The sequence below is a fragment of the Macrotis lagotis genome, chromosome 5, assembly GCF_037893015.1.
Source record: "Macrotis lagotis isolate mMagLag1 chromosome 5, bilby.v1.9.chrom.fasta, whole genome shotgun sequence".
NCBI lineage: Eukaryota > Metazoa > Chordata > Mammalia > Peramelemorphia > Peramelidae > Macrotis > Macrotis lagotis.
In genome coordinates this window covers 260,812,060-261,070,511 of record NC_133662.1, presented here as the reverse complement: position 1 = coordinate 261,070,511, position 258,452 = coordinate 260,812,060, and the positions used below count along the sequence as shown (strand labels likewise).

Here is a 258,452-nt window from a genome sequence, read left to right as displayed (position 1 = left end):
CTTGCCGGGAGAGGGAAAGGCACCGGACGGCAATCCCTGCTGTATTTGTGAACTTGGACAGGGCAGATGACCTCCTGGGCCTCAGTTTCCTCTTACTTTTTTATTTTTTGGTTTTTGCAAGGCAATGGGTTAAGTGACTTACCCAAGGTCACACAGCTAGGTAGTTATGAAGTGTCTGAGGTCCAATTTGAACTCAGGCCCCCCTGACTCCAGGGCCGGCATTCTATCCACCGAGCCGCCCCAGTTTCCTCTTTTATAAAAGGAAAGAGTTGGCTTAGATGGTCAGAAATCCCTTCCAGTCCTTAATCTTGCATCTTAGCACAGTTTCATTGTCAGTGAGGGACCATTCTAGGTTCTAATCTTGGAGGCCGGTGGGTGCGGTTGGAAAAGGCCTCTTGCAACAGGGATCATTGGTGCTAAATCTTGAAGGGAGTCAGGAGGCAGAGATGGGAGGGAGAGGCTTAGGGGGATGGCCAATTAAAAAGCTCAAGCAGGAGATGAGGTGCTGAAAGGTGAAAGCGGCAGTGGGTCTTGGCAACCCCCACATCCAACCTTTTTGCCATGGCCCCATTCATAATCTCATCGTTCTCATGGCCTTCCCAAGATTTCTCCTCCGGGGAGACATCCTCACTCCCTTCCATGGATCCTAATACCGCCTTTTGCCATCCTGGTCTCCTCTTCTGGATGTTCTCCAGCCAGTCACCATCTGTATTAAAAAGTGGCCATCAGAACAGAACAAAGTTCCCTTAGATGGCGTTTTAAATGTATTAAATAAAAATATATAGGATTTACAAAGGTGATCAATGATATTAAAATAGTTGTTGAAATATTTTTTAAAAGCAAGTTTATGGCCCCCAGGTAAAGAATTCCCAATTCACCAGCTCCCTCATTTATAAGACTTAGAGAGGGGCGCTAATATGCCCAAGGTCTCACAAGAAATATCCCCCTTGGGGATAGCACCCCGCCCCTTCCCTGAACACTCTCATAAAGATCTAAGATTCTGGTCAGTTTGGGCAGCTCCCCCATCACTCTGTTGATTCATAATGTGCTTCTGGGATTAGTATCTCCAGGTCTTTTCCAGGTGCACTTCCCATAATCCCGCCTTCCACACCTTGAACTTGTGAGGGGGATTTTTAAAAACCCAAGTGTAAGACTTTACATTCGTCCCTAGAACAAGCCATGTTATTTGGTTCGATACAATGCTCTAATCCAAATGGATTGTTTTGGATAGAGACTCAGCCATCCAACAATTTGCCCTTAATTTTTCATCTTGCAAATTTGATACAGCATGGCCATTTATTCCTTTATCCAAACCAATAATAAAAATATTAAATAAAAGAGGGGCAAAGACAGAGGCTTAGGCCTCTAGAGGCTTTCCACAATAACCTTGGACTTCTCTTTGGGTCTCTGCAGTATATCTTCATTATTATCTAACCCACATCTTGCCATTTCATCTATAAGAATAAAATATTTCATCACAAGATGAAAGAATGCTCCAAATCACTAACAATAAGATAAATGCAAATCACAAAAACTCCCAAGTTTTCATCTCACAACCAGGAAATTGGTTAAAATGACAAAAAATGGAAATGATATTTGCTGGAAGAATTCTAGAAAGAAAAACACAATTGCATTGTTGGTAGACTTGTGAATTAAGACCACATTCTGGGAAGCAATTTAGAATTTGATGATTAAATTAGCTAAAATGCCCATACCCTTTGACCAAGAGATGCTACTTCCAGAAACATGTCCCAGAATGGTCTCTGACAAAAAAAAACACACACACACACAAAAATCACATACTCTACATTCTGTATTCACCAAAATATTTATGGTGAAACCTTTTGTGAAAGCCAAAAAGTGTGTGGGGGGGGAAGTATATGCCTAATGGTTGGGGAATGACTGAACAAACTGAGCTGTAAATGTAATGGAATTCTCTTGTGCTATAAGAAATGTCGAATCCGATGAATATGGAGAAGCTTTGCAAAAGGTGTGTGAAACTCATGCAAAGTGAAGTGGGTACATCTGGGAAAATAATACTGCAATGAAGACTAAAAGAACACAGGGGTGAGAGCAGGCCAGTGTGGCTGGACCTGAGAATGTAGAGGATTAATGTGTAATAAGACTGGTAAGGTGGTCTGAGGCTAGGTTGTAAAATAACCCATTAGGGTGGCTATTTGGCACAATGGATAGAGCACTGACCCTGGAGTCAGGAGGACCTGAGTTCAAATCTGGCCTCAGACACTGAATAATTACCTATGTGGCCTTGGGCAAGCCACTTAACTCTATTGCCTTGCAAAAAAAAATAAAAATAAAATAAAATAGCCCATTGATCTCAGTCTAACCAGTGGGTGGAGAAGTGGGTAAGGGTTGTTATGGTAAATACTTGGTCCAGAGTGATTAAAATGGTTTTTTATTAAGACATCTTAATAAATGGTACACCTCTCTCAAGGGGAGAGGGATGAGGAATCCCAGAAATGTTAGGTCTTTTTTGCACTTTGAAAGGCTTTGCTCCTGCCCCTTCATGTCAATCATTGGCTAGGGTCACAATTTAATTAATACACTGGTTCCCCATAGTATCCCTGCTCTGCTCCAATCTCATCAGTTTTTGATGAGGCTAAATCTTTTATCTTAACTCAGTACCTGCTCATAGGCAACAATATAGGCAGACCCCAGTTTGTGATATATACTAAAAATTCTCCCCTCACATTCTTGTGAAATCCAAATACCCCCACATTCCTCATAGGGGTCAAGGGAGAACACAAGAAAGAGTAGAGTGTAAATTTGAGGGGAAAGAAGGGATGATATCAAAAGGGACATGGGATCAAAAAATAATCAAATAGTCTCTTAGATTCTGGTTACAGGATCCTCCCCACTGCACCCAGCTGCCTTCTTCAAGAAGTCCTATTCCAGGGTGGCTTGGTGGCGTAGTGGCTAGAGCATCGGCCCTGGATTCAGGAGTCCCTGAGTTCAAATCTGGCCTCAGACACAATAATTACCTAGCTGTGTGGCCTTGGGCAAGCCACTTTACCCCACTGTCTTGCAAAAACTAAAACAAGAAAAAAAAAGTCCTATTCCTAAGAAGAGAATCTAGAATAGGGATTCTCAGAATATTCTTTTTAAAAAAAACTGATAGCTGCATTTCAATCAAATTGGATTCCTTGGTAACTTTAAGTATTCTAAAACATTATTCTGAAAGAACATTATCACACTGCCTCAGGGATCTATGACATACCAAAAAAAAAAAAAAAAAAAAAAGCCTGAGAACTATGTCCCGGACTCTCCTCAAAGATGAAGAGAGTAAGAAAGGGATTATGGTGAAAGGGGCCTTACAAATTCATCTCAGTTTCAGAGAGTAGGTGAGGTAGAGGGGAGTGAATATGGAGGAGTCAAATATTACATTCTTATGTGATTGTGCAAAGGAACTCCTACCTCCAAGTGAGGCTTCTTTAGCCCGGGCCACCATGCCTTTCAATGTAGTCTAACATCACTTTAGTGGTATTGTTATTCTCTCTTAACTATAACGATAACTCTCTTAACTTTCCTGTTTGACCTGTAGTTCTCACCTATGGTCCAAGAGAAGAAAGCATTGCCCTATGGGGGCTTTAACTCTGATTTGTTTTCTTGGTTCCTCAGAATTCCCCACATTCAACCTAATAAATACAGGAAAGAATTCCAGGACCTGAGTTCTCAGGAGGCTTTCAGGAGACTCGTGTTACACAAGTTGTAATACGGGTGTGGTGACTAGACCTCATCAAAGCAATGAGGGAGACAGGTCCCTTTACATGTACACCCGACACTTTTGATCCCATGACACTGTAGTCTACTTTCTACAACACGGTAGACTAGACTTGAGCATGGTGGTCCCCAACAGGTACTTGGCCATGGATGCTGCTTATCAAAATTTCCAACCTGTGGTTGCCTGGGGAGCTTCTTACAAATCTGAAATGACCTGAAGCATTTCTGGGACAAGATGAAACTGGGGCAAGTACCAACAACGGATCTGTGGGAGCCATTGCAACATAGCATGTCTTAACAGGCAGGAAAAGTGAGATAGCCTAGTGGACTAAAAGTCAGGAGACCTAGGTTTAAAAATCTGGTCCTGCTCATTATGATCTGTCTCACCATAGAAAGGAGCAGTTAGTGTGCTGGGCCTGAATTCAAGAAGGCTGGTTTTGTGTTACTCCAACTCAAAGACAGACCCCATCTATACTAAAATATCAATAGTGGCATTTTTTTTTTCCTTTTTGGTGTATGGAAGCAAAACAAAACAACTAGAAAAAAGTGGAAGCCCATCCACTGGAGAATTCCTGAATAAATTGGGACATATGAAACTGCAATCCATGGCTTGGAGTCCCCCAGACTCTAAGTTGACATGGAGCAATCTCTGTCTCAAAGACAGGCCTTGTTCATCCACTTCAGTTGTATCTGATTCTTTTTGCCACATTTGGAGTTTTCTTAAGCAGAGGTACTTTTCCAGTTCATTTTTGTTGTTGAGAAAGTCTGATGAGGGGGCAGCTAGCTGGCACAGTGAATAGAGCATCGGCCCTGGAGTCAGGAGTTCCTAAGTTCAAATCCGGCTTCAGATACTTCATAATTGCCTAGCTGTGTGACTTTGAGCAAGTCACATAACCCCATTGCCTTAAATTAAAAAAAAAATTTTAAAGAGGGAGATTGACATGACTGAGAATACAGAGGTTCTCCTCCATCATCTAGTCTGCTTACAGCTACTCTCGGCAGCTCCCACAATCCAGCCTCAAATGGTATTAATACTGAAGATTTCTCCTTTGGCCCTCACCTGGATGGCAGCACATGCACTGGGATGCTGACATAGGATTTCATACTCTTCAGGCTTAGAGGAGGGGATCCCTTATATTGTCATTGTTGAGCTATTCGGTCATGTCAGACACGGACATAGCACCCCAGACCCTTCTCTTTTCTCCTCTCTCTTAAAACTTGCCCAGTTCCTGTTCATTGTTTCTACGACACTCCATCCATCTTATTCTCTTCCATCTCCTTTTCCTTTTACCTTCAATCTTTTCTAGCATCAGGATTTTTCCCAATGAGTCCTATCTTCTCATTGTATGGCCAAAGTTTATAAACTAAAGAGAGGGAGGGAGGGAGAAAGTATTTGCTTTTCAAGTTGAATAGGCAAACTGAGGCAAATAAGATGAAGTAACTTGCCCAGAATCACACAGCAGAATGTGTCTGAGGCTGAATTGAATTCAGGTCTTCCTGACCCCAGCACTCTATCCACTGTGCTACCTACCCATCCTGTGCCAGCTTCTTGCCCTCACAGGTAGATCTACAAGATCATCATTAAGAGGCGGCTAGGTGGCGCAGTGGATAGAGCGCCGGCCCTGGAGTCAGGAGGACCTGGGTTCAAATCCGGTCTCAGACACTTAATCATGACCTAGCTGTGTGGCCTTGGGCAAGCCGCTTAAACCCCACTGCCTTGGAAAAAAAAAACTAAAAAAAATTTTTTTAAAGATCAAAAAAAAAAAGATCATCACCTTCATCATCATTCATTATTCCTATTATTATTTTGCTTGTATAGCCCTCTACCAAAATTTATTCTATAAAATCTCTGAATCTAACTTAGTTTTTGCTTTCACAAATGTGAGTAACAGAGCCTCCAGTTCTTTTACAAGCATTGAAAGCAACAAAAACATCCTGGCTAAAGGACAACCTTTATTTCACTTCACAGAGCACTTCCAATTGCTCCCAGGAGACCTCGATAGATATAGAAAATACCCATAATCATTAGATTAAAAGGGGAAGTGGATTAAGGAAAAAAAATCTTGACAGCAAGTTTCTCTGATAAAGGCTTTATTTCCGAGCTATATAAGGAACTGAGTCAAATTTATAAGAATATGAGTCATTCCCTAATGGATAAATGATCAAAATATCTGAACAAAAGAAAAGTCATCATGGAGTCCCTGAAAAGAAGAAAGTGTTTTATAAACCCCCCACATACATGTGCTGCCCCCAAAAATACAGATTGATATTCTCCCATACATACTGTGAGAGTAGATGAAGTAGGTGCCTCAATTGAGGAATGACTCAGCAAGCAGTAGTACAGGATCGAAACAAAATGTTTTACGTTGCTGTAAGAAGCATCAACCATAATGAATACAAGGACGCATGGAAGGACTTCACATGAACCAGTATAGAATGGAGGCAGCAGAGTCATGAGAACGATATTCTAATGTAACTGGAAAGAACAACCACCTCAGAGAATTGAACATAAATGTTCAAAATTACAAAGACTCTGTGTGGCTCCAAAGATAAGACACAGTATCTTCATTCCTCTCTTTGGCAGAGATGGGAGATCAACTAGTGTACAGATTTTTTTTCGTGAATTGATCAAAGTGGCTGGTTTTTTCCTTCTTTCCTTTTATCCCCTTTAAAAATAGTATTTGTGAGGGTGGCTTGGTGGCGCAGTGGATAGAGCATCGGCCCTGGAGTCAGGAGTGCCTGAGTTCAAATCTGGCCTCAGACACTTAATAATTACCTAGCTGTGTGGCCTTGGGCAAGTCACTTAACCCCATTGCCTTGCAAAAAAAACCACCTAAAAATGGTATTTGTTATGTTTAACGTGATTGTACAAATTTAGCCTATATCAGTTTGCTTGGGGAAGGGAAAAAAAGAGGAAGGGAGAAAAATTTGGATCTCAAAATCTTCTAAAAAATGAAGAATGAAAACTATCCTTACTAGTAATTGGGGGGAAAAAAAGACTATTTACAAAAAATATGGCTCTCTAGGAGAGGGAGAGGGAAAGGTAGAGGGGAGAAATTTTAGTGATTAAAAAGAGACATCTCTTTAACCTTATTTTAAAATTTAACTAAATTAAAATTTTATTAAAAAAAGAATATTGAAAACAATGTAAAGACTAACAGACTGCCTTCTGTGGGGGGTGGGGGGGAAGCAAGAATAGGGGGAAAATTGTAAAATTCAAATAAAAAAAATGCATTGGGTTGAGAGTTAAGGTGCCTTATGTGAGAGACAACAAATAGTCCAGCATCAGTGAATCATAGATTTAGTAGAGGAAACTGAGCTAAGAAGACTGGAAAGGTTGGAAGAGAACAAAATAGGAATAAGGGGCGGCTAGGGGGGTGCAGTGGATAGCGTACTGGCCCTGGAGTCAGGAGGACCTGAGTTCAAATCCGGCCTCAGACACTTATTAATTACCTAACTGTGTGGCCTTGGACAAGCCACTTAACCCCATTGCCATGCAAAAAACAGAGGATTTTATATTTGATCCTGGAGGAAATGGGGATTCCTGGGGGTTACTGAGTAAGGGGTGACATGGACAGACAAGTGCTTTAGGAAGATCAATTTTGGGACATTTTGATGGCTCAGTGGATAGAGCACTGGGCCTGGAATCAGAGGAACCTGAGTCATATCTGATCTCAGACACTAGCAGTGTGACCCTGGGCAAGCCATTTAACTCTGACTACCTCATTCAAAAAAAAAATCAGTTTGATAGCTGAGTGGGGGAAGAGTTAGTGTGGGAAGAGACCTGAGGTAGGCAGACTTCCCCAGGCCTTCCCCAAAGCATACTATTATGGTAACTGCAATAATAACTCCAGGATGAGGGCCTACACCAGGGGTAACCAGAGAATCCCCTAGTTTCATTTTACAAACTGAGGGGAAATGAACTAGATGAACTCCAGTTTTAATTCAGGAAGTGGGGCAGACAGAACAGGTATTAAAAGAGGTCCCTGAAAGAAGTCAGGGATTTTCCACGGTCACTGTCACCACTCTGGGCCAAGTCATATTGTATCTGGAGAACAACATTCCATCTCCAAAGGGAGGAAAGGAGAGACTCATCTGAGCTCTCCCAAATTCCTCCCCAAACACCTTTCAAATATTGCCTCATAATAATTTTTAGAGGGGCAGAGGTCACAAAATGATGGGGTGAAGCAATTTTCTAGGCCAAGACAACTTAGAAGGTTGGCAGGAAAGGTCTGTGGCCCTAAGGTGAGAGAAGAGCCCAGTCCAATGCAGGCTCAACTAATGTAGCTTGGGCCCCAACAAATCAAGAGTAGGCCTCCAGGCCACTGAATCAACAGTGGCAGAGCTCTCAGCCCACAGAGAGGAAGGGAGTCAGACCACAAGTCAGAAGGAGAATACAGGGGTCCCTTTGCTAGCTTGAGGCAGGACTCCGCAGATTTGCCTATACTTGGGTCTGGGGTGGCTAAGATCTAATCAAACTGTAAAAGAAATTCCAAGTTTAGGTTCATGGGCACATTCCAGCTCCTTGTGTTTGTTCAGACAGGTCTGGGGAAATGTGGATCCTGCCTTTGGTCAGACAGGTGAAATGGAAACTGATGTCTGCTTTGACCAAGATTTGGGTGCTTCAAATCACATACCCCAAGATCTTTATAGTATTATTGCCCATCCTCTCATTGTAATATTATTTTCTTATCAATTGTTAACCAAACAGAGGTGATTGCCATCCTGAGGACCATCCATCTATGGGCATATAAACTGTGAGCTCATCACTATGAGAGCTCTTTGGTCTAAGAGAAACCAAACATGGTGGCCATATTAGTACCCAGAAATGGTCTCTTGGAATTTTTTTCAATCTCACATTCCCCTCTCCCAACTGTAAATTCCTTAAAGACAGGAATTGTTTCATTTTTGTCTTTGTATTACTAATGCCTAGAACAATGTCTGTCATCTCTTGTTGGTTGGCTTGTACTTAAATGAGTACTTGCTGTCTCCCCTGAGAGCCCCCAAGTCCTCAAGATCAAAGGCTGATGACAACCCTAGCAGATCCTAGGCACCTCTACACAGAAACCCCACTGGTTCAATGTTATGGGCGGAGAGATGTTGCCTGGTTGCCCACTCATGGGCCTGGCACTGAATATCCTCAAGTCTTGAATAACATTCCAAGATGATAAGTCATGGAGGGGTTCATTGATGGAAGTAATTCCACAGCTGTGAAAACACAGGGCCTCACTGTACCAATGACCATGGTGCTGGCCCATTCATTGGGTTTCTTTGAGATTCAGATGACATAATGTATATAAAATATTTTAAGTGTCCATTGTTATTAATCTGGCATGAGTACTCTTTCCCAGGCAAAGAGTAATGCCCCATGTTCTCCTAGCAACTCTTCATAAAGGATCCACCCAACCTGTGGGAAGCCTTTCTCTTATTCTTTCAGTCTCAGAGGGAATCAGTGGCCTCTAAGGTCCCTTTTAAGTCTGTGAGCGTAGGTACCAACATAGGACCCCACTTCTGCCACCCTGGAGAAAGAAAAGCTACTGCAGTGGGTCCAAGCAAGGTAGTCCCAGATGAGGTCCAGATCTCTCAGCAACATCCCTTGGAGACTGAAAGCTTTACTATTCCACTGCTACTCACAAAAAGCCTTATGACTAGCAATTTGCAGCCTCCTGGTGTCCTTCCAATTCCAGTTTTAATCAATCACCAGACATGTAGAAGCAAACATTTCCCAACCTCTCTTTCCTATTATCTCAACCTCATCTTCCCCATCCACTTTTGTTTCCTACCCTTTCACTGTGCTCTTTGAGATAAATTCCATATTGACCAAATTTCCCTTCTCCAAAGACCTCTTTCTCTCATACCCTTTCCTTTTACAAGCCTTCTTTTAGACCTGGCCCCCTCTCATGATACAATAGCTATGTCTCTCCTCAATACCATTGACTGTATCTGCCCCCAAACACTCAACACCTTGGTACTGTGGAGGGGCAGTTGGACTATGTCTTGCTCCCTGTTATCCCTTCTAGACTTTCCCTTTAGCATCATCATTCAGCACCCATTCCTTTGAAGTTCACAGCATCAAAAGTTTCCACCCCGTACAGAAGGCAGTGGTTCTTACATCCTGGTCCTTCCATGTCATTCTCCCTCTTTTCTATCTCAAGGATTCAGTACCTGACTCACCATCTTCCTCCCCAAATCCTTCCCTTAAATTGGGGGACCTCAACATACATGGGGATCCCCTGACCTTCTCTATTCAACTTTAGTCACAACTAGGGGTGTTCACCCCCTAGAAGCCTAGTTAGCCACAAGGGTTCCACTTCATTCACTGTACACTCTGATATCCCTCTGTCTGGCCAAAGCCTCTCATCCTGTGATTCTTCCCGTGACTCATCCCATTCTTGGCCTTTATCAAACTCATCAGTCCTCTTAGTAGGCCATTCTCCCCCCTTTTGCTTCAATTTCTCCTTTCCTATCTCGACTCTAGAATTAGGTATTTCCGTTCTATCTTAGTTCATTAATGTTTCAGGTTCTTACCTCTTGTCCAACCCCTGCAAGAATGTAAAGGGTTCTGGGCAGCTAGGTGGTGCTGTGGATGGAAGACCAGCCCTGGAGTCAGGAGCACCTGAGTTCAAATTTGGCCTCAGACCTTAATAATCACCTTGCTGTGTGACCTTGGGCAAGTCACTTGACCCATTGCCTTGTAAAAACAACAACAAAAAAAAAAGCATTTAAAGGGTTCTCTATTCAATCTGCACACCAAGGCCCAACTCATGCGGTACCATGTCAGAGTCTCTCCTGCTCTTCCTAGCACTGGTACCAGTCATGAGATTATAGTATCAGAGACCTAAGAATCAGAAAGGACCTTTGATCTAGCTAGTGTAACCCCAGGCCTATAGTCAGGAAGACTTGTATTCAAATTTGACTTCAGACATTAGCTTTATGACTCTGAGCAAGTCACTTAATCCTGTTTGTCTCAGTTTCCTAATTTGTAAAATGAGCTGAAGGAAATCTATTCCAGCATTTTTATCAAGAAGACCCCAAATGGAATCACAAAGATTAGGAAATGACTGAAAAATACCCATCAACAACTCATTTCATAGCTGAGAAAAATGAGGTACTGAGAAATTCTGTGATTTGCCCAAGGTTACCTTGCAGATTCCAGATTCTAGCTCCAGTCCCCTGACTTCCAGTCCTCGTGTTGGTCGGGTTTCCTCTTCTCTGCCCTCAGACTTGATGCTCATGTTCTCTGCTCACTCTTCCTAGCTTCAGTTCTCCTGATTCTCCTTCTGCCCCCAATTCCTTCTTCATCTGCTGAGTTATATCCTTCTCCTAGAATCAAATGATATAAAGGAAGGCAACATAACAATGAATACAAACAGAAATTGGAAAAAGAAAGACCTGGCTTCAAATGTCTCATCATACATTTTCCAGTTGAGTGATATTCAATAAAAGTCTTAGCCTCACTCATCCTCAGTTTCTTCCTCTGAGAAATGAGACTATAGTAATAGTGTTTATCTCATAAGGCTATGGTGAGGATCAGATGAGATAATATATGTAAAGTGATTTATTAAAATGAAAAAACTATATATGGCCAATATAATTAGAGGTGGAAAGTACATAAAAATCATCTGGTCCAACTTTTTGTTTCATTTTATAGATAAAAATTTTTGTTGTTGAGTCATTTCAGTGGCATCTGACTCTTCATGACTCCATTTGGGGCTTTCTTGGCAGAGAATTATTAGAATATGTCAGTGGAGTGCCCTGCCATTTCCCTCTCCAACTCATTTTACAGATGAGGGAACTCAGGCAAACAGGGCGAGGGGACTTGTCCAGGGTCACTCAGCTAACTGGGGCAGAGACTGGATTTGAACTCAGGAAGATGAAGCATCCTGCTTCCAAGTCCAGCACTCTGTGCACTATGGCGCCGCCTAGTGCCCAATAGGTAGAAATAATGAGACCCAAAGAGGAGACTACTCATCCAAGGACATACAGCTAATATATAGCAGTTTCGGGTCTCACCCCAGGTCCTCTGCCTCCAGCCAACATCCTTAAATTTTAACCTTGATCTCAGTTTAAGTTCTAATTTATCCTTGAAGCCATCCATCGCCATTCCAGGAGTGTGTTTAACTACTGGTTTTCGGCAGGGTGGGGATAGGAGTGTGTGGGGGAAGAAGAATGTATCTTTGACACAACTTTTAAGTTTAATCTGCCTTAGTATCATTTTCTTAAGTCTTGACAAGCAAGAAAACAGTAAATCAAGTCTTGAATTGCAGTATTTGCTAATATCTGAGTACAAATGCTCCCAATGAAAATCTAGCACTCAGCTGGCTCCAGCAGGCCCCTGATTATGGTCCACACTGTTGTATCATTTCTCTGCTCCCTGATTGTAATTCTACTGGGTTCCGTACAATCTCGTGTTTCATTGTCATTTGGAGTAATTTAATTGTAAATTCTCAGATTGTAACTGACTTCCAGGCTAAACTTAAAAGTCCAGAAAGGAAGGGATTCTGCTCATCCTGATGATCACGTCCTCAACATACAGGAACCACTTATTAAATATCTATTGAATACTATTTGCCTCATAATAACACCTTGAATTTTTATAGTATTTTGCCCTTTATAAGAGTAACCCAGATTTTAAGCTTGGAGAATCTAACATAAGACTTTCCTAATTGATGGAGAAAATGATTCCTCAAAACTGTGCCTCCATGAGAAATGGATTTAGTGTAAGCGCTTTGGAGAAAGATAACCTTCAAAACTGTTCAAGAGACACAAGTGGTTCCAGATCCTTTTCAGGGAGAGATCCATAAAAAACAAGGAGAAAAAGATTAGGAAGCAGCAAGAAATAGAGAGAAAATCCAGTGCCTCAACATTCAGCTTCAGATTCCCAGCTTCCCTTTCTAGGAACTTCGGGTATTTCTCCTTGGGTAAGATCAGGACCTTTCTGTTGAGATGAGATAGTTGACTCCCAGTGGGAGAGTTCATTCATACTTTTCTGACATATTCTAATCTAGATAACTTTTTTGGTTATTTACTTGATAAATGAGTTCCTCAAAAATGTGTGCCTGCATGAGAAATGGAGTTGGTTCAAGAAGAGACACAATTGATGCCAGATCCTTTTGAGGGAGAGATCCATAAAAACAGGAAGTAGCAAGAACTATATAGAGAGGCCAATGCCTCATTATGGACCAGATTTCCAGCTTACTTCCCTGAAAACTTTGGGGATTTCTCCTTGGCAAGATAGCTTGAGCTGAGATAGCTGGCTTCCAGTGGGAAAGCTCCTTCACACTATGCATTTTCTTATATATTCTAATCTATATAACTTGTCCAATTTCCATTGGTTATTTATTTGTTCAGATAAATAAGTTTACTCGCTATTCGCTATTTGTGATGGTCTTTTGTGTAATAGCATTTAGTGGGAAGGAAGCAATCTAATAAGTGTAAACTTTGGGTTACCCTCTCCTTTTAAGTGATGCAGTCAGGAAAATGATTTGTACCTAAAATGATGCCCCTAGATCCACAATATTTAAGGGGTCAGACGGATATAATTCTACTCTGAAACTCTCTCAAAGAAGAATAGAATGGCCAGCCTCTGGGATCTTTCTCTTGTTCTACTCAAAGCAGGAATCAAAGACTCTTGGAGAGAGATGGATAAGATTCCAGAAATATCTATCCATTCCTCCCTACAAGATCCATTAAGATAACTCATCTAGACACACACATTTTACATAAACTAAACTCACCCTACACAAGACACTTGCCTCACAACACTCCCTGTGCCCCTGTGGGGCACACAGGCCAGGCATCCTTGCCCTCATTTTACAGATAAGGGAATTGAGGTCTTGGTGATTTCATTAGATCAGTGACTTAAGTACAACTCATAATGAAGTCTCTAAAACAGTTTAAAAAGTATTGGCCTTGGAGTCTAGAAATACTTGGGTTTCAGTTCTGGGTTAGGCATTTAATAGCTTGGTGAGGAAAGTAGTCCTTAAAATGAGCTATGAGTCCTGCCCTCATATAGCCACACACACACACACACACACACACACACACACACACACACACACACACACACCATACTTTCCAGTGGTTTGTGGAAAATGTAGTTGGTAACATATAGCCTCTTGAGCAAGCTGGGTATTCAAGGTATCATGAGGTATACTCACATGCCACTATGTCGTCTGTGTGGGTTACCTCAGATTCTTGCTTTCTATAAGCCTGCAGAAAGTGTCATTTTATTATCAATGAGGGAGGTCCTTTTCATGTACCTGTAAGAAGGATTATCTCTTTTTTTTGGTGAGGTGATCAGGGATAAGTAACTTCCCAGGGCCACACAGCTAGTAAGTGAAGATTCTTCCTTACTTGTAACCTCACCAACCTGAGTTCATTATAAAATATGGCTTCAAATTAGAGAAGAATTCTATAGACCATGGTTCTACCCCCACCCATATCTGAGGAAAATCTCTCTTTGCCTCTCTCTCTCTCTCTCTCTCTCTCTCTCTCTCTCTCTCCATATATATATATATATATATATATATATATATATATATATATATATATATATTAAAACACAGGCAATAGACTTGACTTTGATCACATGTTTTACTGAACATAAAAAATTAGCAAACAAAGTTTCTGCAGACAGGGAACACTTCACCTAATTGTCTCCAAACCTTCTCTTGCCATCCCCCAACAGCCTCCCATTTCTTAAGGGGACACCTGGAGAACGAGCCCACACACCTCCCTGTTTTATATCAAGATGGCACATGGCTGGCATGCTGAGCTTAGAGTCAGGAAGATTTGAATTCAAATCCTACCTTGAATACTTCCTAGCTGTCTGAGCTTGGTCAAGTTAATTAACTTTTGTCTGCCTCAGTTTCCTTAACTGTAAAAAGAGGATAACAGTACCATCTGACTCCTGGGATTGTTGTGAGGATCAAAGGAGATAATATTTGAAAAAAAAAAACAGAACAGAACAAGTGTTTAAGTCACTACCCAGCACATTGTAGGTGCTTGTCCCCCTTAAATATACTGCAGCTCATTTTCCTCTCTTTCTCGGTGTGGTTTCACAAATGACATTGTATTCCCCAGTCAGCCACGCCTAGCTGCCCCGTCAGTCCATTCGGCCAGGAGAGCATCGGCCTTAGTTGTGTTTTCTTAGGAATGAGGGAAATTTGTATGGCTGCCTGTTGTTCTCCCCATTTCCCACTTGGGGGCACCAGCATCTCGTTCAAATAGATCCAGGTTAGCATTGCCTCCATTGTAAACCATATCACCCCATCTTGTCCGTTTTTTAAAACTTAGGCATTAGTTTTTGGTTTGGGGACTGACACGTCCAAAGTATGACTATATACTTGTAGCTGACTCAGAAACGGCTCCCATACCTGTACCCAGTCATTTCTGATCTCTTAAAATATACTTCATTTCATTTTTAGTGTTATTTGGTAGTTGACATATCTACCCCCTTTCAACTCTTTTTTATTTTTTTAGGGTTTTTTTTTTTGCAAGGCAATGGGGTTAAGTGGCTTGCCCAAGGCCACACAGCTAGGTCATTATGAAGTGTCTGAGACCAGATTTGAACCCAGGTCCTCCTGACTCCAAGGCCGGTGATCTATCCACTGCACCACCTAGCCACCCCTTCAACTCTCTTTTTAAAAAAAAAAAATTGTTCATGCTATTGGATAATGGAAAGAATGCTGGAGCTGAGATCTAGGAATGCTTAGATTCCGAATCTCCTTATTAATCATCTAGATGACCTCAGATGAGTCTCTCACCGGCTCGGAGCGCCAGTTTTCTCATCTGAAAATGTAGGTTGGAACTAGAGGATTGATGATGATCTAAATCTTTGTTCCTATTTGTAAAGAGGACAGAAGGGGAAAGAGACAGAGGGATGTAGGGGAGCAAGATATCCAGGGCCCCATCTTAGGACTTCAGAGTTTGAATGATAAGCTTAGGGAAAGAGGTTCTTCTCCCTGCCTCACCACTTCTCCATGGTTGGAGATAGCTAAGAATTCCTCCCAATTTGCATTATCTCTCAATCCATCCCCTAGCTCCTAAACAGGGTTTGGTAACACTGACCCTAGCAGAATCCTACGGCAAAATATCCTTGTCCTCATTTCACCTTTCTTTTCGCTCGCTTTGTTCCATGACCAGGACTAGCTGCCCCAGAGGTCTCTGAAGGACAAAAAAAGGAGAAAGAAAGGTAAAAGAGGAAAGACAGACACATGCATATGAAACAGAGATACGGATGTGGTTGGAGAAGAGCAGTTGTCTAATTCCAGGCTAGGCTTCATGTTGAAAGAAGCTCTTAGAGAACCCAACGCTATCTTCCCCATCACCATAAGTTTGCCTCCTTATTAATTCTCTCTAGGATTAAAGGAAGGATAGGATGTGGAATATGCCAAGAAATTAATAAAACTCTATTTCCAGTTGATTCTGAGCCCCCCTTTTTTTCTCATAGGGATTGACTTCCCCTTTATCACCCTTCCAGTCTCACAGGATTAGAAGAATCATTACTAATGACCACACACTTTATTAGGAGTTTCAAATACCATAGAAACACAAAGATAGATCTTTCAGCAACATGTAGAAGGCTTCATTGAGTGACCACAGGAGGGTCTCTTCTCCTTCCTTCTCTCCTAGATGGTCTGAGGGAAACGAGACTTCAATCCTGGGAAGAAATCTCCCCAGCCCTAAGAATACTCAAGGAAATCATGGTGGGGAGAAAGGAGTTTTGGACTAGACTTTACTTTATTCATCAGATGATGTGATTATCTGCTCTTGATCCCTTTGACAGACCCCAGTCTTTAGTGCATCCTTCCCAGTGCTACTTCCTGGGCTCGGGAGAAGCATGGAGACTGACTGCAGCTTATATTCCTCCTTCACTTTTGTCTGTATTGCAGTCCCTTTTTTGGAAATTCCCTTGAAGGGAAGGGCAGAAGATCTCCTGTACACTCACATACACTCTAGCCCAGTAAGTCTCTATGATCCCAAAGAAATCCTCCAAAGTCTTCAGGATGATGTCTTAACTGGCTTCCATTTGCTACCAACCTTGCCACTCATCCTCTTCTGTGACTTTTTCTTCCCCTTCATGCAGTCTCGGGGGGTCTCCATGAGAAGGGAAAGGCAGCTAGGAAACTTTCAGTGAGGGACAAAAGAAAATTAGACAGTCACCTGAAATTCTTCATATGACAAGCCAGGTCAGATAAGGGACTTGCCATAGGCATCCCCATTATCTTTATTGAGAAGGGGAGGAGACCCAGAAGTAGGAATGTGACAAGAGCAGGGATCAGAAATAGAATTCCAGGGGCAAGGAGAGAAGATAAAGGAAGAGATCAAAGCAGTATGGGATTTGGGGTTTCTCATAAAGTCTGTGCTAGGAGAGTCACTGAAGTTAGTTTTTTTGTATTAAGGCTGTGACAGAAAGATGGATTAAAGGCAGCTGAGGAAGAGAGCACCCTTTGGCAAAAAAGTTTTAGGGGGAAAAATAAGCACCACCAAGAAATGTTATTCTGAATCAAAGCCTGTTCAAGAGTGACCAGGAAGTAAACTGAGGTTATAAACAGTAGACATGATAATAAGAGCAGAAAACCGAGGAAGATGCTTCCAACAAATATGGAGGGAAAAGGAATTTTTAAAATGAAATTTTATTTTTCCAGTTACATGCAATGGGAATTTTTCAGGATTCGTCGATTTGCAAATTTATGAGTTCCACATTTTTCTACCACCCTCCTTTCCCTACCCCATCCCCATGGCAGTGAACAGTCTCGTAAAAGTTGCACATTCACTAATGTTTAACATATTTCCATATTGGTCTTGCTGTGAAAGAGGAATTAGAACTAAGAGGAATAAAGACCATTAAAGAAGTTTTAAAAAAGTAAACATCATATGCTCTGCTCTATATCAGCACTCCATGGTATTGTCCCTCTGGATGTGGATAGCATTGTCCATAGTGGTTTCTCACAATTGTCTTTGATCTCTGATCTGCTGAGAGGAGCAACGTCCATCATAGTTCATCATCTCACTGTGTTGTTGTTAATGTGTACAAGGCTATCTGGGTTCTGCTTGCCTCATTCAGTATCAGTTCATTCAAGTCTTTCCATGCTTCTCTAAAGACTGACCACTCATGATTTTTTTTTTTTAGTTTTTGCAAGGCAAATGGGGTTAAGTGGCTTGCCCAAGGCCACACAGCTAGGTCATTATTAAATGTCTGAGGCCAGACTTGAACTCAGGTACTCCTGACTCCAGAGCCAGTGCTCTATCCACTGCACTACCTAGACACCCCCATTCAAGATTTCTTATAGAACAATAGTACTCCAGAATATTCGTATACCACAGTTTGTTTAGCCATTCCCCAATTATTGGGCATCACCTCAATTTCTAAATATTTTAGCTACTATAAATATTTTTGAACATGTGAGACTTTTCCAGTTTTTTATTATTTCTTTGGGATACAGACCTAGTATTGGTATTTTGGTTCACAGAGTATGATCAGTTTTATTGTTCTTTGGAAATAGTTCCTGGTTGTTTTTCAGAATGGCTGGATCAGTTCACAACTCCATCAACAATGCATTCACTGGGACCAATGAAAAGGGAATTTTTTGCTTTTTGCATTTCATAAAATGTTATACTATACCATGTCATGTAGTTTTATGTCTATGCAAAGTAGAGGCTGGTTCCCCTATGACAGAAGGTAAAGGGACTGGAAGACACTTCACTGCTCTCCACATTATCAGCAAGGAGGAAATGCTCTCTGAAGGAACAGAAATTTAACCTGGAACTAAGTTTTCCATGTTTGCATAGATGTGATCTATAACAAAATGCTTACTATTTAAAGGAGAGGGGAGGGAGGGAGAGAAAAAAATTGGAGTTCAGATTTTTTTAAATGAATGTTAAAAATTGTCTTTACATGTAATTGTAAAAAACATAATATTTTTAAAAAGTGGAAGCTTCAGACTTTGGCATCTTTGGACATTATCACACACACACACACACACACGCGTGCGCGTGCGCGTGTGTGTGCACGTGCTTGCATGGACAATCTGACTATCCTTGGTTTCCATGATACTGCTCTTTCTTGTTCTTCTCCCCAGACCTGCTTGTCCACATGTCTCCATTTCCTTTGATGAAGTTCTCTCTCCTCCACCTACTAATTCTTTTTTTTTTTTTTGGTTTTTTAAATAAATTTTATTTTTTCACAATTATATGTAAAATCAATTTTTAAAGTTTTTTGTTTAATTTAAATTTATTCTTATTAAAGATATTAGTTGAGTTTTACATTTTCCCCCAATCTTGCTTCCCTCCCCCCCCCCCCCACAGATAGCACTCCGTCAGTCTTTACTTTGTTTCCATGTTGTACCTTGATCCAAATTGGGTGTGATGAGAGAGAAATCAGATCCTTAAAGAGAAGAGAAGTCTAAGAGGTAACAAGATCAGACAATAAGCTATCTGGTTTTTTTTTTTTCTAAATTAAAGGGAATAGTCCTTGCACTTTGTTCAAACTCCACAGCTCCTTATCTGGATACAGCTGGCACTCTCCTTTGCAAACAGCCCAAAATTGTTCCCGATTGTTGCACTGATGGAATGAGCAAGTCCTTCAAGGTTGAACATCACTCCCATGTTGCTGTTAGGGTGTACAGTGTTTTTCTGGTTCTGCTTATCTCACTCAGCATCAGTTCATGCAAATCCCTCCAGGTTTCCCTGAAATCCCGTCCCTCCTGGTTTCTAATAGAACAAATAGTGTTCCATGACATACATAGACCACAGTTTGCTAAGCCATTCCCCAATTGAAGGACATTTACTTGATTTCCAATTCTTTGCCACCACAAACAGGGTTGCTATAAATATTTTTGTACAAGTAATGTTTTTACCCTTTCCCCTCATCTCTTCAGGGTATAGACCCAGTAGTGGTATTGCTGGGTCAAAGGGTATGCACATTTTTGTTGCCCTTTGGGCATAGTTCCAAATAGCTCTCCAGAAGGGTTGGATGAATTCACAGCTCCACCAACAGTGTAATAGTGTCCCAGGTTTCCCACAACCCTTCCAACAATGATCATTATCCTTCCTGGTCATACTGGCCAATCTGAGAGGTGTAAGGTAGTACCTCAGAGAAGCTTTAATTTGCATTTCTCTAATAATTAATGATTTAGAGCATTTTTTCATATGACTATAGATTACTTTGATCTCCTCATCTGTAAATTGCCTTTGCATATCCTTTGACCATTTGTCAATTGGGGAGTGGCTTTTTGTTTTAAAAATATGACTCAGTTCTCTGTTTATTTTAGAAATGAGTCCTTTGTCAGAATCATTAGTTGTAAAGATTGTTTCCCAATTTACTACATTTCTTTTGATCTTGGTTACATTGGTTTTATCTGTGCAAAAACTTTTTAATTTAATTTAATAGAAATCATCTAATTGGTTTTTGGTGATGTTCTCCAACTCTTCCTTAGTCATAAACTGTTCCCCTTTCCATAGATCTGACAGGTAGACTAGTCCTTGATCTTCTAATTTGCTTATAGTATTGTTTTTTATGTCTATGTCCTGTAACCATTTGGATCTTATTTTGGTAAAGGGTGTGAGGTGTTGGTCTAATCTAATACTAACTTCCAATTTTCCCAGCACTTTTTACCAAAGAGGTAGTTTTTATCCCAATGGCCAGACTCTGGGTTTATCAAACAGCAGATTACTATAATCATCTCCTGCTTTTACACCTAGTCTATTCCACTTGTCCAGCACTCTATTTCTTAGCCAATACCAAACAGTTTTGATGACTGATCCTTTATAATATAATTTTAGATCGGGTAGGGCTAAGCCACCTTCTTTTGCACTTTTTTTCATTAAGCTCCTGGCAATTCTTGACTTTTCATTTCTCCATATGAATTTACTTACAATTTTTTCTAACTCGTTAAAGTAATTTTTTGGAATTTTGATTGGTAGGGCACTAAACAGATAGTTTAGTTTTGGTAGAATTGTCATTTTTATTATATTAGCTCTGCCTATCCATGAGCAGTTGATGTTTGCCCAGTTATTTAAATCTAATTTAATTTGTGTGAGTAGTGTTTTATAATTGTTTTCAAAAAAGATTGTGAGTCTGTCTTGGCAAATAGACTCCCAAATATTTTATATTGTCTGAGGTTACTTTGAATGGGATTTCTCTTTCTAGCTCTTCCTGCTATTTCTTGCTAGACATATATAGAAAAGTTGAGGATTTATGAGGGTTTATTTTATAACCTGTAACTTTGCTAAAATTGCTAATTGTTTCCAGTAGTTTTTTCGGTGATTTCTTGGGATTCTCTAGGTAGACCATCATGTCATCTGCAAAGAATGAGAGTTTTGTCTCTTCCTTCCCAATTCTAATTCCTTTAATTTCTTTTTCTTCTCTAATTGCTGATGCTAACATTTCTAATACAATATTGAATAGTAGTGGTGATAATGGGCATCCTTGTTTCACCCTTGATCTTACTGGGAATGCTTCTAGCCTCTCCCCACTTAATATAATGCTTGTTGATGGTTTCAGATAGATACTGCTCATTATTTTAAGGAACAGTCCATTTATTCCTACACTCTTTAGTGTTTTTAATAGGAATGGATGCTGTATTTTGTCAAAAGCTTTTTCAGCATCTATTGATATGATCATATGATTCCTGATAGGTTTGTTGTTGATATAATTGAGTATACTAACAGTTTTCCTAATATTGAACCAATCCTGCATTCCTGGAATAAATCCTACTTGATCATAATGTATTATCCTAGTGATGACTTGTTGTAATCGTTTTGCTAAGATTTTATTTAGGAGTTTTGCATCTATATTCATCAGGGAAATAGGTCTATAATTTTCTTTCTCTGTTTTAACTCTTCCTGGTTTAGGTAACAGTACCATATTAGTTTCGTAGAAAGAGTTAGGCAGAGTTCCATCTTTCCCTATTTTTCCAAAGAGTTTATATAGGATTGGAACCAATTGTTCCTTAAATGTTTGGTAGAATTCACTTGTGAATCCATCAGGCCCTGGAGATTTTTTTTTTAGGGAGTTCAGTAATGGCTTGCTGAATTTCTTTTTCTGAGATAGGGTTGTAAGCAGCATATTGTAGGATTCTGGTTTTTAATCCACTCTGCTATTTGCTTACATTTTAAGGGAGAGTTCATACCATTCATATTCAAGGTTATGATTACTAATTCTTTATTGCCCTCTGTGCTATCTTCCCTCTGTTTGTATTTTTCCCCCTTTCCCCCCCTTTTATCCATATTCCCCAGTCTTTTGTTTCTGAAAACCACCCCCTTCAGTGTTTTTGCCCTCCTATATCACACCCTCCCCTTTCTTTCCCCTTTCCCTTTTTCCCTTTTCCCTTCCCTTCCTTTTGTTATTTCCCCCTTATTTCCCCCACTCCTCTTTCATTTCTCCGTCCCCCCTCCCCTTTTCCCCTTTTAATACTTGAAAGGTTAGATGTTTTATAAGTTAACTGAGTATGTGTAGGTTGACTTTAAGCCAAATCTGATGAGAAGAAGATTCAGGTGTTTCTCCTCTGCTCCCTTCTTCCCCACTATTACCATAGGTTTTTTTGGTACCTCTTAGTGTAATGAGATTTGTCACATTCAATCCCCTCCCTCCTCCTTTCTTTTTCCTGTTCCCCTTTTTAGGGAGGTAGTGTTTTTTTTAAGATCCTTCTGTCTAAGTCATAGAAAATTCTAAGTGTCTGTCCCTTCTAGTTCTGTACATTCTGTCGAATAGAATCAAAATTCCTGAGAGTTATTAGAGTCTTTCTCCCAAGTGGGGTTAAAGCCAGTTACATCCCATTGGATAGTAGTCTCATGGATAGGTCATGAATGTCCATCATTTCTGGCTAGGTGTATTCTCTCTGTTAGAGTTACATTTCTCAAGGTTTATGAGAATCTTTTTTTTTACCCCCATGCTGGTGTTTAGCCAATTTAAACTTACTGGATTGCATTTTTTTTTCTTTTACCGCCACCTCCCCTTTTTTTTTTTTACCTTTTCATGTGTCTCTTGAACCTCCTGTTTGATGTCTAAATTTTCTGTTTAGCTCTGGTCTTTTCATCAGAAATTTTTGAAATTCTTCCATTTCATTAAATGTCCATCTTTTTTCCCTGGAAGAGAAGGCTCAGCTTTGCAGGAAAGTAGATTCTTGGCTGCATTCCAAGCTCCCATGCTCTTTGAAATATCTCGTTCCAGGCCCTTCGATCCCTTAAAGTTGATGCAGCCAGGTCCTGCGTGATCCTTACTGTGGCTCCTTGATATTTAAATTGTTTCTTTCTGGCTGCTTGCAGGATTTTCTCTTTTATCTGATAGTTCTGCAGTTTGGCCACAACATTCCTTGGTGTTTTCATTTTAGGATCTTTTTCTGGTGGGGATCGATGTACTCTTTCAATAACTACTTTGCCCTCCGATTCCATGATATTAGAGCAGTTTTCCATCACTAGATCCTGTAATATTAAGTCCAGGCTTTTTTTCTTTTCAATGTTTTCAGGAAGTCCTATAATTTTCAGGTTGCCCCTCCTCAATCTATTCTCGAGGTCAGTGTTTTGTTTATGAGGTATTTTACATTTGCTTCTACTTTTTTCTATTTTTTGATTTTGTTTAACTGACTCTTGCTGTCTCATGGAGTCATTAGTTTCTGTAGACTCCATTATTTTTTGTGGGGAGGAGTTTTCTTCATTAACCTTTTGCAACTCCTTTTCCAATTGGTCAATTCTACTTTTGAAAGAGCTTTCCAATTGACCAATTGAGGTTTTGAGAGAATTAATTTCTTATTGCATTTGCTCGTTTGAGGATCTGAGAGAATTGTTCTCATTTTGTAATTGTCCAATTGATGATCTGAGAGATTTATTCTCCTTTTGTGTTTGTCCAATTGTACTTTCTAAGGTATTGTCTCCCCAAAATTTTTAAGCTCCTTCTTTATTTCTTCAAGGAAGTCTTTCTGTGCTGGAGACCAGATTGTATTCTCCTCAGAGGTTCCAGGTCTCTCTGAGTTGGGGTCTTTCCCTTCCAGGAAGTTTTCTATGGATCCACCTTTCCACTGACCCTTCTTCATTATGCTAAGACCTTGAGTTGGGGGGGTGGCTGGTTCACCTGGGCTTGGGATCACTGAAGGCTTTACTGAGTGCAGTTTCTCTGGCTGGCCAGTAGGAGGTGCGGGTTGCCCTCTCTGGAGTGTCTGTGACCTTGGTTGGGAGGCCTTCTCCCTTTGCCCAAGGCAGGAGTTGGAACTATTGAATTCCTTTGCCTTCAATCAACGGTGGGCTTTACCCTGGCCTGAGGTCATTCCTCAGCTGGGCTGATTCTTTTGCTCACACACCTGGGCCTGAGGCAGAAGTAATTTGCCTTTGTTTAAGGAGAAGCCTCTGTGCAATGGAGACGTGCCCTCAGAGTTTCTCTGACCCGAGAAGCCCAGGGATGGTGTCTGCCATTCTCCTGCACCAGAATACTTCCCCCAGCCTGGTCCCGGAGCTCCAGGGGGACAGCACCAACACCAGAGTCTCTGCTTCCCCTCGGACCCAAGCCCCTTTCATCCAACCCCACCACTGATCCAGCAGGTCCGGCTCTCGGGCCCTCAGACTCCTGGCTCCAATTCAGCTGTTAATCTGGCTGATACGGGGCAGATCCTCCCTTGGAGCCCAGACTCACCCGCCCGCATTCATCCAAGGCTGCTGCGGGAGACAAATCCTGAGGTAGCTGTTCTTCTGGCTTTTCTTTCTGGGTTTTCTGATTCAGAATTCTTTTAAGAGGTTTGTTTCATGTGATAGATGGGGAAGAGATCAGGAGACTTTAGAACTGTGCCTGTCTTCTCTCCGCCATCTTGGCCGGAAGTCTCTCCACCTACTAATTCTTGATGCCTATTCTGGACCCTCGTCTTTTCTTTCTCTTGCAGTGGAGTACCAGACCTTGAGTAAGGAAGGCCTGAGTTCAGATTCAAGCTCAGGTAACTTACCAGCTGTGTTACTCTGGGAAAGTCACTTAACTACTCTGCTTGCCTTAGTTTCCTGATTTGTAAAATGGGGGTATAACCAGTTATTTCACAGAGTAGTTGTTAGGATAAAATGAGAAAATAATGATAAAGTTCCTAGTCCAGTGTCTGCCACAAGAAGCACTGTATAAATGTTAGCATTTCAGTTACTCTTAATCTGTCCTCTCCATGGTTTCATCAGCTCCCATGGGTTTAATTGTCATTCCCTATGCAGATGATTCCCAAATGTAAATGTCTTACCCTAGTCACCATCCTGAGCTCTAGTCTCACATCACTGATTGCCCCTCCATCAAATTCCTCTCTTTCTGTTGAGGGCACCAACCATCCCTACAATCATTCAGTTGAGTTAGTAGAATGGGGCCTGGCAAATTGAGAGAGGGTAAGTCCTTGAAGCACGTGCAGATCTTCCCTGACTGGCTTCATTCCTTTGACTGTGCCCCAGATAGTCGCTGCCATTTCCAGTCCAACTCTATGCAAAGGCTTATGGGACTGAGGAGCTGGTACAGGCAGATTTGATGTGATCGTCTAGGTGGGAGAGTGGTAAAAAACTTCCTTCTACCCAGCCACTACTTCAGCACATGGCATCTCTATTCAATACTTTGTGTTTATTTTTTCTTTATCTTTGGTGAATGAATATTCTAAGAGGATAATTGAGAGATTCATCAGAACCATCAGAGGCCCCATGGAATAACAGAAATAGCAGCCAAGTCTATCAGAGCAGTAGAGGTCAGTGTCAAAGGAAGCACCTGCAGAAGAGGTGGAAAAACAGACCTCTGACCATGGAGGGCAATTTCAGGGATCATGGCCCTTCATCACCAAGAGAAATGTTGGCTGTAGACTATAGAGAATCCCTAACATCTGAATGTTGGCCTCAGATGGCCAGCAAAAAATTAGATCTAACCTTGTGGATTCCACAAGAAGAAAAGAACCTCCAGGGTGAGGAGTCCAAAGTACCACTTGGCCATATTTGTTCTCTACACAAGTGGTTTTTGTACTTAAAATTTGAGCTTCCTCAGGCATTCCAGTTGGGGGATACTGACTATTGTTCTAGCTATACTTTCTTGGTAAATTCCTTTTCTATTTTTCTATTTTTATTTATTTTTTGCAAGGCATTGGGGTTAAATGACTTGCTTAAGGTCACACAGCTAGATAAGTGTCTGAGTCTAGATTTGAACTCAGGTCCTCCTGACTCCAGAGCCAGTGCTCTATCTATACACTGAACCACCTAGTTGCCTGTAAATTCCTTTTCTTTTTTTTTTTAGGGTTTTTTTTTTGTAAGGCAAATGGGGTTAAAGTGGCTTGGCCAAGGCCACACAGCTAGGTAATTATCTATCCACTGTGCCACCTAGCCACCCCATTTATAAGAGCACTCTTTTCCAGGGTTCTTCTGGGGTGGGGGGTTGCTAGGCAATGGGGTTAAGTGGCTTGCCCAAGGCCACACAGCTAGGTAATTATTAAGTGTCTAAGGCCAGATTTGAACTCAGGTTCTCCTGACCCCAGGGCCGGTGCTCTATCCACTGTGTCACCTAGACACCCCCTGTAAATTCCTTTTCTAAAAGATAATAGAGTTCTATTGCTAATGGGGAGCACACTGAATGGGAACTCAAGATGATGTTAAAAGTTATATTACCTCAGCATTTCTCCTAGATCCATGAGGGGAATAGTAGTCACAAGGACTCAACATGCAAGTATGAATGGGAGTGGGAGTTAAGAGAGTTAACCCAGAGGGGGATACAACATTGTTAGTCATTGATTTTGGTCCAAATCTTTGTTACCCCATTTGAAGTTTTCTTGGCAAAGATACTGGAGTAGTTTGTCATTTCCTTCTCCAGCTAATTTTACAGATGAGGAAACTGAGGCAAACAGGGTAAAATAATCTGCTCAGGATCACATAGCTAGTAAATATCTGAGGCCAGATTTGAACTCAGGAAGCTTTTCTTTGTGACTCCAGGTCTGGAGCTCTAATCACTGCATTATCTAGCTGCCTGATCTGACATTAACTTAAGTCCTATTGATTCTACCACATCCACTTCCTTCTCTCATTCACATAAACACTAACTACCCTGTTTCAAGCAGTTTCATATTTCATATTGAGGAAATAAATAACTATTCTTTACCCGATTTTGTCTTTTGAGGAACTTTCCACTCTCCTTTTTGGGGAGACCTTGGACACGAGCCAAACCTAAATATTAAATAATTTGCCTCAGGACGCCAGGGTGAATGTGTAAAAATCCAGGGAGGGAGTGGAAGGAGACAAAAGATCTGACCTTCAAGGTCAGGCTCCCCCAGGACTGAACCCAATCTATACACAGGGGGACAGAGCTGGGTGCCCCTTGGTGAGAGAAGGAGAAGTAAAGTTGATAAGACCAGCATTTCTGTCTTTGTAATCCCAATACCTTGTACAGTATCTGCCTGGTATATAATAGGATTTTAATAATTGTTTACTGAATTGAATTGAATACTATATATGCATGCAAGCTCCTTGAGGATAAGGAGTCTTCCCTTCTTCCTCCCCTCCCCTCCCCTCCCCTTCCCTTCCCTTCCCTTCCCTTCATTTCTTCCTCCTTTCCTATTTTCCTTTCTTTCTTCCTTCTGTCTTTGTACCCTCAGCCCCTAAAGGCAATCCTTGGATCATAATAGGAATTTAATAAATGTTTATTGATTTGAGTTAAAAGATGAAGATGATATAAAGAACTAAAGAAGAATCCTGACCTCTTCTATAAAGAGGCTTGGGGGTGTGATGTAATACAGAGAAGGGCAAAAGAAAGTCAATTAAATCTTTGCACTGGGTGATGAATATGAGGCTTTCCCCACCAAGGGGAGATCTTGATCCTCTGAGATAGAAGAAGGGATGCTGTATGAACCCACAAACAGCACAGAGGAAAGAACATGTTGTAATTGCCAGAGGAAGAAAAGACAAATAATTGTGGTTGGTGGCTTCTTCTTGGGTGAAACATAGGAGTCAATCATAAATGTTGATCGAACCTGAGTAAGAAGTTTTACTTCCAGCCCAGGGTCCCTATCTGGGACAGAGCAAAGAGTCTCCCAAGACCTTTAAACATTAAATGACTCATGTTGGGGGCCACAGAAAGAATTAGGGGAAAGTACCAAAACCCTGGGAAGGAAGTGAAGACATTATGGGCACAAGAGCTGTTTTGCTGACTGCTGCTGATTGCCCCCATAGACTCTAAGTTCCTCTGGGGCAGGGACTTCATCTTTGTCTTGGCATCCATTAAGTTTCTGCTCTGTACCAGACTCTGACTCCTGGAATTCTGAGACAAAGCAGAAACATCCTTACCAGGTGGGAGATTCCATTCTATTGGAGAAGACAACTGGCCAATCTAGAGGCAGATACAAAACAGTACAAGGTAGAAGCAAAGTGATTGGGTGGAGAAGGGCATTAGCAGCTTATGGGATGTAGGAAAGTCTCTTGGTGAAGAGAGATTTGAGCTATACAGTAAAGGAGACAAGAGATGGATTCTGAAAGGCAGATGTGAAAAAGGGGCAAGTGTCAAGTGTCAAGCATGGGTTCAATTAGTGCCCAGAGAAACAGGCATAAAGATCACTTTGGGAGACTGGGTTCCATTCTAGGTGCCTAAGTTAAGGAAAGATACTGATGAACTGGAGAGTATCCAGAGGATGGGAACCAGATGGTGAAGGGGCTTGAGTCCATGTTAGGATGCTTCACTTGGAGCAAAGTCATCCCAAGGATGTTTAAGGTTAAAAATAAAAAAAAGACTCTAAAAAGGAGGAAAATGGAAAATTTTTGTAAAAACCATCATAATTATATAGTTTGTACTCTTTTCTCCATTCAATATAGTTAAACCTCCTGACATAGATCCCAAAAACAAATCTAGATTTTCTTATAGAAGTAGAAATAGGGGTGGCTAGGTGGCGCAGTGGATAAAGCACCGGCCTTGGAGTCAGGAGTACCTGGGTTCAAATCTGTTCTCAGACACTTAATAATGACCTAGCTGTATGGCCTTGGGCAAGCCACTTAACCCCTGGTTGCCTTGCAAAAAAAAAAAAAAGAAACAAACAAACCTAGAAGTAGAAATAGCTTTAATAAGAATAAAAGTGGGGAAAGAAGCTAAATTGAGCAGTGTAAATCAACTGCAGTTGATTCAATTCTGAAATTATTGGGGGATCAATCTACAAAATATTTGGAGGTAAAATAGGGGAAGAGAAGGAGGGATTGATAGATGAGAGGGCATAAAGGAGGGGAATAGTAGGAGGGCAAAGAGAAAAGGGGGAGAAAAGGGATGGGAGGCTGACAGAAGGGAGGGCAGATTGAGGGAGGCAGTGGTCAGAAGCAAAACGCTGATGAGGAGGGATAGGGTGAAAGAAGAGAGAAAAATACAAATGAAGAGAAGATAGGATGGAGGCTAAGACAGAGTTAGTAATCAAAAGTGTCAATGTGAATGGGCTGAACTCTCCCATTCAATGGAAGCGGATAGCAGAGTGAATTAAAAACCAGGATTCTATGATATTGTTTACAAGAAAGGTATTTGAAGCAGAGAGATGCACACAGAGTATAGGTAAAAAAACTGGAGCAGTATATATTGTGCTTCACTGAAGTGAAAAAAAAGCAGGGTTGGCAATCCTTATCTCAGATAAAACAAAAGCAAAAATAGATCTCATTAAAAGGGATAAGGCAACATGGACAATATGAATTTATGTTTAACATATTTATACATGAGTAATTTATATTAGATTGCTTTCTCTCAGGGGGAGGGAGAATGGAAGGGAAGGAAGGAGAAAAATGTGAAACTCAAAACCTCGCAAAAAAATGATTGTTGAAAACTATTGGTGCACGTAGCTAGAAAAATAAAGAAAGAATGAGAAAAACAACAAAAATTAAAAAAAAACAAAAAAGAAATGCTCTACCTTACACATTCAAAAAGGAGGTAGGGAATAAGGAAGAAAACTTCCTAATAGGTATCATAGACAATGACATAATATCAGTATTAAATATATATGCACCAAGTGGTATAGCATCTAAATTCTTACAGGAGTTACATCATGAGTTACATCAAGACATAGATGACAAAACTATGCCAGTGGGGATCTCAGCATCCTTCTAGAATCAGATAAATGTAACCACAAAATACACAAGAAGAAAGTTAGGGAGGTGAATAGAATTTTAGAAAAGTTAAACATAACAGACCTTTGGAGAAAATTGAATGAAAATAGAAAGGAATATAGCTTCTTCTCTGTAGTACATGGCACCTACACAAAAATTGATCATATATTAGGGCATAAAAACCTCACAATCAAAGGCAGAAAGGCAGAAAAATTAAATGTATTCTTTTCAGATCATGATGCGAAGAAAATCACATTAAACAAAGGGCTATGGAAAGATAAACCAAAAATTAATTGAAAGTTAAATAATCTAATTTTAAAGAACGAGTGGATCAAAAAAAAACCCATAGAAATAATCACTTTAACCAAAGACAATGACAATAAGGAGACAGCATACTAAAACTTGTGAGATATAGTCCAAGCATTTATTAGGGGAAATTTTATATCTTTAAATTCTTTCATGAATAAAAAGGGGAAGAGGAGATAAATTAATTGGACATTTAATTTTAAAAGTTAAAAAAGAACAAATTAAAAATCTCCAATTAAATGCCAAATTAGAAATTCTGAAAAAGAATTAATAAAAAATTGAAAGTAGGTGCAGCTAGGTGGCACAGTGGATAGAGCACTGACTCTGGAGTCAGGAGTACCTGAGTTCAAATGTGACCTCAGCCACTTAATAATTACCTAGCTGTGTGGCCTTGGGCAAATCACTTAACCCCATTGCCTTGCAAAAACCTAAAAAAAAAATTGAAAGTAATAAAAAAATTGAAAGTTAAAAAACCCAATAAAATAGATAAACCTTTGGTCAATTTAGTTTTTAAAAAACCGAAGAAAGAAAACCAAATTATCAGTATGAAAAAATGAAAAGGGTGAATTCATCACCACTGAGGGGGAAATTAAAGTAATGATTCTGATCTATTTTGCCCAACTGTATGCCAATAAATCTGGCAATCTAAGGAAGAATTTAAATAGATAAACATTTACAAAAATTTTAATTGCTCAAATAAACAGAAGAGAAAATAAAATACTTAAATAATCCCAATCCCATTTCAGAAAAGGAAATTGAACAAGCCATCAAAGAAGGCCCTAAGAAAAAATGTTCAAGGTCAGATGGATTTACAAGTGAATTCTACCAAACATTTAAAGAACAGTTATTTCCAATTTTATATAAACTATTTGAAAAATAGGCAATTAACACCAATTTGGTGCTAATAAGTAAACAAGGAAGATTCAAAACAGGAAAAATACAACAGACCAATTTCTCTAATGAATAATTAAGATACAAAAATTTTAAGTATGGGGCAGCTAGTTGGCACAGTGGATAGAGCACTGGCCCTGGAGTCAAGAGGACCTGGGTTCAAATCTGGCCTCTGTGTGGCCTTGGGAAAGCCACTTAACCCCATTTGCCTTGCAAAAACCTAAAAAAGATTGGCAAAAAGATTACAGCAAATTATCACTAGGATAATACACTGTGGTCAGGTAGGCCTTATATCAGGATTGCAGGGTCGGTTCAATATTAGGAAAGCTATCAGCATAATTGACCAAATCAATAACAAAATTCACAGAAATCATAAAATCATCTCAATAGATGCTAAAAAAAAGCTTTTGACAAAATACAGCACCCATTCCTAATTAAAAACACAAGAGAGCATGATAAGTAGTATCTACTTTGCAAAACCATCAGCAAACATTATATGTAATGGGAATAAACTTGAAGCATTTACAACAAGATTGGGGTGAGACAAGGAGGCTTGTTTTATCCTATTATTTTTATATACATATTTTATTTGTTTTCCAGTTATATACAATAATAGTTTCTACCTACCATCTTTTGTGATGTTTTGAATTTCACAACCCCCCCCACAGAAGGCAGTCTGAAAATTTACTTTGTTTCCATGTTATACATTGATCAAAATTGAATATGTTGAGAGAGAAATCATATCCTTGGGGGGAAAAAATAAAATATTAGAGACAGCAAAATTATGTAGCACATAAGACAACTTTTTTTAATTGCAGGTCTTTGGTCTTTGTTTAAATTTCATAGTTCTTTCTCTGAATACAGATGGTTTTCCCTGTCACAGATACTCTAAAATTGTCCCTGATTATTGCACTGATGGAATGAGCAAGTCCGTTAATTAAGACTGATCGTCATCCCCATGTTGCTGTTAGGGTGTTCAATGTTCATCTGCTTCAACTCACCATCAGTTCATGCAAGTCTTTCCAAATTTCTCTGAATTCCCATCCCTCTTGGTTTCTAATAGAACAATAGTGTTCCATGACATACATAGACCACAGTTTGCCAAGCCATTCCCCAACTGATGGACATTCACTTAATTTCTAATTCTTTGCCGCCACAAACAGGGCTGCTATGAATATTTTTGTACAAGTGATGTTTTTACCCTTTTTCATGGTCTCTTTGGGGTATTATCCCAACTATTATTCAATATTCTATTAGAAATGTTAGTTTTAGCAATAAGAAAAGAAAAAGAAATAGAAGAAATTAGAATAGGCAATGAGAAAACAAAACTCTCATTCTTTGTAGATGATATGATGGTATACTTAGAAAATCAACTAAAAACTACTTGAAATAATTAATAACTTCTGCAAAGTTGCAGGATACAAAATAAACCCATATAAATCAACAGCATTTCTATTTATTTCCAGCAAAGCCCACCAGCAAAACATAGAGAAATCCCATCTAAAGTAACTGTTGACAACATAAAATATTTGAGAATCTATCTCCCAAGACAAATCCAGAGACTATATGAACACAATTGCAAAACACTTTTCACATGAATAAATTCAAATCTAAACAAGTGGACAAATGTCCATTGTTCACGAATAGGCAGGATTAATATAATAAAAATGACAATTCTACCTAAATTAAATTATTTATTCAGCATTCTATTAATCAAATCACCAAAAAATTATTTTTCAGAGCTAGAAATATAGTAACAAAATTCGTCTGGAGGACAAAAGGTCAAGAATAGCAAGGGAATTCATGGGAAAAATGCAAGGGGAAAGTGGCCTAGCCCTAACAGATCTAAAACCATATTACAAAGCAGTAGTCATCAAAATTGTTTGATACTGGCTAAGAAATAGAGAAGTGGGAGGGGGCTAGGTAACTCAGTGGGTAGAGCACTGGCCCTGGAGTCTGTAGGACCTGAGTTCAAATCTAATCTCAGATACCTAATTACCTACTTGGGTGACCTTGGGCAAGTCACTTAACCCCATTGCCTTGAAAAAAAAGAAAAAGAAATAGAGAAGTGGAAATAGATTAGGTACAAACGAAATAGTAGTAAATGACTCTAGTAATCTACTGTTTGATAAACCCAAAGAATCTAACTTTTGGGATAAGAACTCACTATTTGATAAAAATTGTTGGGAAAACTGGAAAATAGTTTGACCAAGAACCAGGCATAGATGAACATTTCTATATACATCAAGGTAAGGCTAAAATGGACACAGGATTTAGTCAAAAAGGGTGATACCATAAGACAATTAGGAGAACAGCAAATAATCCAACTGTCAGATCTATGGAACGAGGAGAAATTTACACCAAGGAAGAGATAGAGAACATTATAAATTGCAAAATGGATAATTTTGACCATAAAACTAAAAAAAATTTGCACAAAAAACCCCAATATAATCAAGATTAGAAAGAATGCAGAAAACTGGGGGGAAACTTCACAGCTAGGGTTTGTGATAATGGACTTATTTCTAAAATATATAGCAAACTGAGTCAAATTATAAGAATACAAGTAACTCTCCTATTAATAAACAGTCAAAGGGTATACACAGACAGTTTTCAGGTGAAGAAATTGAAACTATCTATAATCTTATGAAAAAAATTCTGCAAATCATAATTGATTAGAGAAATGAAAGTTAAAATAATTCTGAGGTACCAATTCACACCTATCAGATTGAATAAAATGATTTTAAAAAAGGAAAATGATCAATAATTGGAAAGAATGTGGAGAAACTGGGACATTAATGCATTGCTGATGGAATTATGAACTGATTCAACCATTCTGGAGAGCAATTTGGAGCTCAGCCCAAAGAGTAACCAAACTTTCCATGCCCTTTGATCCAGCAATCCCATTAACTAAGTCTGTATCTCCAAGAGATCATAAAAATGTAGGAAAGACCCTCACATACAAAAATATTTATAGCAGCTCTTTTTGTAGTGGCAAAGAATTGGAAATTGAGGGGATGCCCATCCATTGGGGAGTGACTGAGCAAGTTATGGTATCTGAATGGGATGGAGTACTATTGTTCATTTTTTAAAATTTTTACAAGGCAATGAGGATAAGTGACTTGCCCAAGGTCAGCTAACCAAATATTAAGTATCTAAGGTCAAATTTGAACTCAGGTCCTCCTGACTCTAGAGCTAATGATGTATTCACTGGGCCACCTAGCTGCTCCAGTCCTGTTGTTCTTTAAGAAATCATGAGCTGAAAAGCCTGGAAATCAGCATGAATTGATCCTGAGTGAAGTGAGCAGAACCAGAACATTGTACACAGCAACACTGTGTGATGATCAGCTTTGAGAGACTTTAACTCTCCTCAGCAATACAAGGATCAAAACAATTCTAAAGGGCTTAAGAAGGAAAATTCTATCCATATCCAGAGAAAGAACTATAGAGTCTGAATGCAGAACAAAGCATACTATTTTTCCATTTTAAAAATTTGTTTTATGCTTTATTTTTTCCCTTCTCATGTTTTTTCTTTTGTTCTGACTCTTCCTTCACAACATGACTAATCAGATTATTCATTATCAAGGGGATAGAAAAAGGGAAGAAAGTGAGGAAGAAAAATGTGGAACTCAAAATCTTACCCGAAAAGTGAATATTGAAAACTATCTTTGCATGTAGCTGAAAAATAAATTTATATTAAAAAAATACATTTCACTCAGCAAAGAATAGGAACAAAAGAGTGGAAGGGGGAGAAGGGGAATTAGGGGGTGAATAGATTAAGGAAGGACTCAGTCCTAAACAAAACAACCTCTAAGATTGTAGCAATATATTTATAGCTCTTTTGGAAATGACAAAGAATAGAAATCACCCATAAATTGGGGCATGGATGAACAAGTTATGCGTATATAAATAAGTTATGCTTATAAATGTGATAAGCTATATGGTGCTAAACTCTTTTAAGTTCCAGGAACAATCAAATTCCAGAGGACTAAAGAAGAAAACATGGTGCCCACCTCCTGATAGAGAGGTGAGGGACTCAGAAAACAGAAAAAGATAAATTTGTTTTTGAACAGTTAGTGAAGACTGTATGTGTGTGATGAGTTTAGTTTTTCTCATGCTCTCACTAAGGTTGGGGAATGGGGAAGGTTGGTTAGGGTGGTAGAATAAAAAGGTAGAATTAATTGATTAAACAAAATGTTTTTCTAAATTTTAAGAAAGTTACATACAGGTAAATTTAGACTTGAGAGAAGAGTAAAGGGGTCATGGACTCTTGCCAAAGTATGGAAAAGTTTGTCACCTCCACCCCTGCAACTACAAATATTACCAAGTGATGCTCTAAAGATATGTGTGGAATTGAAAGGAACTGTCAACCTAATCCAGCTAGGAATGAGAACTAGAGATTTTCTGTTGAAGGGGAATCAATTTTCAAAGGTCTTGATAGCCATCAGAGAGACTGGGGGCAGAGAGGAATCCTAAGAAAAGATATTAATATGTGTTGATTAACCACTGAAGCAATGTTTCAAAAGACAATATGAATCCACTTTATTAGGAGAGAAAATGCCTGGGCCTCAGGAGAGAGAGAGCCAGTAAATGGGAGCTTCAGAGCAGGAGAGAGGGTACAAAGGCAGCTTGGGAGGCAGAGTGGGTCAATGAGTCATGGTCATGACAGGTAGTCCAGTCCAGGGGTCTTCCTTCTTGATGGACATGATAACAGCAGCAGCAACAACATGAATTATCTGAGGGGTATTCCCTTTCTTTCCAGTGAAGACTTCTTTGGGAGAGTGAACCTTTCTCTGTATGTGGAAAATGGTTTGGTTTTTTTTAGGTTTTTGCAAGGCAGTGGGGTTAAGTGGCTTGCCCAAGGCCACACAGCTAGGTAATTATTAATTATTAAGTGTCTGAGGTCGGATTTGAACTCAGGTCCTCCTGACTCCAGGGCTGGTGCTCTATCCACTGTGCCACTAGCCACCCCGGAAAATGGTTCTGCTCTTTGATTTTCTCTTGTTATTTATGGGAAGGTGGGGGTTGACTGTCAATCAATCAAATCACCCTATCTCCACTTAAAATGATAAGATGCTATATTTTCTGTTCCTTTAGCCAGGGGAAAATCTCAATTGCATCAATCAATCAACAAAAGGTTATAGACTAAGGATTCCTAATTTATGGGTCTTTCACCTTAAAAAAATGTATTTTTGATACTATACTCAAATATTATTGGTTTTCTTTATAATTGTATAAAGGGCAGCTAGGTGGCACAGTGAATAGAGTACTGAGCCTGGAGTCAGGAAGACTCATCTTCCTGAGTTCAAATCTGGCCTCAGACACTTTCCAGCTATATGATGACAGGAAAGTTACTTCACCCTGTTTGCCTTAGTTTCCTCATATGTAGAATGAACTGGAGAAGAAAATGGCAAAAAAAACTTCAGTATCTGCCAAAAAAAATCCCAGATGGGGTCACACTGGAAAATGACCAGACAACATAATCATATGTATTTTATCTTATACATTTAGAAAACATTATTCTAAGGAGGGGTTTCATTAGACCACTGGCCAAAAAAAGTTGAAGACCTCCTCTTTAGACCAAATATGAAAACTTTTTGATTAATTTAGAAGTCCTTGAAAGTCATTGGATAAAATGAAAAAATGTGGCCCAGGAGGGATTTGGATTGGTCTAGGGGACTAGTCATGCCCTGTGGATTTATATAAAGTAGAAAGCCAATTCATAGCTCTGGAATTTGAACATCTTTTTTTGTTTTTTTCTTGACAAAGTTTTTTATTTCTTGTCAAAACAAAGATTTTTGAAATGTTGATTTGCCTTCTTTAAAAAAGTTCACCTCAGGAAATGGTGACAGGAGAAGAGCCTCTCTTAGGTGCTCTCTCTATATATAATATTTCAAAAATCATAAAATAATGACTCTAAATTTTTGAGAGACAGAACTCACAGAAAGATCCAGTGAGACAATTCTCCAGCCCAAGGTAACCTGGAAAATAGAGGAAAGGCTCTGCTCCAGGGGGTTAGAAGGATGGCCCGCCAGAGTGAAGGAACTTCAGCCTCCCAGTGACAGCCCCATGCCTGGGAGCCATGGCTCATGGCAGCTGGGTAGTTTCCTGATCTACACTCTGGGGAGCACTAGGCACAACTTGGAAGATGGGGGGGGTACCTCTGCCAGAGTGAGAGGGTGAAGCCCAGCCCTCAGGGCACTCAGCAAGCATCAGTGGCTGCCGCAGCCTAGATCCAGGAAATGGAGGCAGGCAGAGTGGGTAAGCAGGAGCCCCCAGGCAACTGAGCCTTGAGTGCACAGCATACCCAAGGTAGGGGAGTGGAGAGAGACTTCCAAGATTTGTCCTCTGTACCTGGAACAGGACTCTGGGGTTTGGACCACATTCAGATCCTGATCACAGTCTAGGCCCCCCATAGAACAGCCCCCCCCCACCTCAGCCCCATGTCAGAGGGGGGCGCTTGTGATCTTTCACAGACCAGGAGGGAAGACAGAGCTTCACACACTGAGATCTTCGTGGGGGGGGGGTGACCCAATAATACTCAAAAGCTCAGGAAGCACCCCAAGACCAGGCACAGGTTGGGGAAATGAGTAAACAGAGAAAGAAGAGGAACACTATTGAGAAATACATTGTCTATGATCCCTAGAAGGATCAAAATACACAATCTGGAGATGAGGAAGTACAAGCTCCTGCATCTAAAGACTCCAAGAAAAATGAAAATTGGGCTCAGGCTATGACAGAGCTCAAAAAAGATTTTTAAAATCAAGTAAGGGAGATGGAAGAAAAATTGGGAAAAGAAATGAGAGAGATGCAGGAAAAATGTGAAAAAAGAAGTCAGCAGTTTAGTCAAGGAGATCCAAAAAAATGCTGAAGAAAATAACATGTTAAAAACCAGCATAGGTCAAATGGATAAAATAGTTCAAAAAGTTATTGAGGGGGTGGTTAGGTGGTGCAGTGAATAGAGCACCAGCCTTGGAGTCAGGAGTACCTGGGTTCAAATCCGACCTTAGGCACTTAATAATTACCTAGCTGTGTGGCCTGGGGCAAGCCACTTAACCCCATTGCCTTGAAAAATCTAAAAAAAAAAATTATTGAGAAGAATGCTTTAAAAAGCAGAATTGGCCACATGGAAAAAGAGATAAGAAAGCTCTCTGAGGAAAACAAATCCTTCAGACAAAGGCTAGAACTCAGGAACATTGATGAATTTACGAGAGATCAGGACTGAATACTTCAAAACCAAAAGAATGAAAAATTAGAAGAAAATGTGAAACATCTCATTGAAAAAACAACTGATCTGGAAAACAGATTCAGGAAAGATAGTTTAAAAATTATTGGGGGGGGACAGAGCCAAGATGGCGACAAGAAAGGATCGAGTCTTAGGAGCTCTCTGATAAAATTCATCAGCTAAGGACACTAACTAAACTTTCGAGAGACAGAACCCACAAAGGGACCCAGTGAGGCAGTTCTCCTACTCAAGGTAACCTGGAAAAGAGCAGAAAGGCTTTGCTCCCCGGGGCCAGAGGGGCGGCCCGCCAGAGGGGTGGCTCGTCAGAGCAAAAGAACTTCAGCCTCCAGGAGGCAGCCCCAGGGCGCTGGGAGCCTCAGCTCAGAAGCGGGGGAGTCTCCTGAGCTGCACCCCAAGGAGCACTGGGCACAAAGTGGAGGAACAGCGGGGGACCTCTGCCAGAGTGAGCATGTGGAGCCCAGCCCTCAGGGCACACAGCAAGCAGCATCTTCTTTCCCCAGCCCTGATCCAGGAAACAGAAGCAGGCGGAGCAGGAGCAGGAGCCCCCAGGGCATGAGCCCATTGAGCTGAGGGAGGGGAGTGAAGAGAGACTGCCTAGCTTTGTCCTCTGCCCCTGAAACAGGACTCTGGGGCTCTGACCACATTCAGATCATGACCACAGTCTAGGCCCACCCAATAGAACAGCAGCCCCCCCCACATCAGCCCCTTGGCAGAGGGGGACGCTTATGGTCATTCATAGACCAGGAGGGAGGACAGAGCCACACACACTGAGACCCTTGTGGGAGTGTCCCAAAAGCTCAAGAAACACCCCAAACCAGGCCCAGGCTGGGAAAATGAGCAAGCAGAGAAAGAAAAAGAAGACTATTGAGAAATATTTTGCCAATGAGCCCAAGAAGGATCAAAATACTCAGTCTGAAGATGAGGAAGCACAAGTTCCTGCATCTAAAGACTCCAAGCAAAACAGAAACTGGGCTCAGGCTATGATAGAGCTCAAAAAAGACTTTGAAAATCAAATGAGGGAGTTAGAAGAAAAACTGGGAAAAGAAAGGAGAGAGATGCAGGAAAAACATGAAAATGAAGGCAGCAGCTTAGTCAAGGAAATCCAAAAAAATGCTGAAGAAAATAGCATGCTAAAAACCAGCTTAGGTCAAATGGATAAAACAGTTCAAAAAGTTATTGAGGAGAAGAATGCTTTAAAAAGCAAAATTGGCCAGATGGAAAAAGAGATAAGAAAACTCTCTGAGGAGAATAAATCCTTCAGAGAAAGCATAGAATTTAGGGAGATTGATGAATTTACCAGAAATCCGGAATCAATACTTCAAAACCAAAAATATGAAAAATTAGAAGAAAATGTGAAATATCTCATTGAATAAACAACTGATATGAAAAACAGACTTAGGAAAGATAATTTGAAAATTATTGGAATGCCTGAAAGTCATGATCAGGAAAAGAGCCTTGACATCATTTTCAAAGAATTACTACAGGAAAATTGCCCTGATATTCTAGAAGCAGAGGGCAAAATAGAAATGGAGAGAATCCACCGATCCCCCAGAGAAAGAGATCCCAAAAAACCAACTCCTAGGAATATTATAGCCAAGTTCTGGAACTCCCAAGTCAAAGAGAAAATATTACAAGCAGCCAGAAGGACACAGTTCAAATCTCATGGAGCTGCAGTCAGGATCACACAGGACTTAGCAGCAGCTACATTGGAAGCTTGTAGGGCTTGGAATACAATATACCGGAAGGCAAAAGAGCTTAGAATGCAGCCAAGAATGAATTACCCAGCAAGGCTGAATGTCCTCTTCCAGGGAAAAAGATGGACTTTCAATGAACCAGGGGAATTTCAAATGTTCCTTTTGGAATGGCCAGAACTGAACAAAAGGTTTGATCTTCAGATACAGGACTCGGGTGAAGCATGGAGATTGGAGGAGAGGGGGGGAAATATGAGGGACTTAATGAGGATGAACTGCATGTATTCCTGCATAGAAAAATGACACTGATAATACTCATATGAACCTTCTCAGTTAATAGAACAGGTAGAGAGAGCTTTTATAGTTGAAGCACAGGAGAAAGCTGAATTCGAAGATAAAATATGGTGTAAAAATGGAGTCAATAGAAAAAAAGGGAAATGGAATGGGAGAAAGAAAAAGGAGAGGGGGGAATAGTCCAAGATATTTCACATAAGATTTTTTTTTATTACAATGAGCTATTGCAATGATATGGAAGGGGGGAGGCAAGGGGGAATGAGGGAACCTTCACTCTCATCAGAGATGGCTAGGAGAGGAAACAGCAAATATACTCAATGGGGTATAGACATCTGGAGTAAGAAGGAGGGGGGAGCAGGGGGAAGGGGTGGGGATGTGAATAAAGGACGAGAGGATGGACCATGGGGGGAGAGTGGCCAGATATAACACATTTTCTTTCTTATTTCTTGCAAGGGGCTGGGAATGGAAGGCCTGCCCAGGACCACAGGGCCAGGTGGATTCTGGGCCTAAGGGGTGGTATGGGGGCTCAGGGCTTCTTGGCCCCAGGACCAGGGATCTGTCTGCTGTGCCACTCAGCAGCCATACAGCAGAGTCATAGTGAAAGGAAAGAGAAAACAGAATACATGGTAGTAGAGAAATAAGAAAGGAGGGAGTTGCGATCAGCAATGGCAAGGGTGGAAAAATATGGAAATAACTTTTGTGATGGACCTATCATAAAGAATGAGATCCACCCATGAAAAAAAAAATTATTGGGATACCTGAAAGTCATGATCAGGAAAATAGCCTTGACATCATTTTTAAAGAATTCCTCCAGGAAAACTGCCCAGATATCCTAGAAGCAGAGGGCAAAATAGAAATGGAGAGAATCCATCGATCTGCCCTGGAAAGAGATCCAAAAAAACCAACCCCCAGTAATATTATCGCCAAGTTCCAGAACTCCCAAGTCAAAGAGAAAATATTACAAGCAGCCAGAAGGACACAACTCAAATATCATGGAGTTGGTGGTGTTGGAACACAGACTGAAGCACATTTATCATTATTATTATTATTATTAATTAATAATAATAATAATAATAATAATTTTTTTGGCTTTTGCAGGGCAATGGGATTGGGGTGACTTATCCAGGGTCACACAACTGGGTGATTTTTGGGTGTCTGGGACTGGATTTGAACTCAGTTGCTCCTGACTCCAGGGCCGGTGCTCTGTCCATTGTGTCACCTAGCTGCCCCTATTATTTTGTTAATTTTAATTTTTTTCTCTTTCCTTTCCTTTATTATTCATGAGGGTCTATATTTTGGGGGGAGGGTATTATGCTTACTCTTAAACAAGACTATTTTAGTAATGTATAAAAAATCATTTGTATAAAAATAAATATAAATATAACAGAAAAGAAAAAATTCACCTCTGCACAAAGAGAAATCCATCTTAGTCTAAGGAAACTATTGCTTGACTGAAACCTGCAGTTTGTTGGAGCAGAGGAATGCTATTATACTTACTTTTGTTGAAGTAGGTTGTTTTTTCTCAGCAAAAATTCCAGATTAGTTTATTTTACAGTTGGATGTTGCAGTTCTTTTTTTTATTTTAGTTTGAGTTTTACAATTTTCCCCCCATTCTTGCTTCCCTCCCCCATCCCCCACAGAAGGCAGTCTGTTAGTCTTTCCATTATTTCCATGATATACATTGATCTCAGTTGAATGTGATAAGAGAGAAATCATATCCTTAAAGAAAAAAAATAAAGTATAAGAGACAGAAAATTACATAATAAGATAGTGGATTTTTTTCCTAAATTGAAGGTAATAGTCCTTGGTCTTTGTTCAAACTCCACAGTTCTTTATCTGTATACAGATGGGATTCTCCATCACAGACAGCCCCAAAATGTCCCTGATTGCTACACTGATGGAATGAGCAAGTCCATCAAGGTTGACCATTACCCCCATGTTGCTGTTAGGGTGTATGATGTTTTCCTGGTTCTGCTCATCTCACTCAGCATCAGTTCATGCAAATCCCTCCGGGCTTCCCTGAATTCCCGTCCCTCCTGGTTTCTAATAGAACAATAGTGTGCCATGACATACATATACCACAGTTTGCTAAGCCATTCCCCAATTGAAGAACATTCAAAGAATTTCCAATTCTTTGCCACCACAAACAGGACTGCTATGAATATTTTTGTACACTTGATGTTTCTACCCTTTGTCATCATCTCTTCAGGGTATAGACCCAGTAGTGGTATTGCTGGATCAAAGGGGATGCACATTTTTGTTGCCCTTTGGGCATATGGAATTTGAACATTTTAAGGTGGAACATTGCAGCCACATCCCAGAGGAGGAGTTACTTGGGGGAGGGAGAGAGAAGAGCATTGCCTTGACCTTCTAAAAGCTAGAAATCAATCTTCCTCAGACCCAATCTTGTTTGACTCAAGTCCACTGAAAAGTTAGAAGAATTAGGACTTCCTTTCAGAGTCCTAGTTCTAGCAAGATCCTTGGAACAGTCAGCAAAGTCTGTAAATGGACAAATAGAAAGCTCTTTCTGTAGTGGCAAAGAATTGGAAATTGAGAGGATGCCCATCCATTGAGGAATGAATATTATGGAGTGCTATTGTCCTATAAGAGATCATGAATGATTGGATTCTAGAGAATCATGGAATGAATTACAAGAACTAATGCTTGGCAAAGGGAGCAGAACCAAGGGAACATTGTACACATTTATAAAAGAAGAGGAATCCAACAGAAAAGTGTCCTCAAACCTAAGATCAAAAGGGGGCTCTGAATTACCCCCTTGAAATATGTTCTGTAAGCTTGGGCCCACATTCCCCTGAGTTCTGCACAGACTCTGGGGAAACTTTGAAGGGAATCTTTTATACTGATCATTCTTACAATTCTGCCTTCTTAAATAACCCCCTCTAACAGTCAAGTGTGGATAACTAAAAGGAATTCTCCCTATAAAAGTAAAAAATCAACCATCTTCCCAGGAACTGTCTGTTCTATCTGGATTCAAGTTGATATGTCTTGTAACATTGATTATGTCACTGGATCACAGATCTGAAGCTTAGAAGGGGTCTTTTTTACAGATGGGGAAACTGAGGCTCAGGGAAAGGGACTTGTCTAAGGTCTCAAGTGGCAAGTATCAATGATGAAATCAAAGACATTGAGTAGAAAGGAACCTTGGAGGGGCAGCTAGGTGGCACAGTGGATAGATCACTGGCCCTGGAGTCAGGAGTACCTGAGTTCAAATCTGGCCTCAGACACTTAATAATTACCTAGCCGTGTGGCCTTGGCCAAGTCACTTAACCCCATTGCCTTGCAAAAACCTAAAAAAGAAAAAGAAAAAAAAAGGGAACCTTGGACGTCATCTGGTCCAGTGCTCTCTTATTTTGATGATGATGTTTGTCCTTTGTTCTTGAAGACTGTGACCTCAGGGGAGGTGATGTCATGAAAAGCACATGAATTGCATTTAAGTGGGGGGCGCTAAGTCATCAGCCTCACTTTCTCTTCCAGAGTCATCTAGTTCCAGTGGCCAGATGTGGAACAGGATGACTGGAGAAGGCCCTAGATGTGAGGCAGAGTTAAGTGACTTGTACAAGGTCACACAGCTTAAGCAGCAAGTGTCTGAGGCTGGATTTGAACTCCTATTCTCCTGAATCCAAAGTCAGTGGGCTATCCATTGTGCCATCTATCTGCTCTTCCTCTTATTTTACAGACAAGAAAACCGAGTCCCTACTCAGGATGAGTTATAGCTAGGAAGGACTTTAAGGGTCATCTAGTCTATTCAGTTTACAAATTAGGAAACTGAGGCCCAGAGTGATTTGCCCAAGGTCACACAGGTAGTATCTGAAGCAGGATAGGAACCTGGGCTCTTAATTCCAAATGCAAATTATTTCTCTTCCCCAGATAGTCAGAGACTCCCGGTATTTCTGGCTCAGAGCTGAGCATATAAGTGTTCACTACTGGGCTGGCCGATAGTCTCGGCATTCCCAAATGACTCCCAGGCCATCCCTGCAGGTCCCTTTTTGGAAAATCCCTAAAATCACAAGGTTGCTTACTTTGCAGCAGCTACCACCACGAACACCTGGAAAGTGGTGGGCCGAGGCGCCATCCCGGAGAAGCAGCTAACCCGACCTTTGAAGCCAAAGGACTTGGATTGATTCTACCACTGCTGATCATGGTGAACTTGATGGTGTTTTACTTCCTGACTGGGTTATAGGCTTGAGTCGTAGAAGGAATCAGCCATTTTTGGTCATGGCCAATATGGGAGCTTGATGACACCTATCTGTTATCAGTTTTTGGTTTCTTTTGTTTTCCTCAGTAAGGAAAGCAGAAATAAGGAGAGAAGAGAAATACTATTTATTTTAAAATTGTAATTTAAAAATTGTAATTAAAATTTTCCACCTGATGCTTATTAACCTATGTGATTTTGTTCAAATCACTTCATGCTCATGAGCCTCAGCTTCCTATTCTATAAATGGGGGCCACAGCGACAGTCACTATCTCATAAGGTTGTTGTAAGATAATCAGGTGGTACAGTGGATAGAGCTCTAAGCCTGGAGTCTGGAAGACCTGAGTTCAAATCTAACCTCAGATACTCAGGCATACTTGCTATGGCCCTGAGCAAAACATGTTACCTGACTCAGTTTCCCCAACTATAAAATGGAGATAATAGTATCTACTTCCCAGGGCTTTGTCAAGCAGTTAGCACACTGCCTACCTGAGCACAGAGTAAGGGCTTAATAAATGCATATTCTTCCCCCTCCCAAATGAAAAAAGTAAAACACTTCTCAAACTTCCACCACTGCCCAAAGGTCGGTTATTATGACTCCTTACCTACAACAGATTGCATCAAGGTGTAGTTTGGATATTATTATATTTTGCACACTCTAAGCTTAGAGCTGAAAAGGACTTTGGGGTTACCCAGTTCCACCCTCTCACTGACATATAATGAAGTTTGTAGATAATTAAAAATAAATTTCTAATTAAAAATTATAGATTCTAAGTACTTTAAATAAATGTAAAATGTCTAGATAAATAAAATTCTAGCTAAAACCTGGAGAAATGATCAGCTAGGGGTCACACAGGTAGTGGCACCTGGCAGAACCAGGCCCCAAACCCAGATCCTCTAACCCCCAACAATCTTCTGCTGTAGCTACTGTATCACCTAGTTGCCCACCACAGACCTTTTTTAAAATTTATTTTTGAATTTTACAATTTTTCCCCAATCTTACTTTCCTTCCCCCCATCCCCCCAGAAGGCAATTTGTCAGTCTTTACTTTGTTTCCATGGCATACATTGATCTAAATTGAGTGTGATGAGAGAGAAAGCATATCCTTAACGAAAAAACAAAGTATAATGGATAGCAAAATTACATAATTAGGTAGGTATTTTTTAAAATTAGAGGGAATAGTCCTTGGTCTTTATTCAAACTCCACAATTCTTTCTCTGGATACAGATGGGATTCTCCATCTCAGGTGCTCTGAAATTGTCCCTAGTTGTTTCACTGATGGAATGAGTGAGTCCATCAAGGTTGATCATCGCCATGTTGCTGTTAGGGTGACAGTGCTCTTGTGGTTCTGCTCATCTCACTCAGCATCACTTCATGCAAATCCTTCCAGGCTTCCCTGAATTCCCACCCCTCCTGGTTTCTAATAGAACAGTAGTGTTCCATAATGTACATGTACCAGTTTGTTCAGCTGTTCCCCAATTGATGGACACTCACTCAGTTTCCAATGTTTTGCCATCAGAGTTGCCATGAATAGTTTTGTATAATTGATGTTTTTACCCTTTTTCATGATCTCTTCAGAATACAGACCCAGTAATGGTTTTGCTGGATCAAAGAGCATGCACATTTTTGTTGCCCTTTGGGCATAATTCCAAATTGCTCTCCAGAAAGGTTGGATGAGTCCACAGCTCCACCAGCAATGTAATAGTGCCCCAGATTTCCCACATGCCTTCCAACATTGATCATTGTCCTTTCTGGTCATATTGGCCAGTCTGAGAGGTGTGAGGTGCTACCTCAGAGATGTTTCCAATTCCACAGAAGTCCTTTTAAAAAATACTCTGAAAATTTCATTTTCAGAAAGAGTGAAAGATTGACTTAAATTGGCTTGGATTTTCAGTGGAGAGTTTATCAAGTGAAGCAGTGGTTCTACTTATTCTCTCTCCTCCCCACCCCATAGTTGCAAAGTTCCTCCTTTCCCCCTTCCCCAATAAGCCACAAGGATTAGACCAAGTGAAGGACCCCACCCCAGCTCCCTAAGCCTCTATCACTCAGGAGGCATTTTTGCCTTGTTCTTGGCAGAATAAACTATATCTTAAGTGACAGGAGAGTGGAAGCTGCTTCCTCTTGTCTTGCTAAGGGAGAAACAACTGTTTTAAAACACATTTTTGGTTATATCAATTCATCAAGCCTGGTTAATTTAACCTGCAAAAGAAAGAGGAGATATAAACTCTGGAATTTTTAAGGATTTGAACTTTTGTTCCAAATTCCAAGTGACCCTGACTGACCCGAGTGACCCAAGGCCTTTAGCAGCTCCTTCCCTTCCTCTTCCTCCTTTCCTTTCACCTTTCTGTCCACCCCTGTTAGTATTGCCTAGACCCAGCTGTCTTCCTTTGCTTGTCCTGCTCCAGCTTTAAAACCTTGATTTTCCTCTTGGCTCCCTACCTCAGTGGTGCCCAAGCAGACATCTGAGGCCCCTGGGATGAGCAGAAGAGCTCAGATCCGTCTTCTATTTGAGGGGCTGGCAGATGGCAAGCTGCAGTTAACTCCCTGACGAGCTGGCTAGCCCCCTCCCTACATGTCTATGGTCAGTGGCCAGTACATGTCAAAGGTGAACTTAAGGCCCAGGTCTTCTTGGATCAGAGGTCAGCTCTCTCTGAGGTCCTGTCGTCTTGAATGCTTGCCCATCACTCGGCTGGTAAGGTTGGTATTGGAGTACAGCTCAACAGCCAAAGGTGGAGACATGAGATTAGGCAAGGTAGATTTGGCAGAAACTGGGGATTTGCTATTGAGCAATTGGCACCTCCATTCTTGCACCCCTTTTGGACTCGGCTAGGGTAGGGGGTAGGGGTCTGAAGTTGTCTCAGGCCATTGGGAGCCTCTCTTAATTGATTCACTTGGTCCAGAAAGCAGAGCAGGCAGCAAAGAGCAGATGAGAGGCTGATGTCAGCATGATGCCAGGACAAGCTTCTGAATGATGCCAAAGCACAGGTTGCTGTAGGTTTCAAAGTGGCAGATGGCAGAGATTTTATCCAGATACAGCCATGCTAATCCAACTTCTACACTATAGGATCAAATGGACCAAGTTTCTACTGAAGGGAACCTACTAAACCCCCCTCCACTGTGCCCAGCTCAATGGGATCTTGTTTCCCAAGAGGCACCATCTCTGCCTGCCCTATGTCTGCTTAAGTCATCTTAGGTCCTAGCTCCAGTGAAGACCACCATATGAACTTCCAGCTTCTCTGCCAATCCCTGCCCCAACTGACCACACCAGTGAATGCACAGGGAGGCCAACAGGCAATCTTGAATTGAAACCCAGCCTGGCTTTTTCTGATACTGCTGCTTCCACAATGTACCACAGGTCCTGGCAGCACCCGCTGAAACCAGGTTAGCCACAGCATCACCCAGAGAAATCTTGTACACACCACGCACATTGTAAAACCCAAAATAGTTTTATTTCCCCCCCACCAGATCTGTCTCCACAAGTAATTTAGCAAACATGCTAAGGTTACAAATTGTCTAGCAGACAAAACACATGCACCGCTGATTCCTCAGCCAATCACCGCTGGTCGAGCAGCGGCCCTGTCCCCGAGCAAGGCCCCATGGCCTGGGACAGTTCCCAGAAATGTCTGTGGGTGAGATGCGTGTAGTCGTCAGCCACCGGAGGTAGGTCTCTTGACAGTTAAAAAAAGGCAAACAAACAAGCTTCGACTTCAGTGTGACGGATTCCTCAGCAAGAGCAGTTCAATGTGTTGCAGACTTTGGATTGCAAAATCCTGAATTCTATCACAGAGTAGTGGAGTGGGAGGTCTGAGGGGGCAGGAGAGCATCAAAGTACCGTCTGAAACCCGCCCCCTTCCCCCGGCCGGCAGCGGCAGGAGCAGCCCAGCGAGGAGCTGGAGGAAGGTGGGCACGCAGGTAGGAAAGGGCACCCTCTGCCTGGGAAGCTTCTATGCTTCCCACTGCTGAGGGGAGCTGCCCTTGCCCCCTACCACAGCCACCATTCTTTCAACCAGAGCAGCCAAGTGAAAAACAGGAGAAGCAGGAGCCCTGAGTGCTTCCGGAGCTGCAGCCTTTGGTGATCGGGGCTGCTGGGAAGCCAAGACATTGGCCTCTGGGAGGGCAGACCCCTGCCACGCTTGAGACTTCCATTCTGACGTGAGGGTGGTCTGCCCTGACCAAGAGATCAGTTTAAAAACAGGCAAATGTCCAAGGTTTCCACAGTCTGAGAGCAAAAGCGGACCTCAGGACAGCAGACTGTACCAAGGCATAGGAGTCTGCCCTATCAGCACAGTGCTCATTTTAATAGAAAATTAAGAGCTTACATTTCACTGTCAATATAGGCTATGTACAGGATTGTGTAAAGATAGAGCTACATGGATAAAGCTTCATTCTAGGCCTCTGAGACATTGATAATAATGGTTCCCTGAACCTTTAGAGTGCAAGTAAGGACAAAAAAACAAAATTTAGTTTGTATGAATGTGGAATAAATACAATAATTAAAACATGAATCTCCCTTAGAGTGAAACACAAGACAGTCCTGAACTGCTGTGTCAAAGATTAAAAATCTGGCAATGCAAGATCTGGGTCTTGGGAGGAGGATAAAGCGGTGTGGGGCCCTGCCCCAGGCAGGGGATGTTTCCAGGAAGCAACACCCAGCCATGGACATCAGCCTTTGACAGCAACTTTGTTCTCTGCAGCAGCAAACATAGCATAGAAGCGGGAGCTGTCGTTGGACAGAAGCACGGCCGGAGTGTCAAATTCCACCACCTGGAAGAGAAGGGCAGAGCATGGATGGGCTGCTGCAACTCTCAGAACCCGGGGCAGCTGGAACCAGGGCCCCCTGGCCTAGACAGAGGCTCTCCACCATTCCCTCCTTGTCCAGCAGGTTCAACCCAGTAACACCTCTAGATCTTCCAGAATGCTCCATGGCAGTGACTTTCTCATTGAAAGGGAGAGCAGGGAGAGGACTTCCTTAAACCAGAGCTCCCTGCAAAGCTGCCTGGAGGGACACTGGGGGCTGATGCTGGCCCTGGTCCTGCTGCTCCCTCCCTTGGAAAAGTCATTTTGAATAGTCTAGAAATCTTTGCTTTCTCCCATTAAGCAAGCACTTGGGATGCTGAACATTTAGGGACCCTCACTCACAACTAACTCAGGAGACTTGCTGACCTTCACAACCAAAGACACTGGATGCCCTAGTTTCTTCCAAACCCCTCCACGTGAGGACGGCCAGGCCAGCTCCTGGGAGGAGCTCACCTCATCAGCCTCCTCTAAGTCACAAGTGCCCCCAGACTGTGCTCCACCGATAGTGACAAAAGCAGGAACCTGGATGTGCAGAGCTTCCCCCAGGGACCCTCCCAGAGTGGCCATCTCAGATCAAGTGGGGCTGCGAGGGGCAACCTGGGGGAAGGGGCCAGTACTCTACCTGACCCTGCATCAGCACCATGATGCGGTCAGAGCCCAGGACAGTGTGCAGGCGATGAGCAATCGTTAACATGGTGCAGTCAGCAAAGGCTTCCCGGATGGTTTCTTGAATCAGTAAATCGGTCTCAGTGTCCATGGCTGCTGTGGCTTCATCCAGTATCAGAACCTGTCAAGGGTCAGTGCAGGGGTTTGTAACATCGCTTGTTTCTGAGACAACAGCTAATTGTGGTCCCACTAGGAAGCCTGCTTCATAGGGAAGCACGGAGCAGGGAAAGCACCAGCCAACAGCTTCTGCATCAGCCACACTTCCCAAAAGCATGGATGCCTTGAGGACTCGCCCACTGGGGAAGGGGTTGGTTCAACCCTTTTGGTCATTCAGGGGCCTTACCTTACAGCGCCGCAGCAGGGCCCTTGCGATACACAGGAGTTGTCGTTCCCCCACTGAGAAGTTATCCCCATTCTCTAACACTTCAGACTCAAGTTTCAAAGGGAGCTGAGCAACCTGGGGAGAAGGGAGAAGGAAAGGAAATTCAAGGAAAGCCAGTGGACTGGCTCTGCCCCCAGGGTCAGCCTCAGCCCAACTTGGCTCTGCAAGCATCTGCTCCAGAAGTGGGGCACTGCTGCCTCCACGAGCTAAGCCCCAGTGAGCAGCCAAGGCTGAGTCAGGAGTGAGGGAGACAGCCCCCCCACTTCCTCTCTTCCAGTTCCATCTCTACTTACACATTCTTTCATATGGGTCCTCTCCAGAGCATCCCAAATCTGGTCTTCACTGTACTGGTTGAAAGGATCCAAGTTTGACCTGGGCAGAGAGGAGGGAGGAAGAAGTAGAGTCACAGTTCTAGGAGCCCTACATGATATAATCGTGCCTTTCCCAGGTGGCAGACATGGAGGCAGAGGGCACAACTGAAAGCCAAGAAGTCATATAAGCCCACGGACAGCTATAGAGCAACGTTGCCACTCGGGGAAGAAACAGAGGACGATGTCACAGATCAAGAATCAAGCCCTTGTTCCTGACTCAACAGGGCAAATCAGGGATTCCCTCGAAAGAGGGAGAGTACAAGGAGCCCAAGTTGGCCTGGCCCACAGTCCAAGGACACCTGAAGGAACAGAGATCAGAAGCTCGGAGTAGCCATGGCAATGACCTGGCTCCTCTTGTCTACACCTTTCTGAAGATCATAATTCTTCCTAACCCCCTCTGCCCAGTGTACGGTGTCTGGTGGACACACACACCTCTATGGCTGCCTCAAAATTATTTCTCCTCCACTGACTGACCCTCAATGAATGTTGTTGAAGTCCCTGCAGTCCAATTACAACGCCTCCCACCACCCCCACATACTCATTCACGTGGCTATCCTCTCTCCTGACTTCAAGGCACTTTCCCAACTTTTCCCATTTACTGTCTCAGGGTGATCTTCATCACTCCATCCTCAAGGCTTTCTTTAAGCCTGCATTCAGTCCAGTGAACAAACCACTGAGGATGAGCGTGTGCTTCTTCAAAAACACTGCAGACATGGCTGCGCCCTAGGCAACTTCATTTCTTGGTCTCTTACTCCTTCCAGAGAAATGTAAGCTCCTTGAGGGCAGACATTGTATCTCTTTCACCTTTATGTCCCCAAAGCCCATTAGAATGTTGGACACCGGGGCAGCTAGGTGGCGCAGTGGATAGAGCACCAGCCCTTGAGTCAGGAGGACCTGAGTTCAAATAGGGCCTCAAGACACTTAATAACTACCTGGCTGTGTGGCCTTGGGCAAACCACTTAACTCCACTGCCTTGCAAAAAAAAAAAAAAAGAATGTGCTGGATTGGACTGAATGAGGCCTGGGCTGGAGTCCATGGGCACTGACTAGGGGGAATGGTCAGGCATGTATGTGTATGCAAACTACTTTCAGGATGGAGAGAGCAGTTTGTCTATGTAAGGGCCTGCTCCCAAAATACTGGAACTAGGGAGGCAGCCCAAGAGAGGTCAGAATTTAAAATGAGAGCTGACCCTTTTATAGCTCCCTGCCTTACAAGCCCCCATGAAGCAGATGACACAGTTGTTAGCATCCTCACTTTACAGATGAGGAAACTGAGGGAGAGAGGTTCAAGTGATCTGCCCCAGGTCACTTCTGTTCAGTTCATATACCACCCTCCTATTTTTAGGTCTGTCCTGATTTCCTTCCCCACTTGTCCTTCAGTCATTTTTTGCATTCAGGTCCAACTCTTCATGGCCTCATTTGGGACCTTCTTGGCAGATCTTGGCCCAGTAGCATTCTGACCATTACACAAGTAAAAACCAAGGCCTGGGGCAGAAGCCTCTAAGATAATACATCAAGAAGTAAGACTATTACTCATTTATGAAGGACAAAGTGTGCTCCTGGCTCTGGGAACTGCTTTCTATACTCTATTCTCCATAAATCTACAAAAAATAACTTTCCTCATCAACAGATTCTGACCACATCTCTTTCAAAATCCCCCAGTAGCCTCTTCTTGCACTTCAGACAGAAGACAAATTCCTTAGTTTGCAATCTAGAGTCCACCCCCCTGCCGAAACCTTTTCCCCATCACTCCCTTCACATAACCTACCTCCCAGTCAATCCAAACTAATACCTTAGTCTCTTTCCTTTTGCCTTCAAGGGGTGGTTCATGTGATAAAGGAGCCTTTTCTGCCACAATCTCCCACAACTCCTGTTCTTTACTTCCCCAAGCATTATAGAACATTGCCATGCCTTCCACCCAAGACCTAGACTTGTCAGGTTTGACCTCCTTTTCCACCTCTTCCTGTTTCCCTTGATCCCACCCCTAGTCCCCCTCAGATCAGAGCTTCTGATTCACCCAAGCTTCTCAGACCAGATTTTGCCCATGTAGATACGTAATGAACCATTGGTTGTTTGCTAAACCAAATCTTCTCTTCAGTCCTGTGCTGACGGCTGAGCCCTCCACTGCATCCCTACCTTCCCCTAAACCTGGCTTTTCCAAACCCTACCCATTATTCTAGGTTTGGAAAAGAAAGTTGCCAAGTAAAAAATCTGTCCAGAAGACCCACCACAGAATCATTTGAATACAAAGCCCAAGAAAAAACAAAGACAACACAACAATCTGAATTTGCCTATATTCTTCTGGTGACTTCTGAAGGCCGCCTCAACTTTGCACCACCGTCCTCACCTGACTGTGCCACTGAACAGTACTGGCTCTTGAGGAATGATGGACAGTTTGCTCCGGAGATCAGCAAGACCAATGTCACTGATCTTCACCCCATCGATTTTGATGCAGCCTCCTGAGAGCTCTACCAGGCGGAAGAGAGCCATCCCCAAAGAGGATTTCCCTAGTGAGATACAAGAAAATGTAAAAATAACAGTTCAATCCTCACGCCCTGTGACAAAATCAGAGTTAGTTTTTGGTTCAAATTTCCTACAACTAGCCAGTTTCCACTCTGTAGTGGAGGTTAATTATCTAAGTTAAACAGGGAGCCTGAGAGAGAGACTAGGGACAGGGTGAGATTTGTCTCATTCATCATCTGAGCATCAACTGAAGGAAAATCCCTCTTTAGGAGAAAGATAAGGGTTTTCTGTTTCTCAAGGGATATTCTGCATCTCCTACATAGGAGAGAGAGCAACAGGGAGTTCCAGAGATAAGCGAAGGGAGAAGGAACATCTTCTGGACCCTGAACACAAAAAGATGGACTAAGGTTACCAGACAGGACCCCAAAGAGGTTGAGTGGAAGGAACCACTTAAAAGAGATACACAAAATGAATAATAAATTTTGGTTAAAAAGAAATCGATAAACAGACATGATAAAATAAAAAAAGTTCATGATCCGCAGCTCAGATTGGGAGTGAGAACTCCCGAAGTCACAGAGTTCTTGAGGGCATGTCAAAAAGACCTCATCCAGACCTTGATTCTGTAGAGTTGGCATCTGACAGCCAAGGCCAGGGGGAATCCCTTGCCTGACAAATGGGTCCTCACTTGTAAAAGAGCATTCCAGAACTCATCAGAGGCTCAGTGGGATTGTGTCTGAGCTGGGCTAAGGAAGTGACAGTTTCCTAAAGGGCTCAAGCGGCTCCTGAGATAAGAGATACAGAGAAGGGGATGGGGAAGTTAAGAAGGGGAGGCAGAGGGGATCTTTAAAAACTACAAAGAAAAGCTTTCATAAGCTTTTAGAACCAATATCTGGTTCACAGAACTGCCTGGAGATAGTTGAGGATTGGTGTTCAAGAATGTTGGGAGTATCCCAACATGGATGGTGTCTATATCTGCCTGTTGGGGGGCAGGAGAAAGACCCCAGAAGGCAGGCAGCTCCACAAGTGGAACAGGCATTGACCTTGGGCACCCCTCCCTCCTATTCTACCTCGCGTTGACCCTGCTTAATTTCGGGTTCTCCTGATGATTTCTGCAGCTTATGAGGGAGGATCTTTTGCCCTTGACTCTTGCTACCTGGAGAGTCCCTTTCCCTAGGCCAGGTCCTTTTTCCTTCTACCTGTAGTCATCCATTTAGGGAGTGGGACTGAAGGACCCAAAAAAGCCCAAGTGGAGGGGCAAATCAAGCAGAACCAAAAGCAAAGCCCAGAATGGAAAGAGAAAGTTAAGGTCATCATCTCCTCCTGTCGTGGTGCCTCACCTGAGCCAGTTCGCCCCACAATGCCAATCTTCTCCTTGGGTTTGATGGTGAAAGATACTTTCTTTAGGACCAGAGGGAGGTTCTCTCGATACCTCATCTCTGCGTTCTCAAAGACAACTTCTCCTTCCTGAGGCCAGTCAGGAGGGGGAGCCTTGTTTTTAATTCGAGCAGGTGCTTCCAAGGCAAGAGTCTAGAGAAACAACAGGTTCTTTTTAGAGCAAGTCAACAGATCTGTGGGATAAGCACAGGCCTTCCTCTCTCGGGAAAATCAGCACTCAAAGTCAGTGATCATCCCTCTTCCCATCAAAAAACAAATTCTCCCAGGATGTAAACACTTTATTCACCTTAAGAGCAAGACTATTAAATATAACAAGAATGACCTTTTAAGTCAGGTCTTTTCGAGTCTAGACTACAGGTCCAGTGTATAAGACATAAATGAAGTTTGTGAAAACAAGGTCCTATAAACTAGCCAGACTTGAGAAAAATATCTAGCTGTGCTTGTGTTTCTATGTAAATTTTTGCTCAAGATAAATAGCTAGGAACTGCGACTCAGAAAGAGGGGAACGAATCTGCACTTCTATGTAGAGGGTAATCATTTGTGAAATTTTATCAGATGTCAAAATCTGCCATTAAGCAAAAGTGGTGATTACCTAACCATCTTGCAAAATGTGAAATATGTCCAAGTTACCCAGGGGAGTGTTTAACCTTAAGAATGTGAAATCAACTCTCCAAATAGCCACTGACTAGCTACAGTGAGGAAGGCACAGGAGGCAGTAGGATGTCCAAGACCCGGTGTTAGACATCAAGGAAGTAATAAATATTTAAGAGAAAATATTCATAAATAAAAATCCAAGTCATAGGAGAATGGAGAAGTGTGTTTGTAAGCTGGTAATGTCCAATCTGTAATCCTCTTTCCTTCAAAGTTATTTATTACACAATCATCAGTTTTCTGGGTCTCCCTCAATCACACTTACCCACCATTCCCAACACTGTTTCAATGGAAAAGGCATTCTATGTTACATCTTGAGATTCTAGAAATGCATCCTTCCCAATCTGGCATCAGAACCAAGAACTCCCTTGACTGTTTGGAGGAATCTACACTTGGGCATCAACAATATGATAACTCAACAGCTTCTTGGGAGAAAGTTTCTCACTTTGAAACAAAGGGTTGTTAACCCATCCCCCCAAAATGGAAAGAGCACTTTAGATAGAATTTATTCATAAGTCAGATGCTCAAAAGAAGGGGACTTTTTAGATGCCTGTGAAAATTATAATCATAAGACAACCAAAATCTAAGCATTGATATACTTATAATGGAAAAAGCTAAGTTATCAGAGAGCAACTTTTAATTTGACTAATTCTACCACCTAAAATCATGGTAGAGTCTGAGTCCCCTTAGTATATGACAATCAGCACCAGCTGCTTTTCAGGAAAATAATCCATATATGCTGAGAAACAAAGATCTGAAGTGAGAAACTAGTGACATTTCTATTCTGGCTAATTTCAACACTGGCCATGAATCAGAATAACGTAAGAAAAAGATTAATTTGCATATTGCTCTATAAAGTCAGGTTACATAAGCTCACATTAGTGTGTTGAACCCAATCACGGAATCAGTCACTGTGAACAGGGGTATCTTTCTCTTCTGAGAAATATACCACACATTTGACAAAACATGACAGAAAAAATCTATTTTCCCCCATGTACATTTTCTGGTGGCAAAAACTATAATTGCTATTTTAAGAAGGTCCACAGGAAAGGAAAGACCAATTCTGACCTTAATGTAGTGATTAATCCTCTCCACTGAAGTGAATCGAGCTTCTGTCTCTGATGCCAGTCGCACAGTAAACTGGAAGAGCCCTGTTAGCTGAAGATAACAAAAGACAATAGAGGTGAAGATGATGGCTTGAGGAAAAACCTGGAAAGACTTGGATGAACTGATACAAAGTGAAGTGAGTAGAACCAGAATAATCCACACAGTTAACAGTAATATTGTAATGATGATCAACTGTCCGAGACTTAGTAATTGAGTAACAAAAGAATCATAACAAAACATGTAATCCTCCATAAAAAAGAAGGGACAGATTCAAGGGGCAGATTGAAGCATATTTCTTCCCCTTTCTTTTTCTTGCTTTTCTTTCAGAACCTGAAGAATATGAAAATTTGTCTGCATGACTTCATATTTTTCTTGCCTTCTCAAAAAATGGGGGAGGGATCAAGAAGGGAATTTGGAAGTAAAAATAAAAGGACAGTAGAAATAAAGTCTTTTATGGCTCTGTGCTACCTTTAGCAAAGTGATCAGTTCTTACTAAACACAATTTAACTCAGATAGAAATAAAACCAAGTATGATGAAGGAAATGATGAATCCTCCATATGAATGTTATCAGTCTTGACATTCTGTTTGTCACTAGTCCTGGGAGCAATGACTTTCTGTGTACTCATATTCCTATTATCATAGTTAGAATGAACCACATGTCAGACTTCCTAAAGGAAATTGTTTCTTTTCAAAGTTTTTTTTGATATTAGTTACAGAAGACTCCTACTTCATGAGAAATGACATCTCTTTAAAAGAAAACAGGTAAGTTATTAAAAAAGTAACCTACCTAAAAGTGTATCACTCCTTTCCCTCCTCCCCAGCTACCCCAAAGAAAGAAAATCAAATATACAATCAAGCAAGCAAATTTCCTCAACTGCTCTACAGAGAAACATTTGTCTTATTCCAGATCCTAAATCCCATGTACATAATATTAAGACTATTATTTCCTCCTCAGTCTTTTGGAATTGTGGATAGCCATTATTCTTAGTTCTTACAACCCCTATGTATTATTTGTGAATAAGTTGTCCTCCCACAGCTCTGTTCATTTCATCCAAGTTCCTGAAGTTGTTCATTTCTTGAACACTGATGTTTAGTCCATCCCAGCGTCTCCAGATAACCCTGAGATCAGTGATTTCCTCATTTCTTACTGCACAGACCACAATTCAGTCATTCCCCAATTGACAGGCATCTCACTAGCTTCCAAAGTTTTTTTTCTTTTTTGCCACCAAAAAAATGAGCTAAATTATAAACATCATTGTAATTTAGAACTTTTCCTTCTTTGGGTTAATGCTCAGCAGTGGTGTAGCTGGGTCAAAAATACTGACTTTTTTTTGAGGTTGTTTTTTTTTGCAAGGCCAATGGGGTTAAGTGGCTTGTCTAAGGCCACACAGCTAGGTCATTATTAAGTGTGTGAGACCGGATTTGAACCCAGGTACTCCTGACTCCAGGGCCAGTGCTTTATCCACTATGCCACCTAGCCGCCCCCAAAATACTGACTTTTGATGTAAAATTCCAGAGTTTTCCTGAATGGTTGTACCCATTCACCAGTATATCAGGATTTCAGTGATGTGAATGTTCTTCCATATCCCTCCAACATGGATCATTTTGCTTTTTTTTCTTCTTCCATTTTTGCCATTGTGTGAAGTGTGAAGTGGACTCTCGCAATTATTTTAATTTGCATTTCTCTAACTAATAGTGATCTGGAGTCATTTTTAATGTGTTTATTTATTAACAGTTTGGTTTTATTTTCTTGAGAGCTGTCTGTTAGTATCTCTGAATCACTAATCAAATTGCAGTATGGTTTTTTTTATAAATTTCAATTGGTTCCTCATATGTCTTGAAAGCAAACTGGAAAAAATGTTTGCAGTAAATTGAACTAAGTTAATTGTAGCAATCACAATTGCAAAGCCAACCTGTTAGCCCCTAGAATGAAAACAAAGCCAGAAGCAGGAGTTTGGTGGTGAGGTGGGCCACATCAGGAGTCCAAAGCAAACTGTGGCTCCATGGGTCTTGGGCTTGAACCCAGAAGGGGCTCTTCTCCATTCAGACTCCAACCTCATGAACAACGGAAGTCATATTGGGGTGAATGCTAGGGGCTTCTGGGGATTATTTACACTTCTCTGTCAAACAGGTTTCCTCAACTTGAGGCTAATTACTTGAGCAGTATGCTTTCAATCTTTCCATTTTTTAGTGGAAATTTCAAATAACTGGAACCATGTGGAGAATGCAGTTTAAAAAAAATGGAAGAGGTAGATAATAAAGGGGAAAATCAGGGGAAAGGGGGGCTTTCATCAAAGAAAAGCTATGCAAAATCACATTTACTTTTTCCTACTTTTACCATCTTATTTCTGGGAAACATTCAGGTCAAGGGTCAAGAGATGTTTTGTCCATTGCCAACCATAGGGCAAGGTTGTAGGCCTTCTGCTCAGCAGCTTCTGAGCTTTTTGCATCTGGGAGAATCCTCTGAAAAATCTACCACAGGGCAGCTAGGTGGCACAGTGGACAGAGCACTGGCCCTGGAGTCAGGAGGACCCGAATTCAAATATGACCTCAGACACTTAATAATTGCCTAGCTGTGTGGCCTTGAGCAAGTCACTAAACCCCCAAAAGAAAAATCTACCAGTGTTCAAGGTTTAATGGAGCTACTGGGAGATGTGCTAGCTATGAAGATGTCAGAGATGTGATGCCCCAGAGATTTCAGAAATAGCCTTTCCTATAAGAGTCAACGAGGGTGGGGTAGATGGCTGCCTTGGCTACGCACCTGGACAGCATAGGAGATGGCCAGCCCTGCATAGGCTGGAGGTATCTGGCCGTGCATGAGGACAATCATCAGTCCCGTGGTGGTGATCAAAGCAATGCTGATTACATCCAGTCGCACAGCCAGCCACCGCATGGCACAGGTGAACAAGAAGAAGGGAGCTTGATTGTCATCCAGAAGCTCCTGATACCTGTGAGCCAGAGATGAGCACATCAAGCCCTGGGGCCCAGCCTGCTCCCCGGGGGAACCCAAGGAACTTATGGTTCACATCTGCAAACAGCCCAGCACCTTCCTGGGGACCCAGGGAGGGGGTACCCTTAATGATGACTTGGGCAGGATCCCCAGTGGAGGCAGAAAAGCCGCAAAACTCAGCTTTTTGTGAACAAAAGGCTTTAGGACAACAAAAGGAATAAGCAAAGGTTGGAGACCCAGGCTCTGCAGTCAGGTAGCACTGACAGTGAAGAGGCCAGAACACCCTGGATGCAGCCACTGGGGGTCATGGGGCCAGTCTAAATGACCATGCCTTTCACAACTGGGAGATTTTAAAAGATTGTCTAGCACAGGTCAGTTTTTTCCTTCATTTTTTGTTGAGTTTCTGCAGGGCAAATAAATTTGAACTGGAACAGGTTCACTGAGCCTCCCAATAGCCTTAGGTCTTGCCCAAGCTCTAATCCCAAATCTGCCTTCAAGAAGTTTCTGAAGAGGCCAGGACTTTTAGCCTCTCAGCCTTGAAGGCAATTCCCATCCGGCAGGGTGACTACCTCTCTTCAGCCCTGGGCCACACAAAACACTAACCTGTGCAAAAATTCGTGCCCTCGGTTGTAAGCATTGATGGTGGTGAGACCCTGGATGCTGGAGGTGATGTGAGACAGAAAAGGGGACTGGGTGATGTTGTCCAAGCGTTTGAGTTCTCGAATCAGGACCCTGGAGAGGAAATAGGCACCCATCAAGGGGGGTGAGACCTGTCAGCAATGAGGTGGATAAGAAACAATTGCCTCTGTAGAAATGAGAAGTCCTTTACCTGGAGAGAACATGTAAAACGGCAAAGAAAATGAAGAGGGGCATCACAGCTACCAGGAACCAGGGGAAGACACCCGCAATCATGCCAATACAAAATAATACCAGGATCACATTCTGGATAAACATTTCAGCCTGGAATGGGAGGCGGGCATCAACTGGGGAAAAAAGTCAAAGAACAACACACTTCAGGAATCATAGGGCCCAGGGATGAGCCTAGAATGTTTGTGGTCCCCCAAACAGCAAAGCTGCTCTTCATCCTCCTCCTCTGTGGCCACGGGGTCCCCAGAATAGCCTTTACACTCTGCATCAGAGGCAGCTCTAACAAGCAGGGGCAGGTGGTCAGTGTCTGTAAGCTGGCAGTGATCCTTGGCAGAATCTATACCATTTGCCAAAAAACAAATCTAAAAGTTATTTTTTCAAATTCTCTATCTCTGAACCACTAAATCAAAAGTGAAAAGAGGGATAAAATCGCAGGTTTCTCAGACGTAGGAGGGGGCTCTGACTGCCAGGTCTGTGGGAACCATGGCGAAGAGCCCAAGGCAGTTCATTGAGAGAAGCAGAAAGAGAGAAAGAAGGGAAGGAGGGAGGAAGAGAAAAGGGAAAGAAAAGGAGAGAAGGGAAGAGAAAGAAGGGAGAGGAGACAGAAAGGAAGGAAAGAAAAAAAGACCCAGTCTAAGTTCTAGAAGACAAGCAAGAAGAGCAAGAAATACCTTCATCCATGTCCTTTGAAAATCTATTAAGGATCCTCCCCGTGGGAGTCGTATCAAAGAACTTCATGGGGCTTCGAAGAATCCTTCGAAAAAGTTCATCATGGAGCTTGGAAGAGGCCCTCAGCGTTCCCTGGGTAGGAGTACACAGGACAAAGATGGCCTGCTGGGAACTTATGGGGTCCCAACCCTGCTCCTGCCCCTAGGCTGAGGCCCCACCCTGGGTGACAGCTGCCTGAACTGCCCCTCAGTCTTCCTTCCTAGGTTCAGTCAGTCATCTCTATCGCACATCAGCCTACCCAGTGATGCACAGACCCCAAAGGCCAACCCAACAAAGAAATCTGACCACTTGCCTGGCCAATGAAAGGGCACCACCCCTTCCTCCACTTTCTCCTTATTCAGGGAACAATAACAAAATCAAAATTACCAAAACTATTGAAAGGGGCGCTGCCCTAGAGCACCCTGCCCTCTTAATAGACTTGTTGATTCTTGATTAACAAGTGCCTTATATCATGAAAAAGACAGGACTGACCCAAACAATGCACTCCTGAATAAGGCTAAAAGAGCCAGGGCCAGTAGGGGGTTTGAGAGCTTACCCCGTGTAAGCTAACTTTACCAGTCTCTAAGGAGGCAGCGGGAAGTCTACCTTAACAAAGACGACTCCCCGAACGGCCTTCAGAATCAGCATGAGCACCATGGAGAGAGCATAGATCTGGGCGTAATAGTGCATGTGGGGGTTGTCCTTCATGCTGTCACTCAACAGAGTCAGGTTCCCCCGGGTCACCGTCGTGTTCTGTTTGGATACAAGGCTTCCGAGGTTACACATCTGGGGGCTACTTGTTTCCAGAAGCCTGCAGCCAAGAGCTCTCACTAAATACTATTCCCATCTCAAAGTGGGGATGTCGCCTCAGGGAGGTGTAGGGGACCAACACAGGGCAGGGTTAGTGAGTCTGTGTCGCCCCATTTGTCTCCCTGTTCCTGGGGGAGGGTGGCCAAGATTGTAGGACACAGCCTGGGAATCCAGCTTTCAGACCCTCTGGTTGGGGGAAAACTGCCTCCTGGCCTCGTTTGATACTTACTGGGAACTCTGTTCCCCATTAGCTGCTCGGTGACTTTTCTGCCTCGTGAGTTTAGGGCCTGAGCTCTTCCGTCCTGGGGAACCCTGGCCATTCGCTTCTTTTAAATGAAAACCAAAGAGGGTTCCCTCCTAAGGTTTCCCTCTAGGACCGCCACCATGCTGGCCCCTCTCCTAGCCTCCCAGCTTCTGCAGGTCCACAGGCCCTTACCCCACTGCCTTGTTTGATCCAGTAACTCAACCACCAGGTGCTGAAGGCCGTACTGCCCACATTGAGGATGAAGAGAGAAAGGATGACCAAGAACGCCAAAGGGCCCCCTGCGGCCTGGATGTAGGTGCCATACACGGACCAGGGTAGAGAGCCATGGCCCTTCTCCTCCTGCTGCGTCAGACGTCCTGGTTTACATGGGAGTTAAACACCAGGGGAGCCCCATGAGATCCAAGGTCAATACCAGTCTTCCCAACACCATCTCCAAGGTTTGGCTCACAAGGGCTTTTTCTGCCAATTAGCCACCTCTCTATTTCCAACCCATCCCAGCTTCTCACTGTCAGCACCTCCAGAGGCCACGGGTCCTCTGGGATCCCCTGCCATTCTGACCCTCCCCCTGAGGAGGAAAGAGGTTCAGTCAACCCTCAAGGACTCGGGAGATGGTGCCAGGGGCTCTGGTGGCCAGAAACCTGCCAAGTCCAGATTTCTCTAGACCTCTTGAGCCACATCCCTGCCTGGAGTCACCCTCTCTTCATCAGTGATTCTGATCCTCAAGGCTGACCTAGGAAAAGCCAGGATGGCTTGAATAAGAGGATGAGGATGAAGAGGAGCACTACACCATCACAATCCATCAATATTAACTAAGTTACCTATGACTTATGCTAATTGCTGGAGATACAAATAGAAGCAAACACAACCTTTGCTCTCAAGAAGCTTATAACTGAGTAAGGGTTAAATAGGCCCTAGAATTCAGGGGGTCAGGGAAAGCATTCTGGAGAAGGGGGAGATTTTAATTGGAACTTAAAGGAAGCTGAGGAAGTCAGCAGGTGGAACAGAGGAAGGAATGTTCCAGTATTGGAGGAGGAACAATCAGAGAGAATGCCCAGAGCGGAGATAGCTTGAGCTTCTAAGATTATTGCTGGGGGTGAAGGGGAAAGGCCACCCTGAAGGATCACCACCAAACCCATGGAGGGCCCACAGCAGGAGTAGAAGTTATTTCACTGTTCTTCAGAGGGTATTGGAAGAAAGCCTTCGTTATTGGGGAAAGTTCTCTGGGAAAGGGAGCGATCTAAGGAGAAATTGAGGAAATTAAAAACTATCAATAGCATCTGTTAAACAAATAAAAGCTAATTACTGTCTCAAGAAAGTAAAAAGTTTTCATTATCTTATGTAATTTTGCTCTCTCTTATACTTTATGTTTCTTCCTTAAGGATATGATGTCTCTTGTCATATTCAACAATGGAAAAACTGACAAACTGCCTTCTGTGGGGGGAGGGAAGCAAGATTAGGGGGAAAATTGTAAAATTCAAAAATAAATAAAATTTTTCTTTAAAAAGAAAAAGAAAGCAAAGAGTTTGAGAAGTCCTAGGGCGATGAGCCATCAAGGCCCTGCTGTGAGCTGATCATCTCAGAAAAGACCCACTCAGGAATTCCCGAGGTCCTAGGTCACTAGAAATGGCATCCTCAGGCACTGTTGCTGGGTGCGTTTCTTTTCCCTGACTTTAACTGTTAGAAAGAGTTTCTATGTGGAAGAGAAAACAATGAGAGTGATAAGACACATTCAAGGATGGCAGTTTGCTTCCATCATGGTCAAATAAGTGGAAATCAAAAAACCTGTACCTCAAAGCTTTTTCAACCATCTTTTTCTGTTGTTTCTATACTGGAATGGTGCTATTTGTAGGGGCTTAAATTCCAAATAAAAATGATAATTTAAAAAAAAAGATGCCCTGACACACAAGAAGATGCCAAAGAACGAGACACAGATTTGGGGGCATGACCAGTATAGAATTTTTTTGCTCAATTGTGCTTTGTGACAAGGGTTTTCATTTCTGGGGGGGGGGGGGGTGAGGAAAAAAATAAATCTTGATTGTTGAAAAAAATTATTAAAAAAAAGAAAAAGACAGGACAACAGATCTTTTTATATTACTGACACTGAGAATCAGCTTCAGTAAGAGGAGCCTCCCTGGTTTTTTTGGTGATACTTGCCCCAATTAAAAGAACCATTCAGGGACTGGGTACACCCCAACTGCACCCCACCCTTCTGTACTTACTGCCTTCCCCTTTGTTATCTTTTAGGAGGCTATTTACTTCTAGAGAAGCCACTGTCCCAACACTCCACCTTCACTCTGCCAATGTCAACAGAGGCTTTTCAAGGCTCAATTTCATCTGAACTCCTCCCAAACCTTGGCTCCCCCAACCCCCAATCCACTGTGGGCCTGGTCCTGATGAAGGCTGTCACGTCGGTAACATCTAGACCCTGAGCTTAACAGTGGTAGACATTTGTCAAAGGGTCTGGTCAACCAAAGAGAAGAACAGTCTCAGAAGTTGCAGCAATAGCCTTGCCCAGGCCCTCCCTGCTTATTACCCAGCACAGCCTGGGCTCCTGGGGCGCCTTGTCTTCGTGGAACACCTGTGCCAGGTCACAGACATACAAGCCATCTGCTTTGTGGCCTCACAGTGATACATCCATTTAAGAGAAGTGAAACTGCACAAAGTCATTACCTTCCTCGGTCTTCACCACTTTGTCCTTCTTCACGGAGCCCACTTTAGGTCCTTTGTCTTGTGACTTTTTCTGGGAACCACTTGTCTCTTTCTTGGAGGTAATCTATTACAACAAAAATCGACCCATCACGCTGTGGCCAGGCCAACCTTCCCAGGAAGACTCTTTTTGAGAAGAGAAGCCCACCAAAGACCAGAGGGTCCCTCCTCCGCTACTCTCTTTTTCATCTCCCCTCCCCCCACCCCCTCCACCACAGCCTACTCTGGTACCTCAGGGGGCTGGAGGAACAAGAGGAGAATATGACCAGCTCGTACTGTGGGAATTAGTAGTCATCCTCAGTGTAAGGCATCAACAGAACTTATCTAAACTAAGACTTCTTATATTGAATCTAGTATTCTTTCTTCAGGTGTTTTTCACTGTTTCTCCCTACCTCTAGAGATGGAGAAATATTTGGAAGATGGAATTACAGGAGAATTATCTGAAATGACCAGGTCAAATTCTCATTTCCAAGAAAACAAAAAACCACACAGAAACTTGAATCCTGATCTGGTCCCAAGTGAGGAAGGATTTCTGGTAAATGCCACGACAGATTATGAATTTCCATCCTTCCATGATATCCATCCATTCGCCCATCCTTTAATGGAGATCCCAGTAAGGGAGCAATTGCTGGCTCCTGCCCAGCCAAAGGGGCCCCCAGCAGTGACATTACAACAGGATCCCACAGTAACCCTAAACCAGCCTCCGGCCACGAGCTGCAGGGAATGGCTCCCATCGCAGTTCCTGTCAAAGGCCCTGGAGCTACATGAGTCCCAGAAGCAACATGAAGGCAGCAAGCTCACCTCAATGTGAGGGGTCTCTCCCAGAAGCAGGTTATTAAAAATGGCTGCGTAATCACCATTCAGGTCCATCAACTGCTCGTGGCTGCCACGCTCGGTGATGCAGCCCTCCTTCATAAAGATCACTTGATCACAGTCAACCAGGTACTGAAGAGAAAACCAGGACAGCAGAGTGGTCAGGCCCTTTCCCAAGGGTCCCTAGCAAGAAGGCTCACAACTACCTATCTCCTAGAGGGGCTCCAGGCACATTCCCTGGCTGTCCCCCTGCCAGGGGAGTGCCCCCTCTCCCTTCTCATCTCTGCCTTCTTACAAGCCTCAGTTTTTCTAAGCCTCTTATGAGGCCTTTTCCAGTCCTCATGAATCTTGAGGCCACCCCAGTTTTTGCTGTCCAATCTGACTTGTCCATAGCTATTTGAGTGGCCCCACCCATCAGACTGCCATCTTGAGGGTAGGGGCAGCCTATCCTTGGCCGTTTAACTTTGGACCCCCAATGCCGAGTTCAGGGCCTGGACCCTGGTGGTCATTTCCCTGCCACACGTCTTGCTCAGACATCAGACGGCTGCTGGGCCAGACTCCCTCCTCACCTTCCACATCCATCACTAGACTAGGGGCAGGCTGGGTGGCTGTCCTCAGTTCTTCATCTCCACAGCAGATGCCAGTGTGTTCAAACATACACAGCCCACAGCTGAATCTGCTTCAGAGCTGCCACCCAGAACAGCATGCCAGCCCAGATTTGGTCTGCCTTCCAGGAGTTCTATGCAGCCCTGTCAGACTCTCCAAGTCATCCATCTCAGTCCTTTCCCTGAGGACTCCTGACTAGCTCCCTCCCCAAAGAGGGCTGTTCTCTCCACTGGCATTGGGACACACTAAGAAAAGGGAGAATGCCGAATCCCGACCCCCCCCCCCATCTCTGGGTCACACTTTCAGAAGGGCCTTGTACCTGAAGCTGGTGAGTAACAAACAAGACTGTCTTGGACTTGAGGTATTTTCGGATGGCACTATTGAAGATGTGGTTGCCCACATGGGCATCTAAGGCACTGAGGGGGTCGTCCAGGATGTAGATGCTCCTGTCACTGTACAAGGCTCGAGCCAGACTAATCCTCTGGCGCTGCCCTCCACTTAAGTTGGCCCCACGCTCCCCGATCTGGAACGGGACAAGGACATTCAGCACCCTGGGATCCCTGCTCAAGGATCTCTCCACTGTCCAGTCCAGAAGAGAAGGGGTCCCTGGCAGAGGCCCTCTTCAGAAGAAGACCACCCTCCTTCCTTCCTTGGGGATCTGAACTAAAAGAGCAGCTGTGTTTCAGGAGGAAGATGGACACCCCAGAATGGAAGTCAGTGGCCTGAAGACACCACAACTCACATAATGGGGTATTCTAAGCTGGGGGGGGGTACTTAAAAGAACCCACCTATGGGAGAGAGAAGAAACTAAAATCTATTGGTCACATGCCAGATCTACCAAAGGGAAGTTCATTTAAAGTCCCAGAAAGCCAGAGTGGTAACAGCCACCCTGGTCAACTCATTCCAGGCCTCATTTTACATAGAGGCAGGAGAGAGACTGGGAGAAGCAGCACCCATGATTCAGGAGACAGGGTCTCACTTTTTACCTACTAGCAAGTAAGGGTCCTGGCTTACTAATTTGGAGAGTAAAGCTATTTTTTTCATGTTTAACATTTTATTTTTTCTCCAATGACATACAAAAACCATTTTTAACATTTTCTCTCTTTCCCTCACTTCCCCCTCTGATACATGTAGCCCTGTGAAAAATAAAGTGCTCTGGAAATCAAAGCCCTGAGACCCACTGATCTGTCCAAAGTCACAAGGTAGAGCCAGGGGTTCAACCCGAGCCCTCCCACCACTGTCTCTGCCCAACTCTTTTTCTTGTTCTAGATTCCAGAACCCAGCCCAGTCCCAGTTCAGGGAGGCTGTGGGGCCTGAGGCTCCCATACAGCACCCTCTCCTCACAACTGCCTTAGGAGCTGCCGGACAAAGCATCCTTGCTCTGGAGAGTGGATGGCCTGCCTGTGATTGCACAGCCAAGGGACAGTCCTGCCTTGGGGTTCCAGACTCCCCCCTCCCAAACAACAGCACAAGTCTTGTTCTTTCTGCCTGGGGAATGGTTCCCTCAAGGCTGGCCCAGAGAAGAAGAGGGCCTCAGCTCATTTTGGGCCAGCTACCGGGGGAGCTTCCATCAAAGGACAAGCTGGAGCTCCGTGACATCGAGGGTCCCTCCCATCCAGCCCAAGCCCACTCCCCCTCCTCCAGGACAGGCAGGTTGTTACGGTACCTCAGTGAGGTCACTGTTGGGCAGGATGGCTAGGTCGGGTCTCAGACAACAACCATTCAGCACAGCATTATATCTGAAGGACAACACAAAGAGGCCTGGGGTCAGAGGCAGACTGCCAACAGGTGCCACCACTTGAGGCTGTCTTGACTCCGCTGACCCCAGGAAGGCGAGTCAGGAAGGTCAGAAACCAAGCATTCCTTGCCTTTCTTCATCAAACTCCTTCCCAAAGAGGATGTTGTCTCTCAGAGTGGCATTGAGGATCCAGGCCTGCTGGGCCACATAAGCAAAGGTCCCATTAACAGCAATGCTGCCCTCTAGAAGGGTCATCTAAGGGGAAGAGAGAGAGACTGCCAAATGGCATCACACCCAAACCACAAGCTTTGCTCAATCCACCCAACATTCCTTAAGCACCCACTGTGTACAGAGGGTCAACAGGGATAAGGCAAGGCAAGGACCGTGGCCCGCCTGGCGCTCCTAACCTACCGGAGGATGGGGGCCCATGACTCCCAACAGCCCCAAAGAACAAACAAGGAGTCCAGAGAACAAGGGACAAAAAGAGGATGGCCCATCCAGAACGTACAAGGTAGTCCTCAGCTCAGTGGGAGTCTGAGCAGCCCAGTAAATCTAGGAGTCTCCCGTGCTTTAGTGGACATGCACAGGGACCTTTGCCCAGCAGCCTGTCTCTTCACTGACACCCTACCAAGCCACGGCACCCACAGCCAGCATGGTTGGGAGGAGGTCAAGGACTCCAGGTCAACCACAAAGCTGACCCCCCAGCCAGAGGCAGACCCGCTGCCCCAGCCCTGTGGCATCACCAGCACCAGCTTCCCCCCATGGAGGTGCAGCCTAGTCCCAGAGGCACAAGTGGGAGCAATGGGGTTGAAGCACAGGGACAATGACTGTGCAGTGATGAACAGCTCTGAATTCAATGAAAAGTCCCAGGAAATGGGACCACGACCAACTTAGGGTACCATTCACGGGGAACTGCTCTTGGTGATGAGCAGCAATGTCCCTTCTCTACCAATTCTTCCATTAACAAAACAGTTCAGATATCGAAACTCCCTGAAGGGAGTGGAGGAAGGCAGACAGCAGTGTGCTGGCTTGGGCGAGAGTCTCACCTGGCCCAAGATGGCGGAGATGAGAGAGGTTTTTCCACTTCCCACGCTGCCACAGATGCCAACCAGTTTTCCCTGGTCCAAAGCAAAGAGAGAAACAGGCTCATTAGGAGACAATGATGCATTTCTACAAGCAGAGACATGACTGCAGCTCACTGGGAGCAGTCACAACTACAGAGTGCTAGCTGATAAGAGCATTAATTAAAAGCCTAATCTCCTTTCCAAGCCAGAACCACATGCTGTGGGTTCCTGTGATTGTACTAGGTTAAAATAGGTGCAATTTCTCCCTCAAATGACCATGGGAATGCTGGGACAAGTAAGTGAGAGTACTGCGAATGTGGAGAACCACATCCACCTTGGGGCCTTGCCTAAGACCTTGACAAATCCCAAGACCTCTTTTTCCCACATGCCCACCCTGCTGAACAAGGGTCATCATTTACCCCAAATTTACAAAGAAATGGACATGAAAACACCATTAAGGTAAATTATCCACTAGGATGAGATTAGCAATCTGGCCACCAAAGCCAGATCAGCACCCCCCGCCCCAGCTGTTTTCCTGCCTTGAGGGTCCTAGAGAAGGAGTCCTTTTAAAAAGCCATCATCCAAAATCTTAGATTCTCTGTGATTCAGTACAGCTTAGAAACAAGACCCTCCAGGTCTTACAGGAAGCAGGCTGGAGCCTTGGCAGGAGGTGCCCTGGGGAACTGGGCTAGAAAGTAGCCTCCAGCTACTGGCTCCCTCTGGGACTGAACAAGCCCCCCCCACCACTCTGGGGGTGCTTCTTCCTCCAGGCCTCCAACTCTGTGTCATCATCTCACATACATCAGGATTTCTGGGGGAATCTTTCTGTGTTTCTCTTAATGTTTAAAATCTGGATTCCTGGATTTCTAATACCTTATAGCTTTCTGTAATGAAATTAGACTGGAGTCTCTAAAGTGCTGGCTTGTTATTTTGCTTTTCCCTTAATTGTTAGCAGAGCCATTCAAATAACCCTCCCAGTCATCCTTCACTCTCCTACAAAAGAATAAAGCCAAGTCAAGTTTCAGAATTCTGCGACTACTTGGCAACTCAGCTGCATCTTTTCTAGGGGGCAGAACTGCTACTTTAGCTGCCCAAGCCCAAGCTTCCAACACAGGGGCACCAGGGCAGGAGCAACCAACACACTTCGATGTCCATGGCCTTGGGGTAAGGGGCACAGAGGTGTCCTCTAAAAGGCCTGGCAGCATGCCAATGCTCCTTGGGAGGCAAGGAGAAGACCCAGCTTGGAGGAGGAGGCTTGGGCTCCAGGCTACTTTCCTCCCTGGATGTTGCAACACTGGGGAAAGGGACTTGCTCTCTTCCCTTTCTTTAGAAAGACCCAGTAATAACACGTGTGAGGTCAAGGACTTTGCTTGTGTGTAAACTAAGGCACTACTGTAAGAATCTGGCCTTGTCCAATGAGAAACCCAAGAAATTCTATCTGAAGCTGGAGCAAGAAAAGACAAGATTCAGTGTCAGTGTGCAGGTGCTGCAGAGGAGAAGACCCTGGACCACCAACTGGGTGCAAGTAGTTAGCTGGCGGCTCCTAAGGGTCAAAGTCTTTTACAACCAGCAGGCCAATTACCAAGAGGGGGAGACTACCCGCTGCTCCTCTTTCTCCTGCCTGCACCGAGCCCCCCTTTCCCCCGTCAGAGTGCATTACCTCCTCAATCTCCAGGTCAATGTTGTACAGTGTCCTCTGAAGGCGGAGATTCGCCAGGCGGATGGGCTTGCCCTCTTCCTCTGGGCTAGGACGATCATCACTGTCCACCAGGAGGTGACCCTTCTGCTCAGCCAGCACGGCCTGCTGCTGTTCCACATGTGGCAGCTTGGCCTTTTCGCGCCTGCCCTTGGCGGACTTCTTGTCCTTTTTCATTTTGGGGGTCAGTTTTGGCGAGTTCTGGATACTGGAGTGGGAGGAGTCCCACGCCAAAGTGGCATTTCTCACCTCTATCGTGATGTGAGGACTGGCTGGTTTGTTCTTTACCATGTGAACCTCTTCCATTAGAAATAAACTCTGATAGGAGTTGTGAGAGAGGTGCAAAGATGAAACACTCAATCAAGACCGGGGGACACAAGGCTAGGGCGCACACTCATGAAGCAGAACATGGCGCGTTAGAGAACGGGAGGATGCTCAAGAGCAAAAAGCCTCCATCAGAGTAAACTAAGCGGGGCCTGCCGCGGGCCCCAGACTCAGAGCCGTGAGGAGCCCGTGCCGAGCCTGCGCCTTAGGGGACGGCAAGAGGAGGCCACTGGTCATCAGGGCGGCAGCCACGTTCGTGTTGGCTTCTCTCACAGACAAGCGTGAACGCTGGCAGATGACATGCTACAAGAGCAAGGGATGACATCAGCAGGCAAGGACAGCCCCAGGCTGACCTGCCCCACCTCCACCTGCTGGACGGCCAGGAAGGGGCTGAGAAGGGAGAGCAGGGCACCGGCTCAGCCCAGAGGATCCCTGGGGTGGTGAGCTAGTCCCCCTGGAATTCTACAGGTCAGAGGTGTCCTAAGCTCCCCTTTCCTCTGCTCTTCTACAAAACAAAGACCTGGTCTAGCCTAGTCCTCTAGCCTAGCCCTACAGAGAAGAGTACAAGGATGTCCTTTGTCAAGCTCAGACTATGTTGCTGGAGACTTGAACTGGGAGTCCTAAGCTTCAGGGCAGGACACTGGACCTGGAAGAAGTGACCCTCCCAGCAATAATCCTCCCCCTGGAGCCGTCTATCTCCCTGGGTCACCCAGCTTTCCAGTTTCTATTGGTTCTAAGGAGTCATTTAAGATAAGGGCCCTCTGCTTAGCCTCTGGAGACCCCAACTAGCCTACACTTTGCAGAAAGAACCTAGGGAGAAAACAATCTATCACTGATCCAATTCAGCAGACAAATTCTTTTCAAATGGAGAAAACTCAAAGCACAAGTTTTCCTTCTAAATCCTATGGCACTGTTTACACTTTTCTTTCTTTAAAATTAACTTTTCTACAATACTCAACTTCTTTCTCAAATGCTTTCTATCAATTACAGAGCAACTCAGTGAACTAGAGGCTTTGAATAAGTTACTTAGCCTCTGGGTCTCAGTTCTTCCTTTGTAAAATAAGGCAGCTGTGGCAGCTACACAGTCATCTTGCTGACTGCTCTGTCTTCCTGAGCTATGACTCTTTCCTGCCAGATGGAGCCCCAACACAGCACCTCCAAAGGACCCCTGACCTTGGGCTGACTCTGGAGAAGCAGCCCTGGGTCCAGAAGGCAAACGGCTGCCATTCCACCTCCTCTTGGGACTGCCTGGCTGGGGGAGAATGTGGGTGAGAGGGACTGAGAACAGGCAGGGCAAGGAGAATCCAATGAAATTGAAGGAAGCAGCTAAATCAACTTAGGGTCTTTAGCATCCCTAGGAAAGATCTGAGGGGACGTGGTCACCAGAGCAGGTGATCTAAGTGCTGCACCCAAGTGACAAGACAGAGAAGGTAGAGGACACTAAGACACTGGCATTTGGGGAAGACAAAGATGGCAGAAGGATCACATACCTTAAATCTCTCCACAGACACAGATGCCTCTGAGAGAGACTTGACTGAAAATGGGGTCACTTTCAAAGCGAACGTCATTGAATTGAAGACAGTCACCACCGTGAAAGCCTAAGAATAAAGAAATAAGAAACATATTCAAGCACAACCTTCACTCTCCATATGCAAGCAAAACCTCCCAGGTCCACAGGCAGGTATGCCAACCCTTTGGACCTTCTGGTGAAGTCAGAACAATCATTGGGGTTTTAAATTATTATTCTTATATCACTAAATACTACCCTATTACATGCAAAATATTTGTTAACGTTCACTTTTTTAAATTTTGATTTCCAAATTCTCAGAGCAATGCTTTTAAAAGGACAAGGTACCAAAAGATTTTTATTGTTTTAAAATTTTTTGGTTTTTTGCAAGGCAATGGGGTTAAGTGCCTTGCCCAAGGTCACACAGGTAATTAAGTGTCTGAGGTTGGATTTGAACTCAGATCCTCCTAACTCCGGGGCCAGTGCTCTGTCCAATGCCCCACCTAGCTGCCCCCAACCAAAAGATTTTTAAAAGCAAAGTTCAGGTTGAGTCCCTGCTGTAAGGGGTAAGAAGGGAGGGTCCCAATCCTAGGAAGCTTTACCTTCCAAGCCCCTGGACCTTCTAAGGCAAGCCCACTCACCTGAGCAGCAGTAAGATCATAGCCACAGATCATGTGCACAGAAAATGTCACCACACTGGCAATGACCACCACGATGGGGGCCACGCCAACAGAGATGCTTTGGAAGTATCCAGCCCGTTCTAAAATCCTGCGCTCCTCCTCTCGGATTTCTAGGACATGAAACAGACTGTCAGGACCCCAGGAGCTTATCACACCCAGAAGTCACACACCAAGACACTGCTGCCTGAGCACTCTTGAACTGTCACTGTTAAGGCATCAGCTTCAGAGCTGGAAGGGCCCTTCGGGGTCATCTGGCTTAACTACTCAATTTTACCACTGAGGGTCCCCTAAGCAACCATTGCCTGCCTTCCTCAAGGTCCCCTCCAAAAAGGAAGGAGGGCCACCTGCAGCCAACAGAACTCCCAGGGCTCTCCCTGTACTCCTGTCATGGCATCGCCCCCTCCCATCCAATTCCAATTGCTGTTGACCTTCAATGCAGAAGGTGACAATGACAGCTGGTGGTGACCCATGACTCCTGCCAACGTCCCCCAACGGAAGAACTCTGCTCCATCCCAAATTTTGATAGTTGTGCCAGGATGGTTCACTGGACCAGGGCAAGGCAAGTAACCAAGCTGTGGCCTGCCCCAGGCAACACAAACACAGCAAGTCTAGGGTTTTACTGCAATTTCTGCCTGCTTCCCCAGTTCTTTATTAGACAGAAGTTTAGAAGGTTCCTCCTCAAGAAAGTTGAGAAAGGTCACTGGAGTAGGGCAAAGGTGGTCTTAACCTTGTCTGTAAATTAGATCCACTCCAAGACTCAATGTCCTCATTTGTAAAAGAAGGTGGAAGGAGGGCAGAAGCCGCTTTAGGGACACTTCTCCCCAAGGGCCTGTGATCCAAAGACTACCCAATTCTTGACTTCCAACCAATCCTGTAACAAAAGCCACAAGAAGCCTCCCTTCCCTCAAGTGGTTGGGTCACGAACCCCAGGGAACCAACCCAGTCTCCTTCCAGGTACTCACTTTGGACATTCTGAGAAAATGCTTTGACCCAAGCATACATTTTAATAAATTTAATGTAGTTGAGAACTTCATTCATTTTCTGTACTCGGTCATCTGTGGCAGCCACAGCTTTTCTTCTGAAATACGCAGTGAGCCTCGAAACAAACATCTGAAAGAAGAGATGCCATGCCAAGCGGAGGCCACTTCAAGACAGGGAGTCACCCCGAGACAGGGAGTCTGCTGCTAGAAGTCACCTCCCACACAGCCATCTGAGTGGCTTGGGCAGGTGCCCTCCTGCCATCGTCACTAAGGAGCCTCCCCAGAGGTCACGCCTAGTTGCCTCCCTGCTCGGCCACTAAGGCTCCCCCTCCAACGGCTGCATCCTTCTTCTCAGGTCAATATTTTTACTCTTGGTGCTCCATTCAAGGAGTCATTCATTTCCAGGAAATTCCCAATCCATTGCATTAACAGCCTCCAAACTTCAAAACCCAATGAAAGGAACTGAATCCACAAACCACCAGAATAAAGATAGGAGGTTTGGATATTAAGACTATATACTCATCTTTTTCTCTCTCTAATTTTTTTTCCTATTTGGATTTGATTCTTCTTTTACAACATGATTAATATGGAACTAGTTTTAGCATAGTTCTACATGTATAGTTTATATTAGATTAGTTTCTGTCAACCAGAGGGGGGAGAGAAGAGAGAGGGAGAAAAATGTAAACCTATGTTTATTGAAAACTACCATTCCATGTAGCTGGAAAAATAAATAAAATACTTAATTTTTAAAAAGGCTATATACTCACCATTGATGGGTAAAAAAGGAGGAAAACAAGTGATCCTAGAATAGCCGTTGGTCCCAGAATAATTACATTATAAACCATGCCCAAGATAGCCACTATGGGGCCACCCGCTAATAAACTGCCCACTGCTGCCGCCTCAAACATCCTCAGGCCATCACTGGAGCACAAGTTGATGAGCTGAGAAATATAGGAGGAACAGGAGGGCTCAGTCAGGTGAAGACATGAGAAAAGAAGGGTCAAAGCATTCATCACAGTGCCAGGAATGGGGCTGTGGCTGGGATGCTCACCTCCCCCAAGGATTTCTCTTTAATGTTCTTCAGCTTCAGGATCTTCTTAAAAGCCATGGTCAGGATGGCTCCTCGAAGGCGGACGCCTGTGCGGTAGTTCAAGGCCCATGTCAGCGTCAGCGACCAGGACCGGATGATTTCTGTCAGGAAGAGGCCAGAGACCAGCAGCAAACTGTAGAGGAGGTGGGCCTCGGAGCCCTGGGTGTACTCGAGGAGGTGTTTCACCACAAAGGCCTACAGGGAGAAACACAGGCCTCTGTCAACCACGCCTCCTCGGCTCTGGCGGGCAACTCAACAGTTTTGTGTTAAGTTAGAGAGAGTGGGGAGGCTCTGGCTCAAGACAAGAGAGAGAATCCATCCCAGAGACCAATTATCCTGTGAGGAGACCTCCCTGCCCCAAGAAAGAGTGAGGGCAGGTCCCAGGGGAGGGGGGCCACATCAGAAACCTGCGATTCTCCAGAACGCCTCTAAACCAGCACATCTTCTAACTTAACATAAACCTGTGTGTGAGCCAAAATGAACATGAAACAGATTCACTCTTAAAATAAGATCAATCATATTTCCACACATTAATAGACAATTCTTTAAGTGAAATTAAGACCTTTTGGGGGTTGTTGGAAACGTGCTTAGTTGATAAAAAGGAACAGTGTACCTACAGTTGTACTGGGGAAGAGTGAGAAGAACATTTGCAAAATATTCCTGAAAATAAACATCAGCAATTTAATAAACTAGTAGAGAAGGGCAGACCAAACAGACTTCCCCTCCCCCAGGCCCGCCCCGCTCCCTGGTCCCTCCCCAAAACAAAAACATGTTACCTCAGGTAGCATATCCCAAACACCACCTGCAGAGGGAAAGCAGGACCACGGCTGGCCACCTCCAGCTCTGGGGCCTGGGACGCGGAGCACACACACACTCACACAGATACATTCAGCAGCACTAGTAAATACCAGCAACTGAGGAGGAACGCACTTTTATTGAAAATAAAAAACACAAGGACCATATTCAAGAGCATCTCACAAGGCTGTACAGGGGAGCATTGCAGTGACATACAATGTAAACATACAGTGTCGGTTGGGGCTGGCCGGCTCACAGGAGGCCCAGCCACCGTGCTTTGGCTACACACACAGCGGGTACAGAAGAGAACCGAGAGTCCGCGAGGAGGGCGGGAAGTTGGCGGTGGCGGCCCCGCTCACAGCTGGCCCAGGGGAGCCGCAGGGGCTTGGCAAGAGGGTGGAGGAAGACCCGCTCCCATCCAGAACTCACTGCAAAGGCTCTAAGAACACTCCTCCCTCCAGAGCTGCCCTGCTCCCAGTGGCCCGGGCTACTGGTTCAGGAAGAGCCCAAGGCAAGGATCCCTGAGCTCTAAGCCCCCACAAAGCACTGGGGATAGATGGATGGATGGATGAATGGATGGATGCCCTCTAGAGTCTTTTAAAGTCTTTACAGCTAAAACAGATCTTGGGGGAGGGAGGAAAAAAAGAAAAAAAGGAAGGAAGAAAGGAAGATGGCACTCCCAACCCTTGAGGAAAAAAACCTCACTGAACAAGTAGAAACCCCCTCCAGTAACAAAGATCAAAGTTGCATCTGGGAGCCCATACCCAAGGACAAGGGGGAAATGGAGCCACCTGGGGCACTCTTTCCTGGGGGGACTAAGAATTCCTCCTGGATAACTTGGCATTTCTCGTTAGTGCCGCACGTCCACTAGATTCTAGGAAACTCTGAGGACAGAGAGGTCTCACACTCAGCTAGTGGACTCCACCTGTCCCCTCCCTGGGTGTCAGGCTGGCCTCCAGTGTTGGGAGTCACAACTGCACACAGTTGTTGGGTCACGAGTTTACTAGGGAGAAGATTGGCTTCTTTTCCAGTATTCAATCCAACTTGTGGAACTGAGTCACTGAGTGGGGAGGGCCAAGCCCCCTTTTTCCTCCTGTGAAGTAACTCAGTGAGCGGGCAGGGCTGTGACACCACGCAATTGTTGCCAACAGTCTCCTCCAAAGGAAGGTGAAAAAGACAGCAGGTTGGTGATGCGGGCGCTTTCCTTCTAACACCTTGCCCAAATCCCAGGAGCGGGAGGAAAAAGGTGGTTAAAAGACACAAATGCTTAGACTACGTAAAATGTTCAAAGGGGAAGAAGAGCAAACAGTCAATAAAAGAATTTCTAAAACATATTCAAGCTGTCAAAACAGTTACATTTCAAACCATTGCAGTATGAGATAAAAATGAAAAGTTTTCATGAAAAAAATCCAATCAAAACTTAGAAAAAGAATAAGAGTCACAGCGTTATCATTAAACTTAAATAAACTGGAAAAAAGTTGAGGTGGTTAGCAAGGCTGGCAGCATTCAGGGTCTGGCTCTGGGGAGCATTCCCAGTGAATAAACAGGACCTTACCTGCACTCTTGGCGAGAGAGTCCACCCAGCTTGATTCTCTCATTCTGATCGCAGGCTACAGCCATCCTGAAAATTCTAGACAACAGCTTCTGTCATTGGTCCCACTACAGAGAGCGCCTCCCCCACCCCCCCCACATCCGGCACCCGGGGGAGAGTGGGAGACTTACCTCTAATGGCTTCCCACTCTCCCTGCCCCTCAAAGGCTCCCAGAGAAGAGGGGCATTCACTGAGCGTGGCGAGGTGCCCCCCGCCCAGAATCTACAAGGGGAATGGCTAAGCCTTTTGACACGAGTTCCTGGGCAGGGCTGGATTTAAAAGCTGATCCAGAAAGGCTCAAAAAGTGCCCCTGAAAAGCAGAGGCATTGCACACTGCCAGATGCCCACAGGCCAGGACCATCAGATCTTAAAGACAGTGGCCAGCCCTCCCCCCCACATTATTGGGTGGCTCTGGAAGATACCCTAGTGTCTCTGTATGAGCTTATTAGTTTGAGAAAAGTAAAAGTAAATATGCCAGAGGTTAAAAAAAACATTAGGTTTCATTTTGTCTTGGCCTAATTACAGGCCTTCTGTTGTCCGGGGAAGGGAAGGCAATAAACGTGACTGGCAAGTTTTTTGTACGTTCTAGCTTAAGGCTTCAGTTTATTCAGGTTGGGAAAAGATGGATCCAGCAAACCAAATGGGTGAACCACTGAAAAAGGGAGACTCCTTCCAAGGAGTCTGTGCCTGGGCCCGGCCTCGGAGCTGGCAGCTTTCCCTGGCATTTCCATATCTTAAAATGACAATTTGGGTCTAACTCTGTTACCAAATGTTTCCCTTAGCTATCTTTTGGAGCATGAGTGGATGTAGCCAGGCCTTGGGCTGCCAAGGATGTCCTTCTGCACAGGATGGCATGTGAGTTAGATAGCACTCACCCCAAAGGCCCACTTCCCAGAGCTGGCAAGGAAAGGGAGAATGATCACCCCAAAAGGGAAAGGGCCCAGCTCTGATTGGGGCCTGGATGGGCAGAGCCAAGGCTGGTTCCCCAGTGTGCTAGACCTCAGAGAATGCATCTCCACCAGAAAAGAGCCCCCATCGCTCCCAGATGCTTCCCTGCCATGACCAAGATTGGCCACCCAACCAAGGAGAGCCCGGATCAGACAGGAAGGAGGGCTTGACCATGATGCCCAGAGGCAAAAACTCTGAGCACCAGAGTGGTGCCGCTAGCAGCCCCTGTAGTGAAGCAATGACAGAAGCTCTTCTTGAGGAAGAAGGTTGGTCTTATTAACCCTTTCGCTAGTGTGGTCAGTGACATCACATCAGGTTACCCAGCAGCGCATGTTTTGATTTCCAACAAAGTCTTTTTATCATTCAAGAAAAGCAATTCTGTTTCAGGGAGCAGGTCAAGGAAAAAACCATCTGGAGCTGCCTTCTCCTAAGTTGCCCTGCCCGCCAAGCAGGTACTTACCGAGTCATGAGCCTGCAGCTTGGCCCACCTGGGGAAGGCACACTAGGAGCAGTCTGACCGCTATTGGCGGTCACTCTGAATCAGCACAACAGGTGCACCAACCAGGTGACAAGAGAGAATGGGGTCAGGGCCAAGCTGCCCTAGACAAGCCCACAGCCGCTGGCTGGGCATCCCTGACTCTCAGAGAAGCAACTGGCAGTGCCCACCTGGTTGCTGCCATGCCTCCTGTCCCACCAGCTCCAGACTGACCCCAAGTGGCCATATCTGGGCTCATTCACAGCCACATGGCGGTGCCAATGATGCCTCTTAGGCCAGCCTGCCTCATGGACCACCTCTGCTTTGGCCTCACTACTCTGACTTCCAAAATTGAGATTTTCATTCAACGACAACACACACTACCGTAGAAAACGGTTCTGGTCAAAACATAACCACAGGCTCCCTCTGCGGCACCACAGTCCTCTCATCCTTCTGCCTGTCCATCCAGGGAAAGTTCACCAGCAATGGAAAGACTGCCACTCACGCCAACCACACTCATTCCCTTCCACAGGCTGAGGGCTCCCTCAGAGTCACTAACTAGCCCAAGTGGACGTGCAAGTCCTGCAAGGGAACTGGAGCATGTTAGCGGGCCAGGCGGCGGGCCCTGCTGAGCCCTGGATGACTGTGGAAAAGGATAGGTCTGACTTACTGGTCCACTGAAGCCAGCCAGCTGCGTGATCATCAGGCACACGATGGAGAGGACAAGCCGGGTGCGGCAGAAGATCCACACAACCCTTCGGAGGGAGGCAGCCTCAGGCCCAGCTTCGTTCACCTCTTCTTGCCACAGCCTCTCTAGTCTTGACAAGGGCACAGGTCCTCCGTTACCCATCTCTCCCAGAGAAGACACTGACCCTAAGCTCCCTCAGGACTGGACTGACAAGCTTGCCCGAGGGAAAGCTGTCCTTCCCAGAGGACTTTACAATGAAGGACAAAGTCTCACCTTCACGGGCTCATCCCAGGCACCTACAAATTTCTCTAGAATCTTTAGAGGAACCCAACCCAAAGCCCTTTCCTCCACCCAGCACAACTAGTCCTGAGGATAACGGGACTGGGACAAGACCCTCCTCTTTTCTCCGGGGTCCCCATCCCTTTCTGAAGGATCCTGCAGTAAAGCATAAAACCATAAACTCAATGTTTATCGTAGCTCGCAGCTACCACCCAATGCAGCAACATAACCTCCCTGCCGACTCAGGAGAAGCGGGGCTGAGAGAGAGAGAGAAAGCCCTTGGTTAAAACAGAGAGAAGAGCTGAAGAGGAGGTCAAGAAGATCAAAGCAAAGATCCCGGGGTGCCCCAGGCCGCCTTCCCACCCACCCCAGAAGAGGCTAGCTTGACTGCTAAAGGCCCAAGGGCTGTATCCAAAGGTGGACCAGAGGCTCCTACCTTCTGCAGTTCACATCAGAAGACTCGTGCTTGGACAAAGACCACACATGTTCCATTAATAACTCCCCCTTCTTGTAAGCCACAAGGGCTAGGGGACTGAGCCAAGAAAAGGTCATATAGGAGAAAAGCCCAGCATTGTCTACTGGGTGCTGGTGTCTAGGGAGAGAAAAGGTTAAAAAATCACCAGCCTGGCAAACAAGTGCAAGAACATCCAGGAAAAGCCCCCTACTTTAGACAATACTGGGTCTCCAAATAATCCAATATTGTTCCCAATCATTGAAATAAAACTTTTTTTAATTAAAAAAAAGTTTGGGAGTCCTTTAAAAAGGTCTCTGGTATGCTATCAATAAAGGAATTCTTACTTAGAAGTAGTCCGGAAGGGCTTCAGGACACTTAGGCCATGGTGGTATTTCCCCTTGGGATGTTCATTATCCAGAAATCTCAGCTGAGAATGCATGGAGACATCCAATGAGAGACCTTCTACTCGGGCTGCCGTTTCCAAGGCATCTTGGCATTCCAACTGTGTGCAGACAAGAGTCAGGGCAATTTCACTTACCATGAGATCATCTTCTTTCAATTTGATAATGTTTATTTAAAGTTTTGAGTCCCAAATTCTATCCCTTCTTCCCTCTCTGAGAGGGTAAGCAATCAGCTATAGGTTATACATGTGCAGCTATGTAAAACATTTCCATATTAGTCATTTTGTAGAAGACTCAAATCAAAGGAAAAGAAAATGAAAGAGAGTGAAAAACAGCCTGCTTCTTCATTGGGAACTCAATCCATCCCAGCTCTCTCTCTGGAGGTGGGGAGTATGCTTCCTCATTAGCCCTTGGGATTGTCTTGGATACATTGTCTTGCTGATTGGGCAACACTGTTGTTGCTGGGTATAACCTTCCGGTTTAGGTCACTTCCCTTCGGATCACTCGATGTTAACTCTAGGTTTTTCTAAAATCGTCCTGCTTGTCATTTCCTATAGGACATCAATATTACAATCATATCCCACAGCTTGTTTAGCCAGGCCCCAACTGATGAGCCCATGCTTAGCCCCTACAAAAAAAGCTGCTATCGATATTTTTGTAAAGTAGGGCCTTTCCCCTTTTTGTTGGATGAATTTGCAATATAGACCTTGCAGTAGTATTGATGGATCAGAGTTACGGTGGGATCTTAACAACCTAACTTCAACCTTACAATCTTACCTAATCCAAGAGCTTGAGGGCAGGGGCTCTCATTTTATCAGCGAACAAATTTATTGTGCTCTTTGAAAGAATGCACAAAACATGCAAAGAGGTAAAATAAGACAGAATCTGTATTCCCCTCATATGGTACTGGTGAGGCAAGGTTTACTTGGGTCAGGAACATCCAGATCTTTCAATGACATTTTTGTTCCCAATTGAAAATTTTATTTAATTTTTTCAATTTTATGCAGAGCAGTTTTTCAACATTCATCCATTTGCAAATTTACGAGTTCCACATTTTCCTACCACCCTTCCTTCCCTCTCTCCTCCCCATGGTGGTGAACAATCTGGTAAAAACTGTACATGTTCATTCCTGCTTAACATATTTACATATCAGTCATGTTGTGAATGAGGAATCAGAATCAAGGGGAAAGAAAATCTATGAGAAAGAAAGGGAAAAGAGAAATTTTAAAAAGTGAACATAGCCTGCTTTGGTCTGCATTTAGACTCCACTGCTTTTTCTCTGGACGTGACTTTTTAACTGCCCCCCAAAACCAATGGAAAAAGTACTAGCTCTAGACCCAGGGGCCAAGAGTTCTCTAGCCCACTGAGTCACAAACTTCCTGATTGACCTTTGCTCCTATGGGTTACAGGCCAAACACATCTATACCATCAAGCACAAAATTCAAGGACATTCAGATACATTGGGTTCAAATCAAAAGGGAAGAAAGTGAATCCAGAACCGGTGAGGCAGAGCTTGATGTGACTCCCGGGCAAAGTTTCTAAACTGAATAATAATTAGGTGGTTTACCAACATTTTATGTTTGTCCCTCGTTCTTGAAGACCATGACATCAGGGAGGGGATTCATGATAAGCACACGCATTGGATTTGAGTGAGAGGCAACTGAACTAGGTCCCTAGCCTCACTTTCTCCTCTAGAGTCATATGGATTCAATGGCTCTTGGATGTTAATCAAGAGGACTGGGGATGGCCCTGGAGGCAAGACAATCAGGGTGAAGTGATTTGCCCAAGGTCACACTGCTAGTGCCAAGTGCCTGAGGCTGAATTTGAGCTCCCCTCCTACTGACTCCAAGGCCAGTGCTCTGTCCACTGTGCCACTGAGCTGCCCCAACTGATACAGGGAAGTGATGATGTCAATAAAAAGAAAAGCAAGATTTGTTGTGGAGAATCCCACTGGGTGACCAAAAGCAAAAACATTCGGGACTTCTTTTCCTGTCATTTCAAGAAAGCAAACTCACCAAATCAGTCCTGTGCCCATTTATTTCTTAATTTTAATGAAATGTTCTTAGTCATGCTTCTATACTCTTGAAAAACAGTTTGAAATTCAGAATGATTTCAAGTTAATTTGAAACAGAGACGTGTGAACAATTAACAGGCCGTTTAATCACAGCCCCTTCATACACACAGCTCTCCATCCAACAGAATTTATCCTAAACTATTACATGTCAATGCAATAAGACTAAGAAGATAATGGAAAACATGCTTAAGGTTCTCTTATTAAGTGGGTGCTAGCAAGTCTTCTTGCTCCATGGACAGTCTAACGAGGGGAAAAAAAGGAGTTCAGAATGTAAGTTTAACTACAAGCCTGGGAAGACGTACAACATAGTAAAATGAACAGAACCAGGAGAACAATAAAGTTATCTGCAATAACACCTCTGAAAGACCAATCCAATCAACTGTGTGACCAACCATAATGCCCCAGGACCAATGATGAGAAGGCTCTTCATCTTCTGAGGCAACAGACACAAGATGTTCAATGAGACAAACATTTCTGGACATGGCCAACATGGGACTTACTTTTGGTGATTACATATTTGTTACCAAGGAATTACTCTTTAATAGGAGGGAGGAAAGGCTGGCAATAAGGTCAGCCCCCCCCCCAAAACAAACGGTCACTGAAATATTTTTAAATGAATGAAGACAGCAGAAGGAAACAGAAAAGCAGGACAATTGTGAAAGTCATAGGCTGACCTCATATATTTAAATTATCTTTACTTGTTGTGTAAGGGTAGAATTGAAAAAGTTCTAAAGGGGTGGCTAGGTGGTGCAGTGGATAGAGCACTGGCCCTGGAGTCAGGAGTACCTGAGTTCAAATCCAGCCTCAGACACTTAATAATTACCTAGCTGTGTGGCCTTGGGCAAGCCACTTAACCCCATTGCCTTGCAAAAACTAAAAAAAAAAAAAAAAAAAAAAAAAAAGTTCTAGAGATGAACACTAAACAGCTACAAGCAATCCCAAAAAATTACTGATCACAGTGAGATCTAAGAGTCTGATTGGGTGGACACCAAAAAAGGTGAAAAATCAAGCAACCTATTTTAAAATAACAAATAGATTATCATGACAGACATCCTGGTTAAGCAGAAGATTCTGTCAAATGAGTGGACTCAATAATGAGATGACTTCTGGGAGAAATCCCCTGGGGCTCAGATGACTTCAGAACTCAGGTAGATCTTGAAGGTCCCAAGGACTTCAAATATTGGGACCACACATTAAGACAAGGTAAGGAATAAAAAAGTGCTCGGCAGAAGACAGAAACAGGAAAGCCCAAAACCTTGATGTTCGAGGGTCATCAAGAATAGACTCACGTGGTCAGGAGGGAATTCTTCACCTAGGGAGCAGAAGTTGAGTCTGAAAAGGTGGCTTAGATGGATCATTGTAAAAATCAAATGTCACCTAGTGACTTATTCTGTATGGTAACTGGCAGCCAAGGAGTGAGTGGTCAGTCCAAATCCCAGACATCATTTCTGATTTTTCTTTGGTAAAATAAACGGTCTCTTTCCCAGCCAAGGCCCAGTAACACACCTCCACACAGCATGGCAACATGTAACCTCTGGCTCAGTTTCTCTCTAGACTCAGATAATCCCTTCCCTCCCTTCATGTTCTCCTCTCCCTCTGCAGCCTCACTCAACCGGTGAAGCATCTTGGTGTCTGCCAGCCACTGTTCCAGGTGCACATGAACAATCCCCTACTCACAATGAGCTTCCATTTCCACCCAAATCCAATAAGCACATACACAAATGTGTGCCCACATAACAAAGAGTGAGCAGCAGGTGTCTTGGGAGGCAAGCAACCTGGGCACTCCCATCCCCCTACTCCAGGAACTCTTTAATCTAGGGCAATCCTATAATTCCTCTGAAAGTCAACTTCCATCCTCCTTTCCCAGCAGCTTACACAGGCTGTGTACCTCCCTCCCCCCAAACTCAGGTCTTTCCTGCACCTCCCCAATGATCTTGTTTTCTATTTTGAACATACTGAGATGCGTATCTGTGCTACTCTCTAGAAAGCAAGCAAACAGGAAATACAAGGAAAGGGACCATTCTTCTTGTGTGTCTGTCCTCAGGATCCACACAGTGAGCTCCTGGCAAAGCTACTGATCCCTCAGAGAACTGGCCTAGAGACATGTTGATTTATGCCACTGAAGCAAAGGCCCAAAGGAAGCCACTGTACTCTACAGGCAGGTACTTGTCCTGCCCACACCTGCTTCCCAACAATCTCATCAACTTGGCCTTGCCTCTGGGTCTGGTAGGAATGAGAACAAAACAAATGTCCTTGTTTGGAAAGCTTTAATCCCCAACTTGGCAAATAAGTGAGCTGTTTGCTTTCAGGTGTTGGGATCAAATGGGTAAAAAAAGAAAAACCCCAAGAGAGTAAACAGCAAAAGTTTGTTTTATCAACAAACCACCATCTCATGCCTCATTGACCCCAAACAAGGGCAGTTATCAGCCTCTCCATCTTCTCTTGTAGTTTGATAACAGAGCCAGGATTAGGCTGGAAGCACCTGGTCATTTGGTGGGAGTATCAGAAGAGATATCTGCTCCAGTCCTCCCCTCCCTCACACAGAACATGACTGCTATTCCCTCTGGTCCAGTGTTCCCAGAAATTCAAGGGGGGTGAGACTAGAGGACCTCTGGCATTCCTTCTTCCTAGGTCCACCTCTATGCCCCAACTCCACCTCTACAGACCTTCCTGCTCCAGGGCCTTCTCCTTCCTTCCTTTACCTTGGAGCAGAAGACTTTGTCCACAGTGTCATCTCACACCAACTCCTAACTGCCACAAAATAACAGCAACACAGAGGAGAGGCTGGGTGGGTTTTGGAGCAGAGGGACTGATATCCCCCATTCCTAGCCCAGAATTGACCTTTCAGAATATTTTGACTAGAACTGGGGTATCAGAGAATAGATGAACAAATAGCTAAAGAGTACATGACTCTTGGGGCAGTAGGTGGTGTAGTGGATAAAGCACCAGCCCTGGAGTCAGGAGTACCTGGGTTCAAATCTGGTCTCAGACACTTAATAATTACCTAGCTGTGTGGCCTAGGGCAAGCCACTTAACCCCGTTTGCCTTACAAAAAAGAAAAGAGTACATGACTCTTCACCCCCCCCCAAAACACACACACACACACACACACACACACACACACACACACACACACACAGACCAAGAAATCCCCAAACACATGAGGTTATAGATGTAGTGGATGGAAGAAAGAAAGAAGAGAGGGCAAATCTAATGACCTTCAGGAAGGAAGAACAAGTCAATGTTGTCAGAGCTGTCCATGAAGGTCACTTCCCTGCCTGGCCCAACCTGGCCAAACCAATGGGCCTCTGGAACAGGAAATCCATCAGGGGCCTGGGGATGATCAGCTCCAATTGAGTTCTGTCTGGCCAGGTCCTTCTAGAAGATTTCCTTCATTGGATCTCTGTTCCCTTGTCTATAAAAACATTGGTTCATTCACACCTTCCTGCTTCCTTCACTGTACAATAACCACCATCCACTATTTCCAAGTCTTTGCTACCCAGAAGATTTTATTGTCTCTCCTTCCACATCATAAATAGTCCAGGGTTGAGGTGCTTGGGTCAAAGGGTATGGATGGTATAATTCAAACTGAGATCCCAGGAGGTCAGGCCCAATTCCCAGCACTACTGGTAGGGACCATCTTCACAGTCACTGTTTTTTGCTATTGTTTGCCAATCACTCAGCCCACATTTAGTAAAATTCTGTCCTAGAAACCAGGTAAATAAGCCATGGGGCTTAGGGGGGGAAGGGGTGATACACACTGAACATAAGATACTGAATAGAGGGTTTTAGGGATGTGAAGCAAGCACAGTTAGCTTACAACTCTTTGAAAACTACTTCTATATATTTCTGAAGAGTGAAATCTTTTCCCCCCTTTTACAATACTAAGGATGTGATCATTATTTGGTCAAAGGATATGATTATCTTTGTGCCTCTTGCCTTCTATATCTGACCCAATGTCTTAGAAAAAGCTTCTGTCAGTGGGAAATTCTCCCAGCACCAGAAGAGGATCCATCCATGTATGACCCGTGTCCCAAAGGTGTTTAGGACAAGCAAAGCACACAGGTCTTCATCAAGAAGCACACACCCCCTCCCTCCCTTTACTGTCTCTGCTATGTCCCCTCTCATCAATGCCTTGACTACTGACCCATTGACACGGACTGGCCCATTCATTGACAATGTCTTGTCAGTTTTTATCTGTGCTAAATATTTTTCTGAAATTGCTCTTATATTTGTTGCTATTTTTTACCAACTGGTATTTAATATTTCACTTGATTTTTCTGTAATTTTATTATTTTAAGTTAAATTTCACTAGCCTCCACTATGGCCTTTTATCCAATTTATAGGGGTTCTCCCTTCTTTTTGCTTCTATGATCCAATTGGCAATTAGGGCAAATTTATTTTGTTATCAAGAGAATAAATGGTTTTAGCTCCAGTCCAGGTGGGCCCCCACTGCAAAGCAGACCATTCACTGGGCATGTTCCCCAGTGCTCCTTACCCCACCCCCAACAACTCCTCAAGCTATCCCCCCAGATCTCCCTCCCCTACTCCCGGATTAGATTTCCTCTTAGAAAAAAAAAAAGCTCATTAAGCCAAATCCATCCTTATTTAAGAAGCAGGAAATCCAAGGCACCTGTTGGGTGTGGAGCTAATTAGGAACTAATCTAAGCTTTAGTGGAGGCTTAATAACTCTTAATTGCCCATGGGGCTATAAGGTTCTTTCCCCCTTCCTCCTCCCTTGGACTTGGAAAGAAGCCCCAGATGCTGTCTGAGGGACAAAGAAGACTGATGGGGGGGAGGGGAAGAGGGGCCCATTCTGTTCCCACTTTGGCGCATCATCTAGAACCTCAGACTCTCCAAGCCAGCAGGCTCTGCCTCATCTCCAAGGCTCATTCCTAGTCATGCAGGGTCATGGAAGGAGAGCCTATCAAGGGTGTTGCCAGGTTAGGAAGAGACAGATGGGAAGGTGAGTCAAAATCCCACAGCAGGAGTCTATGGAGAGATTTCTGGGGGCAACATTTTAAACGAGAGAAAAACTCCCACTTTATTGTCACTAACCTGTACCAGATATTTAGCTTTTCCTTCAACTAGGGATTAAAAAAAAATACAACAAAAATTAAGAATGCAGAGTGTAATGCCCAAAGGGCCTGTGACAGAAAGGTTAAAACTGAGGTCTAGGGCTACCACTATGGACTCACTTGATGCATAAACCAGCTAATATGTAGTGCTAATAGAACAGGGGGCTAGGAGCTTAAAGGGAGGAAAGACATGGAAAACAAAAGAACACTTTGTTCAAGGCTAAGCCAGGTATCAAGAAATTACTGGAAGTGATTATAATGTCCTAGAGCTTCCATAGCCAGGAACATACCATGCTCAAAGAGGACAAAGACAGAAAGTGCCCCCTGCTACACAGCAATACTCTTTGTGAGGGGGAGCAGAGAGTAACCAATAGTGTCAAAGAAACGGCATGTCCTGATGTTGGAAGAGGTTGAGGGAATCAGCAAGCGGAGCCCTGGGCTACAATCCACTAAGAGAACCAGAGAGAAGACTGAGCAAGTCTTTTGGCCAGTTTTCTCATCTGCAAACTCCCTCTCTCCCTCCTGCAGACATTTATGTGAAGGCATTGGTCAATGAACAAAGAAGCAATTATTAAACACTCATATGCACTTAGTGTTCAGCCCTCAGAGAGCTTACACACTGAGAGGGGAAGACCACCTTTGAGAAGGGGAGCCCTGGGTTAGCCAAGGAGGAGGGTGGCCTGGTTGCTTAGGGAGACCCAGGACTTAATTTAAAGACCAAACTACTGACTTCAGTGTTTTTCCTTCTTTTGCTAGGAAGCAACCTTCCATCCCTATACACCAAGGCTCATCACTTCCTTCCAAACTGCCCTTCCATGCTGCTAGACAGAAAGTGGCCTGTGTTCCACCAGCTCCCAAAGGCCCCTGAACTGAGCCCCAATTAGCCCAGCCCAGGAGGAGCTCCCTCACTCCCTGATCTAGGTGGCCTGCACCAGACCCATCTCTATCCTGACACTCTGGGCTGCTCAGAACTTTGCCAGGCTCCTGAGAGCGGTTCTGCAGGTCCCTGGCAGTGCCACAGAGGCTGAAAACCCAAACTCCCAGGATCCCCCCCCCCCCCGGGGAACACTCAAGATTCTGGGAACACAAAGTCATGACTCAACAAGGGGCTTCACCTTGTTCCCTTCTCTGACCCTCCCAGCCCAGCTGGTCATTGGGCCAAGAAATAATTCCCTTGTCAGACACCGCACACACAGTAAGACAGACTGAATCTGCCTGGAGATGAACGAATGCTGCATCTTAAAATCAGGGTTGGGGGGGAGAATACAGACTTTCACCCTTTAAAAATACATTTTTACTAACCCTTTACATAACTTCACGAGTTTCTCAATTTCCCCATTGTGTTAGTCACTTCCAGCCAAACTAATCCAGTGTTTTACACGTCACAGAAATGAGCCTTCTTTGGGTGGGAGACAAAAGGCAGGTAAGAACTGTAGCACATTTAGGAAAAAGGAAACGGTTTTCAGGGTCTTCCCCTACTCCTGTTTCATGAATACTCTAGGCGACCAAAAACACCACCCTTGTACTTCATCCTAAAAGCAGGGGAAACAGGTCTTAGCCAAAGAATTCTTACCTTTTAAAGATGTGTGTGTGTGGGAGAGAGAGAGAGAGAGAGAGATGCTGTGACTTGCACAGGCTACAATGCCTGCTGAATTGTAAAAACCAATTAAGAATACTTCCAGCAGTCAATGCCAACAGGCCTCAGTAGATCTGAAACTGAAGAGTAAGACCATCATCTTTGGTTAGTAAAGATGCCTAAGCTAAAGATAAGGTTCCCCAAGAGCTGGAAAAGGGAATAGGAAGACAGTTTACTAAATTTTATGTAAATTCACTGTGTCAAGGACAAGGAAACTGAATGGTGTCATCACTGGTTAATGATAATTAAAGCCTTAGGATGAGAGAGTCACAAGAGCCCTGGGTTCAAGTGCAGCCTCTCACCAAGATAAGCAGCTTGCTTCAGGCCACACCCAAGAGTCCAGTGTGAATGAACAGAGGGAGAGAATCTTAGGACCAGATAAGTGGGATGAGAAATCTTAAAAATCAAGACCAAGACAAGTATGGGGAAATGTCCTCTGTCAAACCAGAAAATCAGACTGAGCTTGGCCTTCCAAACACAACCCCTGGCTAGTGACCTGTAACTGGGAGAGGGCAGAGTGTGGGGTGATAGTATTGGGGGAAGAGACCTACACCCAGGAAATCACAGGCTCCCCTTCCACTCCCTACATCTTCCTATACCTAGTTTTTTCCAAAAGAAAAGTAGAATCCTCTTAAGGTCAGGTGTTTAATTCATTAACCCTCACACGAAACAATCTTCTTGCACCTTTCTCCAAATGCTTCAATACCAAACCACCTGTACCAGCTCCAAGAAGTACAATAAAATTTGATTTTACTTAGAAAGGTGACTCTTCCCTAAATGTGACCCCATCTACACTACAAGGTAACAGTGACCCTCAAGTAAATTGTTTGTCTGCTAAAGACAAAGGAAGCCCAGAACAATCTGAGAGCAAAGTTTATTCAACTAAATTAGCATTTTAGAGGTTCCTTTACCCATTCTGTTATTGATTCCTTAAATAAAATAAAATTCTAATCATTAGGTTTCACAGATTTGATTGCTTTCATTTTTTTTGGGGGGGGGGGGAGAGCAGGAACACTGAAGCAGGCCCAGGTGGTAGGCTCCTGGAGGAGTTTGGTGTTGCCATCCACTGCAGTGACTGCTAACAGACAGCAAGGCACCCTGAGAGCCAAGAGGAAGCTGTCTCAGACAGACTGGGCAACTGGGACAAATGGATGACCCAGCATCTGTGGCAGAACAGAGGCTGACATGCATTGAATGATTCTACAACAGAATCAACCCCCAGTTTGGGACAAAAAGCAAAACTTATCAACCTATCTGTATCTCGTGTCCTTCCCATGCAGAGGTGGATACAAAGAGTGTCCTGTTAGGCCTCGAACATCTGTTGAAAGGCTCTTTCCAAGCCCTGGGAGAGGGGAGAGGAGAACTCACCGAATGTCTTGGCTCATACTTGGTTCCTTCATGTTCTCTGAGCTGCCCTGAGGAGCTTGTGCTTTCCCTCACGTTTCCATACCCAGGACTAGGTATAACATACTCTTTCCCCATATCGATATCCTTCATCTTCTTAGCCAGAAAGGCCTGGGATTCCCAGACACTTGGCTTTGCTTCAGAATTTCTGAAAAAGATTTCATTAAAAATGGAATTTGTTAAAGCTCCTGACAAATAAATACAATTTTATACGGCCTTTCCAAAAGAAAAGTTGATACACTTGTCCGTCCTTAAAGAAGTCCTACAAATATTATTTCACATCTCATCTTCTCATTGTAAGGGGGTGGGGGGGTGGGAGGGAGGGCAGGGAATGGAGCCAAGGGATTAAGATCAAATGAAGTCTGACTGCTTGTATCCCAATTAAGTAAACACAGGATGGAAAAATACATTAACAAGTCAGTCAAGGAGGGAAGTAATGCCAATTTGGAAAAAAAAAACCCACTTGAAAAAAAGGGGAAAATAAGCTCCCAACCTCATTATTTATGCATCAGCATATTTGAAAGACTGAAAAAACCTAGCCCAAAGCGGGGCTAAAGGCAGGAGCTTAGAACAGCTAGAATCATCCTGGGATGGAAAACTACCAAGTGCTTCCCTTCCAGACCCCACACTCTGAGCAGGCAACGGCGTTAAAGCTCTCTGAGAACTCCACCCCAGAGATAGTCTCATTCTAGAAGTGTCCAGAAAATCAGAAATGTCTGGAAAATGCCACAAATAGCCTGTTAGCCTACAAAGCCTCACCTTCTTGAGCTCCCCAACACAACCCACCCGAGTCAATTTACTTCATGTTAAAAACTTAGACCAAAGAAAAAAGAAGGCAGAGTACCCTAAGGCTCCTCCCCTGCCCCTCTCTAGGGTGTACCACACTTTCCAGTTACATCCCCTTCAGCACTCCCTCATCTCCCCAAGGCAGCACCCCATCTCTGGATTCTGCCTAATCCCCAAAGCCCATGGTGATGAAAAGCAGCACCTCTCTCCATCAGTCCTTGAATGACATAGGAAGTTCTTGGTGGCATTCGGGTTCATGATTCCTGTTTCTTGGAAGGGCCAGTCAGCGCCCTTTATCTCCTATTCAGGACCAAACAACTGACCATCTCAAATCTCAAACTCTCAGAAGGCTTTTCCTCCAAGAAACAGAGGAGAGGACCCAAAGTGGACAGCAATAAGGCTTCTTTTTCAGAGGTCAGCGGCAAATGCCGTAGTCTGAGTCAGGGCGAAGCTCGCCTTCTAAAGGGTCACCTTGGCCGGATTGCTGGTGGAGCTCCAGGGCCGGCTTCTCAGGATCCCGGCTGGAGGACACTGCCAAGCAGCCCAGTCGGCAGTCTCCCGAGAAGCGGTGCGCCGGCCCGGGTGTCCGGCCCTGGGCCCCGAGCCAAGGTCCCAGCGAGTCCTCAGCCCTGGGGACGGGGCAGATCTTGGCTTGCTTTTGAAAAAACCGATCTCTAAGCCTCACACACAGGACACGACCGGGCCATCCCAGATGCCAACCAAGTCAACCTGCTCTCGTCTAAACAAAACAAAGGCGGGGGCTGGAGGCTGGCACGTGTGTAACGGCCCGTGACAGCAGGGGGCGATGCCAGGCCAAGCCCCCGAGGGGGCCGCGCTACCCACCCCGAGCCAGCGGCCAGGAGGAGTCGGGCCGGAGAGGCCGGACGGGCCTGGGCAGAGTCAGGCCACTGGCCCAAGGTCACACAGCCCAGCAGGCTCCACTCGAACCCAGGCCTCGGGCTCCATCCCCTGCACCACGGGGCCGCTCGGGGCTCCCGCCCCGGGCCCTTCTCCCCCCAAGCCCCGGGGGCCCCCCATCGGCCACGTGCAGACCCCCGAGGCCCCGGGCCCCCAGCCCCGGCAGCGAGCCCCGGGGCACCCCGTGGGCGCCCCCCCGGCCCGGGCCTCGGTCTCCCCTGTTGTAGGGGGGCTGGGGGGGCCGGAGCCCCTCCCACGGGGGAGAGGGGCGCGCGCCCCGCGGCCGGCGACAGGGGGCGCGTGCGCAGGCGCGCGGGGCGGGGGCGGGGCGTGCGCGGGACGCCCCCTCCCTCAGGTCGGGCCGTGGCGCCCCCTGGCGGCGGCGGCCGGGAGCGCGCCTCCGGCCCCTCTCCCGCCGGCCCCGGCCCCGGCCCCGGCCCCGGCCCCTCTCCCGTCCGCCCCGGCCCGGCCCCGGCCCCGAGGTCGCCGCTTGGGCCGCGGGCCGGGCCCCGAGGAGGCCGGGGCGGGGGGGGCTGCAGCCCGGCGCCGGCGCCCCCGGCCGCCCAACCTCCCCGCCGGCTCCGCGGGACTCGGGCCGGACACGGGCCTCGGGGCCCCCTTCCACCCCGCCCCGGCCCGGCCCGGCGAGCGCCGCCTACCTGTCCCCGCCGGCGGCCGTCGGACCGACAGCCGAGCCTCGGCTCGGGAGCCAAAACAAGCCCTTATAGCGGCCCCGGCCGCCGATGCCGCCGCGCCTGCGCCTGCGCGCCGGCCCCCACGCGCTCCCACCTCTGCCGGGAAATGTAGTTCCAGCGCGGCGCCCCCCGGGGCTCGGGTCGGCCCTGCGCCCCCGGCGCTGGACTACGTTTCCCAGGATGCGCTGGGGCCGCCTGGCCCTCCCAGCGCTCCGCCCCCTTCCCCGCCCCCTGAGAGCCGGGGGAGGGGGAGGAGGCCGGCCGGAGGGTGAGTGGCCCGCGAGTGGGGGGCTCCTGCGGCTTTGGGGGGGGGGGCGGCCCCCGTCCGTTCTTCCGACCCGCAGTGGCAAAGGGGGGCTGCTGAAGCGGGGCTCGGACCCGGCGCTCCCGAAGCCCAGCGGCGCCCCCTGCACCCCCCGAGCCTCCTCCCAGACGCGGCGGGGCCCCGGCACGGGCCGCCCAGGGAGGGGCTCCCCGGGGCCCCGCGTGTCACCGCCCTTTGTCTGCAAGGCCCCGCGCCACAGACGGCGGGAACGCGCGGCAGCGGGCCGCTGACCTCGCACCTCTGGCCCGCACGGCGGCCGCTTGGGATCCGAGCCCGGCCGGGACCGCTCCGGCGCGGCGGGGAGGGCCCCATCCCAGCCCCTTACTCTCGGCTCTCCTTCCTCTGTAAAATGGGGGTGATAGCAGAGTGGTTGTGGGAATCAAAGGAGACGGTATTCAGAAGGTGCCCATCACCACCACCACCACCATCCTTACCGTCGTCATCATTATTAGCATCACCACCACCACCATCATCACCATCCTTACCATCACCACCACCACCACCATTCTTACCATCCTCCTCCTCCTCCTCCTCATCATCACCACCACCACCATCATCACCATCCTTACCATCATCACCACCACCATTCTTACCATCCTCCTCCTCCTCATCATCATCACCACCACCACCATCATCACCATCCTTACCATCATCACCACCACCATTCTTACCATCCTCCTCTTCATCATCATCATCATCACCACCACCACCATCATCACCATCCTTACCATCACCACCACCACCACCACCACCATTCTTACCATCCTCCTCCTCATCATCATCATCATCATCACCACCACCACCATCATCACCATCCTTACCATCACCACCACCACCACCATTCTTACCATCCTCCTCCTCCTCCTCATCATCATCACCACCACCACCATCATCACCATCCTTACCATCACCACCACCACCACCACCATTCTTACCATCCTCCTCCTCATCATCATCATCATCACCACCACCACCATCATCACCATCCTTACCATCACCACCACCACCACCATTCTTACCATCCTCCTCCTCATCATCATCACCACCACCACCATCATCACCATCCTTACCATCATCACCACCACCATTCTTACCATCCTCCTCCTCATCATCATCATCATCACCACCACCACCATCATCACCATCCTTACCATCACCACCACCACCACCATTCTTACCATCCTCCTCCTCCTCCTCCTCATCATCACCACCACCACCACCACCATTCTTACCATCCTCCTCCTCCTCATCATCATCACCATCACCACCATCATCACCATCCTTACCATCATCACCACCACCATTCTTACCATCCTCCTCCTCATCATCATCATCACCACCACCACCATCATCACCATCCTTACCATCATCACCACCATTCTTACCATCCTCCTCCTCCTCATCATCACCACCACCACCATCATCACCATCCTTACCATCACCACCACCACCATTCTTACCATCCTCCTCCTCCTCACCGTCATCATCACCATCATCACCATCCTTACCATCATCACCACCACCACCACCACCATTCTTACCATCCTCCTCCTCCTCCTCATCATCACCACCACCACCATCATCACCATCCTTACCATCACCACCACCACCATTCTTACCATCCTCCTCCTCCTCACCGTCATCATCACCATCATCACCATCCTTACCATCATCACCACCACCACCACCACCATTCTTACCATCCTCCTCCTCCTCCTCATCATCATCATCATCACCACCACTCCTAACACCACCATCACCATCCTTACCATCATCATCACCACCACCACCATTCTTACCATCATCATAACCACCACCACCATTACCATCATCATCACTACCACCACCATCCTCATCATCCTTATCATCATCACCACCAACACCACCATCCTCATCCTTACCATCATCATCATCACCACTACCATCACCACCATCATTACCATCATCACCATCACCACCACTACTATCAGTACTATCATTACCATCAGCACCATCATCATCATCATCACCACCACCATCATTATCATCATCATCACCACTACCACCACCACCATCACCATCATTACCTTCACCACCATCACCATCACTCATTATCACCATCATTATAATAGTTATTACTATTATTTCAGCCTCTCTCATCTTTTCCAGTAAATTGACCCCCAACACCACCCCCCTTCTCTAATATTCAATCTCTCCTGGTTCCTTCCCCATCCATTAATAAATGGTTGATTGATTGCTACCTGAAAACACCCCCAAGTCTCTCCCTACCCTTCAAAAAAAAACCTAATGGGGCAGCTAGGTGGCACAGTAGATGGAACACTGGCCCTGGAGTCAAGGGGACCTGAGTTCAGAACCAGCCTCAGACACTTAATAATTACCTAGCTGTGTGGCCTTGGGCAGGCCACTTAACCCCACTGCCTTGCAAAAAAAAAAACAAAACAAAAAAACAAAACCTAAAAACACCCTGGTCCATGTCTTGTCTTTGCAGTGTTCCCCATGACTGATTTCTATCCCTTGTCCTCTTGGCCTTTTGGCTCCCCCTCCAAGACCCAGCTCAAGATCCATCTTCTTCAAGAGACCTGGGGTCATCCCCTTGTAGTTACTTTCTACTCCTTCTGTATCTCTCTTGTGTGTAATGGGTTGTCAGCTCCATGGGAATGTAAACTCGTTGAGGGCAGGGATTCATTTTTTGCCTTCTCCTTGTTTCTCCTGTGCTTGGCATTGTATCCAGCACCCAAGAAACATCACAAATGTATGTGGAATGATTTAGTCCAAAGAATTAAGGAGAAGTTAAGGGTAAGGAGTGCTAAAGGGTGCCAGGCCTGATCCAGTGCCCCCCATCCCAGTTGTTACCCAAAGGTGCCAATGGACACTAACCCACATTTCTCCTCAGCATTCTGGCTGTCAGAGCACTTGCCTCACAAAATTGAAATTGAGGTTTAGAGACAGAAACCCAAGAGAACAAGTCCTGAATAGGAATCAAAGGACTTGAGTTCAAATCCTACTGTACTCAGAATCACGATGACCAAGGCAAATCATTTCCCTTCTCTGGGTCTTAGTTTCTTCATTCAGTTTCACTTGGTGGAATTTAAGACTCTTTTTAGTTCTCAGTCTGTGATGTCCTAAGATTCAGCCAAGGCCATTCAACTAAAAGGGACAGTGATGAAACCCAGAACTCTCAACAATCAGTTCACATTATTAAGCACCTATGGTGTGCTAAGCCTTCAACAAAGAGTTGGGGAGAGAAAAAGAGTCAAAAGACAGTCCTTGTCCTCCAGCAGCATATACTCTAATGGAGCAGACTACAGTGAAACAAATATGCACAAAGTAGCTGCAGTTAGATAAATAGGAAGCAATCCATGAAGGGAGGGCACTAGAATGAAGGAGAGGGTGAGGAGATTTATTGTAGAAGGGATTTTAGCTGGGACTTCATGTTAGTTGTCCTTCATTCTAGAAGAAGACCTTGACATCTGGGATGTGATGCCATGACAAGCACATGAACTGGATTTGAGTGAGGAGGGGCTGTGCCAAATCACCAACCTCACTTTGTCCTCCAGAGTCATCTGGGTCCAGTGGCTAGATATGGATCAGGATGGCTGGTGATGACCCTGGATGCGAGGTAATTAGAGTTTAGTGACCTGTCCAAGGTCACACAGCTAGTAAGTGTCAACTATCTGAGGTCACATTTGAACTCAAGTCATCCTGACTCTAGGGGTTCTATCTATTTCATTAATTTGGGGGAGGGGGCTGCCAGAGATGATACCCAGAGCCAAGAGATGGAGAACCTAGTTGGAGTGACTGGATTGAAAAGTACATATCAGGGAGTAAAGTGTAACAAGACTGGAAAGGTTGGAGGGGGCAGGTTAGGAAGGGTTCTGAATGCCAAACAGAGCATTTTGTATTTGCTACTGAGGCAATAGGGAGCCCCTGCTGGCTTTCATTGAGTAGGGGAGGAGGGGTCCTATGATCAGATCTGCACTTTAGGATAATCAATTAAGTGACTGAATACAGGACAGACTCAAGTGGGAAGAGACTTGCCCTAGGTAGATCCCACCCCCACCCCCACCATTGGATATTGCAATAGTCTAAGTGAGCAATGGTGACAGACTGTACAAGGTGGGGAATAGAGTCAGAGGAGAAAAGGGGGTGCATTTGAAAGATGCTGAGAAGGTAAAATTGACAGACCTTGGCAACAGCCAAGATATGAGAAGTGGGGATGAGAGATAGGGAAGAGTCTAAGTCTAAGCTGATACTCATGTCATGAGCCTGAGGAACTAGGAGGATGGTAGTGCCCTCTCCAGTAACAGGGAAGGTAGTATTGGGACTAGGTTTAGGGGAGAAGATAACGAATTTTGTTTTGCACATAATTGAATATGAAATGTTTTCTGGACACCCAATTCTGTGTGTCTGAAAGGTAGATGGAGAGTGAAGTTTGAAGGTCAATAGAGAGATTTTGTGTCAGAATAGATTGATTTGAGAATGCCTCATCAGTAGAGAGATGAAAATTAAATCCATAGAAGCTGATGAGGTCCCTAAGTGAAGTAATATAGAGGGGGGAAGAGAAGAGGACCCAGGAAATAGCCCTGAGAGACATGTGTGATCTGGGGGAGGATCCAGCAAAGGAGTCAGAGAAGCAGACAAAGAGGTTGAAGGAGAAACCAGGAGATAGGGGGTGACCCAAAAACCTAGAAAGAAGAGAGTATCAAGAGGAGAATGGGGTGGCTAGGTGGTGCAGTAGAGGGTGGCTAGGTGGCACAGTGGATAAAGCACCGGCCCTGGAGTCAGGAGTACCTGGGTTCAAATTCAGTCTCAGACACTTAATCATGACCTAGCTGTGTGGCCTTGGGCAAGCCACTTAACCCCATTGCCTTGCAAAAACCTTAAAGAGAGAGAGAGAGAGAGAGAGAGAGAGAGAGGGAGAATGTCAAAAGTTGAAGAAAGGTCAAAGAGTATGAGGATTGAGAAAAGATTATTGGATTTAGCAACCAAGAGACCATTAGCAAATTTGGAGAGAGAATTTTTAGTGGAATGATAAGGTTGGAAGCCAAATTGTAAGGAGTTAAAAAGAGAGTGAGAAAAGAGTTTAGCTATAAAAGACAGAAGAAATATATGATGATAGCAGAGATGGAAGGAACAAGAGAGGATTTTTTCAAGATGGAAGACATGGGTCTGTTTGTAGGCCGTAAGAAATGATCCAGTAGAGAGGGAAAGATTACAAATAGATGAAAGAGTAAGGATGCCGGGGGGATGATTCCTTGTAGGAGACAGGATGAATTAGATCAATTAAACAAGTAAAGGGTTTGGTCTTGGTCAGGAGTAAAGCCATGTGAAATAGGAGTGAAGGAGGAAAAGGACAGAAGGCACCTGAGTCATAGGACTTGAGGGGAGAAGGGAGAACTCACATCTAATGGCTTCAATTTTTTCTGTAAAATATGAGGCCATGTGTACAAGGGTATTTATAGCAGTTTCTTGGTGGTGGCAAAGAATTGGAAATTGAGAGGATGCTCATCAATTGGAAAATGACTGAACAAGTTGTGGTATGTGATTAAAATAAAATATTTTTATGCTATAAGAAGTGATAAGCAGGATACGTATCCTTCATTGGGAAGACTTATATGAACTGATGCAGAGTGAAGTGAGCAGCCAGGAGAACATGGCACACAATAATAGTAATATTGCATGGTGATAAAGAATGATTTGACTTCTCAGCAATACAGTGATCCAAGACAATCTCAAAAGACTCATGATGATACATTCTATCTGCCTTTAGAGAAAGACCTGAAGGAGTCTGAATGCAGACTGAAGAATACTGTTATTCTCTCTTTCCTTTTTTGGTTTGAGTTTTCTTTTACAAAATGACTATGATGAAAATATGATTTATATGATATGCATATATAAATTATATCAGATTGCTTATCTCTGGGAGGGGGAGGGAAAGAGGAGAATTTGGAACTCAAAATTTACAAAAATTAAAATGTTGAAAATTATTTTTACATGAAATTGGGGAAAAATAAAATATTGCTTTTTTTTAAATGAGGCAACTTCCTTAGCTGAGGGGGGAGGGAGCCATAAGAGATTTGAGGACCTATGAAAAGATCTAGATGAGTTGCTGTGGCGAGTGGGAGAGTGAGTTGATAAGGGAAGTTTAGGGGAATTGTCACATAGCAATGAGGGCCTAGTTGGGGTTGTGTAACATAAATTGTAGGGGACCAAGTGGAATGGTTGTGTGATTTTCTCCATTTTTGTTTAGCAGCACTTGTGTAGGTGATGAATGGTGGGGGTGTTCCAAGACTGAGGCATGGCTAGAGGTAATTGGAAATATGATAAAAGGGAATTAGGAATTCAAGAAAGGAGGATGGTGTGGAATTAAATTGGTTCACCAAGGAGTCAAGTTGTGGAGAAGCTAAGGAATTTCTCTCATTTTAAAAAGAATGATATGGATGTTGAAGTTTCCTAGTGTGAGGACAGGAGTTGTGGACGAGGAAAAAACTGTAAGCCAGGTTTGAATTTATTGAAGAAGGAAGGGAAGAGACCTGGGTGCGTATAGACAAGAGCTTCCAGGATCTTAATTGGGTTCTAGATTTGAATAACATGAACCTTAAGGAAAGAAAAGTTGCTAAATGATGGAAGAAGGGGAAGAACCAGGAAATAGCGAAAGGGAGCAAGATGTTTTTCAACTCTCCTACCTTGAGCAGTGAGTCCAAGAGAATGAGTGAAGCTGTGGTGAGTATGTGAAAGGGTAGCCAGGGAACAGTAGCAAGAGGGATTCAGGTTTCAGTATGAAATAGTAAATGGAAGGATTGGGAAAGGAAAAGATTTAGAATGAAGGAAAGCTTGTTTATGAAACAGGAATTTCAGAGGCAAGGTGATGGAGTGGATGAAATTAGATGAAACTTTGGGGTGCTCCACTGTACTGCTATACTGTCTCAGAAAGAGAAGAAGGATGAAAAGCAGTAAAGCCGTTACATAGAAAGGGGAGAAAATATTAAAGGCAGGTAAATTGAGAGGCAGGATTAGATCCCAGGGTAAAGCACCTATCTTGCATTAGTTGGCAGGAAGGGATGCTATTGGCTTTAGAGAAACTTAAGATAAAAAGTAGAAGATAGAGAAATCCTTTTTTTGACTTAACAGCACTCCTTTATACATCTGTGAAAGAGAAGTAATAAAAGCATGATGATGATGATAACTCATATTTATATATTGTTTCAAGGTCTGTAAGGTATTTTTCTCAGGACAACTACATGTGCTTTCTTCAAGATTCTCCTGGCCTGGCCTTTGTCTCCTCCCTCCACTTCCACTCCACCATTTTTTCCCTCCTCTAGACCCCTCCCGCCCTTCTCTTTCTTGTTCATTTACCCCACAGTGGGGGGGAAGGGCTGGGCCTCCCACCTAAAAGATGGCAAAGGTAAAGGTATCTCTGTGTCAACATTCTAATGAGAACCTTTGGGACCAATTTAGTCCAAGAGCTTCTCTGCCTTAATCCTCCCCTGTGTACTCTCTAGCCCTTTCCCAGATACTGTTCTCTAACTGATCATGATTCAGCACTGCCTAAGCAAAAACAGATTTCTCCAGCTGCCTCTCTCTGAATTAGACCTACCTTATCTCAGACCCTATATTCCTCCTCCTCCTTCTTCCAGGCCTGGTCACTTCCAAAATCCTTTACTATTGCCTCAAGGCAACAAATCAAAAGCATTTATTGAGCATTTATCATGCTCCAGGTCCTGTGCTAAGGACTGGGGACCCTAAGAATGGTTTCCCCCAAAAACCAAAGCATCAGTTCCTGTACTCAAGTTCCTGCTCATATTCTAATAGGAGAAACAATATGTAAACAATTATGGGCAATGTTCCTACATGCCTACATAGGAAATCTAAGCAGGATCTCCAGTATATAGGAGACTCAATAGAGAAAAGGCACCAGCATTAATGGAATTGAGAACATTTTCTAGTAGAAGAAAGAATTTTACCTGGAACTTGGGGGAAGCCAGGAAGCAACAATAATTTAAGTACCTGAAATCAAGAGATGGAGTATCCTAGGGGGGAAAGAGCAAGGAAGCCAGTGACACTGTGTCAAGGAATACTGGGGGAGGAAAGTGGAAGAAGGTTATAGAGAGTGAGATTGGAGATTTGATCCTGCAAGCAATAGGGAGCTAGTAAAGGCTAGGGACATAATTGATCTACACCTTAGCAAGTTTAATCTGACTGCTGAGTGGAAGACAGATTGAAGTGAGAAGAGACTTGTGGCAGGCAGACCAACCAGTGGGCAGACTAACCAGTCTGGGCAAAAGATCATAAAGGCTTGTGTTAGAGCAATGATAGAGTAGAAAAAAAAGAATTTAGAAAGGATAATTCTATATTACTTGACCCTTGATAGAATACATACAGAAGGTGAGAGAAAAATATGTTGCTGAGAGGACACCTGGACTGTGAGCCTTCACGACTGGCAAGAAGGTGGTGCTCTGAACTGAAAAAGGGAAGGTAGGAAAAGGGAAATATTAGGGGGAGTGTTAATTTTAATTTTGAATATCTGGCATGTAAAAGGTCTTTGAAGCATCAATTTGAGATTGCCATAGGTAGAGCTGGAGAAGTAAGACTGGTGGTCAACAGAAAGATTAAGTAGGATTGCATACATAGATCTGAAAATCAACTGCCCAGAAATAACTGAATTGATCAGTCTATAAGGTCACTGAGTAGAAATAGTGCACTGGTTACCTCCCCAGCCCTACCCATTCTCCTTTGAGGTTACAGGCTCATGTTATCTTTTCTGCATTTCTTTACTCCATGCTTTGGAAGACTAGCATTTGTGTGGGAATCCAGAACACTTTGATGAGAGTTAAAAGGAAATCAAAGAGAAAAGTATTCGTAAATCTTCAAGATTAAACCTGTTTTGTATGAATGCAGGGCCATGATTTATGTTCACAAATATCCCAAATTTCTTTCTAAATTAGAATCACAGATTAAAGCTGGAAGAGACCTCCTCTCACACTCCCCCCTTTTCCAGCCTTCATTAAAATCTAGCTATCTCCAAAAGTTCATCCTTTGCCACTCTCTCCAATGCTTAGATACTTATTTCAAGATTTCAATATTCAAAGCCAAAAGGAAGACCTGGCAGAGTCATTGCTCTTCACTTCTATTTCCAGACCCCCACTTCTGACATGATTACTCAGAAATCTCTCCCCCTTATGAATTTACACTATAGAAAGAACAAAATCTGCCATGGAAGCTATGGTAATTTGTCCTTAAACAGTGTAGAAACCATTTCAGGGAACTAGGCCTAGAAGGCTTGGTGTAGCTTGCTGGTAGCCAAAATAAATACAAAGCCACTCCAAGAAAACTGGAGCAGCTGTCTCTCAGGCTTGGCTAGTATGTCAACTTGGTCAAAACAGAGAAAGGGAAGCTGTGCTCAGCTGAATCAATACTGTATCCTTGATGGATATCCTTACTATTTTATGGCTAAGTAAACCTTTTTTTGTTAACTGGTGGTCTACAATTGTTTCCTTTTGTTCCACTTCTAAACCAGAAGCACCAGACTGGCCTGAATTAGGCCTGTCCCATAAATGATTGATAACTGGCTTCTTTGAAGTCAGGGAAGGCTGTTACAAAGGAAGGTGATGGTCCTCCAGGTTTATGTCAGCAGTGACCAAATTTCCCTGGGGGATTAAGCAAATAAACTATCTGTGGACATTCAGTATTAACAGACAAATACAAAAGTGCTCTGTATTTTTAAGAATGGTGCCTTGATGTCCATTAACTGGGTAATGGCTGGATAATTGTGATATATGAATGTGATAGAGCACTATTATTCTGCAAGAAATCATAAATGGGCAGACCAGAAAAGCCTGGAAAGACTTACATGAACTGATGCCAAGTGAAGTGAACAGAACCCGGAGAACATTGTACACATTTACTGCAACATTGTGTGATGATCAACTGTAGCAGACTTAACTCCTCTCAGCAATACAACGATCAAAGATAATTCCAAAAGACTTGTGATGGAAAATGCCATCCACATCTAGAGAAAGAATTATGAAGTCTGAATACAGACCAAAACAGACAATTTTTCATTTTTAAAATTTGTTTTATGCCTTATGTTTTACCCTTTTTGTTTTAATTTTTCTTTTACAACATAACTAATATGGAAATATGTTTAACATAATTTTAATATGTAGCCTATATCAGATTACTCACTGTCAAAAGAAGGGGGGGAGAAAGGGAGGAAGAGAGAAAATATAGAACTCAAAACCTCACAAAAAATAAATATTGAAAATTATCTTTGCAAATAGTTGGAAAATAAATAAACATATAAATTTATAGTTAAAAAAGAATGGTGCCCTGAAGGTAAAACAGCATAAAGTGGCAATTGTTACATTTAATGATTTTTGTTATCTTGGTTCATCACCTGTGGTAGACCTGAGTTCTTTCTACACATTGTAATTTTGGAATTTTCAGAGAGTTATGCTGAAGGAACTGTTTAGTGAAAGGTTCTGGAGGAGACACTTGAAAGGATAATGTTTGATCCTCCCTAGGAGCCTGGAGGACTTTCTAGAATTAGGGTTAATGGCAAATGTGCCAAATGCATCTCAGTCAGATTGCTATGGTTGGGATGGAGTGAGGGTGGGGGAATAGTTCCAATTTAAAGAATTTTGAAGGAGAGCCAATTTCCTCAATGGCTCCTTTAAAATCATACCTCTCTTCTCTGGGACTCATGAAGAGTGGGTAACTGGTCTTTCCAACTATACCCTAGCTTAAAGAAGTAATCCATGGTAGTATTCAATCCCTCAGAGGGGGAAATGCCCCCACAGAACAGAGGATCATTGCTAGGTCTAGTCACAGGAGAACAGGATGATGGCCCTTGAGGCACAGTAGAATGGACAGGGGTGCAAGTCCTAGATTCAGCTCAGCTGTGGAATGTGTCCCAGCAACAGTGAACAGTGACACAAACTCCAGGGGAGTGGGCACTGGCAACGATAGGTTCAGCATTATAGCTCTTACTATCAATTATAAATCGTAAACATTTAGGGTTAAAATAAGATGGCAGAAAATATAGGTTAGACATGAAGTTCTATTCTCCAAGATTTCCCATAAACCTATAGGTGGAGGCCATCTCTCCAAGAAGACCACCCCGAGCAGAGAAAGAGGAGGTATGCACAAAAAAAAGAACAAGGAGATCATTAATACTTCTGGAGGATAGAAAACCTAGTTATACATTTACTCAAAATATATCATTCCATAGAGAAGGTTATCCATCTAGTACTTGATTTAATTTTTTTTGGGCAAGGCAATGGAGTTAAGTGACTTGCCCAAGGTCACACAGCTAGATAATTATTAAGTGTCTGGGTCACATTTGAATTCAGGTCCTCCTGACTCCAGGGCTGGTGCTCTATCCACTGTGCCACCTAGCGGCCCCTTGATTTAATTTTTAACAAATACCAGAAACATATGTGGTTCTCACAAAGAGAACTAGCCAAATTTCCTAAATTCTAATTATCTATTTTCCTGTGATTATTGGAAAAATTAACAATAGGAGAGATGGAAATTCCAAACTCAAAATCCTCAGTGACAGATTGAGGATTATGTTTTGGCCAATAGCATAGGCCAATAATAATAATTATTAACTTTTACATTATAATCTGGAAATGTTTGGATTAAATCAAAGGGCAGGAGGAATGTAGGCATAGGGAGAGATCATGCCCTAAACCAATTCGTATAAAAGGAAGAAGCTATCTCAGAAAGGAGCTTGTCTGATTTTGAGAGGTTAGGGTAGGCATGGAGCAAAGAAAAGTCAGAACTGTGGTCCAGAAGGGAGATTTTGAGGAGGGAGGAAAATCTTCCAGGCTGAGGGAAAACCCAAGAAAAGGTCTGTTCTTTCCCCAACTTCCCCTGCTGACCCCTAGCCCCAGATGCTATAATGTGATCTGCTGTTTCTTACTCAAATGTTTCCTTTCTGGTAAACTGAGTTTTGCCTCAGTCACCAAGATATCAAAACTCTCTAGAGAGAAATGTAGCTATCAGATTAGGCCAAGAACCCAGTCTCTGTCTCAGTGCTGGCAGTTGTATTTAACTGGGAACTTAGATCAGCTGTGAGCAAACTCAGACCTTTCTATGTAAAGCCAGAGAGGTGAACCGATATGCCATTACGTTGTTCCCAGAGGCTTTAAACAAGTTAATTATTGTAATAGGGTGTTTGTTACAGGAAAGAACTTTTCTAGCAGCAGTTTTTGTGATATAAAAGAATGAGAAACAAAATATGTGTGTTTTTTTGTAAGATTTTAAGTTCTATGTTTTCTCTCTTCCTCCCCTTCCGCTCCCCTTGTCTTGACAGTGAGTAATCTGATATAGGATACATATTCACATAATGTTAAGCAAATTTCCATATTAGTCATGTTGTGAAAGAAATATTAAAACAAAAAGGGGAGAAACATATGCACACATATATAAATATATGTGCAAACATGGATATATTTGTGTACCTAGATACAGATCCACTCACAGGAATATACCCACTTTTTTTAAATAAAAGATTTTATTTATTTCGAATTTAACAATTTTTCCCCTAATCTTGCTTCCCTCCCCCACCACCACCCCCCACAGAAGGCAGTCTGTTAGTCTTTCCATTGTTTCTATGGTATGCATTGATCTCAGTTGAATGTGATGAGAAAGAAATCATATCCTTAAGGAAGAAAAATAAAGTATAAGAGAGAACAAATTACATAATAAGATAATGGGATTTTTTTTTCTAAATTGAAGGTAATAGTCTTTAGTCTTTGTTCCAACTCCACAATTCTTTGATACAGATGGTATTCTCCATCACAGACAGCCCCAAAATTGTCCCTGATTTTTGCACTGATGGAATGAGCCAGTCCATCGAGGTTGATCATCACCCCCATGTTGCTATTAGGGTGAATATACGCACTTTTAGAATGTGACTTTTAAATGAAAGGTTGGCTTCAGTGACAGCTTATGGAGAGTCTGATTTCTTCAGTCTGGGAACAGATGCAGAACTGATAGGTAATCTGCTGTAGTATTAGCAAATAAATGTCTTAAAGCATTGCCTAAAGCTCCAGGAAGCAAAACTCATCATGCAGCCAACTACTTGTTTAAAAGCTAGATTCCAACCCATCTCTTCCTCACCTCACATCTGGTCCAGGCAGTCCAGGAGTCAGATTGCCTCTCTTCTATGGGGATTTCATTTGTAGAGGAAATTCCCAGAGAAGAAATCCCTGCTTTCTGGAACCATAGTCCTGTACCTGTCAAATTTTCCAATTCTAGAACCATTGTCCTGTGCCTTCCAAACTTTCCAATCCTGGAATCACAGTCCTGTACCAGACAGACTTTCCAATTCTAGAATCATGGTTCTGCACCTTCCAAAATTTCCAATTCTAAAACTACAGATGTAACCTGTTAAATTTTCTAATTCGAGAACCATAGTCCTGTGCCTTCCAAACTTTCCAATTCTAGAGCCATAGATCTTTCAAAATTTCCAATTCTCAAATCATAGTTGATTTGGGAGTAGGGGGTAGAGAACAAGCTTCTGGGGAGATTGGAATAGGTTTTCTTTCTATAGGAGATAGCATTGAAGGAAGTGAGAAAATCTTTAAGAAGTAGATGAGACGGGAGTGTATTACAGTCATTAGAGACAGTCTAAGTGAAAGGAATGGAGGTAGAAGAAAATGAAATTGCAAGAATTTTAGGGTTTTGTACATATAGGTCCTTTTTCTTTTCCTTTGATCTCTTTGGGGTACAGACCTCATAATAGTATTGCTGGGTCCAAGGTCATGCAGTTTGACTGCCCTTTGGGCATAATTTCAAATGGTTTTACAGAATGGCTGGATCAGTTCACAATTCTACCAACAGTGCATTAGTGTTCTAGTTTTCCACATCCCCTCCAACATTGATTGTTTTCCTTTTCTGTCATATTAGCCAATCTGATACATTTTTTCTAATCAACAATGATCTAGAGCATTTTTTCATATGACCATAGGTAGCTTTAATTTCTTCATCTGCTCATGTCCTTTAACTATCAATAGAATGACTTACATTCTTATAAATTTGATTCAGTTCTCTCTCTCTCTATATATATATATGTTTTAAAAATGAGTCCTTTATCAGAATCACTAGCTGTGAAAATTGTTTCCCAGTTTTCTTCATTGTTTCTAATTTTAGTTGCATTGGATTTATTTGCATAAAACCTTTTTTTAATTTAATGTAATAAAAATTACTCATTTTACTTCCCATAATGCTTTTTTTTCTTGTTTGATCATATATTCTTCCTTTCTCCATAGATCTAACAAGTAAAATATTCCATGCTCCCATAATTTGCTTATGATATCCACCTTTTATGTCTAAATCATGTACCCATTTTGATCTTATCTTGGTAGATGGTATGAAATATTGGTCTATTCCTAGTTTCTGCCAAGTTGTTTTCCAGTTTTTCCTGATATTTTTGTAGAATAGTGAGTTCTTGTCCCAAAAGTTCAGATCTTTGTGATTACCAGATATTAGATACTATGGTCATTTACTACTGTGTATTGTATATTTCATCTATTCCAATTGATCCACAACTCTCTTATAGTACCAGATTATTTTGATGATTACTGCTTTGTAATACAGTTTGAGATCTGGTATGACTAGGCCACTTTCCTCCACACTTTTTTTCATTGATTTCCTTGATGTCTTTGACCTTCTGTTCCAAGATGAATTTTCTTTTATTTTTCTAGCTATATCAAATAATTTTTGGCAGTTGGATTAGTATGATATTGAATAAGTAACCTAAATTAAACAGAACTGTCATTTTTATTATTTTGGCATGATCTACCATGAGCAATAAATTTTTCTCCACTTATTTAGATCTGATTTTATTTGTGTGTGTGAAAAGTGTTTTGTAATTGTGTTTATACAGCTCCTGTCTTGGCAGGTAGACTCCCAAGTATTTTATGGCAATGGTTCTTAGAGAGGGGAATGTCATGATAATGCCTATGAGGAATTTCAACTGTATTATTTCTACAAAAGCCCTTCTTTTGTGTGCATTTGGTGTATTCTAGCTGTTCCTTCCATCCTTGTTATCTTTATTAGCATTTATACTTCCTCCTACAGCACATCAGGAACTATGATATTGTAGATATAAAACTACAAGGGAATGTGGCTTACACCCAAAAATAACTTGCTCTGCAACTTTTCATCCTTTATTCTAATCTTTAATCTCTCCCACTGCTTCATTCCTTGATGCCAACAAACATGACCAAGTTTCTGTCAAACTAATCTATTATCTCCTTCCTTTTACATTAATCTATTTCTGTCAGAGGCCCCACTATGCTTTTGGTTGCCCAGGCTCACAGCTCAGTCTCATCTTCAACTCATTCACAGATGCCCCTTATAGTCAATCTGCTTCCAAACCTTGTTGTTTCTACCATCAAAATACTTCTACCTGGTCCCTTATCTTTATTCACAGAGTCGCCACCCTAGGCCATGGGTTCAGCCTTTTCACCTAGATTATTGCAATAGTATGCTAATTGCTATCATTGCCTTAATCTAGCCTCCACTGGCTGCCAAGGTGATTTTTCTTAAGTATAAATCCTCCCTTATATAAGTCCTTCCTCCCTCCCCTAATAAACTCCATGGTTTTCTATTACTTCCAGGATCAAATATAAAAGTCCTTTGGCGTTTAAATTTTTATCCTCTCATTCATTTCTACCTTTTCATTCTTTACACTCTTTCATTTTTAATCCTTTGTACTGGAGAGTCTGCACATTTCAATAATCTGCTGGTGGGTCTACCTGCCTCAGGTCTCTTCCTACTCCAATCCATCTCCATTTAGCCAAGGGCAAATGGACAGCTACAATAAAACAATGGCTTTAGAGTCAGGAGGATAGGAGGAATCTAACCTCAGACATTTGATTATTAGTTATGTGACTTGTGTGTGAAAAGTGTTTTGTAATTGTGTTTACATAGCTCCTGGGTTTGTCTTGGCAGGTAGACTCCCAAGTATTTTATGGCGATGGTTCTCAGAGAGGGGAAAGTCATTATAATGCCTATGAGGAATTTAACCCTTAACCCTGATTGCCTCACAGCCAGGGTCATCTCCAGTCATCCTGATTCATATCTGACCACTGAACCCACTTGACTCTGGAGGAGAAAATGAAGCTGGTGACTTAGCACAGCACTTCCCCCACTCAAATCCAATTCATGTGCTTGTCATAGTGTCAACTCTTGATGTTGTGGTCTTCTTTAAAAATGAAGGACAAAACATTATGGCCACTAAATTGCTTTATTTTTCTAATGCCCAGTGACTAATCATGTCACTGCCTCTAGACTCAATAAATTCTAGTAACTCCCTATTACCTTCAGTGTTTGATATTCAAAGTCCTTTATAATCTGTCTGTTCTCCCCACACCATATCTTTTCAGTATTCTTACTGTAACCTTATTCCCTTACACTTACTCTATGATCCAGGGACAATAGCCTCTGGACTATTCCAGGAATAGGAAACCCATCTCTTAGTTCCTGGCTTTGTTACTGGCCATCCCCCATTTCTGACATATTCTCTCTCCTTATCTCTCTCTCCCAGCTTCCTGATTTCCTTAAAATTCCAACTAAGGTTCTACCTTCCATAAGAAGTCTTTTCCAACTCCTCTTGATTCTAGCTTACATTGGTAATACCACTGATACATGTCAGAGCTAGCTCAATGTTTGGAAGGTGCCAAAGTAAAGTATGGGAGATAAGACTGACTACCAAATTGAGGATTTACAGAGTCATTGTGCTGACCTCAGTGCTCCTATACCTGTGAAAGCTGGACAGTCTACTAGTGTCATCTTAGGAATCTGAATCATTTCCATTTAAATGGTCTTAGGAAGATTCTAAAGATCCCCTGGCAGGAGAAGATACCAGAGCCTGAGGTCCTTTCTCAAGCTAAACTGCTGAGCATTCAAATTCTACTGCACTGAGGCAACTTAGATGGGCTGGCCATGTTGTTCAAATGTCAAACTTATATTTGCCTAGAATACTATTTTATCAAGAACTCATATAGGGTAAGTGCTCATAGAGGAGTCATAAAAAATGATACAAGGACACTTTCAAGGTCTCTCTTAAGAACTTTGGAACTGGGGGCAGAGCCAAGATGGCTACAAGAAGGGATGGAGTCTTAGGAGCTCTCTGATAAAACTCATAAGCTAAGGACTCTAACTAAACTTTCAAGAGACAGAACCCACAAAGGGACCCAGTGAGGCAGTTCTCCTACTCAAGGTAACCTGGAAAAGAACAGAAAGGCTCTGCTCCCCGGGGTCGGAGGGGCGGCCTGCCAGAGGGGTGGCCTGCTGGAGCGAAAGAACTTCAGCCTCCCGGAGACAGTCCCAGGGCGCTGGGAGCCACGGCCCACAGCAGCAGGGGAGTCTCTTGAGCTGCACCCTGGGGAGCACCGGGCACAAAGTGGGGGAACAGCGGGGGACTTCTGCCAGAGCGAGCACATGGAGCCCAGCCCTCAGGGCACACAGCTAGTAGTTTGGTCAGGCAGAGCAGGAGCAGGAGCCCCCAGGGCATGAGCCCATTGAGCTGAGGGAGGGGAGTGAAGAGAGACTGCAGAGCTCTGGAACAGGACTCTGGGGCTCTGACCACATTCATATCCTGATCCCAGTCTAGGCCCCCCATAGAACAGCAGCGCCCCCCCCCCCACCTCGGCCCCATGGCAGAGGGGGGCACTTATGGTCATTCACAGACCAGGAGGGAGGACAGAGCCTCACACATTGAGACCCTTGTGGGAGTGTCCCAAAAGCTCAGGAAACACCCCAAAACCAGGCCCAGGCTGGGAAAATGAGCAAGCAGAGAAACAAAAGGAAGACTATTGAGAAATATTTTGCAAATGAGCCCAAGAAGGATCAAAATACTCAGTCTGAAGATGAGGAAGCACAAGCTCCTGCATCTAAAGACTCCAAGAAAAACAGAAATTGAGCTCAGGCTATGACGGAGCTCAAAAAAGACTTTGAAAATCAAATGAGGGAGTTGGAAGGAAAAACTGGGAAAAGAAAGGAGAGAAATGCAGGAAAAACATGAAAATGAAGTCGGCAGCTTAGTCAAGGAAATCCAAAAAAATGCTGAAGAAAATAGCATGCTAAAAACCAGCTTAGGTCAAATGGATAAAACAGTTCAAAAAGTTATTAAGGAGAAGAATGCCTTAAAAAGCAAAATTGGCCAGATGGAAAAAGAGATAAGAAAACTCTCTGAGGAGAACAAATCCTTCAGACAAAGAATAGAATTCAGGGAGATTGATGAATTTAACAGAAATCAGGAATCAATACTTCAAAACCAAAAAAATGAAAAATTAGAAGAAAATGTGAAATATCTCATTGAAAAAAAACTGATATGGAAAACAGAATTAGGAAAGATAATTTAAAAATTATTGGAATACCTGAAAGTCATGATCAGGAAAAGAGCCTTGACATCATTTTCAAAGAATTACTACAGGAAAATTGCCCTGATATTCTAGAAGCAGAGGGCAAAATAGAAATGGAGAGAATCCACCGATCCCCAAGAAAGAGATCCCAAAAAACCAACCCCTAGGAATATTATAGCCAAGTTCCAGAACTCCCAAGTCAAAGAGAAAATATTACAAGCAGCCAGAAGGACACAGTTCAAATATCATGGAGCTGCAGTCAGGATCACACAGGACTTAGCAGCAGCTACATTGGAAGCTCGTAGGGCTTGGAATACAATATACCGGAAGGCAAAAGAGCTTAGAATGCAGCCAAGAATGAATTACCCAGCAAGGCTGAATGTCCTCTTCTAGGGAAAAAGATGGACTTTCAATGAACCAGGGGAATTTCAAATGTTCCTTTTGGAATGGCCAGAGCTGAACAGAAGGTTTGATCTTCAGATACAGGACTCAGGTGAAGCATGGAGATTGGAGGAGAGGGGGAAATATGAGGGACTTAATGAGGATGAACTGCATGTATTCCTGCATAGAAAAATGACACTGATAATACTCATATGAACCTTCTCAGTTAATAGAACAGGTAGAGGGAGCTTTTATAGTTGAAGCACAGGAGAAAGCTGAATTCGAAGATAAAATATGGTACAAAAATGGAGTCAATGGAAAAAAAAGCGAAATGGAATGGGAGAAAGAAAAAGGAGAGGGGGAATAGTCCAAGATATTTCACATAATAAGATTTTTTTTTTTAATTACAATGAGCTATTGCAATGATATGGAAGGGGGAGGCAAGGGGGAATGAGGGAACCTTTGCTCTCATCAGAGATGGCTAGGAGAGGAAACAGCAAATATACTCAATGGGGTATAGACATCTGGAGTAAGAAGGAGGGGGGAGCAGGGGGAAGGGGTGGGGATGTGAATAAAGCAGGAGAGGATGGACCATGGGGGGAGAGTGGTCAGATATAACACATTTTCTTTTTTACTTCTTGCAAGGGGCTGGGATTGGAAGGCTTGCCCAGGACCATAGGGCCAGGTGGATTCTGGGCCAAAGGGGTGGTAGGGGGGCTCAGGGCTTCTTGGCCCCAGGACCAGGGATTTGTCTGCTACGCCACTCAGCGACCCTACAGCAGAGTCAGAGTGAAAGGAGAGAGAAAATATAGTACATGGTAGTGGAGAAATAAGAAAGGAGGGAGTTGCGATCAGCAATGGCAATGGTGGAAAAATATGGAAATAACTTTTGTGGTGGACTTATCATAAAGAATGAGATCCACCCATGACAGAGTTGTTGGTGTTGGAACAAAGACTGAAGCACATTTTTTGTTATTATTATTTGGGGGAGGGTGCAGGGTAAATGGGTCTGGGTGGCCTGCCTGGAGCCACATAGCAGGGGGATCTTTGGGTGTCTGGGGCCAGATTTGGACCCAGGTGCTCCTGGCTCAAGGGCCAATGCTCTGTCTGCCACCCAGCCACCCTTACTATTATTACTATTTTATTTTGGGTCTTTTTTTTTCTTCTTTTTGGTTTTTGCAGGGCAGTGGGGATCGGGTGGCTTGCATGTCACACGGCTGGGTGATTGTTGGGTTTACGAAGCTGGATATGGGCTCGGGTGCTCGTGGCTCCAGGGCTGGTGCTTCGTCCATTGCGCCACCTGGCCATACCTACAATTATTACTATTATTTTTTTATTTTATTTTATTTTAATTTTTTCTCTCCCCTTTACTTTTTTCGCCGAAGCAAGTCTATCTATATTCATGGGGGGAGGGGTATTTTGTTTACTTGTAAACAAGAATATTTTATTAATGTAAAAAAACATTTGTACAAAATGAGAATAAAAAATAAATTAAAAAAAAGAATTTTGGAACTGATAGTTCTGCATGGGAGACATTGGCACAGGACCACCCAGCATGGTGTGCCCTTATCAGTGAGGAGGCTGTGCTCCTTGAGGAAACTAGAATGGAAACAACTCAAAGGAAATGGGGGATGAGCAAGTTTTGAGAATCCACCCCAGGTGTTCACATGGACTATTTGTGCTAGATCTGTGGTAGATCATTCTGAACTCAGATATACTGTAGTTTGTCTCTAATATCATGATGTTGTTTTGGTCTTCTTCCAAACGGAAGAACAAGGACCATCTTCCTATTTATCCTGTATATAACTCATTCATACATATTTGTTTGCTTGTTGTTTCCCCTATGAACTTGTGAGTTCCTTGAGGTTGGGGACCAATCTTTGCCTCTTTTTGTATTCTTAGCATTCATGAAGTTAGGTGCTTCATAAATGTTTATTGGCTTACGTAGGCAACTAGAATACTCTGCACCTTCCCTTCTGCCTCTTAGTTTCCCTGGAATCTTTCAATACTCAGATCACAGCTCATTTCTGCAGGAGGCCTTTATCTTCCCAGTTACTAAAGCCTTCTTTCCCATCTTGCCTTTCCTTAATTCTGAAAATCTTGCAGATGTCTAGTTGTGTGTGAACATTCTCTGGCACTAGAACAAATGCTCCCATATGGCCTGGGTTGGGTTCTGATTTTTTTTTATTTTTGCCTGTCTCTGTAGCCATAGGTCTTAGTACCTGGGTTTGTTATTTAGGAAACCCTTAATAAATGCCAATGAATAAGTAGCACACCATGGACAAGGCACCAGGGCAAAGCCAGATCAGTTCCTGCCCTCAAAGAGCTTACATTGCAAGAAAAAAGACAACCATAAGTAAATAAATTGCAGCAAGATACACTCAATGTAGATGAAAGGTATTCAGTCTTTGAGGGGAAAGCTGTAGCATCCAGTGAAGGGACTTAACAGATGGAATTCCTGCAGAAAATGGGACTTAGCTGGGTTTTGAAGTAAAACATGGAAACTAAGAAGCTTAGATGAGAAGGAAAGTGTTACAGCCATGGGGAATAATATTTGAGGGACATTAGTATGACTGGATGTCAGAGTGAGTCCAGGGGCATAATGACTAGGAATACTGAAAAAATAGGAAGGACCCAGGGTCTGAAGAGCTTCAAATATCAAATAAAAGGTTTTCTTTTTTTAAAAAGTATGTTTTAGAGAATTGGAAAATGGACTAAGCAGATTTGGCTTACGCTGGGGGCCAGGTCCCTTTATTTTGGAACACAGGATTGGGCTTACCATATTGCATTATCATACCTTTCTTGTTTTGTTTTTTTGTAACAGACAGTGATTAAATTTTGAATCTTCAAAAAAAAAAGTATGTTTTAGGGGCAGCTAGGTGGCACAGTGGATAGAGCCAGCCTTGGAGTCTGGAGGACCTGGGTTCAAATTTAGCTTCAGACACTTAATAATTGCCTGGCTGTGTGACCATGGGCAAGTCACTTAACCCCATTGTCTTATATAAATTTTTTAAAATTATGTTTTATCCTAATTATAATGTAAAGACAATTTTTAACATTCATTTTTCAGTTCTTTTTTGCATGTTATTTATTTTTTCAATTATATACAAAGATAATTTTCAACATTCATCTTTTTGTAAGCTTTTGAAATCCACATTTTTCTAGCTCTTCCCTCCCCATATCCAAGATAGTAAGTAATCTGATATAATTTATATCTGTACAATTATTTAACATTCATGTTTACAAAGTTTCAAGTGGTAAATTTTTCTCCCTCTCTCCCTCCCCTCTTCTAAAATGGTAGCCAATTTGATATAGGTTATATAGGTGTGATCATATAAAACGGATTTCTATACTAGTTGTGTTGTGAAAGAAGAAACAGATCAGAAGAAAGAAAACACCAAAAAACATCAAAGTGAAAAAAAAGTCTACTTTGATCTGCAGAGTTCATCAGTTTTTTTTTCCTCTGGATGTGGATGGTATTTTCAATCATGAGTTCTTTGGAATTGTCTTGGATCATTGTACTACTGAGAATTGCTAAATCATTCATAATTAATCATCACATGATGTTTCTGTTACTATGTATAATGTTTTGCTATTCCTTTTATTTTGTAATTAATTCATACAAACTTTTCCAGGTTTTTCTGAAAAAATGTCTGCTCAATTCTTATTGCACAATAATATTCTGAAATGGAAGAGTTTCTATTTGATCCTGTGGCTATTAGGGAGTCTGGATAATGCTTGTTCTTCATGCTCAAAGAAGACCATGACATGGGGGCTGGGGGTGATGACATGACAAGCACTTGAAATAGAGTAGGGGGGAGCTGTGCCAGGTCCCCAGTCTCACTTTCTCCTCCAGAGTCATCTGGGTCCAGGGACCAGATATGAATCAGGACAATTGGAGATGTCTCTGGATGCAAGGCAATGAGGGTTAAGTGGCTTGCCCAAGGTCACCCAGCTAGTGTCAGGTGTTTGAGGTTGGATTTGAACTTCCATCCTCTTGACTCCAGGGCCAGTGCTCTCTCTACTTCCCCCAACTAGCTGCCCAACAGAGTCTGAAGCTGACTGAGTGAAAGGGAAAGGGGATAGAGTCAGATCTACATTTTAGGAAAATCACTTTGGCAAGTCTGTGGATGATAGATTGGAATGGTGAGAGTCTGATTCAAGGAGATCCAAGAGGTTTTTGAAAAAGTCCAGGCAATAAGTGATGAGTCCAAACTAAGCCATTACTGTGCAAGTGGAAAGGAAAAGGTGATTTTGCAACTGATTGGATATGCAGAGTGAGTGACAAAGAGGAGTGGGGCATGACAGTGAGACTGCAAACCTAGATGATTGAAAGAATGGTAGTATCCTCAGTAGTAGTAGAGAAGTTCAATAAAATTTGGGATCAGGAGGTGGGGTGTAGAAAAACAATGCTTTCTGTTCTGGACCTGTTGAGCAAAGAGCCTGTGGGGCATCTAATTCTAACTATTAGTGATGTGGGACTGGAGCTCAGAAGAGCATTCCAGATGGGAATGTAGATCTGTGAGTCATATGATGATAATTGAATCCACAGGAGTTGAGGAGATCCCCAAGCAAAATAGCATAGTAAGGAAAAACAGAAGGGGACCTAGGAGACAGCCTAAGAAACCAGCAAAAGTATCCCAGCAGGAGAATCAGAAGACAGCAGTGTCCTGAAACCCCAAGAAGGGAGAATATCCAGGAAAAAAAAGGGTGAAAGGTCAAGGAGGATGCAGATTGAGAAAAGGCCATTCCATTTGGAAATTAGGAAATACTAAATAATTTTGGAGAAGTTTTGGTTGAGTGATAATATCACAAAGAGAATGAGAGGAGATTAACTTTTTCAATTAATTTAGTTGATGATAGAAAATGGTGAACTTGGGAGATAGATGAAATGAAGTTATCTTTTTAAAGAACTGCGTGGGGCAGCTAGGTGGCGTAGTGGATAAAGCACTGGCCCTGGAGTCAGGAGTACCTGGGTTCAAATCCGGTCTCAGACACTTAATAATTACCTAGCTGTGTGGCCTTGGGCAAGCCACTTAACCCCATTGCCTTGCAAAAAAACAAAACTGGCTACTTAGCAGTTGAGATGGAAGATAAGAGGAAGAGTGAGGAGATGTAGTATCTAGAGAGTATACTATCAAAAGTGCATGGAGAAAGTTGACCTTGGTGATGAAAAGGTCTGCTTTTTCATTGCAAATAGGTGAGGAAGAGGAGATAGCAAAGGAATCCTGGGAGATGGGGAAAAGGACAGAAGAGGAGTTCTTGGTTTGTAATTGATATTTTATTGTATTTTTCCTATGACATGCTATGGTTGTTTTTCAACATTCATCCATTTGCAGATTTTTAAGTTATACCTTTTTCTACACTCTCCCTTCCCTTTCCCCCCTTCCCCCCTAGTGGTAAACAGTATATATGTGTTTAACACATTTACATATTAGGCATTTTGTGCAAGAGGAATTAGAACTAAAGGACAAGAAAGAAAGCCATGAGATAGGAAGGAAAAACATAAGAGAAGTTTTAGAAAAGTGACCGTTACATTACATTAATGAATATACATGAAGATTCTGTGAGTGTTTTTTTTTTCCTCTGGTTATGTATGTCATCATCCATAACAGGTCTCCCAGGGTTATCCTATATCTGTTGAGAGGAGCTACATCCATCATAGTTGATTAACTCACAAAGTTGTTGTGTGTCCAATGTTCTCTTGGAAGGTTGCCCTCGCTCAGTACCAGTTCATGTAACAGAAGGAGGAGTCCTAGGGGAGTGGTAACAATTTTTTTTGGTTAATTATGAAATAAATTCTGTAACTGAAAGGGTGGGGGAAAGGGGAGCCAAGGGATTTGAGGGAAGCTGAGATGGTTTGGGACAGGGGATAGAATAAAGAGGAATGGAATCTTTGCCTGGCTGGAGTGAGAATCTCGTAGATAGTAGATAACCTACTACACTGGATTCAGGGAGCAGGATTTATTGATTTCCTCCAGATCTATTCAAAAGTTTCTAAAGTTGGCAAAGGAAGTGGTTTCTATATCTATCTACCCACCTTGTATCTATCATTCATCATCAAGCTATCTTTCTGTCTCAAACCCTCTATCCTTAATCCCTAACCACATCAGTGATTGGCAAAAATGCCTTCATAGACAGGATAGGATTATTTCAAACTGGACCAACTAATTACAGATCAACTAATTCATTTCTCTCACCCCTATTTTGCATATGAGGAAACTGAAAGTCTAGGAATGTAAGGGACTTGCCCAAGGTTGCAAAAATATTAGATATTAAATAGTAAAGGCTGAATTTGAATTCAGATCCTTTGCAATTGGAGCCTGGAAAGCCTGGGTTCAAATTTTGCCTTTGGCCCCTACCATCTGTGGGAGCATGATAATCACTTCCACTCTCTGAACCTCAGTTTCCTCAGCTGTAAAATGAGAGGATCTCACCGATCACCTCTAAGTTTCCTTTCTGTAAATCTATGAAAATTCATTTGAAAAAATAGCAGCATTTTACCACCTCACACCTTTCAGACTGGACAATATGACCAGAAAGGACAATGATCAATGTTGGAAGGGATGTGGGAAATCTGGGACACTAATGCATTGTTGGTGGAGCTGTGAACTCATCCAACCTTTCTGGAGAACAATTTGGAATTATGCCCAAAGGGCAACAAAATTGTGCATACCCTTTGATCCAGGGTCTATACCCTGAAGAGATGATGAAAAAGGGTAAAAACATCACTTGTCCAAAAATATTCATAGTGGCCCTGTTTGTGGTGGCAGAGAATTGGAAATTAAGTGAATGTCCTTCAATTGGGGAATGGCTTAACAAACTGTGGTATATGTATGTCATGGAACACTATTGTTCTAATAGAAACCAGGAGGGACAGATTTCAGGGAAGCCTGGAAGGAATTGCATGAACTGATGCTGAGGAGATGAACAGAACCAGAAAAACACTGTACACCCTAACAGCAACATGGGGGTGATGATCAACCTTGATGGACTCGCTCATTCTATCAGTGCATCAATCAGGGACAATTTGGGGCTATTTGCGATGGAGAATACCATCTGGATCCAGAGAACGAACTGTGGAGTTTGAACAAAGACCAAAGACTATTACCTTCAATTTCCGGGGGGGGGGGGCCATTATCTTATTCTGTAATTTTGCTATCTCTTATACTTTATGTTTCTTCCTTAAGGATATGATTTCTCTCTCATCACATTCAATTTGGATCAATGTATACCATGGAAATAATGTAAAGACTAACAGACTGCCTTCTGTGGGAAATTGCAAAACTCAAAATAAATAAAAACTTTCTTTAAAAGAAAGAAAGAAAAATAGCAACATTTACATGTGTGAAAGACAGCATCAATGGAAGGGCCAAAGTTTAGAAACCCTTGATTCAGTCAGTCAGTTAATAGGGATTTTTTAAGCCCCCATTAATTCTGAGGATGCAAAAAAAGACAGAAGACTGTCCTCATCCTTAAGGAATTCACAATGTAATGGGGTAGACAGCAAGCAAGTTGTCTAAACAAATTCAAAAAAATTTACTACAGGATAAATACAAGGTGGTGAGGGGCACTAGAATTAAGAAGGCTTTCTGTAGATGGGGGATTTTGACAGGAACTTGAGGGAAGCTGGAGAGATGAGGAAGGGGAACAACAGAGGAATGGGGGACATTCAGAGAAAATGTCCAACACTGAGAAATAGATGTCTTCTTGCTCCAGTAAGAAGTAGATTCATTGTCACTGCATGTACAAGGATATTGTAGGGAGAAAAGGTTGGAAAGGTATATGTGGGTGTTCATGTGAGAGCAGTAGTGTTAGGTTATAAAGGACTTTGAACAGCAAAGAAAGAATTTTATATTGGATCCTGAAAATGAAAGGAAGTCACTGTAGATTATAGATTAGGGTGTGGAATGGTTAGACTATGATTAGCTCATTCTCTGACTCAACCTGGACCAGGGCAACTCTGATAGTCAGTTGTAGAGAAGGGGCTGATCTGCAATGGCAGAGCAATTGGCTGCCCAGTATTCTCATCCACCAATGAGATATCAATGGTCCCAACCCTTCTCCCCAAATGGTTGAGACCATCTATTCATTCATTCAGCCTGCATTTGTTTATATAGAATAAGGTGCCTAGTTTGCTGGCAATAAATAAACATCAAAATGCAAATGTGAGAATTCCATAGGAATTCAGGGACTGTTAGCCCTGATCATCTCATTACCCCCCTCCCCCCAAGCTTGAGAGAGCCATAGGATCAGAAACCTAACAAAATTTGAATTTCTGGCCAATGTGTTCAATGGTGCTGCTGCTGCCCTCTGCTGGCCGAAGCAGGATCTTTGGATTGCAGAAGCTGGCTCTGCCCTGTTGGGCAACCAACTCAACTCTCTAGACAGCCCCTAGACTCCCCTCCAGAGCCTGTAGGCTGAAAGCAAGGCCTACTTGAGAAGACTGGCTCTTATTGTAGGAAAACTTTCCCCTTGAGGCCAGGTAGGATTTCTGACCAAGAACACCTAGCTCCATCTAACCCCCTCTCTTGGCAACATGCTGATGCACTTCCATTCTGGGTGTCCTAAGTAGCCTGGCCCCTAAAGTCAATCAAGTCTCTCACTTCCTGATGGAACAGCTGTGGTTATTGTGGGAGAGTGAGTAAAAGCAAACTAGGTCTGACACTCATTTGTGTAGACAGAGTCCCTAGCTCTGCCATTGGACAATTCCCTTAACTTCTCTCTCTCTCTCTCTCTCTCTCTCTCTCTCTCTCTGTTTTTTGTTGTTGCAAGGCAATAGGGTTAAGTGACTTGCCTAAGGTCACACAGCTAAGTAAACATTAAGTATCTAATTAAGTATCTAACAATGGATTTGAACTCAGGTCCTCCTGATTCCAGGGCAGGACTGTATCCACTGTACCACTTAGCTGCCCCCATCCCTTAACTTCTCTGGATCTCAGTTTACATAATATTTGTCCTTCATTTTCAAAGAAGACCATGACAGAGTGGTGATACCATGACAAGCAGATGAATTGGATTTGAGTGAGGGGATGCTGTGCTATGTCACCAACCTCCCTTTCTCCTCCAGAGCTATCTGGGTCCAGTAACCAGATATGAATCAGGATGACTGGAGATGGCCCTAGATGTGAGGCAATCAATCAGGTTTAAGTGACTTGCCCAAGGTCACACATGTAGTAAGAATCTAGTGTCTGAGGCCGGATTGGAACTTCCTTCTTACTGACTCCAAAGTCAGTGCTATATCCACTGTACCACCTAGCTGCCCATCTCAGTTTACTGCTCTGGGGTTAGACTCACCCTCTAAAGTTTCTTCTGGCCCTAAATCTTAACCTATGTTCAGATCCTGGGTCTGCCATTACTGCCTAGGTGACTTTAGGATGGTCATTTAATGAAACTGTCTAGACCTGATTTCTCACCTGAGGGTTGGATGAGGTGATCTCCAAGGTCCCTTTTAACTCTAAAGATACCTCTCTATGATCTCTGGATCTCTAGCCCAGCAACTTCCCTCAAATCTTCTAAATCTGGGACTTCTCATTAGCATGTGATCATACCCTCTCAGGGTCTTAAGTTCCTCATCCATAAGTAACTATGACTATTACCCCTGAATGAAGGTCCTGGTCACTTTGGGGAAGTTCACACATGCTGCTCTTATCCTATGAGAACAGATACTTGGGAGCCCAACTGGGAAAGGATTAGGGAATGGGGAGCACATCTATCAAGATATTCTTGAACCCCTGATATGTGCATCACTGCAAGTTCAAAACAGAGACCCTGAACCACCCTTGAAGTACTAAATGTTTATGACTAGTTAGTTGGTGGCCTCTCTACAAAAGTTCTCTGGAGCTTCCTGGAGGCTAGGAGGAGACCCTGGGGTCCTGAAAACTATAGCAGCAGAGCATATAGGAAGTAGGGTACAGGGGCTAATAGACTAAAATTAGAATTGGGATTTAGGTTCCAATCAGTCTCTACTACTTGCCTTCTGGGGGGATGTGGACAAGTTATTTAACTTCTCATCTGTAAAAAGAGAGTGGGACGAGAACATCTCTGAGCTCCTTTCCACCTCTAGAGTAAGAGTCCATGCATTCTGAAAAGTCCTCCTGAGCAGGAAAGCCCTGCAAATGGACTTTATGTCTGTTGTTTGAAGATCATCCTAGCTAAGTTTTGAGAGGTCACCTTAGAACGCAAGTGTATAAATACAGTGATATTGTGTATTCTCAATGCTATACGGTAGTCTATACAATGTATAAGTGTATATAATATGGTGACAGTGAATAACTACAGCGATATTGTATCTCATGTGGACAATAGAGTAGTGCATATGATGTATACATATGTAATATAGTGAGATTACATAACATAGTTATAATATGGTGACATATACACCATATTGTATTTATGATCTATATCACTGTATACTTCAGCACACTATATACATCATATACATCACTATTTCACCTATGATATCAATATCACCATATTATATACATCACATACATCACTATATTGTGTCTATGATATACAATATCACCATATTATATGCGTCGTATATATTGCATATATATTCTTATCAAATATTGCATATAATGGTATGGTGAAGTATACAGTGATATAGATCATAAATACAATATGGTGGCATATACAATGTATACATGTATATAATAAGATGATAGTGTACAACTACAGGGATATGTGTCTCATAGATACAATATAATGGTCTATGCAACATATACATGTATATAATATAGTGATCTTGTATTAGTGTTACTGTATAACTGCCGGGGGTTATTTTGTTATTACAAAAGCAGCTGTTATGGGGCAGCTAGGTGGCACGGTGGATAGAGCACCCGCCCTGGAGTTGGGAGGACCTGAGTTCAAATCCGACCTCAGACTCTTAATGATTACCTGTGTGACCTTGGGCAAGTCATTCTTAACCCCAATGCCTTAAATCAAATTTTTTAGAAAAGCAGCTGCTCTAAAACATTTTAGTGTTATTAATAATGATGAAGATAATGAAAATAAGGGTACAGTGGTATATATATGGATCAATGAATCTCTGTCCCCAGAGTTAGAGGATTAGATTTGGAGTTAAAAGTTGTTGTTCAGTTGTGTCTGACTCTTTATGACCCTATGTGGGGTTTTCTTGGTAAAGATAGGAGTAGTTTGCCATTTCCTTCTTCACTCATTTTACAGATGAGGAAACTGAGGCAAATAGCGTGAAGTGACTTGCCCAGGGTCACACAGCTAGAAAATGCCTGAGATCACATTTGAATTCAGGTCTTCCTGACGCCAGGCCGATGTGCTATCCATTGTACCACCCAGCTGTCCAGAGTCATAAGACCTTACTTCAAATTCTGGCTTTCACAAGTCATTCCCTGTATGATTTTGTACGTTTGTGTTTTGTATTCATGTCTTCGAGTCTCAGTTTCATCATCTGAAAAATGGGGGGGAGTTGAACTCTATGAACTCTAAGGTTATTTTCAGTACTCACTTTGGTTCACTTCCTGTTAACCAAACACAATACTTCAGATGTGATCTGATAAAGGTAGTCAAGTAAAACTTTCTTATTTGCCTTCTAATTCAGACTGAGGTAGAATTGAATTTCTTGACTGCCTCATCATGCTGTTGATACAAGTCAAACTTGTAGTCTTCCGAGAGCCCCAAATCTTTTTCCGATGAATTATGTTGTTTTAGTCACTTTAACTAATTTTGACTCATAATTTGTTCTTGGCTAAGATTCTGAAACAAATTCACATATTACAAGCTGACATCCAAATGTTCCTACATCAAATCAAGGTCACACACAAGGACCAATCTAATGATAAAAAGAAACAAAGAAACAAAAAAACCTCAAAGGTTAGGATCCAGGAAGAGCGGTTGAGTTAGTTGAGTTAGTTCCTCTATATTGTATTTTCTTCCAAAACTGGATGGACAAGAGCCATTCACCAAGGAATGGTTACTATCAAAGGAGAGTTAACAAGAAATTTCAAAAGTAGCAATGCAAGCTATCCACAAGCATATGAAAAAAAAACTGTTCCAAATCACTAGTAATATGAGAAATGTAAATTAAGAGAATTCTGAGGTTCTACTTCATACCTTTCAGATTGGTAAAGATGGTTATAAAAGGAAAATGACTATTGCTGGGGAGGCTATGGGAAGATAGACACACTAATGTACTCTTATTAAAAATATTATTTTTTCCAATCACATGCAAAATAATTTTCAACATTCATCTTTTTTGTATGCTTTTGAGTTCCACATTTTTCAACCACCTTTCAACCAACTTTCCCTCTCCCCTCCCCATGACAGTGACGAGTAATCTCATATAGGTTATCCATGCACAATCATATTTAATATTATTTATTATTAGTCATGTTGTGAAAGAAGAATCAGGACTAAAGGGGAAAAATCATGAGAAAGAAAGGATCAAAGGCAAAACAAGTTTAAAAGGTGAAAATAGTCTGCATTCAGACCCCATAGTTTTTTCTCTGGATGTGGATGGCATTTTCCATCACAAGTCTTTTAGAATTGTCCTTGATCACTGAACTGCTGAAAGGCCACCATCTCACAATGTTGCTGTTCATTTGTATAGTGTTCTCCTGGTTCTCATTTCACTCAGTATAATTCATACAAGTCTTTCCAGGCTTTTCTGAAGTCTGGCCACTCACGGTTTCTTACAGAACAATAGTACTCTATCACATTCCTATACCACAATTTCTTCAGCCATTCCTCATTTGATAGGCATTCTCTCCATTTCCAATTCTTTGTTACTACAAAAAGAGCTGCTATAAATGTTTTTTGCACATTTGGGTCTTTCTCTTTTTTATGATTTCTTTGGGATACAGATCTAATAGTGATATTTCTGGATCAAAGGGTATGCCCAGTTTTATTGCCCTTTGGGTATAGTTCCAAATTGCTCTCCAGAATGGTTGGGTCAATTCACAACTTTACCAATAGTATGTCTATTAATACACTTTTGATGGAGCTAGGAGTTGATCCAGCCATTGTTAAGAGCAATTTAGAAGTCTATCTCACTCCCCCTGAATCACACAGTTGGGCTTATCTTTGGCTGAGCAATTTTTACTAATAGGTTTATACACCAAGGAAATCAAAGAAAAGAGGGAAAGGACCAAATTGTACTAGCTATTTATAGTAGCATTATTGTTGTTATTGTAGGAAACCAAGTGGGCACCCATCACATGGGAGTAGATAAGCAAATGATGCTGTACAAATACGGTCAATATGGGTAGATTCTGATAAATCTGGGGAAACTATTCTGAATGACTATAGAGGGAAGTGAGCAGAACTAAATGGGCAATTTATATAATAACAATGATGTTGTAAAGGAAAACTACTGTGAAATGCTGAGACTCTAATCAATGCTTGACCAGAGAGGGCTTTGATGAGTCAACATGTTCCTGTATCTTGAATGAGAGGTGACAGGCTAATGAGTCATATATTTTTATGTAGGACAGCAATATGTCAGCTGTTTAAACAGACTAAACTTATTTGTTGTGAGTGAAGGTTTTTATTTTTTGAAGGGGAGAATTGTAAGAGAGAAGACAGCAGGTAATGAGAGTGACACCAAAACAGCAACACAAAAGGAGCATCAGTGAAACATTTAGAAATACACAGAAGAGAGCAGAAGGATGTTCAGATGGAGGCATAGAAAAGCAAAATAGTTTTGTTACTATCTTGTTAAATTTAATTTTTTTAAAACTGTCTAAAATAGAAAGTCACAGTTTTGTATTCAATATTCTTTTTCTGCTTGGCATATGGAAATATTCATATTTACTAATGTTTGTTGGGTTCAAAATAGGATTTAAACTCGGATCTTTCTCTATCCCAGTCCCATGTGCTATCTAGCATGTCACATTGCTGCCTCATAGTGCTGCCATCTCTTTTGTCAGAGGACTCCACAGAGATGGAGCACTGATGCCACAAGCGTCCATTCTCTTCAAGGAGGGTAACTGCATCTATAGATAGTAAAGACACTAAACCAAAGGAAATAAGACCTTTTTGATAACCTCAGATGGCTCTACTATGGGAGAGAATTATATTCCTCTTGGTCCAGTCACTTCAGTATTGAAGGATATCACTTTCCTCTTTAAAATGAAAGGATCCTAAAGAAAGCAAGAACAGAAAAAAAAATATTGATGCAAATATTTTAAATAAACACCAAGCAAGGAAATTACAGCAATGTATTACAAAGATCACACTCTATTATCAAGTTTGATTTATATTAGGAATACAGGAGTGATTCAATATTAGGAATACTATCAGCATAATTGACCATATCAATAACAAAGCCAACAAAAATCATATTATTGTATCAATAAATGCAGAAAAAGCTTTTGACAAAAATAAGTGAAACTTTGATAAGTACTATTATCTATCTAACAATATCAGCAAGCATTATCTGTAATGGGGATAAGCTAGGTGGCTTTCCAATAAGATCAGGGGTGAAGCAAGGATGCCCATTATCACCATTATTTTTCAATAGGAATAAGAGAAGGAAAAGAAATTGAAGGAATAAACATAGGCAATGAGGAAACAAAACTATCACGTTTTGTAGATGAAAGAGAACCCTATGAGGATACACTTAGAGAACCTTAGAGTCAATTTAAAATTAGTCAAAATAATAACAACTTTAGCAAAGTTGTAGGATATAAAATAAAACCACCCAAATCATCAACATTTCTATAAACAACTACCAAAATTCAACAGAAAAAGATAGAAATAAGATTTTACTTAAAATAACCATAGATAGTGTAAAATATTTGGAAGTCTGCATAATAAGACACATATAGGTCAAAATTATTAGAAAACACTTTTTTATACAAATAATGACAGATCTAAATAATTGGAGAAAATTAATTGCTAATGGATAGTTTGATTCAATATAATAAAGATTACAATACTACTTAAATTAATTTATTTATTCATCATGCCAATTAAACTACCAAAGAATTACTTTATAGAGCTAGAAAATTATAAGAAAATTCATATGGAGGAGTATAAAATCAAAACTATCAAAGGAATCAATTTAAAAAAATGTGAAGGAAGGTAGTCTACAAGTACCAAATCTCAAATAAAACAATAATCTATAAAACAAATTTGATACTGAGTAAGAAATAGATTAATAGAATAGGTATAGAATATACAGAAGGAAATGTGAACACAATAATTGAATGCTTGATAAACCCAAAGATTCCAGCTATAGAGGCAAGAACTTACTATTTGACAAAAATTACTGGGAAAACTGGAAAACAGTCTGGCAGAAACTAGACACAGACCAATATCTCACACCATATACCAAGTTAAATTCAAAATATTTACATGATTTATTCATAAAGGGTATTAAAATAAATTAAGGGAGCATAGAAAAAAAATTACCTGTCATATCCTTGGTTGGGGAAGTGTTCATGACCAAAAAAAGGACAGGTCATGGGAGAGAAAATGAATAATTTAGACTATATTAATTCAAAAGGTTTTGTAATCAAAAAAAGTAGTGCCCCCCAAATTAGGGGTAGGATTTTTGCATCAACTTTTTCTGACAAAGATCTCATTTCTCAAATATATAGGAAACTGAGCAAGTTATGGCATAGGAATGCAATGGAATACTATTGAGCTACAAGAAATGATGAAGGAGATGGTTTCAGAAAACCCCTGAAGACATAAGAATTTTTACAAAGTGAAGTGAACAGCACACAGTACTGGCATTATTGTAATAATACATATCTCACTATGAGTGAAAACTTGGGAATTCTGGTCAATACAATGGACTGAGGGAATGAATTTTTGGTCCTGTATTTTATATTTGATTTTACTGTGTGATTTTAATCAGTAATCATATTCAACATGCTATACAACAAGCCTGGGCCTCTTCTTTGTGCTGAAGTTCAACCTCCCCCTCTCTTTCATTAGTCCTCAAAAGTTAAGCTTTCTCCCAATTGGTGCTAATTAAATGCTGTCACAAAATATTTTCTTAGCATTTTCTTTAAGGTTTTTGTAGTGTCCTTGAGAAGTCAGGACTCCTGACCTTGTTCCATCTTTAATAATTAAGATAGCCTTATCCAATTCCCTACTTGCCAGTAATTCTGCCCTTATCAGTGACTTCAGGATACAGTTAGGACCTCTAAATCTACAAAGTCCTTTCTTAGAGATAGCATTATCCTCATGACATGTGGGACCTATACCCATTTCCTTTGATGTAACCAATTATTATCTTTCATTTCTGTGATGCTGGACAATTAGAAGATTTCTGTTCTGTTCTTTGTTCTATGATAGTAAAAAATATATTGCATCCTCAATTCAAGGTCTTCTAGTTAGAGGCGTCATTTGTCCTATCATTTATTAGCAAAGCCATAAGTCAATAAATGATATTTTTCATGGAAAATTACCTCAGTTTACCTCTTTGTTAAATTTCATTCACAGCAAATCCATGTTGATTCCGAAAAACTCATGTTAAAAAAGTGCTTTCCAAATCAAGATGGAGATCTAATAGACTGAATATAATTAAAATAGTTTTCCTTTTTATTTTTTAAAATAATATAACTGATGAAGAAATGTTATGCATAACTTCATACACATAATGATATCATATTTCTTAGCTTCTCTATGGGAGGGTTAGAGGAAGGGAAAGAATTTGAAAATGAAAATAAAAATTGAAAAAATAATGTAGCCTCTAGCTTCATTAAAAAATTGAAAAATAAAGAATAAAAAAATTCTGCATAATTTTTATTCTGCTCTTTAATAATTGAAGGTAATGCCATATTTAGGAATATAGTCAATTGACCTGGTCAGGACAAAAGGCCTCAGTCATCAAAGCAGCTGCTTCCCTGCTGACTTCTTATCTAAACTGTGACTAGAAGGAAGATGGGAAGATCATCAAGGTAGGTATTGAATCTACCTGAAGTATTATCCCAACTGGGGTCATGGGATCATGGCTTCAGACCTGGAGGGAATCTCAGAGTGACCATCTGGTCCAAACTCCTCATTTTACATTTGATAAAATTGAGGCCCGATTGAGGAAGTTAAATGACTTAGATTCCTAAATCCAGAGTTTGAAGGATCCCATGAGTCATGTAGTTCAAACTCTTCATTTTATCTTTGATGAAACTGAGGCCTTGTGTGTTACCTAAGGTCACATAAGGAGTAGACATTAGAGGTAATATCTGAATATAGAGTTGACTCCTTTCTCCTTTGATGCTGTCTCCAGAATACCAGTTTTGCCATAGATTAATCTCAATGTCCTGGAGCAATTTATTTAATTTCTTTGAGTCTTGGTTTGCTCATCTGTTATATGGGAGTAATGTGACAGTTGATTTGTCTACTTCACAGGGCTACTGAGATCATGAGATTATATTTGTAAAAGTGTTTCACAAATTACAAAGATTAATACCCATGCTATTGTGCTTAACCCATTAATAAATGTTTATTGACTACTGATGTATAATGATACTTATACCACCTACTTCATTTGGTCATTTTTAATTAAAACACTTTTGTAAACCCAGAATTTAGTGTCTAAAATATAGTTGGATCTTAATAAATGTTTAATGATTCACAGACTGAAGTTATTATGTTATCATCCACAGAGGATGATAAGAAACACATAGATTTTAGATCATCTATAATCAGTAATTATTTGGTTGATTATATCAATGAGAGACCCTGATCCAGGGACTATGGAATTGAATCCTACTGGAGAAACTGCCCCCCAGTACTACTGATATTTACTATATCATTGAATCCAACTGAAAAAATTATACAATAGTAACATTGGTATTCATTTTATCACTGCAACTAAGGAAGTTGCAGACAAAGGGGAGGGTGACTCGAAGGTCCTCTTTGGAGAATCAAATGAATGAGTTGGCAGTTGGCTTCATCATGAGGTTGAAGAACAAGAATCATAATTTCATGGAACACTAGGATTTCATCTTGCCTTGAATACATCATTAGCATTAGTAAAAAGACCACCAGGAAGATAAATGTAGCTTCTATGCCAATATTTATTTCAGAGCATAAAGAGACTGAGAAAATCCATCATGAGGGGCAGCTAGGTGGCACAGTGGATAGAGCATTGGCCCTGGAGTCAGTAGGACCTGAGTTCATATTTGACCTCAGACACTTAATAATAATCTAGCTGTGTGACCTTGGGCAAGTCACTTAACCCCCACTGCCTTGCAAAACCCCCCAAAAAATTCCATCAAGAATTTGACACTATCATGGAACCCTATTGTTCTATTAGAAACCAGGAGGGATGGAAATTTGGGGAAGCCTGGAGGGATTTCCATGGACTGATGCTGAGTGAGATGAGCAGAACCAGAAAAACACCGTATACCCTAACAGCAACATGGGGGTGATGATCAACCTTGATGGACTCGCTCATTCCATCAGTGCAACAATCGGGAACAATTTTGGGCTGTCTGCAATGGAGAATACCATCTGTATCCAGAGAAAGAATTGTGGAGTTTGAACAAAGACCAAGGACTATTACCTTTAATTTAGGAAAAAAAACCTGATATCTTATCATCTGATCTTGCTATCTCTTATACTTTATATTTTTTCCTTAAGGATATGACTTCTCTCTCATTACATTCAATTTGGATCAATGTATACCATGGAAACAATGTAAAGACTGACAAATTGGGGCGGCTAGGTGGCATAGTGGATAAAGCACCGGCCTTGGAGTCAGGAGTACCTGGGCTCAAATCCAGTCTCAGACACTTAATAATTACCTAGCTGTGTGGCCTTGGGCAAGCCACTTAACCCCATTGCCTTGCAAAAACCTATATATATATATATGTGTGTGTGTGTGTGTGTGTGTGTGTGTGTATGTATGTATGTATAGTTGAGAATTAAGAAATAACCTTATGGGGTTGATAACTTCTAAGCAAAGAATGAAAAGCCTCACACTTTTTTCTAGAAGGGAGTCAGAAGACACTGGATAGATTGCATACTGAATCCATAATCCTTCCCCCAAATGATCAATTATATTTTATCAGAATGGAAATGCCAGATACTAATTTGGTAGTTATTTTTGTAGCGCATAGTTTAAAAATTAATAGCAAATCAGAAGAAATGATAAACATGAGAAGACATTGGATAGAATTGCAGCAGTTCTAATCTCACCTATTTCAAAGACATCTGTTACAAAAAAATAGGAGATGGACAAAACTAATACCATGTCCTATAACAGCTACCAAGCAATCATCACAATAAGGAGGTCAAATGATCCCAGAAAACAAAGCACCCAAGAAGACCTATTTAATCTATTTGTCAAGGACAAAATGGATTTGGAATAAAAACTCATTTGAAGAACATGACAAAAGAGGATGGTGGAAGATGGTGAACAATGTCAGCTCACAAAACCACATAGAGTGGAAGTAGGGCTAGTGAATCAATAGAAAGTTGGATGTGAGACTCGCTTAACCATAATTTGCACAGACTAATGGACTGCTCATCAGGGTGTTACAGAGTGGATTACTATATAGGTAGGAAGGTAAACCAGTTCGACTGAGCTCAAACCTCATCCTAAAATTCCATGCTTCCCTGATTTTATTAATACATTTATTTTATATGTATTATATTATATTTATGTTATTAAAGCCACACTTTATTGGTGACTCTCAAGTACATAGAAGTCATTATTTGGAGGAAGGGACAAGGAACAAACATTTATATGGGACCTACTATGTTCCAGACACAGTGCTAAGCCCTTTTTTACAATCTGATCCTCACAGCAGCCTTTTAAGGTAGGTGCTATTATTATTCCCATGTTACAGTTGAGTAAATTGAAGCAAATAGACTTGAAGATGAATCTGAACTCAGATCTTCCTGACTCCAGACTCAGTATTTTTTTCACTTAGCCACCAATTAATCCTGGGTGTGTTTGTGTGTATGTCTGTGTGTGTGTGTGTGTGTGTGTGTCTGTGTGTGTGTATGAATATTATGTATAGATAAAACTTTCAGCTGAGCTGCTTTCTACCCTGATTTCCCAGCTTCCTATTGGTCTCTGAGTTTCAAGCCCAGGGTGAGGCATTCTTTTGGTAACTCTCAAGCCACCAAGTTTACTTGCCAATGAGTAGGCAAGTGTGACCTGACACCAGTAGTATTCAAAGTCAGGACTTGAGGTGTGGCTTTTGTCCTTTATTTCTGCTGTGCCCCTGCCCCTTGGCAAGTCCCTGGAGTGACTCTGAGAAGAGAAGGATGGAAGAAAGGCAGCATTACAGGGAGGGATTTCTCCTCTGCCTGGTTCTCTGTGTTTTACTTCAAGGTAAGACAGGAGCAGGGGAAGGGGATGGAGCAGAGCCACCTTCCTAAAAGCACTCTAACCTCTTCAATTTATTTTTTCCATCATACCTATCTCTCTGTTCCTGTCCCAGACAGAAACTTAATATACTGGGCCCTAAACCTTCCTGACTGCTTCCCTCTTCTTCCATTTAGCCATTTCATCTCTGCTGCCCATATCTCTTGATTCTCTTCCATTCCAGGTAAAGCATCATATAGTATCCCAAGTGCCCAGTAATACTAAAACTAATGTACCTGCATTATATCATCTCCCAACTTCTGGAGAAAAGTAATGTGGGTTTAGTGATACTGAAATATTATTTTAAAAAATTTATTAATATATATTTTGTCTTTAAATCACCTTTATTTCCAAACATACCCATCCCTTTAGGGGAGTAGCTAGATAGTTCAGTGGATAAAATCCTAAAGTCAAGAACACTCATCTTCCTGAATTCATATCTAAAATCAGACCCTTACTAGTTATGTGATCCTGGGCAAATTCACTTAAATCTATTTTCCTCAGTTTCTTCATCTGTAAAATAAGGAGAAGGAATTGCAAATCACTCCAGTATTTTTGCTAAGAAAACCCCTAAATTGAGTCATGAAGATATGTACATAACTGAAAACAACCAACCCTTTGCTTTTCCTCAGGATGCAGTCCTTTACAAGAAAGGATTTAAAAATGGCAGAAAATAAGCCATATAAATGAACACATCCCCAAAAGTATGACAGTATATGCAATATTCCTGCTTCACACCCTTGGTTTCCCACCTATGCAAAGAAATATATAAGGGGGAAGGGAGGGATCTTTTCATATTTCTTCTTTGGGACCAAGGTTGGTCATTATACTTATGCAACATTTAGTTGCAATTGATTTATTGTGGTTATTCTTTCTATTTACATTGTGGTAGTCTTTGGGTATATTTATTTTCTTGGTTCTGGGTATTTAACTTTGTATCTGTTCATACAAATATTTCCAAACTTCCTCGTAATCATCATATTCAGGATTTCTTACAATACAGTAACATTTCTTTATATCCATCTGCCACAGTTTGTTTAACCATTTCTCCAGTCAAGGGATATCTTCTTTGTTTCTAATTCTTTGCTCCTTTAGAGAGGGCTGCAACAAGTATTTTTAAAAGAACAAATTTACTTATCATATTATGCATTTTATGAAAGGATAGAGAACCAGGATCAGACTATGGAATCTGGAATCCACTCTACTTTCTGACATAGACTGTGTGATCCTGGGCAAGTCACAGTCTCTCAATGTCCTTGGCAACTCTCATAGACTCTAAGTGGCAGAACCAGTATCAGTCTGCTTTGGTGAAGAGAGTTTTCTCACCTGAACATTCCCTTTACTGAGGAAATTACAAGTCCAGTCCCATTTCTGCTTTACAATGTGCTTTACTCAAAATAACCTTGTGACTAGTAGTCCAGGTCTTATCTTTCTTTTACACATTAGAAAACTGAGATATGGGGAGTCATATCAAGTGGTTAAGGTCACACAGCTAATAAATGTAGAAACTGAGTCCCCAAACTTATTCTTCCTACTTCTGTTCTGAATAGGACTAGCATCCCATTGTGCACACTGTGATCTTTTTTTTCCATTCATTTACAAGGGGGCAGGAGGAGTCAGACAATATTAAAGGAAATGGTAACTGGTACCCTAAGAAGATACCCACTCAAGGTATCTTGTCTCTGGTACAATAAGAGAGTAGATCTGTAGTTCATCTGATGAGATCTATCTATATAGTAGAATGGAAACTCTTTTGAAGCAGGAACTGCTTCATTTTTGTCTCCATAAATCCAGCACCCAACACAATATCTGGAGATGGGTGATTAATGTGTTTCATTGAATTGGACACAGAGTAATTAGTCAATGAGAATCCCAGATGTTGGTGATGGTGACTTCCATGGATCCTTGGGAAGAGGATTGAGTCTGGGAACCCTATGGAGTGAAGTCTCTAAAGGAGTGACCCAAGGCTTTCTCTTTGGTGCTCTCTTCTCCATCTTTACAGATGACCACATGAAGGAACAGATAACACACTCATTAAATTTGTATATGAAATGGTGATAGGAGGAACAGCTACGTTAGATGAAACAATTGGGTTCTCAAAAAAGCTCAAAGGGTTCAAAGGATGAGGCAAGTCTAATAAGAAAAAAATATTTGGGATAAATACTTAAATACTACTTTTGTATTGAAAATACCAACTTTAATAATAAAAAAGAAAAAAATTTCAAAAGTAAAAAAGAACAATTTATTAAAATATTACCAGGTCAGTCATAATTTCAAAAACTTTAAAAAAAAGAAAATACCAATTTCACAGTTTAGAATGGAGGAACTGTGGCAAGAAAGCAAATGAAAACAAGCTGGGGGTCCAGTGGGATGAAGGAATAACAGGAGTCGACAGTGTGTCACAAATGTCAGAAAAGCTAACTGAGGCTATGTGAAGAGAGGGTCAGTGGTCAGAACATTGCCCTACTGTAATTGCTTTGACCAGTTCACCTCCAGAAGTTGTGTTCTAGCTGCCTCATTTTAGAAAGAGCAATGCCTTAACAGAATGTAGTCTGAGAAGGGCAACCAGGATAAGGATGGACCCAGAGACCATGCTATTCAAGGGACATTCAAGGGACATTAAGGAAGTAAAGACTTTCAACCTAGAGTCTGGAGTTCAAATCCCAACTGTGCCACCACCTTGAGCAAATCCAATTTCTTGGGTTTTCTTGCCAAAAGTACTGGACTGGTATACCATTTCCTTCTTCAGCTCATATCACTGATTAGGGAAGTGAAGGAAAAAGGGTGAAGTGACTTGCCTAGGCTCACACAGTGAGTAAATTGTCTAAGGCTGGATTTGAATTCACAAAAATAAGTACTTCCTGACCCTAGAGCAAGCATTCTATCCACTGCACCACCTAGCTACCCCTTGAGCAAATTACTTCACCACTTCTCTAGGACTCAGTTTTCTCATCTGTAAAATGAGGAGATTGGACTATATAATCACCTTTCCAAGTCTTATTCTATGATTCCATGAAGACTTAGGGAGAGATATGCTGATGGGGTAGAAGTATTTGAAAGGTGTTATATAGAAGAGGGATTAGTTTTGTTTTTTGGTTTTTTGGGGTTTTTTTATTTGTAGAGAAGAGAATTTGGAGTAACTAGAATTTTGGAGGCAATTTAAATGAGGCAGAGGGGAAGATTTAGACTTGCTAGAGAAAAAACAATCAGAGTTCTTCTGCAGTGGAATGGGCAGCTTCAAGGGAAGTGGGCCCTTCCCAAGGATAGAAGCTAGATAAGTGACTGCTAAAAGAATTGAAGTGGCATGATTCCTAAAGCTTTGACCCTGGAGTCAGGAGGACTTGAGTTCAAATTCAGCCTCAGACACTTATTGTGTCATCCTGCGCAAGTCATTTAACTTCTGCCTGCCTCAGTTTCCTCATCGGTGAAATGGAGATAAAAAGAGATAGCATCTACCTCCCAGGATTGTTGTGAGGACCAAATGAGATAATAATAGTAAAACACTTTGCAAGCCTTAAAATGCTAACCATCATTATTATTGCTGTTATTTTTATTATTATTCTAGATTCACAGCTGGAAAGAAACTTAGAGGTCATAAGTCAAACCCTCTCCTTTTACAAAGAAGAAAATGAAGGCAGTTAAAGGTGAAGTGACTCGTCTAGGGTCCCACATCCAGTATAGGACTAGAACCCAGGTCTTCATGATTCTGAGACTGGTTATCTCTCCATAATAGCATCTGGAATAGGAGACAAGACACTAGACTTGGAGTGTGGAAGATACAAATTCAAATGTCACCCCAGATATTTTCTAGTTGTATGACCATGTAAACTTTCTGTTCCTCAAGCAACTGATATAAATCAGTAGAAAGAGTTCAATGTTTCAATGCAGACCCAAGACTAACCCAAAAACAAAATGTGGAGAAGTTTCTGCTTCAGTTATATTAGATGGGAGGCCCCTTCTCATTGTGAGATGGGACTCTCCAGGTACTGTGCACGTATAATAACAAATAATACTCTGAATTGTAACAAAAACCATCATCATCATCAAATCTGGGTGCTTGAGCTGCCCAAGTATTCTCATCCTTGCTTCTTTCTATTCCTACACAAGATGAGAGAGATATGGTAAGGGGAAATAAAAGTTAATTCCTCCTTGACATGGATAGCAGGTCTATGGCAAGACAATACATTCTAGGGATGGTCCGGATGGCTTGGGAGATTGGGATGGGACAGTTAAGGGGCCATCACTGACCCAGGACTGATTTTCAGGGAGGTTTTGCATAGCGGCAGGAACCCTAGAGGAAGTGAGGTCTGAGAACTGACCACATCAGCTTCTACCATTTGCCTACTAGACAATCTCATATGCCCTAGTCTGAAATCATTGTAAATCAAGGATCCTTTGGAGATTAGGGAGAGTTTACATGAGTGCTCAAATATGTCCTTTCAGTCTTCCCTCTGAAAAGGTCACCATAACCCGGGTCTGTCTCCCTCTCATGAAGGAAACCACAGGAAATGAGTTCTCTGCCTTCCAGGTTCCTCATCCTACAATGGGGGCAGTGATACTTACACCATCAACTGCACAGGATTTGACCAGTATGGGGTAGACCCTGCTGCTTTCCAGTGGGTGTTTGACAGAAAGGCCTTCCGTCCAGTTATCAACTACAGCATTCCTACCCAGGTCAACATCTCCTTCACCCTATCTGCCATTTTGGATGTGGTGAGTTCTGGCCCCTGTCATAATTCCCTGGACTCCAATATGGAGGGAGGACAATGGAAAGAATGTTGGCTTTGGTGGCAGAGGACCTGTTCCACTTTCCTGGTCCTCCTGTTTCCTGTGTTGTGGTAGACAAGTCACTTTCCCATGTAGGTCTAGCCCAAGATGATCTTTCTGCAATGAATTTGATTTCTCCCAAGAAGAATTCTATTAGGAATTTCCCAACAGCAGCCTAGACCCAATGGTTTTCATAGGGCAGTAGATAAAACAGTAGGCTAGGAGTGAACTGCCAATGGAATTCAAATCCTGCCTCTGATACTTACTACCTCTGTGGTGATTCCAAGTCCCTTGAAATCTCTGAGACTTGGTTTCTTAATCTGTAAAATGGGAATTGCAACAATCTAAGTACTTCCCTCACAGGGAATGTTGTAAGGATATCCACCTTAGTGGATATGTGGGCCTCTTTGGCCTCATTTTCCTCAACTATAAAAACTCATTTGTAAAGCTTATCATGCATAAAGTTCTTTTCAAAACCTTAAATACTATATAAATGCCTATTATTATTATTATTATTATTATTATTAAATTATCATCCATGCCCCCAATTCAACTCTCAGCTCGGTGGCTTACCTACTTGGAATCATTTTTATTTCCTGGTTTATGGCTGAAAGATATAAAGGATAGCTAGCCTAGGAACTATAGCATGGGGCTGGTCTTCCTGGGTTCCTTGAGTCTAATAAGAATCTCTTCCCTTAGGATGCCCAGATTCAGCTCCTGACATCCTTTCTCTGGGTGAATATGGTAAGAACAACTCCCCTGCTTCTTCTGCTCTTTTGGATCACATTTCCTATGGCTGGTGGGGTCCTGGAAATTAGACAAGACCACCCCATGTTGAGTCAGTTGTCTGTCTATCTAGACCCCTTTCTGTAGTTTGTCTTCCCCATTAGGATGTAAGTTCCTTTGGGGCAGGGATGGCTTCTGATTTTTCTTTGAATAACTTAGAGCTTAGCATTGGTTGACTGGGCAAATAAAGTTTCTTGGGCAGCTAGTCAGCCAAGAAGGAAGGACTCAAAGAAGGTGGGCAGCTGGATCAAGGGGTTAGAAGACAGGAGGTGAGTTAACTCAAGGGCCCTGGAAACCACAATCAAGGTTTCCCTGGCCTTAAAGTCATTGGGGAGATAGGTAGGACCTTGCTCACTAGTGAGGAAATTGTTGTGAGTCCAGGGGTTAGAAGTGAGAGGGGGAAAGAGTAGCATTTAAAAAAATATGACGAGGGAAAGGGACCCTTATCTAGACAGTCATCAGGTCATCTTTACCCATCTTCCACTACTCTGGGTCTTAGGTTTGGATCAATCCATTCATCAGCTGGAACCCAGAAGAGTGTGGGGGCCTAAGAAAGATCAGTGTGGCAGCAAAGAACCTCTGGCTCCCGGACATCTTCATCATTGAGTTGTAGGTATTAGGTCAAAAAGAGGAAGGAGGGACCCCCTTCCGGAAGGATAGTTTCTTGAAGTTGGATGTGGTCTTCCAAGACTAGAACAGTGAGATGGAAGAGAGGCTAGAGAGGGTGGGGGACAGCACAGTATGACCAGGGTATGAAGCTTTGGCAAAATAGAAAGGAAGAAGTAATTCAGAAGGGAAGTATACAGAGTAATAGAAAAAACAATGGCTTTGGAGTCAGATCTGAGTTCAAGTCCCACTTCCATTGTTTGGGACAATCTTCTTGAGCCTGTTTCCTCATCTGTACAACTGAGGGGGTTGATGTAAAATGTTGGAAAATTGATGGTCTCTGAAATTCCTTCCAATTATTGAAATAGGATCCTGTCACTTCCCTTCTGGGCATGTTTCCTCATCTGTAAAGTGAGGGGTTGGGCTAGATGACCTCTGAGGTCCCATCCAGCTCTAACTCTAGGATCTGTGGTCCCACCTTCCCCACTTCTCATATGCAGCATGGATATGGACCAGACCCCACCCAGTCTCTCCGCATATGTATATAGCAGTGGCCGGATCAAATATGATAAACCCATGAAGGTGACAAGCATCTGTAACCTGGACATCTTCTACTTTCCCTTTGACCTACAGAATTGTACCCTAACCTTCAGCTCTTTCTTGTACACAGGTGAGTGGGATGAGATTTCTGCATACATCATGTTTGGTATATAGTAGGCATTTAATAAAGAGCAGCTTACTGGTTAAACCTAATGAGGTGTTGTGTGTGTGTGTGTGTGTGTGTGTGTGTGTGTGTGAAGGGCTTTGCAAATCTTAAAGCACTATAGATGATAGTTATTATTATTATTAATTATTAATGCTTTTGGTTGATATTCTCCAAATCCCAAGGGATAGTAAAGACCCCAGAAAGGTGTCTCAAGAGATGATATCGAAAATGAGCTGAAGGAGAATTAGAGAAATCCGAAGAGAGAGACCTGAAACGGTGTGGGTGGTGAACCAGAGGCAATTTTGGAAACATTGGCAGAGTGAGAACCAGAACTGTGAACCCCAAGGATGAAATCTGCACCCCTGTTTAACTCTGTTCACCAGGGGCTTCCCAGAAGCACTGTGGGGGGGGGGGGGCTCTGCTAGTCCCAAATAAATACTAATGCACTATAAAGAATGGCACTTTCAGGTGTAAAGAAAATGGTATTTGAAAGTGCCCCTCACTGTCTTCTTGAGGATACAGCACCTAAATGCTGATCTACCTTGCTTATCCTTAGTCTCAGCTCTGCTCATTCAGTTGGTTCTCCTCTGCAGTGGATAACCTGTTGCTGGGCATGGACAAGGAAGTGTGGGAGATCACGGACAATTCACGTGATGTCATTCGAACTCAAGGGGAGTGGGAACTCCTAGGCATCAACAAAGCAACCCCAAAGTTGGCAGTGGGTTCCAGTCTTTATGACCAGATCATGTTCTATGTGAGTCCTTTTGATTCCCCTTTCCCCAAGCAATATCACTGGCACTTGTTCCAGAGGCAGGAATTACTTAAGTATGCTCTCCTCCTCTATACTGGAAAAGAACTCTCAGAAAAGGGAAGAGAGAGGTTATTATAAGTAGCACAAATGCCAAGAAGTCCAAAGTCTTTTCCCTTATATAACCTAAGGTGAGTCACTTAAGTTCTACAGTCTCAGTTTTTTCTCTGTAAATTGATGATGATGAAGATAGTGTTTATCTTTCATTCTTGAAAAAGACCATGATATGTCATGTGCCATGACAAGCACATGAGTTGGATTTGAGTGAGGGGGGCTGTGCTAAGTCAGCAAACTCACTTTCTCCTCCAGAGTCATCTGGATCCATTGGCCAGATATGGATAGGCATGCCTCAAGATAGACCTAGATTTGGGGCAACCAAGATTAAGTGACTTATCAAAGACCACATAGCTAGTAAATTGACTAGATGACTTCTGAAGTCTTTTCTAAATCTATGAAACTAGAAAATTATTTCCAGATTATATGAGCAATAAGGTCCTGTCCTACCCCCAAATATCTGAAGATTGTTTTCCTGTCACAGCAGAAAAAAAAGCCATTAAAGTCACAAATAATGCAAATGAAAATGCCGTTTGTTTCTGAAATTATTCTAGAAGAGGAGGAAGAAGACTATTGTAAAGAGACTTTGTTATTCTAAGCATACTAAAAAGGTGTGAGACAAAGCTCAGACTTCCCTCCCTCCCTTATGGAAATTAATGGGTTAGACAACAAAGTTGGGTTTTTATCACCAGAAGTCACAGTGAAAATGTTGATATCTAAGTAGCATTCAAGGGATCTATAGTTCTGTCTATCAGTACGTTATGTAGATTCGATGTTCAATTTAGGAAGTTGGCACATGGAATCCTGAACAACTTATTCTCATATTTAATTTTATACTCCTGAGATGTAGCATAATTCAGGACTTAATAGAATTTCAACATACCTCTCAATGAAATGGGTGTAGAATTCCTATCCCAATTCACAAAATAAACTAGAGTAACCTCTCCCAAGAGTAGTTTTCATAACTCTCAAATATTAAATTCTTTGATGTCAACAGGCAGCTTGTACCAGTGGAGTGAGGTTGACCTTGAAGTCCAAGTGTTCCTTCCTATACCCAGTGGTTGTGTAAATTAGACAAACACTGTAACTTCTCGGTGTTCTGCCTAACCAAATCTCTATGTCTATAAGTAGAAGAAAAGGAATGATCCTGCATTGATTGTTAAAGGGAGTGTCTTCATCTTGGAATTTCCTAGGCCAATAAAAATTACAGGTCCACTTCCTATCCTTAGCCTATTGATAATGGAATTAATAATTAAACAGAGACATAGTTGATTACTTATAAGCATATGATAATTTATGATCATTATTTTTGCTATACAAAGTATTGGTTGTGAAGAGGGAATTTCATCTTGGAATTTCCTAAGCCACTAAAATCACAGGTTTAATTCCCATCCCTATCCTATTAATAATGGCATCCATCATAAAACAAAGACAGATAATTACTTATAATAATATATTTTATAATGTATTTATATATAATAATTCTTTCAACTATAAAAATGATTACAGATAATGACTCCTCTTCACTTCTGAGAACATAGTCCCACCACATGTATAACTTAGGATAACAAAATCTCTACAAGAATCCCCTTCATCTTCTTCACAAGATAAAGGTTTCTACAATACTACAAAAGACATCTTCATCTTCTTTCTTTGTGCTTTTCTTCCAGTTTTTCTCTTACCATGACAGGAAAACAACCTCTTCAGCTTTTCTCAAGTCTTCACTCTTAAGAATCTCCATCTATAGGCTCATTCTTCATAAAATTCTTTTTATAATGTTTCTTCCAAAAATAAGAGTTGAGATAGTTCTATTAGGAAAGAAGGTTCCTTCCCCTTCTTTTCCTCCTCTTCTCTACAAACTCCTTGAAGATGAAAGTTGAAACATGAACTGTTCTCAATCCCAAAGGGAGAAGCCCCCCACAGAATGACAGTTATAACTATTCTTTGCTTCTTAAAGAAGAAATAGTAGTTTCTAAAGTCTCTGTAGAGGACGCTTTTGTTATGGGGATTACAGAAGTAACTAAAATACATAAACAAGTAAATATAAAGGAATTTGGGGGAGGATACTGCTAGCACTGGAGAGGGGGTGAAGGGGTTCAGGACAGCTCACAAATAAGTAGTGATTCTTGTTCTGAGCCTCGAGGGAGTCTAGGCATCCTATGAGGCAGAAGCAAGGAGGAAAAGGACAGCTGAGTACAAAGGCAGAGATCCTGGAGATAGAATGGCCTATCCAAAGGAAAGCAAACAGCTGAGTCTGGGTACCATATAGAGAGGGTTAAGGGAAGGAATGGGCAATAAGTCAGTAGAAAGTGACTGAAATCAGTGGGTGTAGGGCTCTAGGGATCAGAAAGGAGTTTGTATTTTAGCCTTGAAGCAATAAGGAGTCATGATGGTTGACCAAATAGACGTAGGCCATGGCTCAATCTTGGCTGTAGGGCTATCACTGGTGTCTGTATGGAGATGAGCCTGGAGGTAGAAAGCTCAAAAAGCAGACAAAAGCAAAAGTAGAAGAGAAATAGTGTCTTTCAGACACTGTGTTAAATGTTAATTCTTAGAAAGGCAGAGCTTTAGTGGTGAATCTAAAATAACAGAGAGGGGTGGCTAGGTGGCACAGTGAAGTCCCTGAGTTCAAATCTAGCCTCAGACAATAATTTCCTAGCTGTCTGGCCTTGAGCAAGTCACTTAACCCCATTTGCCTTGCAAAAAAACCTAAAAAAGAAAACCTAAAAAAAAAAAAACCCTAAGATAATGAAGAGTAGCTTAGTCAGAGGAGGAAGGAACTTTTCCTTATTGTAAAGTTTGGATGAAGACTATACCTAAATGCTCCCCCTATCAAGTTCAGACACCCATTGTCATCCATTTCCTCCTTCTTTCCTTCCTCTAGGTGGCCATCCGGCGAAGACCCAGGCTCTACATCATAAATCTTCTGGTGCCCAGTGGGTTTCTGATAGCAATCGATGCCCTCAGCTTCTTCTTGCCAGCTGAGGGTGGCAACCGGGCCCCTTTCAAGATGACCCTGCTGCTGGGATATACTGTCTTCCTACTCATGATGAATGATATACTGCCAGCCAGTGGCACCCCACTCATCAGTATGGCTCCCTCTACTGTGGGAAGGAAGGAGGAAGAGGAGGAGAGAAGTGGGAGAGTCTGGGGGGGCAAGGGATCCTGGGAAAGAACAATATTATAAGATTGGGATTGGGGTTGGGATTGGGGAAGAGGGCCACAGGAAGACTGATCCACTAAGACTCCCTCCCCATATAACCCTCAGGTATCTACTTTGCTCTGTGCCTGTCCTTGATGGTGGTCAGCCTGCTGGAAGCTATCTTCCTCACCTACATTCTGAATCTGGTTGCTACACAGCCCCCTCCCATGCCCCACTGGCTCCATTCACTGCTGCTGTGCTATCTTAGAGCAACAGGTGGCTATCATGAGAGGTCCCAGAAAGAAACCAGGGGCTCTGGTCCCAACCTCAACCACCTGCCTGGTAAGTGGCACCAACACAACCACACGATTAGTGTTCTTTTGCTCCAACATCCTAAATAGTTCCACTTCTGTGTTCCTAATTGGAATGTCCTTACTGACACATGACTGAGCCCCTGTCCTCATGGGACAGGATGCTAAGAAAAATGGGCCAATTGGAACAAAGTGAAACAAAAGTTTAAATGTACAGCCTAATCCTCGGGTTCAAAAAAGTCATATCACCAAGTAGAGGATTGGGGAGTCATGGCAAGATGATCAATCACATGCAAATGATCTGAGGGGCTTAGGGGAGCACAGATTCCACACGAATCAGTATTTTGACTAGAGTCCAAGAAGTTGATGTGATCTCATGCTGCATTTATTCAAGCATAGCCTTGCACACAAAAGAGATGATTGTCCAACTGAGCACTTTAATCTGGGTGCATCGAGGATGTTTGGGTCGTTTCTGAGTCCCACACTTTAGGAAGTACACTATCAGCACAAAAGTGCTCAGAGATGCAACCAGGATGGTGAAGAGAAACACAGAGTAGGAAGAGGCGGGAGGGAGGGCTCAATTAATGAACGACTGGAATTTACATGACCCTTTACAGTTTCACAAAACATATCTGATGGGGTGGCTAAGGCGTGCAATGTCTAGGGCTCTAGCCCTGGAGCCAGGAGGACCTGAGTTCAAATCCAACCACAGACACTTGATGTTTCCTAGCTGTATGACCCTGTCAAGGCACTTAACTCCAATTGCCTCAAAAAAAAAAGTAAAAGAAAATAAAACCTATCTGAGTTGCACGAACAATCCTTGGAAGTATGCACTACAGGTAATATTCCTATTTTATAGACAAGGAAACTAAGACCCAGAGAGTTTAAGCGACTTGATCATGATCACACACACACACACACCCTAAAAATCTACCATTCTCTCCATAGGGTCAATGGAGCCAGTGGTTATGGCAGCATGGGTACCAGGCACTAATGAGGCCAATCTAAATGGAGATCCAAGATCAACAAGGGCACCATTGGAACAACAGGCCCAGGGGCAGTCAACCGTTAATTTGTGGGGGAGATTGTGCCTCCTTCTGGACTCGCTGCTCTTCTGGCTTTATCTGCTGTTCATGGCCTCCTCTCTCATCACAGTCATTGTTCTCTGGAACTCCTAATATCCCACTGGCTTTCAGTGAATAATAAGCCATCACCTATATCCCTGTCCCAATGGATACTCCTGTCCATGCCTCAGTTCATCCCCAGTCAAGTCCTACCACCCAGCTTCAGCCCAGGCCTAAGCAGTTTCCCCAACTCCTTCAAAGCCAGTATCTTTGTTCCCACCATCCTATAGCTTCCTCTACCCTTTCTATCCAGATTTAATCTTTATTCCTTGATAATCCTGTCCAGGGAAGCCATCCAATCACTGAGTTGTCCTAATAAATCATTTTGCAGAGAGCACTGGTTCCTTAGAGAATTTTCTCCTAAGCATGCAAAATGCTACAGATGAGCATTTTGACACAATGAGACTCTTGGGATGAGGGTTCTTTTTTTATTTTTAGATTTCTCAGATTATTTCCCAGACTTTTCTTGGTAAAGCAACTGTTTTGTTCTATTTAAATTCCTTTCTAGTATTTTTGTGTCCATAACTTTTTGGTAAATTTCCTATTTGAAACTATACAGATATACATCTAGTCCTTCTCTTGTCTATTGCTTGATGAGGATGATGGTGATGATGATGATGTTGTTGATGATGATGATGATGAGGAGGAGGAGGAGTATGATGTGTGTCCTTCATTCTCAAAGAAGACCAGGACATCAGGGAGGTGAAGTATATGAATTGGATCAGAGTGAGGGGGGTGCTATGCCTCACTTTCTCCTCCAGAGCCATTTGGGTCCAGTGGTCAGATAGGAATCAGGATGACTGGTGAGGCAATCAGGGTTAAGTGACTTGTCCAAGGACTTTAGAGATCATCTAATCTAACCCCTTCATGATACAAAAAAGGAAGCTGAGGCCCAGAGGAGGGGAAATGACTTAGTCAAGGTCATAAGCCAGGAAAAGGTAGAAAAAGAATTAGGATATAGGCCTTTTAACTCCTAACCTCATGCTTTTCCCATTATAACAGTCATTCCTCTTCTGATTATTCATGTTCCATGTGATTTCATAGGAAAGGGACCCATAAACATGTAAAGGAGGGATTTTTAAATATAGATTATCGTACTGATTTGCTATGTAGAACCTGGAGAAATCTCTCACATTAGACCCATGGAAAAGAAATCTCCCTATCCCTTGTTCCAGATCCTCTGGATAGGTCCATGGCTCATGAGCCCCTACCCACTGCCATCAGTAGTTCAATGTTTTTAATTTTTAATTAAAATTTTAATTTAGGGGCAGTTAGGTGGTGTGTGGGTAGAGCATGGGCCCTGGAGTCAGGGTCCTGAGTTCAAATCCAGCTTCAGACCCTTAATACCTACTTAGCTGTGTGACTGGGGCAACTAGGTGGTACAGTGGATAGAGCACTGACCCTGGAGTTAGAAGGATCTGAGTTCAAATTTGACTTTAGACACTTAATAATTACCTAACTCTGTGGTCTTGGGCAAGTCACTTAAACCCCATTGCCTTGCAAAAACCTAAAAGCAAAAAACAAAAAACAAACAAAAAAATTAACTTAAATTGAATTTTAAAAAATCAAATAGCAGAGTGAATAAAGTTACTAGAAAACATTCCCCCCCCCTTCACTGATGCAAACATTCTGCAGGTTACCCCTTCATGAGGAAGGTGGGGAACATGTGCAGAGAAGATGCTGATTTAGGAAATATGAATATGAGGAAGTCCTGACCAGGGAACACGTGTAGAGGGTATCCCTATGGGGAACATGTGGGGCCAGGAAACATGGGAGAAAGAGAAGCCCAGCATGCATGTGGACAGGGACCATTCATTACTAGGGCAATTCAGATCTTGGAAGTGAAGGATTCCTAGGGGCTTTATCAAATTGCTCTCTGCTGAGGGTATTAGGTGTGTTGGACACATTGTCACTTTACCCCATTGTTTCTCAATTATTACTAGCTCTATTACCATCTACTGGGGTGTAATAGCTAGAAAATCTCTCCCTACCAGGCAGAGATAACCCTCTTTTTTATTGCATATCAGTGGGCTATGAGCTGCCATACTCAGGAGGCCATCAAAAAAGGCAAATTCAATGATAAAGGAGGCTTATATACAAAATGGATGAAGGATCCCAGATTGGGGGCAAGTTGCCTTGCCTTGGCTTATAATGCTTCTCCTGACCTTCCCTGAGTCTCCTTCCCTGTTAGCACTGACTGTGAGAGATTTTTGGGTAGCAAGAAATGTATGTGGGCAGAAAATTAATGAGAACTCCATGTTCTTTTCTCTTCCACCTGAAATAGCTAGCTTACTCAAATCTAGTGAATAAAGAACCTGCCAGCAATCAGAACACTTCTGTTTACCTATACACATTAAAAAGAAAACCAAATCTACCTCAGCAAGTGGTGGATTCTATTTGGGCTTGCCACATTTCTTCTACTGGCTATGGTATTGTAGGTTTCTCCCCAGTTCCCCTCCTGAAGACATCCCCCTAATCCTATACACATAGGTTGGTTCTCCAGAGCAAGGACTCCCAGGTATTCTGGGTCTTGAATCTTAAAACTATATAGCTCATAATCTCCCTCTGCCCCATCTCTGGTATTTTTGTAGTCAGCTGATAAAATTTTGTTATTGTTATTCCAGTATTGTCTATGCCTATTTGACCTCATTTGGGGTTTTCTTGGCAGAGATACTGGAACTGTTTGCCATTTCCTTCTCCAGCTCATTTGGCATATAAGGAAACTGAGATAAACAGGGTGACATGACCTGCCAAGGTCACACAGCTAATAAGTATCTGACGCCAGGTTTGAACTCAGGAAGGTGAGTCTTCTTGGCTCCAGGCTCAGCACTCTAACCACTGAACCACCCAGATTCCAATAGATATAAATAGCAAAGATAACATCATAGAAGCAAAATGTTATTCCATGAAGCTAGGCTGTTCTCTCCTACAATGACTTTTCAGTGTCAGCTACAAAGAACACACAGGTAGACAGGTAAAGCCATGTAGACCATACACATGGGTTATGCAAGTCACATCTCAGGCATAGCAGACCTGTTATTGTCCTCCCTTTTCTTCAAGGGTCCTCACGCATCTTTGCTGAGCAGGTTGTTGAGCCAAGCTACTGAGGCCTTCTCCACAACTCCAACTTCCAACTACCAGGGCTAATTCTCTTTTGAATTCTTAGCTGACCCTCTTCCCTGCTGCCAGAGGTCACACCCATCAAGGCCACTTCCTGTCTCGACTCTCTCTTGGGCCCTGCTCCCTTCATAACCCATGACTTTATAAACTAGGTCAAGGGAAAGGGAATTAAACAAGGACTTCCTGATGAACTTCTATCTGTTTTTTAATGAGGCAACCAAGATCTTTGGACAGCACAGCCCCCTTGAAAATGCCTGCACTCTTATTGGGGGGGGGGATGTAGAATGGCAATACTCTTTTAGATAACATTTTAGGGGGAATAATAGTTTTCTGAAAAAAAAAAACATTTACTGAGATGGGGCAGGGTCTCAGGAAGACGACCAAGGATGAGAATGGGAGCTGTCCTGCTTTGAGCAGATCCTATCCACAACATCGTGTTTTGTTTTAGGTGTCATATTTTATAGGCTATATTGATTAAATACATCCAGAGGAGAAAAACCAGGGAGGTAAAGGAAGTCTAAAATACCTTTGGACATGAGTCAGTTGAATGAACCAGGAATGTCTGTTTCAGAAAAGAGAAAACTTCAGGGGAATCTCAGGGAGGCATCTCCCAGTATCTGGGGGACTGTGATAGGGAACTGAGATGGACATGCTGCTTTTGACCCCAGAAGGCAGAAGCATAAGTGAAAAGTGGAAGTGGCAAATTTAGATTTGTTGTTAGGGAGAAAAAGAACTTCCTTATAAGCAGAGTTCTTCAAAGGACCTTGGAGTCAGACTTGAGTCAGATCCTGGTTCTCCCAGTTACTGTTTGTGAATCTGGGCAAGGCACTCAATCCAACTCTCTGGTTCTCATCTGGACCTTCCCTCCCTTCTCCCCAAAAAAGAATAAACAAAGGGTATTTGAACAGATCATCTGATTCTCTGACCAGGCTCTGAAAATCTGACATCTCACCATGGAATTCTGGTCTGCAGATGCTGTTCACTAACCATCTTGCATAAGCTAGCTTTCATAGCAAGGAAGCACAATGTTCAAATATTCCAGTTTAATTTACACTTCCTCTAGGGTGGATGGGGGTCATTTGATGGCTTAAGTCAAATCCTGTCCCCTATTTATAAGAAGGGGGAAAGAGCGTATGGTAGAGCATCAGATATTTTAAAAGGAGAAAATCTGGGAACCAGAGGAGGGAAGCTTTTGAGACAAGGTCAGTGGTACAATTTTGATTTTAGGGCACTTTACCAACCACCTGACCAGAAAGAGGAAATTGGTCTAGCCCCGAGGCTTCATATTAATAGTAATAGTCAGGGGACTTTAATTGCCCAGACATCTAGTGGAACAACCCAAGATGCTATAAAAGTGTTTTCTCTCTCTCTCTCTCTCTCTCTCTCTCTCTCTGTCTCTCCTCCTCCTCTTCCTCCTCCCCTTTTTCTCCCTCTCTTCCTCCTCTTTCTTCCCTTCCTCTCCCTCTCTTCCTATTCTTCCTCTTCCCCCTCTTCCTTCTCCCCTTTCTTCTCCTCCTCCTTCTTCCTTCTTTTCCTTCTTTTCCTTCTTTCTTCTTCTTCTTCTCTCTCTTTCTCTCATAGTGGATAAAATAGTTTGAGAGCAGAGCCAAGATGGTGGCATGAGAACAGCCTTTCCTAGGGACTTTCTCCAAATATTCCCAAAACCTTAAGATTATGGCTCTAAATAAATTTTCGAGAGACAGAACCCACAGAAAGCTCCAGTGAGGCAATTCTCCAGCCCAAGGTAACTTGGAAGATCTTGGGAAAGCTCTATTCCATGGGGAAGAGGGGGTGGCAGCATAGTCAGGATTATCTCACTGGAGTGAAGGAGCTCCAGTCTTCCAGGAATAGCCAGCAGGGAGCCTGGGTGCCTGGGTCCTAAGAAATGCTAAATCCCAGCAGCAGAAGCAGTTTCTGGATCCAGGGAACACCAAGCACAACTTGGAATATCAATGGGGAAACCTCTGCCAATGTGAGTGGGAGCCAGTGGGGCAGCACAGTCCAGATCCCAGAAAATGGAAGCAGGCCTGCAGAGCCACCCAGCAGCTGCTCCCAGAGGGCTTAACCCACAGAAGGTAAGGGAGTGGGGGAGACTGTTGAGGTCTCTCCTCTGGCCCTGGAACAGGCCTTAGTGCTTTTTCCATATTCAGACTCTAGTAGCAGTCTGGGGCCCCCCATGGCCATAAGGCAGGGACCTCCTTTACAACTCCTGGGCAGAGGGCTGTGTTTGTGATCATCCCCAGATCAAAGCACAGGCAAGAGAGCAGTCAGAGCCTCCCATAAGACCTAGAAGGAACTAAGGTTCTCGTAGGAGTGTCCTAATAATACTCAAAAACTTGAGAAGTACCCCAAAACCAAGCACAGGCTGGTAAATGAGAAAACAGAAAAAAAGAACCTGACCATAGAGGACCTGGTCCCATGGAAGACCAAAACACACAATCAGAAGATGAGAAACTTCCAGCTTCTGCATCAAAATACTCCAAGAAATATAGAAGTTGGTCTCAGGCTATTCAGAGTTCAAAAAAGATTTTGAAAATCAAGTAAGGGAGATAGAGGAAAAATTGGGAAGAGGAATGAGGGAGATGCAGGAAAAATAAAAATATGACAACCAAGTCAACAGCTTAGTCAAGGAGATCAAAAAATGCTGAAGAGAATAACATACTAAAAACTAGTTTAGGTCAAACAAAATAGTTTGAGTCAAAGGTGTGCAAATAAATGTGTCACTACTGGTTCTCAAAAAAAAAATGTCCACACTTGACTTTTTAAACTGTTTTATCTATCACTTTCTTAAATCTAGACAATCAACAACAACAAAAAAGAGATCAAGCCTTGCTTGGTAGCATTTGCCTGTTGATGTAATTTTTATACTGAAAATTCAACCATTAGCCCTTGAGAGTTGGTTCAAGTTGACTCCGGCACACCTCTGGTTAGAATCTAAAAGGATTGAGATAAGCCAAAATATTGGGCAAATCTAAAAAAGATTTAATTTGATAGAATTATATTTGAGTTAAAAAATCAATTTACAAGTAAAAGATGTGAAGGTATAGTTTGATGACATTTTGCCTGTAAGAAGATCTGGGGGTTTCAGTGAACTGCAAGTTCTGAGGCAGCAAGGTGCTAGGGCCACCAAAAGATGCTAATGGGGTTTGGGGCCGCCTGGAGAATTAGAGCTTACTGAAGTGAGAATGCTGTTGTTCAGTCCTTCAGTCATGTCTCTTTCTGAGACCATTTGGGGTCCTCTTGTCAAAGATACTGGAATTGTTCACCATTTCCTTCTCCAACTCATTTTACTGATGAGGGAACTGAGGCCAACAGGGTCAAGTGACTTGCCCAGGGTCATACAGACAATAAATGTCTGAAGCCCTCTTTGAACTCAGGTCCTGCTGACTTCTGGGCCCTGAGTCACCCAGCTGCCTGAGAATGTTCTAGTTCTGCTATATTCTATCTCAGTAAGACCACAACTAGAATGTTGTGGTTTGGATACCACAGTTTAAAGAAGGACATTGAAAAACTCTAAAGCCACCAAAATGGTGATGACCCTTGAGTACAATCCATAACAATCAACCATTCAGCATATTATATGCTAGGCAGGGTGACTGGGTGATGAAGTAGCTAGATCCCTGGGCCTGGAGTCAGGAAGACTCATCTTCATGAGTCCAAATCTAGTCTCAGACATTTACTGACAGAATGACCTTGGGTAAGTCACTTAACTCCATTGCCCCACAAAAACAAACCAAAAAGAAAGATAAAAGGAATATTGTCCAATGACACAGGAAAGATAAGAGTAGTGGAGGGCAAATTGTGAAGGTCTTTAAAAACCTAAGAGAGGAGTCACATGATCCCAAAGTCAATAGGAAACCACTGAAACTGTGGGTTTGTTTTTTAATTGACATGGCTAGATTTGAACTTATAGAAAATCACTCTGGCAGCTGTGTAGGAGAGGGATTGGAACAGGGAGATCCTTTAGCCAGGAAACCTGATAGGAAGGCTCCTGCAATAGCCAAAAGATGGGAGATAATCTGGCAATGAGGATCAGTGGTCAGCTGGGGAGCCCTTTGGGGATTGGGGGTTGTCTCTTTCAAAGCTAAAATCCATGATTCTAGGAAAATATCTACCAGGCTGTTACCCAGGATGGACACAAGCATACCATGGCCCTATGAGAATAGGATTTGAACTCAGATCTTCCTGACTCTACACGTGCCTGTCTAACTTCATAAAAAATCCTATCAGGAATGCTTTAGGTCAGAATGAACAAAAGTCAGACAGGACAGCCGGCAAGGAATGGAGCCTATTTTTGCCTTAGGGAAAAAAGAAGGGTCAGAGAACGGAGTGCTTTGGATGGATGGGATGTTGAAGGCTAGGGGTCAAGTGAAAATAGATATACTCAATTTTATTTCGCTTCTGCTTCCTTGGCCAAGGATGAGAAAGAATAAAACAAAATCTCAAAATAAGGAGATAGTCCCTGAGGAATTCAATTGACCTGGCCCAAGTGAACCATGTCCTTGTGTCTTAAAAGTGCTGGAGGCATGATTTCTGAGTCACCATCTGTATTATTTGAGAGACTGTAGAGAGCCAGGGGGACTCAAGGTCATGGATAGATTTAAATACTGACACAGTTTCTATGAATGTCAAAAGTCCTATCAAGCAACTAAAATAATTTCTTGCAGTGATTCCTATAAAATATATCTGTGTATGTTTAAAATCAAACCAATCCATGTAGTGACCTCTCTTGAGATTGTGGGATCCTCTACCAGGGGAACTTTATTGCTTGTTTGTTTTTGTAAAGCAATGGGGTTAAGTGACTTGCCCAAGGTCACACAGCTAGGTAATTACTAAATGTTTGAGCTAGGGGCGGCTAGGTGGTGTAGTGGATAAAGCACTGGCCCTGGAGTCAGGAGTACCTGGGTTCAAATCTGGTCTCAGACACTTAATAATTACCTAGCTGTGTGGCCTTGGGCAAGCCACTTAACCCCATTCACCTTGCAAAAACCTAAAAATAAATAAATAAATAAATGTTTTATCTGGATTTGAACTCAGGTCCTCCTGACTTCAGAGCTGGTACTATTTCCACTGTGCTGCCTAGCTGCCCCTGCCAGAGAACTTTAGACAGTTCTTCCTTACCTTCCCACCACAAGAACAGTTGCTAAGGGTCACAATAAATTAAGACTTTTCCCTGTTCCAATGATCATTCAGGTCTGCCAGACAGAAATCCAACTGGGCCAGTGTTGGCCCAAACTCCCCTCCATCTTGGAGGAGAGCCAGTGCTGCAGTCCAAGGTGGGGACAAGGTTGGACCTTCTTTCCATGACCTTCTCCGGCCACTATGGTCATTCGCTAGGGAGTGGTCACCTGAAACCAGCAATATTCAAAATTGGAACTCAAGGTGTGGCCTCTTTTCCTTTAACCCCGGGACTTCTTGAGCTCTGGCTGAGTCCCCAGATAAGTCAAGAAACTAAAGATGAAAGGAGACTGGCCCCACCAAGAGGGATGGCTTCTGGGCCTCATTCTCAGACTTTTGCTTCAAGGTAAGTTGGGGGACAAGTATATGACATAGGATCATAGATTTAGAAATGAAAAGGACTGCCAGTCTGCTCATTTTACAGACGAGGAAACTGAGGTCAAGGGAGGTTAAGTTCATAGGGTCATCAGATCTTAGAACTTGAGCTGGGAGGACCTGAGAGATTCTATAATCCAACTCTCACATCTTCCAGGTAAGGGAGCCAAGGTTCGCCAAGATGAAGCACTTGCCCAAAGTCATACAGATAGTAAGAATCAAAGGGAGGATTTGAGCCCAAGTTCTCTAATTCGAGTGCCAATATTCTCATTGTTATAGCTCAGGAGGAGCTTCTGGGGTCACCTGGGAAGCTCCCTCAGCCCCCAGGCCAAGGAGCATACTTAGAATTGGCATGACATTTTTTCCACAGTGAATTGATGCCTGGGCCTCAACTTCCCTCTGAAGAAAATATAGACTGCTAATGATAACAGATCTTCTACAAGGCTCTAAGGATTTTAAAACACTTTTCTCACAGTCACTCTGGGAGGGAGGAAGTAAAAATATAATCATGTCCATTTTACAAAGGAGGAAGTTAAGACTTGGTTATATTGCTTACACAAGTGGTGGCATCTTTCGGGGTAGCTTCCTTCAAGGAAAAACTGGATGAATTTGGAATCAGAAATCCAGAGAAAGAAAAGACCTCAGAGGCCATCTAGCCTGGTCCCTTTATTTTACAGATAAAGAAACTGAGGCACAGAGAGAATCAGAGACTTGTCTAAGTTCATACAACAAGCAAGTGCTAGAAGTATGATTCAAACTCGGTCCCTCACCCTTCATAGCTGGCATTCTTTCACCATCACCATATACCACCATTCCCTCTCAGTCATAGAAGTAGGAAGTGTGAGAAAGGTTGCAACTCAAGCCTCCAGCCTATTCTTTACCAGGCCTTCTTGCTTCTTATTCTATAAACCAACTACCCACTAACTAATGGCAGGGAAGGAAGGGTCAGGTCAGGAGAAGGGAGACAGCTGTGGCTTAGTGGGCAGAGCCCTGGACCTGGAGACAGGAAGACGAGTTCAAATCCAACCTCAGACACTTACTAGCTGTGTGACTCTAAACAGATCACTTCACTTTAGTGTGCCTCTGTTTCCTCACCTGTAAGATGTGAATAATAATAGCACCCCCCACCCAGGGTGGTCAGGAAGATCAAATTAGATATTTGTAAAGTAATTGAACACTTTAAAATGCTATATAAGGGATTTTCTTTTTTTACATTAATGTGTTAAAAAAATTTTGAGTTCCAATTTTACTCCCTCCCTGCCTGAAGATGGAGAGCAATTTGACATAGGCTATATCTGTGCAATCATGTAGCTTTTATTCTTCTAATTCTCCTCTGGCTCTCTTGCCCACATGGACACTGGCTTACTCAGTTCTTTTTTCAGTTAGGCACCTCTCCCCTTGCATCTTTTTGTTTATACACACCTATCCTCTCTCAATGTCTAATACAATGTCTATTCTCACACTAACTTGTCCTAGATACCCTTACAGCCTAATTCTAAGGGTCAATCAGCAAGCATTTAGGTACTCTTACATCCCACTGGGGGGTCCCTGCCTTCAAAGAGCTTCCAATCTAAAGGGATGTCACTAGCAAGGGGCCAGATCAGGAAAAGACCTCAGGCAAAAGGTAAAATCTGTGGGGTTTTTGCAAGGCAATGGGGTTAAGTGACTTACCCAAGGTCACACAGCTAAGTAATTAATAAGTGTACGAGGTCGTATTTGAATTCAAGTACTCCTGACTCCAAGGTCAGTGATCTAATTCACTGCACCATTTGGCTGCTGACCCCCCCCCCCATTACTCTTAACAGAAGTCAGGAAAGCCCAGAGGAAAGAAATCAGTCCAGAGCTAGAAAACAGGTGGAGAAGAGGGGGAGTTGGGAATTGAAAGGTCATATGTGGGGAACACATGTTATTGGATCATAGACCACAGAAAGGTTAAAATGTAAGAAGCCAGGAAAGGTTGAGAGGCACTTTAAAAGGGAGCAGCTAGATGGTTCAGCCCTGGAGTCAGGAGGACTGAGTTCAAATCTGACCTCAGACTCTTAATAATTACTTAGCTGTGTGACCTTGGGTAAGTCACTTAACCCCATTGCCTTGCCAAAAAAAAAGAGCTTTAAAAGCCAACCAAGATTTTATGTGTGATCCTCACAGTAACAGGGAGTCATTGGAATTTCCTGAGTATGGCTGTGCATGGTCAGACTCATGCTTTAGGATGGAGGATGGACTGGAATAGGGAAAGATTTGAGTAAAGGAGACCAGTTAGGAGGCTTGTGCAAGAATACAGGCAAGAGATGGTAGGAGTCAAGCATTGATCAAATATGTTGCTAAGGGGAAAACAACAAAACTTGGCAAAGGATTGCTTAGATGGAGTAGTGAGTACGAGCGAGGAATCTAGGACACCCTGATTGTTAGCCTGGAAAACTGACCTAGAAAAGGCCACAACAGTGATGGGGATGGGAGGTGGGAGAGGAGGGAATGTTGAGGATTGGTTTAAGAGTAAACCAATTTACTCTGATTAAGATTGGTTATGTTTGAGATGTCTACAGTATATTCAATTTGAAATATTCAAAAGATAGTTGGAGATGCAAGACTGGATGTAAGGAGAGAGGTTAGGGCTAGATAAAAAGATCTGAGAATTATCAGGACAGAAATGATAAGTGAAAGCCATGAAATAATGAGATCACTTAGTGAAATAGCATGGAGAGAAAAGAGAGGAGAAGCTTTGGATGACATCAAAACCATGGCTGTGATGAGGGAGCATACTTAGAAAAAAGATATAGCAAAGGACCCTGAGAAAGAGTCAAGTAGGAACAAAACTAGGAGAAAGCAGTATCCTGAAATCTAAAACAGAGAGTATCTAGGAGAAGAGGGGAAATCATAGTGATGCAGAGGAACCTAGGCACAGGAGTGATGAGATCAGTTGGAGACAAATTTTGTAAATCTTTTGTTTGCATTCTAAAGGGACTTTTCCTTCTTCCTTCCACACCTGAGGGCCTGACCTTCAACCAGGTTTGGATTACACTGGTGTTTTTTTTTTTTGGTGGGGCAGCCAGGCAGCACAGGTCCTGGAAGACCACCCAAAAGAGACCCCTCCCCAAGAGGCAAAATCTCCAGTGAGGGACTTGGGTCATTCCCAGGTCACCACCCCTTCCCATGGACTCTGGGAGAGAATTTGAGATCAGAGGGAGGGGCTGATTCCCTTTTTACCTTCCAGTCTCCTACTGAATCCTAGCCAGCCGGCCTGGCCAATTCAACCAACAATCCACATGGTCTTCTCTTTAAACTCTTTAACTTTCCTTTTACTTTATTAATATGCTGTAACTTCTTTTAATAAATCTCTATTTCTTTCCCAAGCCTGCATTCCCGAGACTGAGTCTTAATTCATAGTGGGGCAGAACAGAACTTAACAAACAAATCAGTGGTGAAGTCTACAAGAGAGGTCAAGGAGGATAAGGATTGAGAAAAGGCCATTTGTGTTGGCAACTAAAAAGAAAGTGTTTGTAACTTTGAAGAGAGCAGTTTCAGTTGCATTATGAGGTTTGAAATCAGATTTCAGGGGGTTAGAATCCAGTAAAAGAGAAGAAGTGGAGTATAGAAAGTAGATGGCTCTTACTAAGCCAAGAAAAGGAAGAGAGTTATTGGGTGAGGATTTGTTTTTTTTAAAGGATGGGGATACATGGATGTGGGAGAGTACTGGTGATAAGACAGTTCTGGAAGAAGGAGACTGAACTTGTGTTGAACTGGAATGCCTTCTATGCAATAAAAAGATTATGTTGGGGGGGGGACTGGAATTTAATGAAATTAATGAATTTAATGAATTTAAATGGAGACTTTTGTGATGCAGTAGAAAGAATGTTGACTTTTCAGCCTGAAGACCAGAAGGCCACTTAATGTGTAGTCTTAGGAAAAGCATAATACCCTCAGTTGACTCATCTATAAAATGAAAGTGGTGACCTTTAACATTCCTCCCATGTCTAGAATTCCCTTTTTCCTTGTAGAATCTCTAGTTTCCCTCAAAGCACAGCTCAAGCTGCCATCTCATTGGTTGTTGTTCAGTCAATTAATTATGTCCCATTTTTTGTGACCCTGTGGACTAACTGTCCATGGGGCTTTCTTGGCAAAGATACCAGAGTGGTTTGTCATTTTCTTCTCAAGTGGATCCTTTTGTCAAGCAATCATAGATCAAGTGAATTGCCCAGGGTCACAAAGTCTGATGTCAAATTTGAACTCAGATCTTCCTGACTCCAGGTCCAGTTTCTATCCATTACTTTGCTAGCTGTTTTACTACCACCTCATCCAAGATACTTTTTCTAACTTGGCCTTTGCATAAACATTGCTAATAAATTATTAGCAAACTCTCTTCCCTCTTTATCTCTTTTTTGTCTGTTTCTCTTCCTCTCCCTCTCTTTCTCTCCTTCAATGCTCTCTCTCTCAATGTTCCTGTCTCTGTCTGTTGTCTCTTAATTATTTCATATCACTACAATGGTTTTGCATTTATTTACTCATATACTTACTGTGTCCCCTCAGGATGTAAACTCCTGGAGGGCAGGGCTGTTTCTGCCTTTGTGTCCTCTGTTAACAGTGGTCTACTCATTCCTAATGAATGTTTGTTAAAATAGATTTAAAGTGCTATCATGTGACTGTCATATGGCTTGTTCTGCTTGGTCCCAAAGGACAGACAGAGCAATGGTGGAACCAAGAAAAACGAGTGGATGTGGAGGCAGAGAACCAGGGTTCTCACTCCCCATATGACCTTGGGTCTCCAACTTCTCTGGGTACAAAATGGAGGTTGAACTGGATGGTCTCTGAGGTCCCATGGCCAAGTGGGGCTAAGAGTGGGTGGTAGTGAACTGGTGGTAGCCTGGCTGGGAATTAAAAAAAATGAAGTTGTCCTAAAGGGAGAGAGTGGGTTCTTCTTTGACTTGGAGAGAAGGGTCAGGGAATAATAGAGCAGTAGAGGAATAAGCTGACAGACTTGGGAAGCTGGAGAGAAGGGAAGGAAGGAAGCAAAGGTAGAGTTCAGGGGCTGTCACCAGCTTATGACTGATTTTGCATGTTGTTAAATTTTACATAGAGGCAGGAACCCCAGGGGAAGTAAGGTCTGAATACAGACCACAGTACCTTCCGCCATTTGCCTACCAGCCAATCTCACGTGCTTTCATCCAGGTAGGAAGAGGTCACGTACCCATTCAAATATAACAATATGTTCTGGCTCTAGGTTCATTTGCATCCCCATGGACATTCTCTTTTGCAGGACAGAAATGACTGGAAACTGAGAACTACTATTTCATTATCTTACCATCTCACCAAAGTTACATCACTGTCCTCCTATCTCTCCATGGCAATTGGCACCTCTGATGCCACCTCCCATTGTCTTCATTATACAACTACTGAATTCAACCACTATGAATGCAGAATCAGGTCTAGACAACTCACCTCCAGCCCTCGAATGAATCCTCAAATGTTCTTGAGGGTGGCCTATGCATGCTAACATACTTGCCTCTTTCATGCAATCACCTCCTCCACACAGTCACACCACAAACCAAATACTAACCTTCCATCTTTTGGAACACTGGGACTCTACAATTCCTCATAAAGACCCCCACACTGACTTCCTAACACACCTTCATCAATTAGCAGCATTAGGACAATGTTCTAACACCTTTAGAATCTGAAGAGTAATCAATAACTATGGACAACAGTATGTCTCTTTTGTCTTCCCTGCACAGGTATCTATCTGCCTTTCAGGGTGACTGTCCCCATCGTCTAATAAAAGATGTCAGAGTATTCAATTTCTAGTGCTGGAGATTCATGGCCTTGAATAGGAGGGACCCAAGTACCTAGCACTCTTCTTGTGTATAAAGTAATATCTTTAATCTTTCAGGTTCTACCTTCACACAAAATAGCAATTCTTTCACCATCAACTGTTCAGGGTTTGATGTACATGGACTGAACTACACTGCTTTTCAGTCAGTATTTGATAGAAAGGCCTTCCAACCAGTTGTCAATTTTAGTGTCCCCACCAGGGTCAATATCTCCTTCACCTTATCTGCCATTCTGGAAGTGGTGAGTACTGGACCCTTTAACCTAACTTCCCTCTTGCCCCCCTCATCTAAAATTAGTTTGATCGATGTTTGACCTACTAGATCCCATTATTAGAGGGATTTTCCTGAAACTTAGGGACAAGTGTTATACCTATAGCAAATAAAAATTTTTCTCTATTTGAACTTATCAGAAATCCTCCCCCAATCACTTTCTACTCCATGGTCAGCTTACTCTTCCTAATCTTCTCTCTCTTTCCCATGACTTGGTTGTTTGAATCTACATTTTTCTCCTGGTTAATCAGTGAAAATCAAAATCATTCCAAAGATAACCTGGGATGGGCATGGGGAAGAATGGTTAGACATGATCTTACTGACTTAATCTTCTTTTGGCAGAATGCTCAGATTCAGCTCCTTACATCATTCATCTGGCTCGAGTTGGTGAGATCCCCTCCCTTCCCATGGTCCCCTCTCTTCTCAATTTCTTTTGCTTTTTCTAAGCAAATCACATTTTCTATTGTTATCAGTGTCCTGGAGATCAGACAAATCTGCTCAGATCTGAGGCCACAAGGTTTCTGAGCAGCTAGCAAGGCAGTGATGGAAACCTTACAGGGAGAGCAGGATCATCAAAATGACAGAAAGTCCCACAATGAGAATAATATCATAGCTCTGGAACATCAAGCTAAGATGAGGCTCACATGTAACATATAGTACTTTGAGGTTTTCTATGATAAAGGTCATTGAGGGATCAAGGGAAGGTAGATACAGTCACATTAAAGAAACGGGGAATACTCTGGTCATCAGGAATAGAAGTAAATGAGGGGAAGAGAACAGTGGCTTAGTGGAAAGAATACTAAGCTAGGAGTCAGCAGCCTGGGTTTCTAGACCCAGCTCTTACAATAATTCAAGGTGGCAGATCACTTGAACAAGATCAAATATCCTTTTCCAGACTCAGGTTCTTCTTTAAACATGAGGGAGTTAGATTCACTGGTTCCTAAGGTCCTGTGGCACCAGAGGGATCTAATGATTTCTAAAGTCCTGTCTATTCCTTAAAATTCTGATTCTAATTGTAAGTGTAAAGTGGGGAAAAAAAAGGGAGAAGCTATTTTCCAAGACTAACCTTGGGCTCCAGCCACTCTTCAATGCCTGTTTCTACATTGCCTGGGGTTTTAGTACTGGGACAACCCATTCATCAGTTGGAATCCAGAGGAGTGTGGAGGAATCACAGAGCTCACTGTAGCAGCAGAGAATCTCTGGCTTCCAGACATTTTCATCGTAGAGTTGTGAGTACCAGAAATGGGGAAAGCAAGAAGGAAACTATCCCCAGGTAAAGCAAAACCAATCCATTGGGGCAACCATAAAAATCTACACATACATAAGAGGATAACTTATGGTGAGCTCACTTTCTCCAATCCTAGTCTACAGTAAAGTGCTGGGGAGATAAGGGTGAGACACTAACAGAGATGGGCACCAAAGGAATGGGATTAGTCTGCATTAGAGAAATTGAAGAACAAGCCATTGACTACTTTATTCATACAGTATGGATGTTGATCAGACTCCATCAGATCTCCTGGCATACGTGAATAATAAAGGTCACATCAAATATAAGAAACCGATGAGGGTGACCAGCATCTGTAACCTGGACATCTTTTACTTCCCCTTCGACCAGCAGAACTGCACCTTGACCTTCAGCTCTTTCCACTACACAGGTGAGCTAGAGTCAGGACTGCCATCTGAATCAAGTTGACTGAATCAGGGTAGAGGAAGTGAAGGGAAATGAATGAATGAATGAATGAAAAACACACCTATTTACCAAATAATGTTCAGTACTAAGGATGTAAAAATAAAGGTAAAGACATTACTTGCCTGCAAAGATTTTACATTCTCAAGAGGGAAGACCTGGAGAGTAGTAGGCAGCAAGAACGAGGTTGGACAAAAGCACTGATAAATGTTACCCACCTATTGACTGAAAAGGAATGGACTTAAGGTACAGATTGAGACCTACTTTTTTGGATATGACCAATGTGGGGATTTCTTTAGCTTGGTGAGTCATATTTAATATATAGGTTGTTTTTCTTGTTTTCTATTGTATGTTTGTAGGAGGAAGGGTAGGAGAAAGAGAAAGTGACTGACCATCAAGTTAATTATTTGAAAAAAAAATTTTTTTAAATTCTAATGACAAAACCCTAGGCAAAGGATGAGTAGATTGGATGGGTGGGAAAAGAGATTTAGAAGGAAGAAGAGCAAAGATTTGTCAAAAAAGTTTTTCAAGTTTCCTGCTTGAGGGAAAAAAAGGGAGAAGCTAGACCAGAGAGAAGTGGTGAAGTGGGAAACTGAATGAGTTGGTTCTCCTCTGCAGTGAATGACATGCTGCTGGGCATGGACAAGGACGTGTGGGAGATAGTAGACACTTCCCAACATCTCATCCAGACCCAAGGGGAGTGGCGGTTGCTGGGCATCAGCAAATCATCTCCAAAGTTGGCAGTGGGATCCAGCCTTTACGACCAGATCATGTTCTATGTGAGCCTGGAGGATCTGACTTTGGGACCTTACAAACACCCAAATCCCACCCTTGCCAGAAATCTTTACCAAACCCTCATCTCTTTAATGATCAACCCACAAGTATATATAAGCACATGGTGCCAGTCAACATGCTAGGTGCTGAGGGTACAGAGACAAAAGTGAAAGTCTTTGCCCTCAAGGGACTTAAAAGTTGAACCAGCCCCTCAAGTCCCAGAAGCCTTCAATTAGGATTTCTTTTTGCTTCATACCTAAAACGAGATTCCTTCCCATCAAAGGCATCTCAGTCTGCCTTACCCTAGGACACCAGTCTTTGACCCCTTCCCAGGTCCACTAGGCATAGCCTGAAACCCTTGGGCACATGGAGACAGCTTCTGGGGGCTGGCCATATGTTGTGTTCCATTCAATTTGGGGCAATATTCTCATTGGATTCTGGCCAAAAAAGGAGAGAAGTCTTTGGAAAAAAATCACCATTCTTCATATCAAGAACAGCTTCCTCTTAATTTCCCCTTTCCTCCTTCTTCCCCTTCTCTAGGTGGCCATCCAGCGCAGACCCAGACTCTACATCATAAATCTTCTGGTGCCTAGTGGATTTCTGATAGCGATTGATGCCCTCAGCTTCTTCCTGCCAGTTGAAAGTGGCAACCGGGCCCCGTTTAAGATGACCTTGCTACTTGGATTTACTGTCTTCCTGCTCATGATGAATGATTTACTGCCAAACAGTGGCACGCCACTCATCAGTATGACTCCCTCCACTATGGAAAGGAAGAAGGGAGAGGAGGAAAAGAATGGGAGAATCTGGGGTGCAAGGGATCCTGGGAACAAGTAATATTATAGGATTAGGGAAAGAGGCCACAGGAGGACTGACCTACTGAGACCCCTTCTCCATATAATCCTCAGGTGTCTACTTTGCTCTGTGCCTGTCCCTGATGGTGGTCAGCCTGCTGGAGACTATCTTCCTCACCTACCTTCTGAATCTGGTTACTACAGAGCCCCCACTTATGCCCCATTGGCTCCATTCACTGCTGCTGCATTATCTCCAAGCAACAAACTGCTACAATGAGAGGTCCCAAAAGGAGAATGAGAGTCCTGACCCCAATCCCATCCACCTGTCTGGTAAGTACTGTCAATACCACCTTGTCTCTCTTGTTCCAAATTCCTAATACCTCTACTTTCCCAATTCTAGTCACTTCTCAGATATGGTGTCCATTCCAATATTAGGCTTCCTCTTCTCTAACAGACCTGAAGGAGCCAAGAGTGAAGGCAGGTTCAGCTAAATCTTGGTTGAATGGAGACCCACATTCCCCATGGACCCAGCTGGAACATCAGCAAAAAGTAGACATTTGGGTTAAATTCAGCCTTGTTCTAGATTCTCTGCTCTTCTGGATCTACTTGATATTCATGGCAACCTCTCTCATCACAGTCACTGTCCTCTGGATCAACTAGAGATATGCTCCCCTTTCCCCCCATCAGCATATTCCAACACTAGCTTTCAACTCTCCCTGCCTTTGTGGACTCCTAGAACTCATCCTTTTGCCTGAGCTCCAGAGACTTCCCGCATCCCTGTTACAAGAGACAAAACTTCATCCCTTCTTTCCAGTCAACTTCAGCTCCCCCCCCACTTCAAACTGAGTCTTTCCTTCTGACCTCCCATATTTCAAAATTTATTATTTATTTATTTATTTAAGGCAATGGAGTTAAGTGACTTGCCCAAGGTCACATAGCTAAGGAATGATTAAGTGTCTAAGGCTGAATTTGAATTCAGATCCTCCTGACTCCAAGGTTAGTGCTCTATCCACTGCCCACCTAGCTACCCTGACCTACTATATTTTCCTTCAGTCCACTGACTCAGCTGCTCTGTAATTGAATTGACTTAATTAATTCCTTTGTAAGGAATATTTTCTCTTTTGGATATTATATTACGGGTAAAGATAATTCTTGAATCAGTCAAAGCTCCATTATTTCAGACAGATAAGAATCACTAGTTTGTCTTTTTAAAGACTCTTAGCATCTACTTCTGAGTTAGAAATAGAATTTTATAGGAAAACAAGGAACAGCTTATCTGTCACTTTTATAGAGAGGGGAGAGATTATGATCAAACAATGGATAATGAGCATTGTAAAATGTAAAGTGTATAAATTTGATTATATCAAATCAGAAAGCTTTTGCACAAATAAAACCAATGCAACCAAGATTTGAAGGAAAACAGAAATCTGGAAACAATTTTTACAGCTAGTGTTTCTGAAATATATAGAGAACTGAATCAAACATAAGAATACAAGTCATTTCTCAATTGATAACGAGTCAAACGATATGAACAGGTATTTTTCAGATGAAGAAATTAAAGCTATCTATAGTCATAAGAAAAATTGCTCTATATCATCATTAATCAGAGAAATGAAAATTAAAAGAACTCTGAGGTACCACCTCATACCTATCAGATTGGCCAAATGACAAAATAGGAAAATGATAAATGCTGAAGGGATGTTGGAAAACTGGGACATTTATGCACTGTTGGTAAAGTTGTGAACTCATACAATCATTCTGGAGAGCAATTTGGAACTATGCCCAAAGGGTTACAAAATTGGACATATCCTTTGATCCAGCAATACCAATGTGGGCCTATATCTTAAAAAGATCATAAAAAGGGGGGGAAAGAGCCTCATGTACAAAAATATTTATAGCAGTTCTTTTTGTAGTAGCAAATAATTGAAATTGAGGGATGCCCATAAATTGGGGAAAGACTGAACAAACTGTGGGATGTGATGTGATGGAATACTTGCTCCATAAGAAATCATGAGCAAGTAGATTTCAGAAAAACTCAAAAAGACTTGCATGAACTGATGAGTGAAGGGGAGTGAACCAGGAGAAAATCTATACACTGTAACAGCAACATTGTGTAATGATCAATTTTGATAGACTTATCTCTTCTCAGTAGTACAATGATTAAAGTAAATTCTAAAGGACTTGTGATGGAAAATGTTATCCATATAAAGAAAGAGAACTAAGGAATATGAATACAGATCAAAGCAGACTATTTTCATTTTTTAAAATTTGTTTTGTCCTCTTGCTCCCGGGGCGGAACCAAGATGGTGACAAGGGCAGATAGTCTCTTAGGTGCTCTCTCATAAAACTTCTAAACTAAGGACTCTAAATTTTCAAGAAACAGAACCCACAGAGGGACCCAGTGAAGCAGTTCTCCTATTCAAGGTAACCTGGAAAAGAGCAGAAAGGCTCTGCTCCCCGGGGTTGGAGGGGCAGCCCGCCAAAGGGGTGGCCTGCCAGAGGGAAAGAACTTCAGCCTCCTGGAGGCAGCCCCAGGGCGCTGGAAGCCATGGCTCACAGCAGCTGAGGAGTTTCCTGACATACACCCCAGGGAGCACCTGCACAACTTGAGGGAACAGCGGGGGACCTCTGCCAGAGTGAGCATGTGAAGCCAGCCCTCAGGGCACACAGTGAGCAACATGATCCCACAGCAGCCCAGGTCCAGGAACAGAAGCAAGCGGAGCCAGTAAGCAGGAGCCCCCAGGGCATGAGCCCATTGAACCTAGGGAGGGGAGTGAAGAGAGAGAGACTGCAGAGCTCTGTCCCTGGAACAGGAATCTGGGGCACTGAACACATGCAGATGCTAATCACAGTCTAGGCCCCCCCATAGAGCAGCAGGGACCCCCTCCACATCAGCCCCAAGACAGAGGGGGACACATATGGTCATTCACAGACCAGGAGGGAGGACAGAGCCTCACACACTGAGACTCTTGTGGGAGTGTCCCAAAAGCTCAGGAAGCACCACCAAAACATGCTAAGGCTGGGAAAATGAGCACGCAGACAAACAAGAGGAAAACCATTGAGAAATATTTTGCTTATGAGCCCAAGAAGGATCAAAACACTCAGTCTGAAGATGAGGAAGCACAAACTCCTGCATCTAAAGACTCCAAGGAAAACAGAAATTGGGCTCAGGCTATGACAGAGCTCAAAAAAGACTTTGAAAATCAAATGAGGGAGTTAGAAAAAAACTGGGAAAAGAAATGAGATGCAGGAAAAACATGAAAATGAAGTCAGCAGCTTAATCAAGGAGATCCAAAAAAATGCTGAAGAAAATAGCATGCTAAAAAACCAGCTTAGATCAAATGGATACAGCAGTTCAAAAAGTTATTGAGGAGAAGAATGCTTTAAAAAGCAGAATTGGCCAGATGGAAAAAGAGATAAGAAAGCTCTCTGAGGAAAACAAATCCTTGAGACAAAGACTAGAACTCAGGGAGATGGATGAATTTATGGGAAATCAGGACTCAATACTTCAAAACCAAAAGAATGAAAAATTAAGTGTGAAACATCTCATTGAAAAAAACAACTGATATGGAAAACAGATTTAGGAAAGATACTTTAAAAATTATTGGAATACCTGAAAGTCATGATCAGAAAAAGAGCCTTGACATCATTTTCAAAGAATTACTACAGGAAAATTGCCAATATCCTAGAGGCAGAGGGCAAAATAGAAATGGAGAGAATCCACCGATCTCCCCGAGAAAGAGATCCCAAAAAACCAACCCCCAGGAATATTATAGCCAAGTTCCAGTACTCCCAGGTCAAAGAGAAAATATTACAAGCAGCCAGAAGGACACAATTCAGATACTGTGGAGCTGCAATCAGGATCTCACAGGACTTAGCAGCAACTACATTAAAAGCTTTGTAGGGCTTGGAGTACAATATACCGGAAGGCAAAAGAGCTTAGAATGCAACTGAGAATCAACTACCCAGCAAGGTTGAATGTCCTCTTCCAGGGGAAAAAATGGACTTTCAATGAACCAGGGGAATTTCAAATGCTCCTGTTGGAATGGCCAGAGCTGAACAGAAGGTTTGATCTTCAAATACAGGACTCAGGTGAAGCATAGAGATTGGAGGAGAGGGGGAAAATATGAGGGACTTGATGATGAACTGCATGTATTCCTGAATAGAAAAATGACACTGATAATACTCATATGGACCTTCTCAGTTAATAGAGCAGGTAGAAGGAGCTTTTATAGATGAAGCACAGGAGAAAGCTGAATTTGAAGATAAAATATGGTATAAAAATGGAGTCAATAGAAAAAATGGAAATGTAATGGGAGAAAGAAAAAGGAGAGGGGGAATAGGCCAAGACATTTCATATAATAAGATTTTTCTTTATTGAAATGAGCTATTGCAATGATATGGAAGGGGGGAAGGCAAGGGGGAATGAGGGAACCTTCACTTTCATCAGAGGTGGCTAGGAGAGGAAACAACATATATACTCAATGGAAAGGGAGGGGGACAGGGGGAAGGGGTGGGGATGTGAATAAAGGAGGAGAGGATGGACCATGGTGGGAGAGTGGTCAGATATAACACATTTTCTTTTTACTTCTTGCAAGGGGCTGGGATTGGATGGCCTGTCCGGGACCATAGGGCCAGATGGATGCTGGGCCTAAGGGGTGGTATGGGGGCTCAAGGCCTCTTGGCCCCAGGGCTAGGGATCTGTCAGCTACCCTACAGCAGAGTCAGAGTGAAAGGAGAGAGAAAATATAGCACACGGTAGTGGAGAAATATGAAAGGAGGGAGTTGTGATCAGCAATGGCAATGGTGAAAAAATATGGAAATAACTTTTGTGATGGACTTATCATAAAGGTGATCCTCCTGCGACAGAGTTGGTGGTGTTGGAACACAGACTGAAGCACATTTTTTATCATTATTATTTTAGGGGTGGTGCAGGGCAAATGGGGCTGGGTGGCCTGCCTGTGGCCCCATATCAGGGTTATTGTTGGGTATCTGAGGCTGGATTCGGACCCAGGTGCTCCTGGCTCAAGGGCCAGTGCTCTGTCCACCACCCAACTGCCCCTACTATTATTACTATTTCATTTTATTTTATTTTAGGTCTTTCTTATTTTCCTTTTTTTGGATTTTGCAGGGCAGTGGGGTTGGGGTGGCTTGCATGTCACACGGCTGGGTGATTATTGGGTGTATGGGGCTGGATATGGGCTTGGGTGCTCCTGGCTCCAGAGCTGGTGCTCTGTCCACTGTGCCACCTGGCCATACCTACAATTATTACTATTATTTTTTTAATTTTAATTTTTTCTCTCCCCTTTACTTTATCACTCAAGTGAGTCTATATTTTTTGGGGGAGGGGGTATTTTGTTTACTCTTAAACAAGAATATTTTATTACTGTATAAAAAAGCATTATTTGTACAAAATAAGAATAAATAAATATTAAATAAAAGAGTAAAAACAATTTGTTTTGTTTTGTTTTTCTTTCTCTTGGTTTCTCCCCCTTTTGTTCTGATCCTTCTTTCACCATGACTAATATGGAAATATGCTTAACGTAGACATGTATAACCTATATCAGATTACTCACTGTCAAAGGGAGGGGGGACAAAAGGGAGAAAAATGTAGACCTCAATGTCTTACCAAAAGAGAATGTTGAAAACTATCTTTACATGTAATTTGAAAAAAAAAATTTAATTGAAAATAAATTTCAATTGAAAAACTGATTTTAAATAATTTTAAATGTTTTAAATAAATTACCCCAAAATATTGACCAATATAAGTGCTTCTAATACTGAATTATTTCTTCATCTTAAATCAATCTGTATCATTGATGTGTTTATTCCTTCCCTGATACAGATTATGAAGGGCCCATTGATTTCTTCTCATTGCATAATTCTATTCAATGTTCTTCCAGAAATCCTTCCTGGAGAATCTAACAAAATGGAAACCCTATCCTTGAATATTGACTCCTAAAATGTGTGAACCAGAGATCCCTGATGTACCATAGAGTTATCTCCAAAGGGTAGCACTTTCCCAGTCAGTAAAAATTAACTGTCTATTATCATGAAGAGTCTTGGAAAATATTTTTTTCTAATTAAAGTAGAATCTTCATAAAGATAATTAAAGGGGGCAGCTAGGTGGCACAGTGGACAGAGCACAGACCCTGGAGTCAGGAGGGCCTGAGTTCAAATCCAACCTCAGACACTTATAATTACCTAGTTGTGTGGCCTTGAGCAAGCCACTTAACTGCAGTGCCTTGCAAAAACCTTAAAAAAAAAAAAAGATGATTAAAGATGGAAAAATCAATAGCAGAGGAATAAATATATTCACATATCATTAGGGAAACTACACATTAGGTCAACCATTTCTGGAATTGTCTGAGGAAGGCAACTAAATTGGGCCCTTTGATCCAGCAATTGTAAAAAAGAAAAGAACAATACGTATCAAAATATTCATAGCAATGATCTTTAATGTGCTTCTAGGATTAATGTTTCTTCAGCTATAAATTGGGGACAATAGCACCTACCTCCCAAAATTGTGGTGAGGAGAAACTGAGACACTTTGTAAAGTATCTGGTACACTGTAAGTGCTCTATAAATGCTATGTTTTTCTGTTTCTCCTTTGTTCCAAGGTATGACTCTCTGGGAGGAGCAAGGAGAGAAACATTAGGAAATAAAGATGATAAAAATAAAAGACATGAATAGCAATTTAAAAATAAAGGGGCTGAATGCAGGAGGAAAGGGTGGAACTTTGGGTCTGGAAATTCAAACTTTACTAGGAATAGCATGCTGTAATGAAGTGCTCCTAATCCTTGAGGGCAGAGACTGTCTTTTGCCTCTTTTTGTATCCCTAACTTAACACAAAGTCTGATGCATAGTAGATGCACAAAAAATATTGATTGATTGATGACATTTTGCTTTTGATTTTCTTATTCTCTATACATTTTTAGCCTATAGGACAAGAGATTGAGTTCTTTGAAGTTAGGTTGAGAAGAAAAGTAAGCTTAGGACTCCAAGGGGTGAGGGCCCATGAGCCAAAAAGATTGGGAATTATTCAGGGAAATGACCTTTTCTCCTGGGCTTTAAAATCACAAAACTCAGGGGAACTAGGGAAAGGTTGGGGCAAGTATCTACTCAATTTGAAATGAAGGGGCATCACTCAAGCTTTGAGCACCATCTAGTGGACTGCCCAGATTGAGCTCTTCCCTGAAGCTGCTCCAAGCTGTTTGGCATCCTTTCTGTCCCATCAGTGTGGCTCATAAGGAGGCACATTTCTCCAACCCTGAAGCCTTCTGGACAATTTTTTCACGGCTGTATTGTTCTTCTTCTGCCAGATGACTGTACAATGAAAAAAAAATAGTATCATATCCAATGCACTCTTGACTGATGCAGTCCTACCTCCATTACCAATGAATTATAAGTTATCGGCCAGAAGATAAGACCTGGGAGTCTGCAGAACAAATTCACATTCATGCCAGAAATGACCTTCCCATCAGAGCTCAACCCATAGGACAGGTGAAGGGTTCCCTCTAATAAGAGGGAAGGCACTGTAAATTAATTCTAAACTTGAATTTTTTTCTCAGTCTGGGACAGAATCCCCTTTAAGCCTTTGATCTTTCCACTTCAATAACCTACCTCCCCACACCTATTGATAAGTATAAAATAGGCCAGAGAACGAATATCCTGAACCTCGAAGTCAGAGTTTACGTTAACTGTGCTGATTTATCTTTCCAAAATCTGACCTCTTTCCTAGTAGATATCAACCCTATAAAGAAGGAAATGTTCATAGCTGAATGAGTGGTGGAGAAGCAACCCTCTCATTAAGAATCTCATTGCAGGGACAAGTCTGATCCTAGTCCAGGGGAACATAGAGACCTCTTTTTCAAAGACTAGGAAAGGGACTCTGTAAAGATGAAGTTGGTCTGAATAGGTTGTTGGTTGATGCTGATGCTCCTTAGGACATGATGGTGCCCATTAACATTGCTTATGATGACACCCATGTCCAAACTGCTGTGACAGAGTCTGGATCTGACAGTAGTCCTTTCTGGATTTGGGGCAACTAGTAGAAAGAATGGAGAGAGCTAGGGGAATTGACTCTTCACCACCTTGTATTACAGCCCAAGATCTGATAGTCTATAGAAGACTTATTGTATAATTCTCATGTGCCCTATGAAGTCCCAAAGGAAAATCAAGATGTCCTCCAAGGAGAGCCACCAGGCTATTGTTCATAAAGGGTGAGACTATTGTAAGGCCACTGACCAGGTCAAAGGATATCATTTGGTACTGGTAATGGTTGTAACCATTGTTCTTTCCCATCCATACTAGGTTATACATTCCCAAAGATAGAGATCTTGCTATTCAGTATCCTCTCATGAGATCCCAGTTCAGAACATGCAGCAAGTAACATCTTGCAGCCATAACAACATTTAAGCCCCTATAAAGTAGGCAGATTCTCAACTCCTTTCTTTTGGGTGGGAGTAGGTGGAACATAAAAACCAAATAATATATAAATGCAGTGAAGATGATGAAGAGAAAATAATTCCTGTACTGAGCTGTGGCATCTTATAACTAGGTCCCCTATTCTTTCTCATTTGAACACCTAAGTGCATTCATGGTGGGGATTATCTCTTGGAGCAGTCAGATAGGATGATTGTGTTGCTATGGCAGCAGCAGATGGTTGGTCCTAGAGATTATACTTCATAAGAACATTTAGCAGACATGAAAGGGCAAGCAGAACCACAACCTCCTACCCTACATTGTGGCATTTCTGTACCTAGGACAGGGTTCCAGGAGAACCTGGCAATATATTAGGAATCCGCTGCCATGAGACAAATGGGAAGAGAGCCTTTTCCTCTTTCTCTAGCTGTAGTATTGGGGTATGGGGGCAGAAGGAATGAAAGATTGTTCTTCTTTCATAATGGTTTCTTGATATTCTGGTCCTATGGGAAGAGCCCAGATCAGCCTACCTCAGAATTATCTTGGAAAGAGTCAATGTGTGAATTCACCTTGTTGGGCTAATTGTCCCATAACCAAAAGCAGCAAAGACACTGTTAAACTATATTTGTGATCATTCAGACTGCAATAGAGGTAAAACTCTTTTGTTGTTGTTGTTGCTGTTGTTTTTGGTTTGTTTTTTTTTTAGATTTTTCAAGGCAATGGGGTTAAGTGACTTGCCCAAGGCCACACGGCTAGGTAATTATTAAGTGTCTGAGGCCGGATTTGAACTCAGGTACTCCTGACTCCAAGGCCAGTGTTCTATCCACTGCGCCACCTAGTCGCCCTGAGGTAAGACTCTTAATGGAAAATGAGCCATGGGGCTATAGTTGGAGATTTCTTTGGACACTTAAGCCTGGATAGGAATTAGGTACAAGCCAAATGTGTGATAGGTCTATAAATATTATTTAAGAATATTTTTTTAAAAATACTGTAACTCAGGAATTCAGTCTAGAGAAACCTTGGTTAAAGTGAGGGGGAAGATATTTGATACAGTTGGGAGAATAACCTAACTATTCTGAAGGACAAATTTGGGACAATCTTGCTGTATTTCATGAGTTTATCCTCTTGAAGAATTGACTCCATACTAACCAATTTTTTTGTCTGGCCAAGACATTCTTTATGTCTTATACCTATAAGAAAATAGAATGACTATGAACACACTAAAAGGTGTAAAACTGAAAAAAATCTGAACTTTTATAGTGTTTTTGGATTGGATTTGGAAAAGACAAGATAAATAGATGTAGTACCAAACTGGAAGACAGAATCACAGAATTTTAAGGTGGGAAGGGACATTGGATTAGATAGCCAGTCCAATCCACACCTGAAAGGACTGCCCACTGTAACATACCTAATCAGTACTGATCCAGTGCTGAAAGAGAAGTGAGCTTCTTGGTGAGGTATGCTAATAAACATACTCTTCCCTCCCCAAAGCCAAAGCAGGGCAGCTTTGTCGGAGCCACTGGACAAGATGGTCCACAAACTCACACAGACAGAAGAAGCAAAACAGGATGCTACACACAAGAGAAATGATATATAATTCTCCTGGAATAGTTATTATAGCCCAAAAGATACTGAACAATGCAAAAAGTACCAGAAGAAGCTTAATGCACTCACAATAGAAAAATCTCATATATGGGGAACCATAATCAGCAACAGAGAGTCCTTCTATTATATTGGTCTCTGTTACTGCAGTGGTGATTCTATTTTTGTTTTGTTTTGTTTGTACAAGGCAATGGGGTTAAGTGGCTTGCTCAAGGCCACACAGCTAGGTGATTATTAAGTGTCGAGGCCAAATTTGAACTCAGGTACTCCTGACTCCAGGGCCAGTGCTCTATCCATTGTGCCACCTAGCTGACTGGTGATGCCATTTTTAATCAATTCTGTCTACCTGATCATACAGTAGCTTGGTTTGGCCTTCTCTCTTTCTCTGTCTCTGATGGTCTCTCTGTGTCTCTATATGGCTCTGTATGTATCTCTGTGTATATTTGTCTCATGTGTCTGTTTCTCTCTTTTTCTGACACACACATACACACACACACACACACACACATATTATTTCTGCAGGATTAGCATTTGAAAAATTGAGTTTTCAAACTCAGAATCGATAACCACCTGTCAAGAATATAGTAGAAAGGACTGTTGCATTGGATGACAAGTTGGAATGGAAGACCTCTGGAAATCTAAGATACTAAAATTCTAAGTCTCTTACCCATACTGCAAGCTAATACAGTTGGGAACCTCACCCCCTCTTTAACTAATGTCTATGCTTCCCATCTGAAGAGGATCTCTTCATTGCATGATGAGACCTTGATCACTGCTGTGATTGTCCCTTGGCCAATGGAATGGCTCTCTCCATGGAGGTGTGCTAATAAACATACTCTTCCCTCCATCCAGCATCCTCCAGTCTCAAAGCCTGACAGATTTGGGTCAAAGCCAAGTTCTTTCTAGGCACCAAGACTTGTCAGGGAATTGGGAAAGGCCAATAGTCACCTGACACCAGCAATATTAAAAGCTGAGATTTAGGGTGTGGCCTGTGCTCCTTCAAACTCAAATGTTTAAGGGAGCCCTGGTTGCAGGCTTACCATTAAGAAGCAGTACAGAGAAGAACAGAATGCAGCAGTGGCCCCTGGGATTTCTGATCTATCTCTTCCTCAGCTTTCTACTGCCAGGTAAGATGGAGAAGGATCAAGAAGAGGGGAAACTCAGGACCCTCTCTCAGATTCCAGCCCCTAGAAGTTGGCAAATAGGACCCAATGGGAACTGCTTTAATTTTTCCATTATGCCTATGTCAACTTTCCTTCTGAGAAAGAAGAAAAGCCTTCGATGTACATCTGCTAATATTATTACTATTAGTATTATTAGTAATAGTATTAGTCCTTAAAATCCCTGACTGTTAAGCAGCCTATCCCTCCCCTTCTATATATAGTCAAGTCCCTTATATGTCTTTTTGATTTGAAGATAAACTCAAAACTGGGAACTGTTTTGCCAAGTACAGGCAGACAGTAGGTACCTACTAAATGCTTGTGGATTAGTCCTTCACTTACTATGCCTACCTATATCACTCATTCTCACCCTCAGGCATGAGATTCATTCAGTCTCCAAATACTTTAAATAGCTAAAATATACAGTGAGTGTACTGCCAAAGGAAGTCTTTTAATATGTAGTGTGACGTAAATGCTTCCTGATAAACTGAAGGGATAGCCAATATCTTTTATTCCCACAGATGCCAATGACATTGTCATTTGGAGTCATCAGGTCATAGAATAACGGGCCTTAGAGGTCCTCTAGTTCAAATCATTTTACAGAGAGGAAACTGAGTCACAGAGGAGGTAAAATGGCTTGTCCAGGGTCATACACCTAAAGTGGCAGAACCAGAATTCGAATACGAGTTCTCTGACTCCAGACCTCTTTTTCAGCTACATCAAACTGTCTCGAGGCTTGGCCTGCCTGATCTTGGGCAAATCACTTCTCTCTGGGTCTTACAAAAAGTAAATGAGGGGATGGGGTTATGTGACTTCTAGGGTCTAAGATCTCATGATCTTAAGACCAGGAAAGATACCCGAATTGCAAATGCTTTATTTGAAAAAGATGAGTTTGACTTGAACAAACACTTACTGAGTACCAATGATATGCAAGTCCTTAGGGATGCAAGGCAAAAGCTAGAGTCTCTGCCCTAAAAGGTATCCCATACTGCTTCTGTTGTACTGCTACATGGCCTCAGCAAAATAGGGAAAGAAAAATAGACTGAACTAGAAATGGTTTGGGGGAGAGGATGGACAAGATAAAGTCACTACTTCTCTGCATCTGAGCCAAGAACCAGCATAGCTACTGTGACTGGTCTTGCAAACAATGGCCATTCATTGGCTATTTGGGTGACCCATAACTGGGAACGAATAAGGGTGCAATGCTATCTGAGCATCCTTCATGAAGAAGTCAACAGGCTTATGTTTGTTCTTCCGCCCTGCACTCCCTATCTTATAAATCTCTATTAAAAGATGAAAAATGTCAAAAAGCAAGGAACTGAGGCAGTTATCCTGCTACTCCAAATAGGAAGGGTTCAGGGAGTTGAACTAAGGAGTGGAAGAGTGGTGGGTGAAGTTTGGAAGGAATTATTTGGGAGGGTAGAATTAAAGAAGTAGGTGTCATATTTCATTTGGGGTTCTTGGGCCAAAAGTCAATAAAGGAGCTGTTCCTGGCTCCAGGGCTGAGTTTGCATGCAGATTTGGGCAAGTTTTGCATGGGGTGGGGGGTGGAACTGAGAATTGAACACATTAGTCATTTCCCTACAAATCACATTCCTTATTTCCTGTCCCAGGAAGGAAGGGCCTCAGGTTATTGACTCTCTCTGGTTATTTGGATTTAGGGAACAGGAAGGAGGGGTTTATTTTCTGCGTCGGTGTTCCCTAGGTGGGCTCTACAATGACCTGCTCTCTAGCATCTCTAGCATGTACAAAACATGAAATCTCTACTGCACAACTCACAGTTTACTCATCCTGAACAGGCAAGGCAGATGAGTTCACCATTAATTGCTCAGGATTTAACTACCAAGGGGTGGATCCTGCTGTCTTTGCATCTGTGATCTTAAGAAAGGACTTTCGTCCAGTTCTCAACCACAGTGTCCCAATTCAGGTTAACATCTCCTTCATCATGTCCTCTATCTTGGATGTGGTGAGTGTTTAATTCTGCAACCCATAATCTACTGAAACCTTGCCTCCTACTTCCCCTCCTCCCCTAACCATCATAAAGACTTAAATATCAACAAGGGACCATCTAAAGAATAGGAATGCCTTCAAAGGACTGAGCTAGTGAAATTTAGGGTGAGGATATAATTCAGGGATGCCCACAGTCAAAGCCATATTCCAGAGGGCTCTCCTCAGTCTGTGGTCCTGAACCCTCTACCAGTAAGTAAGCCATTGACAAAGATGACAATGTCAACCTAGCCTACCCCTCAACTGGAAGTATTCAATCATTCAGCTTTTGTCACTGGTCTGTCATATGTTCTAGCTTTAAGAGTTTTTCGAGGGTATGAAGTAGGATAGCCCAGAGAAAAAGATGGGTGGTGGATATGTGTGTTGTAAAGCCATATGCTTAGCACAGGAATCTCTTTACAGGATGAGCAGCTCCAGCTTCTGACATCATTCCTGTGGCTAGACATGGTATGACAAACCCAACCTCATTCTGCCTTTCCTTGGACATTGCATTTCCTCTATTGCTGTTTCCCAAATGATGTTCTGTGAAGTTGATAGTGTCCCTGGAAACTAGACAAGACTACTGGGAACTGGTCCAGCTTTGGAGACACAAAGGCTGCTGGATATCCAGTCAGCTGGGAAGGCAGATAAGGGACCCCAGGGGGAAGGGGATTCTGGGGGAGGAACTCAAGAAGTAATTACAGATCCTCTGCTTAGACACATCCAAGCCCATACTCAAGATCTGCCTAGAGAAGAGGGGGAAAGGAATGCCAAATGAGACCATGTTAGAAAACATAAGATGACCTTACTCATGAAGAGAAGTTGTGAGAGGATAGAGAAATCAGAATTTAAAGATTTAAAGTGGAATATAAAGTGATAGGAGAGTCCTAACCAGATTGGTTCTAAGCTCATGATACGCTGCTTCCCTGGTCTCTAGGTCTGGGACAATGTCTTCATCAGCTGGAACCCAGAGGACTGTGGGGGCATTCAGAAAATCTCTCTGACAGCTCAAAACCTGTGGCTCCCAGACATCTTCATCATAGAATCGTATGTATTGGACACGGGAAACCCTGAAGGAAAATCCCCCAAACCAGCAAAGGAGAGGAGGGTATTTCAATGGGCATCCTTTGGGACAAGGAGAGGCAAAAGAGAAAAAGAAGCCTAACAATGGCTTCCACAGAACAACAGTGGGAAAGGAATGATGTACCATCTAGGAGGCCATGAGGGCTGAGCATGAAAGGAAAGAATAGGGAGACCAGCATTGGGATGACCTATGATAAGAGAGAAGAAAGAGATTAAGTAGAAGGAAGAATCCATAGCCCCCACCTCCTGCAATCTCTTCTATGCAGTGTTGACATGGATCAGACTCCAACAGGTCTCAATGCTTATGTGAGTAATGAAGGTCGCATCAAATATAAGAAACCAATAAGGGTGACCACCATCTGTAACCTGGACATCTTCCGCTTCCCCTTTGACCAGCAGAACTGCACTCTGACTTTCAGCTCCTTTCTCTACACAGGTGAGTAGGAGGAGGGAGGGAGGGAGGGAGAGAGAGAGGGAGAGAGGGAGAGAGAGAGAGAGAGAGAGAGAGAGAGAGAGAGAGAGAGAGAGAGAGAACAAAATCAGTGGGGGTTCCTACAGAGGAGGTAAAGACAAAGCCCAAGACAGGGGTCATTTGAGGTCAGGAGATAGTTCAGATGAAAAAGGACTAAGGGGTCTGTCAAATTTATTAGAGCCAGAGAGAAAAGAAAGTATCCCTTGAACCATAAGGATACAGTCTCCCATGTTTATCCCTGCAGTTACCTGGATTATTATACCAGACAATTTGGTTTCCCTGCCTCAAGCCTTGCCCCACTGTAGTTCAGACTCCACTCAGCTGCCAAAGGGATTGTACTAAAATTCATGTCTAAGAAGTCACTTCCCAGTGGTTCCCTAAGGTCTTCTAAGTCTAGAGATCTCTCTCTTGGATCCAATGTTAGATCCTCTGTGTAGGCACCTAAAGTTCTACTTTCTTTGTCTTCTTCCACATTACTCCTCTCCATGCATTTTTTGGTCCAGCTACAGTATCCTTGCATTCTACATGGATGACCTATGTGTTTATGTAAAGATTATCCTCTAGGTCTAGAATACAGTCCTCTCCTTGCCCTAAGACAGTTCAAGCTTTACATTGTACAGAAATGTTTCCCTGACCTTCTCAGATAGTAATTCTCTCTTCCCAAACTACCTTGTACAGTCTTCCTTGGCTTTACAGCCTGAGAAGGATAATTCGTTCTGGAAAAACCCTTAGTGGATTGATTCTACATTAAGTTAAAAAGATAATTACCATTTATTACAAGGGGCAAATTTGTTCTTGGGCAAATCTAATTTAATAATTTTATACTAAAATATTGAATCCTATTAAAATGGACACAATTTCTTCAAAGTCTATGTAAGTGATCCTGTAATACAAAAACAAGAACAACAAAAACCCAGCCTAGCAAAGATGAAAGAAGTCACTGAAAAGAATATAGACGATGTCATATTCATCAAACAATTTGATTTTTGGTAGGGAGACCTCAAGGAGAATCAATCCTGTGCATAATATAGAAGCCTCTAGTAGTCTGGGGTATTAACACTTACCCACTATATAAATGCAAATGATCGTGTGGTAGTTCTCAGTTCTTTTTTCTATTGTTTGAAAAGTAGGGAAAATCCAAAGTAGTCCTCATAAATGCAGAGAAATGTCTCAAACTTTAGTAAAGATACTATATAAAACTTCTTGCAAAAATCAAATAATTAAAACCCATGTATCTCAGGATGTGATTGTGTTCATTGCACACATATATCCTATACATATAAATATTATAATGTAACCTCCTTGGGGTCAGGAATTGTGCTACTCTTGTCTTTGTATTCCCTGCATTGAGCAGTGTCTGGAACATAGCATACAACAGATTCCCAATGACTGATTAATGGATTGATTCTCTCTTGCAGTGGACGACATGCTGTTGGGCATGGAAAAGGAACTGTGGGAAATTGTAGACACATCGCGCAATCTTATCAAGACCCAAGGGGAGTGGGAACTCCTGGGCATCAGCAAAGCAACCCCAAAGATGGCAGTGGGTTCCTCCCTTTATGACCAGATCATGTTTCATGTGAGCCCAGAGTTCCCCATTTTATGACCACTCACCCAAGTGTCACCCTTAACTGAAATATTTATCAACCTAAACTGTTTTGTGTTTCATAGATTGTAAATTAAGACACCTTTGCTTCCATTTGGTCATGATTTTCAGAGTCCAAGGATTCTTCAAAAATCCCTCTTTAGCTTGTTTTCCAGGACAGGTTTTTTTTTTTTTTAAAGGTAGAGACTTTAAATTTTCTTTTATTTAAACTATAAACTTTGTCTTCTTTTCTTGTGGAAACACTGAATTGTTTTTTGCTTCATTCTATTTTATTTTAGTTTTTAGTTTTTGCTAGGCAATGAGGTCAAGTGGCTTGCCCAAGGACACACTGCTAGGTCATTATTAAGTGTCTGAGGCCAGATTTGAACTCAGGTACTCCTGCCTCCAGGGCCGGTGCTCTATCCACTGCGCCACCTAGCTGCCCCCTTCATTCTATTTTAAAGGGACTTCACTACTTGGGTAAAATTTTCCACCTTCTGTTCTAAGTTATTTCTTATCCTTTCAACTTTTTTATTCCTATCCTCATTTCATTTAAAACTTCATTTTGTATCATTTGCATCATTTCTTCTAGCCACTTTTGTAGTCATGACATTCTATGTTCCTCCTAGTCAAGTCATTTTTTTCTCTGAGACTCTTTTATAGTTCTGAGTAATTCTTTTCTTCTGGGCTTACTTCTTAGGCTTCTCTTAACCCACAATATTTCTTCAAAATATTCAGTATTTTTCTTCTGTTTACTGGTGGTTCCTGCTTCTGTTCTTAGATTGGAATTTGGGGTTCATCTCGGTTTCTTCTGGGTGGTTTGGATGGACTTTGGTTTTTGCAAGGTAGTGAGATTCAATGACTTGCCCAAGGTCACACAACTAAATTATTATTAAGTGTCTGGGGTAGGATTTGAAATCAAGTCCTCCCGACTCCAGGGCCAGTGCTCTATCCACTGCATCATCTAGCTGGTCTTATCCCCTTCTTGTCCAGTCACTGTTAGGAGCTGGTCCAGTCTTCTTGCATAACACTCCCTCTCCTACCCTGTACTTACCTCAAAGAATCCAATCAGATTATCTCTTGCTGTGGCTCCTAGTATTCAAAAATATACATGTTGAATTTGTCTCCATGTTTGGGGACTGCTTCTATACCCTACTCTTCTGGCAGAGTAGGGCTGGAAACTGGTTTCAGGCCACCCAATTACTGGAGTTCACATTGGCTTGCAATTCCCCCTTCCTGAGACTTTCCTGGTCCATATGGAGAAGTTTCTAGCTTCCTATATAAAGCCCCTTGCCCAGATTCTTGTCCATTTCCCAGAGTTTATACTGGCTTCCATGATGCAACCCCATTAACCAGCCTCTGTTGGCTATTGAGGGTTGGATGCTAAAATAAGCTGTTTTCCTCTTCAATTTTCTATGTCACCAGTCTATTTGGGCCCTTTGCAGCTATTATCTAGGATTCATAGCAGAGAACTGGCTCTTCTTTGAATATGTAGGCTGCCCTTTTAACCAGAAATCGCTGCTTCTATCTGGAAAACTTCTCCAATCAAGGATCCCTCTAATGCTCTGTCCCTAAACGATAGATTTTTTTTCTAGATCCCTAAACTGTAACCCTTTCCTAAGACCTGTCACTTGGTCTGGGGCCTCCAAAGAACACTTTGTGCTCACTTCAACCTGAAGCTATATGCCCACTGGGCTCCAAACAGAGGCCAATAGAGAACCTGTGCTTCCTATCAAATTCAACTTCTTCAAAATACCTATTTCTCCCTTCTCCTTTACTTCTAGGTAGCTATCAAACGACGACCTGGCCTCTATGTGATAAACCTGCTGGTGCCCAGTGGTTTTCTGATAGCAATCGATGCCTTGGGTTTCCTTCTGCCAGCTGAGAGTGGGAACCGAGCCTCATTTAAGATGACCCTTCTGCTGGGATACACTGTCTTCCTACTCATGATGAATGATTTACTTCCTGCCAGTGGCATCCCACTGATAAGTATGGTTCTTTCCACTCTGAGAGAAAGAAAAAGGAGAGTAAAGAGAAGGGGGAGTATTTGATTTCATTAGCTAAAAGGATGAGGGATCTTGGGGAGAAAGCATTATTCTAGCCAGGTTGGGACTGGAGAAAGATGACAAAGGAGAAAATTGAAAGTCTCTTTAGGGAAGCTAGGTGGTATAGTGGATAAAGCTCTGGTCCTGGAATCAGGAGAACCTGAGTTCAAATCCAACTTCAGCCACTTTATAATGACCTAGCTGTGCGACCTTGGGCAAGTCACTTAATCCCATTGCCTTTCAAAAACCTAAATAAATAAATTTTAAAAAAGAAAGAAAGGGGGGTGGCTAGGGCAAATCACTTAATCCCATTGCCTTTCAAAAACCTAAATAAATAAATTTTAAAAAAGAAAGAGGGGGGTGGCTAGGTGGCGCAGTGGATAGAGCACTGGCCCTGGAGTCAGGAGTACCTGAGTTCAAATCCAGTCTCAGACACTTACTAATTACCTAGCTGTGTGGCCTTGGGCAAGCCACTTAACCCTATTGCCTTGCAACAACAAAAAGAAAGAAAGAAAGAAAGAAAGAGAGAGAGAGAGAAAGAAAGAAAGAAAGAAAGAAAGAAAGAAAGAAAGAAAATCTCTTTGGCCTGTCTCACTGAAATCCTCTGTTGATCCTCAGGTGTTTACTTTGCTCTATGTCTGACCCTGATGGTAACCAGTCTACTGGAGTCAGTCCTCCTCACCTATCTCTTGCATGTGGTCACTACACAGCCCCGTCCCATGCCATATTGGCTCTCTTCACTTGTATTGAAATATATCAGAGCTACAGAATGCTGCAGCAAAAAGTCCCAGAAAGAGAGCAGGGGCCCTGGACCCAACCCCATCCATCAGACAGGTCAGTAACCTCATTAGCTTCATTCAGAATATACTCTTGGCCCAACATCCTAAACCCCTCTACTTGGTGGTGTCTGAGATTCTATCATTGCTACAGGCCTGAAGGACCCAGAGGCAATGGCAGGATGGGAGCCAGACCCAGGGAAGGCTGAGATGAATGGAGACCCACAATCCACGTGGGCAGAGTCAGAACAGCAGATCCAGAGGCACAGGTCTATGGACATGTGGGTGAAGTTCAGCCTTGTTTTGGATACATTGCTCTTTTGGCTTTATCTGTTGTTCATGACTTCCTCCTTAATCACAGTCATCATCTTATGGAGAACCTAGATATGATGCTTCCCTCATACCTGCCAATGCCAGCTTCCAATTTCAATTCTCCTCCAGCATTCAGTTCCCCACCATAATAAAACAAAACAAAAAACCTGCAACATTGTGAGATGATCAACTATGATGGACATAGCTCCTCTCAGCAGCTCAGAGATTGGTGGGTAGCTGAGATACCTGTTATGAAAATTACAATCCATATCCAGAGGGGAAAAAACTATGGAGTCTGAATTTAGACTGGCTCAAGCCCATTCCTAATGACCTCCCATGTTCTTGTCTCAGTCTACACACCCAGCTCAGTCCTGTTGATAAGGAAACTTTTGTTTATCACCAAACTAGGCCTCTTGTTCTCCTCTTTTCCAGCTTTCCCAGCCCAGTTCATCTTCAATTCCCTTTGTGCTCAAGCATCCAACCCACTGGCAAGAGTTTTCTATTCTCATTAAGTTTTTGAAATAAATAGCTTTGCAGAGAGGACTAACATTTTCATAATTCAAATGAAATGAGCTGAAACAGAAGATCAACTTTTATACTGGCAACAAAACTGTCCAAACAAATCACTCTGGAACTTGAAGAACTAGCATCAGTATGATGAGCATCAATCATTCCAGAGAACTGAGGATGAAATAGACTGTTACAGAGAGGTGATGAACTTAGGGTGCACAGTGAAACATATATGCTTATAGAGAATCATTGAAGGAATTTGTTTGGTTTGACTATGCCTATTTGTTACCCGAAATAGGTTTTTCTTTTTTCTTTTCAAGTTTGGGGTGAGGGGGAGAGAAAAAAAGATTTATGCTCATTTTTTAAATAAGTAGAGAGAGTGCCACAGATGTGGAATGTTACATGAACTTTCAGATGAGATCAATATATTATTAATTTTACTTAACTTTTTTCTTTTTTACAAGAGAATTCTCATGAAGTGGGAGTAATTTATGTTTGTAATTCAAAAGCTAAACACATCAATAAAACTTTTGAAAATTAGAATTTTATATATATCCATCACATTTTACATACTTGTTACCTAGGGATATTATGTTCTCTTCTAGGAGTTCATAGAAAAAAAGTCATTTCTGAACTCATTCTCAGCCCATGTAGCTTCCTCCAACCAAATGTTTGTTGTACACAAAATAATCCCGGATACTGAGCCAATATATTTATCTAGGCAACATTTAACAGAAATCAGGGAAGTTTTGAGATTAGCCTAGATGCTAGATTACATGAGAACGTCAGGAAGTTCTTCAACTTGGAAATTTTCAGTTAAAGAAATTAAAGCTATCTCTAGTCATATGAAAAAATGCTCCAAATCATTACTGACTGGAGAAATGCAAATTAACAATGGTACTGCCTTATACCTGCTAGCTTGGCTAAAATAATAAAAAAAGGAAAATGGTCAATATTGGAGGGGAAGTGGGAAAACTGGGACACTAATGTATTATTGGTGGAATTGTGGACTAATCCAACCATTCTGGTCCTATCTCCAGGGTCATTGCTCTATACACTTCCCAAAGTTATCAACTGAACTTCAGAGCCCTCCCACTCTCTTTGTGTGTACATGTGACATGCATGTGTATGTGACATGTGTATGTGTTGGTGTGGTATGTATTGTGTACATGTGTGTACATGTGACTTAAAAGCCATTCATCGTTCATTTATTCTTCCCAATATTACCTATTAAGCACCTATTCTGTACAAAGCACTGACAAGATATACAAAAACAAATTATACACAATCCCCATTCTCTTGAGTTTATAGTCTAATATGTATATGTTAAAAAAAAAAGCAGCTGTCCCATAGATCAGCATTTCACACCCTATACCAAGATAAGGTTGAAATAGGTACAAGACTTAGACAAAAAGGTTAGACAAAAAAGGTGATACCATAAGCCAATTAGGAGAATAAGAAATAGATCTATGGAAAGGGGAGGATTTATGATCAAACAAGAGTAGAGAACATTATAAATTACAAGATTGTTCATTTTGACTAATTCTAAAAGGTTTTACACAAACAAAAGCAATGCAGTCAAGATAAGAAGGAATGCAGAAAGCTGGGAAACAATTTTCAAAGCTAGTGTTTCCGATAAAGGATTCATTTCTAAAATAAATAGAGAACTGAGACAAATTTATAAGAATACACATCACTGGGGTGGCTAGGTGGCACAGTGAATAGAGCACCAGCCCTGGAGTCAGGAGTACCTGAGTTCAAATCTGGCCTCAGACACTTAATAATTACTTAGCTGTGTGACCTTGGGCAAGTCACTTAACCCCATTGCCTTGCAAAGAAAACCTAAAAAAAAGAATACACATCATTCTCCTATTGATAGAGGGTCAAAGGATATGAATAAAGTAGTTTTCAGATGAAGAAATTAAAGCTATCTCTAGTAATATGAAAAATGCTCCAAATCATTACTGATTAGAGAAATGCAAATTAACACAACTCTGTGTTATCACTTCATATATCAGCTTGGCTAAAATGCTAAAAAAGGAAAATGGTCAATGTTGGAGGGGAAAGTGAGAAAACTGTAACATTAATGTATTGTTGGTGAAATTGTGAACTAAACTAACCATTCTGATCCTCCTGTCTCCAGGGCTATTGCTCTCTGCACTATGCCACCTAGCTGATCCCTAATCCAACCATACTGGAGTGGGATTTAGAGCTAAGTCCAAACTGCAATAAAACTGTATATACCCTTTGATTCAGCAATACTACAAATAGATTTATATCCCAAAGAGATCAAAAAAAAAAAGGAGGAAAAATCACATGTACAAAAATCTTTGTTGCAGCTCTTTTTGTAGTGGCAAAGAATTGGAAATTGAGGGGATGCCTATCAATTGGGAAGTAGTTGAACAAGTTATGGTACACAAATGTTATGTAGTACTATTTTGTAAGAATCATTGAGCTGACTTTAGAAAAGTCTGGAAAGATTTGTATGAACCGATGTTGAGCGAAATGAGCAGAACCAGAAAAACATTATGCACTTTAATTGCAACATTATGAGGAGGTGGCTCAGTGGAAAGAGCACTGGCCCTGGAGTCAGGAGGACCTGAGTTCAAATCCATCCTTAGACACTTAATAATTACTAGCTGTGTGACCACAGGCAAGTCACATAACCCCATTTCCCCACCAAAATAAAACAAAACAAAAAACCTGCAACATTGTGAGATGATCAACTATGATCTCAGCAGCTCAGAGATTGGTGGGCAGCTGAGAAACTTCTTATGAAAAATACAATCCATATCCAGAGAAAAAACTATGGAGTCTGAATTTAGAGAAAAGTATACTATGATTACTTTTTTTAGTTGTTTTTTTTTTTTTGCAAGGCAGTGGGGTTATTAAGTGGCTTGCCCAAGGCCACATGGCTAGGTAATTAAGTGTCTGAGGTACTCCTTACTCCAGGCCGGTGCTCTATCCACTGTGCCACCTAGCCACCCCTATGATTACTTTTTAAAGCTTCTTTTACATTGTTTTTTGTTCTTCTGTTTTTTTCTCCCTTAGTCCTAATTCTTTCATACCATGACTAATATAGTCACATGTTCAAAACAACTGAACCTATACAACCTTACATCAGATTGTTCATGGCCATAGGAACTGGGGAGGGAAGGGAGGATGGCAAAAAAAAAAAAATGTGGAACTCAAAAACTTGCAAAGGGATAAATGTTGAAGACTCTTTGCATATAATCGGAAAAATTAGAAAAGAAAAAGCTCCTGTCAATTGGTCCCTTTTCTACAGGCCAGTGCTCACAATTCTTTTTAAGTCTCAGGGCTATTTCAACTCATTCGTGAGGCAGAATTTCAGCTGTACCCAGCCAACAATAACAATAAAAAAGCTTCATGTTTAATCTGCATTTGAATTTGCTTACTTTGAAGCAGCCACTGTGCCAGATAAGCCTTATAGTAAGCTAACACTAGAGCCAGGCAATTTACCCTGGTCCTTTATTGAACAAGTCTGGTATGGCAGCTGGCAGTCTTTATCCTACAATCTTGGCACTATCATTTTTTCCCTATACATGTGTGGGAGAACATATATGTCAATGTGTAGGTGTGGACATATGCATACATGTCAAACCTCAGCGCTATTGCTTCCCAGTTGGGTGACTTTACACAAGTCATTTTGAATCTCTGAACCTCAGTTTCTTCATCTGCAAAATGAGGATATTAGTACCTTCACTATCGTCTTTGCAGGACAAAGAAACCAATTTACAAATATTAAAATACACTAATTATGGAAGATGTTATGATTTCTAAAATAAATGTAGGGGTTATTTCTAAAGCCCAAGTTATTGTGAAGGGCATATAATGAGCTTGGCATTCTACATGATGTTCTCCCATTATGTTGAGGTTGCTTTAGCTGTCCTTCTTACCTTAGGACCACAAGATCTGAAAAGGCATTTCATTTAAATATTGCTTATGTCTAACTTCAGACTCTCAGGATCACTATCAGTTGTCATGGAGGGAAGTTAGTAATTTCTTCCTAAGGAACAAATCCCATCTAAGTATGATGCATATGAAAGGTTCCCCTTTCGTATTCAGGTTGCACAGCTCAAAGTAGGTTAGATCCATAGCTCTGATTTCCCAGGACCTCATTATTTGGAAACAGAGAGGTCATTCAGTACAACTCTTCATTTTAGAAAGTGGGAAACTGAGGATCATGGTGGTTGTAATTTGGCTAAGATCTTACAGGAGGTAAGCAGCTGAGCTAAGATTTGAACTCAGGACTTCTGGTCCAATGCCCTTCTTACTGTCACATACTGGCTTTTTTCTAATTACTGTTTGAAAGTCCAACACAAATTAGACTCAGCTCCTCAAATCATGGATCTGGAGTTTTGGGAGAAAAACTCTACTGTTGTAGTCCCCTTGTTGTCAGGACCTTGGAGAAGCAGGATTGAATTACTAGATGCAACTTCCTCTCAGGGGTCCATCAGGACCACCTCTTTTCCCAGATCTTCTGCACAGAAAGGAAAGAAAAGGATAGGGTCTGTCTTTGGTTCTCTACTCTTCTCTCTCAACATTCTCTTCAAGGGGCAGCTAGGTGGCCTAGTGGATTAAACACTGGCCTTGGAGTCAGGAGTACCCGGGTTCAAATCTGGTCTCAGACACTTAATAATTACCTAGCTGTGTGGCCTTGGGCAAGCCACTTAACCCCATTTGTCTTGCAAAACCTAAAAAAAACCCAACAAACCATTCTCTTCAAGTAAGTGGTTATTGATGCCCATGCCCCTGAGCTAATTGTTGAGTTTTCTTTGCTGGATCTTCTGCCTGATCATGCCCATTAACTCTAGATATTTCCTAATTCAGTCCTAGGTCTACTTCTCTTTGCCCTTTGTGGTACTTTCTCACTTGGTGATCTTATAAGCACAAAAGCTCTGCAGATCTTCAATTGGTAGTTAGTCTAATACATTTTTTCTCCCACATTTTCCTTCAGAACCTCCCAAATACTGAGCTAGCTCTGGCAATGTATCTGTCAACCTCATTATTGATGTGTACCTCCCTGGAAAGGACACAGCCAAGATAAGTGAACTTCTCCATTAACTGTAATCATCCACATATGGATGATGTGGAACTGATTAATGGAGCATCTGTGTTTTTTTGGTATTCGTTGTTAGGCCAAAATTAACACAAGTAGCGGGAAATTGATCTATACTTTGTTGCATCTCAGCTTCAGAGGCTGCACCGAGTACATAATCATCTGCAAACAGAAGACCATCACTCCCTTCACTTTGGTTTTGGCTCCTAGCCTTTTCAAGTTGAAGAATTTACCATCAGTGCGGTAGCTGACTTTGAGGCTATGCTCATCCTTAGTGAAGGAATTTGATAACATGGCTGAAAACAGCAAGCTAAAAAGCATGGGAGGAAGGATGTATCCTTGTTTCACTCTACTGGTTACTGGAAAATCTCGAGAGTATCATTCAATATCCAGAACCCAGCCATTGTGAAATTGATGTATAAATTCTGATGAACTTCACCGGGAAACCAAATTTTGACATAATTTTCCATAAACCCTCATGACTGTTAGTATCAAAGGCCTTGGCCAGATCTACAAAATTTTGTGTAGACTCTCTTCTGCTCCTGACATTTTTCCTGGAATTATAGGACAGCAAAAACCATATTGACCATTTCTCAACCTCTTATGAAGCCACACTCTCTTTTAGGGAGGTGACCATCTTCCAGGTGAAGGATCAGCCTATTGAGAAGGACTCTGGCAAGAATCTCACCAGCAAGGACTAAAAAAGAAATATCCCCATAATGATCCCAAGACAATCTATTCCCTTTACGCTTATGGGGAGGGACAATGGAGGCATCCTTGAATTCTTGGGAATAACCTCTTCATACCATATAACCTGGAAGATTTTAGTCAACTTTTGGATGAGCAATGGACCCCCCCACATTGTAAATCTCAGCTGGAATAAAATCAGCACCAGGTGTTTTGCCACTTGAAAGGAGCCTAATGGCATTCCAAACCTCTTCTTCAATTGGAACTTCAGCTAGGTCCTGATTGACTTTAACTTGAGGTAAACAGTCAGTAGCTTCTACATTGATGAATGATGGTCTATTAAGAACACTATGGAAATGTTTGGCCCATCTCTCTAGGATCATGTCAACAGTCTTCAGGGCATGATAAAAGCACCTTGGTTTGTTACTATCTACATAAAACTGAATTTCTCCTGCCTTCTTATTGAATCTAAGTTTCACTTGTACTATACTTTTGATGGAATTAAATGCTGCCTTCTTTGGATGAGCTATCCTGATGGTAAACCCTATATAGTACTCATCTTTTCATTTAGCAACTTTTGTATTTCCCCATCATTTTCCTCAAGCCAGTCTTGATGTTTGCAAGTGTTCAGATCCAGATGAGCAAATGCAGTGCTGACACCAGATCTCTGAAAGCTGCCCACTCTTTCTCTGCTCCATTGTTGCCAACTATGTGTTAGCTCAGTTTTCCCTGCAAGTTAGCAACAAACTGTTCCCACTTAGAGGACACTCTAATCTCTTGACATTAATTCTTCTAGTATTCATTTTGTCTTGGGGGCACTACTTCAGTTGAATGTGAATATTTAGCTTATTAAGAATGAGTCTGTGATCAGTCCAGAACTCTGCATCACACATTGCCTGTTACTCTCACACCATCTGTCTCTTCTTCTTACAATCACATAGTTTATTAGATACCAACATTTCCTATAGGGGGCTCCAGAAAGTTTTATTGCATTTAGGTAAACAGAAGACAGTGTTTGTGATAACGTCATGAGAAACCTGTAGTAGTAGGTGAAAATTGCTGCTGCTCTTTCCCACTCTGTTCCTGCCAATGATTCCCTGCCATGTCTGATAATTTGAGCCTACTTTAAGCAATAAAGTCACCCAGAATTATAAGCTTGTCCTGTTTTGGTACATTGATGATAAGGGTCTCCAGGTCTTCATAAAATTTTTCTTTGACTTCATCAGGATTCATCATGGTGGGAGCATAGGCACTGATGATGATGGCATGGCACTTTCCTGGAAGTGGCAATCTCATTATCATGAGCCTGTCTATCATTCACTTCTCTTGGTAAACATTCAAGCTTGTTGACTAGATTACTTTTGATGGCTAAACTTACCCCTGCTTCATAATATATTCAGCTCTGACTTCAGTCAGCTGGCCTTCATTTGCTAGCCTTGTTTCTATCAGGGTTGCTATTTGGATACCATACCTACTGAATTTTCTTGCCACAAGAGCTGTTTGTCTTTCAGGTCTATTTGGATATTGTGTTGATGAGTGTGTGCATATTCCATGCACTGATGGTGAGTGGAATCATCTTTGAAGAAGTTTTTATAGATTTTTTTAGATTCCCACACTATGGGAATTCCTGCCTGAAGCTGGAATCAGGTCAGGAAACCAGAAATTTTTAGGGTACCTTTTCTAAACCCTTCCTCATACCAGGAGGTGAGCCCTTAAAAGGGCTGCTCAGTCACCGAGGGGGCTGCCAAATCCCATTACTGCTTTCATTGGGGAAACAACCCTATGGCCTGGGCTGCCTGTGTGCAGGGTTGTGACTACAGCTCCCTGTGTATCCACACTTGCTGTTTCATCACTTGCCTGTCACCGCAGGACTTTGAGATAGGCAGTGCAGTGGATAGAGCACCAGCCCTGGGGTCAGGAGGACCTGAGTTCAAATCTAACCTCAGACACATTAATACATCAATACATGCATAAATTGGATCTAAATGAGACAGAGCTGCATGAAGTCATAGACCTCACTCTCTCTCTTCCAAAGTCATCATGATGCATCATGGCAAGACAGAGCTAAGACAACTGGTGATGGCGCTAGATGCAGTGGATGACTTTGGCATCCTTCATTTCTAACCAAGCTCTAAGCACTCCACAGCACCTGCTTTAGCCCCCTTCATGGTTTTTGGAACAAAGTGTTCTCCTCTACCAGTGAAAGACTTCACATGCTTAGGGCAGAAATCCCTCCTAATTCACTTATGGGTTCAAGACTACTCAGTTAACCTCAACTTGGTTTAGCCTACCTGCTGTAACAGTTTACTGTGGTGTGGCCTCTGTGCATGCTCCAGCTTCTTAGAGCCAGAAATGTGAGCTAGGTGGCTCAGGTGGACATCAAAGGTGGAAAGTAGCCCCGAAAAGTTCTCAACAGCCCTCACACCAGACTTACTAGTCTTCCTTGATCACACTTCTCATCCCATGCATTATATATGAAGATATACACATAAATGTATGTATTCTCTCCATGTAAATAAATGCAAGTATCTGTATTTATATATACATCTCCCCAAGCCCTAAACAGAGGGAGTGGTGTATATGCATATATGTAATGAGGGGCTGGCCCTCTCCTAGAGCCAGCTCTCTAAAGCCAAGAGTACACACCGGGGAGAATGGACTTCTGGTTAATGAGTCCAGTCTTTACAAATGTATCTAGAATGCTTGACTAATGCAACTTTCATGTGAGTTTTGAAGTTCACGTAGCCATTCTCTAACTGACTTCATTCTGTTAACAACATGGTACAATTGATTTTATAGGCAGAACCCAGGGTTCATTGCCAAAACATTCCTCAACTAAAACATCATCTACTTTCTCCAGTCTGTATTCCATTGAGAGAAGAGAGAGAGTGCTGAACAGGAAGAGCCTTGGACCCTCCCCATCCTAGGCTTCCTTGTGGCTTGTTCAAAGGTCCTTGGTTCTTCTCTTCAGGATTTTTTAAATTGTAGATAAACCTTGTAAGTTTTGAGAGGTCAGGAGAAAAAACCATCAGAGGGGCGACTAGGTGGTGCAGTGAATAGAGCACTAGCCCTGGAATCAGGAGGATCTAAGTTCAAATATGGCCTCAGACACTTAATAATTACCTAGCTGTGTGGCCTTGGGCCACTTAACCTCATGGCTTTGCAAAAAGAAAAAAAGAAAAAAATCATCAGAAGAGCTAAAAGAGCCCATTCTGGAGTTTATAGCTAGCCAGCCCAGCTTTGAGACCTTGGGAAATGATTAAGAACCTTCAGGGCCTAGTGGCTAACAAAAGAAGTCAAGCAGCCACAATCTTGCATTTTGACATTAAATTTGTGGGATGAATTCTATGTAGAGATTATATTAAGTCTGAATCCATTCTCCTCAAGGACTGAGATAGTATAGAGGAGAACATGCCCCTGATGTGTCTGGGGGAATATTTGCTTTTTCCTTCTGTTCCTGCTATTCCTTTGAAGTAAATATCTCTTGTAAAAGCTAATTGATTGGGGCAGCTAGGTGGCAAAATGGATAGAGCACAGGCCCTGGGATCAGGAGGACCTGAGTTCAAATCCAACCTCAGACACTTAGTAATTGCCTAGCTGTGTGACCTTGGGCAAGCCACTTAACCCCTTTGCCTTAAATAAATTTAAAAAAAATTTAAAAACTAATTGATGATAATTGGTTAAACTGATGGGCATGCTAATCATAGACAGTTAACTGTAGCCATTGGAATGACTGCTTGAAACAATAGAATTAGAGAAGAGATAGCACAACTCTTCAGGAAAACAGCTGGTATAGACACATACACGCATACAAATATATTTATGTGTATATACAGAAGTAAAGGTATAGAGACTAGACCTGTAATTTCATTGACATAGGGAACTTCTAGGTAAGAACACTCCCTCTGTCAATGCAGGTTGTCACTTTTGCCACTTAGTTTCACAGAGCTGCATAGAGTACTGTGCTGGTTAGTGACTTGCCCAACACCACATAGTCAATGTGGATCAGAAGTAGCCCCTGAACCCAGATATTCCTGGCTTTGAGACTGTTTTCTATTCTCTATCCACTATGCTATGCCACCTCTCATGGGTATAAGCTAATATTGCCTTTAAGATCTTTCATAGCCAGTCTTTTTTTTTTTTCAGGTTTTAGCAAGGCAAATGGGGTTAAGTGGCTTGCCCAAGGTCACACAGCTAGGCAATTACTAAGTGTCTGAGGCTGGATTTGAACTCAGGTCCTCCTGACTCCAGGGCCGGTGCTCTATCCACTGCGCCACCTAGCCGCCCTTATAGCCAGTCTTGAAATAAACTGAAACAGGGTGGCTAATACAACGAAGATTGAAAGAGATGGTTAGTGTATGGAATAGCTGAAGTCTGATAGGCAAGATCCAAGGTCAGCAGAAATAAACAACAGCTGATCTGGTTTCTTGGAAAGTTTTGGGAAAAAGCTTCCTGGAGAGTTCCTGGGCAAAGGTTGTTCTCTGCATTCCCAATAAGATCAGGGGTGAAACAAGGGTGCCCATTATCACCACTACTATTCAATATTGTATTAGAAATGTTAGCATCAGCAATTAGAGAAGAAAAAGAAATTAAAGGAATTAGAATTGGGAAGGAAGAGACAAAACTCTCACTCTTTGCAGATGACATGATGATCTACCTAGAGAATCCTAAGAAATCATCTAAAAATCTACTGGAAACAATTAGCAATTTTAGCAAAGTTGCAGGTTATAAAATAAACCCTCATAAATCCTCAACTTTTCTATATATGTCTAGCAAGAAACAGCAGGAAGAGCTAGAAAGAGAAATCCCATTCAAAGCAACCTCAGACAATATAAAATATTTGGGAGTCTATTTGCCAAGACAGACTCAGAATCTTTTTGAAAACAATTATAAAACACTTCTCACACAAATTAAATCAGATTTAAATAACTGGGCAAATATCAACTGCTCATGGATAGGTAGAGCTAATATAATAAAAATGACAATTCTACCAAAACTAAACTATCTGCTTAGTGCCCTACCAATCAAAATCCCCCAAAATTACTTTAACGAGTTAGAAAAAATTGTAAGTAAATTCATATGGAGAAATAAAAAGTCAAGAATTGACAGGAGCCTGATGAAAAAAAAGTGCAAAAGAAGGTGGCTTAGCCCTGCCGGATCTAAAATTATATTATAAAGCATCAGTCATGAAAACTGTTTGGTATTGGCTAAGAAATAGAGTCCTGGACCAGTGGAATAGACTAGGTGTAAAAGCAGGAGAGGATTATAGTAAGCTGCTGTTTGATAAACCCAAAGAGTCTGGCCATTGGGATAAAAACTCCCTCTTTGATAAAAAGTGCTATGAAAATTGGAAGTTAGTATGGAAGAAACTTAGATTAGAACAACACCTCACACCCTTTACCAAGATAAGATCCAAATGGTTACAGGACATAGACATAAAAAACAATACTATAAGCAAATTAGAAGATCAAGGACTAGTCTACCTGTCAAATCTATGGAAAGGGGAACAGTTTATGACTAAGGAAGAGTTGGAGAATATCACCAAAAACCAATTAGGTGATTTCGATTACATTAAATTAAAAAGCTTTTGCACAGATAAAACCAATGTAATCAAGATCAAAAGAAATGTAGTAAATTGGGAAATAATCTTTACAACTAATGATTCTGACAAAGGACTCATTTCTAAAATATACAGAGAACTGAGTCATATTTTTAAAACAAAAAGCCATTCCCCAATTGACAAATGGTCAAAGGATATGCAAAGGCAATTTACAGATGAGGAGATCAAAGTAATCTATAGTCATATGAAAAAATGCTCTAAATCATTAATTATTAGAGAAATGCAAATTAAAGCTTCTCTGAGGTACCACCTCACACCTCTCAGATTGGCCAGTATGACCAGGAAGGATAATGATCATTGTTGGAAGGGTTGTGGGAAACCTGGGACACTATTACACTGTTGGTGGAGCTGTGAACTCATCCAACCCTTCTGGAGAGCTATTTGGAACTATGCCCAAAGGGCAACAAAAATGTGCATACCCTTTGACCCAGCAATACCACAACTGGGTCTATACCCTGAAGAGATGAGGTGAAAGGGTAAAAACATTACTTGTACAAAATATTTATAGCAACCCTGTTTGTGGTGGCAAAGAATTGGAAATCAAGTAAATGTCCTTCAATTGGGGAATGGCTTAGCAAACTGTGGTCTATGTATGTCATGGAACACTATTGTTCTATTAGAAACCAGGAGGGATGAGATTTCAGGGAAACCTGGAGGGATTTGCATGAACTGATGCTGAGTGAGATGAGCAGAACCAGAAAAACACTGTACACCCTAACAGCAACATGGGATGAGCAGAACCAGAAAAACACTGTACACCCTAACAGCAACATGGGAGTGATGTTCAACCTTGAAGGACTTGCTCATTCCATCAGTGCAACAATCGGGAACAATTTTGGGCTGTCTGCAAAGGAGAGTACCATCTGTATCCAGATAAGGAGCTGTGGAGTTTGAACAAAGTGCAAGGACTATTCCCTTTAATTTAGGGGCAAAAAAACCCAGATAGATTATTGTCTGATTTTGTTACCTCTTAGACTTCTCTTTAAGGATATGATTTCTCTCTCATCACACCCAATTTGGAACAAGGTACAACATGGAAACAAAGTAAAGACTGACAGAGTGCTATCTGTGGGGGGGAGGGGGGAGGGAAGCAAGATTGGGGGAGAAATGTAAAACTCAAATAATATCTTTAATAAAAATAAATTTAAAAAAAAAGGGGAAAAAAAAAGGTTGTCCTCTGGCAGACTAATCCACCTATCCCTAGTCCAGTTCCATTGGTTATACCCTTTCTCTGATTTTTTCTGGTTGTTTAAAAAGACATCCCCTTTCCCAGGGTTAGGCCTCTATGTAATCTGAAAGTTATGCTCTGGGGAAGCTAGGTAGTGCAGTGGATAGAGCACCAGCCCTGGAGTCTGGAGGATCTGAGTTTAAATCTGACCTCAGACACTTGATAATAACCTATATGTGTGACCTTGGGTATGTCACTTAACCCCATTGCCTTGCAAAAACAAAAAATTTCTTTTAAAAAGATAGCTGAAGTTTAGCCTTGGGGTACAAAAAGAAGCAGAGCAGAGACTAATAGAGTTTTATTAATATAACTTGCTTATCATGGCAAACATTCTTTTTGACCAATCCAAAAAATGACTCTACACATTGACATCACCAGATGGTCAATATTAAAATCATATTGACTATATATTTTTCAGTCAAAGGTGGAGAAGTTTTATATAGTCAGTTAAAACTAGACCTGGAGCTGACTATGAATCATAAGTTTCTATTGCAAAATTCAGACTTAATTTAAGTCAGGAAAACCATTAGCCCACATAGGTATGACCTAAATAGCATCCTTTATGGACATGAACTGGAAATGAAAAAATAGATTTAGATTTGGTAGGTAGAATGCTTGAATTACTGTGAACAGTGATTCTCAACACTGTATAGGAGATAACAAAAACATTCCAAAGAAAAAAGAAAAAAAATAATAAAATGGCTGCCTGATAAGGCCTTATAAAATAGCTGAGGAAAGAAGGAAAGTGAAAAATAAAGTATGAAAATATATACATATGTTAAAAATGAATGCATAGTTTCAGAGAATAGCAAGAAGTGATAAAGGTTTTCTTAAATAAGCAATGCAAAAAAATAGAAGAAAAAAATCAAATGGGAAAGATGAGATCTCTTCAAGAAAATTAGATATCAGGGGAAAGTTTCATTTAAAAAATGAGCATGATAAAATTAAAAAATGGTAGGGATTTAACAGATGCAGAAGAGATTAAGAAGAGGTAACAAGAATACACAAAAGAACTATACAAGAGATATCAACATAACCAACAACCATGATAACCATGATAGTGTGGTTACTAATCTAATGAGAGATAATCTAGAGAATGCCCTAGCTAAAAGGGATTTGCTCATCCCCAAGCCAAATTTTAAAATCTCCTTAGGGGAATTCTTTCTAGGGAGTGTAAGGTAGGGAAAAAGATATGACCAGAAGTACTTTGTTGGATGGATATGTCTTTGGGCATGACTGACAAAAGAGCCAAAATAGTCCAAAGAGCTGTAGATATTCCTTTCTGGGATGAAGCAGCCCAGTAATCATAGGTCAGATGAGGCAGTAGGTAAGTGTTTTTCAGCAGAAAAGCAACAGGTGGCAGTAGTAGGTTCAATGAACAGGCATTTGGGAAGTAGAGAAGTGTTGAAGCTGAGACTCAATCCTAGGACCAGTTGCTGGGGTTGGGTCTTCTGAGACACCACTATTAGAATGGACAACTGTGGGAAATGGTGTCCCACAGGGACACTAGGGAGCTTTTCTTGTTATTTGTCTTGCTAGTTTACTGTTAACTTTCTCTTTCAATGAATGTATACTCTGGTAAAAGTTGGGGTGTGCTGGACCCATGTCAAACTAGTTCAAGGGAGCTGGTTGTTAAATTTTCCGTGGCAGCACTTACACCTGGGAAGCAGCAAACACTATAAATCAGGGCTTGATTTATTGTTTTGTTTATCATCTAGACTTAAATTATGGAGAAAACGTTAATAATAATGCAGATTAAGTCTAAAAACAATTACTTTATCAGAGTAGCTAAGTCTTCCACATTTGAGCATCATTACAATAGTATAGATTGTCCTGCTTCTGGCTCATTTTACTTTGTATCAGTTCATACAAGTCTTCCCAGGTTTTTCTAAAATCGTTCTCTTTGTCATTCTGCATTGCACATGAGTATTCTGTCATAATCATAAACCACAACTTGTTCAGCTATCCCATAACTTTTGGGCATCCCCTCAATTTTGAATTCTTTGCCACCTCAAAGAGAACTGCTATAAATGTTTCTGTATACATGCACTCTTCTTTAGCAAGCCAAGTCTTGAAGCTTACTGACAGGAAAAAAGTGAGAGTATTGGCACATACAGGAAATTCTTAATGACATAGCATCCTTCAAGACCCTTCAAACATGGTTCTTGGAGTCAAGATGCCAGAGACACAGGAAATCACCTGAACTTTTCCATATTTACTTCCAAACAAATATAAAATAACACCACAAAATTAATTCTGGAACTTCAAAAAAGATGGGGTAAAACAATTTTCTAGAAACTTAGAAGGTTGACAAGAAAGGTCTGTCTCACTCAGGTAAAATGGGAGTGTAGTCTAGGACAGGAAGTATCCTGGCAAACCAGCAGTAGGCCCTCTCTCAACAAGCCAGGAGTAAGCCTGAGTCTGTTTGTCTGCATAAGGTAAGCAGGCAAATGCCAACACCAGGACCCTCATGTGTCTCAGCATACCAGGTAAGCTACCAGAACCCTGCAGCCTCCAGTAGCATCATCCATCACCCCACCCTTTCTCCCTCTTCACAGCATGAAGTACAATGATCTCCCATGGGTCTCAGGTCAGTACCAGTACAACACCAGGTGAACTGCCAGCAGTTCCTGGTAGTAGTTCCTGGCACTAGAAGCTTGAGACAGTGCCTCTTCCATCCCGGTAGAAGAGCTCAAATTTAAAAGTAAGGAAAAAAGGTTTGGAAAAGATGAACAATAAAAAAAAATCTGACCACAGAAAGTTTTTATGGGAAGATCAAGATACAAACTCAGAAGAGGACACAATGTCAAAACACCTTGGCAAAGCCCCCCTCCCAAAAAGCCCAGAAAGAACTCACAGAAAAGCTCAAAAAAGGAGCTTAAAAATCATAGAGAGGAAGAAGAAAAGTTGGGAAAAGAAAGGAAAGAAATGCAAGAGAATCATGAAAAAGAGTCAATAGCTGGGAAAAAGAAGGCAGTTCTTTAAAATGTAGGATTAACCAAATGAAAAAGGAGGTACAAAAACCCACTGAAAAATAAAACTCCTTAAAAATGAAAACTGGGCAAGTGGAAATGAATGACTGTGATACATCAAGAATCAATTAAATAAAATCAAAAGAATGAAAAAATTGAAGAAAATATACACTACCTCATTGGAAAAAAAAAACTGACCTGTGAAATAGATCCAAGAGAGATAATTTAAAAATCATTGGACTAGGGGGCAGAGCCAAGATGGCGGCATGAAGGCAGCATTTCGCGAGAACTCTGATTCCCCCAAACCCCAAAAAATGAAAGATGGCTACAGCCAAAATTTAGAGGGGCAGAACCCACAGAAAGACTCAGTGATACATTTTCCCCAGTCCAAGATAACTTAGAAGTTCCACAGGAAAGGTGTGTTTCACCAGGACCAGGGACTGGGAAAAAAGCCAAGGTGAAGCCCAGCGCAGCCTAGAGATCACTGGCAACAGCTTGAAGGGGTGGGGAGAGAATTCTGCTATACCTGGGTGAGTGTGGAGTGAGGATCCCTGGCTATAGAATCTGTAGTGAGAATCTGGAGAAAGCAGCCTGCACCCCCAGAGATGGTAAGGGAAGTCTGCAGAGATTTCTCTGCTCTCCCTGGGGTAGGACTTTGCTGTTTGCCTACACTCAGATATTGCAGTTTGGGCTTCCATACTAAATAATCAAGCTGGATCCCTCCTTATAGCCACAGGGCAGAGGAAAGTCCAGGGGCCATCTACATATCAAAGCACAGGCTAGAGAGCATAAGACCTTGGAGGAATAAAGGTCCCAGTAGGGTGTCCCCAAAAAAACAAAACAACCCCAAAGCCTTGGAAATGCTGTAAATTAGTCTTGGATTGAGGGAATGAGTAAACAACAGAAAAAGAAGAATCTGATCATAGATCTGAGAATTACTTTAGTCCCATGGAAATCAAAACACATACTCAGATGATGACAGAATTGAAGCTTCTGTATCCAAAACCTCCAAGAGAAACAGAAAATGGGCTCAGACTATGGATGAACTCAAAAAAGACTTTGAAAAGCAATTAAGGGAGGTGGAGGAAAATTTTGGAGGAGAAATGAGAGCGATGCAGAAAAATCATGAAAACCAAATCAAAAGCTTGGTGAAAGATATACAAAAAAAAATACTGAAGAAAATAACATGTTAAAAACCAGTCTAGATTTAATGGAAAAAGCAAAACAAAAAGCAAATGAGGAGAAGAATGCCTTAAAAGCAGAATTGGCCAGCTAGAAAAGGAGATGAAAAAGGTCTATGAAGAAAATAACTCCTTCAAATGCAAAATGGAACTAAAGGAAGCTGACGACTTTGCAAGAAAGCAAGAAGAAATAAAACTCTGCCCAAAACACCAAAAATTAGAAGAAAATATGAAATATCTTATTGGAAAAACTACTGACCTCAAAAACAGATCCAGAAGAAATAATTTAAAAATTATTGGGCTATCTGAAAGCCACAACCAGGAGAAGCGCCTAGACTTCATTTTTCAAGAAATAATTCAGGGGGCAGCTAGGTGGCATAGTGGATAGAGCACTGGCCCTGGAGTCAGGAGTATCTGGGTTCAAATCTGGCCTCAGACACTTAATAATTACCTAGCTGTGTGACCTTGGGCAAGCCACTTAACCCCACTGCCTTGCAAAAACAACAACAACAAAGAAAAAAATTCAGCAAAATTGCCCTGAGAGCCTAGAAGCTGAGGGTAAAATAGAAATTGAGAGAATTCACTGGTCACCCCCTGAAAGAGATCCCAAAAGAAAAACTTCCAGGAATATTATAGCCAAATTCCAAAACTCCCAGATCAAAGAGAAAATTCTAAAAGCTGCCAGAAACAAACAATTCAACTACCAAGGCTCCATAGTCAGGATTACACAGGATCTAGCAGCATATAAATTAAGGGTTCATAGGGATTGGAATATGATATTCTGGAAGACAAAACATCTTGGTTTACAACTGAGAATCAACTACCCAGCAAAACTGAACATCCTCTTTCAGGGGAAAAGATGGACTTTCAGTGAAACAGGGAACTTTCAAACTTTCCTACTGAGATGACAAGAGCTGAACAGAAAGTTGGATCTCCAAGTACAGGACTCTGGGGAATCCTACAGGGAGTGGAAGAGAGGGACTAACTATGAGGAACTTGATGATGTTGAACTGTTTGTATTCCTGCACAGGAAGAAGATATTGATAACTCATATGAACTTCCTCATTTATAAGAGCAGTTAGAAGAAGCATATATAAAACAAGACATAGGAAGGAATGGAATATAATGGTATGATGTGGTAAATGGATGGAGTCAATAGGCAATGGGGGGAAAGTACTGGGAGGAAGTCAAAAGGAGATGAAGAAGAAGCTGAGAGATTTCACATAAGAGTCAAGAAAAAGCTTTTTCAATGGAGTAGAGGGGGTAAAGGCAAGGGGGAATGAGTGAGCCTTCATTCTCACTGGAAATGGCTCAGAATGACATACACACTTAATAGGGTGAGGAAATCTGTCTTGCCCTAGAGAAGGATGGGAGGAAAGGGACGGGATGAGGGGGAATGGGGGGAGGGAAGGGGGAAATAGGTGACAGAAAAGAGGGAAGATTGAGGGAGAGGGTACTCAGATTCAACACACTTTTGGAGAGGGCCAGGATGAAAGGAGAGACAGAATAGAATAAATGAGAGTGGGGAGAAATAGAGTGGAGGTTCTGCTAGTAATAGCAACTGAGGGAAAAATATTGAAGCAGCTTCTCTGGTGGACTTATGATAAAGAAAGCAACTCACCCCAGAGACAGAGCCATTGGAATCTGAACACAGACTGAAGTACAATTCTCTCTCTCTCTCTCTCTCTCTCTCTCTCTCTCTCCTTGAGGTTTCTCATTTCTTGGGGGGGGAGGGGTTTATGTTTATTCTTATGTTTACTCTTATAACATTCAATTTACATCAATGTATGGTATGGAAACAATGTAGAGACTGTCAGACAGCCTGGGCGGGGGAGGGAAGGGGGGAAGGGGTAAAATTGTATAATTCAGAGCCTTGCAAAAAATGACAGGTACATATTACTATTGTATATAATCGGAAAACAAATAAAATGTTAAAATGAGAAAAAAAATCATTGGACTACATGAAGACCATTATCAAAAAAGGAGGATCTGGACATCATACTTCAAGAAATTATCAAAGAAAACTGTAGAAATAACCTAGAGCCAAAGGGTAAAACAAACATTGAAAGAATTCATCAATCAACTCTGAAAAGAGATTCCGAAATGAAAACTCCTAGGAGTTTTGTAACCAAATTTGTAACCAAGTTTCAGAATCCTCTGGATCAAGGAAAAAATATTCAATAATCAGAAAGAAACAATTCAAATATCCAGGAGCCACAATCAGGATTATACAAGACTTAGCAGCTACAACATTGAAGGACTGGAGGTTATGAACATGAAGTTCCAGAAGGCAAAGGAGCTAAGACCACAAGTAAGAATTGCTTACATAGGTAAGTTGGAAACAAGCCTTTACAGGAAAAAAATGATCATTAAACAAAATAGAAGGCTTTTAAAATTTCACAAGATCAGAGTCAAACGAAAAATTTGATTTTCAATATCAAGCTTCTGAGAGAGCCAAAAAAGGTAAAAAAAAAAAAGTAAAGAGAAAAGTTAAGGAATTCAATAAGGTTGAACTGTTTACATCCCTACATGGAAAGATGATAGGTAAAATTCTTTTTTTTATTTATTTTTTATTTTTTTGATAGATAAAATTCTTACAAAGTATATCACTAATAGTGCAGTTAGGAGTATATATGGCCAGAGGGTATGGATATAAGATGAATTTGAGGGAATGAGATAAAAAGTTAATTAAGGGGTAAGAAAGAGGACTATACTAGGAGCAGAGGAAGGGAGAGGTAGAATAGAGTAAAATATCTCATATAAAAGTGCAAAAGACCAATTTCAGTGGAGGAAAAAATAGGAGAGTGGACGACTGTGAGCATTGCTTGAATATTACTCTAATTAGAATTGGCCCAAAGAGGGAATAACATACAAGATAGCTGAACAGAGAAATCTATTTTACCCTACAGAGAAGTAGAAGGGGAAGAGAGTAAGTAAAGGTGTGTGAGGAATATGGGGGTGTTTGGGTTCCACAAGAATGTGAAGGGAGAATTGTTATTTTACATTACAAAGACTGGGGTCTGCCTATATTGTTGCCTAAGGGCAGATATGTGAGTCAAGACAAAAGCCTCACCTGATCAAAAACTGAGGCCAAGTCTGCCCTAAATAGTTCTAAAGGTCTAACCTAGGGTCTCTGACCTTCTCCTTTGAGCATGTTTGAGGAGGTAGATGTTTTTGCTCATTACTATAATGAGCAACGTGGAAAAAACGTATGGGGACCAATTATCAATTAGATTGTGACCCCTGCCAATGACTGGCATAAAGAGTCAGGAAAAAAGCCTTTAAAATTGCATAAAAGACCTAATATTTCTGGGATTCCTCCCCCCTCTCCTACCTTGAGAGAGAGGTGTGCCATTAAGATATCTTAATAAAAAACCATTTTAATTACTCTGGACTAAGTATTCAGGAGTCATTTATAACAGATGTATTGTGGGGAACTGACAGAAGGGAGGGTAGAAGGAGGGGTTGGTAGAAGCAAGGTTAGGAGGTAAAAGTAAAAGGCAAGAGGGAGAAAAATTGGATAGAAGGAAATACATAGTGATCATAAATGTGACATGAATGGATGAATTCTTTCATAAAACAGAAGCAGATAACAGATGAAAACCCAGAATCCTACAATATGTTGCTTACAAAAAACACACTTGAAGCAAAGAAATACAAACAGAGGGAAAGTAAGGGGCCGAAGCAGCAGCTATTATGTATCAGCTAAAGTAAAAGTCAGTAAAAAAGATCTCAAAGCAAACTCAAAAATAGATTTAATTAAAAGAGGTAAGGAAAGAAACTACATTTTGCTAAAAGGTATCATGGATGTTATAAATGGCTCATAATTATAAATACTTAGTCCAGAGTGATTAAAATACTGTTTATTAATAAACTTTTCTGCAGGAGAGAACTATTTCTCCTGGTAAGAAAGGCCCCAAATTGCAACAATGTCCAGTCTTATATGTAGTCATTGTATTAATGAGCAAAGGGGAGTGTATAATAATATGCCACTACTAAAGGGCAAGGATCCTGGGTCAACCCTTTACTAGATGAAGCTAGTCCTTGACCTCCCTCTGGGTAAGGAGTGAGGGGACCTCATTCAGCTCAATGATTGGTTAGGGTCATTTCTTTTACAAAATATAAATTTCCCAGATTAACAAAAAAAAGGAAATAAAACATCTAAATAGCCCCACTAGAAAAAGAAATTGAAGAAGCCATCACTGAACTCCCTAAGAAAAAATTCCTCAGGACCAGATGGGTTATCAAGGGAATTCTATTGAACATGTAAAGAATAATTAATCCCATATCATAGAAACTATTTGGAAAAATAAAGTAGTCCTTCCAAATTTCTTTTATGACACAAAGATGATGCTTCTCCTAAACCAGGAAGAGTAAATTAGAGAAAGAAAACTATAGATTCATTACCCTGATGAATAGTAATGCAAATAATTTAAAGAAAGCAATAACTGGGAGATGACAGAACTATATTACAAGGGTCATATATTATGTCCAGGGGAATTTATGCCAGGAATGCAGGGTTAGTTCAAAATTAGGAAAACTATCAGCATAATTGATCATAACAATAATAAAACTAACAGAAATCAGATGATTAACTCAATAGATGCTGAAAAAGCTCTTGACAAAATTCAACATTTACTCCTATTAAAAACACTAGAGAGGGGGGCGGCTAGGTGGTACAGTGGATAGAGGACCCGCCCTGGAGTCAGGAGTACCCGAGTTCAAATTTGACCTCGGACACTTCATAATTACCTAGTCCTGTGGCCTTGGACAAGCCACTTAACCCCATTGCCTTGCAAAAAAAAAAAACCCAAAACAACCTAAAAAAAAACACTAGAGAGCATAGGAAAAAAGGGAGTTTCCCTTAAAATGATGAGTAGTATCTATCTAAAATCATCAGCAAGTATTATATGTAATGAAAATAAGCTAGAAGTCTTCCCAATAAGATTGGTGAAGCAAGGATTACCACCATTATTTAAAATTGTACTAGAAATTTTAGTTTTAGCAATTAGAGAAGAAAAAGAAATTGAAGGAATTAGAATAAGCAAGGAGTAAACAAAACTATCACTCTTTACAAATAATATCATGGTATACTTGGAGAATCCTAGAGAATCAACTAAAAAACTAGTTAAAATAATTAAAGTAAAGTTGCAAGATATAAAATAAACCCATATAAATCATCAGCATTTCTAGTTATTTCCAACAAAGATTTAGAATATAAGGAAAGATTCCATTTAAAATAACAGTAAACAATATAAAATACTTAGGAGTCTACCTCCCAAGACAAACCCAGGAGCTATATGAATACAATTACAAAACACTTTTCACACAAATAAATTCAGATCTAAACAATTGGGAATATGTCAGTTGTTCATGGATAGGCAACAGAATAATGAGGCAACAGAAGTCTTCTCAAGTTCAGGAAGACCTTTCAATCCACTCTCAGATACTTAGCAGTTGTGTGACTTGCCAAAGGTTCTTCGATTGTAAAATGGGGATAGTAAGAGCAGCTACCTCCTAGGCTCAAATGAGATATTTACTGTAAAGTGTTTTATGCCATGCTTGGTACACAGTAGGCATTTAATAAATGCTTGTTTCTTTCCTGCAGAGTCTGTATAGGCAGTAACATATTCAGCTTATTAGAACATTTGCTATGCCAATCGATGACCCCAGTTCTCCCCATTAGACTGAGCTAATTAAGAGCAACAACTATCTTTTTCCTTTCATTGTATCCCTAGGGCTTAGAAGAGCATCCAGTGCTCAGTCTATCAATAAACATTTACTAAGAGTCTATCATATTCCAAGAATTGTGAATATAAATACAAAAAAAAAAAAGGAACACTATCTTTAAACGATCTTTTTTTTTTTTTTTTTTAGGTTTTTGCAAGGCAATGGGGTTAAGTGGCTTGCCCAGGACCACAAGACTAGGTAATTATGAAGTGTCTGAGACCGGATCTGAACCCGGGTACTCCTGACGCCAGGGCTGGTGCTTTATCCACTGTGCCACCTAGCTGTCCCTTCTTTCAAAGATCTTAAGAGAACACACAAAAGTAAACTGAAAGGGGGAAAGGAGGAGGCATCTGGTGAGGTAGAGTGATGGAGAACTACAAATAAGAGCCACCAGATGGGAAATGAAGAAAAGACTGGCGTGGGTGCCCTTCTTAAATGGAGGTCTGGGGAGGGAGTTCATCTTTCTACCCTCATTAACAGGGCTTCCAGGGACAAAAGGGACCGATTGGCACATAGTAGGTGATTAATAAATGCTTATTGACTTACTCTGGTTCTAACTCTCTATCCAGAGTAGCATAGAAATGCCCGGTATCTTCTCCAAACAATTCCTGTTTGGCTCAGCTTCCATCTTTCCTTTCCACGTTCTACCTTCTGGCAAAATCCCTAGATCTAGACCTAAATCTACTGGGATTCTCTCATCCTGAACCTTCCTCAGGGGACACCAGCTTCTATGCGTCTCTATGATGGATCCTGACAACCACGCTGGAGAGTTTCATTAAATGCGTCATGAAGGCACCTTGTGGAACATGCATGAAGTTGTCCTCCTTGCTTCCAGTCATACCTGTAGCTCAACATTTGGGCGTCTCCAAGATGGTGGTGAACTCCTTGGCTACTTGTGACAACTTGGCACCGAAAGGGGCTGGTTTAGTACTATGTGGAAAATTCTGGAAGATCCTCTGGACCTTTGCCCACCTTGTGACAAGGATGGTAGGGGGATGGGGTAGGGGTGGCACTGGTGCCATGTCAGTTAAAAAAGAAGAGGTAACTTCTGATTAATAACGCTTGCAGCTCTAAATTTATGATCCCTGGGCCTCAACTTCCTTCCCTGTAAAACGGGGATAACACCAACCTTATAGGGGTGCAGTGGGGAAGTACTTACTGTAAGGTCACTGTGGCATATGGGGAAGGAGGAGGAGGAGGAGGACGGGAGGAGGAAGAGGAGGAGGAGGAGGAGGAGGAGAGCGCGGAGAGGGGCAGGGGCGGACGAGTCGTTGCGGGTCCTTCGACGTCCGGTGAAGCCGAGCGGCGCAAAGTCCTCAGTCTCGGTGTTTCCCACAATGCCTAGGATCCTGTGCGCGTGGCTGAAGACCTAACTCACCCCGTGAGCGCCAGAGAACTACAACTCCCAGAGGGCTACTCGGCGCCCATGCCCCGAGGCCACGTGGGCGGCCGGCGGCGCGCACGCGCGCGGCGGCCTCCCCCGCGGGCCCCGCCCGGTCCGGGGGCGGCGAGCGGCGGGCTCGGCCAGCCCGCGCATGCGCGTCTCCGCCCGCGCCGCCGCCCCGCCTCCCCAGGCGCGCTCCCCGGCAGGCGCGCTCCCCGGCACGCGCGCTCCGGCCGCGCCGACGCTTCGCGCTCCCCGGCGCGGCTCCTTTTTGTCCCTCTCGGGCCGCGGTGGAGGCGGCCGGCCTCGCGGAAGCGGCACCGGCGGGCGAAGATGGCGGCTCCGGCGGCGGCCTCCCGGGGCGGCAAGCGGGGCGGCGGCGGCGGCGGCGGCGGGGGCCGGGGGCCGGCGGCCGAGGAGGAGGCGCCGCCGCCCCTGCAGGCCGTGCTGGTGGCCGACAGCTTCAACCGCCGCTTCTTCCCCATCTCCAAGGACCGGCCCCGGGTGAGCCGGCGGGGGCCAGAGCCGGGGGCGGGACCCCCCGTGTGGGCCGGGGCTCCTCGGGGCGCCCCGTGTCTCGGGGCTTTGGGGCGACGGTCAGTTCAGAGCGGGGCCCCAGGGCCCCGGGCCGGGTGACCCTAAAGGTACAAGACGAGGAGGGGACGGAACCGACCCCCTGGGTCCTTCTGCCCCACGGGTGGGCCACGGGCCGGAGCCCTTCACCCCCGCAGGAACGAGGGGCCCTGCCCCCGCCCCAGGCTCACCTTAGCAGCGTCTGCTGGGCCTGTGGGTGGAGGATGCCAGGGGCGCAGCGCGGTGCGGGCACACTGCGGTGCCCCTCGGGGGGCGAGTCAGGTTCGGGACTGCCCGGCTCCACGACGTTTTCACATGGACGCAGCCGTCCTTGGGAAGGGAGCCCCCCGGCTTTCTGCCCGGCCACCCAGGAGTCACCCGGCAGAGGCCAGGCAGGACCCGGGGGGCCGTTCCGGCGGTCGGGGACCAGGAAGGAGGCTTGCTTTTGTCTGAGAGGTCCTGGAAGCAGAGCCAGAAAGGGCGCCTCCCCTGCCCCGCTGCCCTGAGGTGGCCGGACCTGGGGCTGGTCCTCTGGCCAGGCGGGCTCACTGAAGGACGATTTGCTTAATTTGGGGCGGCAGGGCTGCAGGACAGGCCCTTCGTGGCCAAGGAACGGAGAGGATCGCTGTGCTTCAATGCTGTGTTCTGGCCTGGGGCTCGCCATGGGAAGTTAGGGGCCTCGGAGCCTTTTTTGGGGGGCCGGCTGCTTTAGGGAAAGAAAGCCAAGGAGAGGAAGGCTGGCAACAGCCCGCTGTCCACCCACTAAGGCTCTCTTCTCCTCTCCCCAGGCCCTCCTGCCTTTGGCCAATGTGGCCCTGATCGACTACACGTTGGAGTTTCTGACCGCCACGGGGGTGCAGGAAACGTTTGTCTTCTGCTGCTGGAAGGCCCCTCAGATCAAGGAGCACCTACAGTAAGGTCCCGGCCCTTCTCCGTCCTGTCACCATTTCCTGGCCTTCCTTCCCATAGCAGCTTGTAGGGGAAGGGCGACCCATTTCAGACCTCTTAAGATACCTGGTGCTGTTGGGAGAGCAGGGACCCGGTGGCCCCTCCTCGCTCCCTTGCCCAGGGCTAGTGTGCCAGAGGCTGTTGTTGTGTCTGGCCTGCCAATGGCCACCTCCTTGCCTTTCTCTTGCCTTTGGGAGAGGGCAGGTCCCTGATGCTTAGAAGCACAGGGAAAGGAGAAGACAGTAGCTATGTAGATATATATGTAGCACCCTGTGACATTGAGTCCTATGGTGCTGGGATCCCCATTTAACAGATGAAGAGACTGAGCTTCAGAGAAGCCCAGGCCTTCATAGTCATACAACTAATCTTAGAGATGGGATTTAAAATCCAGTCTCTCACACATTCCCCACTGCACCCCATGCTACCCCTAGAGTAGGCCTCAAGATCTTGCTCTTAGCACCTTCTCATGCCCTATGGTCTCAGGGGCCATGACATGCAGGGCAAGATGGGAGAGTTGCTCTCTGTTCAACCCATAAAAGAAGGTTGGGGACACCCAAGAAGTTGGAAGTCATAATTAGAGTCTGCAGAATTCTTTGAAGTTGGGGATGCTCCGCCAAGTGGGTGGGAACCAGGAAAAACCATCAAGAAGGCTGGCTGAAAACTTGCCAGTCTTCTTTGATTTGGAGCCCCTACATTTTAGAGCAGGAAATGAGGCCAAAAGATACTCAGTGACTTGCCCAGGATGACAAGTAGTAGGGCTCTGATGCAAATCCAGTTGTCTCCTTTTTTCATGTGCCAGCCTCCCCCAGGGCTTCTCCTGGTGAACCATGCCCAGTGATCCTTACCCCCCTTGCCATCCTGGCTGCCCTCCCCAATGCTCTTCAGCTTCTCATCCCCCAGGGCCCAGGATGACTCACCTTCTTACAGTCTGAGGGTCCCTGTGCTTTGCCACACTTCTTGGATAGGCCTGGTTTTGTCCCTGTTCAGTTTGAATTATTCAACATATTCCAGCATTTTAGCCAGTCAGGCTCTCTGGAGAGTCAGTCTCTGGCCTCCACCATGAGAGCCACTCTCCCTCCTCCCAGTGTGTCTTGTGCCCATCGGACGACTGAACCATCTGCTACTTTATGTCATTGAAGGTTTTTACAGTAGGGCAAAAGACATGCAACTTTGCTGCCACATCTGCCACATTCAGGAGCCTGCATTTGACCAGTGCCAGCTTCACCCCCTGTCATCCAGCCAACGCCTCTCTGTTGGTCTCCTCTCCTGCCCCTTCTCTGCCTGGAGATCCATCCTGTCTCCCCTACTACTGTCCCAGGCTCCTTGCTGGTCTCCCCCAGTCATGTCACCGGTCTGGCACTATTTAAAAAGCACCATTCAGCCTCCTCTGCCTGGCCTTGAAGGCCCTTCACAACCAAGCTTTCTTTCCCACTCCTCCTTCTCCTTCAATCTTTTCTCCAACCAGACTCTGCTTCTGGGTTTCTCTCTGTCTGACCCTTCCCACCTCCATCCATTTGCCCAGGTCTCTGTTCATGCTTGAAATATCCTCCTTTGACGTGGCCTAGTTGAAATCCTTCCTTCCCTCTTGGGCTCACCCAAGTGCTGTGTCTTTCATGCTCAGCCCTAATTGATCCCTCCTCACATTTTCGTAGCTTATTTTGAACTTCTCTTCTGTCTTCATTTCATTCTCCCAGGCTTATTTGTTTGTATGCCTTTGTAATTCCCCATCCTTCCTGCCCCCACTAGGCTCTGGGTTCTCTTGGGTAGGGTCTTGACTGGGCTGCTTCTCTGTATAAACAGTCAGTAAATAAATGTGGAATTGAATCGTCCTTGCCTAGGATGAAGTGGATCACAGAGATGTATGTTGTCTTTGTATCCGATCTCATCTCTTCCCTTCTCTTCTCTCTAGGAAATCCAAGTGGTGCCTCCCAACTTCCCCCAATGTGGTTCGCATCGTGACCTCAGAGATGTACCGTTCCCTGGGAGACGTGCTCCGCGATGTGGATGCTAAGGCCTTGGTGCGCTCTGACTTCCTGCTTGTCTATGGCGATGTCGTCTCGAACATTAACATCACCCACGCCCTAGAGGAGCACAGGTGTGAGTGGGGACTGGGTGAGAAGGACCTCCCTGTGGGCAAGGCCTGGGTCTGCATGTCTGCAGTACTCTCCCTCTCCCCTTCTGCAGATCACGGAGGAAACGGGAGAAAAATGTGTCTGTGATGACAATGATCTTCAAGGAATCCTCCCCCAGCCACCCTACCCGGTGCCCTGAGGACGATATTGTGGTGGCCATGGATAGTGCCACTCATCGAGTTCTCCACTACCAGAAGACTCACGGACTCCGGCGCTTCTCTTTCCCCTTGGTGTGTGGCCATCTCGGACCCCTGGAGTAGGAAGGGGGCGAGGTCGGGTGGGACGACTGTGGCTGGAGGGGCCAGGCATGAGACCCTTCCCTGCTGCTTGCCCCCACAGAGCCTGTTCCAGGGCAGTGGGGAAGGAGTGGATATTCGGTATGACCTGTTGGACTGTCACATCAGCATCTGTTCCCCTCAGGTGAGCCCACTCTGTTCATGCTTTAGAGGAAGCCCCCTGGGCGGCTTCTCTGTCCTATTTCTGCTACCACCACCCACCAAACTCAAGGCCCTTAGCAGCCCATGGCCTTCCCCTCCCCCTTGTCCAGTGGGGTGGTGGCTGAGGGCAGCTGCAGGCCACTCCTGGACCACCAGCTGAGGTCAGTAAGCAGGCCTCCTCCCAGCCCTCCTCCTCCTCCATAGGTGGCCGAACTCTTCACAGACAACTTTGACTATCAAACCCGAGATGATTTTGTTCGAGGCCTGTTGGTGAATGAGGAGGTAAAGGTGGAAAAGGCTCCTACCTGGGGCCACTAGAGAATGGGGGGCTAGGGGCCTCTGGGGTGGACACTTTCTGATGCTGGCTTCATGCCTGCCTGATCACCTAGGTCCTGGGAAACCACATTCACATGCATGTCACAACGCGGGAGTATGGAGCCCGTGTGTCCAATCTGCACATGTATGAGGCCGTGTGTGCCGACATTGTTCGCCGCTGGGTCTACCCCCTCACCCCAGAGATGAACTTCACCGACAGCCCGGCCCAGAGCTGTACCCACTCCCGACATAACATCTACCGGGGGCCGGAGGTGAGCCTGGGCCACGGCAGTGTCCTGGAGGAGAACGTGCTCCTGGGCGCTGGCACCGTCATTGGCAGCAACTGCTCCATCAGGAACAGCGTCATCGGTCCCGGCTGCCACATCGGTGAGCGTGGCCCCTCCCAGGGAAGGGCCAGGAGAGTCTTCGCTGCCGTAGCCTATTAAGCCTAGGTGGTGTGACCTCCAGACTTCCTGGGACTCATGTTCTCACCATCATTAGTTTAGAGCAATTACCAATTTGGGGCCAGATCTTAAGGTGCGCGGCATGCTCTGAGTGGTGATGTCACTGGCCCTTACAAGCACAGTCATCTAATTGGCGACTTTCGGATGACGTCCTTGTAGGCATTCCTTTAGCTCCTGCTGGCCTTGAAAGACCGGGGATGGGCTGCTTTTTTTTTTTTGTGGGGCCTCTCAAGGGTTCCTTCCAGCTCACAAATTCCTTTGCGCTTGGGGTCATCAGGTGGCAAGGAGAGTCTGTCAGTGGCTCAGTCCACCTGCCAGGCCCTCCAGCTTGGTGGGCTGACCTGGTCGAACTAGCTCTCCACTGGAAGAACCTTTGGGAGCCTCCGTGTCTCTTCCTCTGTCCTGAGGGGCATTGAGGACAGCATGAGCAGAAGCCTCCACACACAGGCAGGCAGTGTAGACTTGGCTGACCTTGGCTCTTCTATAGCTTAGCTTTCCTAGGCTTCTGCCCAGGGTTAGTCCAATGTTTATACTTGGGGAGATTGTCTCAGAGGCGACCTGTCTGTTTAAAAACTTGAATCCCTCTTCTCTGCTAGGACCAGGATTGGGGAGGGCCGGGAACATGGGGAGTGAGGGGAGAGCCAGGTGGCTCCCTGCAGCTGGAATGGCTTGGAAGGGTGAGGAGGGCCAGGTGGGCACCGTTTGGCTCCCAGCCTGCCCTGCCTCCTGTGCCGAGGAATTCTGGTCTCACCTTTGTATGACAAGAAGCCCTTCCACTTCTGAGCTAGGTGACAATGTCATCCTGGACCGGGCCTACTTGTGGCAAGGTGTTCGGGTGGCCAGTGGGGCCCAGATCCATCAGTCTCTCCTGTGTGATCATTCTGAGGTCAAAGATCGGGTTACTCTGAAGCCACGCTGTGTCCTTACTTCCCAGGTGAGGCCCTACTTCATGGCAGTGGGGGCGTTCCCACCCCCACCCCCCCCGACTCTTGGCCCAAAAGCTTGAACCTGACCCCCCCTTCTGGCCAGGTGGTGGTGGGCCCAGACCTCGAGCTACCTGAGGGCTCGGTCATCTCCCTGCACCCTCCTGATGAGGATGAGGATGAGGATGACGGCCAGTTCAGTGATGACTCTGGAGCAGACAGAAAAGAGAGAGTGAAGTCAAGAGGTGGGCAACAGCTCCTCAGCCCTAGACTGGCGGGATGAGGCCCCATGTCCCCACTGATGGGCAGGCCTTTTTCAGGTTACAACCCAGCTGACGTGGGCTCTGCGGGCCAGGGTTACCTCTGGAGAGCTGAGGGAGCAAACCTCATGGAGGAGGAGGAGGATGATGAGGAGGAGGAGCTGCGGCAGAGTTTATGGGGTGAGGCCCCACCTTCAGGGGTATTTGTATGGGCACCTGGCCTCCCAGCAAGTCATGAAGTATGAGCCCAGTCCAAGTGTCACCTGAGGCCCACAGGTAGAGGCCTCACATGGGCCTTGGCTATTCCAGAGGCTCTCCTCTGCACTGGACAGCCCAGGTCCCTCCCCACTGCCCACCCCCCACCCCTTCAGGACTTTATTCTCTCACTACCATCCCCTCCCCCATTTCCAGGGCTCACAGTTCAGGTGGACGAAGAAAGTGAGAGTGACAGTGAGCAGAGCCTGGGCTCCCAGGAGCTGGATAGCCGGGCAGGCTCCCCTCAGCTGGACGACATCAAAGGTGAAGAGCAGGGGGTGTGAGAAGGGGTCAGTCAGCAGCCCCCCTGAGCCAAGGGGAGTGCCCAGCACAGGGGCTGATGGGTGAAGCCCTCTGGTCTAGGGTGGAGGCCCTGCCCTCCAACACCAGGGTACAAGATGGGCAGCAGAGCGAGCCGCACCATGCTCTCTCCTGTACCTGGGCCCTGCCCCATTCTGCACGATTGTACACAAGCTGCCACTGCCACCCTTACCCTTCTGCTATATTGTCTGTGCTTTTGCTAGGCCATTCCCCATGGCACTGTATAGAATCCCTCCCATGGCATCAACTGGACTTGTCCTTGTTCTAGAACTTTCAGCCTGGCTTGTAAAGGTTCCTTCCCCACAACCCTTGGAGCCCCTCCCTAGCAGGAGGAATGCCCCTCACCGCCACATCCACACTCGTCTTCTCTAGGACGGCCCTGGTGTTGCCCTTCTCTCCCTCCCCGCCACCTTTCCTTGAGAGCATGGGCTTTCCCAGCTCCCTCTTGTTGCTGTCCCTGCATCGTCCATAGGAGAAAAGCTCTACAGTCACTTCTGTTGCTGAGGTCTGGGCTCTGGCCTCCCAGCCCCGCCTCATGTGGTGACCCACTCGCTCCGAGATGGGTGACTTGGAAGCGCCCCTCTCTGGCTGTAGCTTCTGTCCTCACCTCTCCAACCTCGTGGTCCCCCTCTACCTTCAATGGCCCCTGCCCCAAATTCCCCCTTCATTAGGATTTAGAACTCTCCATTCTCCCTCTAGGGCTCCTGAGAGCAGAGAAAACCCCAATGCACCCGCTTCCTCCCTCTTCTGCCTCAGTGGGGTCTGTCAGCCTCACTGCTGCAGCAGCATCCCTCCACCTTCTCTCCCTCCCTCCAACCCTTCTGCTCCTGAGTGATGTGGCCCACATGCCTCTCCAGCCTTCTGCTTCAGGGGTGGCTTCCCTGTCCCTCCCTGTACTCTCCCCTGGGGCCCCCTTTGGTCTCCTCCCTCCCAGGGCCCTTCCCACCCTTGTCTTCTTCCTTGACCTGTTGAACTTCCTGAAGACCTGTCGGATTCCCAGAATCCTCAACATCTCCCCCCACTCTTCCCCGAGGGCTCCCCCTTGGCAGTCTCATTCACCTCAGTGACCAGCAACTCTGGACCCAGGTGCAGCGTCCCCAGGAGAGCCTCACTGCCCTCTGCCCTCCTTTCTTCTCAGGGAAGGCTTGGTGGCCAGGTTCTCCCCTGGGAGAGGGGTTCCGTAGGTTCTTTCCCCGTCCTGCCCAGCACTTCGGACTCTTAGAAGTGGGGCCTGGAAAGGGAAGCACCTGGGCTGTGGCTCAGAGCTCGCCTCTGGCTTCAGTGTTTCAGAATGAAGTGCTGGGGACACTGCAGCGGGGCCAAGAGGAGAACATCTCCTGTGACAACCTGGTCCTGGAAATCAACTCCCTGAAGTAAGAAGAGCTGGGGGCCAGGCACGAGAGTCCCCGGGGCTCCTGGGGGCAGTGGGCAGGGAGGCTCAGTGGCCCAAGCCTGGCAGGGGGCAGCTGCTACCTGGCAGGGGAAGAGGGAGATCGTCCCCTGGGAAGGAAGTCGAGTCTGAGCTGGGGGCAGAGGGTTCTAGATTGGGGGGACTTGGGGGCCTCTAGAAGCCATGTCAGCCCCGGGCACCCTGTGTGCCTCCTCGGCAAAGCATCACAAAAGCTTAGTTCAAGTCTTTATTAAGCTTCTCTGGTACGTACCCCCTCCCCCGTTTTACCAAAAAACAAACTAGAAAACTCCTTTGAGGGGCTCAGAGGGTCTGGGGCCTGGAGCTGGAAGGCCTCGAGGCCAGAAGGTCCAGCAGGCCTGGGAGAGGACAGCCTGGCCGAGGAAGAGATACGGGGAGGTCACCTGCCAGGTGTGGGCTCCTAGCCGCCCGGAACCAAGGGCCCAGAGAAGCTCTGGAGCCAGACAGGGAGCCGAGGGCCAGAGCGGCCCCGCAGCCCCCCAGAGGCAGCAGGGCCCTGGCTCTCCCCCAGGTACGCTTACAACATCAGCCTCAAGGAGGTGATGCAGGTGCTCAGCCACGTGATCCTGGAGTTCCCCCTGGAGCAGCTCAACTCCCAGCCGGACCCCAGCTGCTACTGCGGCCTCCTGCTGCCTGTGAGCAGAGCCCCCCGCCCGGGCGCCCCCCGCCCGGGCCTGGACTGCGGGGAGGGAGGTTGGGGGCCGGCTTGGACGGGGGCTCCGGTGGGGAGGAGGGAGAAGCCGAAGCCTCGGGAGGGGACCGCCGGGGGTGGGGCGGCCCCCCTCACCCGGCCGCCCCCTCCCCAGCTGCTCCGGGCCTGGAGCCCCGTCTTCAAGAACTACATCAAGCGCACGGGGGACCACCTGCAGACCCTGGCGGCCATCGAGGACTTCTTCCTGGAGCACGAGGGCCTGGTCACCTCCCTCGCCAAGGTGGGCCGGGCCCCCGTTCCCTGGGTGCCCGTGTGGGCACCCGCTGTAGGGAGGCTTCTGGGGGGGCCCGGAGGGCGCTGCTGCCCCCGGGGTGCCCGGGCGGGGGGCGGGGGGCTGAGCTCGCTCCGCCCGGCAGGTGCTCATGGCCTTCTACGAGCTGGACATCCTGGCCGAGGAGACCATCCTGCAGTGGTTCCACCGGAGGGACGTGTCGGACGGGGGCCGGCGGCTGCGGAAGGACCAGCGGGTGAGCGGGCCGGGGGCCGGGGCCGGGGGCCGGGGACGGGGCCCGGGGGACGGGACAGGGACGGGGCCGGGGCCGGGGGACGGGGCCGGGGGCAGGGACGGGGCCGGGGCCGGGGGACAGGGCCGGGGGACGGGGCCCGGGGGCCGGGGCCGGGGCCCCCCTGAGCCCGGCTCTGCTCTCCGCAGCTGCAGAACTTCATCCGGTGGCTCAAGGAGGCCGAAGAGGAGTCCTCGGACGGACCGGACTGAGGCTCGGGGCCACCCCCGGGCCGGGACTCGGGGGGCGGCGGCGTCCGGGGGGACGCGCGGGGGGGCGGGATCGGGGACCCAAATAAACGTGGCTGCGGCCCCTGGAGCCCCTGTGCCGTGCTCCCCCCCCCGCGCCGTGCCCCCCCGCGCCGCGGCCCCCCCCGCGCCCCCTTGCGCCGTGCTCCCCCCGCGCCCCCCCTGCGCTGTGCGCCCCCCCTGCGCCGTGCGCCCCCCGCGCCGTGCTCCCCCCGCGGCCGGGGGCGGGGCGCCGGAAGAGTGCGGGTCGCGGCCGAGCGGAAGCGGGGGGGCGGGGGGCGGGGCGCGGGCGGCGCCGGGGCCCGGGGGCGGCGGAGAACAAGGGAGCCGCGGCGAGCCCCGCGCAGGGCCGGGCAGGGCCGGGCGGGCCGGGCGGGCCGGGCGCGGCGGGCGCGGCGGGCGCGGCCATGGGGGAGACGAAGATCATCTACCACCTGGACGGCCAGGAGACGCCCTACCTGGTGAAGCTGCCGCTGCCGGCCGAGCGCGTCACGCTGGCCGACTTCAAGGGCGTGCTGCAGCGGCCGGCCTACAAGTTCTTCTTCAAGTCCATGGACGACGACTTCGGGTGAGGGGGCGCCGCGGCCCCCGGGGCGGAGGCTCGGCGCGGCCCGGGGCCGGCGGGGGGCCGGGGGAGGGCCGCGGCTCGTGACCTCCGACCCGCGCCCCGGCTTCCGGGAGCCCGCCCCTGCGGGGGGGGGGCCGGGCTGCGCTGACAGCGCCGGGGGGCCGGGGGGGCCGGGGGGGCCGGGCCCGCCGCAGCCCCCCGAAGGACCCTCGGAGTGCCGCCGGGGCCCCGCGCCGGGCCCGAGGGGGAGAGGACAAAGGGAGGAGTGGGCGCGGAGGTGATGGCGGGGGGCGGAGCCGGATCGGTGGCCCCGGGGAGCCCCCCCACACCCGAGGCTTCCCAACCGCCAGGCCCCCCCCGCACCTTTGTGCGCAGATCGGGCCCCACCAGGCCCCCGGCCCCTTGTTTGTTTTCCAGTTTTTGCAGGGCGGTGGGCTTCGGGGGCTGGCCCAAGGCCACACGGCTAGGGCTTTATGAAGTGTCTGAGGCCGGATCTGAACTCGGGTCCGCCGGACTCCAGGGCCCGGGCTCTGCCCACTGTGCCCCTAGCTGCCCCATACCCTTGTCACGTCTTAAACCACGTTCCTTTCAGCCCTGAAGTCTCTCTACTAGTCGTGTGACTGTGGATGAGGCGCAGGTTCGGATTCTGCCTGCGTCGCCTTGTATGAGTCTTCACTCTGCCTCAGTTTCCTGCTATGCAAAAAAAAGCGTTCCTCTTTTGTCCTAACAAAAGGCCGCTTCTCTGTGGGGCGTGCAAGGAGCGGACTCACTCTTTCCATGTCCGGACTCTTAACTGGGGGAAAGTTGAGAACAAAAAGCCTGGGTGACCATTCCGGTTCTATGAAAGAGACCTTAGTGAGGAAGGCCCAGCTCTTCTCCATCCTGACTTTGTGACCCTGACCAAGTCTCTCCTCCCGGGGCCCCAGACCACTCTAGGCCTGTACATGAGGGGCTGAGTGAGTCCTGGGTAGGTTTGGTCCTCTTTGTCCCTGCGAGGTCGGGGTGCGGGTGATTGTCCTGTTTCATGGATGAAGAAGCCGGCCTCAAGAGGTCAAGTGACGTATCTGAGGTTGCCCAGATGGGTGAGGGAGGCAGAATCTGCCCCCCACTCTGCCGCACTGCCTCAAATAGAACCAGTAGTCCCTCCACACCATGGTGGGGGGAGGTGGAGCGAGTCAGATAAGAAATATATGGAAAGCATTTGGTGGGAACTTCCATGTGAGAAAATTCATTTCCCCTGCGAAGGTGGGTGCCCAGGAAGTTAGCACCTTGAGAGGCCATCACCTGTCCAAGGCCAGCTGACTGTCAGCTCTGCCACATGATGTCCCCTCAGCCCTTTGGGGTGGGGGGGATGCTTCCTGAGGGCAGGCCACAGAAACTGGATTTGGGGAAGGGAACAGCTGGCAGGCATGGTGGATGGCTAGACATCAAAAAGGATCCGAGAGGGGTGGCTCAATGGTGCAGTGGATAGAGCACCAGCACTGGAGTCAGGAGGACCTGAGTTCAGATCTGACTTCAGACACTTAATAATGACCTAGCTGTGTGGCCTTGGGCAAGTCATTTCACCCCATTGCCTTGCAAAAACCTAAAGAAAAAAAAGGATCTGAGAGCCTGAGAAACATGCCAAGAAAGCTGGTCCCCCAGTCTCAGTTTCCTCGGCTGCAGCATGAGGGGGCTGATGGCTGAAGACCCTTGCAGAGCCAGATGTTCTCTGTAATTCTGGGGCTGACAGCCCAAGCATGGGCAGTGCGGGGAGAGGTAGGAATCTCAGCTGATGCTTTGGGAGGGGTTGGTGGGGTTTCAAGAGGCTCAAAACAGGCCCATTTATTCAGCATCAGCCCACAGAGGGTGCTGGGTAAATATTTGTTGAGTGGAGGGAATGGAGTGACCAGGCCTGTGCTAGGACTCCCGCCTTCCCTGCCTTTGAGAAACCCCTCATCTTACTGGGGAAATAAGAGGGGTCTGTTTGAAAGTGTGAGGCAGTGCCAGTGCTGGAGGGGGGGCAGATGCATTTATTAAACACATACTGTTTACCCACTATATCCTGCACTAAGCCCCCCAGATAGAAAAACACAAAAGAAAGTCCCTGCCCTCATGGAGTTTCCCCCAATGGAGAGGATGGGATGCAATGACTATAGAAACTGTCAGATGGGAAAAATGAGAAGGAAGCTACAGGGGAAAGCACTGAGATTAAGGGGCATCAGGAAAAGCTTCCTTACAGGCTGGAGTTCTATGTAGGCCTTGAAACCAGGAATGGGAGGAAAGGAAAGCATCCCAGGCATGGATACAGCCAGGGAAAATGCCCGGAGGCTGGAGAACAGAGTAGCTTGTTCCAGGAATACTCAAGAAACCAGAGTCTCAAAGTCTGTGGAGGGGAGACTGGAAAAGTAGGAAGGGGCCAGGTGAGGAAGAGGACATTCAAAGCCCTTCTCTTCAGAAGGGGATTCCTTGGTTGTCAGCAGTGCTGGTGATATCAGCTGACATTCGTAGTTTGATTTAAGGTTTACAGAGCATGTGGCATCCTGGATTCCATTTGATCCCCATCATGTCCCTGTGAGGTGGGGGGCAATGCTCCCTCTTACAAATGGGGAAATAGGCTCAGAGAGTGCCTGCCTAGCAGAGAGTTGCAGGTAGGATTTGAACTCCAGGCTCCCTGATTCTTATTCTCCACCAAGGCCAGTGAACCTCAGGAAAGTTGGAACTGGGAACTAGATGCAGACCCCCCCAAAGGAGAGGGCCTGTGTTGATTATGTGGACTCAGGAGCCCTCAGAAAATGGGGGGATACTCTTGCCCGTCCCCTTGCTTTGCATCGCCCCCTTCCCTTCTTCAAGGGCCCATCATCCTCCCACCTAACTCTTCTCCGTTGTTGTGATTGTTGATATTTGTCCTTACTTCTTTAAGAAGGCCAAGACATCGGGGAGGTAATGCTGTGACCTCATGGGATTTGAGTGTGTGTGTGGGGGTGCTTTGCTAAGTCCCCAGCCTCACTTTCTCCTCCAGAGCTATCTGGGTCCAGTAGCCAGATATAAATTGGGATATACGGAGGTGACCCCAGATGCAATGGGAGACCCCTGTCTATTGTCTCTGCTTTGGCCCACCTTAGGCTGCTGGTGGGGAGCAGAGTAGAGGGAAAGAGGGACTCTGTGGGGGTTGTGGATCAGCTCATTCTGCAAACTTGGCTGAGACTCCAAGAATGTGAGGGTCACAGGCGGCCAAGTACATTTCCTCCTCTGACCAAGAGCGACTCCAACTTGGAGGGGAATTTGGGTCGTCCTTGCCCTTCCCTCCACATTCTCCCTCTCCTTTCGCTCCACACTTCCTCTCTATACACCAGACCTTACACTCTCCAGAGACCTTCCACTCACCTTCCATTCTGCCCACTCTTCAGCCTTCGGCTCCCATCTTCCAAACTCCTTGGGAAGGTTACCCTCCGAACCCTAGGTCCCATCGTTCCTGCTCTGGGCCTCTCTGTTCTCCCACATCTTCCCTGGCTGGAACCCCAAAGTCAGAATTTTGAGCTAATTCATTAAGTTGGGTGACACGCATTTATTAAGCACCTACTGTGTACCAGACACCGTATTGAGAGCTGATTCCAGAACAAGAGTCCTTGCTGGCAAGTAACTTTAGTTCTCTAGGGGATAATAGCAAGCATCAGCAAATAAATAAATGCAGGGGAGAAGCTAAGTACTTTTTGAGAGTTGGAGAGCAAAGGGCCAGTGACCTTTTTTCTCTGTTCCCACATTAGAAATAATCAGAGACAAGAAGCTGGGTTTATAACCTTTTCCTGAGACATAGAAATATGGACTGCGTATGTATAGCTGTGTGTGTGTCTGTGTGTGAGAGAGTTTTACACACACACACACACGCACGCACACGCACGCACACACGCACGCGCACACAGTCTAAGTGACCCTGGGCAAATCATTTAGCTTTTTTGATTTCCTGATGTCTAGTTAGTATTTCTCAGAGTGGTCCAGAGAATTCTGGGGGTCCTTGAGACTCCTTCAGCCGGACTGTGAGGTCAGAACTACCTTAATGAGTCTTGTTGCTCAGTTGTGTTTGACTCTTTGGAACCTCAGGAACTTTTCTTGGCAAAGATCCTGGAGTGGTTTTGCTGTTTCCTTCTCCAGTTCATTTTTATAGATGAGCAAGCTGAGGTAAGCAGGGTGAAGTGACTTGTCCAGGGTCACACAACTGGTAAATGTCCAGGGCTGGATTTGAACTCAAGTCTTCCTGACTCCAGATCCAGCATTCCACCCTCTGTGTCATCTAGTTGTCCCAAGTAATTGTTCTAAGATGTTCTCATTTGCTTGTGATATCTATGACTTGAATAAAACAAAACTCTTGGCCGGGGTCCCCATAATTAAAGAGAGTATAAAAGAGGTCCTGGGATCCCAGGCTTGACAGATGCCGCTCTCCTCAGTTGGCCCAGCCCACGTGTCACAGAAGGTGCTTTTCGGCTTAGCTGGCTGGGAATTTGCCCTGCCGAGAGTTCCCTCGATCCGTGAAACCAGAGGCCTGTTCCTTGGTCCTCTCTTCTAGTTTGAAGTTGGCGCTGCAGCCTGCTGTGGGCTCCGGGGTCCGGGCTTGAGACTGGGGGGGAGGGACCTGAAGGGAATCCCAGGAAGGGGTATAAGTGAGAGAGGCTGACAGATCCTCGAGGGAGGCTGGGAGCAGATGGGGGGGCCAGAAGGGCCCAGCTGGAGCCAGCCTGGGATCCCAGCTGCCTGCCTTGGGTAAAAAAGGCAGTTGAAAGAGCTGGCAAGATTTAACTTGGAAAAAAGACAGGCGAGGGGTGGGGGGGAGGCAGTCTTGCTGCCTTCTGGGATTGGAAAAGTTGACAGGGGGCCCAGAGACTCTCCCTAGAGCAGTGGGAGAAGCGGCGCCCGCCAGGGCAGATGGGGCTTCATCCCCTGGCTAACAGGCCTCCCCCTTGCCTCCAGGGTGGTGAAGGAAGAGATCTCCGATGACAATGCACGGCTGCCGTGTTTCAATGGCCGTGTGGTTTCATGGGTAAGGAGCAGGGGCCTTCCCTTCCCTGTGACTGTCCTCCTCTTTTGTCCATCTGGAGTAGAATGGACCATCCCTTCTCACTTGAGCCCCCAGTGTTTGGAGGAAGGTGGACATGAATCAGGGCGGGACTTATGGCAGGGTCTTGCCTGGGAGAAGGGGAGGAGGGCCAAGGGCCTACAATGGAGACTAGACCTCCTCTGGCCTCTGGTGATCTTTGCTCTTGTTCCCTGGTCACCAGTGGGCCTATCTCCTGTAATCCACCCTCTCTCATTCCCCTTCCCACCCATTTCATCAAATTTTAGACTGAGTGGGGCCTTACAGACCATCAAGTTTCCCCTCCCCCCCCCCCCAGTTTATAGATGAAGAAGCTGAGGTCCATGTCTTGGCCAAGCTGTGATTCAAACCCAACTCTTCTCCAGTGCAGTGCCATTCCTCTTATTCCCCGCCCCTCCAACCTGCCAGCTTTCTCCTCTTCTCCTCTGTCGCCCTAAAACATAACCTATCTTCTCTCTCGTTTCCATGACTCTGTTCTATGCTTAGCTGGTGTCGGCTGAGGGCTCACACCCGGAACCCGGCTCCTTCTGCCCAGACAATCCTTCGGAGCTGCCCCCTGCCATGGAACGCACAGGTGGCATTGGGGACTCTCGGCCTCCCTCCTTCCAGTGAGTACAGAGAAGGGGGGAGGAGGCAGGAAGATCACCTGGTGGGGAGAGAGATAATGGGGAAGAGGAACAGGGCTTCCAGTTCTTGGGAGAGGAGGCTGCCCTTCCTCTGGCTTGGCCTGGAGTCAGCAGTGCCTCTGCTCCCGCCCCCCAATGTGGGTCCCTCTCCCCCCCACAGCCCTCACACCGGTGGAGGGAGTCAGGAGAACCTGGACAATGACACTGAGACTGATTCCCTGGTGTCTGCGCAGCAGGAGCGGCCCCGACGGAGAGATGGGCCAGAGCACGGTGCGTACCCTTGAACCCTAAACCCCAGCCTCTCCATCCAGTCCACCGGGTGTAGATTCAGAACTCTGCCCAGATCAAGGATTTGCATTAGGTCACACACGTTCCCCAGCTTATACCCTTCTGCTCCTGCCCACTCTTGCTTGATTTGGAAAATCTGGGTCTCCCACATTGATTTGCTCTCCCCTCCTCCACAGTGGCCCGGATGAATGGCACAGTCAAAGGTGAGCGGAGGAGGGAGCCGGGGGGCTACGACAGCTCTTCCACCCTTATGAGCAGTGAGTTGGAGACCACCAGTTTCTTTGACTCTGATGAGGATGATTCCACCAGCAGGTAAGACTGGAGGGGAGGGGAGGGCTTTGGGTATACTGGGGGGCAGCCTTGGGTTTGACAGTTGGGATTGGAGCCTCCATGGCAGGACACATGGGGATGGGCAGAGGGGTCTCGGGAGCCCCATGAGATAGTGGAGAGGATAGCTTTGGGCCTTCATGGCAGGACATCATGGGGTCAGTCTGTGGGCTCTCCAGGTTCAGTAGCTCTAGGGGACCCCAGGGGATAGCAAGAGGGTTTGGAGCCCTCATGGCAGGACACTGGGGACGGTCTGTGGGCCCTCCAGGTTCAGCAGCTCCACAGAACAGAGCAGCGCTTCCCGCCTCATGAGGAGACACAAGCGGCGTCGGCGGAAACAGAAGGTGGCCCGGATTGAGCGGGTAAATCCTGGCCTGGACTGGGATCGAGATGAGGGCCTCCCTGGCTCTGGGGGGAGGGGACCCAGGACCCAGTTGCTCCCCCATCTCAGGGGCTTCTCTTGTTGCAGTCCTCATCCTTCAGCAGCATCACTGACTCCACCATGTCCCTCAATATCATCACGGTCACACTCAACATGGGTGAGTAGGTCGGAGACTCACCCACCTCCCTTCCCATCCCCATCCTCACAGGCTTCGCTTCCCTCCCCCACCTGCCATGGATCCTGAGAGGGTGGGGGTGTGCAGCAGAAGAGCCCCACGTTTCAAGGGCCTCTGAGGGAAGTCGTCCTCTGTAATGAGCCTTAGCCCAGCTCTTGACACATCCCTGGCTGTCCTCGGAGGCTTGCCCACTCTGCCCCACCTCTACTCTCAGGGCCTTTGAACGCTCCTTGAGACTTAATGACTCAAGGTCACCTGGCTTCTTGGACATGTCCTCAGGGGCCTCACAGGCAGCCAGGCCCCCCTGTACCTGAACAGGAAACCCTTGAAGATGACTTCCCCTAAGTCCTTTTAGTCCATCCTCTTGTACTGGGTCTCCAGCCCCTCATCCTACCTCCCACTGACCCAAAGCTGGTCAGTGCCCTTATATATCCTCTCATTCCAGCCTCACAACATCCCTGGAAGGGAGGTGCTGTTATTTTCCCCATTTTGCAGAAGAGGGAACTGAGGCAGACAGTGGTGAAGTGACTTACCCAAGGTCACACAGCCAGTAAAATGGCTTAGGTCAAATTTGAACTCATGTCTTTCCAAATCCAGGCCCAGCCTTCTGGCCATTGTACTACTAACCAGCTACCTTCCACCAGAGGCAGGGTGACCATCTGTCATTGTGTAGTTGAGATCTCTGCATTTTATAGGAAGCCACAACTATGACTTTGCCTTTTTGTTCCCTCCTGTCTCTCCCTCCAGAGAAATACAACTTCCTGGGCATCTCCATTGTGGGTCAGAGCAACGAACGGGGTGATGGGGGCATCTACATTGGCTCTATCATGAAGGGTGGAGCCGTGGCTGCTGATGGGCGGATTGAGCCAGGGGATATGCTCCTACAGGTGCCCACACATTCCCGGGGGGCTCCACACCCCTTTTTCCTGGGTACAGCTCCCTCCCTTCAGAATAGAAGCCCCCTGCCCAGTTATTTGAGATGAATCTGAGGTGGGATCTGGGGTGAAGGAAGAGGCAGTCTGGCTGTGGGCTGTGAGCTCAGCGCTCTTCCTGTCCTGTGCTTTCATCCCCTAGGTAAACGACATCAACTTTGAGAACATGAGTAACGATGATGCTGTCCGAGTACTACGAGAAATCGTGCACAAACCGGGGTATGAGGTGGAAGGGAAGGGAGAGAGGGGATGCCTGGGATACCCACTCAATTGGTGGTCAATGACCTAGAAGCTGAAAGGACCCTCAGAGACCAGCTAGTCTGTCCCATTCATTTTACAGAGAAGGAAACTAAGGCAAACAGGTTAAGTGACTTGCCCAAGATCACACCACTAGTACATGCCAGAGGCAAGATTCGAATCCGAGTTCAAACTTAGCACTCCCCCATACCATGTAGGATGCTTTGGGTAGAGCAGGGAAGGCTCTGTAACCTGTCCCCAGCTTGTTCCTGGGCAAAGGGAGAGTGGGCATATTATAGGGAAGAGAGAGAAGGTGTGAGAGAGACAGACAGAGAGAGAGGGAGAGGGAAATATGCATATGGAGAGAGAGAGAGAGAGAGAGTCCTACACTTAACCCACCTCCTCGCCTCTGATTGCAGACCCATCACCCTGACAGTGGCCAAGTGCTGGGACCCCAGCCCCCGAGGCTGCTTCACCCTGCCCAGGAGTAAGTGGATGGGGGAGTCGTCCCTAAAGCTGGTGCCCAGCACATGTGAGCCCCTGTCTCTGCTACCTCCTACATCTGCCACTCCTGGGGATGTCATTCCAACACCCCCAGAGAACAGCTTATTCTCAGGCCTAGCCAAGAAGGCTTGACAGGCAGAAGGCACCCTTCAAGTCCCTAACACCTTTGGTGGAAGGGACTGTAGGATGGATCCCCCAGCTCCCACTTTACAGATGAGGATACTGAGGCTCAGCAAAATGACTGTGCCAGAGTCATATAGTCAGCCACCTCTGTTCTAGCTCATCCTCTTTCCCTTGGCCATTGTCCCAGGCTTGGAGCTGGGGTGGGGGGAGCTGGGGAGAAGAGGAAAGACTGGGTGCTTTGGGACCAGCTGTTACTACCTGTCTCTCCCCCTCACAGGTGAGCCAATCCGCCCCATCGACCCTGCAGCCTGGGTGTCCCACACAGCAGCGATGACAGGCACCTTCCCAGCCTATGGCATGAGCCCCTCCCTCAGTACCATCACATCTACCAGTTCCTCCATTGCCAGCTCCATCCCTGATACTGAGCGTGAGTACCTCCTTGCCCTACCTTTTCTTTCCCCCTCAGGATGGGGAATGTGAGGGCCCTCATCTGGGAGGCAGCCTCCCCACAGGAGGAAGATGAGAGAGCAACACTGAGTCTCCTGGGTTTTCTTTCCAGTTGCCTCAGAGCCTCAACATCTGGCATCACTAATCTCATCGTTTGCCCTTCTTAAGGGCAATCAAAGGCATAAAGATATCCATTTTACAGATGAAGAAACTGAGGCCCGGGAGTTGAAGTAGCTTAACCAAGGTCACACAGGAAATCAGTGGCAGAGCCAAAATTGTTTCCATGGTTATGTATCCCTGGAACCTAGCCCAGTGGCTGGCACATAGAAGATATTGAATTATTTCTTGTTGAATTTTACTGAAATACAGAGGTCCAGGGCCTGCATCTGCCACTCCCTCCATTCCATTCCACTTAGAACAAAGACTTTCAGAGCTAGAATGGACCTCAGGAGCCATCTTAGCCTGTCAACCACCTTGTTTCACAGATGAAAAAACAGTGAGGGAAAGGGAGATTCCTCAGGTTCCCACGGATGGAAAGTAGCTAGGACAGGTCCTCTTGCCTCCAGAACCATGGTTCTTTCTGCCTCCCACTGCTTTGTCTCTGCCCCCCAGGCCTCGATGACTTTCACCTGTCCATCCACAGCGACATGGCCACCATAGTTAAAGCTATGGCTTCCCCTGAATCTGGGCTGGAGGTCCGAGACCGTATGTGGCTCAAGATCACCATCCCCAACGCTTTCATCGGTAAGCTTGGTCCGCAAGGTCGGGGAGGCAGTACATGAGGAGCCAGTGTCTGGTTTCACTGCCCCTCCGAAATCCCAGGGCAAGGTGGGCTGGAACTGGGGGCAGGAACCCCCTCCCTGCTGGCCTCTCAAGAGGATGGGTTATCTCCAGGTTCAGATGTAGTGGACTGGTTATATCACAACGTGGAGGGCTTCACGGACCGGCGGGAGGCCCGGAAATATGCCAGCAACCTGCTGAAAGCCGGCTTCATCCGTCACACGGTCAACAAGATCACTTTCTCAGAGCAGTGCTATTATATCTTCGGCGACCTCTGTGGCAGTATGTGCTCCCCACCCCCACCCCCTTTGTGCCTTATCCCACTCCCTCCAGCCCTTCTTTCCCTGTCATTGAAAAGTTTTGAGTTGATACCTGAGGGTGTGTGTGTGTGTGTGTGTGTGTGTGTGTGTGTGTCAGCATAATGGGGTGGGGGGGGCAGAGTTGGTCTACTTGGATTCTGAGGCCTCTCTGTGTCTCTACAACCCTCCCTAGGCCTAGTGGTCCTCTCAGGCTCCTGCCAATGCTAGAGTTCAGCACCTATGAACTGATGCTGTCCTATATGGCCACGCACGTATTTTAAGTATGCAGAATTTAAATGTATGTGGATAAGTCTGGGGAAACATTCCTTTGGAGATAAACATAAAAGCTTGGGGCCAGAACTCTTGAACCTTCGTCTCAGGTCAGAGAACTCTGAACCTTCTCATGGTCTGGTCAGGCAAAGAAGGGAGATAGTGGAGGCTAAGGGTCACAAGAGCTAGGCAATGATTGTACTTTCACAGAGTAGAATAGGCACTGCCATGTCTGAGTTGGGACCTCAGGGCAAGTCTTGGAAAATGAACCTGAGCACAGAATGCAGCTAGCTTTCAGGCACACCTGACTCTTCGTGACCCCATTTTGGGGTTTGTTTTTTTTTTTGGACAAAGACCCTGAAATGTTTACCATTCCCTTCTGCAGTTCATTTTACAGGCAACTGAGGCAAACAGGGTTAGGTGACATGCTCAAGATCACACAATTACTAAGTGTCTACACTAAGTGTCCGAACTTGGGAAAACGAGTCCTTCTGGCTCCAGTTCCAGCACTCTGTCCACTACACCCCCAGTTGACCCCAGTGGAGCAAACTTGAAACCAAGAAAAACATCCTTGGGTCAGGGGTGGCTAGGTGGTGCAGTGGATAGAGCACCGGCCCTGGAGTCAGGAGGACCTGGGTTCAAATCTGGCCTCAGACACTTAATAATGATCTAGCTGTGTGGCCTTGGGCAAGCCATTTAACCCCATTGCCTTGTAAAAACCTTAAAAAAAAATCCTTGGGTCACACAACATTTATTACATTATTTATTTATTGAATTTTACTTGATAAGCAATTGAGACTGTAAAGTAACTTTAAGATAGTTGTTTCAGAGACTTCTAGTCTAACCCCCTCATTTTACAGATTAGGAAACTAAGTCCCAGAGAGTTAAGGTAACCATCAATCTTATGATTGAGAGCTTATGAAAGAGACTTTTGAAGCTATAGACTCTCTTCATTTTACAAAGGAGGAAGCTGAAGCCAGAGAGGTCAGAGCTGGGATATCATTTAGATTCCAGTTAGAACAACCCTCTCGTTTTCCAGATAAGGAAACCGAGCCCCCAAACGGTGAAGTCATTTGGTCTGTAAGCATTTATTAATACGTAGTGTATACTAGGCCCTGTGCTAAGTATTGTGGATTCAAAGAAGGCAAAAGACATTCTCAGCCCTTGAGCTCATAGTCTAACAAAGGAAGCAACATGGAAACAACTATGTACCAAGAAAATGTATGTCAGGTTAAATCAAAGATAATCACTGAGCACTGAGCTTAAGGAGGCTTCTTGTTGAAGGTGGGTTTAGCTGAGGCTAGAGGGAAGCCAGGGAAGCCAGAGGCGAGGAGGGAAAGTCTGGCAAGAGATGCTGGAGAGCTGAAGTCGAGAGGCCCAGACCATGAATGGGATATGGGGGTCTGAGAGGACAGGGCGAGAGATTATGAGGAGTCCGGGATGTCTCCTAGGTTGCAGGCTTGAGTTCCCGAAAGAGTGATGGTTTCCTGGACAGTTACAGTGAAATGCAGAAGAGAGAAGATTTTGGAGGGAAAGATACTGAGTTTTAGGCAGTTTAATCTTAAGATGTTTAGGGATGTCCAATAGGCAGTTGAAGTTGTGAGTCTGGATATCATGATAGAGGTTAAGACTGGCTAAGCATATCTGAAAATCAGCATAGGTATGGTCGTGGAACTCATAAGACCTGATGAAATCACAAGTAAGATAGTAGAGTGGAAGAAAGGGGCATGTTCTAGGTCAGGGCTGTCCAACCTTACTTTTTAAAAAAAAGTTTAATTTTGGTGGGGTTTGTTTCTATTTTTGGCAAGGCAATGGGGTTAAGGGACTTGCCTAAGGTCACACAGCAATTATTAAGTGTCTGAGGCTGGCTTTGAACTCAGGTCCTCCTGACTCCAGGGCTGGTGCTCTATCCACTGCATTACCCAGCTGCCCCCCAACCTTACTTTTTTTTATTTACGGCAATGGGGTTGAGTGACTTGTCCAAGGTCACACAGCTAGGCAATTTTTAAGTGTCTCAGACTGGATCTGAACCCAAGTCCTCCTGACTCCAGGTGGGTGCTCTATCCACTGCATTACCCAGCTGCTTCTCCAACCTTACTTTTAAAAGTTTTTATTGAAACGATAAATAAGATGTTCTGATTTGCCATTTTAGTGAGAGCTCTGCGGTAGCTCGGCTTCATTTACTAGAGTGTTTAGTAATCCCACCGGTGGGCTGCCTCACATGGCCGCGTTTTGGACAGCCCTGATCTAGATGAAGATTCAGCAATTGAGAAAGAAAGAGTGGTCAGATAGGTAGGAGGAAAGCCAAGAGAGAATGATGTTCTGAAAAGCCAGAAAGAAGAGAGTAGGAGGAGTGATCACAGTGTCACAAGCTGCAGACCTCAAGAAGAATGAGGACTAAAAAAAAGACCATTAGCTTTGACAATTAAGAGACCACTGGGGGGCAGCTAGGTAGCACAGTGGATAGAGCACTGGTCCTGGAGTCAGGAGGACCTGGATTTTTACAAATCCAGCCTCAGACACTTAATAATTACCTAGCTGTGTGCTTGGGCAAGCCACTTAATCTCATTGCCTTGCAACAAAAAAAAAAAAAAGAGAGAGAGAGAGACAGACAGACAGACAGACAGACAGACTACTGGTAGCTTTGGTGAGGGCAGTTTTGGTTGAATGTTGATGTTGGAAGCCAGACTGTATTGAGTTAAAAGAATGAGAGCAGAGGAAGCATAGCCATCTTTTTTGTAGGCAGCCTTCTGGTAAAGGCAGGAGAGATATGAGGTGATAATTGGAGGGGATGTTCGGATCAGGTGAAAGAGACATTGCGAACGCATTTATTAAGCACCCACTCTATGTGAGGCAGTGTGTCAGTGCTAGGAATACAAATGTTTGTAGAACATAGGGAAGTGGTCAATAGACAAGTGGAGACTGAATAATGAGAGGGAATGATCTGCTGGAGAAGATAGGCTAGAAGATCACTTGTGCACACAGATGGGCTGGCCTTGGCAAGGGGAAGGCCATCTTGTCTTTGAGACAGGGATGAAGGAGGAGATAATAACAGAAGGCATCTGAGTAATTTGAGATGAAGAGGAAAGGAGAAGAGCAAGCTCACATTGAATGGACTCAGTTTTTCTCAGTAATATTTGAGGCAAAGTCCTTTACCTTTGCTGCTTTCTTTGGAGGAGAGGGTGAAGAGACAGGAAGCCACAAGAAAGCAGAAGAGGGATGAGAAGGTTCATGAGCTGCTGAGATGCGTAGGAGAATGAGTTGAATTGAAAGATTGCCTTGCCACGGGGAGGGCCCAGGTGAGGTTATGTGATATCAGGATAGTTTCATGATATTCTCTGGTCAAGTGAAGAAGAAGGAAAGACAGATGTTTGGGGTGATCCAAGGGTGAAGCTGGGTAGGGCAACATGGGCAGGAGGATAGAGGAGCAAGGGACTTAGAAGAGGTCCCTGTGGCTTTGAGTGGGTTCACCGAAAAGTCACAGCAGGGAAGAGAGGGAGTGGGTAGCTAGTGGTGATGATGGTAATGTTTCTGAAGGGCAGAGTTGACTGCTTATGTCACCCCCTACCCAATAAACTCCAGTGACTCCCTATCCCCTCTAGGACCAAATTCAAACTGCTAGGTTTGACCTTTGAAGCACTTTACAACCTAGCCCCTTTTGTTTTACCTTCTAGTCTTCTTCTACCTTACTCCCTGACCCGCCCCATCCCCACATTCGATTATATGATCCCGTGATACTAGCCTCCTGACTGTTCTGTGAACAAGGCATTCCATGTCCCAATTCCAGGCATTTTCCCTGGCTGACCCTCACCCCATGCCTGGAATGTTCTCCCTCCTCCTCTCCACCTCCTGCCTAAAACAAGTACTTCTTTTTTTTTTTAATTCCGAGACCCTAAATGCTAAATGGCCATCCCTTCATTTTGGGACTGAGAATCTGAGAACTGTGTAGTTCTCAGTGAAAGTTGTAGACTGATAGCTCAGTTAACTTGGATCTGGAAAGTACCTTCACAGTCATGTTTTCATTTTTACAGATGAGGAAGTGACCTAGGGAAAGGGATCACACAGATAGTGGAATAAATGTGTAGTATTTCGAACTGGGAGAGACCTGGAAATCATATTGTGCAACTCCTTATATTTTATAGATAAGCAACTGAAGCCAAGGTTAAGTGACCTAACCATGGTCACATGGGCAGAAGGTGACTGAATCAAGGATCTCAACTCAAATCCCATTATGCCAGATGTAGTGGGGAAAGATAATCTAGTTTGGGGGGTATAGACATGGTCCAGGCCTTCTCCCTGGATCATGTGCTCAATCAGTCAATCAACATTTATTATAGGATTATAGAGCTAGAAGAAGCCTCAGAGACCCTGGAGTTGAATCCCCTCATTTTACCATTGGAGAAACTTAGGAAGCATCAGAGGCAGGGCTGAACCCCAAGTTCTCTGACTCTAAATCCCAGTGCCCTAACCATTGCACCATATACCCTCTCCATTGAGGAACCTGAGCTCACCTGTGCACTGTTACAGGACAGTTTCCTTAGGAAAAAGAAGAGAGCATCCTAGGACTAAAGAACAACATGAGCAAAGTACTGAGGAAAGAAACCCTGGAATAATCAGGATATGTCTTCTGTGCTAACTTCTAGGGAGCAAAAAGCTAGCCCTGTCCTCAGGGAGTTTACATTCTAACAAAGGAAACAATGAGTAGACTATCTAACTACCTGGAAGGTGTAGACCAGAAGATGTAAAAGTAACCCAGAAGCAAAAGGCATCTGGGGATTACTGGGGCCCCTGGCCTGACAGGAGCCACAGGCTTGAAGTCTGAATAGGTTGGGTTGAATCCCAACTTTGCCACTTATATGGCCCAGAAAATCATTTTCTGTCTTTGGGGCTCTGTTTCCTTATCTCAAAATGAAGGAGTTGGTCTGGATGCCCTCTAAGGCCCCTTCTCTATAGTTTTAATTTTTTTGGACATGGCCAAAACAAGACTTTGTTTTATATACCTGTTTGTAATGGGGTTGTGGTTTTCCTTGCTTTCTCAGTGAATTGTGAGGAGGTTGGGAAGGAGAGCAGTGGGAGGGAGGAAAAACAGACTTATTTTAATGAGTAAAAGATTTTTAATTTAAAATATTTTAATAAATTAACATTTTTATTTGAAAATAACTTTTTTTAAAAAATAAGAAAAATCAAGAAAAAAAGACCCTGGTAGATCTTTGCTAGAGGGTAGCTAGGTGACTCAGTGGACAGAACTCAAGACCTGGAATCAGAAGATCTGAGTTCAAATGTGATCTCAGATACTTACTAGCTGTGTGACCCAGGGCAAACCACTTAATCCCGTCTACCCCCGTTTTCTCATATGTAAAATGAACTGGAGAAAAAAATGGCAAACCACTTTAGTATCTTTGCCAAAAAGAGATCATGAAAAGTCAGACAACTGAAAAAAATGACTAAAAAACAATCTTTGATCCAAAGACACTTAACCTCTCTTACCTCAGTTTCCTCATCTCTTAATTGAGACAGGTATGTTAGATGGCCTTGAAGGTCCTCTCTAGCTCTAGAACTGGGTCCTTTGAGTTGTCTGGCCTGTCTGGAGTGAACCCAATTAGGTAGGACCTGGAGACCCAGCTTTAGGGGGCCCTGCTGTGGAAGAGCCAGTTAGTTGGGATAGGGACAGATGCCAGCCTCAGAAGCTCACTCTTGGTTTTCCTTTGCAGACATGGCTAACTTGTCCCTGCATGACCAGGATGGCTCCAGTGGGGCCTCGGACCAAGACACGCTGGCTCCTCTCCCACACCCTGGGGCCGCCCCGTGGCCCATGGCCTTCCCTTATCAATACCCACCCCCTCCACATCCCTACAACCCTCACCCCGGCTTCCCTGAGCCAGGGTATAGTTTTGGCGGTGGGGGCAGTGCGGGCAGCCAACACAGCGAAGGTAAGCTAGTTCTGGACACTTGGGCGGGGAATGGGGCCTGGCGGGGGCTCCTTCCTGGGACCAGACCCTCCTCACGTGTCCCCCTCCCTGTGCCCCAACAGGCAGCCGGAGCAGTGGTTCCAACCGCAGCAGTAGTGACCGGCGGAAGGAGAAGGATCCGAAGGCCGGAGACTCCAAGTCAGGGGGTAGCGGAAGCGAGTCGGACCACACCAGCCGAAGCAGCCTGAGGCGGGAGCGAGCCCCGAGCGAGCGCTCGGGCCCTGCAGCCAGCGAGCACAGCGTCCGCAGCCACCACTCTCTGGCCCACAGTCTCCGCAGCCACCACACACACCAGTCCTACGGGCCCCCAGGGGTTCCCCCGCTGTATGGCCCACCCATGCTGATGATGCCCCCTCCGCCCGCTGCCATGGGCCCCCCAGGAGCCCCCCCGGGCCGAGACCTGGCCTCGGTGCCCCCAGAACTGACCGCCAGCAGACAGTCCTTCCGCATGGCCATGGGAAACCCCAGTGAGTTCTTTGTGGATGTGATGTGAGCGGTTCCCACCCCCTCTCTGGCCCCTGCCCCATCCCCCAGGCCCTAGGGCTGGTGCTGTCACCAGTCAGCTCTTTTTACTTGTCTGGTAACTAAACAAAGGGAAATAAACTAAAATGAACTAAACTGGGGGGGCTGACCACTGGTGGGGGGGTTGGGGGTCAGGGGTATCCTCAGGGCCACTGCTGCTGCTGCCGCCGCTGCCTCCTTGGGCCTCTAACCCACCTCCAGACACTGCCGCCTATCCCTGGTTGTTCCCCCTGCTGCTCCCTTGTCCCCTAACTACCCCCCCCCCCCGCAGGGCTCCTGCAGCCCCTCCAGTGAAGCCCGCTCCTGCTTGCCCCCCATCCCCCCTCTGGGACTGCATGCTCAGGATCCTTTGGGGGAAGGACGGTCTCTTGCCTATCCATGCCCACCTGAGTGCCAGCTCAGCTCGGTGAATGCCACCCAAAGACTGTTAGCCTCACAAACACTACCCACACCCACAAACATATCTGGACAAACAGATGAACACCCATCTTCTGACAATCCTAAGCTGACTGACATGTACATGCCTACAGATATGCAGCCAGACAGACGCGCTGACTCATGCAGACATAGGAAGGCACCAGCTGACCCGGCTAGAAAGCTGGCGGGCCCAGCCTGGGCCTCCCTCCCTCCTGTCTGCAGCCTCAGCCCTTGTCTTCCTGGATCTGCTGCCGTCCTCACTAACCCTCCCAGTGGGCAGGGACCCCAGCTTGGGCCAGTCCTCACACCTCACCTCCTGCTGTGCTGGCTGCTGCCATCCCTGTAACCCACTAACCAGCAAGTCCTCTCTCCCTTGGGCCTTAAATGTGTCTTCTCTTTCTTTGTTTCCTCCTCAACCAAGCCAAGAATTTCGGGCTTTTTGACTTTCTCTGAGCACCCAGCGTGGGGAGGCCCTGATCCTGAGGAGACCAGGAGTTCTACCCCTCCTGCAGCAGCCCCAGTTGTGGCCCCCCAGTACTCCCTGAAGATGTCTTATCCTACCTCCCCATGACCCCCAGGGTGGCCCTTCTCTCTCAAGATGGGTCATGCATCTCAGCCTCTCGCAGAGTCTGGCTGAAGCTCCAGGGTACTTTGTCTTGGAGAATCTCCTCTCCAGGGCCTAGACAATTTTTATATGTGACTCTGACCAGGGCTGGTCCCCTCCACTTGTGTTCTCCTAGACTTCGGGGCTGGCTCTGACCCACTCCTTCCTTCTGCCTCCAATGAACCCTCTGACATCCTCACTCCCCTCCCATATATACATTTCTCATTCACCTTTCCCTCCCCAAGTCATCCGATGAGGTCCGGATTCTTTTCCTTCTTCCTCCCCAGAGGCCTACCCTTCTGGGCTGTGATCATGGCAACCACCTAGGGCCTGTAAGTGGTTGGAGAGCCTCCCTGCTCCCGGGCAGGGCCCAAGAGTTAGATTTGTGTGGTCCCTTGGGATCTCTGGCCCTTTGCCACCTTCAGGCTCTTTCTTCTTCTATAAATCTTGGTCATTGCTCCAATAAATGATCCCAGGTACCACAACTGATGCCCTGCCAATGAATAGCATGGGGGTGTTGCCGCCACTAGGCTCTGGAACAGGCTTGGACGGATGAGGAAGACATGCAATAAATTTTCCTTGGACCTCATGCATAGGAATAGCCAGTGGGTGAGTGTGTGACTAGGTTATTAAGTTCACAAAATGAAGGCAGCCTCAGGCCTCAAGTCTGGTTCCATTGGAGAAGGGGAGCTGGGAAGCTCAGGTCGTCAGCAAGGAGGCACGACATAACAGTCATTCAGTGAAATAGAACCAAGAGAATCTTGCGGGAAATTCAGAGTAAGAGATACCATCCAGTAGAGACATCAGAAATGGTGACCTTTGGAGATGCCCTTGGACAGGTGGAGATAGGAGGGAAGAGGGGGTGGTCCAAGTGGAACACACAGCCTGGAAGGAAGAAAGGTGCAGGGCAAATTGAGAATTGGGCCATCCTTAATGGGGCCAGAATGTGTTTTCTGGTTCCATCTGTGGGTGGCCCCCACCTTTTCCCCCATATCTCCACACTCCAAAAAACAACTTCCAAGGTTAATCATGGGGTAGGGAATAGGTCCCTGGACGTGGAATCCCCCCATGGGATTTGACTCCCCTCTCCACTTCTTCCAGTTTAGTCTTCTGCCAGTGACGTGGTCATCTTTCTCAGATGAATCTGGGCCTCTCACTTCTCTGCTCACACCTCTTCCATGGCTCCCTGTGGCTGACTGAGTCAAGATGCCTCCTAAGATTTGGGGTCATCTTAGCTACCCCCCACCCCAGTTTCACCCAACTTCCTTCTATATATCAAAGCCAAGCAGGACTCTGGACTGCCCCGGAATGTACCCACCCTCTCTGGCTGGGTGAGGCAACTGCAACTCCTTTAAGCCCAATTCAAATGTCACTTTTTCCCAAAAGCCTACCATGCTTTCCCCTAGCTGGGGATCCGCCCCCCCCCCACTGTCAGTCCACACATACATGTACCACAGATGTGGAGTGGGGGCAATGAGGGGAGGGCTGTGAGGGCCAGGCTAGGGAGAACGGAATGCTCTTGGCCTTGCGGCTGGGGCTGAAGCCTGGGCATCCCCTTCTGCAGCTGCCCTGGGGTAGATGAGCCCTTCACCTCCCCACCTCTCCCCATGCATCCTCGGCCATCATGGGGGCAGCCTGGAAATAAGGGAGGGAGGCAGCTTCCCTAGGCCCGAGAGGAAACATTCTTCCTTCAGTTCTGAGTACAAACCGCGCAGGACTTGGGGTTGTGGAAGGAAAGAATCTGGGATTAGTCTCCTGGCTCCAAAAAGAAAAAAGGGGGGGGGGAGATTTCAGAGCTCCAGCAAGTCCAACCGAGTTAAAATAACGCATTGTTAAAGACCAGCCAAACAACCAGCGCCGGGGCTTAAAAATGTCCCTGTCCCCGAAAAGCCTTCATGCTCTCCAGGGAGACAAGACGTGTGTGGGTGCTCAGGGCCCCCTTTCCTCTCGGCCTCAGTTTCCCTAATTAAGGACGCTCCCGGCCTCTCGCAGGCTTTTATTTATTGGCATCTTGGCCTAGAACTGAAGAACTAGGGGTCTGGGGACCCCGGGGGGGGGGCTCAGCCAGCCCTTCAAGGAGCGCTCACTAAGCGAAGTTCAAGTCCGGAAGGAGCACCTAGCCCCCCCGCCCCGCAGAAAAGTGGATACAAAGTATCTAGGGCTGCCGGGAACGCGGAGCCTGGAAGGGAGGAGCCGGGGGGCTGCAGGGGTCCGGGCTCTGGAAGAGCGCCTCCCTTGGTCTCCGGGCCCGGGGCTCAGTCCTTCCCGGGGGCTGCCCTCGCCCCTAACACGGGGCGGACCCGGGTCAGCTCCCGGCCGGCTCCAAGTCCCTGAGCTTCGCTTCGCTTTTCGGAGCCCGGAGGGAGGGAGGTGAACTCGAAACGCTGCTGGGTTGTTGCCTGCGTGACCTTGGCCGTTCCGTCGGCGAGGGTTCTAGCGAGCGCCCACTAGGCGGCAGACACTTTGTTTTTCGGGGCCTCGGGTTTCCCCTCCAGGCTCCTTCCAGCCTTAAGCCCCGATACTCGGACCTCTAAAACCCCTGCAGGATCTGAATCCAGGCTCCGAGGGGCGCTAGACCGGGAGGCTCACAGCGACTACATTTCCCAGCAAGCTTCATGGGAAGACGGAGCGAAGCATGCCGGGACACTTTGTCCGAGGGAAGTGGAGTCGGAGAGGGAAGAGCCCCCGTAGCCTGCCGGGAGCGGTCGTGCGGACCGATCTGCGCATGCCCGGCGCCGGCCGTCGAGGGGCCCGCCGGGAGTCGTAGTCCGAGAGGAGCCGGCGCGCGTGCGCAGCGGGGCGGGCCGGGCGGGGCAGGCGGGCCGGGGCGGAGCCGGCACTGCGGTGAAAGCCGAGGCCGCGGGCGGGGGGCGGGCGGACATCTTGGGAGCGGCGGCGGCGGCGGCGGCGGCGGCGGCGGCGGAGCCGGACCCGGACCCTGGCCGGGGCGCACTGACCGAGCGGCGGACGGACGGACGGACGGACGGACGGGCGGCGGCGCCTGGTGAGCGGGGCGCGGGGGGCCGGGCCCGAGCGCTGCGGGGATCCCCGGCCGCCTCGGGGCGCGGCGGGGGAGGGGCGGGGAGGCGGCGGCCCCCCGAGACGTCGCTCACCGACGCCCCCGGCACCCCCCGAGTCCCGAGACTGACGCCCCCACTGACCTCCGGGGGGAGAAGCCTTGCCCCCCCCGGGCTGCCCCCCCAGCCCAGACCCCTTTCCGTGTCCTGAGAGCCCCCCCGGCTCGGAGCCGGGTGCGAGTCCCGCCCCGCCGCCCCCGGGGCGACCCCCGGGCGAGTGTGAGGCCCCCCCCGCCGCAGGGGGGGATCCTTTTCCGGCCCCCCCGCAGGGGGGACCCCTTCCTGCCCCCGGGCCCGGCCTCCGCCCGCACAGGCTCCTTTGCTGGGCACCCCCCCAGTGCTGGGCACCCCCCCAGCACTGACCTGGCATCTCCCTGGGCCTCTCCTCCTCTCTCCCAGGACCCCCCTTCTGCCCACTCCATTCAGCGCCCCCAGCCCCTCCTGCTCGCCTGCCCCTCGCCCCCACTGCCTTGAGGGGCTCCCAGGCAGGTCCCCCCTTCGTCCTCGGGGACATGCCCACTCACTGCCTCCCATCCCCCTCACGTTCCAGGCCAGGGCAGAGCCTCCCCCACCCCTTTCCCTTCCCCGTCACCCCTTCTGTGGGTCCCCTTTCCCTTGGCCCTTTATCAGATCCGGGCCAGGGTTCTCCCTCCAGGAACTGACCCCACCCTCCCTCCAAGTCCAGACTCTTCTTCCCCTTAGCTGGAGCCCGAGACCCACCCTGGTGTGGCCCTGTCCTCTCCCCAGCCCCCACCCGAATTGGGCCACCCCAAGGCAGCCCTGTCCACTGCGGAGACCCACCTCCACCCCCTCCTCTTTGTTCCGGATTTCCCAGAAAGACTCGCCTGCTGGTCCCTGCTGGGTCCCCTTCCAAGAGGGGAACTTCCTCCAGGCCTCCCTCCCCTCCCCCCACGGGGCTCTGGATCTGCCCATGTCATGCCTTCTGGAGACAGTTGTGGGTTCTTGGGGCAAAACTCAGATCTCTCCCATTCAGTCCCTTCGGTCTCACCGGGATGCTGGGCCTAGCTGGCCAGGCCCCGACACTTCATCCTCACCCCACACACACACACTCTGGCTCTTTTGCCTTCCATTATTCGCCTGAACTCCTTTTTTTCTGCAGCGTCTCACAGGAAAAATTCCTGAGCTATCTCCTGGGGGGAGGGGGTAATCACTGCCAGGCTTCATCAGTCCCAGAGAGGAAGAATGAAGGTGGCCCTTCTGTACCTTGGCATGATTACTGGCATTTCCTGTAAGACCCCTTCTGAAAGCACCAAGGACCCCAGAAACGTCAGAGAAGCCTTCACATTTTAGGACCAGATTAGGCCGCATTCAGCACTCACATTTAACAGGCTAAGAAACCAAGTCCCAGAAAGGTGGCTGGCCCAGGGTACCCCGCTCCGCAGTGGGTGGCTAGTAGTCAGTGGTAACTCGAGGACCATGGGCATTCTGCTCCTTGCTGTCTTCCCGTGGGGCCTGGGGCCTGCTCCAGGATCAGCTCGGGGTCTTGGGTCCCAGGGTGGGAGTCGCTCCCTTCCTTCACTCTTCACTCTAAGAAGCTGCTTATGTGGCCACTGAGTGTGGAGCAAGGACCCCTCTGCCTGGCAGAGGCTTCTGTAATCTGCCCCGGCCATCCCTGAGGCCCAAGGGGCACTCCCACAGCCCCGCTGGGCCTGGACCAGGGCGCAGCACTTGGCAGCTGAGATTTGGGCAAAAGAGATGCTCCCTTGAGAAAGCCTTGGAAAAAGAGGGGCAGGGGCTGGTTGGGGGCCTTATCCCCTATTTTTGGCTTTGCCTGGGGACTCTTGAGTAACTTGGGGCTGCGAGTATGCCAAAGGGGACCCATAGGGAGGGGTGTGGAAGAGTGTCTATCCTGGTTTGGGGGGGCTGGCTGCACATACCAGCTCTTCTTTCCTGTGGGCCTTGGACTACCTCAGAGGCATCCCCTTGGGCCACAGATGAGGAAACTGAGGTTGGGGGGATCACAGTAGCAAGTGTCAGACAGGACTGGCATCCAGAGCCTCTGACCCCAGATTGTCTCAAGGTAGGCAGGGCAGGTTCCTACGTCTGTTGCTACTCTCCCCTAGCCTCTTTTAGTTTTTGTTTGAGGTGGGTGAGATCCGAGTGCTTTACCCTTTGCCTCTTCCTCCTACTGCACGGGGTGGGTCATGGGTCCTTGGTCCTGACCCTGACCTCCCCACCTCTTCCTCCAGGTCTGTTATCAGAGCCATGGGAAGAGGAGACTGAGTCGCCACCATGATCGGAGGGCTTTTCATCTATAACCACAAGGGGGAGGTGCTGATCTCCCGGGTCTACAGAGATGACATAGGGTGAGTGTCCCTGGTGGTCTGTGCATGCAGGCCCAGCCCCCCCAGAACATGGCACCGTGCTAGCATGCCTGCTGGCCGGTGCCAGGCAAGAGAGCTTGTACAGCATGGACCCTGGGCCTCATCTGGTTGCCCCGGACGCCCCGGGAATGGCCGGGGCAAGACTGCCAGGACACCCATGATGCACTTCCGTTGCTTGGGCCTGCTTGGCAAGGCCTTGGCAGAGCCTGGCCGGCCTGCTGCTGTCCCTCCCTTGGTGCCTCCTCAAAAGGGGCAGGGAGAGCCCACAGGCCAGCTGATCCTGCCCAGCGAGGTCACTCAGGTCACCAGGGGAGAGGAGAGAGTCCCATCTTGGAGTCTGGGGACTAGAGTTCTAGACCTGCCTGGGTGACCTTGGGCAAGTCACCTGACCTCTCTGCTTCTGTTTCTTCATCTGTCAAAATGAGGGAGATGGCTGGGCTAGATGACCCCCCCAGGCCCTTCCAATTGCTGCTTCTGTGGCTCAAGCAGTCCCGTTAGCCAGACAGCGTAACTGCTTCTTGCACCCCCCACCCCTGCCGTAGCTGCTGACCCTTCCCCTGGGGCCCGCTGCTCCAAGCTCCTGTGAGGCTTCCTGGCAGAGTCTGTGCCCCAGAGGGTGTTGACTGTCTGGAGCTGTTGGCCAGCCACGGAGGGCAGCCAGGCTCAAGGAGGATGGCATTGGTTCTGCCCATTGCATGCCTAAGCTTTGCTGGGCCTTCTTTTCCCTCTGCCCCCCAAGGCCTCTGCCTGAGCCTGACCCGGGGGCTTCCTTTGTCTCTGTGTCTGTGTGTCTGTCTAACCCTTTCTCTTGTTGCTGTCACTATTCTCCTCGCTGGCATCATTTTTCTCATCCCATCTCATTGGCTGCCATAGCAATAGGTAAGCGGCCTGCCAGCTGCAGCCTTTGGCATAGGTGGGCATGGGGCATCTTGCCCACAACCCTGATTTTTTTCACCTCCCTCTTCCGCCCTCCCTCCACTTGCCCAGGAATCCAATCCTGATCAAGCTTGGGCAGTTCCACCCCCTGCTGAACCGCTCTGAGTTCCCCCCAGCCCCCTGAGAGTGGGTCACCTCCTTGGCTAGCAGGGAGGCATCTGCAACGGCAGCAGCCATTCAGAATGTTCATCTGGCTTCTCGCATGTAGTTTCTTGGGCAGCAGGAGACCCAGCTTCAGGTTCACGCCTGGCAGTCAGGGTCTGCCCAAAGGGTATTCCCTCATTCCTAGTCCCTGGCAGCTGGACCTCCCACATACCTTTTCAGCTTGACCCTGGCAAGAAGGGGAGGAAGCTCCTATAAGGGAGGGCCTGGGGGCTGGTGGCAGCTGGCGGGGGGGGGGGTCATCACATTAGCGGGGATGCTCCACTAGACCCTGAGCAGCCCTTGGTTTCCCCCTCCAGGCGGAATGCCGTGGACGCCTTCCGCGTCAATGTGATCCATGCCCGGCAGCAGGTGCGCTCCCCCGTCACCAACATTGCCCGCACCAGCTTTTTCCACGTGAAGCGCTCCAACATCTGGCTGGCGGCCGTCACCAAGCAAAATGTCAATGCTGCCATGGTCTTCGAGTTCCTCTATAAGATGTGTGATGTCATGGCCGCCTACTTCGGCAAGATCAGTGAGGAGAACATCAAGAACAACTTTGTGCTCATCTACGAGCTGCTGGATGGTGAGGGCCCGGCCCCCGAGGGCATCCCAGCATTCCCAGTCCCTTCTCAGATCTGGATCTTGGTCTTGGTCTTCAGATCCTCCCCCACCCCTCCCCGGGCAGCCAGGCTGCCCCTCTGCTCTTCAAGCTTGCCAGCTGCTGCCTCTGCCAGCGGGAGCCAGCCCCCCAGTCCGCACACAACCCTGATGGCCCTCTCCCCCTGCAGAGATCCTGGACTTCGGCTACCCACAGAACTCGGAGACGGGTGCTCTGAAGACCTTCATCACTCAGCAGGGCATCAAAAGCCAGGTACCGGAGCTGGGGGGGTGGGGGCGCCCTCTTGGTAGACTCGGCCTGGCCTTGTTGCCATGGTTACTGACTTCACCCAGCTGAAGACCAGCTGAGTCTGCAAACCTATTTCCAGGAATTTCGCTCCAGTTCTTTTCTTCCCGGTGGGGGGGAGGGGAAGAGGAAGTCCAGCCCTTGTGGGGGAGGGGAGAGTCTCTTTGCTGGGCTGCCTTTGGTTCTTTCCTGTGACTTGGTCTGGGGGCCCCCAGGGTTGGTCAGTGGATGGGTGTTCCTCCGGGGCCTGGGCCTGACCTCCCTTCCTCTTCTCTTTCCCTCTGTTCCCATGTTGCCTCTCCCGGCTCTCTTCCTCTTCAGCATCAGGTAGGCCGGTGCCTCAGTATCCTTCCCTTAGGCTCTGCCGAGATGTGGGAGGCTGGGTGGACAGGATTCAAGGGGGGCCTTGGGAGGGTTGGCGTAGGAGCTATGGGTGACCCCTCCCAACCCCCTCCATCCAGACAAAGGAGGAGCAGTCTCAGATCACCAGCCAGGTGACAGGGCAGATCGGTTGGCGGCGTGAGGGCATCAAATATCGGCGGAATGAGCTCTTCCTGGATGTGCTTGAGAGTGTCAACCTGCTCATGTCTCCTCAAGGTGAGGGATGGGCCTTTGGTGTGAGCCCTGGGGCAGGCCCCTTGCTTGGAGGCTTCTCCCAGCACAGCCAGACTCTCTGGTCTTCCCTTCCCCAGGGCAGGTGCTCAGTGCTCACGTGTCTGGCCGGGTTGTCATGAAGAGCTACCTGAGTGGCATGCCTGAGTGCAAGTTTGGGATGAATGACAAGATTGTCATCGAGAAGCAGGGCAAGGGCACGGCTGATGAGACGGGCAAGAGGTGGGCGAGCCCCCAGGGGTGGAGAGAGAGGCCTTCCCCTTGGGGAGCCTTGGCTGATGTCCTTGAGTCTGGACAGGTCATCTCTGTTCTACTTGGGCCTTAGGAAGGGCAGTCTGTGGGGCAGACCCAGGCCAAGCAGCTCCCCACAGCTGACTAGGGTGGGGCTTCCCAGGCTCTGAGGTGGTTCCTCCGGGGAGGCTGCTCTCTCCCTGGAGAGGCCTGTTTTGGCTCCCATTCTCCCCTGCTCACGCCTCTGCTTGTGCCCCCAGTGGGAAGCAGTCCATCGCCATAGATGACTGCACCTTCCACCAGTGCGTGCGGCTCAGCAAGTTTGACTCCGAACGCAGCATCAGCTTCATCCCCCCTGATGGAGAGTTTGAGCTCATGAGGCAAGTATGGCAGAGAGCAGGGTGGGGGTCCCCCCAGGTCGCTGCGGCTTCCTGACTGCCCTGCCCCCCACAGGTACCGGACCACCAAGGACATCATCCTTCCCTTCCGGGTGATCCCCCTGGTGCGGGAAGTGGGACGGACCAAACTGGAGGTCAAAGTTGTCATTAAGTCCAACTTCAAGCCTTCCTTGCTGGCCCAGAAAATTGAGGTGCGTGTGGGAAGGGGCCTGGGAGGAAGTTGGATAGAAGGGAGTGCTTGGGGCTGTTGGTGACGGGCTCATGAATTTTAGGTCCGGATCCCAACGCCGCTGAACACAAGTGGTGTTCAAGTGATCTGCATGAAGGGAAAAGCCAAGTATAAGGCCAGTGAGAACGCCATCGTGTGGAAGTGAGTAGGGGGCTGATACAGATGGGCCCCCACACAGTAGAGGAGCTCCCTTTCCTCATTCCAGTGGTACCTTACTGGTACCAGTTGGGTGTTCATCCAGAGAGCTCTGCAGGGTAAACATGGCAGGTGACATCGTGCTCTTTTGACAAATAAGACAGTTGAGGCCCAAAGAGATCAAGTGTGAAAACCACCAAAGGCCTGGTGCCCAGTCTGGAGCTGTCCTTGCACCCCTCCTCGCCTCCCCTGCTGATTTGTTGCCCTTAGCCCTGGCCCTGCCCCTGGAGGCCCCTCCAGAGTGTCGGGTGAAAGCGGCCTCCGCCTCTCTGCCCTTAGGATCAAGCGCATGGCAGGAATGAAGGAATCACAGATCAGTGCGGAGATTGAGCTGCTCCCCACCAACGATAAGAAGAAGTGGGCTCGGCCTCCCATCTCCATGAACTTTGAGGTGAGACCTTTAGGAAGCCTCTGGGTCCGGCTGATCTCAAAAGACCCCCAGGTCCAGGAGCAGACAGGACCAAAGGTCGGAGTCATCAACACTAGTGTTTTAATAAAGCAGTATGCCCGTAGAGCCCGCCTGTGTTGGCCTGGGGTAGGGATAGAGAATATGGGAAATTGGGGAGCAAGACGAGAATTTAAGCCTAATTTTCAGGAAAAAAATTGTCACACAACGAAGATTTTTGTTATCATTAATCTTCATATTTTAGAAGAAAATGCCCCCAAACCAAGGTTGTGTAGGAATTCCACCCAGGCCATGCAGTGGGCAATACTGGGGCCCAGGTCAGCCATTTTTTTAAAAAAAAATTTTATGTATTCCAGGCAATGGAGAAAATAACTTGCCCAAGATAATACAGCTAGGCAATCATGAAGTGTTTGAGACTGGATTTGAACTGGGGGTCCTTCTGACTCCAGGGCCGGGGCTTTATGCACTGTGCCACTTTGCTGCCCCAGGGCCAGCCATTTCAGCCATCTGGCGGTGCCAATTGCCATTCAAGTTGGGGTCTTCCTTTCTCTGCTCATGGGAGAACTTCGGAAAAGTTTAATTTAGTTCCTCCTTGAACTGTGCAGCTCAGGCTCTGTGGGTGCCCTTGGCGGAGCCCACCACACATATCCCCGAGTCCATGAGGTGGGAGGCCTCCCGCAGGAGGGGGCCCTCTGACCTCCCCTTGCTCTCCAGGTACCCTTCGCGCCCTCTGGCCTCAAGGTGCGCTACTTAAAGGTGTTCGAGCCCAAGCTCAACTACAGCGACCACGATGTCATCAAATGGGTGCGCTACATCGGCCGCAGTGGCATCTACGAGACCCGCTGCTAGCTGCCCGCCACCGCCTCACGGATCTTCACCGACCCGGGTGCCCCCCGGGGAGGAGCCAGGCCGGGCGGTCCGGGCCGCCCCACTCCTCCCCCTTGGTGTCCCCTCTCTCCTGCATCGCTGCACACCCCCGCACAAACCCCTCGACTAGGTCTGGACCGACCCCCCCACAAAGGGGCTGCCCGGGGCGGCCCCTCGGGCCCCCCAAGCCCCCCCCCCCTCGTTCTGTCCGTCCCAGCCCAGCCCTGGGCTCTGTTTGAGTTTTGTGACCAAAGCCAGGCCGGGGTCTCCCAGGCGGCCGCGCCTCCGCCCCTCTCCCAGGGTGGGGGAGGGGGGGCCAGGGCGGCCGGAGCCCCCCGCCTCTGCACCTCCCTCCAAGGCCAGTAACTGCCTCCCGCCCCCCAGCCCCCTGCTTTGGGATAGTGTGAGCCCCGTTTTGTACACGTGTGACTTGTCCAGTTATCGACCCAATAAATTCTGTAGAGCGGAGCCGCTGTGTGTCGGGGAGTGGGGGGCCTGGCCAGGGTACCCGCGGGGCCCCGGGGTGGGGGGGCTGGTTTGTGCGCCTCGAGTCCTGGGGCGGGGAGGCCCCCGGGTGCGCCCCGCTGGCGGCCGCTCCAGCTCCGATGCCTGGCCTGACCTCGCGGCCCCGCCCCCCAGGCGGCCCCGCCCCCGCCTGACCTTGGACCACCCGCCGCGACGGCGCCGGCCCCGCAGGACCACAAGTCCCAGGAAGCACCGGGGCGGCTCACGTGGCTAAGCGGCGGCCGAGGGGGCGTGCCTGCGCGGAGGATGCCGGGACGGGGAGGGGCTGCCCTCCGCCGACCTTCCGCCCCTGAGCCCCAGTGGGGTCTTCCCTCTTCTCCGCAACCTGAGGCCACCGCGTGCGCCTGCGCGCTGGCACTCGGAGAGGGCGGAGGGGACGAGGTCACGCGGGCGCCCGGGCGCCCGGGCGTGGCGCAGATCAGCTGAGCTCGGCGCGGGCCAGTGACGTTCGGGGCGGGGCGTCGGAGAGGCCCAGCGTGAGCGGACTGCGTGTCTGCGACCGTACGGCGCCTGCGCGCCAGGTTCTGCCTTTGGGTCGGAAGGGGCGGGACGGAAACTGCCCCGGGGCCCGCGAGGCGCCTGCGCACGGGGACCCGCGCGAGGCCGCGGAGAGGCGACGGGGCGGGCCCCGCGGGCCGGCGTCCGTTCCGGGCCCACACGGCGCCTGCGCGCGAGCGGCGCTCCGGGGGGCGGGGCGGGGCGCGGCGTGTCGGCGGCTGCGCGGCGGCGGCGGCCGCGGGGCGCCTGCGCAGAGGGGGGCCCGGCCGGAACATGGCGACTTGCGCCGACATCCTGAGGAGCGAGTTCCCCGAGATCGACGGGCAGGTGTTCGACTACGTGACAGGTGAGCGGGCGCCCGGGCGGCGGGGCCGGGGGGCTCGGGGCGGCGCGGCGCGGCCCCGCCTGACCCCGGCCCCTCGCTGCGCAGGCGTCCTGCACAGCGGCGGCGCCGACTTCGAGTCCGTGGACGACCTGGTGGAGGCCGTGGGGGAGCTGCTGCAGGAGGTGTCGGGGGACAGCAAGGATGGCGCCGGCATCCGCGCCGTGTGCCAGCGCATGTTCAACACGCTGCGCCTGTGCGTACCGCCGGGGCCCCCGGGGCCCGCCCCCCGCGGGGGGCGGACGGGGTCTGGAGCTGCACGGAGGCCGCCGGGGCCGGGGCCGGGGCCGGGGCCGGGCCCGGGGCCGGGGTCTGGAGCTGCACGGAGGCCGCCGGGGCTGGGCCGGGCCGGGCCGCAGGGCGCTCCGGGGCACCCACAGGGCCAGCCAGCCCGGGGCTAGCAGCCTTCCTCTTCCTCTTTGTGCCCCCAGCTCCGGGCTGGCCCTTAGGAGCCTAGCGCATGTTTGTTGGCTTTGAGGCTGGAAGGGAGCCCCTGCGCCGCCCAGGCCCGCGTCGCCCCGCTCTGCCCAGAGGCATTGAGACCCACACGTCACCCAGTTCTGACCCTCCCCAAGACTCCCCTCCCCCTTTTCAGCGATTGAGGCCCGTAGATAGGCTTTAGCGCTAGAAAGGGGCTGGGGAGCGATCCGGGCCAGCGCCCTCATTTTACACAGGTAAAGTGCGGCTCAGTGACTGACTTGGAACCACCCGGGTCGTCAGTGACAGAAGCGGGGCTTGGGCCCAGGCTCTTTGCCTCCGGATCCCTGGCTTTGCCTGGGACACTTCGGCAGGCACCTCCTCTGGGAATCTGTCCTCCCCCCATCAAAGAGCACTCGAGATCTTGCTTTTACCCAGCTCTAAACCTCCCCTGCACCCCCTTTTCCGCTAGACCCCAAGCTACTTGCAGGTGACATCCAGTGCCTCCGAACTGACGGTTTCTTGACGTGTTTTTTATCAGAACCGGTCAGGCCTTTACGAGGATGATCCTAGAGCTTTGGAGGTTTTCAGGGTGCTTTTCTTGAAACAACCACACCACGGCCATTGAGGTTCAGGGCAAGGTCCGGCAGCATCGTCCATCGGAGCCTCATGCCAAACCTTTTCCCTCCTTCCAGGGCAGAACCACAGAGCCAAGGACACAGCCAGGTGTTATTGGATGCCCCCATCCAGTTGTCTAAGATGACTGAAAGTTATGGTGAGTACGGGGAGTGTCTTAAACCTAGCTCTTTCCTCAAACCCTTCTTCAACTCTGTGCCTTGTTTGTGTTCTCTGCCACCTCAAAACCCTTAACTGTACTTGGGCACCCAGTCCTTTCAGTGGGCTGTGATCATTTCGGCTCAGAAATCCCCAGGTCCTTTGTTCTCTGGTTTTGCTGCCTTAGTTCTCTCAAATATCCTTTCTCTTTCTTTTCCTTGAAGGTAAGTGATGTTTCCTGGGTGACGGAGTGGGACATGGATAGATTAGGTTAGGGTCAGAGAACAGTAGTTACTATTTTAAGTGGGAAGCTAAAGCGACTACCTTATTTCTAGATTATGGCGATAAGCTCCCAGGACTGATGAAGAGGGACCAGTCTTCGGTGAGAAGGGCAGAAAGTGGCGGAGGATGGTTTTTTTGTCTCTTTCGGGGTACAGCTGCCCTCTGGGTCCCATCGTGGCTCCCATGGGCACCTAGAAGCATGACCACATTTGTGTCTCTTGGCCTCAGACAGTGAACGCTAAGAAACTGGAGAAGGCCGAGGCTCGACTCAAGGCGAAGCAGGAGAAGCGAACTGAGAAGGACACCCTCAAGACAGCTGGTCCCCTGTGAGCCCAGGGATGGTGATGGGCTGGCAGACGGGTGAAGTGGGAAGGGCAGACTGCAAGTGACTCCCTGTTCCAACCCCACAGAGTCTTGGAGGAGGCTTCAGCCAGCCAAGCCGGGAGCAAGAAGGAGAGTCGACTGGAGTCATCTGGCAAGAACAAATCCTATGACGTACGGATCGAGAACTTCGACGTCTCTTTTGGCGAGCGGTGAGGGGCCTATTTTGGATATCTGGGACTGTGGGGTAGACGGGGCCTTTCTGGAGACTCAGCTTCTTCTCCCCTTCCTCCCGGTCCCTGAGGGTCCTCATCTCCCTCCTTCACCAGGGTTCTCTTGACGGGTGCAGATGTGAACCTAGCGTGGGGCCGACGCTATGGACTAGTCGGACGGAACGGGCTGGGCAAGACGACGCTGCTCAAGATGCTGGCGACGCGGAGTCTCCGAGTCCCGGCCCACATCTCCCTTCTTCATGTGGAGCAAGAGGTGGCCGGGGATGATACTCCCGCCTTGCAGAGCGTGCTAGAGAGCGACACCTTCCGTGAAGGGCTGCTGCAGCGGGAGCGGGAGCTCAGCGCCCAGATCGCCTCCGGCCGGTGAGAATCTCTGGCCTTGACCCCGACAGAGCAGCCCGGTGGGGGGGTGGAGGAGGGCCCAGGGTCCCATCCACTGCCAACTCCTTGCCTTTTCTTCCAGAGCGGAGGGCCCAGAGGCTGCGCAGCTTGCAGAGATCTATGCCAAGCTTGAGGAAATTGAGGCTGACAAAGCCCCTGCCAGGTACTCAGCACCCCCCATGTAGTGCCTTTCCTGTCTCCCCATTTCCCTGTACCCCCTCTTCCAGGCTTTCCCTTTCTCTCTTTCCAGAGCATCTGTCATCCTTGCCGGACTTGGTTTCAATGCAAAGATGCAGCAGCAGCCCACGCGGTGAGTGCCCCCACTTCCTGCTTGGCTGTGCCTGTTGGACCTGCCCACCCCCTTCCCTGCTGAGTCTCTTTCCCTCTCTCCACAGGGAGTTCTCTGGTGGCTGGAGGATGCGACTGGCCCTGGCGAGGGCTCTCTTTGCCCGGTGAGTCCATGGGGCTCCATGGGCGGGTACGCTCAGCTCCTTTGTGAGGGGTTGATGGGACCCAGGGCAGCTGAGGAGGCTGGGTCACGATGAACCTCTCCTTCTCTTTAGGCCAGATCTGCTCCTGCTGGATGGTGAGTCTTTAGGGAGCCTTGGGGCAAAGGTAGGCAGCAGGGTGGGCAGAGATGCCCCTGCTGGCTCATGACCTTGAGCTCTGTGGCCTCTTCTTCCACTTCAGAGCCCACCAACATGCTGGATGTACGTGCTATCCTGTGGCTGGAGAATTACTTGCAGGTGGGTGGGACTGGAGGTCAGGTGAACGAGGGGACGGGGGTGGCTCTCTGGTCTCGGAACTTCTGGGGACTGCCCCCCAACTTGTGCCCGCCTTCCCCGTGACCCACCCCCACCCCCCAGACTTGGCCCTCGACGATCTTGGTTGTTTCCCACGACCGAAACTTCTTGAACGCGGTGGCCACAGACATCATCCACCTGCACAGCCAGAGACTGGATGGCTACCGTGGCGATTTTGAGACCTTCGTCAAGAGCAAGCAGGAGCGACTGAAGAGCCAGCAGCGTGAATACGAGGCTCAGCAGCAGTACCGCCAGCATATCCAGGTGTGGGAATGCTCCTCTGTGTGTCCGGGGACCCAGGAGGCCACGGCTGTGGTGGCGGAAACCTCATCCCCCCACCTGTTCTTCCCTTCAGGTTTTCATCGACCGCTTCCGCTATAATGCCAACAGAGCCTCCCAGGTGCAGAGCAAACTCAAATTGCTGGAAAAACTGTGAGTGTCAGGGGGCCTGTGGCCCCCACCGTCTGTATCCTCCATGGAGCCTCAGAGTCATGTCTCACTTTCTATCCCCCCGTTTACAGCTCTGAGGTTTCTTCCCCACCCCCCGTGTCCCACCTAAGAGTCACCCCTTCACCCCCTGAGCTGTCCCCTCTGTTGCCTTCCACCCTGAGCCACCCCCTTGTCTCCTTCAGGCCAGAGCTGAAGCCTGTGGACAAGGAGGTGGAGGTGGTGATGAAGTAAGTGCCGTTGTTGGAAGGGGTGGGACTGGAGGAGAGGTCAGGGGGAGTACCTGGGGTGGGGGGAGTCCTCACCACCTCACCTCTCCTCTGGCAGGTTTCCAGACGGGTTTGAGAAGTTCTCACCCCCAGTCCTGCAGCTGGATGAAGTGGATTTCTACTACGATCCCCAGCACCCCATCTTTCGCTGTCTCTCCGTCTCAGCAGATCTCGAGTCTCGGATCTGTGTGGTATGAGCCCTGCTGCCCCTGCCGGCCCTCCCATCTGACCTGGGCCTCCTTAGACCCCCAGGGCTCCCATCATGCCCTCTCAGTCCCTGCTGAGTCAGGCTTCCTCCTGAACTCAGGACAGCCAGGGGACTTTCTCCTCATCCTCCACTGAGGATTGTTTCTTATAGGTGGGGGAGAATGGAGCCGGGAAGTCAACCATGTTGAAACTGTTGATGGGAGATCTGGCGCCTGTGCGAGGGATCAGACATGCCCACAGGTAACTCTTTGCCCTCCCCCTTCCCTGCCATGCTCACCCCAGGAGGGCCAGAGCGCCCGGAACACTTACTCTCCCCTTGCTGCTTGCCTGCAGAAACCTGAAGATTGGCTACTTCAGTCAACATCACGTGGAGCAGCTCGACCTGAATGTCAGTGCAGTGGAGCTGCTAGCCCGCAAGTTCCCTGGTGGGTGGGGATGAGGGTGGGATGGGGGGCAGGAAGGGTGGGCACAGGTGTGGGGGATGCCTGAGGGCCGAGCCAGACCAGGGACCCGCATGACAGGCAGGGACGTGTTCTAGGGCGGCCTGAGGAGGAGTATCGCCACCAATTGGGACGCTATGGCATCTCTGGAGAGTTGGCCGTCCGCCCTGTCGCTAGCCTGTCTGGAGGCCAGAAAAGCCGAGTGGCCTTTGCCCAGATGACCATGCCCTGGTGAGATAGCTCTGTCATAGACTCCTTCTGTACTCACCCAGTCTTTCCCCAGCCTTCCCTTCCTGCGCCTTGGAAGATGGGGTTCCGCAGTCTACACCCTTCCTGCTTTCTGTGCCTGCTAGGAAGGTGGTCTCACAGGGTGAGACGAATCTCTTGGGAATCTCTCTTACAGCCCCAACTTCTACATTCTGGATGAACCAACGAACCACCTTGATATGGAAACGATCGAGGCCTTAGGCCGGGCCCTCAACAGCTTCAGGGTGAGACCATGCCCCAGCCACCAAGCGGACCCTTAACACCTTTCACTCTCTCCGAGCCACTGCTGATGTCTCTTCTGCCCTTTTCTTGTTCTCTGCAGGGCGGAGTGATCCTGGTCTCCCACGACGAGCGCTTCATCCGCCTGGTCTGCCAGGAGCTGTGGGTGTGTGAAGGCGGCGGTGTCACCCGGGTCGAGGGGGGCTTTGACCAGTATCGGGACCTTCTCCAGGAGCAGTTCCGACGGGAGGGTTTCCTCTAGGACCTTCCTGCTGGAAGGCCTGGTCTGGGGCACAGACTGGCACCATGGGTCCCCCGGGCCACAGATTTGGTTCTTGGGCCTGGGCCATGGACTTCCCCCAGTAATGGGGACAGCCTTATTCTAACTTCTTTTCTCCACCCCCCCCTGCCCCAGACCAAAGCTCCCCTATCCATCCTGGGGGGCTCCGAGGAAGGGCCTTGAGGATTGTTCTCATGGGGTGGAGAGGGCTCCTGGGGTGACTGCCCCTTTCCCTCTCTCTGCCTAGGTCCGATGTGACCATCATGTAAATTAAACCTGCCCCCCATCTGTTCCCCCCGCCTTGTCTCTGCCCCCAAAGGTGGACTCATGTCTCTGGGGCCCTGTCATGTCTGCTCTCTGGCTCTGATGCCGGTAGCACAGATAGAGGGACAACAGCTGATGGATCCCGGCCCCTGCAGGGATTTTTGGAAACAAAGTCGCCCCAGGGCCCTGTGACCTCAGTGAGTCCTGGCCTGGCTGCTGGCCTGTGAGCAGGGGGTGGGTCCTCCTCTCGGTCAGGCCCACAAGCTAGTCCTCTGGACCCTTAGGTGGCAGACTCTGGATCCCCACCCACCCTCTAGGTTCTCTGCCCATGCTCGGGTGAGCCCCTGGGCAGGCTTCCGTCCACGTCATCTGGGAGATTTGGATGGCCACTTCTACCTCCACATTTATCTTCACCTCAGGGGAGGGGGCACCTCTTGGGCCACCTCACTTCAGCTTGAGTTGAGAAGGAAGAAACCCTGCCCCTGCCCCTGGGTGGAGGAAGCGAAGGTAGTGGTTGCTTTAGGAAGCTCAGAGTCCACAAGGGCATCCAATCCAGTGTTCCTCCAGACGGGACCAGAGACGAGGCTGGCCTCCTCCTGACCCTGCCTCCCTTAAGAGGAAATAGAATTGGGCTTGTGATCCCTCGTAACCTGCTGCCCAAGCCCTGAGCCCGCCATGTGACTGGGTGACCTTTGGAGCCTCCCCTCACCCGGGCGTCTCTAGAGCAGGGTGACCTCTTGGCCTGTGATCAGGAAAGATGCACTCTGCTTCCCCAGGGTGTTGTCTGGAAGGTGTTCTGCTAGGGGTTCGTTACAGCCCATAAACTTGGGGACCACCACATGAGGGGTTGGTGCTTGGAGAACAGATGGTAGTTAATCTCAGAGCCTGGGGTGGATGACTGCCGTGGAACAGGCATCCGACAGAAGGGAGAGGCCACGAGCCTCCTGAACGCCTCCTGTCGAATAGAAAGGCAGCAATGTAGCTAGTGATCCCTGCTCAGAATTTATGTGGGAAGGTGTGCAATAGGCAAAAGTGACTTGAGGAGGACATGGGGGCTCCACAGAAGCTGGGGTGGGAGCGGCCAGAGAGGAGAGAAGAGAGAAAAGGTGAGGAGTGGTGGCTGTGAGAAGCAGCTGGGCCAGGGGATGGGAAGGGAGCGTTTGTAATGCCTGTCCTGAACACCAGGCCCGAAGGGCTTTGGAAGCCTAGCAGAATTGATACACTAGGGAATCGGAGCTCATGTAACCAAAGAGGAATGACAACACTCAGCTACTTGTTTCAAGGTAGGTGAATCTGGTCGCGTACTGCCTAATTTGAATTGGAGGTAGGGAGAAGATCTAGTTTCCCTGGGATGTCAGAGGTAAGGAAGGTGCAGAATCATTACTGGCCTGTGGGGATTACAATTCTCCAAAAGCAGTCTTTGGCCTGAAGTTTTCTCAAATCTGATTTTGTGGTCTGGGGACTCAACACAGTCAAGCGTTCTCCATACTTGTAGGATGGTTTGCTGTCTAATTCGGTAAGCCTCAGTACACATAACCTGAATGAAAGCTCTAAGGGATTCTTAACTTTGCGAATGTAAAGGGGTTTCTGGGACCAAAGAAGTTTGAGAGCATCTGCTTCAGAGCCCTGAGATGTCTAATCCCACGGTCATGTATCTCGTCATAAACAAAAGCTCACAGGAGCAGCACATTTGGAGGTGAAGATCCATATTGACACCTAAGAGGGGCTTCATAATTGAATGGTGGTGCTAGTATAAAGGGAGGGAGAGAGACGGTTGTAAGAGCAGTTTGTGCCAGGCGATGGCTAGATGCATTACAGTGACCTCATTTGTTCTTTGTGACAGCCCTGGGAGCTGGGTAGATAATTTAGGTCTTGGCAAGTTGTTTTTAGATTTGGTGATAAAAGCCCTTCCTGTGTCTGTCTCTCCAAGCACATGGGACAAAGGAGGAGTCAGGGGTGTGGCCACTGGCAGAGAGAAAGAGCAGATTGAGAAGGATGAATTCATTTTGGCCATGTTGAGCTTTTTTGTGTTCAATACTAAGGACAATCATATTGCAAAAATGGCTAATAAGTAATTGAGAACCAAGATGGGTAAAGAGTGAGATATTAAGGAGCAACACCTCCGTTCCTTTTTGTGAGAGTTGTCAGAAGGCCCGGTGAACTATTTTTTTGTTTGTTAATGCTGCCATCTCAAATGTGTACACCTTCCCTTGCATCCTAGACCGTTCCCGGTCATGAGACCTTGTGTGAAAAGGAATTGTGCTGGGCCTTGGGAATCTAAACACATGACAGAATCCCTTCCCTCACAGAGCTTAAATAGCATCAAGGAAGGAAAGAGTATTCTTGAGAGTGTGGCATGGAAGCCTAAAATGGAATAGTTTGGATAAATAACAGGCAAGAACTACATTGTCCAATTTGGGGACCAGGTGATAGGCAGATATTGATGGAACAGAGAACAAGTGTTAAATAATGCAAAAGAGACTAAGTTGGTATTTCTCAGATGTAATGGGAGGGAGTGGCAAACTGTCTCAAAAGAGACCATGAAACTGGCTTACTGGGAAGATAACAGTCCCTTCAATGGAAATCAAAAAGCTCAAGATTTCATGTTGAATATGTGAAGTTTGGGCTGGTCATAGAACATCTTCCTTAATGTAGACCAGAAGAGACTGTATTTGGGAGTCTTACCCAGAGATGATTGTAATTGCTCCCACAGGAGAATCGGTGTGATCACCAAAAGCATAGAAAGAAAAGAAGGCCCAGGACAAAACCTTAAGAGAAGAAAAGCACGATGAACCAGGAAAGAACTGAGGAGGAAAATGAAAGAGTAGGGTCATAGAAGGTAGCAATGGAACAGACTTGCAAAAGCTACTTAGAGGTGAAGGATGAGGATTGAGGAAAAATAATATTTGGAATTAGGTCTGAGAGATCAGTGGTGACTTGTGAAAACAACAGAGTTTGTGTCAGAGTAGAAAAGATCTGGATTCAGGCCCTACCTCTTCCACATACTGAATTGTGACTCTGGAAAAGTCACTTGACCCCTCTCAAGACCCCCAGATAATTGAGAGTCAAGAAGACAAAGAAATAGAGGAATTGGTTTGGGCAGTACAAAGGAAAGAAAAAACATTGTGTTTATGTAACCTATGACTGTTTTCATATTGACCAGATCCAAACTTAGGGGGCTGACCTCTTAAAGGGGTACATTCTCTTGGCCATATTATTTTACTAAATACTAAGAAGGTGGCCAATTCCCATGTAAAGCATTCAAAGAAATATCCTTATTGGGAAGGGGTCAACCTGTTTACCTTCAGGAAAAATTCACATGGTACAAGGACTCATTGGAACCCCTACAAAGATACAGGAAACACATGAAGCATTCACAGCAATTTGTAAGCTCATTTCAGAAGGAAATCAGATTTAGGGTTGCCAGAGGGGTAATAGTTGGATATTCTAGTGAATTCTTAGTTCTCCCTTATGCCTTAGGCTCATAATTTACTCCTTTGGCCCAGGCTCTCCTTGGAAGCCAAACCCATTCCCATTGAAAGTGCGCAGTGCAAGCCACTGGCAGAGGGACAAAGTAGGACATGACTTTGGCCTTCTCGTGCTTACTCCTTCACTGATACCCTGCTGCAAGGGTTGTATGGACCTTTTCCCTAAGGTGGCTTGAACTTTTTTTAAAATGGAAATTAAGAAATCTATTTTCCCTCCAACCTCTCATTGAAAGTGGGGGGAGAGCCCTTGTAACAAATACACAATTCAAGCAAAACAAAGTCACCTTGGCTTTGTCCAAAAAATATGTCCCAATCTGCACTTGAGTCTATCCATTACCCTTCTGTCAGGAGGTGGGTAGCATGTGTTAGGAGTTCTCTGGAATCATGGTTACTCGTTGCATTGATCAGAGTTCTTTAAGTCTGTAAAAGTTCATCTTTACAATATGGTATTGAGTTCTGAGCATTCTGAATCAGTTCATTTAAATTTTTTCCAGTTTTCTCTGAACCTAACCCCCTTCATTAGGTCTTTTTTTTTACAGTACAGTAATTTAAATTACATTTATATGCCATTTATTCAGCCACTCCCCAATTGGTGGGCATACATACCTTTAATTTCCAGCTTAGCACCTCAAAAAAAGCCCTAGTGTAAATGTTTTTGTGTATATGGATCCTTTTCCTCTCCCTTTGATCTCTCTTTGGGAGGGGTATAGAACTTAAAGTGGTATTACTAGGTCAAAGGTGATACACATTTTAGCATCTTTTGGGGTCATGGTTCCATTTCACTTTTCAGGACAAGAGGATCTTTTCACAGCTTCACCCAACAGCACACTAATGTACATGCCTTCTCATAGCCACTCCAGCATTTGTTATTTTCTTTTATTCACTTGGCCAATCTAATACATGTGTTAGTCCCTCAGAGATGCTTTAATCTTTATTTCCTTAATTATTAGTGATTTGGAGTTTTTTTAATTATTGATATTGATTGCTTGGATTTATTCCTTTGACAACTACCTAATTCATATCCTTTGCTTGGGGCAGTTAGGGGATACAGTGCTTAAAGCACCAGCCCTGGAATCATGTCAGCCTGAGTTCAGACATTAGCTGTGTGACCCTTAGTTTCCTCATCTATAAAAATGGACTGGAGGGGTAGCTAGGTGGCACAGTGGATAGTGCCCTGGAGTCAGGAAGACCTGAGTTCAAATCCAGTCCCAAATACTTAATAATTACCTAGCTGTGTGACCTTGGGCAAGTCATTTAACTTTATTGCCTTAGGGGGGGACACCCCCCCAAAATGAACTGGAGAAGGGAATGGCAAAAACAATACTATCTTTACTAAGGAAACCTCAAAAGGGGTCACAAAAAGTAAAAAAAAAAACCTATTTGAGCTAGTGCTTTTTAAATCTTGCAAATGGGAGCTTTATTAGAGAAACTTGCTGAAATAGTTTAATTTTCTGCTTTTTAAATGTCATTGTATTGAAATTGTCCTTTTTAATTTATTATCTGGCCTTCCATCTTCTATACATTTCTTTTTTTCAAAAGAAGAAATCCACGCTATTGGTATCTGGAAAAAACAGAAAACTACAAATTAAAGCATTTTGAGGTTCTACCTCACACCATTAGCACAGCTTAAATGCTTGTTGCCTTGCCCCTGTATCATCCCCTAAACTTCTGAATTTGGGGTTCATTATAAGGTTAAAGGCTTGACCAGACTGCTAAGGGAATTAAGATTCCTGCCCCATTCTTCTATAAAGAAGGCTCTGATTCAAGAACGTTATCCACAAATTCTCTCAGGTGACATAGGCACGCACATATCAACCACTGTTATATATTTCTGTAAGATGATCCTTTAATGCCTCAGCTACAAACACTTCTTGGGCTAGGAAAAACCACTCCCAGATAGTGGGTTTTGATCTGTGCCATATGAGAATGTAATTCTGACGAGCTGCTTCCCCAGCCCACAACTGCCAAACTCAGGAAACATACATTCTGCTGATCATAACCCTTCCATGTCTCATCCTGTGGAAATCTTTATATTCTTCCAGAAAAAAAAAATCTATAGAGGCTCTACCTAATGTACTCTGAAGGCTTTCCTCTAGTTCTACAAAATAAATTTCATTTTTGAATCATCTAAGCTTCCTCTCAAATTCATCTCCCTTGTTTAAAAAAAATTAAGTAAAACTGACCAAGACATCAGAAAATCTGGGATTATTCCATACTCATGGACACTGACCTCTGTAAAGGTGGAATGTGTCCTCTATGTCTTCTTCAGGTCTAGGCTTGTTCTTGGGCCATTTAGGTGACACCATAGTGGATGGAGTGCCAAACCAGGAATCAGGAACTTTTTGAGTTCATATCCAGCTTCTAATACTAGCTGGGCAAGTCACTTCACTTTGCCTCAGTTTCCTGAACTGGCAAAGGAAGTGGCAAACTACTCCAGTATCTTTGCCAAAGAAACTACAAATGGGTTCACAAAGAGTCTTAACTGAAAGACTAGCTTGTTCTTTATAATTTTACAACATGTAGTTTTGATTTTTTTTCATTCACTTTGGTGTGGTCCTCATGTATATTGTTTTCTTGACTTGGCTGACTTCATTTTGCTTCAGTTCATTCAAGTCCATGTTTTTCCATATTTATTATGTTTGCCTTTTCTGACAGCCTCATATTATTGTAGTACATTCACCCCAGTTTATATAAACAAACCCCAGTTTGTTT

General features: G+C 45.0%; 7 protein-coding genes and 2 long non-coding RNA genes across 23 annotated transcripts; 6 read left to right on the top strand and 3 right to left on the bottom strand.

The window, feature by feature from the left end:
* Positions 1-47,836: 47,836 nt before the first annotated feature.
* Positions 47,837-103,562, bottom strand: ABCC5 (ATP binding cassette subfamily C member 5). Of its 9 annotated transcripts, none has more exons than XM_074189632.1 (30): positions 103,462-103,562; positions 90,852-91,035; positions 80,639-80,796; positions 80,277-80,432; positions 79,544-79,691; positions 75,026-75,259; positions 74,742-74,915; positions 73,957-74,104; positions 72,956-73,104; positions 72,298-72,405; positions 70,448-70,801; positions 68,770-68,841; positions 67,854-67,978; positions 67,652-67,724; positions 66,305-66,508; positions 65,368-65,511; positions 64,531-64,633; positions 62,032-62,216; positions 61,392-61,538; positions 60,749-60,878; positions 60,040-60,193; positions 59,814-59,942; positions 59,022-59,208; positions 56,221-56,310; positions 54,444-54,633; positions 52,991-53,150; positions 50,567-50,645; positions 50,235-50,348; positions 49,848-50,012; positions 47,839-49,192 (listed from the first exon to the last, which is right to left on the bottom strand). In XM_074189632.1, the coding sequence occupies exons 2-30, from the start codon at positions 90,978-90,980 to the stop codon at positions 49,091-49,093; spliced, it is 4,311 nt and encodes a 1,436-aa protein (XP_074045733.1). In that variant the 5' UTR covers positions 90,981-91,035; positions 103,462-103,562; the 3' UTR covers positions 47,839-49,090. The 9 variants fall into 9 exon arrangements, with proteins under 9 accessions (XP_074045736.1, XP_074045737.1, XP_074045733.1 ...); XM_074189633.1 differs by lacking the exon at positions 103,462-103,562 and adding an exon at positions 93,251-93,725; XM_074189634.1 differs by lacking the exon at positions 103,462-103,562 and adding an exon at positions 92,517-92,751.
* Positions 103,563-114,811: 11,249 nt separating this feature from the next.
* LOC141489036 (uncharacterized) lies at positions 114,812-206,835 on the bottom strand. Of its 2 annotated transcripts, XR_012468885.1 has the most exons (4): positions 206,617-206,835; positions 137,247-146,494; positions 126,385-126,492; positions 114,812-118,127 (listed from the first exon to the last, which is right to left on the bottom strand). It is a non-coding gene; the product is annotated as an uncharacterized LOC141489036 (long non-coding RNA). The 2 variants fall into 2 exon arrangements; XR_012468884.1 differs by lacking the exon at positions 114,812-118,127 and having other exon boundaries at positions 118,137-126,492.
* Positions 137,510-145,394, top strand: LOC141489035 (5-hydroxytryptamine receptor 3C-like). 2 transcript variants are annotated; one of them, XM_074189628.1, is made up of 8 exons: positions 137,510-137,542; positions 138,150-138,194; positions 138,736-138,845; positions 139,343-139,512; positions 140,142-140,302; positions 143,295-143,547; positions 143,679-143,894; positions 144,812-145,394. In XM_074189628.1, the coding sequence occupies exons 2-8, from the start codon at positions 138,192-138,194 to the stop codon at positions 145,039-145,041; spliced, it is 1,143 nt and encodes a 380-aa protein (XP_074045729.1). In that variant the 5' UTR covers positions 137,510-137,542; positions 138,150-138,191; the 3' UTR covers positions 145,042-145,394. The 2 variants fall into 2 exon arrangements, with proteins under 2 accessions (XP_074045729.1, XP_074045728.1); XM_074189627.1 differs by lacking the exons at positions 137,510-137,542; positions 138,150-138,194; positions 138,736-138,845 and having other exon boundaries at positions 139,119-139,512; positions 143,295-143,499.
* LOC141487981 (5-hydroxytryptamine receptor 3C-like) lies at positions 159,349-163,680 on the top strand. The gene is made up of 9 exons (XM_074187615.1): positions 159,349-159,386; positions 159,522-159,723; positions 160,095-160,139; positions 160,872-160,981; positions 161,238-161,407; positions 162,058-162,218; positions 162,754-162,958; positions 163,119-163,334; positions 163,459-163,680. The coding sequence occupies exons 1-9, from the start codon at positions 159,349-159,351 to the stop codon at positions 163,662-163,664; spliced, it is 1,353 nt and encodes a 450-aa protein (XP_074043716.1). The 3' UTR covers positions 163,665-163,680.
* A 241-nt stretch (positions 206,836-207,076) lies between the features above and the next one.
* EIF2B5 (eukaryotic translation initiation factor 2B subunit epsilon) lies at positions 207,077-216,369 on the top strand. Its single transcript, XM_074189626.1, has 16 exons — positions 207,077-207,345; positions 208,203-208,327; positions 210,272-210,457; positions 210,547-210,724; positions 210,834-210,914; positions 211,136-211,213; positions 211,321-211,633; positions 212,499-212,644; positions 212,740-212,878; positions 212,954-213,073; positions 213,305-213,412; positions 214,752-214,842; positions 215,410-215,533; positions 215,705-215,830; positions 215,967-216,077; positions 216,263-216,369. The coding sequence occupies exons 1-16, from the start codon at positions 207,175-207,177 to the stop codon at positions 216,323-216,325; spliced, it is 2,160 nt and encodes a 719-aa protein (XP_074045727.1). The 5' UTR covers positions 207,077-207,174; the 3' UTR covers positions 216,326-216,369.
* On the bottom strand, positions 207,798-213,246 carry LOC141489034 (uncharacterized). Its single transcript, XR_012468883.1, has 3 exons — positions 212,462-213,246; positions 210,197-212,112; positions 207,798-209,341 (listed from the first exon to the last, which is right to left on the bottom strand). It is a non-coding gene; the product is annotated as an uncharacterized LOC141489034 (long non-coding RNA).
* Positions 216,370-216,750: 381 nt separating the features above from the next.
* On the top strand, positions 216,751-237,073 carry DVL3 (dishevelled segment polarity protein 3). 2 transcript variants are annotated; one of them, XM_074189624.1, is made up of 16 exons: positions 216,751-216,929; positions 221,874-221,943; positions 222,484-222,605; positions 222,784-222,893; positions 223,088-223,223; positions 223,507-223,600; positions 223,708-223,777; positions 224,543-224,682; positions 224,870-224,946; positions 225,384-225,451; positions 225,869-226,018; positions 226,651-226,782; positions 226,933-227,100; positions 233,099-233,317; positions 233,419-233,823; positions 234,717-237,072. In XM_074189624.1, exons 1-16 carry the CDS (start codon positions 216,769-216,771, stop codon positions 234,746-234,748), a joined length of 2,154 nt encoding a protein of 717 aa, XP_074045725.1. In that variant the 5' UTR covers positions 216,751-216,768; the 3' UTR covers positions 234,749-237,072. The 2 variants fall into 2 exon arrangements, with proteins under 2 accessions (XP_074045725.1, XP_074045724.1); XM_074189623.1 differs by having other exon boundaries at positions 216,754-216,929; positions 225,384-225,496; positions 234,717-237,073.
* A 719-nt stretch (positions 237,074-237,792) lies between these two features.
* Positions 237,793-245,711, top strand: AP2M1 (adaptor related protein complex 2 subunit mu 1). The gene is made up of 12 exons (XM_074189625.1): positions 237,793-237,903; positions 240,187-240,303; positions 241,719-241,984; positions 242,190-242,272; positions 242,627-242,632; positions 242,767-242,902; positions 242,998-243,139; positions 243,409-243,528; positions 243,602-243,737; positions 243,819-243,916; positions 244,250-244,361; positions 245,091-245,711. Exons 2-12 carry the CDS (start codon positions 240,230-240,232, stop codon positions 245,223-245,225), a joined length of 1,308 nt encoding a protein of 435 aa, XP_074045726.1. The 5' UTR covers positions 237,793-237,903; positions 240,187-240,229; the 3' UTR covers positions 245,226-245,711.
* A 792-nt stretch (positions 245,712-246,503) lies between these two features.
* ABCF3 (ATP binding cassette subfamily F member 3) lies at positions 246,504-257,866 on the top strand. 4 transcript variants are annotated; one of them, XM_074189619.1, is made up of 21 exons: positions 246,504-246,612; positions 246,697-246,844; positions 247,761-247,840; positions 248,175-248,221; positions 248,350-248,447; positions 248,532-248,654; positions 248,772-249,038; positions 249,139-249,219; positions 249,307-249,366; positions 249,452-249,508; positions 249,620-249,642; positions 249,747-249,802; positions 249,923-250,123; positions 250,215-250,291; positions 250,492-250,536; positions 250,634-250,766; positions 250,934-251,022; positions 251,116-251,207; positions 251,321-251,453; positions 251,626-251,713; positions 251,812-257,866. In XM_074189619.1, the coding sequence occupies exons 1-21, from the start codon at positions 246,540-246,542 to the stop codon at positions 251,968-251,970; spliced, it is 2,130 nt and encodes a 709-aa protein (XP_074045720.1). In that variant the 5' UTR covers positions 246,504-246,539; the 3' UTR covers positions 251,971-257,866. The 4 variants fall into 4 exon arrangements, with proteins under 4 accessions (XP_074045720.1, XP_074045721.1, XP_074045722.1 ...); XM_074189620.1 differs by lacking the exon at positions 246,697-246,844 and having other exon boundaries at positions 246,532-246,612; XM_074189621.1 differs by lacking the exons at positions 246,504-246,612; positions 246,697-246,844; positions 248,175-248,221 and having other exon boundaries at positions 247,756-247,840.
* Positions 257,867-258,452: the final 586 nt, after the last annotated feature.

Bases quoted from the DNA above. Each gene is read 5' to 3' on its own strand.
- ABCC5 (XM_074189630.1), bottom strand. From the start codon at position 91,931: ATGAACCCGAATGCCACCAAGAACTTCCTATGTCATTCAAGGACTGAT. The intron at 75,260-79,543 runs GTAAGTCAGACC...TTCTCCCTGTAG, and splicing joins TGGCTGGCTTCAGTGGACCA to GCCTTTGTGGTGAAACACCT. The intron at 50,013-50,234 runs GTAAGGCCCCTG...GACCCTTGACAG, and splicing joins CCCTGCTGCGGCGCTGTAAG to GTTCTGATACTGGATGAAGC.
- LOC141489035 (XM_074189628.1), top strand. The intron at 138,846-139,342 runs GTAGGTATTAGG...TCTCATATGCAG, and splicing joins GACATCTTCATCATTGAGTT to CATGGATATGGACCAGACCC. The intron at 143,895-144,811 runs GTAAGTGGCACC...TTCTCTCCATAG, and splicing joins CAACCTCAACCACCTGCCTG to GGTCAATGGAGCCAGTGGTT.
- LOC141487981 (XM_074187615.1), top strand. From the start codon at position 159,349: ATGGACAACAGTATGTCTCTTTTGTCTTCCCTGCACAG. The intron at 159,724-160,094 runs GTGAGTACTGGA...TTCTTTTGGCAG, and splicing joins TATCTGCCATTCTGGAAGTG to AATGCTCAGATTCAGCTCCT. The intron at 162,959-163,118 runs GTATGACTCCCT...TATAATCCTCAG, and splicing joins CAGTGGCACGCCACTCATCA to GTGTCTACTTTGCTCTGTGC.
- EIF2B5 (XM_074189626.1), top strand. From the start codon at position 207,175: ATGGCGGCTCCGGCGGCGGCCTCCCGGGGCGGCAAGCGGGGCGGCGGC. The intron at 215,831-215,966 runs GTGGGCCGGGCC...TCCGCCCGGCAG, and splicing joins TGGTCACCTCCCTCGCCAAG to GTGCTCATGGCCTTCTACGA. The intron at 216,078-216,262 runs GTGAGCGGGCCG...TGCTCTCCGCAG, and splicing joins GGCTGCGGAAGGACCAGCGG to CTGCAGAACTTCATCCGGTG.
- DVL3 (XM_074189623.1), top strand. From the start codon at position 216,769: ATGGGGGAGACGAAGATCATCTACCACCTGGACGGCCAGGAGACGCCC. The intron at 226,783-226,932 runs GTAAGCTTGGTC...GGTTATCTCCAG, and splicing joins CATCCCCAACGCTTTCATCG to GTTCAGATGTAGTGGACTGG. The intron at 227,101-233,098 runs GTATGTGCTCCC...TTTCCTTTGCAG, and splicing joins CTTCGGCGACCTCTGTGGCA to ACATGGCTAACTTGTCCCTG.
- AP2M1 (XM_074189625.1), top strand. From the start codon at position 240,230: ATGATCGGAGGGCTTTTCATCTATAACCACAAGGGGGAGGTGCTGATC. The intron at 240,304-241,718 runs GTGAGTGTCCCT...TTCCCCCTCCAG, and splicing joins GTCTACAGAGATGACATAGG to GCGGAATGCCGTGGACGCCT. The intron at 243,738-243,818 runs GTGCGTGTGGGA...CATGAATTTTAG, and splicing joins TGCTGGCCCAGAAAATTGAG to GTCCGGATCCCAACGCCGCT.
- ABCF3 (XM_074189619.1), top strand. From the start codon at position 246,540: ATGGCGACTTGCGCCGACATCCTGAGGAGCGAGTTCCCCGAGATCGAC. The intron at 249,509-249,619 runs GTGAGTCCATGG...CCTTCTCTTTAG, and splicing joins GCGAGGGCTCTCTTTGCCCG to GCCAGATCTGCTCCTGCTGG. The intron at 249,803-249,922 runs GTGGGTGGGACT...CCCACCCCCCAG, and splicing joins GGCTGGAGAATTACTTGCAG to ACTTGGCCCTCGACGATCTT.